The sequence below is a fragment of the Salmo trutta genome, chromosome 19 (assembly GCF_901001165.1).
Source record: "Salmo trutta chromosome 19, fSalTru1.1, whole genome shotgun sequence".
Classification (NCBI taxonomy): Eukaryota; Metazoa; Chordata; class Actinopteri; order Salmoniformes; family Salmonidae; genus Salmo; species Salmo trutta.
This window is the reverse complement of record NC_042975.1, coordinates 55,056,453-55,344,810: the sequence shown is the minus strand read 5'-3', so window position 1 is coordinate 55,344,810 and position 288,358 is coordinate 55,056,453. Positions and strand designations below refer to the sequence as shown.

The 288,358-nt window shown below is 43.0% G+C and overlaps 7 protein-coding genes across 15 annotated transcripts; 4 read left to right on the top strand and 3 right to left on the bottom strand.

The window, feature by feature from the left end:
• Nucleotides 1-10,989: 10,989 nt before the first annotated feature.
• On the bottom strand, nt 10,990-12,933 carry cldn2 (claudin 2). Its single transcript, XM_029701796.1, has one exon. It carries the CDS (start codon nt 12,141-12,143, stop codon nt 11,307-11,309), a length of 837 nt encoding a protein of 278 aa, XP_029557656.1. The 5' UTR covers nt 12,144-12,933; the 3' UTR covers nt 10,990-11,306.
• Nucleotides 12,934-59,476: 46,543 nt separating this feature from the next.
• Nucleotides 59,477-62,635, top strand: ripply1 (ripply transcriptional repressor 1). Its single transcript, XM_029701795.1, has 4 exons — nt 59,477-59,690; nt 60,039-60,114; nt 61,261-61,349; nt 61,734-62,635. Exons 1-4 carry the CDS (start codon nt 59,599-59,601, stop codon nt 61,939-61,941), a joined length of 465 nt encoding a protein of 154 aa, XP_029557655.1. The 5' UTR covers nt 59,477-59,598; the 3' UTR covers nt 61,942-62,635.
• Nucleotides 62,636-65,610: 2,975 nt separating this feature from the next.
• prrg3 (proline rich and Gla domain 3) lies at nt 65,611-75,163 on the top strand. Of its 5 annotated transcripts, XM_029701793.1 has the most exons (4): nt 65,611-65,684; nt 66,867-66,912; nt 69,735-69,895; nt 73,488-75,163. In XM_029701793.1, the coding sequence occupies exons 2-4, from the start codon at nt 66,903-66,905 to the stop codon at nt 74,061-74,063; spliced, it is 747 nt and encodes a 248-aa protein (XP_029557653.1). In that variant the 5' UTR covers nt 65,611-65,684; nt 66,867-66,902; the 3' UTR covers nt 74,064-75,163. The 5 variants fall into 5 exon arrangements, 4 of the variants coding, with proteins under 4 accessions (XP_029557653.1, XP_029557654.1, XP_029557652.1 ...); XM_029701794.1 differs by lacking the exon at nt 65,611-65,684 and having other exon boundaries at nt 66,771-66,912; XM_029701792.1 differs by lacking the exons at nt 65,611-65,684; nt 66,867-66,912 and adding an exon at nt 69,511-69,601.
• A 6,250-nt stretch (nt 75,164-81,413) lies between these two features.
• LOC115155011 (odorant receptor 131-2-like) lies at nt 81,414-84,786 on the bottom strand. Its single transcript, XM_029701789.1, has 4 exons — nt 84,746-84,786; nt 83,181-83,395; nt 82,551-82,719; nt 81,414-82,409 (listed from the first exon to the last, which is right to left on the bottom strand). Exons 2-4 carry the CDS (start codon nt 83,380-83,382, stop codon nt 81,806-81,808), a joined length of 975 nt encoding a protein of 324 aa, XP_029557649.1. The 5' UTR covers nt 83,383-83,395; nt 84,746-84,786; the 3' UTR covers nt 81,414-81,805.
• Nucleotides 84,787-108,510: 23,724 nt separating this feature from the next.
• LOC115155010 (post-GPI attachment to proteins factor 2) lies at nt 108,511-116,997 on the top strand. Its single transcript, XM_029701788.1, has 6 exons — nt 108,511-108,848; nt 109,193-109,361; nt 109,906-110,155; nt 110,390-110,496; nt 114,585-114,693; nt 116,319-116,997. The coding sequence occupies exons 2-6, from the start codon at nt 109,194-109,196 to the stop codon at nt 116,447-116,449; spliced, it is 765 nt and encodes a 254-aa protein (XP_029557648.1). The 5' UTR covers nt 108,511-108,848; nt 109,193; the 3' UTR covers nt 116,450-116,997.
• A 28,294-nt stretch (nt 116,998-145,291) lies between these two features.
• Nucleotides 145,292-165,642, bottom strand: LOC115155008 (rho-related GTP-binding protein RhoG). 2 transcript variants are annotated; one of them, XM_029701786.1, is made up of 4 exons: nt 165,472-165,642; nt 149,606-149,784; nt 147,655-147,831; nt 145,292-147,543 (listed from the first exon to the last, which is right to left on the bottom strand). In XM_029701786.1, the coding sequence occupies exons 2-4, from the start codon at nt 149,732-149,734 to the stop codon at nt 147,268-147,270; spliced, it is 582 nt and encodes a 193-aa protein (XP_029557646.1). In that variant the 5' UTR covers nt 149,735-149,784; nt 165,472-165,642; the 3' UTR covers nt 145,292-147,267. The 2 variants fall into 2 exon arrangements, with proteins under 2 accessions (XP_029557646.1, XP_029557647.1); XM_029701787.1 differs by having other exon boundaries at nt 147,661-147,831; nt 165,472-165,632.
• A 419-nt stretch (nt 165,643-166,061) lies between these two features.
• Nucleotides 166,062-270,046, top strand: stim1b (stromal interaction molecule 1b). 4 transcript variants are annotated; one of them, XM_029701782.1, is made up of 14 exons: nt 166,063-166,450; nt 172,750-172,874; nt 203,060-203,190; nt 204,518-204,632; nt 205,099-205,210; nt 214,066-214,181; nt 218,522-218,699; nt 247,212-247,389; nt 251,390-251,557; nt 257,758-257,858; nt 262,199-262,434; nt 262,820-262,906; nt 267,118-267,181; nt 269,381-270,046. In XM_029701782.1, exons 2-14 carry the CDS (start codon nt 172,754-172,756, stop codon nt 269,799-269,801), a joined length of 2,028 nt encoding a protein of 675 aa, XP_029557642.1. In that variant the 5' UTR covers nt 166,063-166,450; nt 172,750-172,753; the 3' UTR covers nt 269,802-270,046. The 4 variants fall into 4 exon arrangements, with proteins under 4 accessions (XP_029557645.1, XP_029557642.1, XP_029557644.1 ...); XM_029701783.1 differs by lacking the exon at nt 166,063-166,450 and adding an exon at nt 167,539-167,686; XM_029701785.1 differs by lacking the exon at nt 172,750-172,874 and having other exon boundaries at nt 166,062-166,450.
• The last annotated feature ends 18,312 nt before the right edge of the window (nt 270,047-288,358 follow it).

Below are 288,358 nucleotides of genomic sequence, written 5' to 3'. Positions count from 1 at the left end.
GAGAGTTGGTGCAAAAAAGGGTAAATGCAGGTAGTCCAGGTAACCATTTGATTAGCTATTTAGCAGTCTTATTTAGAAGTCTTATGGCTTGGTGGTGGAAGCAGGTCAGGGTCCTGTAGGTTCCAGACTTGGTGCATTGGTTCCACTTGCCGTGCGATAGCAGAGAGGACCGTTTTTTGGGCCTTCCTCTGACACTGCCTGTTATAGAGGTTCTGGATGGCAGGGAGCTTGGCCCCAGTTATGTACTGGGCAGTACGCACTACCCTCTGTAGTGCCTTGCGGTCAGATGTCAAGCAGTTGCCATACCATGCAGTGATGCAACCAGTCAAGATGCTCTCGATAGCGCAGCTGTATAACTTTTTGAGGATCTGAGGGCCCATGCCAAATCTTTTCTGAGGGGAAGAGACGTTGTCGTGCCCTCTTCACAACTGTTGGTGTGTTTGGACCATGATATATCCTTAGTGTTATGGAACGAGGAACTTGAAGCTCTAGACCCGGCTCCACTACAGCCCCGTCAATGTGAATGGGGACATTGGGCTCACATCTTCGTTACCTGTAGTCCACAATCAGCTCCTTTGTCTTACTGACGTTGAGGGAGAGGTTGTTGTCCTGGCAAACTTAATAATGGTTTTGGAGTTGTGCGCGGCCACACAGTCGTGGGTGAACAGGGAATACAGGAGAGGACTAAGCACGCACCTCTGAGGGCCACCCGTGTTGAGGGTCAGCATGGCGAATATGTTGTTACCTACCCTTATCACCTGAGGGCGGCCCGTCAGGAAGTCCAGGATCCAGTTGCAGAGGGAGGTGTCCAGTCCCAGGGACCTTAGCTTAGTGATGAATTTCGAGGGGCACTTATGGTGTTGAACGCTGAGCTGTAGTCAATGAACAGCATTCTCACGTAGGTGTTCCTTTTGTCCAGGTGTGAAAGGGCAATGTGGAGTGCAATAGAGGTCCAGGTTGTCTGGGATGATGGTGTTGATGTGAGCCTTTCAGCCTTTCAAAGCATTGCATGGCTACAGATGTGAGTGCTACGTGGAGATAGTCATTTAGACCGGTTACCTTGGCGTTCTTGGATAGAGTAACTATGATGGTCTACTTAAAACATATAGTTATTACAGACTGGGTTAGGGGAAGGTTGAAAATGTCAGTGAAGACACTTGCCAGCTGGTCAGCGAATGCTCTGAATACACGTCCTGGTAATCCATCTGGCCCTGCGGCCTTGTGAATGTTGACCTGTTTAAAGGTCTTACTCATGTCGGCAACGGAGAGTATGATCATACAGTCGTCCGGGACAGCTGGTGCTTTCACACATGGTTCAGTGTTGCTCGAAGCGAGCGTAGAAGGCATTTAGCTTGTCAGGTACGCCTGTGTCACTGTGGAGATCATGGCTGGGTTTACCTTTGTAATCTGTGATAGCTTGCAAGCCCTGCCACATCTGCTGAGTATCACAGCCGGTGTAGTAGGATTTGATCTTAGTCCTGTATTAACGCTTTGCCTGTTTGATGATTCGTTGGAGGGCATAGCATGATTGAGAGGCCGGATCAAGGACTCTGACCAATCAGCCACAATCACAGGCTCAGGACAGAGCGGGACTCAAGCGATTGGCAGCTCCAAAGAGGATCAACGTGAATCAGCAAATCGGTAGCCTGTGTGGTGCGGCGAAGGCAGGGTCTGGTAATGGTCCGGAGATAGGTAGAGGATTTGTATTTTTATTTGGATTTATTATAGATCCCTACTACTCTTCCTGGGGTCCAGCAACATTTAAGGCACTTATACAATTTTAAAAACATTACAACACATTCACAGATTTCACAACACACTGTGTGCCCTCAGGCCCCTACTCCATCACTGTCACATATCTACAACACAAAATCCATGTGTACGTCTGTTAGCTTGTGTGTGTATGCATGTGTCTGTCCCTATGTTTGTGTTGCTTCATGTAACAGTATAGCTTCCGTCCCTCTCCCCGCCCCTACCTGGGCTCGAACCAGGGACCCTCTGCACACCTCAACAACAGTCACCCTCAAAGCATCGTTACCCATCGCGCCACAAAAGCCACAGCCCTTGCAAAGCAAGCGGAACAACTACTTCAAGGTCTCAGAGCGAGTGACGTCACCAATTGAAACGCTGTTAGCGCGCACCACCACTATCTAGCTAGCCATTTCACATCGGTTACATTCACAGTTCTCGCTCTTCCATAAGGTGTATTTTTATTTGTTTTAAATCAAATTTTACTGCTTGCGTCAGTTACTTGATGTAGGAATAGAGTTTCATGTAGTCATGGCTCTATGTAGTACTGTGTGCCTCCCATAGTCTGTTCTGGACTTGGGGACTGTGAGGAGACCTCTTGTGGTAGGTCTTGAGGGGTATGCATGGGTGTCCGAGCTGTGTGTCAGTAGTTTAGACAGACACCTCAGTGCATTCAACATGTCAATAGCTCTCATAAATACAAGTAGTGATGAAGTCAATCTCTCCTCCTCTTTGAGCCAGGAGAGATTGACATGCATATTATTGATGTTAGCTCTCTGTGTACATCCAAGGCCAGCGTGCTGTACTAACTTTCCACCCACTCTGAAACTAACTGCAGCTCTTTGTTAAGTGTTGCAGTCATTTCAGTCACTGTAGTAGCTGATTTGTATAAATCATATCAAATTGTATTAGTCACATGCGCCGAATACAACAGATGTAGACCTTAGTGAAATGCTTACTTACGAGCCCCTAACCAACAATGCAGTTTAAGAAAATACGGATAAGAAATAAAAGTAACAAGTAATTAAAGAGCAGCAGTAAAATAACAATAGCGAGACTATATACAGGGTACCGGTTAGTTGAGGTAATATGTACATGTAGGTAGAGTTATTAAAGTGATTATGCATAGATGATAACAACAGAGAGTAGCAGCGGTGTAAAAGAGGGGGGCAATGCAAATAGTCTGGGTAGCCATTTGATTAGATGTTCAGGAGTCTTATGGCTTGGGGGTAGAAGCTGTTTAGAAGCCTCTTGGGCCTAGACTTGGTGCTACGGTACCGCTTGTTGTGCGGTAGCAGAGAGAACAATCTATGACTAGGGTGGCTGGCGTCTTTGACCATTTTTAGGGCCTTCCTCTGACACCGCCTGGTATAGAGGTCCTGGATGGCAGGAAGCTTAGCCCCAGTGATGTACTGGGCCGTTTGTACTACCCTCTGTAGTGCCTTGCGGTCGGAGGCCGAGCAGTTGCCGTACCAGGCAGTGATGCAACCAGTCAGTATGCTCTCGATGGTGCAGCTGTAGAACCTTTTGAGGATCTGAGGACCCATGTCAAATCTTTTCAGTCTCCTGAGGGGGAATAGGTTTTGTTGTGCTCTCTTCATGACTGTCTTGGTGTGCTTGGACCATGGTAGTTTGTTGGTGATATGGACACCAAGGAACTTGAAGCTCTCAACCTGCTCCACTGCAGCCCCGTTGATGAGAATGGGGGCGTGCTCTGTCCTCTTTTTCCTGTAGTCCACAATCATCTCCTAGTGTTGCGGATGACTCCTAGTGTTGAGTCGTCTGCATACATAGACACACTGGCTTTACTCAGAAAAATAGCGTTGTTTCTGGTCAAACACAATTTTTTCCAAAAGTTTACAAAGGGTTGGTAACAGGCTGAGCCAGTGTAGGGGGCTTTACTATTCTTCGATAGCGGAATTACTTTTGTTTCCCTACGGGCTTGGGGGCACACACTTTCAAGTAGTAGGCTTAAATTGAAAATATGGCAAATAGGAGTGGCAATATTGTCCGCTATTATCCTCAGTAATTTTCCATACAAGTTGTCTGACCCCGGTGGCTTGTCATTGTTGATAGACAACAATAATTTTTTCACCTCTTCCACACTCACTTTACGGAATTCTTTCATAATTTGGTCAGATATACTTGTCAGTGTTTGTTGCTGGCATTCCTAAGTTTGCTAATCTTGCCAATGAAAATATAATTAAAGTAGTTTGCAATATCTGTGGGTTTTGTGATGAATGAGCCATCTGATTCAATGAATTTCCCCAAAATGTCATTGAAGGTGCTCCAAAGCTTTTTTACTATAGTTCTTTGTCATTTATCTTTGTTTCATCCTTCTGCCTCTTCCGTCTCAACCAGCTTAGTTGTCAGAGCATTTGGCCAGTAACCGAAAGGTTGCTGGATAGAATCTCCAAGCTGACAAGGTAAAAATCTGTCTTTCTGTCCCTGAAGAAGACAGTTAACCACTGTTCCCTGGGCGCCGAAGATGTCGATTAAGGCAGCCCCCCACACCTCTCTGATTCAGAGGGGTTGGGTTAAATGCAGAAGACACATTTCAGCTGAAGACATTCAGTTGTACAACTGACCAGGTATCCCCCTTTCCGTACAATTTTTTTATTCCTCATCAATCCACAAGGATTTAGTTTTTTGTCATTGTCTTAATGGGTGTGTGCTTATTAGTAACTGGGATAAGCAATTTCATGTGTCAAGTGAAGTGTCTATTTGCTCCTCATTACGCACCATGGACCAACAAATATTCTTTACATCATCAACAAAGGAATCACTACGAATCTTATTGTATGTACTATATTAGGCCCAGCATTTGGAACTTTGGTTTTCCTAGATATGGCTACAATATTGTGATGACTACATCCAATGGATATGGATACAGCTTTAAAGCAGCTTTCTACAATATTAGTAAAGATGTGATCAATACATGTTGATGATTTCATTTCTGTGCTGTTTGTAAATAACCTGGTAGGTTGACTGATAAAGGCACTGGTTAAAGTTTGAAGCTTTCTCTTGAGTGGGCAGCTAGATGAAAGCCAGTCAATATTAATAAGGTCACCCAGAAAATATACCTCTCTGTTGATATCATATACATTATCAAGCATTTCACATATATTATCCAGATACTGACTGTTACCACTTGGTGGTCTATAGCAGCTTCCCACAAGAATGGGCTTTTGAATGAGGCAGATGAACCTGTAGCCATATTACTTCCAACAGTATTTAACATGAGATCCTCTCTAATCTTTACAGGAATGTGGTTCTGAATATAAATAGCAACACCTCCACCACCGGTATTTCTGTATTTTCTGTAAATGTTATAACCATGTATTGCTACCACTGTATCATCAAAGGTATTGTCTAAGTACGTTTCAGAGATAGTCAGACTATGAATGTCGTCTGTTACGAGCAATTTATTAATTTGATGAACCTTGTTTCTTAAACTACATATGTTAACATGGGATACTTTTATTCTGGGATGCTTGATTGTTTTCATTGCTTTACTGGGAAGCTTAGCAGAAGTAGATAGTCTCATGTTATTTATGTTAGTGCAGGGTGAGCTGCACACAGTGGACTTCCTACTAGGGCACACCGCCTCAATGCTAACAGTATAGTAAATCTGGTTCGTAGGCACATGATTACTGCATACAATATTTTTTTCATTTAACCTTTATTTAACTAGGCAAGTCAGTTAAGAACAAATTCTTATTTACAATGACGGCCTACCCCAGCCAAACCCTGATGACGCTGGGCCAATTGTGCGCCGCGCTATGGGACTCCCAATCACGGCCGGATGTGATACAGCCTGGATCCTACAATAGCTGTAGGATCAGCAGAGGCTTTCAGGGCAGTTAGAGGGACATAAATTAGGTTACTTACATTGTGTCTACCAACGCCCCTGGTATAATATACATTTGCTCAAGCATTTTAACAACTCAGCGTCACAATGGTAGGGATTAAATGAGCTGGGCTTGGGTCATTGATAAGTCATTGTCTCAACAAAGCCTTATAATGCTGTGTAAGGATCCAGGAACCCAAATTAATTTTACATGTCTGATATATCAGCCTGGTCTCATAGACTAGACGTAACATAGTAAATGTAAACCCAGGACACTCAAATGAGTGTGATCTGTTACGTTTGGTATGGTTACATAAGACAGATGGTTACTTAAAGCAAAAACGAAAGGAGGGTGGTTGGTCAGGGTGGGCGTATACCATGAACGTCTAGCAACCCAAAGGTTGCGAGTTCAAATCTCATTAGCATATTAGCTAATTAGCAATTTTTCAACTACTTACTAATTTTTAGCTACTTTGCAACTGTTTAGCATGTTAGCTAACCCTTCCCTTAACCTTAACCCTTTAACCAAACTCATAAACTTAACCCTAACCCAGCTACCATTAGCCATGTTATGTCATATCTTATAGTGGTATAACCATAGAATTAGGAATTAGAATGCTTATTTAATAGTAATAATACTGAACTAAATAGTCATTTAATAGGATCTCTATGGGGTATAAAATATTGAAACATCCCAGAGAGCCCTGGAGATAGTTAATGGGTACTGGTTGCATCTCTGGTGATTGAGTTTGGCCAAGAGCGGCGACTGAGCATCAACGGAAAAGGGAGGAGGAGGAGGAGAAAAAGAGGATGTAGTGATCTCTGAGCCCAGTACTATAGACTCTACAGCCTCAATAAGGGCTGAGTCATTAATAAGAGACAGACAACTGATGTTGTCAAAGGAGGAGAGTGTTAGGTATTCCTCAACTCAATGACTGAGGTTTGACATTTCTGGTCATTGTAAATTTGTTGTGTGAAGATCAATAAAAACAAATGTGTATTTATTTGTATTTTTGTCCTGGATGTTTGTGGTTTTTATGTGTGATCGCTTTGGCTGTGTTTGAAATGTGAGTTATATAAACCCAACATGAGTTCTCTTTCTTTACTGGTCGGGTTTCATTCTGAGTGGGTGTCATTCCTCTGGTGGGTCACCAGACGTCCCTGTACCCCACTGCTCATTCTGAGTGGGTGTCATTCCTCTGGTGGGTCACCAGACGTCCCTGTACCTCACTGCTCATTCTGAGTGGGTGTCATTCCTCTGGTGGGTCACTAGACGTCCCTGTACCTCACAGCTCATTCTGAGTGGGTGTCATTCCTCTGGTGGGTCACCAGACGTCCCTGTACCCCACTGCTCATTCTGAGTGGGTGTCATTCCTCTGGTGGGTCACCAGACGTCCCTGTACCTCACTGCTCATTCTGAGTGGGTGTCATTCCTCTGGTGGGTCACTAGACGTCCCTGTACCTCACTGCTCATTCTGAGTGGGTGTCATTCCTCTGGTGGGTCACTAGACGTCCCTGTACCCCACTGCTCATTCTGAGTGTCATTTCTCTGGTGGGTCACTAGACGTCCCTATACCTCACTGCTCATTCTGAGTGTCATTCCTCTGGTTGGTCACTAGACGTCCCTATACCTCGATGCTCATTCTGAGTGGGTGTCATTCCTCTGGTGGGTCACTAGACGTCCCTGTACCTCGATGCTCATTCTGAGTGGGTGTCATTCCTCTGGTGGGTCACTAGATGTCCCTGTACCTCACTGCTCATTCTGAGTGTCATTCCTCTGGTGGGTCACTAGATGTCCCTGTACCCCACTGCTCATTCTGAGTGGGTGTCATTCCTCTGGTGGGTCACCAGACGTCCCTGTACCTCACTGCTCATTCTGAGTGGGTGTCATTCCTCTGGTGGGTCACCAGACGTCCCTGTACCTCACTGCTCATTCTGAGTGGGTGTCATTCCTCTGGTGGGTCACCAGACGTCCCTGTACCTCACTGCTCATTCTGAGTGGGTGTCATTCCTCTGGTGGGTCACTAGACGTCCCTGTACCTCACTGCTCATTCTCAGTGGGTGTCATTCCTCTGGTGGGTCACTAGACGTCCCTGTACCCCACTGCTCATTCTGAGTGGGTGTCATTCCTCTGGTGGGTCACTAGACGTCCCTGTACCTCACTGCTCATTCTGTGTGAGTGTCATTCCTCTGGTTGGTCACTAGACGTCCCTGTACCCCACTGCTCATTCTGAGTGGGTGTCATTCCTCTGGTGGGTCACTAGACGTCCCTGTACCCCACTGCTCATTCTGAGTGGGTGTCATTCCTCTGGTTGGTCACTAGATGTCCCTGTACCTCACTGCTCATTCTGAGTGTCATTCCTCTGGTGGGTCACTAGATGTCCCTGTACCCCACTGCTCATTCTGAGTGTCATTCCTCTGGTTGGTCACCAGACGTCCCTGTACCTCACTGCTCATTCTGAGTGTGTGTCATTCCTCTGGTGGGTCACTAGACGTCCCTGTACCTCACTGCTCATTCTGAGTGTCATTCCTCTGGTTGGTCACTAGACGTCCCTGTACCCCACTGCTCATTCTGAGTGGGTGTCATTCCTCTGGTGGGTCACTAGACGTCCCTGTACCTCACTGCTCATTCTGAGTGAGTGTCATTCCTCTGGTTGGTCACTAGTCGTCCCTGTACCCCACTGCTCATTCTGAGTGGGTGTCATTCCTCTGGTGGGTCACTAGACGTCCCTGTACCCCACTGCTCATTCTGAGTGAGTGTCATTCCTCTGGTTGGTCACTAAATGTCCCTGTACCTCACTGCTCATTCTGAGTGTCATTCCTCTGGTGGGTCACTAGACGTCCCTGTACCCCACTGCTCATTCTGAGTGGGTGTCATTCCTCTGGTGGGTCACCAGACGTCCCTGTACCCCACTGCTCATTCTGAGTGGGTGTCATTCCTCTGGTGGGTCACCAGACGTCCCTGTACCCCACTGCTCATTCTGAGTGGGTGTCAGTCCTCTGGTGGGTCACCAGATGTCCCTATACCCCACTGCTCATTCTGAGTGAGTGTCATTCCTCTGGTGGGTCACTAGACGTCCCTGTTCCCCACTGCTCATTCTGAGTGGTTTTGCCTTGCACTCACTGACCTGTTTGCCATTATCTGCCTTTGGAACCTGTTTTGGAACTGTAGATGGCAGAGTAGCCACTTCTCTCCTTTCCCACAGAGCAAGGAACCTTTTTCTTCTCATGTTGAAATGATAATGGTCAGATAAGGTACATATATGACTAGTAGTCCTGACTGGTAGGCCATTTTTAAAACTCAGTGAAAAGATAAGCTTGGTGTTCCACCCCGTGATTTAAGTGAAGTTCGTACACAAAATGATCAAGTAGGATGATCAACTAACAGTCCCAGGGACACAGTTTGAATGGAGCGGGAATAAACTGAAATACATACTGTATGTATGGAGAGAATGTGTGTTAGGTTGTGTTTGTTTTTCCCACCAGCAGAAGTGTGTGTTAAACCGTGCACAATACTGCTCAATCAAGGTTAAAGTCCAAGGGTGTCAGTTTACAGCAGTCTTTTTAGAGGTCGTTTTAGGGGTCATTAAACCCCACATACAGTTACGTTGCTTTCCCACCAATACAAGGAAACAGCGGTCTTGTCTGTCTACTGTATACCTGTGGACAACAGCCAAAGTGACCTGTTTTCAAATCATCTGTCAAATCACCTCAACCTCCCCAAGTACCTCACTCCTGTCACCAACACCGAAACTAACTACCAATCGATTAGAGGGGAGTTTGTCTTTGTTGCTTGTTTTGGGTTTATTTGCGCCCATCTTTCCTTCTTGTTTGTCTTTCATCATCGTTCATGGCTCATCTGTTTTGGAATGGGATGGGACATAAGGGTCCCTCTACAACAGAGATGCAGTAGATAACATTCAGGTTAATAAGCCGTCCTTGGGCTTCATCTGTAATAAACTGAAAATGACTGACGGTTCTAATGAAGATCAAAATATATTTTATTTAGTTAAATCACTTGCTTTTTTCTTTACTATTTTGACTGCAAAATATCCTTGGAAAATAGAAGTTCTGTTTAGAAAGTGTTGAAATTATTTGTAAACAGGTCTTAATATGAAAAAACGATGAAAAAACAAAACAATCAGTAGTGTTAAATCACATGAAACAGAAGAAAGCATTTCAACTTTCACATGAATGGTTATCAATCAAAAGAAACATGTAGAGGAGATTAGCTAACATAGTAATTGATAATGAACATTTGTCAATGATTTTAATTCACAAGAGTCTGTGGTGGGGAGGGGGGGTTCTACTAAGCTAACATATGGAATTGTTTTAAGATGGTCATACCAAGGATCATTTATTATTTGATTTTGAATTTTAGGACCCATTTAGGTATAAAAACATATTTATTTTATATATTTTTTTATGAAACATTAAATTTGGCTTTACTGCTATTAGCCCATAGAAATGCATTGAATAACAGATTCATACATGGAAAAACAGAAAAAATATCAAAAGGACGTTTGTTTTAAAGTGTCTGTCCTGTATCTGAGAGATATAAGACAGATCAGGAAATGATTATACATATGTATATTTTTTTGCAATATTTAACACATTTTCTGGAGCACTAAGCTACCATTACATACTTCCATTCATTTTTTCAACTGCTACCGGGCTACCTTCAGACGAGGCTTGTGTGGGTCGTAGAGAAAAAAAATAGAGGGGTCATATTAGTGTGCAGCCCAAACTGTTGGGACGCTACACACAGAAGTTGGCAGATTGGCGGTACCGACTTCAGACGAGTCCCAAGACGCTTGTTTGGTGTTGTAGAGCAAAACGGAGAACAGCATTGTGTTTGTGAGAGTCACTACATATGTTTTCGTTAGAACACTGATTTTCGGGATGTCTCATGGTCTGACAACCACCGCTGTAGTTCGGCCACCTTCCACTGCAGATGAGGAAGGTCGACATCGGCGGATGTGCTGGATTGACACACAGTCCATGCAGATATCTCTAGCTTAAACAGACGGATTTTGATGGGGATTTTTTTATTATGCCCATTTCGATTTCCGCGTGGCTGTGGACATCGACTCTAGGGTGAAAAGGCATAAAAGTGTGTCCTAAAAACCTATTTGGTTGAGTGATACAGTATCGCTGTTGGTGGACCTTACTGAAGAGGCTGGCACAGCCTGCAGTGCGAGGTCACTGGGGTACATTAGCTGTGTGTGATTACTGAGTGTGTGTTTACTTTCAAGAGACCTTATCTCCAGATGGCGCAAACACTTCAGAGTAATCACATCAAGACAGATGTTACTGCAATAAATCCATTTTCAATAGTAAATCTATCATATATATATATATATATATATATATATATATATATATATATATATATATATATATATATATATATATATATATAATAAAACTATCAAAAGATCTATAAAACATGCTCAGTTCGTTCAGTCACTACAGTACTGTATGCATGGTCAAGCACTTCAAGTCTCTCTGAGTTCCATTGTGAGGAGCAAAAGTCTTCATATACAGTAGTGTGGCACTAAATGTCCCCTGATCAGTTAATTGTAAATGATAACACAGTCAGTTACCTTAGCACGTTGTTGGGGTGGTCATTCTCTGCACCACATACTGTATAGAAGAGACAGCGTGATGTGTGTGTGTGTGAATGTTAACATTGGCCTGAACACGATCAGACGTACCCGGTGACATCGTAGCCCACCGCAGGGTTGCGACGTGGGTCTTTCTTGGCCCCCTGGGCGGGGGTGCTGGACTGGGTAGTAGTGCTGGTGTGACTCCTTGCCAGGGTCGCTGCCTTGGTGGCAGCGTTCACCCCCATCTGTAGCGTTGGGTTCCTATACGTCTGTGAGCTGGTCCTGGCCCTCCCAGTGGCTACCCCCATGCCCGGGGCTGGGTAGGGGTACCCTCCACCGTGCCTCCTCCCTCCACGGCGCCCCCCATCCGCCTTCTCACAGCAGGAGACACACAGCAGCCCCCCGCCCAGCATGGAGAGCAGGGCGGCGGCCAGCCCCACGTACAGACAGTCCCCCAGCTCGTACTTCAGGCTGTTGGGCAGGTTGGCTTGGTAGAAGGTCTGGACAACCTCGTGGGTGGTCCACGACACCGGGATCAGAGCCAGGAACCCCGCGGTGAGGAAGAGGCCTCCCCCAGTACCGGCCACTCGGCCTTTAGCCTCGGAGCCCTCCATGCAGATGGTACACTGCATGCCCACGGTGGAGATGATGATGGCCAGGACGGAAAAGACCACGGAGACCACCATCAGGGCCCGGGAGGCCTGGAGGTCTGAGTGTAAGGCCAGCATGGAGTTGTAGGTCTCACACTGGAAGGCTCCGGTGCTCTGGTAGACACACTCCATCCAGAGGCCCTTCATATTGGTCACGCTAGTGATGATGTTGGGCCCGATGTGGGCAGATGTCCGCCAGTGGGGAAGCACTGTGGACACCAGGGTACCCAGCATGCCTAGCAGACCCATGATGAAGCCCATCAGTTCTAGAGCAGCTGACGCCATGGCTGTGGTGGACTGATGATGATAATGATATACCTTCTTGCTGCTGTTTCAGTTAACTCCAGCTCTCCGTCCTTTTAACTCATACACTCTCACTGGTCCTCCTTCCCCACACTAACACACACACTGCACTCTCTTCTACTACAAACACGATTGCTATTACGGTACTGTTGCCTGTTACAATCCTCTAAGCTCGCTGCTCTCTCTTTGACTGTAACTTGCCATAGAACCAGTTCCAATCCTGTGGTAACTCCTTACTCACACCCAGTCTCTCTCTCTCTCTCTCTCTCTCTCTCTCTCTGACACACACTGGTTAGCAAAGACTGACCTACCGACTGACTGGTGACTTGATTGAATCCATGTTCCTCACCATAACACTCGGTAGCCACTCTTCAAACCCTCCAGATGGAGTGTTACACTCTCAATGATGTTCTCTCTCTCTCAATGATGTTCTCTCTCTCAATTCTTGTTCTACTCTAGTCTCAATCCTGACTTTTGTCTTTTTTCCCTCTCTTTCCTCCACTCTCTACTGCTCAGTATATTGCACCTCTCTCTTTGTGTTTGTGAACCCACAATCAAACTAACCTATCAGGTCCTTCACCTCTCCATGTACACAGACACTGGCATCCCCATTGGCACAGTGGGTTAAACATTCATTCAGCAATCAGTCATCTCTTTCCCAAAACAGACCTTTGGTACACGGTTCTGGCTACAACAAGGCCAGCTGATGGACAGGCCAGGCTAAAGAGAGCAGCATCTCTCCTGTATCTTCGCCAAACACTTCTATGGAACTGAGGGTAAACGAGGGAAATAAATATTAAGAAAGGGAGATCAAATTTAGCAATATTGAAAACTAAAACCCTAAAACAAATCCCATAGCTGTAATGTTACATTATTGATTGAAACAACATCACTCTCTCTCACACACACGTACCGTCACAAAACCCCTGCGTCTGGCTGAGAGATGGTAATGTTATTCCTTAATGGAGACAGACAAGTGTGTGTTCATACTAGGCCTAAGTGTGTATGAGACCTGACGCTCTGCTCCTAATCTGTATTAATCTGTGCTCACATGTCACCAACAGCATAATGGGATTAGCATGTAATCCAGCCACTCTTTCAGTGGAGCAGATAGAGAGAGTTTGGGGGAGAGAGGGAGGGAGAGGTCCAAGGTCCAAATGCACCAGAAACACAACATGATTATTAAGAGCAGTCTATATGGGCATACTGTACCAACCATAGAATTGGAATGAATGGGCCTTCTGGCCATTCTACTGTCAATGTTTGTCTATGGAGATTGCATGGCTGTGTGCTCGATTTTATACATCTGTCAGCATCGGGTGTGGCTGAAATAGCCGAATCCACTAATTTGAAGGGGTGTCCACATACTTTGTATATATAGTGTATGTAACACTTAAGAGTGTGATTTTTACACTAGGTCAGTGTTAAAGGATTTACACTAGGTCTACCATTCAAAAGTCTGCAGACAGTAATTTCAAAGCAAAGCATTTACTATGCAACATTACAATAAGCAGAGTAGAAAAGAATTATAGCACATGCTATCCATTCAACAATTCCAAAGCAGCTGTACTATTAAATAATTGTTTAACTGTGAAAGGTTTTGTCTAAATGTTTTTTACATCCAAGATAAGTGGCCCAATCCAAAATCATCCCCTAAACCCTATGTTCTATGCACTTGTGGAGATCTGAGAGGAATTGACAGGTGCATCAACTGGTATAGCTTGACCTTGCCCCACTAGGTGGAATTTACACCATATTGTGTATACCAATCAAATTCTCTCAGATCTCCACAAGTGCATAAGGTTTAGGGGATGATTTTGGATTGCCTCAGTGAGGCTTCATTACAGCCGGCTGCCTTGAGTGGAATTGAAGGTAAAAAAAATAACAAAAAATGTGTTGTAGTCTTCTACAGGTAAAATAAAGTGCACAGGATATTATACAAAATATCCTGTAACAAACATAATGCATTTTGGACAACTAACATTTCTTTGGTATCACTTCATTTGAATACTCTCCAAAGGAGATGGTTTGTAGATGTTCAATAACTGTCAACATTTCAACTAACCCTCCATTAACCCTAACCCTTATCCTAACTCTAAATTTAATGCTTACCCTAACCTTAACCCATATCTAGGGTTGCAAAGGGTCAGAAACTTTCCGGTAAATTTCCGGAATTATTCCGGAAATTTTCCATGGGAAGTTATGCCCGGGAATTTGGGGAATTTTGCATAAATTCATCAAAAAAGTTAGTTTATAACAGTGAGCCTTTTTTTGTGGAATACACATAAGGCAATTCTAGGTCTTGTGGCATATTTTGGTTCAACTATCCCCAATTCAATGGAATTGCCACCCTCTGCATGCACAGTGCATTCTTCTATAACATGTGCAGTGCACTCTTCCATCACATGTACAGCTGATTCTCAAGATCTTGCACACTAATGAGATGCTATTGAGCCCACTCTACTACACTGTCTGAGCCAAGGACTACATGCTTTCTGGTAAGTTTTGATTACAATACTGGGTGGGGGTAAGATATTTTATATCTGTACATCGAATTGTATTTGTTATTTTTTGACCATTCTTTTTCTAATCTTTACAGGAAAATGCCACGGGCACTATCTGATGTGTGGAGACATTTCACTGCAGGTAATGTAGAAGGAAAAACTGTGTACATTTGCAAATACTGTGCCAAATCATATGGAAGAATGCAACAAAGATGCAGAATCATCTGGCCAAGTGCATAAAGTTCCCTCAGCGCTCACAACAAGCAACCTCTGGCAAAAGTCCCTCTACTTCTATTTGAGGTGAAAATGATGAATCAGACACCTTATTGATAGCAACAGCTCATAGTTCTCCTGGAATCAGATGTTTTTTGACTCAATGGAGGAACATAGTCAGAGAAATGCTGATGAATGTCTTGCTCGAGCTGTGCATGTAACTGGTTCACTCTCTGATATTCACAGGCAATGTGTATTGGAAGAGATTTCTGAATGTTCTTCGCCTAGGGTACACCCCTCCAACCAGACATGCTTTATCTACTTATTTGCTGGATACAGAGTTCAACAGAGTTCAAGTGAAGGTCAAGCAAATCATAGAGAAAGCAGACTGTATTGCAATCATCTCTGATGGGTGGTCGAATGTTCGTGGGCATGGAATAATTAACTACATCATCTCCACCCCTCAACCAGTATTCTACAAGAGCACAGACACAAGGGACAACAGACACACCGGTCTCCACATTGCAGATGAGCTGAAGGCAGTCATCAATGACCTTGGACCACAGAAGGTATTTGCACTGGTGACAGACAATGCTGTGAACATGAAGGCTGCTTGGCCTAAAGTGGAGGAGTCCTACCCTCACATCACACCCATTGGCTATGCTGCTCATGCATTGAATCTGCTCCTCAAGGACATCATGGCACTGAAAACAATGGACACACTCTATTAGAGAGCCAAGGAAATGGTTAGGTGTGTGAAGGGTCATCAAGTTATAGCAGCAATCTACCTCACCAAGCAAAGTGAGAAGAATAAGAGCACCACATTGAAGCTGCCCAGCAACACCCATTGGGGTGGTGTTGTCATCATGTTTGACAGTCTCCTGAAGGGGAAGGAGTCTCTCCAATAAATGGCCATATCACAGTTTGCCGATATGGACAGTCCCATCAAGAGGATCCTCCTGGATGATGTATTTTGGGAGAGAGTGGTAAGCAGCCTGAAACTCCTGAAACCTATAGCAGTAGCCATTGCACGGATTGAGGGAGACAATGCAATCCTGTCTGATGTTCAGACTCTGCTTGCAGATCTGTACTGCCCTGCCCACTTCACTGTTGCTCCAAGCAGAGGAAACTGCAGTTCTGAAATACATCAAAAAGCATGAAGACTGCCTGAATCCCATACATGTCGCAGCGTACATGTTGGACCCCAAGTATGCTGGCAAGAGCATTCTGTCTGGTGCAGAGATCAACAAGGCCTATGGTGTCATCACTACCATGTCTCGCCACCTTGGCCTGGATGAGGGCAAGGTTCTTGGCAGTCTGGCAAAGTACACTTCCAAGCAAGGGCTTTGGGATGGAGATGCAATATGGCAGTGGTGCCAACATATCTCATCAGCCACCTGGTGAAAGGGACTTTGTGGATCTGAGGCTCTTTCCCCTGTTGCCTCCATCATCCTCCAAATCCCACCAACATCAGCCGCCTCAGAGCGCAACTGGTCCTTGTTTGGGAACACACAAACCAAAGCACACAACAGGCTGACCAATACAAGGGTTGAAAAATTGGTGGCAATCCGGGCAAATAGTTTAGTTTCTAGACTATCATTTTACAGATGTATGTTGAATATGTTTTTGGGAGATTGATAAAGGAATTTATATGTTTAAAGTAAGGGAAGACCTGCCTGAAATGGAAAAAAATGAATGGGAACATATTGGCACCGTACGAAACATATACACGATGTACAATACCACTCATTTGGATGCCGTTTCATTCAAAACATATTGCAAATGTCATATGGCAAATGCCAAGTGTCACACAGTAAAAATCCAATAGATGGCGAGCGCGCTCCACTGTGAATTTTCTTATTGCAAATGTAACACAAGTCAAGACCAAAGAGTAAAATTTTGAAAATGTGATTTTTTTTCGAAAACGTATCACCCCCTTAAAAAAGTGCTTTCTGGACCGTTTTTCAAAATACTTTCGATTTTCTTGTCAATTATACATGTATAAGAACTGTATGAACATACTTTTGTCATATTTTATTGTCATAATAAAAAAAAATGTATTGTCCATAAGGCACATGTTTTGTCCATTTGCAATATGATTTCATAGGAAGTCAAAAGTCGAAGTCAAAGTCACTTTTTTTCTTTTTTTTGCCAAATGCCATAAGAAATGTCCAAATGCAATATGAAAGTATTGAATGTGCCAAATCAGGATGTTTTGTCCATTTGCCATGTACAATCATGGGAAGTCTGTTTCCAAACCCAAAAGTCAGTGAACCATGTCCAAATGGCATCTATACTGCCCAAATGATATATAGCCCTATGTTAAGCCATGAATCAACCTAGATGTTTTATTTGTCATGTATGATGAGGGAGAAGTGGGACTGTTGTTTTTTAACGATTTTTTTGAAAAACGTCCAAAATGACCGGGGCGCCCCCTATTGGATGGGCACGGGTGGGGGTGCTCTCTACCCAACCATAGACCCCTTTCTCCCCCCTAAAGGCATTAAAATAAATTTTAAAAATGTGCTTCTGATAACCCATTCCAATCACCAGGTGCACGGCTGTCCATTTGCAATATGTTTCAATGGGCATTTACCATCACGAATTTGACATGCTCAAAAATACTGCAAAAAAACAAGGACATTTCTAAGTGACCCCAAACTTTTGAACGATAGTGTACATACAAATACGTACATACATACAGTACCAGTCAAGTTTGGACACGTACTCAATCCACGGTTTTTCTTTATTTTCACTATTTTCTACATTGTAGAATAATAGTGAAGACCTCAAAACTAGTAAATAACACATATGGAATCATGTAGTAACCCAAAAATTGTTAAACAAATCAAAATATATTTTATATTTGAGATTCTTCAATGTAGACATCCTTTGCCTTGATGACAGCTTCACACACTTTTGGCATTCCCTTAACCAGCTGCATGAGGTAGTCACCTGGAATGTATTTCAATTAACAGGTGTGCCTTGTTAAAAGTTAATTTGAGGAAGTCTTTCCTTCTTAATGCCATTGAGCTAATCAGTTGTGTTGTGACAAGGTAGGGGTGGTGTACAGAAGATATCCCTATTTGGTAAAAGACCAAGTCCATATTATGGCAAGAACCGCTCAAATAAGCAAAGAGAAACGACAGTGCATCATTACTTTAAGACATGAAGGTCAGTCAATGCAGAACATTTCAAGAACTTTGAAACTTTCTTCAAGTGCAGTTGCAAAAACCATGGTCAAATTGCTGAAAAGAAACCACTACTAAAGGACACCAATAAGAATAAGAGACTTGGGGTGCACGTGATGCCGCGGAGCTGAGCAGACGTTGACAAACCGAGCTCTTCAAAGTTATTCCATTATTACCTAAATAACAACGTTGAAACAATATTCTAACATTGGCTGATAAATTGTCAAGTACTTACCTTCCTGAAGAGCCATGGACCTCCGGCTGAGAAGGACGACCAAAACGTTGTTGATTCCCAAGATAACGATAACACTACAGCTAGCAAGATTAGCATTAGCCCTCATAACTCAGACAACAGTTCCAGACTGTTGTTCTCAGCAGCCTCTTCTGAGCCTGCCGACATGCTTGCTACTCTCCTCCGGGAAATTCAAGATGGTAACAAAGGTCTTTCTCTGAAAATTGACAAGAAATTGTCTGAACTCTTCTTCCATTGATGACCTTAAATCGTCCTTGAATGATCTCCTTTTGAGAACAACTGAGGCTGAGTTGCACATTAGCACAGTTGAAGATACCATCACTCGGCATGACCAGGTTCTGATACAACTGCAGAAGGACAACGCCTACCTCAAAAACAAGGTAGACCAGATGGAGAACTAGAGCAGATGTAGCAATATTCGTGTGGTGGGATCGAAAGAGGACAGCGAGGGCCGTGACCTGGTCCATTTCTTCACTCAATGGATCCCGGATGTCCTAGGCATAATCAACTTCACCAAGCCGTTGGAATTCGAATGCGCCCACAGAACATCAGCACCGAAACCCCGGCCAGATGAGCCCCCACGGGCCGTCTTGATCAGGTTCCTCTGTTTCCAGGACAGAGAGAAGATACTGCAGCTCGCAAGAGCCAAAGGGGAAATCACCATCGATGGTAAGAGGGTCAGCCTTTTCCCGGATATGAGCGCGGATCTCGCCAGACGTCCAAGCAGTTACATTTACATTACATTTAAGTCATTTAGCAGACACTCTTATCTAGAGCGACTTACAAATTGGTGCATTCACCTTATGATATCCAGTGGAACAACCACTTTACAATAGTGCATCTAAATCTTTTAAGGGGGGGGGTTAGAAGGATTACTTTATCCTATCCCAGGTATTCCTTAAAGAGGTGGGGTTTCAGGTGTCTCCGGAAGGTGGTGATTGACTCCGCTGTCCTGGCGTCGTGAGGGAGCTTGTTCCACCATTGGGGTGCCAGAGCAGCGAACAGTTTGGACTGGGCTGAGCGGGAACCGTGCTTCCTCAGAGGTAGGGGGGCCAGCAGGCCAGAGGTGGATGAATGCAGTGCCCTTGTTTGGGTGTAGGGCCTGATCAGAGCCTGAAGGTATGGAGGTGCCGTTCCCCTCACAGCTCCGTAGGCAAGCACCATGGTCTTGTAGCGGATGCGAGCTTCAACTGGAAGCCAGTGGAGAGAGCGGAGGAGAGGGGTGACGTGAGAGAACTTGGGAAGGTTGAACACCAGACGGGCTGCGGCGTTCTGGATGAGTTGTAGGGGTTTAATGGCACAGGCAGGGAGCCCAGCCAACAGCGAGTTGCAGTAATCCAGACGGGAGATGACAAGTGCCTGGATTAGGACCTGCGTCGCTTCCTGTGTGAGGCAGGGTCGTACTCTGCGAATGTTGTAGAGCATGAACCTACAGGATCGGGTCACCACCTTGATGTTAGTGGAGAACGACAGGGTGTTGTCCAGGATCACGCCAAGGTTCTTAGCACTCTGGGAGGAGGACACAAGGGAGTTGTCAACCGTGATGGCGAGATCATGGAACGGGCAGTCCTTCCCCGGGAGGAAGAGCAGCTCCGTCTTGCCGAGGTTCAGCTTGAGGTGGTGATCCGTCATCCACACTGATATGTCTGCCAGACATGCAGAGATGCGATTCGCCGCCTGGTTATCAGAAGGGGGAAAGGAGAAGATTAATTGTGTGTCGTCTGCATAGCAATGATAGGAGAGACCATGTGAGGATATGACAGAGCCAAGTGACTTGGTGTATAGCGAGAATAGGAGAGGGCCTAGAACAGAGCCCTGGGGGACACCAGTGGTGAGAGCGCGTGGTGCGGAGACAGATTCTCGCCACGCCACCTGGTAGGAGCGACCTGTCAGGTAGGATGCAATCCAAGCGTGGGCCGCGCCGGAGATGCCCAACTCGGAGAGGGTGGAGAGGAGGATCTGATGGTTCACAGTATCAAAGGCAGCAGATAGGTCTAGAAGGATGAGAGCAGAGGAGAGAGAGTTAGCTTTAGCAGTGCGGAGAGCCTCCGTGACACAGAGAAGAGCAGTCTCAGTTGAATGCCCAGTCTTGAAACCTGACTGATTAGGATCAAGAAGGTCATTCTGAGAGAGATAGCAGGAGAGCTGGCCAAGGACGGCACGTTCAAGAGTTTTGGAGAGAAAAGAAAGAAGGGATACTGGTCTGTAGTTGTTGACATGGGAGGGATCGAGTGTAGGTTTTTTCAGAAGGGGTGCAACTCTCGCTCTCTTGAAGACGGAAGGGACGTAGCCAGCGGTCAAGGATGAGTTGATGAGCGAGGTGAGGTAGGGGAGAAGGTCTCCGGAAATGGTCTGGAGAAGAGAGGAGGGGATAGGGTCAAGTGGGCAGGTTGTTGGGCGGCCGGCCGTCACAAGACGTGAGATTTCATCTGGAGAGAGAGGGGAGAAAGAGGTCAAAGCACAGGGTAGGGCAGTGTGAGCAGGACCAGCAGTGTCGTTTGACTTAGCAAACGAGGATCGGATATCGTCACCCTTCTTTTCAAAATGGTTGACGAAGTCATCCGCAGAGAGGGAGGAGGGGGGGGAGGGGGAGGAGGATTCAGGAGGGAGGAGAAGGTAGCAAAGAGCTTCCTAGGGTTAGAGGCAGATGCTTGGAATTTAGAGTGGTAGAAAGTGGCTTTAGCAGCAGAGACAGAAGAGGAGAATGTAGAGAGGAGGGAGTGAAAGGATGCCAGGTCCGCATGGAGGCGAGTTTTCCTCCATTTCCGGTCGGCTGCCCGGAGCCCTGTTCTGTGAGCTCGCAGTGAGTCGTCGAGCCACGGAGCAGGAGGGGAGGACCGAGCCGGCCTGGAGGATAGGGGACAGAGAAAATCAAAGAATGCAGAAAGGGAGGAGAGGAGGGTTGAGGAGGCAGAATCAGGAGATAGGTTGGAGAAGGTTTGAGCAGAGGGAAGAGATGATAGGATGGAAGAGGAGAGAGTAGCGGGAGAGAGAGACCAGCCGCCAAAGCACCGAAGGAGAAGAACATCACCGGCTACCTCATTCACCCTGCGCGGATTAAAGTTCAGTACAATGGCCGAAGCCATCTCTTTGACACACCGGGAGAAGTGTTCACTTTTCTCAAAGAACTGAACCACGTCTGAATCAGGATGGTCTCTCTGGGGGATAAAATGCAGTTTGTTTGTTTTTTCTTATCCATGCTGTCCTGGGACTGAACTGTTGATATCTTCTTGGAATTTGGATCCGTTTACCCCGCTATCCAGTCGCTATAATTGATTTGTACATTTTCAACTAACCGTTTTTTTCCCGGGGTGAGTTCTATTACATTTACAAGAGAGTATATTTTGGTTTAGTCAATATCCACTGGGCGAAGCAAATTAGTGGGCTTAGGCCCACTGCTTTCCCCCCCATTTATGTTTCTCCTCTCCTGAAAAGTGACTCAAGCAGCCCTTACCGTGGGCAGTAAATATTCAGCCATAAATGTCTATTCATAACATTTGTTTTCAACTTAGAGAGCTCGCAGGTTTTAGTTTACGCCAAGGTTTAGCTAGTAAGAGCAAGATGGAAAGCGAGCAACAACGTATCTCTACAAGTGTATTCATGTTTGATTGTTGGGATTGTGGTTTTAGTCTGACAATCGGCGTGGGTGGGGTTTCTGTTTTTTTTCTATGTTTAATGTAATTTCCTTCCTAAAGAGACACAGGTCACTTCTGTGTTCAAACTAAAGTTGGAACAGTAACTGACTATTTACATATGAGGAATTCCCATTTGGTTGTATATTTGAAACCCAACCCATGCTTAATCCACTAATATATGTCACATTCAACGTAAAAGGTCTTAACAGTCCAATTAAAAGGAAAAGAGTCTATACATACCTTAAGAAATTAAAGGCTGACATTGTGTTTCTACAAGAAACACATCTTACAGCCAGTGAACAATAGAAATTGAAGAGGGAATGGGTAGGACAAGTTTTTGCGTCCTCTTTTAACTCCAAAGCAAGAGGAACTGCAGTTTGATAATTGGACACATCCCCTTCTGCGTCAACAACACCATCTCTGATCCCTCAGGCTGGTTTGTTTTGGTGCAGGGGAATACGTTTTCAGAGTCTTGGACCCTATTGAATATTTATGCTCCTAACTTCGATGACCATATATTTATTCAGAATGTCTTCCTTCAGGCTGCTCAAGCACCACCAGGATGGCTACTGGCTGGAGGAGATTTACATTTTTGTTTAGATACAGTTCTTGATAGGTCCTCTGATAAACCCTCCCTTCTTACCAAAGCTGGCAAGCTCACCATGGCCTTCATGAAAGATCTTAATTTGCTAGACATCTGGAGACAGATGAACCCACAGGATAGGGACTTCTCTTTTTATTCACACCCACACAAAACAGACACACGCATAGATAACTTTTTACTATCGACCCAACTGTTTCATAGTGTTAGATATTGAGTATCTCCCCAGATTGCTTAGTGACCATTTTCCTCTGGTATTATCAATCTCCATTCCTACCAAGGTAAATGGAGCATATAGATGGAGACTAAATTCTACACTCCTGAAGCAACCTGAATTTTGTGCATTCATCAAAGAACAGATCAATATTTTTACTTTGACAAACAAACCCTCTTCTCCTGACAGTGTCATTCTTTGGGACACATTGAAAGCCTATCTGAGGGACAGATAATTTCCTATACTAAAGGGCTGAAGAGAAAACACATTGTGGAACTGAATGTCCTTGAATCTGAAATCTCTGAGATAGAGAAAACCTACCAAAGAGGCCCAACTAAAGACCTATACAGGCTTTAGGTAAATAAAAAACGAATATAATACTCTGAACACGTATCAAGCTGAGAGGGCCATCACTAAATCAAAACAGCGTTACTATGAGCTTGGAGAGAAATCACACAAAGTATTGGCATAGCAACTGAAAGCAGAGGAAAGTAAGAGGACAATTAATGCTATAGAAACTCTTACTAATGAGATATCTTTCGACCCTACTGAAATGAATGATACTTTTAAGAAATATTACGAGGACCTCTATACTTCCCAATCAAGTGATGATCTATCAGAGATCAACTCTTTTCTCTCCTCTCTCAATGTCACGTCCTGACCAGTAAAAGGGGTTATTTGTTATTGTAGTTTGGTCAGGGCGTGGCAGGGGTTGTTTGTTTTGTGTGTTTTGGGGTTTTTGGGTTATGTTCTATGTTAGACAACCTAGAATAAACATAGAAATAGACTATGTCTAGGTTGGAAGTGTTTGGGATTGGCTCTAATTGGAGGCAGCTGTATCTCGTTGCCTCTGATTAGAGACTATATTTAAGTAGGGTTTTTTTTCCTCATTGTGTTGTGGGTGGTTATTTTCTGTTCAGTGTTTCGTGTACCTGACAGTACTGTTTGGCTGTCGTGGTTTTTTCTTGTTTTGTTTAGTGTTCTAAATAAAGTGAATTGTGAGCACTCAACACGCTGCGCCTTGGTCTACTCCCTTCGACGGCTGTTACACTCAACCTCCCATGCCTGTCAGAGGAAGACAGAGAGCGCCTGAGTGAACACTTCTCAATACCTGAATTGTTGGAGGCAATTAAATCTTTACTTTCTAATAAATCTCTTGGGGAGGATGGCTTCCCTCCAGAGTTCTATAAAGAATTTAGGGAGCTGTTGGTCCCCTACCTTATTGAGGTGCTTAAAAAAGCCAGGGAGGACAACTGCTTTCCAGAGTCTTTCTCTCAAGCGGTGATTACTGTAATCCACAAGAAAGGGAAAAACCATTAAAGTGCACCTCCTATAGACCAATCTCTCTCCTTAACACAGATTGTAAACTGGTCACCAAGATGCTATCTAAGAGACTGGAGTCATGTCTCCCCCTGTTGGTCAACCCAGATCAGACTGGCTTCATAATTAATAGATTGTCCTCCAATAATCTCAGAAGGTTCTTTGATATAATTCACCTTGCTAACAAAAACAAAATACCTACTGTCTCAGTCTCCCTCGACGCTGAAAAGGCCTTTGATAGGGTTGAATGGCCATACCTCTTTCGCGTCTTGGAAAAGTTTGGTTTAGGTACCGTGTCTGTAAATTTGATAAAATCACTCTTCAAATTTCCTAAAGCTAGGTTTGCTACCAATGGGATCACTTCTTCCTCTTTCACTCTCTATAGGTGGAACAGACAAGGTTGCCCAATTATCCCCCACATCTTTGCCCTCGCCATCGAACTGGCTGAGGCTATTAGAACATGCCCTGACATACATGGCTTTGAGGTGGGCCCCAGACCCATAAGTTGTCACTCTTTGCGGACGACCTTATCTTATTTCTAACAAATCCAGAACATTCCCTCTCTCATTTACCAATCCTATTACAGTGTTATAGTTATTTCTCTGGATATAAGGTTCATTTTGATAAAAGCGAAATCTTACCGTTGTCTGTCTTTGACCATCACAACATCAGGCATAAGTTTCCTTTTAGATGGTCGCCTATGGGCTTCACATATTTGGGCATAATGGTGGATGGTAACCTGAACAACCTCGATAAACTCAGTCTGGTCAGCTTGTTGCATAAGGTGGAGGGTAACCTGTGTAAATGGATGGACTTGCCTCTCACTCTACTGGATAAAATTAATTAATTCAAATGAATGTCCTGCCCAGATTTCTATATTCGTTTCAATCTCTCCCCATCCCTGTGCCCGCAGCATTATTTTCCTCTCTCGACAAGCTGACCAGACGGTTTATCTGGCACGGCAAAACCCCTAGAGTTAGCCTGGACAAACTGACCCTTGATTACTGTCAAGAGGGCTTAAACCTCCCCAATTTCAGAATGTACTACTGGGCTGCACAGTCTAGGTTTCTGGCTCAGTGGTTTGACAATGGTCCCTCTCCCTCATGGTTGAACATTGAAAAGTTTGAGGTAAATGATGACACTGGGGCATAATTGTTTTTCAAATGGGACAGAAAATCTATAAAAACCATCACAGACAACCCTTTAATCATACATTCTGTCCTGGCATGGTGCAAACTGCATGAGCTGTTCAGACGAGAGGGATTTCTTTCCCCTAAAACCCCTTTATGGAACAATAGATTGATTGCTATGTTTTTCCAGAATAGTAACTTTAGACCATGGCCTGATAAGGGTATTACTCTTCTGGAACATTGTTATGAGGAGGGAGTTCTTATGTCTTTTGATCAGCTGAAACAGAAATACCACTTGCCTAACAGGGACTTCTTTAGCTACCTACAAGTACAAAACTTTATTAGGGTGAATCTCAAGGGACAATGGAACCTACCTAAGATGTCACCTATTGAACAACTCTGCCATGCAGACCAACCACTGTTCGAGACCATTTCCCATGTTTACAATGCTCTTATGTCAGGACTATCACTGCCTGAACTAGATAAACCCTGACTTAGATGGAAAAAAGATCTGGGTATTAATCTTGATGAGGGTCTATGGAGTGACCTATGCAGGGATGATGTTACTTCCACATTGAACTCCAGATACAGACTGATCAAGTTTAATTTCCTCCATCAGCTCTATATCACCCCATCTAGACTGCAGTTCAACCCTGATATCTCCTCCCTATGTTTTAGATGTGGCTCAGATGAAGGAACATTCCTCCATTCCACTTGGCAGTGTTCAAAACTACACGGTTTCTGGCAGGTAGTATGCGATACCATATCCTCAATTCACGGGGTTGCATTCCCTTTAGAGCCAGAGGTCTGTCTACTGGGTAATTTTACTAATTCCAATCTTAGGCAAAGCATACTATAAAGCTAACAGAAATATTGCTAGCGATTGCCAAGAAATGTATTGCCTTGAAATGGAAATCGGATTCCCCCTGCCAGTTGCAATGTGGCTATCAGAAGTTAATAGTTGTATTCCACTGGAGAAAATTACTTACTGCTTGAGGAATAAGTTAAAGACATTTTACAGAATTTGGCAACCTTTTATTGACTATATGGAGAATCTCCCCTCCCCTCACATCACATTGATTGAATCTCTATATAATCCTTATATAATGTTTCACACGTAACATATAATATGTAGCTTACGGTAGGTGACCATATGATCCAATGTCTCATTATTATTATAATTTTTTTTTATTATGACTTATTTTTGCTTTGTCATATTGTGGTCCAATATCTTTTAATTTTTGTTTTTAATGTTTTTTATTAATTGGAAAATGCAAAAATAAAATACATATTTTTTAAAAGAATAAAAGACTTGCTTAGGCCAGGAAACATGAGCAATGAACATTAGATCAGTGTAAATCTGTCCTTTGGTCTGATGAGTTAAAATTTGAGATTTTTGTTTCCAACCGCCATGTCTTTGTGAGACACAGAGTAGGTCGACGGATTATCTCTGCATGTGTGGTTACCACTGTGAAGCATGCAGGAGGAGGCGTGATGGTGTGGGGAGGGTTTGCTGGTGACACTGTCAGTGATTTATTTAGAATTCATAGCACACTTAACCAGCATGGCTACCACAGCATTTTGCAGCGATGCATCATCCCATCTGGTTTGCGCTTAGTGGGACTATCATTTGTTTTTCAACAGGACAATGACCTCCAGGATGTGTAAGGGCTATTTGACCAAGAAGGAGAGTGATGGAGTGCTGCATCAGATGACCTGGCCTCCACAATCACCCGACCTCAACCCAATTGAGATGGTTTGGGATCTGTTGGACCGCAGAGCGAAGGAAAAGCAGTCAACAAGTGCTCAGCATGTGTGGAAAATCATTCAAGACTGTTGGAAAAGCATTCCTCATGAAGCTGGTTGAGAGAATGTCAAGATTGTGTAAAGCTGTCATCATGGCAAAGGTTGGCTACTTTGAAGACTCTAAAATCTAAAATACGTATATTTAGATGTGTTTAACACTTCTTTTGGTTACGACATGATTCCATATATGTTATTTCATAGTTTTGATGTCTTCACTATTATTATACAATGTAGAAAATAGTAAAAATAAAGGAAAATCCTTTGACTGGTAGTGTTATTATTCAGACCATTTACACAGTACTTTGTTGAAGCACCTTTGGCAGCGATTACAGCCTCAAGTCTTCGTGGGTATGACGCTACAAGCTGGCACACCTGTATTTGGGGAGTTTCTCCCATTCTTCTCTACAGATCCTCTCAAGCTCTGCCAGGTTGGATGGGGAGCGTTGCTGCACAGCTATTTTCAGGTCTCTCCAGAGATGTTCGATCGAGTTTAAGTTTGGGCTCTGGCTGAGCAACTCAAGGACATTCAGAGACTTGTCCCGAAGCCACTCCTGCATTGTCTTGGCTGCGTGCTTAGGGTCATTGTCCTGTTAGAAGGTGAACCTTCGCCCCAGTCTGAGGTCCTGAGCGCTCCGGAGCAGGTTTTCATCAATGATCTCTCTGTACTTTTCTCCGTTCATCTTTCCCTCGATCCTGACTAGTCTCCCAGTCCCTGCCGCTGAAAAACATCCCGACAGCATGATGCTGCTACCACCATGCTTCACCATAGGGATGGTGCCAGGTTTCCTCCAGATGTGACGCTTGGCATTCAGGCCAAAAAGTTCAATCTTGGTATCATCAGACCAGAGAATCTTGTTTCTCATCGTCTGAGAGTCCTTTAGGTGCCTTTTGGCAAACTCCAAGCAGGCTTTCATATGCCTTTTACTGAGGAGTGGCTTCCGTCTGGCCACTCTTCCATAAAGGCCTGATTGGTGAAGTGCTGCAGAGATGGTTGTCCTTCGGGAAGGTTCTCCCATCTCCACAGTGGAACTTTGGAGCTCTGTCAGAGTGACCATCGGGTTCTTGGTCACCTCCCTTCTCCCCCGATTGCTCTGTTTGGCTGGGCGGCAAGATCTAGGAAGAGTTTTGGTGGATCCAAACTTATTCCATTTAAGATTGATGGAGGCCTCTGTGTTCTTGGGGACCTTCGATGCTGCAAAAAGTTTTTGCTACCCTTCCCCAGATCTGTGCCTCGACACAATCCTGTCTCAGAACTCTACGAACAATTCCTTCAACCTTATGGCTTGGTTCTTGCTCTGAAATGCACTGTCAACTGTGGGACCTTATACAGTGAGGGAAAAAAGTATTTGATCCCCTGCTGATTTTGTATGTTTGCCCACTGACAAAGAAATGATCAGTCTATAATTTAATGGTTGGTTTATTTGAACAGTGAGAGACAGAATAACAACAAAAGAATCCACAAAAACGCATGTCAAAAATGTTATAAATTGATTCGCATTTTTAATGAGGGAAATAAGTATTTGATTTTTTTGTTGTTATTCTGTCTCTCACTGTTCAAATAAACCTACCATTAAAATTATAGACTGATAATTTCTTTGTCAGTGGGCAAACAAAATCAGCAGGGGATCAAATACTTTTTTCCCTCTCTGTATAGACGTGTGTCTTTCCAAATCATGTCCAATCAATTGAATTTGCCACAGGTGTTCTCCAATCAAGTTGTAGAAACATCTCAAGGATGTTCAATGGAAACAGGAAGCACTTGAGCTCAATTTCGAGTTTTGTAAATAAGGTATCTGTTTTTTTAGGGTTCTTTTAAATTTGCTAAATTTTTGAAAGACCTGTTTTCACTTTGTCATTATGGGGTATTGTGTGGAAATTGATGAGGGAAACAAAAAATGTCCTCCATTTTAGAATAAGGCTGTAACGTAACAAAATGTGGAAAAGGGAAGGGGTCTGAATACTTTCAGAATGCACTGTGCATGGGATAGGGAGGTGCGAGGTATAGTCAGGTCCAAAATTATTGGGGCCTTTAATAAAGATGAGCAAATAATACTATAAAATAAACAATATAAATAGTAAGCTGTACTATATGCAAAACATTTTTGAAATGATATTATTTAAACTGATGAAATTGCTCAGAGAGAGAGACTTTGCTTAACAAGTAATAGTTTTATATCATGAAGATAGTTGCCAAAATGATTGTTATACATGAAAAATTCTACTTAAATGTTTTTTTAATCTCAATTTAAGGAACTGTAATTGTGGCGTTCCATGGCTTCCTGTTTCACTGGAGTATAAAAATGAGGTAAAACGCATGTCAAATCCCTTTGTCATGGTCGTGACAAGTTACCACAGACACAAGACCCGCCTGGACCAATCAGATAAAGGAGTGTGATGACCATATGCTGACTTATGGTTTGTGGGAAACAACCAACCAGATGAGGGAATGTGATGAAGCATATTCCGACCATCTTGCAGAGGAGAGAAATGAAATGCATATATCTATTGATCCATCAATGATTTGGTCATTTATTAGATATAGTAAAAAAAAAAATGTTACTTTATTTGGCAGCTAGGCATATACTATAGTAATTTATTTATTTAACTTAACATCGCCTTGCAGTCCATCTTTTGGGTATTTTTTACCAGTTTACATTTCTGTACAAAAGGCACGGTCTTCAACGTATGGAAGATGGCAGCAATTTAATTATAATAATATACTGGACTTAAACTATGTCATTTCTAGACTGTCACGTCCTGACCAGCAGAGGGAGTAATTGTATTAGTTTTGGTCAGGATGTGGCAGAGGGTTTGTGTTGTGTGTATGTTCTAGGTAGGTTTTTCTATGTGTAGGTTGGGTGCTGGACTCTCAATTGGAGGCAGGTGTTTCTAGTTGCCTCTGATTGGGAGTCCTATAAACAGGTGTGTGTTTTTCTTTGTGGTTGTGGGTAGTTGTTTGTGAGCACTGCTTTGTTTAGCCTGCCACACTTCGTGTCGTGTTTATTGTTTTTTTTCCTGTGGATGCTTTACTCGTGTTTTATTAAAAAAATGAGTATCCACATTCCCGCTGCGTATTGGTCCTCCCTTCAACACAACGACATTATTTGTGACATAGACACCCAAAGCCCTTTACAGTGTAAGAGGAAACTCACCACCCTAACCCTACTTACATACTCATTATTCATATTTAATTTATTGGCCCATTTCCTCCCTCTTCGGAGGACAAAAATTATGTATATTTTGTTTTTTACAGATATTTATTACATATACAGTGGCTTCAATAAGTATTCACACCCCTTGACTTTTTCCACATTTTGTTGTGCTACAGTTTTTTTTACATTTTTACAAATGAATAAAAAAGGAAAAGCCTTGAGTCAATAAGTATTCAACCCCTTTGTGATGACAAGCCTAAATAAGTTCAGGAGTAAACATTTCTTAACAAGTCACATAATAAGTTGCATGGACTCACTCTGTGTGCATTAATAGTGTTTAACATGATTGTTGAATGATTACCTCATCTCTGTACCTCACACATACAATTATCTATAAGGTCCCTCAGTCGAACAGTGAACAAAAAAAGATTCAACCACAAAGACCAGGGAGATTTATCAATGCCTCACAAAGAAGGGTAACAATTGGTAGATGGGTAAAAATAGAAAAAGGAGACTGAATATCCCTTTGAGCACGGTGAAGTTATTAATTACACTTTGGATGGTGTATCATTACACCCAGTCACTACAAAGATACAGGTGTCCTTCATAGCTCAGTTGCCGGAGAGAAAGGACAACGATCAATCAGGTAATTCATCATAAGGCCAATAATGACATCAAACATTGTCATTATGGGCTATTGTGTGTAGATTGATGAACAAAAAACATTTTATCCCTTTTAAAATAAGGCTATAACATAGCAAAATGTGGAAAAAGTCAAGGGGTCTGAATATTTTCCGAATGCACTGTATATAGGCAGGGATAAAGTTACTAGGCAACAGGATAGATGATAAACAGTAACTGCAGTGTCTGTTATGTGTCAAAAGAGTTTGGGCAAAAAGGGTCAATGCAGATAGTCCGGGTACATATTGGTTAAGTATTTAACTTACTATTTAGCAGAGTTATGGCTTGGGGGTAGAAGCTGTTCAGGGTCCTGTTGGTTCCAGACTTGGTGCATTGGTGCTGCTTGCCATACGGTAGCAAAGAGAACAGTCTGACTTGGATGGCTCAAATAATTTACTGTAATGGTTTGAAATGCAATTCATGAATGAAGTCGCCAGAGGGTGCTTTAGTCTATCTCACAGTATGAGTCAGGAGGACTGAATTTTCACAACGCAGTATACAATACTTCTATCTTTAGAGTGAACTTTGCGTAAAGATTGCTCCAATTGTTTCTGATGTTAGTGTGACCCTAGTAGAGGGTCACTTGGTGTCCAGTGTATGTGTGAAACCACAGTGTGTCCCTGCCGCTGGCCCTCCTGACCACGCCTCACCCCTCTGGCCTCATTACGGGAGATGTTGGGGTGTCAGGTCAGCCTTCACCCCCTCTCCTCACACCTCCAACGGCACACTCTAGGGCCCAGTGCCCCCTCTCCCTCTCCCCCTCTCCTCTCTAGCACCTTGTTAGAGCCAGTCTCACCCTGAGAGGAAACACACTGCCTCTCCCAAAACTGAGACCTGTTCCCACACCACCACCTATAGACTACTACATTCCTTACCACCTGTACACACAGGCATGATGACACACACAGTCCCAGAAACACACTCTGAACTACTGACCCTGCTCTGACCTATAATACACAAGAATGAAATTACAGAGGTAACATTGATAATACAGGTATTAAAACAACTTAGCTGTTCACTGTCTGTCCAGAAGCATTTCGGAGACCATCATTCCATTTTGAAGATGACATCTTGACAACCTATAGAAATATAATACAAATACAACTCCTCAGAAACATGTTTGAAAATCATCAGAGACCAACACCAGAAGGATAAGGATGTAATTTCAAAACTAATCCTATATAAAATACATTTGGATATCCCTGGGAATTTAATGAAATTGTTTTTACAGCCACATCCCTCTTTCCCTCTCACTGCCCAGTGATGACATGAGAATCCAAGTAGCTGAATGTTAGGGGTATAAGAATGTGGGCTATGTCGTATTGTATGAGTTGACTTTCATTGTATCTCTTCTAAATGAATACTGGTCAATACAGGGTCAGTGCAGTGGCTAAAAGTGTGTATCTGAGCTTGTTCAGGCATGTCAGTGAGTGTGTGAGTGCCTGCAGGTCACAGTGAGAGTGTGTAGTCTAGGTGCTGATGTGGGAACTCTGGGACATTGCAATGTGTTTCTCCTGCATGAGACTGGCTCTAACAAGGTGTAGGAGAAAGGGGGGGGGCTCTGGACCCTGGAGTGTGCTTGTGGTGGTGTGAGGGGATGAGGTGAAGGCTGACCTGACACACCAACACCTCCCCAAATGAGGCCAGAGGTGTGAGGTGTGGTCAGGAGGGCCAGAGGCAAAGTCACTCTGTGGTTACACACATACATTGTGGACACACAGTGACCCTCAATGGGGTATCATTATATTTCATCATAGTGATATCTCTGTAATATTCTAGTGTAATGTAATGCAGTGTGCTGTTGAACTACTTTAATTGACTGTGGAGGCTACATTGTAAACATGGTGACTAAAACCAGATTTCTTAACTTTTGGGTAAATGCTCATTTTGGTCTCTTTTTTTTATTTATTTTTAATACATTTATTTTATTTTAATACATTTTTTATGTAACCTTTATTTAACTAGGCAAGTCAGTTAAGAACAAATTGTTATTTTACAATGACGGCCTACCCCGGCCAAACCATCCCCTAACCCGGTGCGCCCCCTATGGAACTCCCGATCACGGCCGGTTGTGATACATTTATACTCATACTGTAAGCCTATATTGACTGTCTCTGAATATAACAGACTGTGGACTTAATGTGTCACTCAACTCTGTATCTACCGTAAAACTTCAATTAATAGCCCGGCCGTTTATTTGCTTAAATCACTGAACACAGGCTTGAGACAGGCTTCTATTTGAGCCAGGCATTTATTTCCTTAATGCACACAGCTTTTGCTCATTTGCATAGTTAAATGTTTAATTTCAGCATTCACTTCCAGCATTTTAATACATTTCTTCATTTCCTGCACTATTGTGTTATCATTAACTCACTGTGTCACAGTGACTGTGCATTTTCGGCAGTTCTTCCTTTCACCACTATAGGGCGATCGTCCAATTTCTGGGGGGGTACTAAGCTAGCATATGGAATTATTTTAAGAAGGTCATAACATGGATCATTTAGCTATTTGATTTAGAATTGTTGCACCCCTTTAGGTATAACTTTTGTTAGGTATAATAATGTTAGCACGTAGAAACGCATTGAATAACACATGCATAAATGGCAAAAAAAGACAGGCAAAAACAAAATCATGAATACGTTTTTGAAGTGTCTGTTCTATATCTAGGATATATAAAAAAGATCAATAAATATATATACACTGCTCAAAAAAATAAAGGGAACACTTAAACAACACAATGTAACTCCAAGTCAATCACACTTCTGTGAAATCAAACTGTCCACTTAGGACGCAACACTGAATGACAATACATTTCACATGCTGTTGTGCAAATGGAATAGACAACAGGTGGAAATTATAGGTAATTAGCAAGACACCCCCAATAAAGGAGTGGTTCTGCAGGTGGGGACCACAGACCACTTCTCAGTTCCTATGCTTCCTGGCTGATGTTTTGGTCACTTTTGAATGCTGGCGGTGCTTTCACTCTAGTGGTAGCATGAGACGGAGTCTACAACCCACACAAGTGGCTCAGGTAGTGCAGCTCATCCAGGATGGCACATCAATGCGAGCTGTGGCAAGAAGGTTTGCTGTGTCTGTCAGTGTAGTGTCCAGAGCATGGAGGCGCTGCCAGGAGACAGGCCAGTACATCAGGAGACGTAGAGGAGGCCGTAGGAGGGCAACAACCCAGCAGCAGGACCGCTACCTCCGCCTTTGTGCAAGGAGGAGCAGGAGAAGCACTGCCAGAGCCCTGCAAAATGACCTCCAGCAGGCTACAAATGTGCATGTGTCTGCTCAAACGGTCAGAAACAGACTCCATGAGGGTGGTATGAGGGCCCGACGTCCACAGGTGGGGGTTGTGCTTACAGCCTAACACCGTGCAGGACATTTGGCATTTGCCAGAGAACACCAAGATTGGCAAATTCGCCACTGGCGCCCTGTGCTCTTCACAGATGAAAGCAGGTTCACACTGAGCACGTGACAGACGTGACAGAGTCTGGAGACGCCGTGGAGAACGTTCTGCTGCCTGCAACATCCTCCAGCATGACCGGTTTGGCGGTGGGTCAGTCATGGTGTGGGGTGGTAGCCTGACTGCCATTAGGTACCGAGATGAGATCCTCAGACCCCTTGTGAGACCATATGCTGGTGCGGTTGGCCCTGGGTTCCTCCTAATGTAAGACAATGCTAGACCTCATGTGGCTGGAGTGTGTCAGCAGTTCCTGCAAGAGGAAGGCATTGATGCTATGGACTGGCCCGCCCGTTCCCCAGACCTGAATCCAATTGAGCACATCTGGGACATCATGTCTCGCTCCATCCACCAACGCCACGTTGCACCACAGACTGTCCAGGAGTTGGCGGATGCTTTAGTCCAGGTCTGGGAGGAGATCCCTCAGGAAACCATCCACCACCTCATCAGGAGCATGCCCAGGCGTTGTAGGGAGGTCATACAGGCACGTGGAGACCACACACACTACTGAGCCTCATTTTTGACTTGTTTTAAGGACATTACATCAAAGTTGGATCAGCCTGTAGTGTGGTTTTCCACTTTAATTTTGAGTGTGACTCCAAATCCAGACCTCCATGGGTTGATAAATTGGATTTCCTTTGATTATTTGTGTGTGATTTTGTTGTCAGCACATTCAACTATGTAAAGAAAAAAGTATTTAATAAGATTATTTCTTTCATTCAGATCTAGGATGTGTTGTTTAAGTGTTCCCTTTATTTTTTTGAGCAGTATATTTTTTGGATACATATTTAAGCCCTTATTTTTGTTAAAATCATCTACCTCCATACTTCCATTCATTTGTATGGGTTAGCTTCAGATGAGTCCCATGACACTTGTGGGGGTCGTAGAGCAAAACGGAGAACACCATCTGTTTGTGAGAGTCTCCCCTTTGCACAGTGGGGTCATAATGGTTTGTAGCCCAAACGGTTTGGACGCTACAGAAGTTTGTACATCAGCGTTACCAAATTCAGACCATCTTTCAACAGAGTCATATTAGTCCAAACCGTTCGGACGCTATAGACGTCTTTGTGAGAAGACCGATTTTTGGGATGTCTCATGGTCTGACAAACAACGCTGTAGCTCGCCCAACTTCCACCAAAGGCCCACATAGGCAGATGCGACTAATTGAGACGCAGCCTATGCAAAATGACATCTCTAGCTTAAACTGGGGGTTTTATTTTATTATGTTACTTAGATTGACGGACTCTTAAGGATTTTAAGGGAGTTATCTACAGGGAGGAAAAACTTGTGACAGGAATCCCAGGCGTGTTTAGTGCCCATCGCTTGACCTGCATGTTGGATGGAAGAAAGAAAGCAAGAAAGTTATGTAAAGCTGGGGTATATGAGGTACGCAGTAAGAGCTTTTGTCCCCAAACCATTAGTGTACAAACTTTAAAGGATTTGGCCACATTTCAAGTGTGTTCAGACGGGTGGAGTATACAGAAGATCGGAGTGAAGAATGGCCGTGTTGCAATTGTGGCAGGATCATGACCCAGAGTTCATGGAGCGCCCTTGAAGCAAGGAGCATGTTGATGATTGATTTTCAGCAGGTCAGTATGAGTATTTTTACCCACATACATTTTGTCTTTTGGGATCTTTTATTTTCATCCCGCACAGTTGGTGGCGACAATACACATTTTTACATGTAGTTCGCCATAAAACCCAAAGAAGAATAAGAAGAAGCTGTTAGCATCCAACGGCTAGCAGTTTCTTACTGGCGATAAAAACAGATGATAGTCATCATTTTTCAAGTCATTACTGAATTATTTAATGTAACAAATCAAACATTCTCATAAACAATTCATGGTAATTCATGATAACCTCATATACAATTAATTTAGACCTGGCGTTTATTTAAAACGGGCGTTTATTTGCTGAAATGTGTGCAAACCCCGGCTATTAAAAGGGACAGGCTGCTATTTGAGATTGAGCGTTTAATTGAGGTTTTACAGCATATAACCTTAACTCGGTCAGCCTTAATTCAGTCTCTATATGGTCTCAACTTAGTCTCTATGTAATCTTTATTTTCATCTTCAAAAAGAGGTCAGTGGTTCAGCGTGTGGTTATTTGACCGAGTATGTCCAGGCAAGCCAGTGTGTCTCTCTTTTCCTGCGTAGGTCACAGCAGTAGCGCTGCGTGGGTAAAATCACTCTCTCTCTTATCCTGTGTAGGTCACAGCAGTAGCGCTGCGTGGGTAAAATCACTCTCTTTTCCTGCGTAGGTCACAGCGGTAGCGCTGCGTGTGTAAAATCACTGGGAAGCCAAGCCAGAAAAAAAGGCATATTAGATAATTGCTTTGTTTGCTCCATAACATGTTAGTTCATATGCCTTGCCATTGTAATATACTGTATAGGCCTAAGGTGGGTGTGTGTGTGTGCGTGCGTTCGTGCAAGTAGAAAAAAACAGGTAAAAATGCTTGCTGGCTTCCCTAGCATTCAATGACACAGGCGGCAACAATATCATACTCTTTTTGACCAGACAGCATCAGATAGACGAGCTACACATACAGAGACTGAGGGGCCCTGTTTCGCTCGCTCAGATGCTTTCTCCGGTTAGATACATTCAGCCTCTTGCGAATTGAAGAAAAGTTATGAAACACAGAGATGAAAGAGACATTTTTCTTTCTTGGTAAATTTCTTGGGGAAGCCTGGCTTCCCTTGGCATACACGCCACTGGGTCACAGTGTGTAGCACTCAACGCTATAGACAGGAACTGCTTTGAAAGGTTAGTCATGGCTTACATCAACACCATCATCCCAGACATCCTGCAACCACTCCAATTCACATACCGCCACAACAGATCCACAGATGACACAATCTCTATTGCACTTCACACTGCCCTCACCCAACTGGACAAAAAGAATACCTATAGTACCAGTCAAAAGTTTGGACACACACACTCAATCCACGGTTTTCTTTATTTTTACTATTTTCTACGTTGTAGAATAATAGTGAAGACATCAAAACTATTAAATAACACATATGGAATCATGTAGTAACTAAAAAAGTGTTTAACAAATCAAAATATATTTTATATTTGAGGTTCTTCAAAGTAGCCATCCTTTGCCTTGATGACAGCTTTGCACACTCTTGACATTCTCTCAACTAGCTTCATGAGGTAGTCACCTGGAATGCATTTCAATTAACAGGTGTGCCTTGTTAAAAGTATATTTGTGGAATTTCTTTCCTTAATGCGTTTCAGCCAATCAGTTGTATTGTGACAATGTAGATGTGGTATACAGAAGATAGCCCTATTTGTAAAAGATCAAGTCCATATTATGACAAAAATAGCTCAAATAAGCAAAGAGAAATGACAGTCCATCATTACTTTAAGACATGAAGGTCAGTCAAGCCGGAAAATTTAAAGAACTTTAAATTCTTCAAGTGCAGTCACAAAAACCATCAAGCGCTATGATGAAACTGGTGCTTTGCTGGTGACACTGTCTGTGATTTATTTAGAATTCAAGGCACACTTAACCAGCATGGCTACCCAAGCATTCTGCAGTGATAAGCCATCCCATCTGATAGTTACTGCTAGACTGGTAGCTACCTTCAGCAGAGTAAACATGTTTGTTTGTTTCTTCTATCTTTGACTGACGTTAGCTAACGTAAGCTAGCTAATGTTACCAAATAAAGAGTATCTCAATTTGGTAGCCATCTATTCCACCCTTGTCTGAAAGACACCCCGTTACAAAAAGTGAATTGTCGATATAGCTAATTCACTCTGTTTGTGTGTTGGTAGCAATGATGCATGTGTATAAATCATCTATGGTTGGTTAGTTGGTTCTCAGCCAGTCTGAGCTTGTTAGCAATCTTCCTGCCAATTTAGTGATGCTAGTTAGCTAACAGCATGCTAACAATATTGAAAAGTCCATGTTAGGTATTACCTAGTCTAATAGAGATCAATACAATTAGTGGGGTGGTTATATTGTTGTGTATTTTGTTGTAGGTGGTACAGAATCTAATTCCTCCAACTTGCGCTTCCAACCCCTAGCTCTGCACAAGGTGGAGGTAAACTGGCCAAAATATTTACAAGCTGACTGCTAAGATACAGTATCTCAATTTACAGAAAGCATGGTATAAACATGAATTGGGTAGTGTTTGTATGGTTTGTGTTTGTGTTATGGGGTTACAGGTGGTTAGAGGTAGCCTGAGGACCACAGAGTTCCTTACAGACATTAATTTAGTCTTCCCCTTTTCTCTTTTAACCTTTTCTTTTTTGTAAAACTCAGATTATCTGGAGTCATTCCACAGTGCCCTGCTGAATAATACCCCAAAGCAGGGGCATTTTGTGTCCACAAGCATGAGGGAGCGGACACACCTTGCGGTTATGGAGCACACCAAGATTATGGGACAGAAACCAGCAAGGGACACCGAAAGGTATAACATCAAGACTACAACAGTTAATCACAACCACCTCATTCTTCTCTGCAGATTCTCAAAATACAATACAAAGACAATACAAGGGATACTATTGACAAGGATGACCTGTCAACGTCAATGGGCTGGGGGAGGTTTACAGACAGTACTTTGAGATGAAGAAAGGGGTTTTGGTTGTGCTTAGACAGTAAATGTACTGTGTATGAGAGCATGTAAGAACTGCATTCCTGAGACATTTCACACCTTCTTCAGCCCCCAATCCCATTCACTTGGGGCGGCAGGTAGCCTAGTGGTTAGAGCGTTGGACTAGTAACTGAAAGGTTGCAAGATTGAATCCCCGAGCTGACAAGGTAAAAAAAATCTGTCGTTCTGCCCCTGAACAAGGCAGTTAACCCACTGTTCCTAGGCCGTCATTGAAAATAAGAATTTGTTCTTACCTGACTTGCCTTGTTAAATAAAGGTAACAAAAAACTTTGTTGACTGATCTTTCCTCTCAAAGGTAGCTCCCAATGTCCTCTCACTGTCCCTAAACAATATGCTAGTCGGTCCCATTCGGTTGACACCTTTACCAACAAAGGCGTGTTGCCCAAAAAGTGTAAAATGCTAACACCACCACAACCATGTCTTTCCAGGAGACGTGCGGTACCATCTTCTGCAAGAAAACCAAACAGTTGATGGCTACACCACTTTGGGCAGGGTCTTATCCAGCTGGCCGTTCACCACAGACAGGACAAGCCCATCGCCATAAGAGTCTCAACTTCTCCAGAGCACCATTGCCAGCGTACCGATGCCGGATAAAGGACTATGGCTGCGTTTACACAGGCAGCCTAATTCTGACCTTTTTTTCAGTAATTGGTATTTTGACCAATCAGATCAGTTCTGAAAAATATCTGATTTCATTAAGATCAATTAGTGGAAGAAATATCAGAATTGGGCTGCCTGTGTAAACACAGTCAATGTGGGTCAGCATAAGACCATTTTGAACAGTTGTCTCCAACCCTATTCCTGGAGTGCTACCCTCCTGTAGGTTTGTACTGTGCCAGCATAACATCAACATTACGATAGACTAGTTGAACATGTGTAACAGTGTAGGTTCCGTCCCTCTCTTTGCCCCAACCCGGGCTCGAACCAGGGACCCTTGCACACATCAACAACTGACACCCAGAGATTACATTTACAACAATATCTAGCCTAATAGACAGAAATATGTCATAACCCTCAGCCTTTGCACAGTGACCAGACCATACAAATGAGCCTAGGTAGGTAGGCAGACAGTGTCTACCTACAGCCATGTTTATCAGGCATGCTTAGGAAAATATTTTTATAGTAACACCAGCTTCAGTTTTAGAGATTTACAACAGTATTATTGTTTCTCTTCACGGTTTGCTAGTAAACTTAGCTTGCTGGATTTGTAATACGTTTTATTTACATCTGTTTGGAATTCTATCTTGCACCATGCCTATAATTCTGTGAGACTGAAATGCATCCAAGGTCATAATCATAACCAATGTCAACCCTCGTCAATTATGTTACTGTCACGACTTCCTCCGAAGTCGGGTCCTCTCCTTGTTCGGGCGGCACTCGGCGGTCGGCGTCGCCGGTCTTCTAGCCATCGTCGATCCACTTTTCATTTTCCATTTGTTTTGTCTTGTGTTTCCACACACCTGGTTTCAATTCCCTAATTTACTTGTTGTGTATTTAACCCTCTGTTCCCCCCCATGTCTTTGTGTGGGATTGTTTGTTGTAGTGCTTGTACACGTTCCCCGTGAGCGCACGACGGGTTATTTTGTGCCCATTTATCTTGTTGTTCTGGATGCCGTTGGTTTTGCTTAATAAATCTCCGGTTATTACCCAGTTCTGCTCTCTTGCGCCTGACTTCTCTGCCGCCAATTACACACCCCGCTACAGATACATAGCTAGCTCGTAAAATTATTTACAGTTGCTGATGTTACAAATCATTGCTAACAAGTTACAAATGTGATACGTGGCTCATAACAAGTTAGCAGGCGCCAAGCTAACTAGCTAGCCAACTCCAGTAATGTGCTAACATTTGCTGGAAAACCTAGCTTTAGGTGGCAGTTTGTTACATTGTAGCTTGCTGTTTAGTAGCTAGCCATATCTACAACTAAAAAGAGAAGAGGTTTTACAGTCAAGATACAAAATATCTCAGATTGTAAAACCTCTTCTATTTTTAATCATAGATATGGCTTCCAGTAGTTGTTTAGCTAGCTAAGTTAGCGAACATAATTTTTTCTGATTTCCCCACACTGTATGTTAGCCAGCAATACACAGTATGGATTTCAGTAGATAAACTAAGGTTAGCTAGCTAACTAGGTGGCTTGCAGGAAAAAACTTAGCTAGGCACCGTATTTGTCATATGTCCTCTTGGTGCTGGCATCGGCTGTAGCTGAGCTTCTAACGTTAGCTAAATCCAACTCTTTGTTTCGAATCGTCTTCGCTATATTCCAGTTGAAACATGTATGGTTGAATGTCACCATGTAGCTAATAGATGCTCCATCGTCAAACTCGTGTTGATGAGAGGAATCCCTTGAGGCCATTGCGTCTGGTCAGTTCTTTCGGTTTTGCCCAAAGGATTGTTGTTAGTGTACGCCTCCTTTTTTTTCTCCAAAGCCAGCCTTTAGGAAGGGATGGGGGCCAGAGCACAAAGCACCGCCCAACATAAGTTGTAGTCTTTCAGAGATTGGAAAAAATGTGTCTTCTTGTATATTTAGCAATGAATCCGCCAGTAGGAACATTGCTGAAAGACATCCAATGGTTCTATCGAACAAGGACAACCATATCGACACCGACAAAAACATGTAGATCGATCAATATAACATACAGCCTTCTTGAAATGCCACAAAGCAGGACTACATGTATTTTTAGACACCAGCTGCATTAAGTACTGCAGTGCATCTCCTCCTCGTGGACTGCAACAGATTGGCCAATTCTTGCTGTGAGATGTTACCGCACTCTTCCACCAAGGCACCTGCAAGTTCCCGGACATTTCTGGGGGGAATGGCCCTAGCCCTCACCCTCCGATCCAACAGGTTCTGGACGTGCTCAATGGGATTGAGATCTGGGCTCTTCGCTGGCCATGGCAGAACACTGACATTCCTGTCTTGCAGGAAATCATGCACAGAACGAGCAGTATCATGCTGGAGGGTCATGTCAGGATGAGCCTGCAGGAAGGGTACCACATGAGGGAAGAGGATGTCTTCCCTGTAATGCACAGCGTTGAGATTGCCTGCAATGACAACAAGCTCAGTCTGATGATGCTGTGACACACCGCCCCAGACCATGACGGACCCTCCACCTCCAAATCGATCCCGCTCCAGAGTACAGGCCTCGGTGTAACGCTAATTCCTTCGACGATGCACGCGAATCCGACCATCACCCCTGGTGAGACAAAACCACGACTCATCAGTGAAGAGCACTTTTTCCCAGTCCTGTCTGGTCCAGCGACGTTGGGTTTGTGCCCATAGGCGATGTTGTTGCCGGTGATGTCTGGTGAGGACCTGCCTTATAACAGGCCTACAAGCCCTCAGTCCAGCCTCTCTCAGCCTATTGCGGACAGTCTGAGCACTGATGGAGGGATTGTGCGTTCCTTGTGTAACTCGGGCAGTTGTTGTTGCCATCCTGTACCTGTCCTGCAGATGTGATGTTTGGATGTACCGATCCTGTGCAGGTGTTTTTACACATGGTCTGCCACTGTGAGGACGATCAGCTGTCTGTCCTGTCTCCCTGTAGCGCTGTCTTAGGCGTCTCACAGTATGGACATTGCAATTTATTGCCCTGGCCACATCTGCAGTCGTCATGCCTCCTTGCAGCATGCCTAAGGCACGTTCATGCAGATGAGCAGGGACACTGGGCATCTCTTTTTTGTGTTTTTCAGAGTCAGTAGAAAGGCCTCTTTAGTGTCCTACGTTTTCATAACTGTGACCTTAATTGCCTACCGTCTGTAAGCTGTTAGTGTCTTAACGACCGTTCCACAGGTGCATGTTCATTAATTGTTTATGGTTCATTGAACAAGCATGGGAAACGGTGTTTAAACCCTTTACAATGAAGATCTGTGTTGTTATTTAGATTTTTACTAATTATCTTTGAAAGACAGGGTCCTGAAAAAGGGACGTTTCTTTTTTTGCTGTGTATATATCCCATATTTTTGCTCACAACCATCAGAAAACAACTCCCATTTCACAAATTGATTAACTTAAATGATTCGCTACTTAAATGCGTAGTTTTCTCCAATTTAAACCTGGTCTTTATTGTCTGTCTATTGTACAAGAGAAAACAGCCACTCTTGTTTAATATAGCCTTTTTTATCATCTTTTTCTTATCTTTTAAACCGTAAATATACTGAACAAAAATATAAACGCAACATGCAACAGTGTCAAAGATTTTACTGAGTTACAGTTCATAGAAGGAAATCAATCAATTGAAATAAATAAATGATGGCCTAATCTATAGATTTCACATGACTGGCCACCCATTTGGGAACCAGGCCCAGCCAATCAGAATAATTTTTTCCCCACAAAAGGGCTTTATTACAGACAGAAATTCTCCTCAGCTTCATCAGCTGTCCAGGTGGCTTGTCTCAGATGTGTAGGTCCTGGGCTGGTGTGGTTACATGTGGTCTGTGGTTGTGAGGCTGGTTGGACGTACTGCCAAATTCTCTAAAATAATTTTGGAAGTGGCTTATGGTAAAGAAATGAACACTCAATTCTTTGGCAACAGCTCTGCTGGATATTCCTGCAGTCAGCATGCCAATTGCACGCTCCCTCAAAACTTGAGACATCTGTGTTGTGTGACAAAACTGCACATTTTTGAGTTGCCTTTTATTGTCCCCAGCACAAGGTGAACCTGTGTAATGATCATGCTGTTTAATCAGCTTCTGGATATGCCACACCTGTCAGGTGGATGGATTAGCTTGGCAAAGGAGAAATGCTCACTAACAGGGATGTAAACAAATTTGTGCACAAAATTTGAGAGAAATACGCTTATTTCAGCTCATGAAACATGGGACTAACACTTTACATGTTGCGTTTATATTTTTGTTCAGTGTATATAGCTGTCTAAAACTCAGAAGTTTTGAAAAACAGAGGTAAAATGTTGATCTTTGTACCTTTCTAACTCTCATCCACTTGGGACGAGCCCAACCAAAACAGAACTCATCTCCAATATGGCAAAACCTGCAGTCAAAACAAAATGTGTGCCAGGGCTATACACTGGCTAAACACAAAACACAAAACTTTTTGGACTGCCCACCCTTGAAAAACAATGTGCAACCAAGTTGTCCTTAATGCCAACATGTCTGATTTGAAGGGGAAACTCCTGCAATCTGAGACTCCAGCTAAGGAGTCAGCTATTCGTGGAGCTCGTCTTTTGTATGAAAACAAGAGGATTAGAATCGGTATAGACCACAAGATAGATACCAACGCATAATAAAACACTATCTGAGGAAGCTCAAAAGCTGAAAATAATGTCTCTCGGCTATTTTCTTAGACATAGCACACGCTGGGAACACTAGGGTACTTTTCTGATAACCCATCAGGTTCCTCCACTCTGGGTTCCCTACAAACAACAGGATTTGGCACAACCTTCCCGCCAGTCAAATCGTTGCCCGAAAGGAATGAGACCACATACACAGGTAGGATAGGCCTCACTCCTATGACAAGAGAACCATAAACAAGATCAGACTCAAGTTCCACATTAAACAAAGGAACTTCCATGCACCCCATCTCCACACTTTGAACTAACACACTATAACCAGTTGCTGAAGTGTCAGACAAAGGCAAAACCCCCTCCAAAATGAAGGACTGGGATGCCCCACTGTCTCGCAGTATCTTCACAGGCTGCTAAACAGCATAAACACTCTGCAGAGCAACCTGGTCTCAGAGCACTTCATATTATTCTGTACGTAGAAAAGTTGCTAATTTGTTAAAATGCTGAAGTTGTCCGTGATGAGATTTGAACACGCAACCTTTAGGTTGCTAAACGTTCGCGTTACGTCTACCCATCCACTCTGACCAACCACCCTACTTTTGTATTTGTCTTAAGTAACCTTCTGTCTTAAATAACTATACCAAACGTGTAGTTATTATACTAATTTGAGTGTTCCGGATTTACATGTACTATGTTATGTCTACTCTATGAGACCAGGCTGTGCAGAGACAGAAACCCTTTGAAACAATGGGTTCATCCACATCTGATCCAAAATCTTGTTTAGGAGATAAACCAATCCCAATCAGAGACTTATTTTTATTTTTTCTCTCTCTCTCTCTCTCTCTCTCTCTCTTTCTCTCTCTCTCTCTCATTTTTTTTTTCAACTTAGGACACTGAGAGACAATATGTCCTTTCTCACAGCAGTAATGACAAACTGGGGGGGGGGGGGGGGGGGGGGGTACGAAGAACCAATTCCCTGCCTATCCTTGTCTTTGGGCACTGGGGAAAAAGCTTTGTTTGAAGGTAGTTTTATGTGTCAACACAAACTCATCTGCGAGGACTGCAGCTTTCCGAAGAGTGAGATCCTTGTGCTTATAAATGTAGCTAGCAACCATTTTGTGAAGGCAATTCTTGAACTGCTCAAGTAGTATGAGTGTCTTTAAATTTAAACCCTCAATGTCCTTGACCTCTTGAGAACCACACCACCGATCAAAAATACATTATTGTTCCCCTGCGAATTCAATATGGCTTTGTGATTCTGTCTTAAATGAACAAGTGTGCCCCTATTTGGTAAAATATCCAAGTCTATGCTATGGCAAGAACAGCTCAAATAAGCAAAGAAAAATGACAGTCCATCATCACTTTAAGACAAGAAGGCCAGTCAATACGGGAAATTTCAAGAACTTTGAAAGTTTCTTCAAGTGCAGTCGCAAAAACCCTCAAGCCCTATGATGAAACTGGCTCTCATGAGAACCGTCACAGGAAAGGAAGACCCAGAGTTACCTCTGCTGCAGAGGATACGTTCATTAGAGTTAACTGCACCTCAGATTGCAGCCCAAATAAAATGTTCAAGTAACAGACACATCTCAACATCAACTGTTCAGAGGCGACTGTGTGAATCAGGCCTTCATGGTCGAATTTCTGCAAAGAAACCACTACTAAAGGACACCAATAATAAGAAGAGACTTGCATGGGACAAGAAACACGAGCAATGGACGTTAGACCGGTGGAAATCTGTCCTTTGGTCTGATGAGTCCAAATTTGAGATTTTTGGTTCCAACCGCCGTGTCTTTGTGAGACGCAGAGTAGGTGAACGGATGATCTCCGCATGTGTGGTTCCCACCGTGAAGCATGGAGGAGGAGGTGGGATTGTGTGGGGGTGCTTTGCTGGTGACACTGTCAGTGATTTATTTAGAATCATCTCTTCTGGTTTGTGCTTATTGGGACTATCATTTGATTTTCAACAGGACAATGACCCAAAACAAACCTCCAGGCTGTGTAAGGGCTATTTGACCAAGAAGGAGAGTGATGGAGTGCTGCATCAGATGACTTGGCCTCCACTATCACCCGACCTCAACCCAATTGAGAAGGTTTGGGATGAGTTGGATTGGAGAGTGAAGGAAAAGCAGCCAACAAGTGCTCAGCATGTGTAGGAACTCCTTCAATACTGTTAGAAAAGCATTCCAGGTGAAGCTGGTTGAGAGAATGCCAAGAGTGTGCAAATCTGTCATCAAGGCAAAGGGTGGTTACTTTGAAGAACCTATTAACACTTTTTTGGTTACTACATGATTCCATATGTGTTATTTCATTGTTTTGATGTCTTCACTATTCTACAATGTATAAAATAGTACAAATAAAGAAAAACCCTTGAATGAGTAGGTGTGTCCAAACTTTTGTCTGGTACTGTACATAATATGCGCACACATGCATACGGATGCCACACACACACTCAAACACACACACACACACACACACACACACACACACACACACACACACACACTTTCACACTCACCACATACGATGCTGCTGCTACTGCTACTGCTCCACATACGCTGCTGCTACAGCTCAGTCTATTATCTATCTTGTTGCCTAGTCACTTTACCCCTACGTAAACACTGTACAAAACAGGACTGTCTCTTTTTTATTTGTTATTCAATTCCCCCCCCCTTCCTCCCCCCCCAATATCGTGGTATCCAATTGGTAGTTACAGTCTTGTCTAATCGCTGCAACTCTAGTACGAACTCAGGCGAGGCGAAGGTCGAGAGCAGTGCGTCTTCCGAAACGCAACCCAACCAAGCCGCTCTGCTTCTTGGCACAATGCCCACTTAACCTGAAAGCCAGCCGCACCAATGTGTCGGAGGAAACACCGTACACCTGGCTACCGTGTCAGCGTGCACTGCGCCTGGCCCACCACAGGAGTTGCTAGTGCGAGATGGGACAATGACATCCCTGCCGGCCAAACCCTCCCCTAACCCGGATGACGCTGGGCCAATTGTGCGCCGCCCCATGGGTCTCCCGGTCGTGGCCGGCTGTGACAGAGCCTGGACTCGAACCCAGAATCTCTAGTGGCACAGCTAGCACTCTCTAACAGGATGCTAGGAGAGAAAGGAGGGGAGGGGGGCACTGGGCCCTGGAGAGGGGGGAATTGGGCCCTGGAGTGTGTCTGCGGAGGTGTAAGTGGAGGGAGGCGAGGGCTGACCTGACACCCCAACATCTCCCGTAATGAGACCAGAGGGGTGAGGCGTGGTCAGGAGGGCTAGAGGCAGGGACACACTGTGGTTACACACATACACCAGGTTTCAGGTCATATCGATTTCAATTCGGACAAATCAGGAGATTGAAAATTGACAGTTATTTTCAGTGTGGACTTTTCAAAACATGAATTGAATTTTATTTCATGTGGTCTTTTTAAATAATTTATTGAATTTCAATCGAATTTCAATTCATGCCCTGAATTAAATGAATTCAAATAGAATTTACCTGGGCTGGAGGCATGGCGCATCAAAAGTCACTGATGTGCTCAAACATGCCGAGCTAGAGACACTTGGATATTTTCTGTCTACAATAATTTTGGTTTCACATTAAATTATGTTGCCTAAAACTTGTCTAATTACACTGTAGTTACATGTGCATGTAAAGTAATTACTTACAACCTGCCTATGTAACTAACTACCATATTAGACCGCTCCATAAAAGCAGACCAGTGTTGGTGAGCACACTTTCCACATTACTCTCACTATATGTGAAGCCATAGAGCTCAAACTACCCACTTTCTCTCCATGCCAAGCCAACCCAGATACCAAGACATCCCTGAACTCATTCTAGCCAAGGCTACAGGCCTACAAGGCCAACTTCACAGTAATCTGACGTGTTTTTATTTAGCCTGCCCGCCCCAAAGTCCCCAAAAGGGTCCGAGAGGATTATGTAAGTATCCTAAGCTTTGTTTAGCTCAAAATGTTATCACCACCACCACACTTATTTTAAGTTTTGCCTAGATAAGGGTCATATTGACCTTGTGAAAAGAACATATGTACATAAGACAAAAGAGCAGTTGGTCGCCAATTACTGGCATTCCACACCATGGGGGAGAGAGAGGCTTTTGGGGAGGAGAAGGGAGGGGGTTCTCTGTGCCTCTACTATCTATCAGCAAATGTGAAAACAGTGGGACACACACACACACACAGATGAGCAAAGTAAACAAGCTGTGCCATTCCTCGTTGTTGTTGTAAGGCTCTATTTTAGAGATCAGATATTTGGATATCTGGACAGCTTTTGTCTAAATGCTAGTACTATTTGTTGAAGTCAGGTGACTTGACCATAGCCTGTTCTGGTGATGACCTTCCAGCCTTCTAGAACACATTATAATCTTCTTAGAATAGAAAGAGACAATAAATGATCTGGAATACTTCCGGATGACTTTTGGTTTTGTTTAACAGCGCTCTATTCCACATCAGTCGGCCATAGTCTGTCTTTTCTGGTCAAATCCTTAGTCATCCTCTGAGAATCTTCATAGAATAGAATAGAAAGATCCAATAAATTCTGTGGGATGAGTCTTTTTCTTTGCTCTTGTGTTCATCTGCTGACTGTTGTTAGTGAGGAAAGACAATCCCTTTCCTTGTAATGGATATTACTAAATCAAGTCCAAGTCATATCTTGTCACAATGTATTTGTAAACCATGGGCAAATGTGTTACCATGATAAGCATGCAATTATTATTTTCTGAAATGTCTATTGAACTTTATTTTAGTTTCTCCCCTAGATGTTAGGCCAATCATGTGACTGTTTTCTGTGTTTTTAACGTGAATTCGTATGTAATAATTGTAATGTAATTAACGCAATCAGTCCAACTATGTTTGTGCATGCTGCAAGTTGAATAGATAGTGTCCTCCTGATAATTATCGACTGGTTAGGCTGATAGCGCGTTTGAGTGTTCTGTGTAATGGTAAAGTCCGCATGTCCCTATCCATTTGTTCCGTTTGCGCCAGTTTGCCGTCTCGACGGGAGCTGCTGGGCTCGAGGTTTGCTTTTCCAAAGGAAGCCGTAACAGCAGAGTCCATCACGCGGCCATTAGAACCATTAGGACCATTAGAACACGGTGGTGAGGATTCTCACACCTGAATAGGCTATGACACGTGCGCTCCGGATAACACTATTGGCATTGAATAGGGCTAGTGACTACTTTGACATTTACAGGGAAAATGTTTGATAACGACAGAAGGCCCTATATATATATATATATAAACTCTCCAGGGCTTTCTGTCGTTATCAAACATTTTCCCTGTAAATGTCAAGGTAGTCACTAAACTTCCGACTTCAACTGTGTATATATATATATATATATATATATATATATATATATATATATATATATATATATACAGTTGAAGTCGGAAGTTTACATACACCTTAGCCAAATACATTTAAACTTACATTTTCAAATTCCTGACATTTAATCCTAGTAAAAATTCCCTGTTTTAGGTCAGTTAGGATCACCACGTTATTTTTAGAATGTGAAATGTCAAAATAATAGTAGAGAGAGTTATTTATTTCAGCTTTGATCTCATTAATCACATTCCCAGTGGGTCAGAAGTTTACGTACACTCAATTAGTATTTTGTAGTATTGCCTTTAAATTGTTTCACTTTGGTCAAACCAAACTTTGGTCAAACCATTCCTCCTGACAGAGCTGGTGTAACTGAGTCAGGTTTGTAGGCTTCCTTGCTCGCACACGCTTTTTCAGTTCTGCCCACACATTTTCTATAAGATCGAGGTCAGGGCTTTGTGATGGCCACTCCAATACCTTGACTTTGTTGTCCTTAAGCCATTTTTGCCACAACTTTGGAAGTATGGTTGGGGTCATTGTCCATTTGGAAGACCCATTTGCTTCAATATATCCACATAATTTTCCACCCTCATGATGCCATCTATTTTGTGAAGTGCACCAGTCCCTTCTGCAGCAAAGCACACACACAACATGATGCTGCCACCCCCGTGCTTCACGGTTGGGATGGTAGTCTTCGGCTTGCAAGCTTCCCCGTTTTTCCTCCAAACATAACGATGGTCATTATGGCCAAACAGTTCTATTTTTGTTTCATCAGACAAGAGGATATTTCTCCAAAACGTACGATCTTTGTCCCCATGTGCAGCTGCAAACCATAGTCTGGCTTTTTTTATGGCGGTTTTGGAGCAGTGGCTTCTTCCTTGCTGAGCGGTCTTCAAATCAAATCAAATGTATTTTATATAGCCCTTCGTACATCAGCTGATATCTCAAAGTGCTGTACAGAAACCCAGCCTAAAACCCCAAACAGCAAGCAAAGAAGCACGGTGGCTAGGAAAAACTCCCTAGGAAAAACTCCCTAGAAAGGCCAAAAACCTAGGAAGAAACCTAGAGAGGAACCAGGCTATGAGGGGTGGCCAGTCCTCTTCTGGCTGTGCCGGGTGGATATTATAACAGAACATGGTCAAGATGTTAAAATGTTCATAAATGACCAGCATGGTCAAATAATAATAATCATAGTAGTTGTCGAGGGTGCAACAAGCACGTCCGGTGAACAGGTCAGGGTTCCATAGCCGCAGGCAGAACAGTTGAAACTGGAGCAGCAGCATGGCCAGGTGGACTGGGGACAGCAAGGAGTCATCATGCCAGGTAGTCCTCAGGCATGGTCCTAGGGCTCAGGTCCTCCGAGAGAAAGAAAGAGAGAAAGAGAGAATTAGAGAGAGCATATTTAAATTCACACAGGACACCGGATAAGACAAGAGAAATACTCCAGATGTAACAGACTGACCCTAGCCCCCCGACACATAAACTACTCTAGCATAAATACTGGAGGCTGAGACAGGAGGGATCAGAAGACTCTGTGGCCCCATCCGATGATACCCCTGGACAGGGCCAAACAGGCAGGATATAACCCCACCCACTTTGCCAAAGCACAGCCCCCACACCACTAGAGGGATGTCTCCAACCACCAACTTACCGTCCTAAGACAAGGCCGAGTATAGCTCACAAAGATCTCCGCCACGGCACAACCCAAGGGGGGGCACCAACCCAGACAGGAAGACCACGTCAGTGACTCAACCCACTCAAGTGACGCACCCCTCCCATGGACGGCATGGAAGAACACCAGTAAGCCAGTGACTCAGCCCCTGTGATAGGGTTAGAGGCAGAGAATCCCAGTGGAGAGAGGGGAACCGGCAAGGCAGAGACAGCAAGGGCGGTTCGTTGCTCCAGCCTTTCCGTTCACCTTCACACTCCTGGGCCAGACTACACTCAATCATAGGACCTACTGAAGAGATGAGTCTTCAATAAAGACTTAAAGGTTGAGACTGAGTCTGCGTCTCTCACATGGGTAGGCAGACCATTCCATAAAAATTGAGCTCTATAGGAGAAAGCCCTACCTCCAGCCGTTTGCTTAGAAATTCTAGGGACAATTAGGAGGCCTGCGTCTTGTGACCGTAGCGTACGTGTAGGTATGTACGGCAGGACCAAATCGGAAAGATAGGTAGGAGCAAGCCCATGTAATGCTTTGTAGGTTAGCAGTAAAACCTTGAAATCAGCCCCTTTCAGGTTATGTCGATATAGGACTTGTGTTACTGTGGATATAGATACTTTGTACCTGTTTCCTCCAGCATCTTCACAAGGTCCTTTGCTGTTGTTCTGGGATTGATTTGCACTTTCGCACAAAAGTGTGTTCATCACTAAGAGACAGAACGCGTCTCCTTCCTGAGCGGTATGACGGCTGCGTGGTCCCATGGTGTTTAAACTTGCGTACTATTGTTTGTACAAATGAACGTGGTACCTTCAGCCATTTGGAAATTGCTCCCAAGGATGAACCAGACTTGTGGAGGTCTACAATTTTTTTTCTGAGGTCTTGGCTGATTTCTTTTGATTTTCCCATGACGTCAAGCAAAGAGGCACTGAGTTTGAAGGTAGGCCTTTGAAATACATCCACAGGTACACCTCCAATTGACTCAAATTATGTCAATTAGCCTGTCAGAAGCTTCTAAAGCCATGACATAATTTCCTGGAATTTTCCAAGCTGTTTAAAGGCACAGTCAACATAGTCTATTTAAACTTCTGACCCACTGGAATTGTGATACAGTGAATTATAAGTGAAATAATCTGTCTGTAAACAATTGTTGGAAAAATTACTTGTGTCATGCACAAAGTAGATGTCCTAACCGACTTGCCAAAACTATAGTTTGTTAACAAGAAATTTGTGGAGTGGTTGAAAAACAAGTTTTAATGACTCCAACCTAAGTGTATGTAAACTTCCCGATTTCAACTATCTATATACATTTCAGATTCAATATTTCAATATATATTATATATATATTTCAATATATATATACAATACCATTCAAAAGTGTGGACACCTACTCATTCAAGGGTTTTTCTTTATTGTTACTATTTTCTACATTGTAGAATAATAGTGAATACATCAAAACTGTGAAATAACACATATGGAATCATGTAAATAAAAATCGAATCAAATGTTATGTCACATGCGCCGAATACAACAGGTGTAGACCTTACAGTGAAACGCTTACTTAGAAGCCCTTAACCAACAATGCAGTTTTAAGAAAAAAGGTGTAAAAGTATTTACTAAAATAAACTGAAGTAAAAAATAAATTAATACAACCGGGAACCGGTTAGTCGAGGTTACTGAGGTAATATGTTTATGTAGGGAAAGTGAGAGTAGCAGAGTAATAAACAGAGTAGCAGCAGCGTAAAAATGGGGGTGAAGGGGGGGGAACAATGGAAATAGTCCGGGGAGCCATTTGATTAGTTCTTCAGGAGTCTTATGGCTTGGGGTTAGAAGCTGTTAAGAAGCCTTTTAGACCTAGACTTGGCGCTCCGGTACTGCTTGCCTTGCAGTAGCAGAGAGAACAGTCTATGACTAGGGTGGCTGGAGTCTTTGGCAATTTTTTGGGCCTTCCTCTGACACTGCCTGGTATAGAGGTCCTGGATGGCAGGAAGCTAGGCCTCAGTGATGTACTGGGCCGTACGCACTACCCTCTGTAGTGCCTTGCGGTTGGAGGTCGAGCAGTTGCCACACCAGGCGGTGATGCAACCAGTCAGGATGCTCTCGATGGTGCAGCTGTAGAACTTTTTGAGGAACTGAGGACCCATGACAAATCTTTTCAGTCTCCTGAGGGGAAATAGGCATTGTCGTGCCCTCTTCACGACTGTCTTGGTGTGTTTGGACTGTGATAGTTGGTGGTGGGGACACCAAGGAACTTGAAACTCGCATCCTAATCCACGATAGATCAGTCGATGAGAATGGGGGGGGGGGGTAGCACATCCTCCTTTTTCTGTAGTCCACAATTATCTCCTTTGTCTTGATCACATTGAGAGAGGTTGTTGCCCTGGCACCACACTGCTAGGTCTTTGACCTCCCTATAGGCTGTCTCATCATTGTCCGTGATCAGGCCAACCACTGATGTGTCGTCAGCAAACTTATTGATGGTGTTGGAGTTGTGCTTGTACAGGAGGGGACGGAGCACGCACCCCTTAGGGGCCCCCGTGTTGAGGATCAGCGTGGCAGATGTGTTGTTACCTACCCTTACCACCTGGGGGCGGCCTGTCAGGAAGTTCAGGATTAAGTTGCAGAGGGGCGTGTGAAGTCCCAGGGTCCTTAGCTTAGTGATGAGCTTTGAGGGCACTATGGTGTTGAACGCTGAGCTGTAGTCAATGGATAGCATTCTCACGTAGGTGTTCCTTTTGTCCAGGCGGGAAAGGGCAGTGTGGAGTGCAACACAGATTGCATCATCTGTGGATCTGTTTGAGCGGCATGCAAATTGGAGTGGGTCTAGGGATTCTGGGATAATGGTGTTGATGTGAGCCATGACCAGCCTTTCAAAGCACTTCATGGCTACAGACGTGAGTGCTACGGGTCGGTAGTCATTTAGGCAGTTTACCTTGGTGTCCTTGGGCACAGGCACTATGGTGGTCTGCTTGAAACATGTTGGTATTAAAGATTCAGTCAGGGACAGGTTGAAAATGTCAATGAAGACACTTGCCAGTTGGTCAGCGCATGCTCGGAGTACATGTCCTGGTAATCTGTCTGGCCCTGCGGCCTTGTGAATGTTGACCTGTTTAAAGGTCTTACTCACATCGGCTACAGAGAACGTGATCACATCGTCTGGAACAGCTGATGCTCTCATGTATGCTTCAGTGTTGCTTGCCTCGAACCGAGCATAGATGTTATTTAGTTTGTCTGGTAGGCTCGTGTCACTGGACAGCTCTCGGCTGTGCTTCCCTTTGTAGTCGGTAATAGTTTGCAAGCCCTGCCACATCCGACGAGCATCGGAGCCGGTGTGGTACGATTCAATCTTAGTCCAGCATTGACGCTTTGCCTGTTTGATGGTTCGTCGGAGGGCATAGTGGGATGTCTTATAAGCGTCCAGGTTAGAGTCCTGCTCCTTGAAAGAGGCAGCTCTACCCTTTAGCTCAGAGCAGATGTTGCCTGTAATCCATGGCTTCTGTTTGGGATATGTACGTACGGTCACTGTGGGGATGATGTCATCAATGCACTTATTGCTGAAGCCAATGACTGATGTGGTGTACTCCTCAATGCCATCGGAAGAATCCCAGAACAAATTCCAGTCTGTGTTAGCAAAACAGCCCTGTAGCTTAACATCTACATCAACTGGCCACTTCCTTATTGAGCGAGTCACTGGTCCCTTCTGTTTTAGGTTTTGCTTGTTAGCAGGAATCAGGAGTATAGAGTGTTGGTCAGATTTGCAAAATGGAGGGCGAGGGAGAGCTTTGTACCCATCTCTGTGTGTGGAGTAAAGGTGGTCTAGAGTTTTTTTCCCTCTAGTTGCACATTTAACATACTGTTAGAAATTAGTTAAAACAGATATAAGTTTCCCTGCATTAAAGTCCTCAGCCACTAGCAGTGCCACCTCTTTCTTATTTCCTTATGGCCTTATACAGCTCGTTGAGTGCCATCTTAGTGCCAGCATCGGTTTGTGGTGGTAAATAGACAGCTACCAAAAATATAGATGAAAACTCTCTTGGTAAATAGTGTGGTCTACAGCTTATCATGAGATACTCTACCTCAGGTGAGCATATCCTCGAGACTTCCTTATTATTAGATTTTGTGCACCAGCTGTTGACAAATAGACATGGACCGCCACCCCTTGTCTTACCGGAGGCAGCTGTTCTATCTTGCCGATGGACCGAAAACACAGCCAACTGTATGTTATCCATGTTGTTGTTCAGCCACGACTCGGTGAAACATAAGATATTACAGTTTTTTATGTCCCGTTGGTAGGATAGTCTTGATCGGAGCTCATCAATTTTGTTATCCAATGATTGCATGTTGGCTAATAGGACTGATGGTAGAGGGGGATTACTCACTCTGCGTCGTATCCTTACAAGGCACCCTGACCTACGTTCTGATGTCGCCGTCTCTTCTTCATGTGAATGACGAGGATTTGGACCTTGTCAGGTGTCTGAAGTAAATCCTTTGCGTCCGACTCGTTAAAGAAAAAAAATCATGGTCCAGTACGAAGTGAGTAACCGCTGTCCTGATATCCAGAAGCTCTTTTCAGTCATAAGAGACGGTCATAACATTATGTACAAAATAACATAAAAAAACACACACAATAACACAATTGGTAAGGAGCCCGTAAAACAGCAGCCATCTCTGGCGCATTCTCAAAAAATTGTTAAACAAATCAAAATATATTTTAGATCTTTGATTCTTCAAAGTAGCCACTCTTTGCCTTGATGCATTGCACCCTCTTGGCATTCTCTCAACCAGCTTCACCTGGAATTATTTCAAACAGTCTTGAAGGAGTTCCCACATATGCTGAGCACTTGTTGGCTGCTTTTCCTTCACTCTGTTGGGTTGAGGTTGAGGTTGGGTGATTGTGGAGGCCAAGTCATCTGATGCAGCACTCCATCACTCTCCTTCTTGGTCAAACAGCCCTTACACATCCTGGAGGTGTGTTTTGGGTCATTGTCCTGTTGAAAAACAAATGATAGTCTCACTAAGCGCAAACCAGAAGGGATGGCGTATCGCTGCAGAATGCTTGGGTAGCCATACTGGTTAAGTGTGCCTTGGAATCTAAATAAATCACAGACAGTGTCACCAGCAAAGCACCCCCACACCATCACATCTCCACCTCCATGCTTCCCGGTGGTAACCACACATGCAAAGATCATCTGTTCACCAACTCTGCATCTCACAAAGACACAGAGGTTGGAGCCAAAAATCTCAAATTTGGACTCATCAGACCAAAGGACAGATTTCTACCGGTCTAATGTCCATTGCTCATGTTTCTTGGCCCAAGCAAGTCTCTTATTATTATTGATGTCCTTTAGTAGTGGTTTCTTTGCAGCAATTCAACCATGAAGGCCTGATTCACACAGTCTCCTCTGAAGAGTTGATGTTGAGATGTGACTGTTCTGTGAATTCTGTGAACAATTTCTTTGGGCTGCAATCTGTGGTGCAGTTAACTCTAATGAACTTATCCTCTGCAGCAGAGGTAACTCTGGGTATTCGTTTCCTGTGGCAGTCCTCATGAGAGCTAGTTTCATCATAGCGCTTGATGGTTTTTGCGACTGCACTTGAAGAAACGTTCAATATTCCTGATTTGCTGACCTTCATGTCTTAAAGTAATGATGGACGGTCGTTTCTCTTTGCTTATTTGAGCTGTTCTTGTCATAATATGGACTTTTACCAAATAGGGCTATATTCTGTATTCCACCCCTACCTTGTCATAACACAACTGATTGGCTCAAATGCATTAAGACGGAAAGCAATTCCACAAATGTACTTTAACAAGGCACACCTGTTAACCTCTCTGGCGCATGTGGGACGAATTCGTCCCACCTACGTAACAGCCACTTCAATCCAGTGGCGCGATTTTTGAATCGTTTGAAATACTATTACTTCAATTTCTCAAACATATGACTATTTTACAGCTATTTAAAGACAAGAATCTCGTTAATCTAACCACACTGTCCGATTTCAAAAAGGCTTTACAACGAAAGCAAAACATTAGATTATGTCAGGAGAGTACCCAGCCAGAAATAATCAGACACCCATTTTTCAAGCTAGCATATCATGTCACATAAGCCCAAACCACAGCTAAATGCAGCACTAACCTTTTATGATCTTCATCAGATGACACACCTAGGACATTATGTTATACAATACATGCATGTCTGTTCAATCAAGTTCATATTTATATCAAAAACCAGCTTTTTACATTAGCATGTGACGTTCAGAAAAAGCATACCCCCCGCAAACTTCCGGGGAATTTACTAACAGTTTGCTAAATTACTCACGATAAACGTTCACAAAAAGCATAACAATTATTTTAAGAATTATAGATACATTACTCCTCTATGCACTCGATATGTCCGATTTTAAAATAGCTTTTCGGATGAAGCACATTTTGCAATAATCTAAGTACATAGCCCGGCATCACAGGGCTAGCTATTTAGACACCCACCCAGGTCAGCCTCCACCAAAATCACATTTCTTATAAGAAAAATGTTCTTACCTTGCTTGTTCTTCGTCAGAATACACTGCCAGGACTTCTACTTCAATAACAAATGTAGGTTTGGTCCCAAATAATCCATCGTTATATCCAAACAGCGACGTTTTGTTCGTGAGTTCTAGACACTATCAGAATGCTACATCACGGTCTTGCGCATGGCGCATTGGCGTGACAAAAAATGTCTACATATTCCATTACCGTACTTCGAAGCATGTCAACCGCTGTTTAAAACCAATTTTTATGCCATTTATCTCGTAGAAAAGCGATAATATTCCGACTGGGAATCTGCAATGAGCCTAAACAGACGAATTAAATTTCTCCACGGGGGCGAATCGTGCACGCGCCTCATTCAATGGTCCTCTGATCCGCCACTTACCAAAGGCGATAATGTGTTTCAGCCTGAGGCTGCCTCGTCAACCTTCAGGTTTTTCGCGGGTTCTGAGAGCCTATTGGAGCCCTGGGAATTGTCACGTTACAGCTAAGATCCTTACTTTTCAATAAACAGATGCAAGACGCACGACTCCTTGTCAGACAGGCCACTTCCTGCATGAAACCTTGTCAGGTTTTTGCCTGCCATAGGAGTTCTGTTATACTCACAGACACCATTCAAACAGTTTTAGAAACTTTAGGGTGTTTTCTATCCAAACCTGAACAATAATATGCATATTCTAGCTTCTGAGTTGGTGTAGGAGGCAGTTAAAAATGGGCACATATTTATTCCAAAATTCTCAATACTGCCCCCTAGCCCAAACAGGTTAATGCATTCCAGGTGACTACCCCATGAAGCTGGTTGAGAGAATGTCAAGAGTGTGCAAAGCTGTCATCAAGGCAAAGTGTGGCTACTTTGAAGAATCTCAAATATAAAATATATTTTGATTTGTTTAACACGTTTTTGGTTACTACAGGATTCCATATGTGTTATTTCATGGTTTTGATGTCTTCACTATTATTCTACAATGTGGAAAATAGTAAAAAATAAAGAAAAACCCTGGAATGAATACGTGTGTCCAAGTGTTTGACTGGTACTGTATATAAATAAACTACAGGCTCTGTCATATCAGAGTCCATGTCCATTTGAAACTGTGGGGTGTTGTTGATGTCCTTCAAGACAAGTGTTTGATAATTATAAACTGTAGATTATCCTGATAACAGATTAGTTGTAAACTAAACATTGTTGACGACCTCTGCCTATGTGATTTAGGCTACAGGGATTTAGCTAATATAGACTACATATAGTGTCAGATTAAAAGTAATAATACCAAAACTAAGACTACATAAGAATGCGGTATATGAGTCAATTGGGAATTCAGATATTTCGCCTGCTCTGTCCATTGGTGTTAGAATTGTCTCTGCTTGGCGGGCCTATCGTTCTTTACCCAATTCGATGGTTGCTCAAACTCTGTTCTTCGTTAATTGGTAAACAATAGGATGACTCCCCCTTATTTGTCCCCCGCTGTCTTTCTCACAGATGGTGTCTCTCTTTCCTCCTCTGTGTTTTTCCAATAACCCTGCCGTAACAGATTTCTCACCCTCTCGCTGCGGGCCACTGTTTGGACAACTGGAGAACTCTTCACAACAAATTGCCCTGACCCCCAATCATTTGCCAGACAGGCTCGCTCCCACTGAGGTTTATCTCACCCCCCTACCAATGGTCATTTGGCAGGTCAACTCCTCCCACACCCCCGCCAGAGCTAGAGGTCTTTATAAACCGCGGGCGTTGTGGCCAATTGGACATCCTTCTATACTTCTCAGTGTAGCCGTTCCACGGGACAGAAGCGCACCAATAGTAGCTCGCCGCCTATTTAAGCCATAGCAGAGCAGATATCGCCGCGTTTACCGCAAAGGGAATATCGTTATTCAGTATAGTATTGAAGGGATACCAGCTACAGAAATGAGTACCGCATGTCTGATCGTCAAACAGACGCCCTTCGTTGTTGCTCCGCGCCCGGTAGGGATGGACACTCGTCCGCAGACAAATGACAGGTAAGCGCTCCAAATAAGATCACAGAATATTCCAGGAATTATATATAGCACTTTAGATGGGGATATAATGTAACAATAATGTCTTTATATAGTAAGTGTAGACCTATATTGACTCGTAAAATGTGCTTTATTATGGCACCACCCAATAGCCTTTTCAGTACATTGAATAATATTATTTTATGTGGAGACAATAATATTATCTAACTTAAGCTTGTACAGTAGGGTGAATTCATACCAGCATGCACATGTAATTATTCAGAGCACGTTTTCCGTCCACATCCCTTAGTATGTTAATGATCTCTGTTTGATTGACACTACAACCATCCTGCACGGCCTTTCTCTCTGCAGTTATGATTCACTATGGAGACCTTGGCTCACGACCAAGGATATGCAAAGGGAATGCCAGAGAAGCAGACAGTCATGTGTAAGTTTATATTAGCCCTAATAATAAGCTTTTGTCTTTTCTGTTGTGTTGCAGTTCTTTATATTAGGTTTGTTCAATATGGGCTACTTAGCCCACCTCAAATGTAGGTCACCAGTTTTATATACAGGAAAATATGAAAGTCAAGAAAAGCAGTGAAAGTCTGGCATTTAATTTCACATAGAATGTAAGATAGTGCCTGTGTATTTGTGTATAATGTTGATTGAAGCGAGAGAGGAGCTGCAGGATAGCATTTTAGGCAGTGTCCAGGGCCAGGCAGGAGACAGTCAGACAGTCCTGTAGAGGAATGGAGGGAGAGAGGGAGGGCAGTATTACCATTAGCAGCATTGTTGCAGAGCAGAAGGTGTGAGTGCTTAGCTGTTTTCCTGTCACTGAGCCAATCAACTGAGGCTCAGAGGGTGAGAAGGCATGTCTGTTGCACCCTGACAGACTGACCCGCAGCACCATATGGCCCTACTGACTGCCTGCATCCCAAATGGCACCCTATTCCTTATTTAGTGCATTTCTTTTGCCCAGGACCCATAGGGCTCTGGTCAGAAATAGGGTGCCACTTGGGATGCAACCTGGCTCTATCCTGAGCTGAGCTGGCCCCACACCGACACCGAAGGCGACAGCCAGAGAGTAGTGTCCTCCAGATATCCTACTAGCTTAGCACTTTCCTGCTGTTTGCCGGAAAAACACTAAACTGGACACCTCAGGGAGGGTTGTCATGATAGAGCGAGAGGGAGAGAGAAGTTCAGGTACTTCACACACAGCAAACACCTCTTGTGACTTCCCTAGTTTGGCACCCAACTCCAGCTGGCAGTACCTTGTGTGGTGTGGTTGGTGCTTGTGTTGGTGTTGGTGTTGGTTTTGCTAGGACAGGAGGTCAGGTCAATATAGGTGTGTCTGTCTGGCAGTATGGTGAACTAATGCAGGACAGGAGGAGGTCTAGGTGGTGGTTATGATAGCAGGGCATTTGGTGTTTGTGGATTTGTGTGTCTGTCTGGCAGTATGGTGAACTAATGCAGGACAGGAGGTCTAGGTGGTGGTTATGATAGCAGGGCATTTGGTGTTTGTGGATTTGTGTTTTGACAGGACAGTGCGGTAGATAAACACCTAATTCTCTCTCTCTCTGTGTATTTACAGCCTTACTCCAGACCTACAGACTCCACCCCTGCAGTTCCAGGTCTCTTCCCATTCAATGGGAAGTCCCAGTCCTTCCAGCACCCTGTCAGGTCAGTACCAAGTCCCAATAGGCAACACTCCTGCTCCAAAACAGTTTTAATGTGTCGATACAAATAATATATCTGTATCATTTAGGGCCAAATTATAATTTGAGATATATATGTTATTAATATCTCATTCTCACCACAGCATGATTTGTCTGCAATTGTTTTTCTGATTTATTTAAAGTCAAGAATTGCATTTGCGGATCTGAAGTTAGTATTTGGCCTTTAGTACGTGTCTGTTTTCAGTCTGAAGCTATTCCCAGGGGTCAGTGTGTTAACATTTCTTTCTTCCTTCTACCACTTCTGTCTACTTGTGTGTGTTTTAATTCTCAGACTAATGGGAAAGGTATCAGCTTTGTTAACGTTCCTTTATTCTTCCCACCACCACAGACTTTTCTGGCCCAAGTCCAAGTCGTTTGACTACCTGTACAGCGACGGAGAGGCTCTCCTGAGGAACTTCCCTGTCCAGGCCACCATCAGCTTCTACGAGGAGTCAGACAGCGAGAATGACGAGGAGGACGAGGAGTGGGAAGAAGAAATGTACAGCGAGGAAAAGGAGTACCTCAAGCGTCAGTCCCACTACACCAGCTACAACTGAAGTCTAGAGGGTTTCCAATTGGAAAAAATGGAACATTAGATGGTGATATTCCATAATATCTCTTTGTGGTACAACAGAAAATGATGTCTGGCGAGACACCTCTGGTGAGACACCTGGAAGAACCGATGTAACTGGAGCTGTCTTCACAATCAGAATCCATTCTTATTCTATGAATGGAATAACCACTGTCAGTCAGAGTCATAGACTTGTCCTACAGGAGCACAGAACGATCCAACAAACCATTTATGTCACATATTCAGTAGTACACAGCATGCCGAGCACAGAGAAGGGATTGTATTGTCTTAAGTATTCTAGATTGTTTATCTTACCTCCATGAAAGCAAAGAAGCCTAAGTTAAATGTGAATTGTGGAGCCTGTTTCAACTGGTATCTTGTATTGCCACTATGTTGGCATAGGCTCTGTCAAGCAAAGAGTTGCAAGTATTTCTGTAGCAAAACATAGTAATGGAAAGTTGCAAAAAGTAATGTATGCAGTCTTGCTCTAGTACCATATATTAGTCTTCCTTGGGGGGCAGTGGAATGTATGTTAGGGATTGTATAATACATACATTAAATCCCACATTGGGATAGTTTATCTCAGGGTCTGTACCTTGTTTGTGTATAAAAAAGTATCTATTTGCATTTTATTTACATATCTAATTTATGATGTACAATTGTATATAGATACATACAGTATATGTTTATATATTTCCTATTTTTCAACTTTTTTGTATATTGTCCATCGAAACACTGTCTAAACAACAGCTGTTAAAATAAAAACCTATTTTGGGAAAAACAGATTATTTCATCTTGTTATTTTCCTATTGATTACATGATCACAGAGAAAAACATTGTTTATGCTCAAAATGGCACCATAATCCCTTTATAGTGCACTAATTTTGACCAGGGCTCATAGGGCTCTGTTCAAAAGTAGTCCACTATAGAATCAGGTGCCATTTGGAGCACACACATTATCACTGCAGGGCTGCTGTTGTTGTAACGGGGATCAGATTCTACTCTCGGTTTTCACCTTGTTATCTCTCCTCTCCTATGATCTGTCTATATCTGCTAGTTCTCTGGGACTGGGAAGAGTGGAAGTTCACTACAGTCTCAGAAAAAAAAGGGTTCTTCAGCTGTCCCCATAAGATAACCCTTTTTGGTTCCAGGACGAACCCTTTATAAAACCCTTTCCAAAGAGGATTCAACATGGAACCCAACATAGTTCTACCTGGAACCAAAAAGGGTTATCTTATGTAGAAAGCTGAAGAACCGTTTTGGAACCCTTTTGTCTAAGAGTGTTGTACACTATGTAGGGAATAGGGTGTCATTTGGGACACATACTCTTCAGTGTCTCAGGCTGAGGTTGAACTGGTGGAAAGCAGAGAGAGGGCATCCAGGGTTGTGGTCAGAGATCAGGCTCTCTGGGGTCACAGTTCACCGGACACCTCTGCTGTTGTCAGTTTTACCACTTAAGGCCTGACCTGTCACATGACAACCCCTAGCCTCGTCGAAAACAAGGTTTGCCAATCGGAAAGCCTGGTGAAGTATATGGCAGAAAGAAGCTACAAAGGGGTGGAAACCAGTGACGCCTCGCAACATGTCAAACCAATGAAATGCATTGCTTGGCAGAGCTCAAAAGGTGCTCACTACACTGAAAATTAAGCTTCTTAAATGGTTCTTCCTCAGCTCTTAAGTGTGAGGTTCTTGACATGGCATCTATGGTTCTTCAGAATTCTTAAAGGTTCTTGAAATGTATGTAATCCTGCAGATGTGTCCCTTTCCCAGCATACAGCAAATTGGCCAGTGTTAACTAGTGTTGATTTTACCGTGTAACATTTCAAGTGTTGATTCAGGAGGTAAATTAAGACTGTAAAGAGTTCAATTAACATTCTGTGGTGTAAAATAATCAAAGTCTTGGTGTTAATAACCAGAGTTGAACCAAAACCACGGCCATCATTATCAGTATTTCTCAGCACGCTCTGTTGCAGGTTGATTTTTACAATAGTTTGTTTCAATATATATGTTTTTACATGTGCATTGATTGATTAATTAATCTTATACTACTCAAATATAAATAACATACATAAATAACAACAATACTAAAAGTGAGTGAATCAAGCAACCATGTCTGTCACTAGCAAACACAGTCATGGGTGGTACTGGTAACTCTAAAATTCACTCAAAAGGCACCCTGGGACATATGCAAATAAGGCTTAAAATCTTATAGCAGGGCTATTCAAATCTGGTCCTGGAGGGCCGAAACATTTCTGGTTTTGGATTTTTGTATGGTTTTTCAAAGAACCATCCCATTCATGGTTCTTCAGAGACCCTAAAATGGTTGCCCTATGGCATTGCTCTCAAGAACCTTATTTGTTTCCAACTTGCACCCTTACTTTTAAGAATGTAGATTAGTGCCGTAGGAGCAACAGTGTGTGAGGATGGCCGGGCGTCCCTTTTAGGGGCATGTGCGGGAGGGTTCTTGAAATGTAACATACAGGATTTAAAAATAAAAATAAAGCCGCTGGAAGCCAGTGGGCCATTCTAGCTGTTTCGGCTAATACAAAATTCATTTTTCGTAACATTTATTTCATACATTTTAGAATGAGGCTGTAATGTAACAAAATGTGGAAAAAGTCAAGTGGTCTGAGTACTTTCCGAATGCACTATATATAATGAAGGTAGACTAATTACTTTTTGAACAACATTTGTTATCATTTTCAGCATCATGCAAGACAAATTATTTTGTTTACCATAATAATCTATTATTAATTAAACAATTATCATCTTGTCACCATCTCTTTTGAAGCCTACAGATGAGCTATAAAGGCCTATAACTAGTGCTGCGTTTTTACGTTCTGGACCGTTCAATTGAACGGAAAAGGTGCTGTACTGAACGACCAGTTGAAAAACGGAGAGGGGTTGTGGGTTGGGGAACGCTGTCAGCATGGCCACTGTCCTTTAAATAAATCACTCGTTGCTTCAAGCCACACCTCGACACACCCACCAAACGGGAGCAAACGTACCTCAAAGTTTGTTCAAGAACGTGCAACAACGTTTTGGGGAAACGTGTCGTTCAGTACAAACCGTTCCGCAACATAGTAAACGTAAAATCGAACTGAACGCACCTATAAAAAGCCAACTACGTGGAAAATGAAAGGGGGAATTCTGGGAGGTGAAGTATTTTAGTGTAAGGTGTGGTTAAGAGCAGGCTGCCGTGCATTCCAGAAGGATTTCATAAATACCCTGAACAAGGGTGAGAGCACGGATCAACAACAAAACATTGATTGGTTAAACACACACATCATATTCTACCAGCCCCCACCACAAAACGAGTTAGATGAAGCTGGGGGCGCGTTTATTCAACAACTCCATCACCCGAATGTCTCCGTATTCATAGAGGGTTGTCTCCCAATTCCTAGGAGTCATTTCATTGGACAAGGCCGGGGATTCCTCTTCTGTCATTGCATGAGCAATATTTCGGTCACAGTGTGGTACTGTCTCATGTGGTGGGGTACTCACTTATTAGAAAGGTAAACGCTATTCCAAATCATTAGGACCCTAACCGTACTTTTAACACACACCCTTACCCTAACCCTAAAATTAACCGTAATCCTTACCAGTTAGGGTGAACCTCAATCAGTATTCACATTCAATGAGGTGACGTCAGAGTTGTACATCCCACGGATCCCATATAGCAACACGGATGGATATTGAAAGCCATTTGCTGTAGCTGGAAAGTGGAAGGTAGGGTTTCTTCTTCGGTTCATTTCTAAACTAGTTATGTTATAGACGGACACTTATGAGGGACAGTGTTTCATTTGAGTAGGCTAGAGAAAAACATATTTTATGATCAGAGATGTGTCGTATAATGGTAGAGAGAGAGAGAATGAGAGTTAAGCGACAGCCAGACAGTCAGCAATGGTCTGCCTTTCCAGAAAAATGACTGTAACTCAACAAGGGTCTTTATAAATATTTAATTTTATATTATGGCATCGAGAGCAGATGGATCCTTGGCTAAGGTCATGACAATCACACATTTTTCAAGTATTCCTTTTCATTTAAAATGTCATTCTTTAGATTATTTACATTCTTGTTGAAAATTATATTACCATATTTTTGAATGAAATTATTCTTAGGCCTTTCAAAATATATCCCCCCCCCTCATTTTACATGGTAGCCTACTATTTGAGATTGTGGATGTGCAAACTGAGGCCAGGGTATGCTTGTAAGGGCTTGCCTTGCAAGCATCTGTGTTGTTGGTCTACAGGAGGCTGGAGAGAGTTGATGTATAGGGCTCGTTTATCTGTATGGCAGATGGTTCGCGCGATCTATCGTGCGTGCTGCTTGCGCTCATATATCCCCGTTTTCTACAACAGATTACATTTTAATATTCCATTTCCACACGCGCCTCCTCGAAATGATTTAATTTTGTCAGCATCCAGGATGGGGGTGGGGGTTACGTTGCCTCTCACGCGACTCCTAGGCTACAACATGGTGATCCATTTATAAAAGCAGATACATCCCTATCATACAGAGCATGTTCCTCCACCATACATTATTGAAACTCGGTGTCTTTGCCAGAAATACATGTATGAACCATTTTATGGGTGGGCTACTGTATGACATCATGCCCAGCGCCCTGATTTAAGTAGAAATACTGCTGGACCCATCATGGATTGAAGAGGTGGAGGTGGGGGGATGACATTCCTAAAAAGCAACTGTTCACAATCGCAAACATTTTATCATGAGGCATTAGCAACGTTATTATTTCTCAACACAATACTTCATGATTTTGTAAGGCATAGTAGTAGCCTGTTGTTATTTTATCATAAACATTGGGAAAAAGGCTGGATTTCTTATTGTATTTTATCAGGGTACACTGTGGTCTGACTTTGTGCTCCTCTTTCCTTCTCTCTCCTCCCACAGGTCAGAAAGTCTTGGTCTGAGTAGCAGGGTGGTAGGATGGCGGAAGGTAAGAACATAGCATGGCCTGCACCTCTGGATCTCCTATGGCTAATCTGTTCATTGTAACAACTGTATTATAACCTGTATCATAACAGTGTTAGAACTGTACTATAACTATACTAAAACAGTATTGCATTATTGTATACGTGGTTTGTATATGTACAGTGCAGTCAGAAAGTATTCAGACCCCTTGACCTTTTCCACATTTTGTTACGTTACAGCCTTGTTCTAAAATGGATTACATTTGTTTTTTTCCTCTTCAATCTACACACAATACCCCCTAATGATGAAGCAAAAACACGTCAACAGTGAAGAGGCGACTCCGGGATGCTGGCCTTCTAGGCAGAGTTGCAAAGAAAAAGCCATATCTCAGACTGGCCAATAAAAATAAAAGATTAAGATGGGAAAAAGAACACAGACACTGGACAGAGGAACTCTGTCTAGAAGGCCAGCATCCCGGAGTCGCCTCTTCACTGTTGACGTTGAGACTGGTGTTTTACGGGTACTATTTAATGAAGCTGCCAGTTGAGGACTTGTGAGGCATCTGTTTCTCAAACTAGACACTCTAATGTACTTGTCCTCTTGCTCAGTTGTGCACCGGGGCTTCCCACTCCTCTTTCTATTCTGGTTAGAGACAGTTTGTGCTGTTCTGTGACGGGAGTAGTACACAGCGTTGTACCAGATCTTCAGTTTCTTGGCAATTTCTCGCATGGAACAGCCTTAATTTCTCAGAAAGAGAATAGACTGACGAGTTTCAGAAGAAAGTTCTTTGTTTCTGGCCATTTTGAGCCTGTAATCAAACCCATAAATGCTGATGCTCCAGATACTCAACTAGTCTAAAGAAGGCCAGTTTTATTGCTTATTTAATCAGAACAAAAGTTTTCAGCTGTGCTAACATAATTGCAAAAGGGTTCTCTAATGATCAATTAGCCTTTTAAAATGATAAACTTGGATTAGCTAACACAACGTGCCATTGGAACAAAGGAGTGTTGGTTACTGATAATGGGCCTCTGTACACCTATGTAGATATTCCATAAAAAATCAGCCGTTTCCAGCAACAATAGTCATTTACAACATTAACAATGTCTACACTGTATTTCTGATCAATTTCATGTTATTTTAATGGACAAAAATGGGCTTTTCTTTCAAAAACAAGGACATTTCTAAGTGACCCCAAACTTTTGAACGGTAGTGTAAGTATTCAGTCCCTTTACTCAGTACTTTATTGAAGCATCTTTAGCAGCGATTACAGTCTCAAGTATTCTTGCGTATGAGCTACAAGCTGGGCACACCTGCATTTGGGGAGTTCCTCCCATTCTTCTCTGCAGATCCTCTCAAGCTCTGTCAGGTTGGATGGGGAGCGTCGCTGCACAGCTATTTTCAGGTCTCTCCAGAGATGTTCGATCGGGTTCATGACCGGGCTCTGGCTGGGCCACTCAAGGACATTCAGAGACTTGTCCTGAAGTCACTCTTGCGTTGTCTTGGCTGTGTGCTTAGGGTCGTTGACCTGTTGGAAGGTGAACCTTCACCCCAGTCTGAGGTCCTGAGCACTCTGGAGCAGGTTTTCATCAAGGATCTCTCTGTACTTTGCTCCGTTCATCTTTCCCTTGATCCTGACTAGTCTCCCAGTCTCTGCCGCGGAAAACATCCCCACATGCTGCCACCACCGTACTTCAGTATAGGGATGGTGCCAGGTTTCCTCAAGACGTGACACTTGGCATTCAGGCCAAAGAGTTTAATCTTGGTTTCATCAGATCAGAGAATCTTATTTTTCATGGTCTGAGAGTCTTTAAGTGCCTTTTGGCAAACCAAGCAGGCTGTCATGTGTCTTTTAGAGCTTCCGTCTGGCCACTCTACCATAAAGGCCTGATTGGTGGAGTGCTGCAGAGATGGTTGTCCTTCTGGAAGGTTTTCCCATCTCCACAGGGGAACTCTGGAGCTCTGTCAGAGTTGCCATCAGGTTGTTGGTCACCTCACTGACCAAGGCCCTTCTCCCCCGATTGCTCAGTTTGGCTGGGCGGCCAGCTCTAGGAAGAGTCTTGGTGGTTCCAAACTTCTTCCATTAAAAAATGACAGAGGCCACTGTGTTCTTGGGCACCTTCAATACTGCAGACATTTTTTGGTACCATTCCCCAGATCTGTGCCTAAACACAATCCTGTCTCGGAGCTCTACCAACAATTCCTTTGACCTCATGGCTTGGTTTTTGCTCTGACATGCACTGTCAACTGTGGGACCTTATATAGACAGGTGTGTGCCTTTCCAAATCATGTCCAATCAATTTAATTTACCACCGGTGGACTCCAATCAAGTTGTAGAAACATCTCAAGGATGATCCAGGGAAACAGGATGCACTTGAGCTCTATTTTGTGTCTCATAGCAAAGGGTCTGAATACTTATGTAAATAAGGAATTTCTGTTTTTAATTTTTTAAACATTTGTAAAAATTTCAAAAACATTTTTTTTTACTTTGTCATTATAGGGTATTGTGTGTAGATTGATGAGCATTTTTTTTATTTAATCCATTTTAGATTAAGTATGTTACGTAACAAAATGTGGAAAATTGAAGGGGTCTGAGTACTTTCCGAATGCCTTGTATCAGTTGTATTCAACAGAATGTGTGAATAGATTAGAATAGATAACCAAGGTCAACCAGCCACAGGTCACCTTCTCGAAGATGCAGCTCTCCTCCACGCAGAGTGAGTGTGTGTGTTTGTGTGTGTATTTGTGTCATGCTATTTCATGTTCTCCTCGCTGTGAGTCAGTTGCATTCCTAGATGGGAAGGATGCTCACAAACACACACGCTCACTCTCCAATCTTTCTCTCTGTAGCGTTCCTAGATGGGAAGGATGCTCACTCTCTCCTCAAGCGCTTCCCCCGAGCCAACAGTTTCCTGGAGGAGTTCAGACAGGGTAACATCGAACGGGAGTGTGTGGAGGAGAGCTGCAGCTTCGAGGAGGCCAATGAAGTGTTCGAGAACAAAGAGAGAACAGTAAATTATATCACACTCCTCTTTAGAAACACAGATGTATTGATTAGTGGGATGAATCATTGAGTTCTGGTTATACATGTATGTGCCCATACAGTATGTGTGTTATAACACACGTCTCCTCTCATCCTCTTCCCCCTCACTCCTCACTTCTCTCCTCTTCTGTCCTCTCTTCTGTCCTCTCTACTCCTCTTCTACACCCCTCTTCTCCTCCCCTCTCCTTGCAGGTTGACGGTTATTGTCATGAATCTAATAATTACAGTTGAAGTCGGAAGTTTACATACACCTTAGCCAACTACATTTAAACTCAGTTTTTCACAATTCTTGACATTTAATCCTAGTAAAAGGTTTGTAGGCCTCCATGCTCGCATACGCTTTTTCAGTTCCGCCCACAAATTTTCTATGGGATTGAGGTCAGGGCTTTGTGATGGCCTCTCCAATACCTTGACTTGGTTGTCCTTAAGCCATTTTGCCACAACTTTGGAAGTATGGTTGGGGTCATTGTCCATTTGGAAGACCCATTTGCGACCAGGCTTTAACTTCCTGACTGATGTCTTGAGATGTTGTTTCAATATATCCACATCATTTTCCTACCTCATGATGCTATCTATTTTGTGAAGTGAACCAGTCCCTCCTGCAGCAAAGCACCCCCACAGCATGATGCTGCCACCACCGTGCTTCAAGGTTGGGATGGTGTTCTTCGGCTTGCAAGCCTCCCCCTTTTTCCTCCAAACATAAAGATGGTCATTATGGCCAAACAGTTCTGTTTTTGTTTCATCAGACCAGAGGATATTTCTCCAAAAAGTACGATCTTTGTCCCAATGTGCAGTTGCAAACCGTAGTCTGGCTTTTTTATGGTGGTTTTGGAGCAGTGGCTTCTTCCTTGCAGAGCAGCCTTTCAGGTTATGTTGATATGGGACTTGTTTTACTGTGGATATAGATACTTTTGTACCTGTTTCCTCCAGCATCTTCCCAAGGTCCTTTGCTGTTGTTCTGGGATTGATTTTCACTTTTCGCACCAAAGTGCGTTCATCTCAGAACAGAGAACGCGTCTCCTTCCTGAGCGGTATGACGGCTGCGTGGTCCCATGGTGTTTATACTTGTGTACTATTGTTTGTACAGATGAACGTGGTACCTTCAGGCGTTTGGAGATTGCTCCCAAGGATGAACCAGACTTGTGGAGGCCTACAATTTTTTTTCTGAGGTCTTGGCTGATTTCTTTTGATTTTCCCATGATGTCAAGCAAAGAGGCACTGAGTTTGAAGGTAGGCCTTGAAATGCATCGACAGGTATAAATTATGTCAATTAGCCTATCAGAAGCTTCTAAAGCCATGACATAATTTTCTGGAATTGTCCAAGCTGTTTAAAGGCACAGTTAACTTCTGACCCACTGGAATTGTGATACAGTGAATTTTAAATGAAATAATCTATCTGTAAAGAATTGTTGGAAAAATGACTTGTGTCATGCACAAAGTAGATGTCCTAACCGACTTGTTAAAACTATAGTTTGTTCACAAGATATTTGTGGAGTGGTTGAAAAACGAGTTTTAATGACTCCAACCTAAGTGTATGTAAACTTCTGACTTCAACTGTATTATTACTTAACTGTTTCCACAGCCTTTCTTTAGCTTACTCAACTTTTTGGTCCAACTGTTAACTGATCAGATAATTATTGTTGGCCCAAACTTAACTCCAATACAGTACTAGCAGCGTATGTGATGAGTCAAAAGAAACTAGTGCAAAAAGGGTCAATGTAGATATTCCAGGTAGTTATTGGTTAACTATTTAACTAACAACCTATTGGTTCACAGCATTCCATTCTTCCAGCTACGCCACCATGTCTGTGTCAATAACTGATTTCACCTCTATATACGTCTTCGTACAGGACTTGTATAACTATAGAACATCGGTTATGTAATTATTAACCCAGCATGTCTGTTTTTACAGTGGATGATTCAGACAGGACTGTATTACTATAGAACATTGGTTATGTAATTATTACCCCAGCATGTCTGTTTTTACAGTGGATGATTCAGACAGGACTGTATTACTATAGAACATTGGTTATGTAATTATTACCCCAGCATGTCTGTTTTTCCTGTGGATGATTCAGACAGGACTGTATTACTATAGAACATTGGTTATGTAATTATTACCCCAGCTTGTCTGTTTTTCCTGTAGATGATTCAGACAGGACTGTATTACTATAGAACACCGGTTATGTAATTATTACTCCAGCATGTCTGTTTTTCCTGTGGATGATTCAGACAGGACTTGTATTACTATAGAACATTGGTTATGTAATTATTACCCCAGCATGTCTGTTTTTCCTGTGGATGATTCGTACGGGATTAGTTTGACCAAACTGCCCCTGTAATAATTTTTTTCCTTATTCAAATGGACCTTTATGAAGTTGTGAAGATATTTCAAGTGTTTAGGGATTGCCTAGTATTGGCCTAGTGGCCTTCAAGTTTGGAGAAAGACATCATGCATATCAATAAGAACCATGAACTGTAACCTATGCAGACATTTAAATACTTGACGTATTTGGCAATTTATCAATTCATTGGCACAATATCGTCCACTTCATCTTTTAAATGAGAAGTATGGCACCAGGAAAGTTGATATGTGACAAAGCTTATCAATCATTTGTAGGCTATGTGCATAGCACTTTGTTTTAAGCGTCAATTTGTTCCCATGTTTTTACCCAAACTGGGGGCAGCACCTGTTAAACTCTGTAATATCCATCAAAACACAGGGATGACGATTTGCACGGGCTAAGTATTATCAGAGGACCTGGGAGTTTGCCGAAAAACAGTAGGTTTTTAGGGCTGGGATAATAACCTTCCTGCCAAGTAAAAACTACTGACGTGGCAGATTCGGATGGGACTAAAAATGACAGATGTGGTGGTTTGTGCTCGTGCACATAATTACATTACCCGAGTTCCCCAGTAAAACTTATCCCATCCCAATAGGGCTTTAAGGTTATACTTTGCACTTAAAAGTAAATCTCAGAGCTAAGGTATACTTTTAAGTGCAACGTGTAGCCATACAGGTGAACTCAGTTATTGACCCAGACATGGTGGTGTAGCAGGAAGATTGGAATGCTGTGAACCAATAGGTTGTCAGTTCCAATCCCAGGTGTAGACATGTTGGATATGAATTACTGTATAAATGATCATGTGCAATGTAATCATGTGCTGTATCTGAACTATGTACATGTAAGTTTGAAGAAGTTGTATGTGAAAATCACTGTGTTTAACTAGTTCCACAACCTTTTTAGGTAAGATGTCCCAAAAATAATTTCTAGTTGAATTAACATAAGAGACACTTTGAGCAAACACATTTTAAGTTGACAGAATTTTTGGCAAATGTTATCACATTTTTTAAAGTTCAGGTAACACTTTGACCAAAAAGTTGAGTAAACAAAAAAAACACTTACTTAATAATATTTAGTTGAAACAATTTAGATTTTTTTTTACAGTGTAGATGGGCCAGCTGCAAAGTCAAAATTGGCTATATCGTAAAAATTCATGAAAACAGATATTCGCTTTTTGGTCTTAATAAATGCCAACTTACCTCTACTCTCCACCAGATGGAGTTCTGGAAGACTCGCAGTGTGTACACGGTGAGCAGCCACGAGCAGACCAGGGACGGCCGTTCAGAAGGCCACCTCTACATGGTGGTTCCCCTGCTGGGCGTGGCTCTCCTCCTCCTCATCGCCCTCTTCCTCATCTGGAGGTGCCAGCTGCAGAAGGCCACACGGCGGCGGCCCGCCTACACCCAGAACCGCTACATGAACAACCGCAACACCCGCAGCCTGCCGCGTATCCTGGTCCACCGGGACACGCCGTCCCACTCCGAGACCCCCTTATCCAGGCCCACAGTGGTGGTGAGTGGGGTGGAGAGAGTAGTAGGAGGAGGAAGTGGAGGAGGGTCGCTGGTTTGCGCCGCAAACGTTCCCCAAGAAGCCCATTCCCACCCTCAGAACACTCGCTCTGCCCTGTACGTCCAGGATCCGTCTGTGTCAGTAGCGTCGCGTCTCTCCGGTGCCACACCTCCTCCTTCCTACGAGGAGGTGACAGGACACCTGGAGAGCAGCAGCGACGAGGTGTCGGCGCCATACAGCGACCCTCCGCCCAAATATGAGGAGATCGTCAAGGAGAAGTAAGCAGAGGGAGGGAGAGAGGGATGGAGGGAGGCTGGGCCGGGGGCCATACTGTCAGATCCATCCCTCCCTCCATTGTCCTTGTCTCTGGTCTGAGGGGCTGGCAAACTGCTAGCTATCCGTGGGAAAGAATGCACTGTGGTATCTACTATCTCGGAGCACTTGTTGTATCTATCGCTGACTGACTACAGTACAAGGTTTGGAACGACAATGATCTGTCCTACACTGTGTTTTCTTCTTGAGTTATCTATCTTGCCAATGCCTGGGGTCTGGCGGTCTGTTTTGATTTTGTGTTGTTGTTATGCATCAGTGTTTCTCACTGTACTCTGAATGTGGTGGTCATTGTTTACTAGTGCGTATGACTGCAGTGAAGCGCTATATCCATAATAACTGTATATTTATACTGTATACTTTTCCACCTTTCTCTCATCACACCAGCTGTAGCTAGTCACTTGGCGAAAAACAATCCCTGCGTCTACACTGCCTGCCCCCCTAAGCACTGAAGAAACTACACCTTTCCCGGACACCCTGAGGCACACCTTTAAATGTGCCAGCCATCCCAAATGGTGCCCTATTCCCTACATAGTGTACTACACAGGGCCATTTGGGATGTGGGTGTGAGAGGAATGGAACATTGCCAAGTCACCCTCCATCCCCTGAGAGGAAGAGACTACTGTGTAGATAAAGGAAGTGAGGAAGTTTCCAAGCCCTCAGTAGTACTTCTTCCTCTCCAGAGTTGTGCCGTAACGCATGATAAAGGAGAGTTGATTTGCCAAATGTGCACTGCTGATTATTTGTACTGCTTTCTGAACACACAAAATGAAAGGAAAAAGTATATTCTTTCATTTATTGAAAGTAGTATGGTTTAACAAACAGAAACAGTAGCCAGTGCTTGTGGACTATGGGACTATCTTATCATGAAGAGGATGCAGCCAGACACAGCAGATGAGTTGGGATCTTCAGTGTTTCTCCTCTTTGTCTGAATCCAACGTCAAGGCCGTCTTTCTCAACACACATCCTCTGGTCATGGAAGGGCCTTGAATTAAGAGCAAACGGATGCACTCCAAGTGTATGGTGGGAAGAACACGCATACTATCTCAAAATGTCAATCAGGTATTTGAGTTTTTGGCTAATTAGAAAATAATTGAATGACCTGATAATTAATTTCAGTCCTTTATTAAGCTTACCAGTAAATATACTATCTTACACACACAGACAGACACACAGGTATGCACGCACACACACACACACACACACACACACACACACACACACACACACACACACACACACACACACACAGGTACGCACACACACACACACACACACACGCACACACACACACACACACACACACACACACACACACACACACACACACACAGATGAAGCACAATCAGTAGCTCTGACAACATTCCAGTCAACCCTCAGCCTATCCCTCTCAAAGCTGCAGAGTGAATTTTACAATGCTGGCTTCAGTACTGCTGTGCTATAACTGTTTACAATTGCTACTTTTTAAAATCTTGTTTGAATAGATGCGTAAGAAGTCTCTAGACTCGTGAGCAATCCATGGTACAGTACATCACCATCATGACGTGCTAGCTGAATGGAACAAATGCTCTTCTTCTCTTTAGTCTATTCTTGTTTTGTTGTTTGCCTTTTGACTGCTTTTTCACTTGTGGCTCGTTTCACTGGTGTTCAGACCTTGTTCAACCAGCCATCCACCAACCAGGACATGCAACAGAAGTAGTGTTTCAGAATCAGCTCAGGTTGCCAGCAGTAACAGTCTCTATGTTATATACTAATCACTGCCAATGGCTGGACCAAATGGGATCACAAGATAACTTGGACTTGTACTGCAATACCTGGAGTACCTGTTTTTTTACACAGGGGAGAGAGAAAAGGAACGACCAAGGGCAGAGAGAGAGAGAGATAGGGAGCGGGAGATGCCCTCTGGCCTGTCTGGGGCCTTATCCTCAAGGTTAGCAATGTTAGCGTCTGGCCTGGGCTTAGTCTGGTCTGCAGTTTTTGATCCTGGTGGAAGGGAACGAGGAAAGGGAAGGAGGGATGACAAAACACTAGGGCTACTGCAGGGAAGGGAAGGATGGATGGACACAGGGCTACTGCAATGGTCCCTCCCTTTCTAGAGGAGCTAGATGCTGGCTGCTTCTGATAATGCGAGCTCTGTCTGCTTCTGATGATGTGAGCACTGTCTGTCTGCTTCTGATGATGCAAGCACTGTCTGTTTGCTTTTAATGATGCGAGCGTTGTCTGTTTCTGTCTGCTGATTTGCTCCTAGTGTCCCCGGGGTCTCAAGGCTCTTTAAACTGCCATCTATTCTACAGTTTGTGCTGATTCATATTCATGGAATGAACAGTGTGCGAGAGTGTGTGTGCGTGTATGTGTGTGTGCGCCTGTATTTGTGCCCAAACTCTCCTCACAAATTCACTTCACTAAAGAATGAAATACCCCACAAAAACAATTGGTTATGTTCTTTACTATATCTATATATTCATGCATGTACATGTAAATATACAGTGCGTTCGGAAAGTATTCAGACCCCTTGACTTTTTCCACATTTTGTTATGTTACAGCCTTATTCTAAAATTGATTAAATACTGTTTTCCCCTAATCTACACACAATACCTCATAATGACATGTTTTTAGAATATTTAGTAAATGTATAACCCCGCCCCCCCAAAAAACATACCTTATTTACATGAGTATTCAGACCCTTTGATATGAGAATCGAAATAGAGCTCAGGTGCATCCTGTTTCTATTGATCATCCTTGAGATGTTTCTACAACTTGTTTGGAGCCCACCTGTGGTAAATTCAATTGATTGGACATGATTTGGAAAGACACACACCTGTCTATATAAGGTCCCACAGTTGACAGTGCAAGTCAGAGCAAAAACCAAGCCATGAGGTTGAAGGAATTGTCCGTAGAGCTCCGAGACAGGATTATGTCGAGGCACAGATTTGGGGAAGGATACCAAAAAATGTCTTCAGCATTGAAGGTCCCAGAGAACACAGTGGTCTCCATCATTCTTAAATGGAAGAAGTTTGGAACCACCAAGACTTTTCCTAGAGCCGGCCGCCCAGCCGAACTGAGCAATCGGGGGAGAAGGGCCTTGGTCAGGGAGAGAGGTGACCAATAACCAGATGGTCACTCTGACAGAGCTCTAGAGTTCCTCTGTGGAGATGGGAGAACCTTCCAGAAGGACAACCATCTCTGCAGCACTCCCCCAATCAAGCCTTTATGGTAGAGTTGCCAGACGGAAGGCACATGACAGCCTATCTGGAGTTTGCCAAAAGCCACCAAAAGAGTCTCAGACCATGAGAAACTAGATTATTTGGCCTAAATGCCAAGCGTCACATCTAAAGGAAACCTGGCACCATCCCTACGGTGAAGTATGGTGGTGGCATTATCTTGCTGTGGAGATGTTTTTCAGTGGCAGGGACTGGGAGACTAGTCAAGATCGAGGGAAAGATGAACGGAGCAAAGCACAGAGAAGTCCTTGATGAAAACCTGCTCCAGAGCGCTCAGGACCTCAAACTGGGGCGAAGGTTCACCTATCAACAGGACAACGACCCTAAGCACAAAGCCTGCGTAGGAGTGGCTTCGGGACAAGTCTGAATGTCCTTGAGTGGCCAAGTCAGAGCCCGGACTTGAACCTGATCGAACATTTCTGGAGAGACCTGAAAATAGCTGTGCAGCAACACTCCCCATCCAACCTGACAGAGCTTGAGAGGATCTGCAGAGAAGAATGGGAGAAACTCCCCAAATACAGGTGTGCCAAGCTTGTAGCGTTATACCCTAGAAGACTAGAGGCTGTAATCACTGCCAAAGGTGCTTCAACAAAGTACTGAGTAAAAGGTCTGAATACTTATGTAAATGTAATATTTCAGTTTTTTATTTTTAATACATTTTAATTAAACCTGTTTTTGTTTTGTCATTATGGATTATTGTGTGTAGATTGATGAGGTCGGAAAAAACGATTTAATCCATTTTAGAATCAGGCTGTAACGTATCAAAATGTGAAAAAAGTCAAGGGGCCTGAATACTTTCCAAATGCACTGTAGATAAATATATGGCACACTACAGTTGATGTTTTCTAATGGTTTTTAATGGATGCATGAATATCTGGTCATTTTTGTCAATGACTAGGGTTCAACACTATGTCTACATCCCAAATGGCACTCTATTCCCCATGAAGTGCACTGCTTTTCACCAGAGGCCTATGTGCCCTGGTCAAAAGTAGTGCACTATATAGGGAATAGGGTGCCATCTGGGACGAAGCGTATATCACTAGTCTAGAAGTGACTGCGCTTGTGATGCTGTTCAATGTTTAGAAAGGGAAACCTTGAAGCCTCACAAATAGGGGCCAGAAGTTGAACCTGTTTAGAAAAACCCTTGGCTCTATTCATGATCATGCCTCAAGAAAGAACTGTGAGCACAGTGAGATGAACTTATATGATTGGTTTACAGTGGTGCTACATTAGCCTGAATGCTGGTCTGTTTGTGCTATCTTGCCAACTCCTGTCACTCATTGTCATGCCTAACATTGACTTCACAACGACAGCAATGGAGTTGGCAAGAGCACAAACAGATCTGGGACAGGGAGTTCATTACAAAGATTTATATTAAAAAAACACTGTTTGCTGCTCTCCACTGTTACATAAATCAGTCAACAACAGGTATAGGATCAGAAAACTGCAATTCTAACCTTTACCGCTAGCGGGATAAAAAACATCTGACCCTGTATCAGTGTATAACAGCTGTTTCTACCTACTGTGCATAAATGAGGGTTACAAGTGAGAGTAGCTTAGATAGGTCTCCTAGTCTAATGAACCTTGGACAATCCAGGCCTCATCAACATTCAGTTAGTTCAGATACAGTAACATAAGCCATAGCCTGGCCTCCCACTCTGTTAAAGTTTATTTCCCCCAGTTATCATGATGAAACCACTGAAATGTTAGAAATGTCCAAATACTCATTCCCTTGTTACTGGATGTCCATTAAATGGGTTCAGCCTGACAAATGCTTTATTAATACTCACGTGTCTTTGACCAAAGTACCATACAGTCTGTCTCTGGGTCACTGGCCCTATGCTTTGGTCCAGGGCATTACATGTGGCCTTCTTCGACAAGGCTTGCCGCATGTAACACCCTGGACCAGAGCAACTCTGGTCTATGCTTCCTCCTGGTTCTGTCTGGATCTCAAATGTCACCCTATTCCCTATATAGTGCACTTCTTTGGACCAGGCCCCATAGGGATCTGGCCATAAGTAGTGGACTATGTAGGGAATAGGGGACCATTTGGGACACAGAACTGCATGTGGGTCAGTGTGAGAGTCGGAGGAGAGGGTGATGTGAAGGGGGCTGGGTGTCTCTCATCTTATGAAAGACCCAGTGGAATTGGTGGTGGTCCTAATGGAATACAACAGAGTTAAAATAGGTTGCTGTTAACCCAATTTCAAACACAAACCATGTGGTTGTACTACTGCCTATCATTTTCTATGTATTATAAAGGGGGTGGGAGTGCAACAAACATACATTCAGTCAGCTACTGTCATATTTTGGTATAGTTAAGTTGACAACAATGTACACAATATAACAATGTACACAATATTACAATGTATACAATATTACATATCTTCAACTGTCTTTTCATGTTTCAATTAGGGTGAAACATGTAATATACACTGTGGACAAAACATTAGGAACACCTTCCTACTATTGAGTTGCGCTCCCTTTTGCCCTCAGAACAGCCTCAATTCGTCAGGCTCTGCAAGGTGTCGAAAGCGTTCCACAGGGATGCTGGCCCATGTTGACTCCAACATGTTGTGTCAAGTTGGTTGGTTACACACAGGAAACTGTTGAGCGTGAAAAACCCTGCAGCATAGCAGTTCTTCACACACTGAAACCAGTGTGCCTACCACCTACTGTCATACCCCGTTATAAGGTTCTTCAATCTTTTGTCTTGCCCTTTCACCCTCTGAATGACACACATACACAATCCATGTCTCAACTGTCTCGAGGCTTAAAAATCCTTCTTTAACCTGTCTCCTCCCCTTAATCTACACTGATTGAAGTGGATTTAACAAGTGACATCAATAAGGGATCATAGCTTTCACCTGGATTCACCTGGTCAGTCTATGCCATGGAAAGAGGAGGTGTTCCTAATGTTTTGTCCACTCAGTGTAAATATCATGCAAGGTGAGGTCAGAGAAGTGTGTTGTTGTTGTTAGCGACCAGAAATGACATCTTTCCCAGATGTCTTCATTACCTTGTTGTAATCAGGTTATCTTTAGAACCTGAAAACCAGTTTACAATGCCAAATGTTGCCCACTGGGTAAGTAGGCTAATATATCTATGTCAGATTGTGGATGCTGGGGGGTGGGGGGGATTTGTCCCAAATAGGTCCCAAATGGGTGCCATGTGGCTCAGTATCGCACTTCCCATGGGAGACCAGTATGAAAATGTATGCACTCACCACTGTAAGTCACTCTGGATAAGAGTGTCTGCTAAATGACTAACATGTAAATGTATTCCCTTTAAAGTGCACTACTTTTGAAAAAGTATTCTGTATATGTCCCAAATGGCACCCTATGGGACCTGGTCAAATGTAGGTGTAGGTGGAATAGGGTGCCATTTGGGACATATCCCTCTGTCACTAAATCCTCTTTATCACAGTGGATGGATAACATCATCACTCGATAGTCACACACACTATACCGTACTAAGTGCCAATTTCTCTCTTTCTCTTGTTTGTAAAGCACTGATGCTGAATTACTTTGTGAATATATTAAAGTGCATTTATCCATACTTGTTTTCTCTCTCTGTGCCTCTGTTGTGTATGTGATTGGTTTTGTATGAGTCAGATGATCAGATTATTTGATTAGGAGATGTCTTAGCAATGAGATAAAATGTGTCATCTACATAACATTGAAGGATGTGTGGCTAGGTAGCCTGGTTAAGGCTGACTGAAAGCTGTACTTATCATTCAGCGCACTGTTCAGTCTGGTTAAAGCAATGTATGTGACCAAGGGGCCGGTGCTGGAAGGCTGTAACTGCACTTTGGCTCCATCTGGTGGGCTAAAATAGGAGTGGGTCACTGCGATGGATCAAAGAGTGAATGAACATTACAAGGTAATGAAGCTCGGGAAGCATGAGAATGTCAAATCCCTTTTATTAAATATTCCTAAAAATCAAGGGGTTTATTTCATTAATTGTATTACAGGAAAACATACATACTGTGGTTTCAAGTTAAAGGGGCAATCCGCAGTTGAAACAATAACAAAGCGCTACTGTTTCGGTAAAAAAGCTGACGGATGAGGCTGGAGAAATGTAAGTACTCTCAAATTCAAAGAAAGTGCTATGGATGCAAGGACTGACATTCCATAATATCAAAATGATCGTTTTAAGCATGTTTTGAGGCTACAGAGTTTGTTTACATTTACTTTGTTTACGAACATTAGAGTCAAACAAACTTATAAATGCCCCGAACCCCATCAGACCCCGAAGTATAAGTAATATTCTTCAAGAATCAATGGGAGCATATCCTTAATTTATTTGTAAGTTTAAAAAAAGTATGTATCAACTGCAGATTGTCCCTTTAAATCATTCACATACATGTGTTTTAGTTTAGTTCATTTTTTCAGCATTATTATAACTTCTTAAAAACAGTTTTAATTAAAAACGGAATAAATGTTTCTGTTACAAGAAAAAACATCAATGTTATCAATAGCTGGAGATTTTAATGGGCTCCACTGTGCATCTGAGGCCACAGGTGAGATGGTACATGAGGATGTGTCTGAACGTCTTGTCTCTCAGGCCGTAAATCAGAGGACTCAGACACCTGGGCAGGATAATCAGGATGATAAACACAATATACTCAATCTGTGTGGCTTTGTCCATTGCTCTGGATTTCAAGGCTGACACTATAGTAGGAACCAGGGTGGAGGAGAGACTCAGGCCTAGCTGGATCAGGTGCAGTAGAACCGTGTTACGAGCCTTGGTGTTTATGTCCTTGCCTGAGGAGGCGGACTTGGCTACCATCATCATAGCGATGTAGGAGTATATGATGATAAAACCAACGGTCATGAAGACGATGCTGATGAACACGTTGTCTACCTGGTTGTGAATCTTCAGGTGGAAAAGCTCGCTGGTAGAGCAGAATTCCTGCATGAACTGGTCCAGGGGCATGGACTCTAGAACCAGCAGCATGACAAGCTTAATGATAGTGTTTAGGGAACACAGGATCCACACCACAGCAATGACCACGCCCGTAGTCCCGGGGGTGACAATGGAGGCATGCCTCAGAGGATAACATATAGCCACATACCTGGAAAGGATCATTTTATTGAGTACCAAATATAGGCCCTGGTCAAAAGTAGTACACTATTTAACCTTTATTTAACCCTTGAGGTTAGAAACCTCTTTTGCCTAGGGGACTAAATAGGGAAAAAAATATAAGCAAACATACCTCTCTAGCGACATCACAGACAGGTTGAGAGGGGAAACAGCGCTGGTGAAAATGGCCACCAACACAATCACAACACATATATATCGGATCACAAACAACCCAGCGACAGCTAATATGTACAGCAGTTGGCTGGTCACCAGTAGGATGGTGTCGGCGAAGAGGAGGTTACCTACCGGAAATGAACACGTTAAACATTTGTTGGAAATAAAATAATTACACAATAACAGATTGTATTTTAACACAACTTGAATTGTAATGCATTCGACCCCATCTTTGCTTTCACAAATACATGAAAAGCTAGTTTGGAGTGCATTTAGGGCTCCTAAAGACCTAAATACCAAATGAATTGGAAACAGGTTATCATGTAACAAGCCACATGGCATGGAAGATTTCAAATGGAATGTATGACCTGATTGGGCTAGCAGTACTGCTGAAGCAACTGCACACTACAGAGGCGGCATAGGTTGAGATCTGGCCTACTGCCCCTTGACACAACCTCTATCTTTCCCCACTGTCATCCACTCTCAATATCTGTTCAATACATCTGCAAACCCTTAAAACATATATTTTTTAAAGAATTGCAAACTAAATGTGTTAATCTTGTATAAAACTTCTGGTAGCCAGGTTTACCAAACAAGATATAGCGTGAGGTCTCTCTGAACACGGGCTTGCTCTTCAGACTGTACAGCATGATAGTGTTGATATAGAGGAAGAGGAGACATGGAGACACAGACAGAAAGCTCATGAACGTCCTTATGGGCACTGCCAACCTCTGATTGGTCAACGAAACGTTGTTGGACAGGAGCTGGAATGGGGGTGTTGTATTGAACATGATTCAGGCGCATCTGTAGAGACAAAAATACTTCAAAAAAATATTTATATTACATGTACAGTGAGGTCCAAAAGCATTTGGACAGTGACACGTTTTTTGTTGTTTTGGCTTTGTACTCTAGCACTTGGTGGCGCAGTGGTCTAAGGCACTGCATCTCAGTGCTAGAGGCGTCACCACAGACCCTGGTTTGATTCCAGGCTGTCCCATAGGGCGGTGCACAATTGGCCCATCTTCGTCCCGGTTTGGCTGGTTTAGGCTGTCATTGTAAATAAGAATTTGTTCTTAACAGACTTGCCTAGTTAAATAAAGGATAAATAAAAAATCCATATCAGATGAGCCTTTCAGAAATGACAGTAATTTTTGTACATAGTCTCCTCCCTTTTAAGGAACCAAAAGAATTGGGACAAATTCACTTATATGTGTATTAAAGTCATCAAAAGTTTAGTATTTGGTCCCATATTCCTAGCACGCAATGACTAAATCAAGCTGGTGACTCTACAAACTTGTTGGATGCATTTGCAGTTGGTTGTGTATCAGATTATCTATGCCCAATAGAAATGAATGGTAAATAATGTATTGTGTCATTTTGGAGTCACTTTTACTGTAAATATGAATAGAATATGTTTCTGAACAATTCGACATTATGAACATGAATGAAAATACTCTCAAATTAAGCTGACAGTCTGTGTTTATAGTCATTGTATAATTTCAAAGTGCTGGAGTACAGAACCAAAACAAAAACAACACTGTCACAGTCCAAATACTTCTGGACCTCACTGTATCTGTAATACAGTATATTGCTTATGCAGGTCTGGAATGGTGGTGTTGTATTGGACATGTCTCTGTCGTATCATTCTGTAGAGACAAAAATACAGCCATTATTGTAATAAATCTATAATATATTTCCTTCAGCCCTGGTCAGGTCTGGAATGGTGGTGTTGTATTGGACATGTCTCTGTCGTATACATTAGGACAAACATACATTCATTATACCTCTATGAGAAACATTGACAGGGTGGTCCCAGATCTCTTTGTGCTATATAGCCAAATCCTAAGGTCGTTGTCAATTTCAAACAACAGCTCTGGGACCAGACTAGCATATCGCCTGCCCTGTACAGACCCCCATAGGATAAAATCAAACATGCAATCTGATAACAATCAAATAAAATCTAAAATTCAAACTGCTATAAATGCAATGCTTATTATGCTAATTGAATAGCAAAAACAATTGAACACAGCAAAGACAAAGAAAAAAAATATGACAAAATCCCACAACTGTTTCCTTCTGTAGCTTTTCAGTCACAATTCAGTTCACATTGAAGGCAAAGGAATCACCCAGGAGATCTCTTGAAGTAATACTCACTGTCAGTTCAGTTACAGTCTGAGGCTCTGTAGGGCTCTGCCCAAGATGTGTGGGGTTCACCTCTTGTCAGATATATATCCACAGCTCACTCTACATCACACCATCCCATGTGCCGGTCCTGTAGCCAATAACAGAGTAGCATGAGGTGATCTAGCCCTTGAGGGCAGATGTCGGTCTAATCGACCAATGTCTTTACTAAATGTGGACTCTTAAATAGTTGCTCAATTATTGGTGAATCATCAAGAAACGGTTGCTGCCAGTCCTGTAGCCAATCAGAATCCTGAGAGAAACACAAACTGGTAGCATACTGTAGTGCAGGGCAATTATTTTCCATGGAGGGCCACATTAGAATATATTTTTGCCATCACGGGCCAGAATCATATTACAGGATTATACATCTGTGTTGACAGACATATCTACTGTAAATCACGTCCAGATATGCTACTTATTTAACTTTTTTAACATGCACAGAAATAAACCACATCCATTGTCTCCTTTTGGTAGGTATTTTCATTATTAAACATGCAATGAACTACACGGAGGGAAAAGTACACTCTGCATTCAGCACCACGGACAGAACTCTTGTTAACGGGTATGCACAAAAACACAAGAAAGAGAGAGAGCTCAACATCACATTTAAACTACTCAATCAGTGTGAGGAGTGAAGTCTCTGATGGGCATTGACTAGAGCAGTGAAGTCAGGTATAGTTTATGATGTCGCTATGCGCAGGATTGCTGAGAGGTGAGTCAGTAAGAGATGATCTGTGCCTTGACTTGTTATATTTCATCACTGAAAATGTCTGTTCACATACATAGGTTGACCCAAACAGTACAAACATCTTCTGAGCATGACTCCTAATCTTTGGAAGTTTTGTTCATCAAAGAGAGATGCATAGAACCTCGTCAGTGACATTGTTTTGAATAGTTCTCCAATCACTGCATTAGACTGAAGATCGATAAGCTTAAATTGCAGGTCAGTGGGAATGTTATCCACATTGAAGGTGAAAGAAGAGGAAACCAACAGCAGGCTGCTTGCTTTGAGATGGATTGTTAAGGAGAATAAAGAATGGGTTGTGACTGAGGTCACACTCAAGTTGTACAACTGATTAGGCACAACGGTTGTTAAACAACAAAGAGTTTTCTGCACCACACATTATTTATTATTATATCACTAAAATATAATTTGTATATCCCCAGTATGGCACTCCCAGAATGGTACTGTAGCATCATACGAGAAACTGTCTTTCCGACTTATCAACCATGTGGAGAAATATTATTTGAAATGGGGTAAATATCTTGATCATATCAGTGGTTCATGAGACCTCAGTGAAAATGGATTGTTAAATTTAATCCATAAGCATAGCCCTCTTCATGTGTTTTATCTTCTTACATCTAGGCGTTCCGCTAGCGGAACCCCGTTCCGCCAGCGGAAGCCCTAGCCAACAGCCAATGGGATCGCATGGCGGGAAATACAAAAACAACTAAAATACCACAATTCAATTTTCACAAACATACGACTATTTAACACCATTTGAAAGATAAACCTCTCCTGAATCTAACCATTTCAAAAAGGCTTTACAGCGAAAGCAAAACATTCCATTATGTTAGGAGAGTACATAGACCAAAATAACCACACAGACATTTTCCAAGCAAGCATATATGTCAATAAAACCCAAAACACAGCTAAATGAAGCACTAACCTTTGATGATCTTCATCAGATGACACTCCTAGGACATTATGTTATACAATATATGTATGTTTTGTTCAATCAAGTTCATATTTATATCCAAAAACAGCTTTTTACATTGGCGCGTGATGTTCAGAAAATGTATTCTCACCAAAAACTTCCGGTGAATTTACAAAAATACTCATCATAAACGTTGACAAAATACATAATTATTTTAAGAATTATAGATACAGAACTCCTTTATGCAATCGCTGTGTGTAACGCCCTGGCCATAGAGAGAGGTTTTTGTTCTTTATTTTGGTTAGGCTAGGGTGTTACATTGGGTGGGCGTTCTATGTGCATTTTTCTATGTTGGTTTGTTTCATTGATTTTGGCCGTGTGGCTTCCAATCAGGCACAGCTGTAGAGTGTTGTTGCTGATTGGGAGTCACACATAAGTGCCTGTTTTTCCATTGGGGTTTTGTGGGTAATTGTTTCTGTTGAGTGTTTTGCACCTGACAGGACTGTTTGGCTGTCAGTTTTCTCGTTTTGTTTTGTGTAGTGTTCTTTAGTAAATTAAAATCATGATGAACACTAACTCCGCTGCGCCTTGGTCTACTCTCTCTCGCCTCTCGGCGAAAGCACATTTTTCAATATTCTGAGTACATAGCTCGCCATCACGGCCAAGTTCAGGGCAACCTAAACTCTGAATTAGTATTAGAAAAATTGTATTACCTTTGCTGATCTTCGTCAGAATGCACTCCCAGGACTGCTACTTCCACAACAAATTTTGTTTTGTTCGAAATAATCCATAGTTATGTCCAAATACCTCCATTTTGTTCGTGTGTTCAGGTCACTATCCAAAGGGTAACGCGCGAGCGCATTTCGAGATACAAAAAGTCAAAATGTTCCATTACCGTATTTAGAAGCATGTCAAACGCTGTTTAAAATCAAAATTTATGCTATTTTTAACGTAAAATTGCAATAATATTCCAACCGGACAATAGTGTATTCATTCACGTAGAAAAAGAAAAAACGCGCATATCCAATCTCTTTGTCCTCAGGCAGACCACTCAGTAACTGAGCTCCTATACTCTGCCCAGAGACAGGAGAAGGCTCAATACACTTTCTGAAGGCTTTAGACAGCCAATGGAAGCCTTAGAAAGTGCAACGTAACAGCACAGATACTGTAGTTTCGAAAGGGACTAGAAAGAAGAACTACATTTCTCAGATCCTACACTTCCTGGCTTACTTTTTCTCAGGTTTTTGCCTGCCATATGAGTTCTGTTATACTCACAGACACCATTCAAACAGTTTTAGAAACTTCAGAGTGTTTCCTATCCAAATCTACTAATAATATGCATATTTTCATTTCTGGGCAAGAGTAGTAACCAGTTTAAATCAGGTATGTTTTTTCATCCGGCCGTGAAAATACTGCCCCCATCCATATCAGGTTAAAATCTTGGTTGATGTATTTATCCTATTCTCTCTGCCAGTGTGATGTGATTAGCTAGTGATTTTAGTTGAGTCCCGTTTTCTATATTGTTTAGTTTGTTGTCATACTTTTTCTTTCCTTTTTCTCACAGAAAAACCGTTTATTGGTATTTGTTGGGTCTTATTACATTGTACTTGTAGCATTCTGTTGTTTCTGTATAAAGCATTGAAAATGTCAATAAAAAATAAATAATAATTTGTATAACAACCATTTTGTCAAATGCATTGTGCATCAATTGTATAACCTCAGTGTGTACAGGAGCTTAGTGACAGAGGTCTATCTGCCTGTCTCTCCATATCAGAAGTCTGCATCATTCAGGCCCTTAATTATCCCCATAGTGAAACCCTGATCACCAGTAAACACAACAACCACAACAGACACTCATTATGTCCATGTCTACTCAGAATGTTAATGATGGCACAAAGAAAATATATGTTTATTTATCATATTAAATATTAATGACTTCATTAAGGAGGGTGACCAGGGGACTGAAGCAGCATCCCCCCATCCCTCTATGCCCCTATCCCTCCATCTCTCTATCCCTCCATCCCTCATGAAACAGACAGTCCCTTGCCCCTTTATTAACAGTTCGATTATTTTTAATACCATGATTAGACTTCTAATAATCCTTTGTGTCATCATTAACGCTACCAGACAGTAAATATTGACATCATTCATGCCTGTTGTTATGGTTGTTGTGTTGCGTGTCTGGGAGTCAGGGTTTCTCTACGGAGGGGAGCTGCTTGCATTTGATACTTTTCAAATGCCTTTGGGATTGTCATTGCTTAGATCATTTGTGTCCAGCCTCTTTACTACTGATGTTTTGGACATGCAGATGCCTAAATGTTCTCAACATAAAGGTTGAAACTTTGTAATATGTCATAGTTAGATTTCAATATGTACATGTCTATTCATTTTCAGTAGATAAGAAGTGTGATTGTTATGGATGTGTTATGGATAACACAGATTTTGTTGTATGGTTCCAAGCTGTGTGTAGGCCTACTGTATTATCATGCAACAAAGCCACAGAGGCACCAAGGAGTATAGTTTAGCTACACAAGTTTAATGAATGCTCAGAATTTCATCAAAATGTTATTAAACAAACATGGAAATAGGAAAGGTTGGGCATTGTTTATTCACCTTCATCTTTCTGTGAAAAGGAAGACAGAAAGCGAAGAAGGGATCAACATCATCCTTTTCACTCAAAACCACATGAATGCTTGAAAGAATACAACGGACCCTGTCAAAAGTCAAAAGCATTGCACTATATAGGGAATAAGATGCCATTTTGGTTGCATCAGACCTGTAGACTGTACTTTTCCTCCGGCGTTGCGACCCTTGGCTCCGAGTTTGTTGACTTAGGTCTCAGCGATGTAAGCGGGCTCCTCTGCCTCCTCCAGCTCATCTCATGCTGCACCTTCCTAAACTTAGAAACGTCCTGGTTGTGTCAGGGCTTTCAGAAGGATCGGACCAATACGCAGCGTGATCGTAGTTCCACATCTTTTATTCAATCGTGAAACTAATGCAATAAACAGTAAACTTGAAATACAAAAACAAGAAAGCCGTGACGCAGAGCAGGCATACACTACTCACAAAATTAATCACCCACAAAACACCAGTGGGACAAACATCAACTTAAATATGGCCTCTAATTAGAGACAACGACAACCGGCTGCCTCTAATTGGAGGTCATGCCAAACAAAAACTAACCTAGAAATACAAAACTAGAAACTAAACATAGAAATACAAAAACGGACAAACACCCCCTGTCACGCCCTGACCTACTCTACCAAAGAAAATAACAACTTACTATGGTCAGGACGTGACAGGTTGGCTGCTTCCTCCTGTAAAAGAAAATACAGGAGAGAATAGGAGAGAATATGAGAGGAAGAGGAGAGACGGAAAGAGGAAAAGGATAACATCAGCATTCAACGTTTGAACACTCCTTTATGCAGAGAAATTAAAGGGGTTATACTATTCAAGCAGCTCTCCTTGAATAATGGTAAAAAGTTAAGAATAGAAGGCCCTAGTCAAAAGTAGTGCACTATATAGGGAATAGGGTGCCATGGTACCATTTCAGTTGCAGCCTCAGAGTATTTGACTGCATGTCTAGTGTGACTCATCACTTCCTCAGCCTGATTCTTGCTGGCCTTCAGTTTCAGCTGCAACTTGTCCACCAAGTCCTGCAGTCCGTTAACGTTATTATCCTCCTCAATCTGTGTGTGGGACTCGGGAGAACATCAAGGAGTCAAAGCCTGAGTGTGTGTGTGTATGTGTGTGCAGGTGTGGAATGAGTCCTCCCCAAAAATTACAGCTACACACAGTGCCTTCAGAAAGTATTCATACACCTTCACTTATTCCACATTTAGTTGTGTTACAACCTGAATTTAAAATGTATTAAATAAAACATTTAAAAATCCTCACCAATCTACAGTACACCCAAAACTCCATAACGCCAAAGTGAAAACATGTTTTCAGAAATGTTTGCAAATGTATTGAACATGAAATACAGAAATATCTAATTTACATACAGGTAAGTGTTCACACCCCTGAGTGAATACATGTTAGAATCACTTTTGGCAGCGATTCCAGCTGTTAGTCTGGCTAGATCTCTAAGAGATTTGCACATCTGGATTGTACAATATTTGCACATTATTCTTTTTAAAACATTCTTCAAGCTCTGTCAAATTGGTTGTTAATCATTGCTAGACAACCATTTTCAAGTCTTGCCATAGATTTTCAAGCAAATTTAAGTCAAAACTGTAACTCGACCACTCAGGAACATTTACTGTCTTCTTGGTAAGCAACTCTAGTGTAGATTTGGCCTTGTGTTTTAGGTTATTGTTCTGATGAAAGGTGAATTAATCTCCTTGTGTCTGGTGGAAAGCAGACTGAAATAGGCTTTCCTCTAGGATTTTGCCTGTGCTTAGCTCCGTTCCATTTATTTTTTATCCTGAAAACTCCCCAGTCCTTAATGATTACAAGCATACCCATAACATTATGTAGCCACAACTACAGACGTGGCCAAAAGTTTTGAGAATGACACAAATATTAATTTCCACAAAGTTTGCTGCTTCAGTGTCTTTAGATATTTTTGTCAGATGTTACTATGGAATACTGAAGTATAATTACAAGCATTTCATAAGTGTCAAAGGCTTTTATTGACAATTACATGAAGTTGATGCAAAGAGTCAATATTTGCAGTGTTGACCCTTCTTTTTCAAGACCTCTGCAATCCGCCCTGGCATGCTGTCAATTAACTTCTGGGCCACATCCTGACTGATGGCAGCCCATTCTTGCATAATCAATGCTTGGAGTTTGTCAGAATTTGTGGGTTTTTGTTTGCCCACCCGCCTCTTGAGGATTGACCACAAGTTCTCAATGGGATTAAGGTCTGGGGAGTTTCCTGGCGATGGACCTAAAATATCGATGTTTTTTTCCCCAAGCCACTTAGTTATCACTTTTGCCTTATGGCAAGGTGCTCCATCGCGCTGGAAAAGGCATTGTTCGTCACCAAACTGTTCCTGGATGGTTGGGAGAAGTTGCTCTCGGAGGATGTGTTGGTACCATTCTTTATTCATGGCTATGTTCTTAGGCAGTTGGTAGAGCATGGTGTTTGCAACACCAGGGATATGGGTTCGATTCCCACGGGGGGCCAGCACAGAAAAATAATGTATGAAATGAAATGTATGCATTCACTACTGTAAGTCGCTCTGGATAAGGGCGTCTGCTAAATGACTAAAATGTAAATGTAAATGTAAAAAAATGTGAGTGAGCCCACTCCCTTGGCTGAGAAGCAACCCCACACACGAATGGTCTCAGGATGCTTTACTGTTGGCATGACACAGGACTGATGGTAACACTCACCTTGTCTTCTCCGGACAAGCTTTTTTCCGGATGCCCCAAACAATTGGAAAGGGGATTCATCAGAGAAAATGACTTTACCCCAGTCCTCAACAGTCCAATCCCTGTACCTTTTGCAGAATATCAGTCTATCCCTGATGTTTTTCCTGGAGAGAAGTGGCATCTTTGCTGCCCTTCTTGACACCAGGCCATCCTCCAAATGTCTTCGCCTCACTCTGCGTGTAGATGCACTCCCACCTGCCTGCTGCCATTCCTGAGCAAGCGCTGTACTGGTGGTGCCCCGATCCCGCAGCTGAATCAACTTCAGGAGACGGTCCTGGCACTTGCTGGACTTTCTTGGGCGCCCTGAAGCCTTCTTCACAACATTTGAACCGCTCTCCTTGAAGTTCTTGATGATCCGATAAATGGTTGATTTAGGTGCAATCATACTGGCAGCAATATCCTTGCCTGTGAAGCCCTTTTTGTGCAAAGCAATGATGATGGCACGTGTTTCCTTGCAGGTAACCATGGTTGACAGAGGAAAAACAATGTTTCAAAGCACCACCCTCCTTTTGAAGCTTCCAGTCTGTTATTTGAACTCAATCAGCATGACAGAGTGATCTCCAGCCTTGTCCTCGTCAACACTCACACCTGTGTTACATCTAGACGTTCCGCTAGCGGAACACCTGCTCCAATATCCAATGATAGGCGTGGCGCGAAATACAAACTCCTCGAAAATCCGAAAACTTCAATTTTTCAAACATATGACTATTTTACACAATTTTAAAGATAAGACTCTCCTTTATCTAACCACACTGTCCGATTTCAAAAAGGCTTTACAGCGAAAGCAAAACATTAGATTATGTCAGCAGAGTACCCAGCCAGAAATAATCAGACACCCATTTTTCAAGCTAGCATATAATGTCACATAAAACAAAACCACAGCTAAATGCAGCACTAACCTTTGATGATCTTCATCAGATGACACTCCTAGGACATTATGTTATACAATACATGCATGTTTTGTTCAATCAAGTTCATATTTATATCAAAAAACAGCTTTTTACATTAGCATGTGACGTTCAGAACTAGCATTCCCACCGAACACTTCCGGTGAATTTACTAAATTACTCACGATAAACGTTCACAAAAAAATAACAATTATTTTAAGAATTATAGATACAGAACTCCTTTATGCAATCGCTACGTCCGATTTTAAAATAGCTTTTCGGTGAAAGCACATTTTGCAATATTCTGAGTAGATAGCCCGGCCATCATGGCTAGCTATTTTGACACCCACCAAGTTTGGTACTCACCAAACTCAGATTTACTATAAGAAAAATTGGATTACCTTTGCTGTTCTTCGTCAGAATGCACTCCCAGGACTTCTACTTCAATAACAAATGTTGGTTTGGTTCCAAATAATCCATAGTCATATCCAAATAGCGGCGTTTTGTTGTGCGTTCAAGACACTATCCGAAGTGTAAAGAAGGGTGATGCGCCCGGCGCGTTTCGTGACAAAAAATGTCAAAATATTCCATTACCGTACTTCGAAGCATGTCAAACGCTGTTTAAAATACATTTTTATGCTATTTTTCTCGTAAAAAAGTGATAATATTCCGACCGGGAAACCCTGTTTTCGTTCAAAGACTGAAAATAAAAACATGGAGTCGTCTCGTGCACGTGCGCGCCAGTCTCATTGTTCTCAGATCGACCACTTACCAAATGCGCTACTGTTTTTCAGCCATGGCCTGCAAAGTCATCATTCAATGTTCTGGCGCCTTCTGAGAGCCTATGGGAGCGTTAGAAAATGTCACGTTACAGCAGAGATCCCCTGTTTGGATAGAGATGATCAAGAAGGCCAAGAAATAGTCAGAGAGGGTGCTTCCTGTTTGGAATCTTCTCAGGTTTTGGCCTGCCAAATGAGTTCTGTTATACTCACAGACACCATTCAAACAGTTTTAGAAACTTTGGAGTGTTTTCTATCCAAAGCTAATAATTATATGCATATTCTAGTTTCTGGGCAGGAGTAATAATCAGATTAAATCGGGTACGTTTTTTATCCGGCCGTGAAAATACTGCCCCCTATCCATAACAAGTTAACGAGAGAATCACTGACATGATGTCAGCTGGTCCTTTTGTGACAGGGATAAAATGCAGTGGAAATGTTTTTTTGTGGATTCAGTTCATTTGCATGGCAAAGAGGGACTTTGCAATTAATTGCAATTCATCTGATCACTCTTCATAACATTCTGGAGTATATGCAAATTGCCATCATACAAACTGAGGCAGCAGACTTTGTGAAAATTAATATTTGTGTCATTCTCAAAACTTTTGCCCACGACTGTATACTTTAAAATTTGAGGAGTGGTACTCAGTAATGTGTTGTATTGGATTTGTCCCTAACATAACTTTGAATTTGGGAAAAAAAGATAATTGATTTGCCACATTTTTTGCAGTTACTTTCGTGTCTTGTAGCAAACAGAATGCATGATTTGGAATATTTGTATTCTGTACATGCTTCCTTCTTTTCACTGTCAATTAGTTGATTATTGTGGAGTAACTACAATGTTGTTCATCCATCCTCAGTTGTCTCCTATCACAGCCATTAAACTCTGTAACTGTTTTAAAGTCACCATTGGCCTCATGGTGAAATCCCTGAGCGGTTTCTTTCCTGTTCGCCAACTGAGTTAGGAGGGATGCCTGTATATTTGTATTGACTGGGTGTATTGATACACCATCCAAAGTGTAATTTATAACTTCACCATGCTCAAAGGGAGATTCAATGTCTGCTTTTTTTTTAGCTATCTGCCATTTGCGAGGCATTGGAAAACCTTCCTAGTCTTTGTGGTTAAATCTGTGTTTGAAATTCACTGCACGACTGAGGGACCTCACATATAATTGTATGTGTGGGGTACAGAAATGAGGTAGTCATTCAAAAATCCTGTTAACCCCTTAAGGTCGATGTCCGCAAAGTTCATCTGTAGCATCCGAAAGGTTTGACCTACAATCGGTTATTCAATGCGTTTGTATGGGCTAATAGCAGCAAGACCACATTTGTTTATCAAATTATACTTCAAGGGGTCTTAAAATTCCTTGGTATGACCTTCTTAAAACAATTCCGTATAGCGTTTATCCCTGGTCAATGAAATGGGGTATGGGGAATGGGGAGCGGGGTATGGGAAACAGGGTATGGGGAACGGGGAATGGGGTATGGGAAATGGGGAATGGGGTATGGTGTATGGGGAGCGGGGTATGGGGAATGGGGAACGGGGTATGGGGAATGGGGAACAGGGTATGGAGAATGGGGAGCGGGGTATGGGAAATGACCACTTTCTTGGTCATAATGGTTCATGTAAAGCAAATATATTGTGCATCTTTAATCAATTGATTTGATTGCATGTATTAGCCCTTAAGGAATGTACTTCCAGTGCCTTCAGAAAGTATTCCCACCCCTTCACTTTTTCCACATTTTGTTGTGTTACAGCCTGAATTTACAATCGAATCAATTAAGATTTTGTGTCTCTGGCCTACACACAATACCCCATAATATCAAAGTTGATTTATGTTTTTAGAAATGTTTTGAAATTAATAAAAAATGAAAAGTTAAAATGTTTTGAGTCAGTAAGTATTCAACCGCTTTGTTATGGCAAGTCTAAATAAGTTCAAAAGTAAACATTGAGTTAACAAGTCACATAATTACAGTGGGGGAAAAGAGTATTTGACCCCCTGCTGATTTTGTACGTTTTCCCACTGACAAAGAAATGATCAGTCTATAATTTTAATGGTAGGTTTATTTGAACAGTGAGAGACAGAATAACAACAAAAAAATCCAGAAAAACGCATGTCAACAATGTTATAAATTGATTTGAATTTTAATGAGGGAAATAAGTATTTGACCCCCTCTCGATCAGAAAGATTTCTGGCTCCCAGGTGTCTTTTATACAGGTAACGAGCTGAGATTAGGAGCACACTCTTAAAAGGAGTGCTCCTAACCGCAGCTTGTTACCTGTAAAAAAGACACCTGTCCACAGAAGCAATCAATCAATCAGATTCCAAACTCTCCACCATGGCCAAGACCAAAGAGCTCTCCAAGGATGTCAGGGATAAGACTGTAGACCTACACAAGGCTGGAATGGGCTACAAGACCATCGCCAAGCAGCTTGGTGAGAAGGTGACAACAGTTGGGGCGATTATTTGCAAATGGAAGAAACACAAAAGAACTGTCAATCTCCCTCGGCCTGGGGCTCCATGCAAGATCTCACCTCGTGGGGTGGCAATGATCATGAGAATGGTGAGGAATCAGCCCAGAACTACACGGGAGGATCTTGTCAATGATCTCAAGGCAGCTGGGACCATAGTCACCAAGAAAACAATTGATAACACACTACGCCGTGAAGGACTGAAATCCAGCAGCGCCCGCAAGGTCCCCCTGCTCAAGAATACATATACATGCCCATCTGAAGTTTGCCAATGAACATCTGAATGATTCAGAGGACAACTGGTGAAAGTGTTGTGGTCAGATGAGACCAAAATGGAGCTCTTTGGCATCAACTCAACTCGCCGTGTTTGGAGGAGGAGGAATGCTGCCTATGACCCCAAGAACACCATCTCCACCGTCAAACATGGAGGTGGAAACATTATGCTTTGGGGGTGTTTTTCTGCTAAGGGGACAGGACAACTTCACCGCATCATTTGACGGGGCCATGTACTGTCAAATCTTGGGTGAGAACCTCCTTCCCTCAGCCAGGGCATTGAAAATGGGTCGTGGATGGGTATTCCAGAATGACAATGACCCAAAACACATGGCCAAGGCAACAAAGGAGTGGCTCAAGAAGAACCACATTAAGGTCCTGGAGTGGCCTAGCCAGTCTCCAGACCTTAATCCCATAGAAAATCTGTTGAGGGAGCTCAAGGTTCGAGTTGCCCAACGTCAGCCTCGAAACCTTAATGACTTGGAGAAGATCTGCAAAGAGGAGTGGGACAAAATCCCTCTTGAGATGTGTGCAAACCTGGTGGCCAACTACAAGAAACGGCTGACCTCTGTGATTGCCAACAAGGGTTTTGCCACCAAGTACTAAGTCATGTTTTGCAGAGGGGTCAAATACTTATTTCCCTCATCAAAATGCAAATCATTTTATAACATTTTTGACATGTGTTTTTCTGTATTTTTTTGTTGTTATTCTGTCTCTCACTGTTCAAATAAACCTACCATTAAAATTAAAGACTGATCATTTCTTTGTAAGTGGGCAAACGTACAAAATCAGCAGGGGATCAAATACTTTTCCCCCCCACTGTAGTAGCATGGACTCACTCTGTGTGCAGTAGTAGTTAATAACCCATTAGAGTCTAAGCCCTGCTTAAACCGGGAGAGGGTTCTACTAAGCTATATGGGAATATTTTAAGATGGGCATAGCTATCTGATTTTGAATTTGAATAAGCCTTGAAGTATCCCAAAAATATTTGATGACATTTTTGGGGGGTCGGGGGGGGGGGGCATACTGCTATTAGCCCATACAAACACATTGAATAACAGATTCAATACATGGAACAACAGGAAATTTGTTCTGAAGTGTCTGTCCTATATCTGAGAGATATAAGAAAGATCAGGAAACTGTCTAAGTCCTGTCTAATCCAGGGGAGAGGAGAGGGCTCTGTTACCCTTTTTTATTGTTAAGTATTGGAGCACCCATCTAAAATAAATACATCAAAAGAAATGAACAAGGAAAGCAACTAGTATTCTGAATTTGAATGATATCAAAAAGTTGGGCTGAAACAGATAACCATTAGTGGTTATCTGTTTCAGCCCAACTTTTTGATATCATTCAAATTCAGAATACTAGTTGCTTTCCTTGTTCATTTCTTTTGATGTATTTTTGTTGTAGTTATATACTGAACAAAAATATAAACGCAACATGTAAAGTGTTAGTCCCATGTTTCATGAGCTGAAATAAAAGATACCCAACATGTTCCATATGCACAAAACACTTATTTCTCTCAAATTTTGTGAACAAATGTGTTTACATCCCTGTTAGTTAGAATTTCTCTGTTGCCAAGATAATCCATCCACCTGACAGGTGTGGCATATCTAGAAGCTGATTAAACAGCATGATCATTACACAGGTGCATCGTGTGCTGGGGACAATACAAGGCCAGTCTAAAATGTGCAGTTTTGTCATGCAACACAATGACAGAGATGTCTCATGTTTTGAGGGAGCGTGCCAATTGCATTCTGACTCTAGGAACGTCCATCAGAGCTATTGCCAGAGAAATTAATGTTAATTTCTCTGGCCTGCCGCCTCCAACGTCGTTTTAGAGAATTTGGCAGTACGTCTAACCGGACTCACACCAGCAGGCCATATGTAACCATGTAAAATCTTTTAAATTGTGGCATGTGTTTATATTTTTGTTCAGTATAGTTATCTAGCTTGTTGTAGCCAAAGGACTTTCTACAATTTCATTAATATTTCAAATTTGAACAAAGAGATATGCTACAACAGGACTTGCTCTTGGTTTGCACCATTTGTGTTAAGAAAAGACCATACGCCTTAGCCCGGATATAGAATTCCCCAGATTCGCCCCAAAACAGATGACCCAACTCGGAAACCAGAAAAGCTAATTAGGCCCTCAGAATTATACTTACGGAGGAGCGGCTTCTACGAAGGAACTTTGAATGTCTTTGCTCTTCAGAGAGTTGGCTTAACGTTGGACCAGAGCAAGTAGCTAGCTAACAAGCTAATTTGTGCAGCGGCACCAGAATTAAAATAAAACCACATCTTACCTTTTTTTTGTTAATAAATCCAATGTGAAACATGATAACTATAGTATCCTTAAGTAGCGTTGAAAAAGTTCAGCCTTTCTTCTCAAATGAAAAATCCCTAATTTCTGATACACTCTTGTAATGTCAGTAGGCTACAGTGTTCCGACAGGGGTGAAGCAAGTAGCCTACACATGCATACACACACTGGCAAAGACTTTCATTTGACAGGCAGACAGAGGAAAAAACGTTTCTGAGTGACAGAGTGAGGGCTTTGCATAGGCTCTTTGTTCTGTTTTTTTTGTGTGACTGGAAAAAAGGCCCAAAATTTAACATCCCGGCAGTCCTGCAATCTAAGCTAAATGCCCTCAGTCTCACACAAATTATCAAGGAACCCAATATGTACAACCCTAAATCCGTAAACATGGGCACCCTCATAGATATTATCCTGACCAACTTGCAATGCATGCGCTATGGGTCCGTAGTCAAACGACCACCCCTCATCACTGTCAAACGCTCCCTAAAACACTTCTGCAAGCAGGCCTTTCTAATCAACCTGGCCCGGGTATCCTGGAAGGATATTAACCTCATCCCGTCAGTAGAAGATGCCTGGTAGTTTTTTTTAAAGTAATTTCCTCACCATCTTAAATAAGCATGCCCCTTTCAAAAAATGGAGAACTAAGAACAGATATAGCCCTTGGTTCACCCCAGACCTGACTGCCCTTGACCAGCACAAAAACATCCTGTGGCGTACTGCATTAGCATCGAATAGCCCCTGCGATATGCAACTTTTCAGGGAAGTCAGGAACCAATATACTCAGTCAGTTAGGAAAGCTAAGGCTAGCTTTTTCAAACAGACATTTGCTTCCTGTAGCACTAATTCCTAAAAGTTTTGGGACACTGTAAAGCCCATAGAGAATAAGAACACCTCCTCCCAGCTGCCCACTGCACTGAGGATAGGAAACACTGTCACCACCGATAAATCTACGATAATTTATCATTTCAATAAGCATTTTCTACGGCTGGCCATGCTTTCCACCTGGCTCATCTCAACACACCCTGCATAAACTTGGACAAGGTCAAGTTTATCACGTTATATCTATCGTAGCTTTGATTGGACTGATCTTGTTACTTTCAAAATCTTAGCTAGTGAGCTAGACAAGCAGTCATTCTCATGAATCACGTTGACAATCTACAGGCAAATCCTTTTCAATCCTTGTGATATGAAGAGAAATTATAGATATGAACACTGATATGTTTTTGGACATAAACATTACACAACAAGTTGGAATTTGCCAATTTGATTGGTTTGGAAGGAATCAAGCGTTGCAAAGTAATCGCTAGCCTGCTCTTCAGTGGAGTGGGTGTGTGTTCCAAGTCTGGGTTTAAGGGTCTCTTTTCCAAGCTTAAAAGAATAAACATTCATATGCAACACCATGGGAAAGAAAAGGTTGACTAAATTGGACATGCTGTCAATGCATTTGTAAAACACCAAAAAAATGACATCCGGTCCAGAAAGGACCAAAAAAAGACGTCCAAAAGATGTCGGCTCGTGGTTACTGGGGTGTAGCCTACCATGTCTGCTGAAATGTAATTTTATGAATGCCCATCCATGTTGAAAGCCCATCATTTGTAAAACAGGCTGTTGCATTGGCTTTATTAGTCCTGATTGCTGTGACTAATCAATTTGTCTATTTAAGATCTGAATATCAGCTACCCAACTTTATCAGGAGTTATTGTGAGCCTATTTGCAATGTGTTTACACAGCTGGAAATGCAGAAATGCAGCTTTTCAAAAATGTAAGGATACAAACTTGAAACCCCTGATCATGACAATGGGGTGAAACTCCTGGACAACAGTTGTGATTGTCCATTCCATATTGTCCATTTTACTTTGACCTGTCCTGTTTTTAGGATATGTTGTTTGTTAACATGACAGTTCATTTTTTTTATTTGATTGGTGCCATTTAGGTTAGGAATCTAAAATCTAAAATATATTTTGATATGTTTAAGACTTTTTTTGGTTACAACATGATTCCATGTGTTATTTCAAAGGTTTCATGTCTTCACTGTTATTCTACAACGTAGAAAATAGTAAAAATAAAGAAAAACCCTTGAATGAGTAGGTGTGATCAAATTTTGGACTGGTACTCTATATGGCAAAGTAAAGATCCCAGATAAAATGTACAAACATACAAAGAGGGAAAGACATAGGAGGACTATCCGTACCAAACTTTAAATTGTATTTCCAGGCACTAGCATTTCACCCCATCCTTAATTGGTTTAGAAATTATTCTTCTGTTCCCTGGATGAGTATAGAGAGAAATATGGTGTCTCCTCTTGCCATGGAAGAGGTGGTCTTTACTGATATACCCCTTAAACAATACAAACTATGCTTTGGTCCAGTTATTGCGCACACAATTGCTATTTGGAGCAAAATTGAAAAACAATGTAACTGGAAATCAAAACGGCATGCCCATACTCCAATATTTCACAATAATTCCTTGCGATCTGGAGGGCGGCCTTTTGCATTCCCTCAATGGTGCGCAACAGCGCCTCTTCAACCTCAGGAGGCTGAAGAAATTTGTCTTGTCACCGAAAACACTCACAAACTTTTACAGATGCACAATGGAGAGCATCTTGTCGGGCTGTATCACCGCCTGGTACAGCAACTGCTCCGCCCACAACCGTAATGCTCTCCAGAGGGTAGTGAGGTCTGCACAACGCAACACCGGGGACAAACTACCTGCCCTCCAGGACACCTACAGCACCCGATGTCACAGGAAGGCCAAAAAAGATCATCAAGGACAACAACCACCCGAACCACTGCCTGTTCACCCCGCTATCATCCAGAAGGCGAGGTCAGTACTAGTCAGCACTAGTCACTTGCCACTTTATGTGGGACTAAACCCAAATAAGCTGCCAGTTGAGGACTTGTGAGGCATCTGTTTCTCAAACTAGACACTCTAATGCACTTGTCCTCTTGCTCAGTTATGCACCGGGGCCACCCACTCCTCTTTCTAATCTGGTTAGAGCCAGTTTGTGCTGTTCTGTGAAGGGAGTAGTACACAACGTTGTACCAGATCTTCAGTTTCTTGGCAATTTCTCGTATGGAACAATCTTAATTTCTCAGAACAAGAATAGACTGACGCTGATGCTCCAGATATTCAACTAGTCTAAAGAAGGCCCGTTTTATTGCTTCTTTAATCAGAACAACAGTTTTCAGCTGTGCTAATATAACATTGATCAATTAGCCGTTTAAAATGATAAACTTGGATTAGCTAACACAACGTGCCATTGGAACACAGGAGTGATGGTTGATGATAATGGGCCTCTGTACGCCTATGTAGATATTCCATTAAAAATCTGCTGTTTCCAGCTACAATTGTCATTTACAACATTAACAATGTCTACACTGTATTTATGATCAGTTTGATGTATATTTTTAATGGACAAAAAATTTGCTTTTCTTTCAAAAACAAGGACATTTCTAAGTGACCCCAAACTTTTGAACGGTAGTGTATATATATTGGTCATGGCTCCTGAGTGGCGCAGTGGTCTAAGGCACTGCGTCTCAGTGCAAGAGGCAACACTGCAGTCCCTGCTTCGAATCCAGGTTGTATCACATCTGGCTGCGATTGGGAGTCCCATAGGGCGGAGCACAATTTGCCCAGCATCATCTGGGTTTTGCCGGGGTAGGCCGTCATTGTAAATAAGAATTTGTTTTTAACTGACTTGCCTAGTTAAATAATAAAAAATAAATATAAATATAATATATTTATTACAGAGCCTTTCCATAAGTTCACTCAAGTTCCTTCAACTGTCTTCTGACTGTGATTAGAGCGATGTTGATGTTGTGATGCCAGCAGATTCCAGATGGCCTTTGCCGATTGCCTATCATCTTCAACCATCAGTGAGTCGATAGCTTGAATAGTCTTGCTGGAAATTGTAATGAAAAGCACTATACAAAGTAAATGTTTTATTTATTATGGTCTGACATGTCTGCAGAAATGGTGCAATTTTGTAATGTGTTTTGTTTGGTAAATTATTTTGTACATAATATTATACATTTGTGGTGCCACTAAATAAACATTCAATTATTTAAATCAATATTTTTTCTATTATTATTCAAATATTTTTTTATAATGGAAGAAGGGTGGACAGGGATTTTTTTTAAATGAACCCCAAAAGGTTATTCGGGGAACCATTATAAGGGGTTCTTCGAAGAACCTTTTTCAAGGGTTCTTCGAAGATCTTATCGGGGTTCCCACAAAAGGTTCTTTAAATAACCTTTTTCAGGGGATCATCGAAGAACTTATAGGGGTTCCCCCACAGTTTCAATTTGAAGAACCCCTAAAGGACACTCCAGGAACCTTTTCTTTTTAGAGTGTAGGGAGTGTAGAGTGTAAATGTCAGTTGGCTTTTCATAGCCAAGCATTCAGAGGTCAAGACAGCAAGTGCGTGAGAGAGAGAGCGAGAGAGAGAAAGAATATCGAAACCCACACAGTAACGCGTGTTAATGCGTTCCGAGAGCCGATCTGTTATCCAATGATTAGTTTAATAGCCCGGCTACCATGTAAAAATCGCCCCAACAAGCAATACCCTACCTGCGTGTGGTCAACTATTTCAGCACCGTTCGCGCTGCTATGAGACAAGCAAGACTGCTTCATATACATTTTAAAACAGTTTTTTTTATTAACCCTGCATTACAATAGTATAAAAGCCCCTTAGATATGAATCTATTAATGTAATTAGATCTACTATTGTACAAGGACATTTTATGGATCGGCCAGTATTTCCATTTAGAGATTCCGGTAAAGAAATGTGTATGAAGAGGTGTAACTTTCTTCACCAGTTATCTTACCATTTTGTGTCACACCCTGATCTGTTTCACCTGTCCTTGTGATTGTCTCCACCCCTGCAGGTGCTGCTGATTTTCTCCAGTGTATTTATCCCTGTGTTTCCTGTCTCTCTGTGCCAGTTCATCTTGTATGTTTGTCAAGTCAACCAGCATGGTTTTCCCGTTCTCCTTTCGCTATTCTCTTTTTGATAGTCTTCCCGGTTTTGACCCCTGCCTGACTCTGGACTACTTTCCCGCCTGCCTGATCATCCTGCCTGCCCTGACCTTGATTCTGCCTGCCCTTCGGTAACTTTTGAACTCTGAACTGGTTTTTCCCCGTTAGACACGGCCGCATGGCGCACCCCCTTTCCCCGTTAGACATGGGCGCATGGCGCACCCCCTTTCCCCGTTAGACACGGCCGCATGGCGCACCCCCTTTCCCTTTTAGGCACGGCCGCATGGCGCACCCCCAATATCAAGGTGCACATGGGCCTATTTATATAATAAATATGAATTCGGAGGGCAGAAATGATTTAATATTAAAGCATCAGACCTCTCACTAAAGGCGTCAGTCATACAAAAGTTATAGGCGTGGAATATAGCAATAAGAATGTCAGTATAATATGCAGGGCAGATCACCTCCTATTACCCTTCTCAGAGTTTTAAGAATTGTGTGTGTTCAATTATTTGTGACATTGTGGCATTTAAAGCACACTGAAGATAGAAGCAATAGGATTTGAAGCAATAGCCTACCCACGCGTGGTCAGCTATTTCAGCACCGTTTCGCGCTGCTCTGAGACAAGCATGGGGACTGGTCTTGATAAATCAATTAGATTTTTATTTTCACTGAATCTCTGTTTGGGTATTGGTTAGCCTCCAATTAGGGTGTGGAAATGTTAGGATTATAGCCTACTCCCGACCGGTCACGTTGTACCGCACCATATTTTCCTAAAGGAAACCCTGAGGGTTTCGTTTTTTGTTTTTCTTGGAATAGAAACACCATAATATTAATCAAATTAATGAAGCTACATTTCTTAAAATCAATCCCATATACAATGTTCTTACAAAAAAAGGTTTCACATTCTCTCGTACAGCCAATATTGAAGGCTGTCAAATGCTTCTCAAAGATGCCCTCTGGTGGTCAAACTAGCACTAACTAAAATGAATAGCAACAATGGCTGACACTTAAATAATATGCCATAGAATTCTGCGGCAGCCCGCAAGGTGTGCTGCAGTATGACGCAATTTTTACAGTAAGAACCACTGTACAACCTAGCCTATTAGAGGTCAACCGATTAGGATTTTCCAACGCCGATACCGATTATTTGGGGGACCAAAAAAGCCGATGCCGAATAATCGGACGATTTTTTTATTTATTTATTTGTAATAATGACAATTACAACAATACTGAATGAACACTTATTTTCACTTAATATAATACATCAATAAAATCAATTTAGCCTCAAATAAAAAATGAAACATGTTCAATTTGGTTTAAATAATGCAAAAACAAAGTGTTGGAGAAGAAAGTAAAAGTGCAACATGTGCCATGTAAGAAAGCTAATGTTTAAGCTCCTTGCTCAGAACATGAGAACATATGAAAGCTGGTGGTTCCTTTTAACATGAGTCTTCAATATTCCCAGGTAAGAAGTTTTAGGTTGTAGTTATTATAGGAATTATAGGACTATTTCGCTCTATACGATTTGTATTTCATATTCCTTTGACTATTGGATGTTCTTATAGGCACTTTAGTATTGCCAGTGTAACAGTATAGCTTCCGTCCCTCTCCTCGCTCCTACCTGGGCTCGAACCAGGAACACATCGACAACAGCCACCCTCGAAGCAGCGTTACCCATGCAGAGGAAGGGAAACAACTACTCCAAGTCTCAGAGCGAGTGACGTTTGAAACGCTATTAGTGCACACCCGCTAACTAGCTAGCCATTTCACATCGGTTACACCAGCCTAATCTTGGGAGTTGATAGGCTTGAAGTCATAAACAGCGCAATGCATTGCGAAGGGCTTCTGGCAAAATGCACGAAAGTGCTATTTTGAATGAATGCTTACGAGCCTGCTGGTGCCTACCATCGCTCAGTCAGACTGCTCTATGAAATCATAGACTTAATTATAACATAATAACACACAGAAACACGAGCCGTAGGTCATTAATATGGTCGAATCCGGAAACTATCACGTTTATTCTTTCAGTGAAATACGGAACCGTTCCGTATTTTACCTAACGGGTGGCATCCATAAGTCTATATGTTCCTGTTACATTGCACAACCTTCAATGTTATGTCATAATTACGTAAAATTCTGGCAAATTAGTTCGCAACGAGCCAGGCGGCCCAAACTGTTGCATATACCCTGACTCTGCGTGCAATAAACGGAAGAGAAGTGACAATTTCACCTGGTTAATATTGCCTGCTAACCTGGATTTCTTTTAGCTAAATATGCAGGTTTAAAAAAATATACTTCTGTGTATTGATTTTAAGAAAGGCATTGATGTTTATGGTTAGGTACAGTCGTGCAACGATTGTGCTTTTTTTCAATGCGCTTCTGTTAAATCATCCCCCGTTTGGCGAAGTCGGCTGTCTTTGTTAGGAAGAAATTGTGTTCACAGTTCGCAACGAGCCAGGTGGCCCAAACTGCTGCATATACCCTGACTCTGTTGCAGAAGTGACACATTTTCCCTAGTTAAAAGAAATTCATGTTAGCAGGCAATATTAACTAAAGATGCAGGCTTAAAAATATATACTTGTGTATTGATTTTAAGAAAGACATTGATGTTTATGGTTAGGTACAAGTTGGAGCAACGACAGACCTTTTTCACGAATGCGCACCGCATCGATTATATGCAGCGCAGGACAGGCTAGATAAACTAGTCATATCATCAACCATGTGTAGTTAACTAGTGATTATGATTGATTGATTGTTTTTATAAGATAAGTTTAATGCTAGCTAGCAACTTACCTTGGCTTCTTACTGCATTCGCGTAACAGGCAGGCTCCTCGTGGAGTGCAATGTAAAGCAGGTGGTTAGAGCGTTGGACTAGTTAACCGTAAGGTTGCATCCCCAAGCTGACAAGGTAAAAATCTGTCGTTCTGCCCCTGAACAAGGCAGTTAACCCACCGTTCCTAAGCCGTCATTGAAAATAAGAAGGTGTTCTTAACCGACTTGCCTAGTTAAAAAAATAAAAAATAAAAAATTATAATTTTCAAAAAAACAAATCAATTAAAAACAAAATCGGCAAATCGGTGGCCAAAAATACTTATCACCGATTGTTATGAAAACTTGAAATCGGCCCGAATTAATCGGCCAATCCGATTAATCGGTCGACCTCAATAGCCTATGAATGAAAGTTACAACGTTGGTGCACACAGGTCGAGAGTCAAATTTGAGGTGACAGACAGTGACGACACATGGACAGACGGTGACATTCAATACCGCCTTGCAAAACTCGTCTGCAACTGTTTCTCCGCTGTTTCCGAACTGGTCACGGGTGCACCTCAGCCACGCTCAAGGTCCTAAACGATATCATAACTGCCATCGATAAAAGACAGTACTGTGCAGCCGTCTTCATTGACCTGGCCAAGGTTTTCGACACTGTCAATCACAGTATTCTTATCGGCAGACTCAACAGCCATGGTTTCTCAAATGACTCAAATGCCTCGCCTGGTTAACCAACTACTTCTCAGATAGAGTTCAGTGTGTCAAATTGGAGGGCCTGTTGTCCGGACCTCTGGCAGTCTCTATGGGGGTACCACAGAATTCAATTCTCGGGCCGACTCTTTTCTCTGTATATATCAACGATGTCGCTCTTGCTGCGGGTGATTCCCTGATCCACCTCTACGCAGACAACACCATTCTGTATACATCTGGCCCTTCTTTGGACACTGTGCTAACAAACCTCCAGACGAGCTTCAATGCCATACAACACTCCTTCCGTGCCTCCAACTGCTTTTAAATAATAGCAAAACTAAGTGCATGCTCTTCAACCGATTTCTGCCAGCACCCTCCCGCCTGACTAGCATCACAACTCTGGATGGTTCTGACTTAGAATATGTGGACAACTACAAATACCTAGGTGTCTGGCTAGACTGTAATCTCTCCTTCCAGACTCACATTAAACATCTTCAATCCAAAATTAAATCTAGAATCGGCTTCCTATTTCGCAACAAAGCATCCTTCACTCATGCTGCCAAACATACCCTCGTAAAACTGACTATCCTACCGATCCTTGACTTCGGCGATGTCATTTACAAAATAGCCTCCAACACTCTACTCAACAAATTGGATGCAGTCTATCACAGTGCCATCCGTTTTGTCACCAAAGCCACATATACTACCCACCACTGCGACCTGTACGCTCTCGTTGGCTGGCCCTCGCTTCACACTCATCGCCAAACCCACTGGCTTCAGGTCATCTACAAGACCCTGCTAGGTAAAGCCCCGCCTTGTCTCAGCTCGCTGGTCACCATAGCAGCACCCACCCGTAGCACGTGCTCCAGCAGGTATATCTCACTGGTCAGCCCCAAAGCCAATTCCTCCTTTGGCTGCCTCTCCTTCCAGTTCTCTGCTGCCAATGACTGGAACGAGCTACAAAAATCACTGAAACTGGAGACACTTATCTCCCTCGCTAGCTTTAAGCACCAGCTGTCAGAGTAGCTCACAGATCACTGCACCTGTACATAGCCCATCTGTAAATAGCCCAAAAAACTACCTCACATATATACCTAATATACTGTATTTATTTACTTATCTTGCTCCTTTGCACCCCAGTATTTCTACTTTGCACATTCATCTACTGCACATCTACCATTCCAGTGTTTAATTACTATATTGCATTTACTTAGCCACCATGGCCTATTTATTGCCTTACCTCCCTTATCCTACCTCATTTGCACACATTGTATATAGACTTGTTTTTCTACTGTATTATTGACTGTTTGTTTACTCCATATGTAACTGTGTGTTGTTGTATGTGTCGAACTGCTTTGCTTTATCTTGGGCAGGTCGCAGTTGTAAATGAGAACTTGTTCTCAACGTGCCTACCTGGTTAAATAAGGGTGAAATAAATAAATAAAAACATAAATAAAGTCATTGCTTGTTGGGCGAAACAACGCCGCCTGCTGGAGGGAGACAGATTTTCCACCGAGTTGTGCCTTTCCTTTCCTCTCTGGTTTAAATTATACCAATTTAGCTGTGCGTGGAGGACCTTCTTCCGGGTGTAGCTCATACTATTTTTCCATTAGATTCAACCAGCTATCGGATTACTAAACTATCAGCACAGTATACTCATACCACTGATAACGATTACTTTACACTAACTAGTTACAGATCTGAATTTGAACGACCTCTGAGAACCGGTAGCTTGTTACCTCTTGACTTTAGCCAGCTAGCTAACGCGTCTTAACGTTAGCCATAATGGTCGTCTGGTGGATGAGGCCGGGTGGAAGGCTATGAAATCCAGCTCCTAGTCGGGATAGCTTGGGGGAACGCCAGGTAGGCTACCGTGTGTTGCCATACTAGTTATATTAGGTTGATTTATTATTGTGGTTCATTTCAAAATGCATTTCAGAGCCGCTAACTAGCGAATATTCTGTCATGTTAACCTAACGTTAGATGGCTAACTGGTACGGCCATCATTTGCCGCGCATGCGCCGATGGTCGGCCATAGTAGCTAGCTGGTTATTGAAATACAGCAAATAACGTTATGTAGCTTTTATTACTCTACTAGCCAGCTGTCCATGCTTCCATGTTAAAAATAAAGTAGCCAAACAGTTGTCAATGAAGGAGCTCGGCTAACGTTAGCTGTTCCATTTGTTTGGGTGATGTTTTGTTGGCAGGATGCTGCAGGGACTGTACGGAAGTCTGGATCGGGACAAGCCGCTGGTCCGGCTTCCTTTCACGGACTTTGCCGTTGGGACTGTCTTGCTGGCTCTAACCGGTCTAATAGCCTGCATCGTCATTTCTCTGATGTTCCATTTCGATGAGTCTACCAATACCCACTGTCAGGTGAGTAGTTCACCTCTCTCTCGGTCTGTGTCTTTCTGTCTCTGTCTTGTCTCTCTCTCTGTCCATTGACACTTCCTCTCAAGGTTTTTGACTAGGGAGGTGTTCCTATTTGTTTTATTAGTCCATTGTTGTTATTGTCCCAAAATGTATTAAATGTCAGCATTCAAGATATTGAACTTTTAAAATACATAAATATAGCAGGTATGATGCAAAATGTATCATATTTTGAAAGTTAAATATCTTGAATGCTGACAGTAATACATTTTGGTACAATAACAACAATGGACTAATGAAACAAATACCAAAATATACTTTTTGGGTGGAATTTTCCTTTAAATAAGGGCCCATGTTGCACTTTGATAAATGCAGTATTAGCTTAGCTACATGCAGAATGTTCTACACTACACATGCTACACTACTGGTAATACTGACAATGTGTGTGTATCACATAAATAAATATAGGATTGTAGAACATGCTACACTACATATACAAATAACACTCCATTGGCTGACCTCTCCTCCTGCTGCACCTTCTCTCCACCAGGTGCCCAACTACCTCCCCTCCATCAGTGCGTCTATCAGTCTGGTCCCAGAGCGCTATATATGGAGGTTCTGTATCGGCCTGCACTCGGCCCCTCGTTTCCTGGTGGCTGCGGCCTACTTCAGCTTCTACCGTGGACGGTTTGCTAAGAGCTTCCCTGACATGGCCCTTAGTGTCCTGGCTCTCTTAGCTGCCCTGGCTGAGAATGTAGGCCTGTTGTTGCTCACCTATGTGTCCTCTACTGAGACCTACAGTGAGTACCGGTAGATGCACACGTGCACAAGCATGCATCAAACATACATGCACACACACACACTGCTTTGCGTTCCAAGTTAGGACATGGGCTAATGCATCGTACACATGCATTCATACACCCTGCATTAATGTCCATTTCATTTTAGCGTAAGTGACAGATGTGTATTGTTATCCACTGTATTATGTGCTGGTGTTTTAGAGTTACATTCACTGCTGGGTTTGTGTTCGGCAGGTGTTCACAAGAACGGTTTTATCACGTTCGCCGCCTGCTCTCTCCTGCACATGCTCATTACCTGCAGACTGTGGCAGGTGATTAAGAAGTTCAGTCTCAACCCCGAGGTAGAGTACACACCCTCATTCCCTCACCTTACCGTGCGAGTGCCTGCGTGCATGTTTCTTATGTGTGCCTTCGTATTGCCATTCCTCTTCAGTCCTTGAGTACTAGTGTAATCCTCGTTGTGTTATCCCACTTTTTAAGACTCGTCATGAATGTCTCAACATCCTACTAAAGAAGCTGCTGTTCATTCCTGTACTTGGAACAGGACCCTTTTTTCAAATTTAAATTGGATTTTCAGATTTTATTGAACAGATAGTGAAAGAGGATGACAGTGGGGTAAGAGATATATATATATATATATATATATATATCTTGAATGCTGTAGCTCAGTAGCTCAACACTGTAGCTCAACACTGTCATGGGGTGGTGAGAAAGGGTCCTGTTCTCTGGCATGGCTGCTGTAGCAGTAATGACCCAGCCTCTGGCACACGTCTACAGTAATGGCGTAGGTTTGAGTCCGGCCTACTATATCGATCTATCGATAGATATAGTACCCTTTCTCACCACCCCATGACAGTGTTGAGCTACTGTTACCAGGGACCCTATTAATAAAGAGTCGAGGATCAATTATGCCTTTTTATCATAATTAATATAATTGGACAGAGAGACCTGATCCTAGATTAGCATTGCTGCTTTGAGATGCTTTTTGAATACCAGAGCTCATTATGGACACACTAATCTCTGATAGCCTTTCAACACACATTGAGCCACAGTTTCAACATCAGCAAACAGGTGTGGAAATTAATTTATAACCACACACAGAACTATGATGGTGTCACCCGAGGTGTACAGTTGAAGTCGGAAGTTTACATACACCTTAGCCAAATATGTTTAAACTCAGTTTTTCACAATTCCTGACGTTTAATCCTAGTAAAAATTCCTTGTCTTAAGGTCAGTTCTGATCACCACTTTATTTTAAGAATGTGAAATGAAAAATAGTAGAGTGGTTTATTTCAGCTTTTATTTCTTTCATCACATTCCCAGTGGGTCAGAAGTTTACATACACTCAATTAGTATTTGGTAGTATTGCCTTTAAATTGTTTAACGTGGGTCAAACGTTTCGGGTAGCCTTCCACAAGCTTCCCACAATAAGTTTGGTGAATTTTGGCCCATTCCTCCTGACAGAGCTGGTGTAACTGAGTCAGGTTTGTAGGCCTCCTTGCTCGCACACGCTTTTTCAGTTCTGCCTACAAATTTTCTATAGGATTGAGGTCAGGGCTTTGTGATGGCCACTCCAATACCTTGACTTTGTTGTCCTTAAAAACCTCTTGCCGCTCGGATCCCGTAACCGGGATCAACATCCAGTGAAAAAATCTGAGCGCCTTATTCAAAACCAAATCTAATAATTTCTGTTTCTCAAACATAGGACTATTTTACACCATTTTATAGATACACTTCTCCTGAATCGAACCACGTTGTCCGATTTCAAAAAGGCTTTACAGCGAAAGCAAAACATTAGATTATGTTAGGAGAGTCATCGACAAAAACAACCACACAGCCATTTTCCTAGCAACTAGCATGCATCACAAATGCCCAAAACACAGCTAAATGCAGCACTAACCTTTGACGATCTTCATCAGATGACACTCCTAGGACATCATGTTACACAATACATGCATTTTTTGTTCGATAAAGTTCATATTTATATATAAAAACAGCATTTTACATCGGCGCGTGACGTTAAGAAAATATTTTCCTTCAAATTCTGCCGGTGATCAGCGCCACAATTTACAAAAATACTTGTCATAAACATTGATATAAAATTTAACTGTCATTCAAAGAATTATAGATGAACATCTCCTTTATGCAAACGCTATGAAAGATTTCAAAAAAGCTTCACGAGGAAAGCACTCTTTGCAATAATCTGAGTACTGAGCTCAGAAAAATACACTAGGCTATACAGATAGCCGCCATCTTGGAGTCATCTAAAATCATACATTGCATTAGAAATATTCCCTTACCTTTGATCATCTTCATCAGAAGGCACTTCCAGGAATCCCAGGTCCACAACAAATGTTGTTTTGTTTTTGTTCGATAAATTATGGACTTTATGTCCAAATAACTCCTTGTTGTTCGTGCGTCCAGTAAGCTACTCTACGATGTCGCGACGAAAAGTAAAAAAAAGTTGTATTTATGTTCGTTCAAACATGTCAAACGTTGTAAAACATCAATCTTTAGGGCCTTCAGAACGTGAAGATTCAATAATATTTCAACCGGACGGTTCCTGTGTCTTGAAAAAGGTTTTGGAATGGGAGGATCCACCCTCGTGAACGCGCCCCAAGAAGTGATGTCACCCCCTGCCTCAACAACTTCCCCTCCTTGTCATTCGGGCTCTGTTCATCGTAGAAGCTTCAAACAACTTTGTAAAGACTGTCGACATCTAGTGGAAGCCGTAGGAAGTGCACAATTATTACTACGTCACTGTGTATTCAATAGGGAAAGACTTTGAGAACCCATGCATCCAGATTTCCACTTCCTGGTAGGATTTCTCTCAGATTTTTGCTTGCCATATGAGTTCTGTTATACTCACAGACACCATTCAAACGGTTTTAGAAACTTCAGAGTGTTTTCTATCCAAATCTACTCATAATATGCATATCCTAGCTTCTGAGTTTGAGTAGGAGGCAGTTTAATATGGGCACATATTTTTCCGAAATTGTCAATACTGCCCCCTATCCTTAAGGAGCTGGAAGAGGTTTTAAGCCCTTTTGCCACAACTTTGGAAGTATGCTTGGGGTCATTGCCCATTTGGAAGACCCATTTGCGACCAAGCTTTAACTTCCTGACTGATGTCTTGAGATGTTGCATCAATATATCCACACCATTTTCCTCCCTCATGATGCCATCTATTTTGTGAAGTGCACCACTCCATCCTGCAGCAAAGCACCCCCACAACATGATGCTGCCACCCCCGTGCTTCACGGTTGGGATGGTGTTCTTCGGCTTGCAAGCGTCCCCATTTTTCCTCCAAACATAACGATGGTCATTATGGCCAAACAGATCTATTTTTGTTTCATCAGACAAGAAGACATTTCTCCAAAAAGTACGATCTTTGTCCCCGTTTTTTATGGAGGTTTTGGAGCAGTGGCTTCTTCCTTGCTGAGCGGCCTTTCAGGTTATGTCGATATAGGACTCGTTTTACTGTGGATATAGATACTTTTGTACCCGTTTCCTTCAGCATCTTCACAAGGTCCTTTGCTGTTGTTCTCGGATTGATTTGCACTTTCGCACCAAAGTATGTTAATCTCCAGGAGACAGAACGCGTCTCCTTCCTGAGCGGTATGATGACTGCGTGGTCCCATGGTGTTTATACTTGCGTACTATTGTTTGTACAGATGAATGTGGTACCTTCAGGCGTTTGGTTCATCCGTGGGAGCAATTTCCAGACTTGTGGAGGTCTACAGTTTATTTTGTGAGGTCTTGGCTGATTTTCTTTTGATTTTCCCATGATGTCAAGCAAAGAGGCACTGAGTTTGAAGGTAGGCCTTGAAATACATCCACAGGTACATCTCCAATTGACTCAAATTGTGTCAATTAGCCTATCAGAAGCTTCTAAAGCCATTACATAATTTTCTGGAATTTTCCAAGCTGTTTGATGGCACAGTCAACTAAGTGCATGTAAACTTCTGACCCACTGGAATTGTGATACAATGAATTATAAGTGAAATAATCTGTCTGTAAACGATTGTTGGAAAAATGACCTGTGTCATGCACAAAGTATATGTCTTAACTGACTTGCCAAAACTATAGTTTGTTAACAAGACATTTGTGGAGTGGTTGAAAAACTAGTTTTAATGACTCCAACCTAAGTGTATGTAAACTTCCGACTTCAACTGTATGTGTTTGAGTCCACAGCTTATGTATTGTTAGTGTGTGGCTTGGTCTGTTTAAAGCAGGGGAAGTGGGTTACACACACTGGGACCAACCAAACTACCCTCACCAGTCTGAGGCACTCTGAAGTCACTGTTGCACCACCACCTGTTATAGCTACATTTTAACCGCTCTGTTTGTCTCCATCTCTTTCTCCCTCTGTCTCAATCTCTCTTTCTGTCTGTCGGTGGCTCTCCTCCTCTTTCTCTTTCTCTCCCAGGAGATCACGTCGTTTCGTTGGAAGGTGCGTCTCTTTCTCTTTAATGTCAGCTTTTGTTTGGTCGCCGCCTACTTTTACAGACGCCACAACAAGTACTGCGAACCCATCAGTGAGTTTTGCATCCGTATTGGAACCCTATTCCCTATATAGTGTACTATTTTTGAACAGATCCCCACCCATTCTTTTTTATTATGCCCCTCTTTCCTCTCTGCTCAGTCAATCAGGTCCTGATAATGTAATGTTTTCTAATGTACATCACCCTGTAGTAGAGGAAGTTTGAGTAGAAGTTGTCTGTGTGTTTAGGGCTTTGTTTCTCCATTTCCCTCATATCTTTGTCAACCCCGGCTTTACCAGTAATGATAACACCAATACTACAGTTTAAGACCTCCGCTCCTTTCACCTCCACCCCAGCTGGTTTCTCTCTCCTGTCTCTTCTAGTGTACATATTCTCTCTACTCTTTTGTAACCTGCTATGTATATCATATGTAGGAATGTACAGTACATTATTAAAAGTATGTGGACACCTGCTCGTCTAACATCTCATTCCAAAATCATGGGCATTAATATGGAGTTGGTCCCCCCTTTGCTGCTATAACAGCCTCCACTCTTCTGGGAAGGCTTTCCACTAGATGTTGGAACATTGCTATGGGGACTTGCTTCCATTCAGCCAAAAGAGCATTAGTGAGGTCTGGCCGTGATGTTGGGCAATTAGGCCTGGCTCGCAGTCGGCATTCCATTTCATCCCAAAGGTGTTCGATGGGGTTGAGGTCAGGGCTCTTTACAGGCCAGTCAAGTTCTTCCACACCGATCTCGACAAACTATTTCTGTATGGACCTCGCTTTGTGCATGCATGGGTGCATTGTCATGCTGAAACAGGGAAGGGCCTTCCCCAAACTGTTGCAACAAAGTTGGAATCACAGAATCATCTAGAATGTCATTGTGTGCTGTAGCGTTAAAATGTTCCTTCACTGGAACTAAGGGGCCTAGTCCAAACCATGAAAAACAGCCCCAAACCATTATTCCTCCTCCACCAAACTTTACAAACTTTGCCAAACCCAGATTAGTTCGTCGGACTGACAGATGGTGAAGCGTGATTTATCACTCCAAGAGATAGCGTTTCCACCACTCCAGCCAACGCTTGGCGTTGCACATGGTGATCTTAGCCTTGTGTGCGGCTGCTCAGCCATGGAAACCCAGAACAGTTCTTGTGCTGACGTTGCTTCCAGAGGCAGTTTTGAACTCGGTAGTGAGTGTTGCAACCGAAGACAGAATATATTTACGCGCTTCAGCAATCGGCGGTCCCATTCTGTGAGCTTGTCGGTCCTACCACTTTGCGGCTGAGCTCATAGACGTTTCCACTTCACAATATCAGCACTTTCAGTTGACTGGGGCAGCTCTAGCAGGGCATAAATGTGATGAACTGACTTGTTGGAAAGGTGGCATCCAATGACGGTGCCACATTGAAAGTAACTGAGCTCTTCAGTAAGGCCATTCTACTGCCAATGTTTGTCTATGGAGATTGCATGGCTGTGTGCTCGATTTTGTACACCTGTCGGCAACAGGTGTGACTGAAATAGCCAAATCCACAAATTTGTAGGGGTGTCCACATACTTTTGTATATACTGTGTGTCTCTCTCCTTCACTCAGACAAGTGACTGATAACTGACTGATGTCTCATCTCATTTACTCCCTGCCTCTCTATTTCCCCCTCTCCCTTCCTCCCTCTCCCTCCAGTCTACACTCTGTTTGCTCTATGTGAGTACCTGGTGGTGCTCTCCAACATGGCCTTCCACATGACGGCATTCTGGGACTTTGGAAACAAGGAAGTGATGGTCACCACTCCAGCAGAGGACAAACGCTATTGAAGACTGAGCGTGACGGAGGACACACCCCTACTTTTGTTAATTTTTACCCTGTTATTTAGAACCTGATGGACAACTATAAAAGCACAAAGCAAGTTTATTCACCCAAAGGGTCAGACAGCTGAACAAAGACATATTCACACAAGTACTGGTATTTAACTCTTTCTCCTATGCTGAACAGCCAATACACCTCTTTTGCTATACAGAAGATTAGTGATATCTGTTCTTCCTCACTTCATCTAACCTGACCTCTGCCCAAATTCCTCACTCCTCCCCAACTCACGGCTATCCTTGTACCAGGCTGTGACCCTTCTCCTTTCCATAGGATACCTGATGTTTAACAATAACATGTTCTGACGGAACGTAAACGTTCTACATTCCACTCTCTCCCTCAGTAACATGAATAAGGATATTTCATATTTCAAGTTTATAACCCATCAGATCCCCCTTGGAACATTAACTCCATACTGTTCAACATGAAATAAACTTGGAAATGAACAAACCATGTTAATCAAACATGACCAGAAAATAAAACATGATTCATATTCACAGTTGATTATTATGTTTATAAATCCAAGACTTATGGCCTCTGCTCTATAATCACACTTTTTACTTTCCCCATTTCAGCTTCTGGTTCCTAAGAGATTGATAGCACAAGACTTGAAAAGCAAAAAGAAACACAAGACATAACAGTATTACTGTGTTAAGCTGTGCATAATTATATATGCAAAGACTCTCACTCTCTCTTTGCCTGACTCTCTTTGCCTGACTCTATGCTTTCAGGATACTTTTTCTTCTGGGTTCCACAAACATGAAGGCCCTAAAAAACCTCATGCTTTCACCCAGTATTCCCCCTGTCAGGCCACAGGTTCCAGGAGGTGTTCCCAAGCCATGTCATTTTCACTTTGTTCCCCACCTCCTTCCTCCATAGCCACTCAATATACACGTGCGGTGGCTTTAATCAACTTTACCTCATCTTGAGGTAACTCAGCACTCTATATATGTTTCACATCAATGCCCTCAGAAGATGATATCCCAACAGTGCTACAGAGACTTCTGTGAGAATAGCTATTGCTTGGAATCTGTCTCCTATTATCTTCATAGTTTACTGATAGGTCTACAACTGAACCTTATAGATACTCCCTATCTATCTCCCAACTCATACCCAGTTCGCTAGCCACCAACATCCCCAATGACCTCCTGTGTTCTGCTACAGTCAGTACCTGTGGATAATACTTCCCTGTGCTCAGGTTAGGTAAACATCTGTCATCCAACTGAACCTTATAGATACTCCCTACCTATCTCCCAACTCATACCCGGTTCCCTAGCCACCAACATCCCCAATGACCTCCTGTGCTCTGCTGGAGTCGGTACCTGTGGATAATACTTCCCTGTGCTCAGGTTAGGTAAACATCTCTCATCCAACTGAACCTTATAGATACTCCCTACCTATCTCCCAACTCATACCCGGTTCCCTAGCCACCAACATCCCCAATGACCTCCTGTGTTCTGCTAGTCAGTACCTGTGGATAATACTTCCCTGTGCTCAAGTTAGGTACACAGGGACGTTGGTAGACACAATATAAGTAACCTAATTTATGTCCCTCTAACTGTTCTGAATACATCTGCTGATCCTACAGCTATTGTATGCAGTAATCATGAGCCTATTATACTGTTAGCATTGAGGCGGTGTGCCCTAGGAGGAAGTCCACCGTGTGCAGCTCACCCTGCACAAACAGATGACATTCATATTCTGACTATCTCTGAAACTCACTTAGACAATACATTTGATGATACAGTGGTAGTAATACAAGGTTATAACATTTATAGAAAAGACAGAAATGCCAATGGTGGAGGTGTTGCTGTTTATATTCAGAACCACATTCCTGTAAAGATTAGAGAGGATCTCATGTTAAATAGTGTTGAAGTAATATGGCAACAGGTTCATCTGCCTCACCTAAAGCCCATTCTGGTGGGAAGCTGCTATAGACCACCAAGTGGTAACAATCAGTATCTGGATAATGTTAAATACTGTTGAAGTAATATGGCTACAGGTTCATCTGCCTCAACTTAAGCCCATTCTGGTGGGAAGTTGCTATCAGATGTGTTATGGCTTCACACCCCCTGCTATATTGTGGATGAAGAGTTACCTGTCCAACAGAACAGAGGGTGTTCTTTAATGGAAGCGCCTCCAACATAATCCAGGTAGAATCAGGAATTCCCCAGGGCAGCTGTCTAGGCAGCTGAGTAAAGCCAATGTGTCTGTGTTTGCTTAACAAAGAGTTGCAGTTAGTTTCAGAGTGGGTGGCAAGGAATGAGTTAGTCCTAAATATTTCTAAAAGTATTGTATTTGGGACAAATCTTTCACTAAACCTCAACTAAATCTTGTAATAATTAATGTGGAAATTGAGCAAGTTGAGGTGACAACTGCTTGGAGTAACCCTGGATTGTAAACTGTCATGGTCAAAACATATTGACAGCACCATTAACATGGCAGGTCCTATAGGCCCTAGTTTTGTCGCACCTGGACTACTGTTCAGTCGTTTGGTCAGGTGCCACAAAAAAGAACTTAGGAAAATTGCAATTGGCTCTGCACATATTCCAAGATTTCGTAGCAGTTGGACGTGTGTTTTGTCCCGTGTAAATATAGTTTTTCTCTTTTTTTCCCATATATATTTTAATCTCACTTTCCATCTACGGACTGAATATACTCTCCTGCAACCCGCCTCACAGAATGTGGTATGGATCTGCTATTTTTATACTTTAGAACCGGAACCCCCATCAGAAGCTAGCCAGCTAACTAGCTAGTAGTCAGTTAGCCTCTGCTAGCGCTCTTCACCGTTAACTCGGACACCAGCCAGCCTCAACTCAGTCAATACCTGCCAGTCTGCACAGCGCGATATCAACCCAGAGCATCTCCGGATTTCTACCGCAAGCTCTGAACCTTTACACCGGCTCATCGCGGCTAGCTAGCTGCAATCCGAGTGGCTACTCCTGGCTAACGTCTCTGTCCCAAAGCAAGCACCAGTTAGCCTTGAGCTAGCCTTGAGCTCGGCCCATCTCCCGTCTAGCCGGAGAGATCCACCAGCAAATTATTGGGCTGCAATACCTCTATTGCCAATTGGCCTGAACCCTTTACTGCCGACACGGAGCCCTGTCGATCCATCACCACTGGTCTGTTGACATAATCGTTTGAGGTGGTTTCAACAGGCTCTTCCATTGCGACGTCGCCGAAGGCCCATTCCGCTAGCCCCGGCCCGCTAGCTGTCTGAATCGCCGTGTCTCCAGCTCGCCTAGCGTGGTAGCGACTACTGAATCGGCTCCCTGACTTACCTATTGCTACTCATTGGACCCTATGATCACTCGGCTACACATGCCTCTCCCTAATGTCAATATGCCTTGTCTATTGCTGTTTTGGTTAGGGGTTATAGTCTTATTTCACTTTACGAGCCCCCAGCCCTGCCCAATATGCCTTAGATAGCCCTTTTGTCCCACCCCCACACATTTGGTGACCTCACCTGGCTTATCTGTTGCCTCTAGAGACAAAACCTCTCTCATCGTCACTCAATGCCTAGGTTTACCTCCACTGTACTCACTTCCTACCATACCCTTGTCTGTACGTTATGCCTTGAATCTTCCACGCCCAGAAATCTGCTCCTTTTACTCTTTGTTCCGAACGCACTAGACGACCAGTTCTTATAGCCTTTAGCCGTACTCTTATCCTAGTCCTCTGTTCCTCTGGTGATGTAGAGGTTAACCCAGGCCCTGCAGCCTTCAGCACCAATCCCATTCCCCAGGCGTTCTCATTTGTTGACTTCTGTAACCGTAAAAGCCTTGGTTTCATGCATGTTAACATCAGAAGCCTCCTCCCTAACTTTGTTTTATTCACTGCTTTAGCACACTCCGCCAACCCTAATGTCCTAGCCGTGTCTGAATCCTGGCTTAGGAAGGCAACTAAAAATCCTTACATTTCCATTCACAACTACAACATTTTCTGACAAGATAGAACTGCCAAATGGGGCGGAATTGCAATCTACTGCAGAGAGAGCCTGCAGAGGTCTGTCATACTATCCAGGTCTGTGCCCAAACAATTCGAGCTTCTACTTTTAAAAATCCACCTTTCCAGAAACAAGTCTCTCACCGTTGCCACTTGTTATAGACCCCCTTCAGCCTCCAGCTGTGCCCTGGACACCATATGTGAATTGATTGCCCCCCCCATCTATCTTCAGAGTTCGTAATGTTTAGGTGACCTAAACTGGGATATGCTTAACACCCTGGCCGTCCTACAATCTCAGCTAGATGCCCTCAATCTCACACAAATTATCAAGGAACCTACCTGGTACAATCCTAAATCTGTAAACATGGGCACCCTCATAGATATCATCCTGATCAACTTGCCCTCTAAATACACCTCTGCTGTCTTCAACCAGGATCTCAGCGATCACTGCCTCATTGCCTGCATCCGCTATAGGTCCGCGGTCAAACGACCACCCCTCATCACTGTCAAACGCTCCCTAAAAACACTTCAGTGAGCAGGCCTTTCTAATCGACCTGGCCCGGAAATCCTGGAAGGATATTGACCTCATCCCGTCAGTAGAGCCAGCTTGTTTGCTCTTTTAAACTGCTTTCCTCACCATCTTAAGTAAGCATGCCCCATTCAAAAAATGTAGAACTAAGAACAGATATAGCCCTTGGTTCACACCAGACCTGACTGCCCTTGACCAGGACAAAAGCATCCTGTGGCATTCTGCATTAGCATCGAATAGCCCCCGCGATATGCAACTTTTCAGGGAAGTCAGGAACCAATATACTCAGTCAGGTAGGAAAGCTAAGGCTAGCTTTTTCAAACAGAAATTTACGTCCTGTAGCACTTATTCCAAAAAGTTATGGGACACTGTAAAGTCAATGGAGAGTAAGAGCACCTCATCCCAGCTGCCCACTGCACTGGGGCTAGGAAACACTGTCACCACCAATTAAATCTGCAATATTCGAGAATTTCAATAATTTTTCCAAGGCTGGCCATGTTTTCCACCTGGCTACCCATACCCTGGCCAACAGCTCTGCACCCCCTGCAGCAACATGCCTAAGCCCCCCTGCTTCTCCTTCACCGAAATCCAGACAGCTGATTTTCTGAAAGAGCTGCAAAATCTGGATCCCGACAAATCCGCTGGGCTCGACAATCTGGACTTTCTAAAATTATCCGCCACAATTGTTGCAACCGCTATTACTAGCCTGTTCAACCTCTTTCGTATCTTCTGAGATCCCCAAAGATTGGAAAGCTGCCGCGGTCATCCCCCTCTTCAAAGGTGGTGACACTCTAGACCCAAACTGTTACAGACCTATATCCATCCTGACCTGCCTTTCTAAAATCTTTGAATGCGAAGTTAACAAACAGATCACAAACCATTTCGAATCCCACCGTACTATGCAATCTGGTTTCCGAGCTTGTCATGGGTGCACCTCAGCCACACTCAAGGTCCTAAATGATATAACCGCCATCGATAAAAGATATTACTGTGCAGCCGTATTCATCGACCTGGCCAAGGCTTTCGACTCTGTCAATCACCACATTGTTATCGGCAGACTCAACAGCCTTGGTTTCTCAAATGACTGCCTCGCCTGGTTCACCAACTACTTCTCTGATAGAGTTCAGTGTGTCAAATCGGAGGGCCTGTTGTCCGGACCTCTGGCAGTCTCTATGGGGGTGCCACAGGGTTAAATTCTCGGGCCTCGGACTCTTTTCTCTGTATATATCAATGCTGTCACTCTTGCTGCTGGTGATTCCCTGATCCACCTCTACGCAGACAACACCATTCTGTACACATCTGGCCCTTCTTTGGACGCTGTTAACAAACCTCCAAACAAGCTTCAATGCCATACAACACGCCTTCCGTGGCCTCCAACTGCTTTTAAATGCTAGTAAAACTAAGTGCATGCTCTTCAACCGATTGCTACCCGCCCGCACGGCTACCATCACTACTCTGGACAGTTCTGACTTAGAATATGTGTACAACTACAAATACCTAGGTGTCTGGTTAGACTGTAAACTCTCCTTCCAGACTCACATTAAACATCTCCAATCCAAAATTAAATCTAGAATCGGCTTCCTATTTCACAACAAAGCCTCCTTCACTCATGCTGCCAAACATTCCCTCGTAAAACTGACTATCCTACCGATCCTTGACTTTGGCGATGTCATTTACAAAATAGCCTCCAATGCTCTACTCAGCAAATTGGATATAGTCTATCACAGTGCCATCCATTTTGTCACCAAAGCCCCATATACCGTAAATTCCGGACTGTAAGCCGCAACTTTTTTCCCACGCTTTGAACTTCGCGGCTATAATATATGGATTTTTCCCGCTTTCAAATTTGTGGGTCCTGACAGCGTGGAGCATGTAAAAAAATCCACTATCATCAACGGGTTTCGAAAGGCTGGACTGCTGCGTGTTGAAGAGGGCTCAGCGGGGGATTTGCCTCCGGATGAAAGTGATGAGAAAACGATCCAATATCGGATGAAGCAATTCTGAGGCTATTCAACTCCGATACCGAAGGAGATGGTTTCAGTGCACAGGAGGAGGAAGATAGTGACCAATGACTTTCTTGGTCAGCTGTTTACTGCAAATTTGTAATTTTTTGTTACAATCCGTGTTTCGTTAAAACCTATTTATTTTTGTTACAAGTCGTGTTTCGTTAAAGCCTATTTATTTTTGTTACAAGCCGTGTTTCGTTAAAGCCTGTGTAAAGTTAATTTGTTTCAATGTACCGGTAGGCACCTGCGGCTTAGACATGTGCGGCTTATATATGTTTAAAATAATGAAGGTGCGCTTAACAGTCCGGAAATTACGGTACTACCCACCACTGCGACCTGTATGCTCTCGTTGGCTGGCCCTCGCTACATATTCGTCGCCAACCCCACTGGCTCCAGTTCATCTATAAGTCTTTGCTAGGTAAAGCTCCGCCTTATCTCAGCTCACTGGTCACCATAGCAACACCCACCCGTAGCACGCGCTCCAACAGGTATATTTCACTGGTCATCCCGAAAGCCAACACTTCCTTTGGCCGCCTTTCCTTCCAGTTCTCTGCTGCCAATGACTGGAACGAACTGCAAAAATCACTGAAGCTAGAGTCTTATATCTCCCTCTCTAACTTTAAGCATCAGCTGTCAGAGCAGCTTACCGATCACTGTACCTGCACACAGCCCATCTGTAAATAGCACACCCAACTACCTCATCGCAGTATCTCTACTTGCACATCATCATCTGTACATCTATCACTCCAGTGTTAATGCTAAATTGTAATTATTTCGACCCCATGGCCTATTTATTGCCTTACCTCCCTAGTCTTCTACATTTGCAAACACTGTACATAGATTTTCTATTGTGTTATTGACTGTACATTTTGTCTACGTGTAACTCTTGTTGTTTTTGTCACGCTGCTTTGCTTTATCTTGGCCAGGTCACAGTTGTAAATGAGAACTTGTTCTCAACTGGCCTACCTGGTTAAATAAAGGTGAAATAAATCAATAAAAAAAAGAACAGTGCAGCACAGTAAACCATAATATATACACATCTCTCATCCCAATGCCGATCTACACCCCACTCCTTTGTGAACACCCTCATTACAGTGTTAACTTTGTGTCTAACGGTTGGTAAGCAGCCACCTTCAGACACTTTCCATTTACCATCACTCGGTCCCAATCTTCTGGGAGATATGTCAAGTGTTTACTAGCTGTTAGGAATGTGGGAGAGATTAGTGGCGTTGGAAGAGTATCCAACCTTACAAAACTCTGAGTCACATGTTTCTGGTGATGTGGCCTCCTGTATACAGGGATCTGTGGCTGTTCTTTCAAGCATTGCACCTTCTTTAACAAACCCCTCGCTGAAAGTTGACAATAGTGTCTGAAATGACAACACTATCTCTGCTACATTCAATTTCACTTCATAGTAGACTCTATATTGTGCACAGTTAGCTGTCCTTCCTCTCCTACGAGCTATCTCCTGTAACAATATACATAGAGTGGTATCATTCCCCAGACACTCTATTACCCACATCCTTAATTTATTAGCCACACAAATCTTCGCCCCAGTCATATTAAGTTCTGCTTTCCCAATTCCCTGTAACGTTAAAGCCTTGGTTTTTGGGACTCCGTTAGAATGCACTGGGTCCTGACAGAATCTGCAACTGACACTCCGTAAGACTGACCCTTGACCCCACATCATACCATCTATACTGATGGATGTCTGTCTCTGTCACTAGTTCAGGCCCTAAATGAGTCTAAGTATGCCTTCATCTGCTCATATGCATCTTCTTCCCCCTGACGCTTAACAGTAAGAATAGTTTGGTTCCCATATTAGGATGTTGTCCAGAGTATAATTATCCCAACAAGTTATCTTTCCCCAGGTTCGTGGTCTACTGGTGTCTAAAACTTTCCCTGACCACTTCACTCCTCTAGTTGCTGTAGTAAAGGGCATCACTGGTGAATAAATCCTCCTTTTATGAGATGGCATTTCCCCCACACTATCCTTTGCTGCTCTATTGTCGGCAATGGTTGTGTCCACACTATCAACCTTCTGAAATGTTTTTAGTTCTGGTAACATTAATCTGAAAGTTATCATCTGAGCTTTAGCTGATCCAGAACCCTGGTACATGGCGTACATCTGTGGCAACAGAGAAAATCTAGATTTGTTCTGTAAACTCTCAGTATTATTACGTTCCTTCCACACTCCTGTCAGAACAACATACGTCCAATGTGCTAGTTCTGTTATCAAGTGGCTCCATCCATATCAAATGTATTTGTCACATACACATGGTTAGCAGATGTTAATGCGAGTGTAGTGAAATGCTTGTACTTCTAGTAATATAAACTAACAATTCCACAACAACTACCTTATACACACAAGTGTAAAGGAATGAATACGAATATGTACATAAAAATATATAAATGAGTGATGCCCGAACGGCATAGGCAAGATGCAGTAGATGGTATAGAGTACAGTATATACATATGAGATGAGTAATGTAGGGTATGTAAGCATTATATAAAGTGGCTAGTGAAAAATTGATTACATCAATTTTTCCTTTATTAAAGTGGCTGGAGTAGAGTCAATATGTTGGCAGTATCCACTCAATGTTAGTGATGGCTGTTTTTCAGTCTCTCGGTCCCCGCATTGATGCACTTGTACTGACCTCGCCTTCTGGATGATAGCGGGGTGAACAGGCAGTGGCTCGGGTGGTTGTTGTCCTTGATGGTGCTGCTGCGCCTTCTTCACCACGCTGTCTGTGGGTGGACCATTTCAGTTTGTCCGTGACGTGTACGCTGAGGAACTTAACTCTCCACCCTCTCCATTACTGTCCTGTCAATGTAGATAGGGGGCTACTCCCTCTGCTGTTTCCTGAAGTCCACGATCATCTCCTTTGTTTTGTTGACATTGAGTGTGAGGTTATTTTCCTGACACCACACTCCGAGGGCCCTCACCTCCTCCCTGTAGGCCGTCTCGTCATTGTTGGTGATCAAGCCTACCACTGTAGTGTCGTCTGCAAACTTGATGATTTGAGTTGGAGACGTGCATGGCCACGCAGTCATGGGTGAACAGGGAGTACAGGAGAGGGCTGAGAACGCACCCTTGTGGGGACCCAGTGATGAGGATCAGCGGGGTGGAGATGTTGTTACCTACCCTCACCACCTGGGGACGGCCCGTCAGGAAGTCCAGGACCCAGTTGTACAGGGCGGGGTCGAGACCCAGGGTCTCGAGCTTAATGACGAGTTTGGAGGTAACTGTGGCGTTAAATGCTGAGCTGTAATCGATGAACCGCATTCTTACATAGGTATTCCTCTTGTCCAGATGGGTTAGGGTAGTGTGATGGCGATTGCGTCGTCTGTGGACCTATTGTGGCGGTAAGCAAATTGGAGTGGGTCAAGGGTGTCAGGTAGGGTGGAGGTGATATGGTCCTTGACTAGTCTCTCAAAGCACTTCATGATGACGGAAGTGAGTGCTACAGGGCGGTAGTCATTTAGCTCAGTTACCTTAGCTTTCTTGGGAACAGGAACAATGGTGGCCCTCTTGAAGCATGTGGGGACAGCAGACTGGAATAAGGGTTGATGGAATATGTCTGTAAACACACCAGCCAGCTGGTCTACGCATGCTCCGAGGATGCGGCCGGGGATGCCATCTGGGCCTGCAGCCTTGCGATGGTTAACACGTTTAAATGTTTTACTCACGTTGGCTACAGTGAAGGAGAGCCCGCAGGTTTTGGTAGCGGGCCGTGTCAACGGCACTGTATTGTCCTCAAAGCGAGCAAAAAAGTTGTTTAGTCTGTCTGGGAGCAAGGCATTGTGATCCGCCACGGGGCTGGTTTTTCTTTTGTAGTCCGTGATTGACTGTAGACCCTGCCACATACCTCTCGTGTCTGAGCCGTTGAATTGCGACTCCACTTTGTCTCTGTACTGACGCTTAGCTTGTTTGATTGCCTTGTGGAGGGAATAGCTACACTGTTTGTATTCGGTCATGTTTCCGGTCACCTTGCCCTGATTAAAAGCAGTGGTTCGCGCGTTCAGTTTTGCGCGAATGCTGCCATCAATCTACGGTTTCTGGTTGGGGAATGTTTTAATAGACGCTGTGGTTACAACATCCCCGATGCACTTGTTAATGAACTCGCACACCGAATCAGCGTATTCGTCAATGTTGTTGTTCGCCGCAATACGGAACATATCCCAGTCCACGTGATCGACGCAATCTTGAAGCATGGAATCCGATTGGTCGGACCAGCGTTGAACAGACCTGAGCGCGGGTGCTTCCTGTTTTAGTTTCTGTCTATAGGCTGGGAGCAACAAAATGGAGTTGTGGTCAGCTTTTCTGAAGGGAGGGTGGGGGAGGGCCTTATATGCGTTGCGGAAGTTAGAATAACAGTGAGTTAGGGTTTTGCCAGCCCTGGTAGCACAATCGATATGCTGATAGAATTTGGGGAGCCTTGTTTTCAGATTAGCCTTGTGAAAATCCCCAGCTACAATAAATGCAGCCTCAGGATATGTGGTTTCCAGTTTACATAGAGTCGAATGAAGTTCTTTCAGGGCCGTCGATGTGTCTGCTTGGGGGGGGAATATACACGACTGTGATTATAATTGAAGAGAATTTTCTTGGTAGATCATGCGGTCGGCATTTAATTGTGAGGAATTCTAAGTCAGGTGAACAAAAGGACTTGAGAACCTGTATGTTGTTATGATCACACCACGTCTCGTTAATCATAAGGCACACACCCCCGCCCTTCTTCTTACCAGAGAGATGCTTGTTTCTGTCGGCGCGATGCGTGAAAAAAACTGGTGGCTGTACCGACTCAGATAGCGTGTCTCGAGTGAGCCATGTTTCCGTGATACAAAGAACGTTAGTCTCTGATGTCTCTCTGGAAGGCAACTCTTGCTCGGATTTTGTCTACCTTGTTGTCAAGAGACTGGACATTTGCGAGTAGTATGCTCGGGAGCGGTGTGCGATGTGCCCGTCTACGGAGCCTGACCAGAAGACCGCTCCGTCTGCCCCTTCTACGGCGTCGTTGTTTTGGGTCGCCGGCTGTGATCCGATCCATTGTCCTGGGTGGTAGGCCAAACTGAGGATCCGCTTCGGGAAAGTCGTATTCCTGGTCGTAATGTTGGTGAGTTGACGTTGCTCTTATATCCAATAGTTCCTCCCGACTGTATGTAATAACACCTAAGATTTTCTGTGGCAGCATTGTAAGAAATAACACATAAAAAAACTAAATACTGCATAGTTTCCTAGGAACGCAAAGCGAGGCGGCCATCTCTGTCGGCGCCAGAAGTACCGGACAGGTACTATATCGCCATACCATTGTGACTAGTGATCTGTCTGGTATCAGTAAAATGAGTACTGACTCTACCCTAATGCATTCTCTTGTCTTCATATTTGGCAACCCATTCTATGCTAATTGTCAATCTATCCTTTTTCATGGTTCAGTATACATTAAAGCAACCGACACTATGGCAGTTAAAGTAGCTCCAAGACCCAACTCAACGGCTTGTCTACAGTGGAATCTACTCTTCCTCTCTCTCTTTAGCTCCACTTCCGCCATCATGGCGGCTTCCAGCTCACCCATTATGCAGCTGGATCTTGTTTCACGTGAGAAGTACGAACCTACCGAGGAGAGGCTGTGGTCTTTACTGCTGCACGTGCTGTAAGGAGTACTGTGTGTGGACCAGACCAATGCCATCCCAACACCCCCTCCCGGTGTATCTTGACGTATACTCTGTCTCCAGGATTCAGCCCGTGCTCTTGGTTATCTCCTGGTGCCTGCTCCTCATGTGCTGCTTTCACCTGGGAATATACATACTGCAACGCATTGGTCATTTTCTGACAATGGGACAGATTCTCCCATTTTTCCCAAATCACTCATTTGTGACGTGAATAACAGCACCTGTGACTCTCATCGGTCTCCCAGTTACCACTTCATGTGGTGTGAGTCCTGTGGTGGCATTAGTTGACGCCCTCATTGGGATGACATCAGTACCACGGGTAAATTCTTAACCCAGTCTTTTCCGTTGGCGCTTAACGTCTTGGCCAATTTCATTTTTAAAAGGTAATTTTAGGTTTGGCTACCCCAATGCTAGCGCTTGACATAATTGCTTCTTTAGCTCGACAAAAGCTTCCTCACACTCTTGACTCCACTCTATCCTTTCATGGGGAACCCCCCCCCGCCCCTTCCCCCTTCGTCAACTCTGTAACTCAGCAATATTAGAAAACAACGGAATAAAATGTCTCACAAAATGAAACTCCTAGGGTTTTCCTGAGTGTGAGAGGAGTGTTTAGCCGTGCCAGAGAACGCATTGTTTCTATTCGATCATGTGTAATGTATTTCGTGCCTTTTTGAAATAGAAACCCCCAAATATGTTACCTCTTGTTTCGCTAGTTGTGCTTTCTCATGTGATGTTTGTGACCCTGTTCTGCCAAATAGTTTACTAATGTGGTGAGGTCTCGTGTATGAATTTCTTCATCTTTTGACGCGAATAACAAATCATCTACGTATTGTACCAACACAGAACCCTCAAATGTACACCCTTTTAGCGATTGTTTCAATGCGGCATGATACAAAGTTTGACTATTTGTAAATCCCATTGGTGCCCTCGCCCACGTATACTGTTCTCCCTGGCAACAAAACCCGAACCAGTGTCGTGACTCCTCAGCCACCAGCACAGACCAAAATAAATGTTTCATGTCTAGCACACTGTACCATTCTGAGTTTGAGGGAATAGATGCCAATCGGTCTGCCAAATCCGGTACCACTGGTGTGATTTTCACTTCATGTTTGTTTATGCCGTGAAAATCCAAAGGAATACGCCATTTGAGTCCCTTTTTCACTGGGACTAAAGGGTTGTTGCATCGAGCTGATCCACGTATCACTATGCCACGTTCAAGTAATATTGGAAGGTCCTCCACCACTGATTTCTCAGCCTCTGGTTTAATAGAGTATTGCCTCATTGGTGGCGGCGGTTCTCTCTCAACCACAACAGGCTTGCAACCTTTGATTAGACCACAATCTAATGCGTCTTTTGCCCATAATGGATGGTCCTGAAACAACAGTCTCAGCTATCACCGTTCTTACTGCCAATTTTTATTTGTTACCTTTTCGAATCCACTCTCCTGGCATCTCGCAAAGATTATCTAACCCCAAAATGCCTGTGTATTGTGGTCTGGACCGTTCTCTGATTTCAGTGTTCCACACTACGATTGCATCCAAACACTCTTGGCTGGATTTAAACATTCCATCTATGGGGAAAATGTGGACCAATTTTGTCCATTTAGTGCTGGTCACATGCTTTCTTTAGTGCCTCTAAGGCTTTGGTAGCATTTTCCCCTTCTACCCCTCCCTCTCTTGGAGAATTCTGGCCTCAAGAAGCCATCTGTTGTTATTGACTCGGCGTTACCCCCCAACGGCGTTAATAGCTTAGGCTATTAATAATTTGGTCACTCCGCCATACACTTTTGGTGCTGAACGACACTGTCGTGTCTATCAATTCAACTAATCTGTCCCAATAGGGCTTGGACCAACCTCTCTCTTTATTGCTACTGCTACTACAGATGAATCTTGTTCAAACATTCACACACACACACACCCTACGGCCCCATGGCCACCGCGGCTGGGCTTTCACCCCCCCCCCCCCCCCCCCATTATGGGATGAGCAGGGAACCAACCCCACCTGGGATTTACCCCTTAGGACTTACCCTTTGCAGGTACTAGTCTACTTGGGCTTACCTTCCGGGACTTACCCTATACCATAAATCTACGACCGGTCATAACACGATGGCATTACTGTATAAGCTCAGGCTTTCTAGGTCCGGTTTCTATTGCATGATTCTCATCTCCCCAAGATGTCAACATGAGTGGTAACAGATGTAAGAACTGTGCCTACCTTGTTTGTTGTGCCGGCTCCTGTTCCACTGATTTGGACTCTGGTTCGACTTTAAATCGTGGTGAATCCTACCGACAACGCCAACTGTTAGTTTTTACCCTGTTATTTAGAACCTGACGGACAACTATAAAATCTCAAACCAAGATTATTAACCCAATGGGTCAGACAGCTGAACAGACAAAGACATTCACACAAGTACTGGTATTTAACCATTTCTCTTATGTTAAGTCTCCTCCTTACATCTGAACAGCCAATACACCTCTGTTGCAAGATAGAACTTTAGTGATATCTGTTCTTCCTCACTTCAACTGACCTGACCTCTGCCCAAATTCCTCACTCCTCCCCAAATCATGGCTGTCCTGTTGACTTGTACGAGACTGTGGCCCTTCTCCTGCCCATAGGATCTCTGTCTAACAATAACATATTCTGACATGATGTAAATGTTCTACATCCCCCTCTCTAGCTCAATGACATGAATAAGGATATTTCATATTTTCAAGTTTAGAAGTCAGAACCCATCACTCTTCATTATCTTCATCATGCTGAAAGTCTTGAGAGGTGTGGTCTAGGGTCGGGCAATGTCAACCGTAGACCTATCGTGATTAAGTAGCAGGTTGACGTTTTTGTCAGGAATCTTGTCCAGGAGGCAGAACTGATGTTTCTGCTAAATGGGCCACCTGCAAAGTTGTCTATTTCATAAAAATTATTGAAAACAAAAATGTGCTTTTTGGTCTTAATTTAAGGTTAGGGTTTGGTATTAGGGTTAGCAGTGTGGTTAAGATTAGGGTTAGATTTAAAATCTGATTTTTATGACTTTGTGGCTGTGCCAGCTAGTGACCACTCTGAAGAGCTGCCTCCAGGGCATGAGTCATCTCAGTAAATGCCAACCTGCAATTAAGTACCCATAAAACATTGTGATATATAATTGTAACGGCCCTTATTCATGGATTGCACCTCTGTCACTCGGTCGCGTCGTTGCCATTGTTATCAACTCCGCAGCCACATTGATGTCAAAGTAGAAAGGGGGCTAATGACTTTGAACGGGAGCTACGATAGTTTCGCCTAAATTACACTACAGTGGATTAGAAGTTCGATGACATTGCTAAAGCCGTCAAATATGTAGGAGGAAACAACTTCGCCATCATGTCGTCAAATTTACTTTAGGCAGATGGCAATGTTGTTTTTAGCTAGCAAAGGTAATAAAAAACAGCTAGAAATAAAAAAATAAATTTATAAAGGACTGCTAGCGTGAGCTCGCATGCTACAGGATGGATGAAGGGAATCATGACAATATATTTTGGAGCCAAAATATTTTTATTGCTGCTTATTTCTCTCTATTGGAGCTGTGGCACGAAAGACGTGTCTGTGTGTGCCGACGCGCAAGTGACAACCGCTGGCTGTGCGTCGTGTGATGGGTTATAAATCATCAAGGGCCCGGCTGTAGAGCACACAACTGCTGTCACCAGAACTGTCCGCCGACGTGCAAGTGACAACCACTGGCTGTGCGTCCAAGGGCCCGGCTGTAGAGCACACAACTGCTGTCCCTAGAACTGGATAATTATTCTTATATTCTTATTTCTTATCTTATACTTCTTATATTTTTAGGCTTAGGCTTCTATATGTTGTCGGTAGGTTGTAGCCTACATTCCTAATAATAGGCTATGGCAATAGGCCTACTCTAAACATAATTTCTTAAGCTTTGCTCAGCTGTAAGTTTTCTGTTGACTTCTCATTAGATTTTTCCTTCTTGATATTGTTTTGCTGAATTTTACTTGTTGCCTGTAATATTTGTCATTCAAAATAAAGCTGTGATAGAATCGCATAGACTTTCACAACTGTTCCCATTTGAAAGCTGCAACATTAAGAAATTAAACACATTCATCTCTCTTGACCTGGGTTCAGATACTTCTGGAAAACATTTCTAATGCATTTATCCATGCTTGATTGAGCTTGACTGGCACAATGGAACCAATAGCAGTCGCAAAAGTAAACCCTGTACATCTGGCACTCTAGGCAGGCTAGAACAAATGATCAAAGTACAGTGTTTGATTTCAAATAATATTTGAACCCAGGTCTGGTCTCATGCATGGAAGTAGAAAAAAATCGGAATAAAATGAGAATAAAAAACATTTTGAATAGAAAGTAGTGCACTGGGCCTTTACTAGTCCTTTATTGGCGGACCAATATAGCATTCTTTAGTGCAGGAGTTCAGACTTTTTCCAGTCTGAAATCAACCCCAAGGTCTTTTTTAGCCTTCCTCTTACGCTTTCTGTCACTATGGTAGGCCGGACAGAGTTGCCCCCATATTTACACCTGTTTTGCCATGACAATTCCATAAGGAGTTGGCAAGAGAGCAGAAACAGACTGGCACTCAGGCTAGAGCAACAGGGTCTGGGTTAGTTTCATACATATCATATGTGGTTCGGATTACAAATCGTGATGTCAAACCTACTGTACAAGTATGTCAGCTCTACAAAACTGCTGTGGACAGACTCCAAATATGTTTTGGTCGTTTGAAAAGACAGTCTGCATCACAAAAATGGCTTCCTACTCCGTATAGTGCACTACTTTTTACCAGGGCTCATGACTGGTCAAAAGTAGCATGCTATGTATGGAATAGGGTGCCATTTGGGGCCCGTCCCGTGTATACATTGGATTAGTAGTTCATCTCTACCAAAAGAATTGCCTCTGCCTCAGATGGTTTCATATGAAAAGGCTGTCAGTGTCAGCAGCCCTGGATGAAGTTCTGACTCTAGACTCACACTTGCCGAGATAATCAGTGATCAAGACATTGAGATCTATCCTGGTGGGTGTATCCTTCAAATCCATGATAGCAGTTAAATACGCCGATGTCAAAGCTTGCTAGCAAGAGCTGCCACCTCCCGATTGGCTGTCGTGCGGTTGTGCTGATCTCTGGTTGCTGGCTGTTAAGTCGCTTTCTCCTTTCAATGAAGATGACTGGTCGCTGGTAGCTATGTCACTGATTATCTCGACAGGTGTGAGTCCCCAATCAGAAAGATGTTGAGGAAACATTTGATTTTGAGATCTAGAGAACTCAAAGCACAACCTCTGTACTTGAACATTTTAGTCATTGAGCAGACGTTCTTAGCCAGAGCGACTTATTGCATTTATATTAAGATAGCTAGTTGGGACCACCACATACAGTGCTTTACATTTACATTTAAGTCATTTAGCAGACGCTCTTATCCAGAGCGACTTACAAATTGGTGCATTCACCTTAAGATATCCAGTGGAAAAACCACTTTACAATAGTGCATCTAAATCTTTTGGGGGGAGGGGGGGGGGGGGTAGAAGGATTACTTTATCCTATCCCAGGTATTCCTTAAAGAGGTGGGGTTTCAGGTGTCTCCGGAAGGTGGTGATTGACTCCGCTGTCCTGGCGTCGTGAGGGAGCTTGTTCCACCATTGGGGTGCCAGAGCAGCGAACAGTTTTGACTGGGCTGAGCGGGAGCTGTGCTTCCTCAGAGGTAGGGAGGCGAGCAGGCCAGAGGTGGATGAACGCAGTGCCCTTGTTTGGGTGTAGGGCCTGATCAGAGCCTGAAGGTACGGAGGTGCCGTTCCCCTCACAGCTCCGTAGGCAAGCACCATGGACTTGTAGCGGATGCGAGCTTCAACTGGAAGCCAGTGGAGAGAGCGGAGGAGTGGGGTGACGTGAGAGAACTTGGGAAGGTTGAACACCAGACGGGCTGCGGCGTTCTGGATGAGTTGTAGGGGTTTAATGGCACAGGCAGGGAGCCCAGCCAACAGCGAGTTGCAGTAATCCAGACGGGAGATGACAAGTGCCTGGACTAGGACCTGCGCCGCTTCCTGTGTGAGGCAGGGTCGTACTCTGCGAATGTTGTAGAGCATGAACCTACAGGATCGGGTCACCGCCTTGATGTTAGTGGAGAACGACAGGGTGTTGTCCAGGGTCACGCCAATGTTCTTAGCACTCTGGGAGGAGGACACAAGGGAGTTGTCAACCGTGATGGCGAGATCATGGAATGGGCAGTCCTTCCCTGGGAGGAGGAGCAGCTCCGTCTTGCCGAGGTTCAGCTTGAGGTGGTGAGCCGTCATCCACACTGATATGTCTGCCAGACATGCAGAGATGCGATTCGCCACCTGGTTATCAGAAGGGGGAAAGGAGAAGATTAATTGTGTGTCGTCTGCGTAGCAATGATAGGAGAGACCATGTGAGGATATGACCGAGCCAAGTGACTTGGTGTATAGTGAGAATAGGAGAGGGCCTAGAACAGAGCCCTGGGGGACACCAGTGGTGAGAGCACGTGGTGCGGAGACAGATTCTCGCCACGCCACCTGGTAGGAGCGACCTGTCAGGTAGGACGCAATCCAAGCGTGGGCCGCGCCGGAGATGCCCAGCTCGGAGAGGGTGGAGAGGAGGATCTGATGGTTCACGGTATCAAAGGCAGCAGATAGGTCTAGAAGGATGAGAGCAGAGGAGAGAGAGTTAGCTTTAGCAGTGCGGAGAGCCTCCGTGACACAGAGAAGAGCAGTCTCAGTTGAATGCCCAGTCTTGAAACCTGACTGATTAGGATCAAGAAGGTCATTCTGAGAGAGATAGCAGGAGAGCTGGCCAAGGACGGCACGTTCAAGAGTTTTGGAGAGAAAAGAAAGAAGGGATACTGGTCTGTAGTTGTTGATATCGGAGGGATCGAGTGTAGGTTTTTTCAGAAGGGGTGCAACTCTCGCTCTCTTGAAGACGAAACGGACGTAGCCAGCGGTCAAGGATGAGTTGATGAGCGAGGTGAGGTAGGGGAGAAGGTCTCCGGAAATGGTCTGGAGAAGAGAGGAGGGGATAGGGTCAAGTGGGCAGGTTGTTGGGCGGCCGGCCGTCACGAGACGCGAGATTTCATCTGGAGAGAGAGGGGAGAAAGAGGTCAAAGCACAGGGTAGGGCAGTGTGAGCAGGACCAGCGGTGTCGTTTGGCTTAGCAAACGAGGATCGGATGTCATCAGCCTTCTTTTCAAAATGGTTGACGAAGTCATCCGCAGAGAGAGAGGAGGGGGGGGGGGGGGGAGGAGGATTCAGGAGGGAGGAGAATGTAGCAAAGAGCTTCCTAGGGTTAGAGGCAGATGCTTGGAATTTAGAGTGGTAGAAAGTGGCTTTAGCAGCAGAGACAGAAGAGGAAAATGTAGAGAGGAGGGCGTGAAAGGATGCCAGGTCCGCAGGGAGGCGAGTTTTCCTCCATTTCCACTCGGCCCGTAGCCCTGTTCTGTGAGCTCGCAGTGAGTCGTCGAGCCACGGCGCAGGAGTGGAGGACCGAGCCGGCCTGGAGGATAGGGGACAGAGAAAATCGAAGGATGCAGAAAGGGAGGAGAGGAGGGTTGAGGAGGCAGAGTCAGGAGATAGGTTGGAGAAGGTTTGAGCAGAGGGAAGAGATGATAGGATGGAAGAGGAGAGAGAGAGCGAAGGTTGGGACGGCGCAATACCATCCGAGTAGGGGCAGAGTGAGAAGTGTTGGATGAGAGCGAGAGGGAAAAGGATACAAGGTAGTGGTCGGAGACTTGGAGGGGAGTTGCAATGAGATTAGTGGAAGAACAGCATCTAGTAAAGATGAGGTCAAGCGTATTGCCTGCCTTGTGAGTAGGGGGGAAAGGTGAGAGGGTGAGGTCAAAGGAGGAGAGGAGTGGAAAGAAGGAGGCAGAGAGGAATGAGTCAAAGGTAGACGTGGGGAGGTTAAAGTCACCCAGAACTGTGAGAGGTGAGCCATCCTCAGGGAAGGAACTTATCAAGGCATCAAGCTCATTGATGAACTCTCCAAGGGAACCTGGAGGGCGATAAATGATAAGGATGTTAAGCTTGAAAGGGTTGGTAACTGTGACAGCATGGAATTCAAATGAGGAGATAGACAGATGGGTCAGGGGAGAAAGAGAGAATGTCCACTTGGGAGAGATGAGGATTCCAGTGCCACCACCCCGCTGGCTCGATGCTCTAGGGGTATGCGAGAACACGTAGGCAGACGAGGAGAGAGCAGTAGGAGTAGCAGTGTTATCTGTGGTAATCCATGTTTCCGTCAGCGCCAGGAAGTCTAGGGACTGGAGGGTAGCATAGGCTGAGATGATCTCAGACATGTTGGCCGCAGACCGGCAGTTCCAGAGGCTGCCGGAGACCTGGAACTCCACGTGGGTCGTGCGCGCTGGGACCACCAGGTTAGAGTGGCAGCGGCCACGCGGTGTGAAGCGTTTGTATGGCCTGTGCAGAGGGGAGAGAACAGGGATAGCCAGACACATAGTTGACAAGCTACAGAAGAGGCTACGCTAATGCAAAGGAGATTGGAATGATAAGTGGACTACACGTCTCGAATGTTCAGAAAGTTAAGCTTACGTTGCGAAAATCTTATTGACTAAAATGACAAATGCTAACTAACACAACACTACACTAATCAAGTCGTTCCGTTGTAATGTAATAGTTTCTACAGTGCTGCTAGTCGGTAGAGGTTGGCTATTATACAAAAGCAACTTTGTAGCTAGCTAACATAACATAACACTAATCAAGACGTTCCTTTGTAATGTATTTAGTTTCTACAATGCTGCTCGTCGGTAATAGTTGGCTGGGTATGGAACAATGGCGTCGCGGGGGACGGAAATAGCTGGCTAGCTAACCTAGCTAACCTAGCTATCCTCGATAATTACTAAACTACACAATTATCAAGCTATGACAAAGACAGCTATGTAGCTAGCTAGCTAACACTGCACTAGTCAAATTGTTCCGTTGTAATGTAATAGTTTCTACAGTGGTGCTAGTCGGTAATAGTTGGCTGGGTATGGAACAATGGCGTCGCGGGGGACGGAAATAGCTGGATAGCTAACCTAGCGATTACTAAACTACACAATTATCAAGCTATGACAAAGACAGCTATGTAGCTAGCTAACTAACACTACACTAATCAAGTCGTTCCGTTGTAATGTAATAGTTTCTACAGTGCTACTAGTCGGTAGCGGTTGGCTAGCTAGCGGTGTTGACTAGCTAGCAGCCAGCAGTGTTGACTACGTTAGGAGGACGAAAAAATAGCTGGCCTCGATAATTACTCTAATTACTCTAAACTACACAATTATCTTTGATAGCTAAGAAAAAAAAATTGTTCAGATCAAACAAACAAAACCGTTGTAATGTAAAGAAGTGTAATATTACCTGTGGAGCGAAGCGAAGTGCGACTGCTCGCTCCGAACCGGAAGTTATGGTTTCAGAAAGTATTCACACCCCTTTCCCTTTTCCACATTTTGTTGTGTTACAGCCTTCATTTTAAATGGATAAAATGTATATTTTGTGTCACTGGCTTACACAATACCCCATAATGTTAAAGTGGAATTATGTTTTCTGAAATGTTTAAAAATAAATAAAATATTAAAAGCTGAAATGTCGAGTCAATTAATATTCAACCCCTTTGTTATGGCAAGCCTAAATAAGTTCAGGAGAAAAAGTTGCATTGACTCACACTGTGTGCAATATGTATGATTTTGAATGGCTACCTCATCTCTGTACCCCACGCATGCAATTATCTCTAAGATCCCTCAGTCGAACAGTGAATTTCAAACACAGATTCAACCATAAAGACCAGGGAGGTTTATCAATGCCTCGCAAAGAAGGGCACATATTGGTAGATGGGTAAAAATAGAAAAAGGAGACAATATCCCTTTGAGAATGTTAAAGTTATTAATTACACTTTGGATGGTGTATCATTACACCCAGTCACTACAAAGATACGGGCGTCCTTCCTAACTTAGTTGCCGAAGATGAAGGAAACCGCTCAGGGATTTCACCATGAGGCCAATGGTGACTTTTAAACAGATATTTTAATGGCTGTGATAAGAGAAAACTGAGGATGGATCAACAACATTGTAGTTACTCCACAATACTAACCTAATTGACAGAGTGAAAAGAAGGAAGCCTGTACAGAATACAAATATTCCAAAACATGCATCCTGTTTGCAAAAAGGCACTAAAGTAAAACTGCAAAAAATGTGGCAAAAAAATGAACTTTGTCTTGAATACAAACGTTATGTCTGTGGCAAATCCAACACAACACATCACTGAGTAACACGCTTCATATTTTCAAGCCTGGTGGTGGCTGCATCATGTTATGGGTATGCTTGTCATCGGCAAGGACTGGGGAGTTTTTCAGGATCAAAAGAAACGGAATAAAGCTAAGCACAGGTAAAATCCTAGAGGAAAACCTGGTTCAGTCTGCTTTCCAACAGACAATGGGAGACAAATTCACCTTTCAGCAGGACAATAACCTAAAACACAAGGCCAAATATACACTAGAGTTGCTTACCAAGACGACATTGTATGTTCCTGAGTGGCCTAATTACAGTGTTGACTTAAATCGGCTTGAAAATCAATGTCAAGACTTGAAAAAGGCGGTCTAGCAATGATCAACAACCAACTTGACAGAGCATGAAGAACTTTTTAAATAATAACATGTAAAAATTGCACAATCCAGGTGTGCAAATCTCTTAGAGACTTACCCAGAAAGACTCACAGCTGTAATCGCTGCCGAAGGTGATTCTAACATGTGTTGACTCAGGGGTGTGAATACTTATGTAAATTAGATATTTCTGAATGAATTTGTCAAATTAGCAAAAAATTCTATGAACATGTTTTCACTTTGCCATTGTGGGTTACTGTTTGTAGATGGATGAGAGAGAAAAAAGTATGCATTCTGAATTCAGGATGTAACATAACCAAATGTGGAATAAGTCAAGGGGTAAGAATCCATTCTGAATTCAGGCTGTAACACAACAAAATGTGGAATAAGTCAATGGGTATGAATCCATTCTGAATTCAGGCTGTAACAACAAAATGTGGAATAAGTCAAGGGGTATGAATCCATTCTGAATTCAGGCTGTAACACGACAAAATGTGGAATAAGTCAAGGGGTATGAATCCATTCTGAATTCAGGCTGTAACAACAAAATGTGGAATACGTCAAGGGGTATGAATCCATTCTGAATTCAGGCTGTAACAACAAAATGTGGAATAAGTCAATCGGTATGAATCCATTCTGAATTCAGGCTGTAACACAACAAAATGTGGAATAAGTCAAGGGGTATGAATCCATTCTGAATTCAGGCTGTAACACAACAAAATGTGGAATAAGTCAATGGGTATGAATCCATTCTGAATTCAGGCTGTAACAACAAAATGTGGAATAAGTCAAGGGGTATGAATCCATTCTGAATTCAGGCTGTAACACGACAAAATGTGGAATAAGTCAAGGGGTATGAATCCATTCTGAATTCAGGCTGTAACAACAAAATGTGGAATACGTCAAGGGGTATGAATCCATTCTGAATTCAGGCTGTAACAACAAAATGTGGAATAAGTCAATCGGTATGAATCCATTCTGAATTCAGGCTGTAACACAACAAAATGTGGAATAAGTCAAGGGGTATGAATCCATTCTGAATTCAGGCTGTAACACAACAAAATGTGGAATAAGTCAAGGGGTATGAATCCATTCTGAATTCAGGCTGTAACAACAAAATGTATAAGTCAAGGGGTATGAATACTTTGTGAAGGCCCTGTATCTCAGTCATATTATGGGACCATTTTGTACCATTTTGTACTGTATGCTATGATTATATGTACTGTTTGAATGGAGTAGTATGAGTGTGTCATTACTGTGTGTGGGTCGGGGGTTAGAGAGCGGGATACGCCATCTCATGGATTATTCTATGCCACTTTATATAATGTTTACATACCCTATATTCCTCATCTCATATGAATATACTGTACTCTATACCATCTACTGCATCTTGCCTATGCCGTTCGGCCATCGCTCATCCATATATTTTTATGTACATATTCTTATTCATTCCGTTACACTTGTGTGTATAAGGTAGTTGTTGTGAAATTGTTAGATTACTTGTTAGATATTACTGCATGGTCGAACTAGAAGCACAAGCATTTCGCTACACTGGCATTAACATCTGCTAACCATGTGTATGTGACCAAGATATTAGATTTGATTTACTCAAACAGTTGCCTGCTGTCGCCCACAGTCAATGCCCCTTTAACCACGGTTTGTTTGCGTGAGTGTGTGTACACTTGTGAATGTCACCAGCGCAGTAACAGTGTGTGTGAGTGTGTTACAGAAACGAGGGTGACTCAGCATTGCCTGGGACAAAGAAGCATTATGATTGAACCTGTAAGAGGTGGAGGGAAATACTGACAGTTGATTTGACTTTCAAATCAGACTGGCTATAGGAAGAGGAGGCACAGCAGGGAGAGAGGATGCAGGTAGCAGGATTGGCCTGGGTTGGTTATACAGTCAAACTACAGATCCCCCTGTCAATGTAGTCTTATTGATTGTGATTTAACAAGCAAAACTGATCCTAAATCAGCACTCCTACTCTGAAAATCTTGATACATACAACCCCTGGTCTGTGGTTGATGTACAGTGAGCTCCAAAAGTATTGGGACAGTGACAATTTATTTGTTGTTTTGGATCTCAGTATTCCAGCACTTTGATACAATGACAGGTTAAAGTGCAGACTGCCAGCTTTAATTTGAGGGTATTTTCATCCACGTCAGGTGAACCGTTTAGAAACTACAGTAATTTTTTATACATAGTCCCCCCCCCTCCCCATTTTAGGGGACCAAAAGTATTGGGACAACATCACATGTGTATTAAAGTAGTCAAAAGTGTAGTATTTTGTCCCATATTCCAAGCACACAATGATTACATCAAGCTTGTGACTCTACAAACTTGGATGCATTTGCTGTTTGTTTTGGTTGTTTCAGATAATTTTCTGCCCAATAGAAATTAATGGTAAATAATGTATTGTGTCATTTTGGAGTCACTTTTATTGTAAATCAGAAGGGTTTCAAAACACTTCAACAATAATGTGGACGCTACCATGATTACAGATAATCCTGAATTAATCGTGAATAATGATGAGTGAGAAAGTTACAGAAAATTTCACCATGAGGCCAATGGTGACTTCATAAAGGTTGAATGGCTGTGATAGGAGAAAACTGAGGATGGATCAACAACATTGTAGTTACTCCACAATACCAACCTACATGACAGAGTGAAAAGAAGGAAGCATGTACAGAATACAAATATTCAAAAACATGCATCCTGTTTGCAATAAAGCACTAAAGTAAAACTGCAAAAAATTTGGCATAAATATCATACCTCTCCAAAAATGCTAACCCCCCTGTTATTGTAATGGTGAGAGGTTAGCATGTCTTGGGGGTATGATATAAAATGCAACCCCCCCCCCCCCCGTTATTGTAATGGTGAGAATCAGCATGTCTTGGGGGTATGATATAAAATGCTAACCTCCCCTGTTATTGTAATGGTGAGAGGTTAGCATGTCTTGGGGGTATGATATAAAATGCTAACCTCCCCTGTTATTGTAATGGTGAGAGGTTAGCATGTCTTGGGGGTATGGTTTAAAATGCTAACCTCCCCTGTTATTGTAATGGTGAGAGGTTAGCATGTCTTGGGGGTATGGTATAAAATGCTAACCTCCCCTGTTATTGTAATGGTGAGAGGTTAGCATGTCTTGGGGGTATGATATAAAATGCTAACCTCCCCTGTTATTGTAATGGTGAGAGGTTAGCATGTCTTGGGGGTATGGTATAAAATGCTAACCTCCCCTGTTATTGTAATGGTGAGAGGTTAGCATGTCTTGGGGGTATGATATAAAATGCTAACCTCCCCTGTTATTGTAATGGTGAGAGGTTAGCATGTCTTGGGGGTATGGTTTAAAATGCTAACCTCCCCTGTTATTGTAATGGTGAGAGGTTAGCATGTCTTGGGGGTATGGTATAAAATGCTAACCTCCCCTGTTATTGTAATGGTGAGAGGTTAGCATGTCTTGGGGGTATGGTATAAAATGCTAACCTCCCCTGTTATTGTAATGGTGAGAGGTTAGCATGTCTTGGGGGTATGGTATAAAATGCTAGCCTCCCCTGTTATTGTAATGGTGAGAAGTTAACATGTCTTGGAGGTATGATATAAAATGCTAACCTCCCCTGTTATTGTAATGGTGAGAAGTTAGCATGTCTTGGAGGTATGATATAAAATGCTAACCTCCCCTGTTATTGTAATGGTGAGAGGTTAGCATGTCTTGGGGGTATGGTATAAAATGCTAACCTCCCCTGTTAATGTAATGGTGAGAAGTTAGCATTTCTTGGGAAATTTGATAGGTTGTGTCCCTTATATCATATCCCCTCCTGAGTTGTATACTATGAAGTAAGCTAGATCTACCTCAGGCTTTTATGAAGCTAGCCAACTTCAGTTAGCTTCACATTCCATACCAGGCTCGTACTACGGCGGTGGATGGTGGATATTGCCCGTCCGCCTGCCACTAACGCTGTACTTTAACCTCATAGTCATTGTATCATTTAGCTCTGGGTTACAGATACTTTTGGAGCTTGTTTAATCTGGGACACCCAGAACTAAAATCTTGTGTAATTGCATCAGATGCTTGTTTAAATTCTGTAAGGAGACGTGTTAGATAATGTTCAACGTCTCCCCCACTCTAAACGGAAACTGACAGCAGGTTTCGCGCAAGTCTATGGGCCAAATGTCCCAAGATGCGAGCACCTACGAAATTGTGATTTGTCCAAATGATCAGGGACAAAAAATCTGTATAGTCGTTGCATCCCACTCTGTCGCCAGATGCTACTGCCGTTTATGTTATGTGCATCTGTCCATGAGAGATTATGGTTGTTAGAGTTGGTAAAGTAAGACTGGACAGGTTGGGCCTTGAAAACAGTGAAGGGTGTTCGGTGTGGAGTAAAAAGTAGAGAGACACACATACTCACTAATAATTACTTAAAAAATCCAACCATAGAAGTTGAATTAGAACATATCTCCAATATTGTAAAAGACAGGATGGCGGTCAGGATTGTAACATGATTTTATTCTCAGTTTATATCAAATTAAGACAGTCTGAATGTTAAATTTTCTCAGTTTACACAATGCCTGGCATTTGACAACTTTTTTAACATTGCATGGTCACTAAAATATTTAAAAAAAATATGAAATCATGTTAAACACATATTACATTACAGGTTTGATAAATATTATACATAAAAAAATTACTTTCAAGCACAGCCCTTGTGGAATACAATGGGGAGGGGAGGAGAAGGAAGGAACGTTAACAGGTGAGTGGAGGCATGGGGTTGGAGAACAGGGGAAAGGAGAGGTGGGGAAAGAGGAGAGAGGAGGAAAGGAACAGGGAGTGGAGGCAGAGGGTATGAGAACGGGAAAGGAGAGGTGGGGAAAGAGGAGAGCGGAGGAAAGGAACAGGGAGTGGAGGCAGAGGGTAGGAGAACAGGGGAAAGGAGAGGTGGGGAAAGAGGAGAGAGGAGGAAAGGAACAGGGAGTGGAGGCAGAGGGTAGGAGAACAAGGGAAAAGAGAGATGGGGAAAGAAACAGGGAGTGGAGGCAGAGGGTATGAGAACGGGAAAGGAGAGGTGGGGAAAGAGGAGAGCGGAGGAAAGGAACAGGGAGTGGAGGCAGAGGGTAGGAGAACAGGGGAAAGGAGAGGTGGGGAAAGAGGAGAGAGGAGGAAAGGAACAGGGAGTGGAGGCAGAGGGTAGGAGAACAGGGGAAAGGAGGGGGAGGAAAGAGGAGAGCGGAGGAAAGGAACAGGGAGTGGAGGCAGAGGGTAGGAGAACAGGGGAAAGGAGAGGTGGGGAAAGAGGAGAGCAGAGGAAAGGAACAGGGAGTAGAGGCAGAGGGTAGGAGAACAGGGGAAAGGAGGGGGAGGAAAGAGGAGGAAAGGAACAGGGAGTGGAGGCAGAGGGTAGGAGAACAAGGGAAAAGAGAGGTGGGGAGAGAGGAGGAAAGGAACAGGGAATGGAGGCAGAGGGTAGGAGAACAGGGGAAAAGAGAGGTGGGGAGAGAGGAGGAAAGGAACAGGGAATGGAGGCAGAGGGTAGGAGAACAGGGGGGAGGAAAGAGGAGGAAAGGAACAGGGAGTGGAGGCAGAGGGTAGGAGAACAGGGGAAAGGAGGGGGAGGAAAGAGGAGGGGAGAAGAGCGGATGAAAGGGGGGGGGGGGTGGTCTGTAAAGATTCCACTGCTGGAATGGTCTGGAAGGTATACAGGCAGACAGGAAGTGAGGGGGGAAGTGGAAATGGCTCCCTGTCTCATTGTGAACCTCAGTAGAAGGATTACTTCCTATAGCAAAGAGACTGGACTCAAGCTGTGTCTAACCTGAAGGCTAACTCAGGGCTAACTCCATTTATCCTGAATGAAGTGTCTGAGCCATGAAGACCAATGAAATCAGATACCCTCCCTTTCGCAAAGATTGTGTCATTATCCCCTTCACTTGAGGAAGACAATTGGTTAAATATTATATTAATAAAATGTTGTTTTGTGTGTAAATATATATCTTTTTTTAACACCTATCACGACACATTTAGTAATGATAGTACTGTATGTTTTTTGTGCAATTGTATTTTGAAATTTGCGAAAGGCAACCAACTATAGACATAATCCATAGATGGCAGTTCACATTCAAGTGAAGACGGGCAGTTGTTGCTAGTGTATGTAGCCTCTGTCGAGTCCCCAACAACTGGATGTTCTGGTTTTCAGGGGAAATGGAAAGAGAGCCTGTAGCGCGACTTCCGCTTTCAGACATTATTAACAGCACGACACCCCATCTTAACACCCCCTCCACATTTACTGGATTGGTTGAAAGGTGCAGAAAAGGACAGTTTATTTTCTTCTTGTCAAGACCAGTATGTAGGGGATCTAGTTTCAGGTGTTTCTTTATGCCTGCTATGTTAGGTTACCATGAGTGTAACAGTCAAATTGCCAGGGTTAGAGGTTCCAAAACCCTACTATAGATTATATGTCTATGGCCGCAACGCAACAAGCTGTTCTACAGATAGAAGGTGCTCGTGGATTGATGAGCACACAAAAGCACAACAAAAGTAGCATTAACGATAAGTAATAAAATAAAGATGGCACTTCTAAAAGCCTATTTCACACCATAGCCTGCTGAATTTGCAAGATAGCTTTTTAATTTCATTTCGATTTCGGCACAAATAAAAATGTGGCACTGATTCCCCCATAGATTGATGTTTCAGCATTGACTCAATGAAGTGTTTGGCACTCGACTAGTCATGTGCGACATGCATGCGCAGTAACCAGCCTGCAAGAGTTAGCGGCAGGCGGACGAGCAATATCCACCGTAGTAGTACGAGCCTGATCTGGAATGTGAAGCTAACTGAAGTAGGCTAGCTTTATAAAAGCCTGATTTGGAATGTGAAGCTAACGGAAGCTGGCTAGCGTTATAAAAGCCTGATCTGGAATGTGAAGCTAACTGAAGTAGGCTAGCGTTATAAAAGCCTGATCTGGAATGTGAAGCTAACTTAAGTAGGCTAGCTTTATAAAAGCCTGATCTGGAATGTGAAGCTAACTTAAGTAGGCTAGCTTTATAAAAGCCTGATCTGGAATGTGAAGCTAACTGAACCTGGCTAAATCCAGCTTGCTTCGTAGTATACAACTCAGGAGGGGATATGATATAAGGGAAGATATGAAGGAAGATCAGCGGTCGTGGAAGAAAGGAAAAAAGGTTTCACAACTTTTGGGACACAAACTCTCAGCCTCCCAGCTTCATCTGTGACCTCTAACCTCTGGCCTGAACAGAGGCAGTCAGCGTCAACACACAGGAAACATTTTTGATTTACAAACAAACAAATATTAAAGGCTCTTTTCTGGGAAGTGAAAGAGGCATGGCTCATCATGATATTTCTCAATATGCTTTACATATGCTTTAGTTGGGTTTCTACTGAGCTCTAATGCTGGAATAAGAGGAAAAGAGACGAGGGTCAAGGGGTGGGAAGAGAAAGTAGGCGCCACCATTACAGACCAATCAGTCTCTGGTAAAGCCGTTGAGTGACACTGCTCTGGCCTATCAGAACTGCCCAAGTGTCCATGATAACAGACCACTGTAATTCGTCATTTGCAGAGTGCAGTTGCCCCTCCCTCTTCCCAATAGTAAGGCTCGTCGGTCACTGGGGGAAAAGAGAATACTGTTCTCCTGTCATATTTACATGTAACTGAATTATTCTACCATAGTCATGTACATTCCTATTATTTCCATTGTTGTAGTAAGTTTTTCAGTTTCAACTGCCCACCCCCTTCTGTCTCTTCATCTAGCTAGCCACCCTTCTTTCCTCTCTCTTTTTTTACCCCTCCTCTCTCTCCCTCTGTCCCACTGCCCCCCCAGTAGCCTACAGGACCTCTTGCTGGTGGTGTGCTGGGGGTTGAGGAAGGCTCGGACATCAGCGAACATCAGTCTCTTTACCCCTCCTTTACTCTTCCTTTCTATCTCCCCAATCCCCCCTCTCTCTCCTTCCCCTCCTCTCTCTCTCTCTCTCTCTCTCTCTCTCTCTCTCTCTCTCTCTCTCTACAGTAGCCTACAGGACCTCTTGCTGGTGGTGTGCTGGGGGTTGAGGAAGGCTCGGACAGCCTCAGCGAACACCTCTTTGATCCCATCCTGGTTGAGGGCGGAACACTCCAGGTAGCGGGCGGCTTGGATCTGACGGGCCAGTCCCGCCCCCTGGTGATGAGTGACAGGAGATTGGCTCTGCTCCTTCAGCTTGCGCTGGGTCTCCTCGTCGTTACGCAGGTCGCTCTTAGTGCCTACCAGGAGGACAGGCACACCGGGGCAGTGGTGGGACACCTGTGGGTGCACACACATACATGTGTAAACACACAGACATTTACACACAAGCATGCACACACACACACACACACAACAAGATGTAATAAACCCACAGACAAACACACACACATTGACCTCTGGGTGCCACTTGTGCTTGACGTTCTCATAGGAAGCGGGGCTGGAGATGGAGAAGCAGATGATGAAGATGTTGGTCTGAGGGTAGGACAGGGTCCTCAGGCGGTCGTACTCCTCCTGACCCGCCGTGTCCCACAGGTTCAGACTGATGGAGCGCCCGTCTACTGTCACCTAAAACACACACAGGGGTAAGACACACACACACAGGGGTAAGAACACACACACAGGTGTACGACACACACACAGGGGTAAGAACACACACACAGGGGTAAGACACAAACACACAGGGGTAAGAACACACACACACACAGAAACACAGGGGTAAGAACACACACACAGAAACACAGGGGTAAGAACACACACAGGGGTAAGACACAAACACACAAGGGTAAGAACACACACACACAGAAACACAGGGGTAAGAACACACACACAGAAACACAGGTGTAAGAACACACACACAGGGACGTAAACGCATACACAGGGGTAAGAACACACACACACAGAAACACAGGGGTAAGAACACACACACAGGGGTAAGAACACACACACAGGGGTAAGAACACACACACAGGGGTAAGAAAACACACACAGAAACACAGGGGTAAGGACATACACACAGGGGTAAGAACACACACAGGGGTAAGAACACACACACAGAAACACAGGGGTAAGAACACACACACACAGAAACACAGGGGTAAGAACACACACACACAGAAACACAGGGGTAAGAACACACACACACAGAAACACAGGGGTAAGAACACACACACACAGAAACACAGGGGTAAGAACACACACACACAGAAACACAGGGGTAAGAACACACACACACAGAAACACAGGGGTAAGAACACACACACAGAAACACAGGGGTAAGAACACACACACAGAAACACAGGGGTAAGAACACGCACACAGGGGTAAGAACACACACACAGAAACACAGGGGTAAGAACACACACACAGGGGTAAGAACACACACACAGAAACACAGGGGTAAGAAAACACACACACAAACACAGGGGTAAGAACACACACACAGAAACACAGGGGTAAGAACACACACACAGGGGTAAGAAAACACACACAGAAACACAGGGGTAAGAACACACACACAGAAACACAGGGGTAAGAACACACACACAGAAACACAGGGGTAAGAACACACACACAGGGGTAAGAACACACACACAGAAACACAGGGGTAAGAACACACACACAGAAACACAGGGGTAAGAACACACACACAGAAACACAGGGGTAAGAACACACACACACAGGGGTAAGAACACACACACAGAAACACAGGGGTAAGAACACACACACACAGGGGTAAGAACACACACACAGAAACACAGGGGTAAGAACACACACACACAGGGACGTAAACGCATACACAGGGGTAAGAACACACACACAGAAACACAGGGGTAAACACACATACACACAGAAACACAGGGGTAAGAACACACACAGGGGTAAGAACATACACACAGGGGTAAGAACACACACACACACACACACACAGGGGTAAGAACACACACACACACAGGGGTAAGAACACACACACAGAAACACAGGGGTAAGAACACAAAACACAAACACAGGGGTAAGAATACGCACACAGGGGTAAGAACACACACACAGAAACACAGGGGTAAGAACACACACACAGAAACACAGGGGTAAGAACACACACAGAGAAACACAGGGGTAAGACACACACACACACAGGGGTAAGAACACACACACAGGGGTAAGAACAGACAGGTGTATGATACATACACAGGGACATAAATGCACACACAGGGAAGTAAAAACAAACACAGGGAAGTAAATAGACACACACACATGGAACACTCACATGTAAGCAGGTATAAATATACACACCCACACATGTAATAACACATACATACACAAACAAACACATACACAGTACCTGGCTGCTATAATTGTCAAACACGGTGGGTATATATTCCTTAGGGAAGGCTCCGGTTGTGTAGGAGATGAGCAGACAGGTCTTCCCTACAGCACCGTCGCCCACCACTACACACTTAATGCTCTGCATGCCTGCTGTGCTGCCGACCCTTCAACTCTCACCTCTCACCCCTCAGCAACCTGATGGAACACACAGACATACCACACACTTAGGTCCCATTCTATTTCGGTTCTTTCACCCTTCCCCTAGCCCAGTGTTTCCCAATCCTGGTCGACATTGTGCACCTCTTAGGGTTCCCAGTACCAGGATTGGGAAACACTACTCTAGCCCCTACTAGCTGATTTCATTTGCATAGAGAGATTTGCATAGGAAGATTGGATGGGTGAAAGTACTGTATCGTGGGGGGTTACAGATCATACTTATATACCTACGTATCAGTAAACAGCTGAGGGTTAGAGGACTGTAAAGGAACCAGACATGAAGGGACGGTTTTCCCAGACACAGATTAAGCCTTGTCCTGGACTAAAAAGCACTTTCAATAGAGATTCTTTATTGAGCATGTTTTTTAGTCCAGGACAAAGCGGAAACAGACACCAAAGGAGACAAGAGAGAAAGAGACAGATAGAGATAGAGTCATGGAATTTAGTATTATTGCTACTATTCTTATTGTTGTAGCTGTTGTTTTCATAATTGTTATGTGTATCACTTCGCTTTGGAGACATTGACATTGTCAGTCATGCTACTAAAGCATATTGAATTTGAATTTAAATATGAAAGAGATTAGAGATACAGACAGACAGACAGACAGACAGACAGACAGACAGACAGACAGACAGACAGACAGACAGACAGACAGACAGACAGACAGACAGACAGACAGACAGACAGACAGACAGACAGACAGACAGACAGACAGAGACCAAGACAGACAAACAGACAGAGAGATAGTGAGAGAAAGAGAACAGACACAAAAGAGAGACAGGAACAGACAGAGAGACAGACACAGTGAGACAGAGAGACAGACAGACAGAGAGATAGTGAGAGAAAGAGAACAGACATAAAGAGAGACAGGAACAGACAGAGAGATAGAGAGAGACTGAGACAGAGAGACAGGAACAGACAGAGATATAGAGAAAGAGAACAGACACAAAGAGAGACAGAAACAGACTGAGAGACAGAGAGATAGAGAGAGACTGAGACAGATAGACAGAGAGACAGACACAGTGAGACAGACAGACAGAGATATAGAGAAAGAGAACAGACACAAAGAGAGACAGGAACAGACTGAGAGACAGAGAGATAGAGAGAGACTGAGACAGAGAGACAGACACAGTGAGACAGAGAGACAGACAGAGAGATAGTGAGAGAAAGAGAACAGACATAAAGAGAGACAGGAACAGACAGAGAGATAGAGAGAGACTGAGACAGAGAGACAGAGAGACAGACACAGTGAGACAGACAGACAGAGATATAGAGAAAGAGAACAGACACAAAGAGAGACAGAAACAGACTGAGAGACAGAGAGATAGAGACTGAGACAGAGAGACAGACACAGTGAGACAGAGAGAGAAATAGACAGAGACCAAGACAGACAGAGAGAGAAAGAGAACAGACACAAAGAGAGACAGACACAGACCGAGAGAGACAGACGGAGAGACAGAGTGTGTTTATAGAAATGAAGAGTACACAAGGAAACGGGATCCAAACAAAACAGAGATGTTATCCTGGGTTCAGCCAATGGCCTTCAGCTCTATGGATCACACAAACACACATACTGAGCAACATCCTACCATAGAGAGCAAACGTATAAAATAGAATGATTTACTTTACATGAGATACAGACTCATGTCTATCTCTCTCTTGTTATGTCTGTATGTTTCTGTCTCTATCTACCTCTTTCCTCATCTCTCTCTCGCTCTCCTTCTCTATCTCTGTCTTTTTCTCTCACCCCCTCATCTCTCTCTCTCTCTCTCTCTCTCTCTCTCTGTCCAGATGTTTAGATAAAGTGACTCCACCCAGACTCCAGGGAAACAGGCAGTGAGCCCCACCTCCACTTGGGGTGTGACCCACTGAGGTCACTGTAGCCTGCAGACCAATCAGAACAGCCTTTATGGCTGGGGTTTCATGCCTGTCAATCACTATCCACTAGGTGGGACCCTGGCCCACTGGTCTTCTGCCAGTCATGTGGAGAAGGATTACGTTTCCCCATAATGCTGATCTAAGGTCAGTTCTGCAATTTTCCCACTAATTGGTTGCATCCCAAATGTCACCTATTCCCTATACAGTGCACTACTTTTGACCAGAGCCCTGTGAGCTTTTTTACTATGCGGCCCTAACTCATCAAAAGTATTCACCCCCTTGGTGTTTTTCCTATTTTGTTGCATTACAACCTGTAATTTAAATTGATTTTTATTTGGATTTCATGTAATGGACATACACAAAATAGTCCAAATTGGTGAAGTGAAATGAAAAAAATTACTTAAAAAAATGTATTAACGAAAAAGGGGTGCGTGCATATGTATTCACCCCTTTGCTATGAAGTCCTTAAATAAGATCTGGTGCAACCAATTACCTTCAGAAGTCACAGAATTAGTTAGATTACACACAGGTGGACTTTATTTAAGTGTCACATGATCTGCCACATGATCTCAGTATATATACACCTGTTCTGAAAGGCCCCAGACTCTGCAACAGCACTAAGCAAGGGGCACCACCAAGCAAGCGGCACTATGAAGACAAAGGAGCTCTCCGAACAGGTCAGGGACAAAGTTGTGGAGAAGTACAGATCAGGATTGGGTTATAAAAAATATCCCACGGAGCACCATTAAATCCATTATTCAAAAATGGAAAGAATATGGCACCACAACTAACCTGCCAAGAGAGGGCCGCCCACCAAAACTCACGGACCAGGCAAGGAGGGCATTAATCAGAGAGACATCAAAGAGACCAAAGATAACCCTGAAGGAGCTGCAAAGCTCCACAACTAAGATTGGAGTATCTGTCCATAGGACCACTTTAAGCCGTACACTCCACAGAGCTGGGCTTTATGGAAGAGTGTCCAGAAAAAAATAAGCAAACACTTTTGTGTTCGCCAAAAGGCATGTGGGAGACTTCCCAAACATATGGAAGAAGGTACGCATATGGAAGAAGGTACGCATTCCCACCGACGTGTTCGGTGGGAATGCTAGTCACATGCTAGTCACATGCTAATGTAAAAAGCTGGTTTTTGATATAAATATGAACTTGATTGAACAAAACATGCATGTATTGTATAACATAATGTCCTAGGATTGTCATCTGATGAAGATCATCAAAGGTTAGTGCTGCATTTAGCTATGGTTTGGGTTTATGTGACATTATATGCTAGCTTGAAAAATGGGTGTCTGATTATTTCTGGCTGGGTACTCTGCTGACATAATCTAATGTTTTGCTTTCGTTGTAAAGCCTTTTTGAAATCGGACAGTGTGGTTAGATTAACGAGAGTCTTGTCTTTAAAATGGTGTAAAATAGTAATATGTTTGAGAAATTGAAGTAATAACATTTCTAAGGTATTTGAATATCGCGCCACGGGATTACACTGGCTGTTGAGTAGGTACCTAGCCCATAGAGGTTAACAAAATAGAGAAATAAACCGTCTCTCTCAGATCAGGGCGTGACATCCAGCATTGTAGAACATCCTGCTGGTCATCACTCATATCAACACCATTATCCCAGAAACCCTAGACCCGCTTCAATTTGCATATCGCCCCAATAGATACACAGACTCCACACTGCCCTTTCCCACCTGGACAAAAGGAACACCTATGTGAGAATGCTATTCATTAACTACAGCGCAGCGTTCAACACCATAGGACCCTGGGACTTAACACCTCCCTCTGCAACTGGATCCTGGACTTCCTGACGGGTCGCCCCCAGGTGGTAAGGGTAGGTAACAACACATCCGTCACGTTAATCCTCAACACGAGCCCCTCAGGGTTGCGTGCTCAGTCCCCTCCTGGCATGACTCCAAAACCATCATTAAGTTTGCAGATGACACAACAGTGGTAGGCCTGATCACCGACAACAATGGGACAGCCTTTAGGGAGGAGGTCAGAGACCTGGTCATGTGGTGCCAGGACAATAACCTCTCCGTCAACGTGACCAAGGAGATGATTGTGGACTACAGGAAAAAGAGGACAGCCACATTCTCATCGACGTGGCTGTAGTAGAGCAGGTTGTGAGCTTCAAGTTCCTTGGTGTCCACATCAACAAGGCACTACAGAGGGTAGTGCGTACAGCCCAGTACATCACTGCGGCCAAGCTTCCTGCCATCCAGGACCTCTATACCAGGCGGTGTCAGAGGAAGGCCCTAAAAATTGTCCAAAACTCCAGCCATCCTAGTCATAGACTGTTCTCTCTGCTGCATGGAAAGCGGTACAGCTTCTACCCTGACTCCTGAACAGCTAATCAAAGGGCAACCCAGACTATTTGCATTGCCACCCCATCTTTTACGCTGCTGCTACTTTCTGTTTATTATCAATGCATAGTCACTTTAACTCTAACTACATGTACATATTACCTCAATTACCTCGATTAACCGGTGCCCCCGCACATTGACTCTGTACCGGTACCCTCTGTATATAGCCTCGCTATTATTATTTTACTGCTGCTATTTAATTATTTGTTACTTTTATTCAATTGTTTCTACTTACCTATTTGTTACTTAACACTTTTTTTCTTAAAACTGCTTTATTGGTTAAGGGCTTGTAAGTAAGCATTTCACCTGTTGTATTAGCCGCATGTGACAATAAAAGTTTGATTAACTGACATGGGCTAGGTGATCTGGACATTTCTGACAAGTTATAAATAGCTGTCTAAGGTATGCAACGGCTAACATGACAAGCACTAATTTCAAATTACACCTTGTGCTCTACTATTACAACTGTCAAGAGTAAGTTTAAAGTCCCTCCCGACCCCACAGATTGAGAACAACTGATCTAAAGTACGGTTTTGTGACAAAAATATACTCTACATGACCAAAAGTATGTAGACACCTGCTCATCCAACAACTCATTTCAACATCATGGGCATTAGTATTAGAGGTCGACCGACTAATCGGAATGGCCAATTAATTCGGGCCGATTTTAAGTTTTCATAACAATCGGTAATCATTTTTTTTTGGCCACCGATTCGCCGATTTTTTTTTAAATTTATTTATTTTTTAATTTATTTATATATATATATATATATATAGAAACGGGGGTTAACTGCCTTGTTCAGGGGGGATTCGTTTCTGCAACCTTCGGTTACCAGTCCAACGCTCTAACCACCTGCCTTACATTGCACTCCACAAGGATTAACAGGCTGACTACCTGTAACGCGAGGGCAGCAAGAAGCAAAGGTAAGTTGCTAGCTAGCATTAGACTTATAAAAAACTATCAATCTTAACATAATCACTAGTTAACTACACATGGTTGATGATATTACTAGTTTATCTAACGTGTCCTGCGTTGCATATGATCAATGCGGTGCCTGTTAATTTTCATTGAATCACAGCCTACTTCGACAAACGGGTGTTGATTTAACAAGCGCATTTGCGAAAAAAGTACTGTCGTTGCACCAATGTACTTAACCATAAACATCAATGCCTAACAGGAATATTTAGACTTAGTCACCCGTTAGATAAAATACGGAATGGTTCCGTATGTCACTGAGCGGTGGTAGGCAGCAGCAGGCTCGTAAGCATTCATTCAAACAGCCCTTCGCTGTGCTTCAAGCATTGCGCTGTTTATGACTTCAACCTGGGTGGGTATAATTTGTGGAACGTTCCAACAGGAATCTATTCCAAAAACTTCGTAAATAACAAGGTTTCCAAAAAACAACGCATACAAAGTTGTATAGCGGCAGAATAAGATACCGGGTAGGGAGTGGTCTATTTCATAGCGTTTTTCACTCATCACGTTTATTCCGAAAAATGTCTGTCCCCACATGTCTGTTTGCCTATGGACAAACATTAAGAATAAACTACGTGATGAGTTGATGCCTATTCGGCAGCTAGTTAGCTAGGTTTGTATGCGTTGCTACTTTGTATGCGTTGTTGGTTGGCAACCTTTTACTTTACGTTTTTTGGAACAGATTCCTGTTGGAACGTTCCACAAATTATACCCACCCCTTCAAGCCTATCAACTCCCAAGATTAGGCTGGTGTAACCGATGTGAAATGGCTAGCTAGTTAGCCGGGTGCACGCTAATAGCGTTTCAAACGTCACTCGCTCTGAGACTTGGAGTAGTTTTTTCCCTTCCTCTGCATGGGTAACGCTGCTTCGAGGGTGGCTGTTGTCGATGTGTTCCTGGTTTGAGCCCAGGTAGGAGCGAGGAGAGGGACGGAAGCTATACTGTTACACTGGCAATACTAAAGTGCCTATAAGAACATCCAATAGTCAAAGGTTTTTGAAATACAAATTGTATAGAGAGAAATAGTCCTATAATAACTACAACCTAAAACTTCTTACCTGGGAATATTGAAGACTCATGTTAAAAGGAACCACTAGCTTTCATATGTTCCCATGTTCTGAGCAAGGCCCTTAAACATTAGCTTTCTTACATGGCACATATTGCACTTTTACTTTCTTCTCCAACACTTTGTTTTGCATTATTTAAAGCAAATTGAACATGTTTCATTATTTATTTGAGGCTAAATTGATTTTATTGATGTATTATATTAAGTGAAAATAAGTGTTCATTCAGTATTGTTTTAAGTGTCATTATAAAATTAAAATAATCGGCAGATTAATCGCTATCGGCTTTTTTGGTCCTGCAATAATCGGTATCGGTGTTGAAAAATCATAATCGTCGACCTCTAATTAGTATGGAATTGGTCCCCCTTTTGCTCCTATAACAGCCTCCACTCTTCTGGGAAGGCTTTCCACTAGATGTTGGAACATTGCTGCGGGGACTTGCTGCGAGCATTAGTGAGCTCGGGCACTGACATTGGGCAATTAGGCATGGCTTGCAGTCGGCGTTCCAATTCATCCCAAAGGTGTTCGATAAGGTTGACGTCAGGGCTCTGTGCAGGCCAGTCAAGTTCTTCCACATCGATCTCGACAAACCATTTCTGTATCGACCTCGCTTTGTGCATGGGGCATTGTCAAGCTGAAACAGGAAAGAGCCTTCCCCAAACTGTTGCCACAAAGATGGAAGCACAGAATCATCTAGAATGTCATTGTATGCTGTAGCAATAAGATTTCCCTTCACTGGAACTAAGGGGCCTAGCCCGAAGCATGAAAAACAGTCACAAACCATTATTCCTCCTCCACCAAACTTCACAGTTGGCACTCTGCATTCGGACAGGTAGCGTTGTCCTGGCATCCGCCAAAACAAGATCAGTCTGTCGGACTGCCATGTGGTGAAGCGTGATTCATCACTCCAGAGAACACGTTTCCACTGCTCTAGAGTCCAATTGCGTTTTTTTGTAGGACTAGAACAACATTTCTGGAATGTAAAATAATGATATTATCCAGTTTACAAGCTTTTAAAATAATCATTTTCGCTCCCTGTTCTGTGTCTGTCTCCTTGTCTGTTTTTGGTTCTGTTTTCTTGAACCGGTTCAAACCATTACGCCTAACAATATAATTAATTAAATGTCAATCAATCAAGAAGTTTCAGATTCTTACAATCAACATTGAACATTTTACAGAAAACAATAGAGATTATAATTCTCAAAATGAAATGTAAAGGTTTTGAAAATCAGGTTAAAAATTATGTTTTTACTATTTTGTTAATTTAGTATTCAAATACCATTTGTACAATGAATCTGTAATGTTAAAAATGATCACTACTGTGCGGTTCTCCCTTTATTACAACTTTTTCACAACATTTCGCTAGTGACAAATTTGGTGGGGTGGTATGGAAATATTTCAAATACAGTGTGTGAGTAATATATATGTCTACCTGACATATGTTGGAAGACATGTGCTCTGAAAGTTTGGGAAAAATAGGATATAAATTAGAAAAAAAATCTACCCCCAATGTGCACTACTTCTGTAGAATGACCCATATAAGGAATAGGGTGCCATGTTAAAGAAGCTCACTCAGAAGCTCACACACCCTCCTCACCGCAGATTACAACTTCATCGAAAGAGGGAGATGAAAGGAGAAGTAAGACAGGACGTTACTTTACCACTCCACTTCCTCCCTTACATGCTGACCACACTGCCCGCGTTGGGTGCGCGAGCGTTACAAAATAAATGTACACATACATATTATTCAATCATTTCATCCAAACTGTTCGCGCGCGTCAATGTGCGTCTGCATAGCCAGGCGCTAAATAGAACTTGGTTCTATTTTTTATGCTTGAGGTGCTGCAAGTCCCGCCTCTCCAATCTCCTCATTAGTTTTTAGGAGCATATAACCACATGGGTGATTGAAAGCTGAACTGAGGTCCAGACTCCAGCCCAGTTGGTGGTGGTAATGCACCTTAAAGTTGGTTGCCAACTGCCATATAAAGTCCAAAGAAGGAGAAGAAGATGAGAAAGAAGACTGAAGGAGGAGACTAGAATCTGGATTAATTGCCGGAGTAGAAGACCTTGTGCATTTCAGGTAAAATAACAAAGCAATGTTTATATCCCAGGACAAATTAGCTAGCAACAGCAAGCTAGCTAAATGGCCATGAATGTTTCATGCGTTTTGAACTGTCCCCAAATTAACATAAACTCAGCAAAAAAAGAAACGTCCCTTTTTCAGGACCCTGTCTTTCAAAGAAAATTTGTAACAATCCAAATAACTTCACAGATCTTCATTGGAAAGGGTTTAAACACTGTTTCCCATGCTTGTTCAATGAACCATGAACAATTAATGAACATGCACCTGTGGAACGGTTGTTAAGACACTAACAGCTTACAGGCGGTAGGCAATTAAGGTCACAGTTATGAAAACTTAGGACACTAAAGAGGCCTTTCTACTGACTCTGAAAAACACCAAAAGAAAGATGACCAGGGTCCCTGCTCATCTGCATGAACGTACCTTAGGCATGCTGCAAGGAGGCATGAGGACTGCAGATGTGGCCAGGGCAATAAATTGCAATGTCCGTACTGTGAGACGCCTAAGACAGCGTTACAGGGAGACAGGACGGACAGCTGAACGTCCTTGCAGTGGCAGACCATGTGTAACAACACCTGCACAGGATCGGTACATCCGAACATCACACCTGCGGGACAGGTACAGGAGGGCAACAAACTGCCGGAGTTACACCAGGAACACACAATCCCTCCATCAGTGCTCAGACTGCTCGCAATAGGCTGAGAGAGGCTGGACTAAGGGCTTGTAGTCCTGTTATAAGGAAGGTCCTCACCAGACATCACCGGCAACAACGTCGCCGATGGGCACAGACCCACCGTCGCTGGACCAGACAGGACTGGCAAAAAGTGTACTTCACTGACGAGTTGCGGTTTTGTCTCACCAGGGGTGATGGTCAGGTTCGCGTTTATCGTCGAAGGAATGAGCATTACACCGAGGCCTGTACTCTGGAGCGGGATCGATTTGGAGGTGGAGGGTCCGTCATGGTCTGGGGCGGTGTGTCACAGCATCATCGGACTGAAATTGTTGTCATTGCAGGCAATCTCAACGCTGTGATTTACAGGGAAGACATCCTCCTCCCTCATGTTTTACACTTCCTGCAGGCTCATCCTGACATGACCCTCCAGCATGATAATGCCACCAGCCATACTGCTCGTTCTGTGCGTGATTTCCTGTAAGACAGGAATGTCAGTGTTCTGCCATGGCCAGCAAAGAACCTGGATCTCAATCCCTTTAAGCTCGTCTGGGACCTGTTGGATCGGAGGGTGAGGGCCAGGGCCATTCCCCCCAGAAATGTCCGGGAACTTGCAGGTGCCTTGGTGGAAGAGTGGGGTAACATCTCACAGCAAGAACTGGCAAATCTGGTGCAGTCCATGAGGAGGAGATGCACTGCAATACTTAATGCAGCTGGTGGCCACACCAGATACTGACTGTTACTTTGATTTTGACCCCCCCCCCCGCTTTGTTCAGGGACACATTATTCAATTTCTGTTAGTCACATGTCTGTGGAACTTGTTCAGTTTATGTCTCAAATGTTGAATCTTATGTTCATACAAATATTTATACATGTTAAGTTTGCTGAAAATGAACGCAGTTGACAGTGAGAGGACGTTTATTTTCATGCTCAGTTTAGGTTGTTCAGAGTTTGTTTTGATATTTCAACCTGTGTTTCCTGATCGCGTCTGGTGTGGATGGACAAAATCAACACGGACACGATGATGCATGTGGATGCACGTTACTACCTGGTCTAGTCAGCATGCTGACCACACTGCCTGTGATGGGTGCGTGAGCGATGCAAAATAAATGTTATTCTGTCATGCCCTGATCTGTTTCACCTGTCCTTGTGCTTGTCTCCACCCCCTTCCCCATTATCCCCTGGGTATTTATACCTGTGTTTTCTGTCTGTCTGTTTTCCAGTTCATCTTGTTTGTTCAAGCCTACCAGCGTTTTGTCTCAGCTCCTGTTTTCCCTAGTCTCTCTTTTTCTCGTCCTCCTGGTTTTTGACTCTTGCCTGACCCTGAGCCTGCCTGCCGTCCTGTACCTTTGCTCCACCTCTGGATTATCAACCCCTGACTGCCTTGATCTGTCGTTTGCCTGCCCCTGTTGTTACAATAAACTTTGTTACTTCACACAGTCTGCATTTGGGTCTTACCTTGATTCCTGATATTATTCAATAATTTCATCCAAACTGCAAGTCCTGGCTTTCCCATCTCCTCACTGGTTTTTAGGAGCATATACCCACGTGGGTGATTGAAAGCAAATCTGAGGTCCACACTCCAAACCAGTTGGTGCTGGAAATGCATCTTAAAGTTGGTTGCCAACCGCCATGTAAAGTCCACAGAAGAAGAACAAGAAAAAGAAGAAGAACAAGACTGAAGGAGGAGATATTACTAGAAACAAACTATGTTTCCCCTTTTGTCTGTGGATTAATTGTCGGAGTAGAGAACACACGATTTGTGTGCTCGATATTATACAACTGTCAGTAACGGGTGGGGCTGAAATAGCCGAATCCACTAATTTGAAGGGGTGTCCACATACTTTTGTATTTATAGTGTAGTTAGTTCAGAGTTCATTTTGATATTTCAACCTGCGTGTCTTGATCACGTCTGGTGTGGATGGACAAAATCAACATGCATGCAATGGCGCACAAGGACCCACGCTCGTACCTTATCTAGTCAGCATGTTACACACTTTAACAGTCCCCAGCAGCACTACGCTACAGTCAGAGTGAGAGAGGGAAGGAAGGAGAGACAGAGAGATAGAGAGGATGCAGAGTGGAAAGAAGAGAGAAACAGAGGAGAATGAACATTCAGAGAGAGAGACACACAGCACTTTAGACTGGATATGAAAGTTACAGATTGTTCTTTTAAGGGCTGAACTGAAAGGCTTGTATTCACAGCAGCAACATATAACAAGCAGCGACAAAGGATGCATCCCAAATGGCACCCTAATATAGTGCCTATGGGTCCTGGTCAAAAATAGTGCAATATAAATGGAATAAGGTAGAGACAGCGTGATGGTGGTATGCCTGTTAATGCTCACTTTTAAAGAACACGAGTCCAGGCACTTTCACTTTGGTGTGTACTCAGTTTGGTGTATAATTGTGTGTGTGTGTGTGTGTGTGTGCGAGTGCGTGTGTGTGTGTGTGTGTGTGTGTGTGTGTGTGTGTGTGTGTGTGTGTGTGTGTAGTTCACAGCATTTACAAGCAAGGCCCCAGGAGAGTGAACTAGTGGTGTGAGAAAGTGAAACAGGAAGGGCTAGATGTCCTGAGGGACAGGCCTAGTTGGGTCGGTTGTCAGAGTCTACTCTATGAGCTGTGGGTTATCACGACAGCAATATGGTCATTTAGCAACCCTTTACTCATCCAAAGTGACTAGCGGTTAAAGGGGAAATCCGGTATTCGAAAAACAACAATGGCTACAGTTGAAGTCAGAAGTTTACATACACCTTAGCCAAATACATTTAAACTCAGTTGAACAATTCCTGACATTTAATTCTAGTAAAAATGCCCTGTCTTAGGTCAGTTAGGATCACCACTATATTTTAAGAATGTGAAATGTTAGAATAATAGTAGAGAATGATTTATTTCAGCTTTTATTTCTTTCATCACATTCCCAGTGGATCAGAAGGTTACATACACTCAATTAGTATTTGGTAGCATTGCCTTTACATTGTTTAACTTGGGTCAAACGTTTCGGGTAGCCTTCCACAAGCTTCCCACAATAAGTTGGGTGAATTTTGGCCCATTCCTCCTGACAGAGCTGGTGTAACTGAGTCAGGTTTGTAGACCTCCTTGCTTGCACACGCTTTTTCAGTTCTGCCCACAAATTATCTATAGGATTGAGGTCAGGGCGTTGTGATGGCCACTCCAATACCTTGACTTGGTTGTCCTTAAGCCATTTTGCCACAACTTTGGAAGTATGCTTGGGGTCATTGTCCATTTGGAAGACCCATTTGCGACCAAGCCTTAACTTCCTGACTGAAGTCTTGAGATGTTGCTTCAATATATCCACATAATTTTCCATCCTCATGATGCCATCTATTTTGTGAAGTGCACCAGTCCCTCCTGCAGCAAAGCACCCCCACAACATGATGCTGCCACCCCCGTGCATCACGTTTGGGATGGTGTTCTTCGGCTTTCAAGCCTCCCCCTTTTTCCTCCAAACATAACGGTGGTCATTATGGCCAAACAGTTCTATTTTTGTTTCATCAGACCAGAGAAAATGTCTCCAAAAAGTACGATCTTTGTCCCCGTGTGCAGTTGCAAACTGTGGTCTGGCTTTTTTATGGAGGTTTTGGAGCAGTGGCTTCTTCCTTGCTGAGCGCCCTTTCAGGTTATGTCGATATAGGACTCGTTTTACTGTGGATATAGATACTTTTGTACCTGTTTCCTCCAGCATCTTCACAAGGTCCGTTGCTGTTGTTCTGGGATTGAGTTGCACTTTCGCACCAAAGTACATTAATCTCTAGGAGACAACGCGTCTCTTTCCTGAGCGGTATGACGGCTGCATGGTCCCATGGTGTTTATACTTGCATATTATTGTTTGTACAGATGAACGTGGTACCTCCAGGTGTATTGAAATTGCTCCCAAGGATGTACCCGACTTGTGGAGGTCCACATTTTTTTTCTGAGGTCTTGGCTGATTTCTTTTGATTTTCCCATGATGTCAAGTAAAGAGGCACTGAGTTTGAAGTTAGGCCTTGAAATACATCCACAGGTACATTGACTCAAATTAATTGACTCAAATTATGTCAATTAGCCTATCAGAAGCTTCTAAAGCCATGACATCATTTTCTGGAATTTTCCAAGCTGTTTAAAGGCACAGTCAACTTAGTGTATGTAAACTTCTGACCCACTGGAATTGTGATACAGCGAATTATAAGTTAAATAATCTGTCTGAAAACAATTGTTGGAAAAATGACTTGTGTCATGCACAAAGTAGATGTCCTAAGCGACTTGCCAAAACTATAGTTTGTTAACAAGAAATTTGTGAAGTGGTTGAAAAACTAGTTTTAATGACTCCAACCTAAGTGTATATAAACGTCCGACTTCAACTGTATATACAATGGTTATATATGATTTAAGTATGTACTTTATCTTGTATATGGCCCAGGCAGACATCAACTAGTTGGTGTGTATATGTTATAAGTGTGTTATAATGTGTTATGAACACCTCTTGGTGGCTGTTAAAATCATTGAGGACTGAGCTGTCAGACAACCAGCTGTCCAAACACAGAACTCAATATTCCCTTCTTCCTTTCCTCCTTTCCTCCCTCCTTACCCCCCTCATTCCCTCACTCCTTCCTTCCCCACAAAAGGTTTCAGGTATCGAACCACACCTAACTGTCCGAGTAGAGAAAACACTAGTAAAGTATGAAAATACCACCACCACCATACTGAAATAGCAGGTATGTCCTCCTGTATATCTCCCTGTATTATTGGAGTATACAGATAGAATATATATTGGAGGGTGGGTGGGGCAAGGAAAATTATTTATGGACATTTTGGTGGAAAGTCAGGCATTTCACTATCAATTCTATTTCTACATAACATGAAACCATCAAACTGTGTGATTGTCTGAGTAACTATTCTATGAATGATTTCACATCTGTTTCTGGTGATAGGAGATGATACAGATGATTGAAAACCACACACACACACACACACACACACACACACACACACACACACACACACACACAACCATACAGAACACCCCTAAACAACTGAGTGTGGAAGACTTGTCAACATTCTTAGGGAGTAGTTGGCCCCTCGATGAAGTACTTATGAGTAAAACACAATAACCTATAATCCCATGGCATAGACAAATAATAACATACCCTCGAAACTCGTCATTAAGCTCGAGACCCTGGGTCTCGACCCCGCCCTGTGCAACTAGGTCCTGGACTTCCTGACGGGCCGTCCCCAGGTGGTGAGGGTAGGTAACAACATCTCCACCCCGCTGATCCTCAAACACTGGGTTCCCCACAAGGGTGCGTTCTCAGCCCTCTCCTGTACTCCCTGTTCACCCACGACTGCGTGGCCATGCACGCCTCCATCTCAATCATCAAGTTTGCAGACGACACTACAGTGGTAGGCTTGAATACCAACAACGACGAGACGGCCTACAGGGAGGAGATGAGGGCCCTCGGAGTGTTTTGTCAGGAAAATAACCTCACACTCAATGTCAACAAAACAAAGGAGATGATCGTGGACTTCAGGAAACAGCAGAGGGAGCAGCCCCCTATCTACATTGACGGGACAGTCGTGGAGAGGGTGGAAAGTTTTTAGTTTCTCGGCGTACACATCACGGACAAACTGAAATGGTCCACCCACATAGACAGCATGGTGAAGAAGGCACAGCAGCGCCTCTTCAACCTCAGGAGGCTGAAGAAATTCGGCTTGTCACCAAAAAGACTCACAAACTTTTACAGATGCACAATCGAGAGCATCCTGTCGGGCTGTATCACCGCCTGGTACGGCAGCTGCTCCGCCCATAACCGTAAGGCTCTAGTGAGGTCTGCACAACGCATCACCGGGTGCAAACTACCTGCCCTCCAGGATACCTACACCACCTGATGTCACAGGAAGGCCAAAAAGATCATCAAGGACAACAACTACCTGAGAAGGCAAGGTCAGTACAGGTGCATCAAAGCGGGGACCGAGAGACTGAAAAACAGCTTCTATCTCAAGGCCATCAGACTGTTAAACAGCCATCACTAACACTGAGTGGCTGCTGCCAACATACTGACTCAACAACAGCCACTTTAATAATGGAAAAATTGATGTAATCAATTTATCACTAGCCACTTTATATATATAATGTTTACATACCCTACATTACTCATCTCATATGTATATACTGTATTCTATACCATCAACTGCATCAACTGTGATGGCCGTTCGGCCATCACTCATTTATATATGTATATGTACATATTCGTATTCATTCCTTTACACTTGTGTGTATAAGGTAGTTGTTGTGAAATTGTTAGGTTAGATTACTTGTTAGATATTACTGCATGGTCGGAACTAGAAGCATAAGCATTTCGCTACACTTGCATTAACATCTGCTAACCATGTATGTGACAAATACATTTGATTTGATTTTAAATGACAACGGAGAGGCTCCAGACAGAAAGCTGGACATCTCGGAGTCAAACCCTGTAGAGATTATGGGAAGCCAGACAAAGTTTGTTGTAGAATAACTCGCAGCATTAGGCTACGCTACACAGTTTAAAAGTTCTAGCAGTCCCAGCCTGTTGATTTCCGATGCGGTATAAAGTGTAAGGAGTCTTGGGTCAAAAACTCACCTAACATAGTCCTTCCTCCTCTCCTTCTCTGTGGCAGAATTGGTCGGACGGATCTTCGTTGTCTTGTGTTGTCAGTCGGGCGGGCGGGGTTGCGTTATGAAGGAAGTCGGTTCATTTGCGGAGAGGAGAGGAAGTGTATGAAACGGCTTTGGTGAAGTTTGAGGAAGTTTATTTGTTGGCGAATAGCCGCTGAGCTGAGGATGCGACTCTGACCGAGAACCATAGCTACAGTAGCCTAAGCCTACAATTGTTTTGTACATCCTAATAAAAGTTATCATAAAGATTATATTTTGTAGGTAATTGCTCACACAATATATATATATATATATATATATATATATAACGAATTCGTTAAATACCATCTTTATGCATTTATAGCAGTTTTGCTCATTGTTATCCACAAAGAAAACAACATAAATAAAGTGTGTGTTCATTATAGTTAAATAGGATAGACATAGGCCCCTACATTTAACAGATAAAATGTATGTTTATAGGCCTTCTAGAGGGGTTAAGTACAGGAAGAGGTTTTGACGTTTGAGTTTAGTTACAGTTCGGATAGAAAAAAGAACTCCAGAATGAAGTGCGCTTTTCTGGTAAATCCTGAAGGTGGCTTCCGCGCTCCGTGTGGAGGGCACTCAGTGAACGACAGTATATTATCCACAGATCATATCCAGAGGACAAGTTAGAGATGATATAAAAATGTATTCTGGTGAGAGGGGAAGGAGCTGTTCGAGGTAAACTGATCTCGATTAGGTATAGTTTAGTCTACCCATACAGTGCAGTGCCTACTCTCCGCGCGAAGACAGGGCGACATCAGACATCGCACTCCGAGTGGACCTATATTAAAACTGATTTCAAATGGACTACACAAAAGGACCGGACAATATCTAGTCACAGTACACAGAAACTCCAGAGGACTTTACTGGGTTGGGGATCGTAAGACAGCTGCACATCTCAGAGGATATCGCAAGTTGTAAAGGTGAGTTTCCCAACGACGACGCAGTAAAATGGAGATGGAAAGTTGCGCTTTGATATTGAATACCTGGTTATTATTAGGTATACATCGAAGGTTGTTACTTTGTTTACGTTGGCATCGCTTATTTACTGTGAAATGCTTATTGTCTGGCTACGTTTGTGTCACTTCCCAGCTAGCACATTTGGTTCCTTGGAAGTTGTTGGAACGTATGTTTTGGTTTACCCATTAGTTCTGGGAACTAATCCATACGTTTCCTGACCGGTACAACTTAACTTTTAACTGTTCTGTGAATGGAAGTGAAAGTTTCACCTGTCTGGGATCATACATTTTTAGGTTGCATTGAGGTTCTGAGAACGTTTTACTATGGTTTGCTATAGAATGGAAATTATAGTGTTTTTTCAATATAAATTCATAAAAGTTTAATTTAATGTTTCAATAATACTTCCAATAACACTGCTAGCCTAGTTTATTTGTTTTGCACTCCGAGCACTGATAGGACACATGGAAATTAATAGGTATTAGTCACGCAAACACATTTCTTTTTTATAGGTGGTACTTCAGTGAGATTCAAACCTATGATCTTCTGTTCTTTAACCATGGAATTTCTCCACTACGCCAAAAGGAAGGATCTAGTGTGTCATTTTATTTTTACTCATACAAAGCTGTACATTTTTGTCTATTCAAACGGAACCCATTTCAATGGAAACAAGCACTCATTAAGATTCGGTGTGGCCAATTAGTGTGTGCAGCCCACACACCTGAACACACTTTACAAGAGTTTAGTGTACATGTTTTTGAATAACATTCAAACAATTATTTTTTGAATGTTACTAAGGTTTTCATGGAACGTTTTCTGAGAACATGACTTTAAATAGAAACATGAGGAAACCTGCAAAAAAACGATGTTGTAGTACTGAAATTCCCACAGAAGAATGATGTTTCTTAATGTTCTCTGAACATTCTGAGAACATGACTTACATAAAACCATGAGGAAACCTGTAGGAAACATACTGAAGTAGTCTTACTGAACTTGCCAACTAAGAAACATATGGTTCTCAGAACATTATGTGCTAGCTGGGTTGGTTGTAAAATAAAGCGGAACTAAAAGTGAGTAACTGAAGGACTTGACCACAAGTTCTGTAATATCTAATATTGTTTCCAACACCCTTGAGAATACCAAGGCGGACATTTATTATTTGATCGAATATCCATAGTTAAAGGCCTACTTTCACTTTCAAAGTAAGCAGTTATTTTTGTTTTCTTCAGCATAACAACATTGATAGGCTACGTTTGTTGTCATTGTTTCTGGATGGATGTGTTTCTGTCTGTGTGGTTTGTTTAGGAACAGAAAACGAAGTAAAGGTCAGTACACTGCATTTCAAACAGTCGGGAATAATCTAATGAATTCAGGATTTATAAATTATATCTAGGCTACGTTTAAGCTTTCGACCATAAGATCCACTAAAAATGTAACAGTGGTGTAAAGTACTTAAGTAAAAATACTTTAAAGTACTACTTACGTTTTTTTTGGTATCTGTACTTTACTATTTATATTTTTGACAACTTTTACTCCACTACATTCCTAAAGAAAATAATGTACTCTTTGCACCATACATTTTCCCTGACTCCCAAAAGTAGTTACATTTCAAATGCATAGCAGGACAGGAAAATGGTCCACTTATCTAGAGAACATCCCTGGTCATCCCTACTGCCTCTGATCTGGCGGACTCACTAAACACAAATGCTTCGTTTGTAAATTATATCTGAGTATTGGAGTGCGCCCCTGGCTATCCCTAAACTTAAAAAACAAGAAAATCGTGCCGTCTGGTTTGCTTAATATAAAGAATGTGAAATTATTTGTACTTTTGATACTTAAGTATATTTTAGCAATTACATTTACTTTTGATACTTAAGTATGTTTAAAACCAAATACTTGTAAACTTTTTCTCAAGTAGTAAACTATTTAGCAGTCTTATGGTTTGGGGGTAGAAGCTGTTCAGGATCCTGTTGGTTCCAGACTTGGTGCATCGGTACCTCTTGTCGTGTGGTAGTTGAGAGAACAGTCTATGACTTGGGTGGCTGGAGTCTTTGACAATTGTTAGGGCCTTTCCCTGACACCGCCTGGTATAGATCAAATCAAATGTATTTATATAGCCCTTCTTACATCAGCTGATATCTCAAAGTGCTGTACAGAAACCCAGCCTAAAACCCCAAACAGCAAGCAATGCAGGTGTAGAAGCACAGTGGCTAGGAAAAACTCCCTAGAAAGGCCAAAACCTAGGAAGAAACCTAGAGAGGAACCAGGCTCTGAGGGGTGGCCAGTCCTCTTCTGGCTGTGCCGGGTGGAGATTATAACAGAACATGGCCAAGATGTTCAAATGTTCATAAATAAATCACATTACATGTTTTGTCATCTTTGAATATGTTTTAGTTTGATTTGATTGGTCAAATAATAATAATCACTGTTGTCGAGGGTGCAACAAGTCAGCACCTCAAGAGTAAATGTCAGTTGGCTTTTCATAGACGATCATTGAGAGTATCTCTACCGCTCCTGCTGTCTCTAGAGAGTTGAAAACAGCAGGTCTGGGACAGGTAGCACGTCCGGTGAACATGTCAGCGTTCCATAGCCGCAGGCAGAACAGTTGAAACTGGAGCAGCAGCATGGCAAAGTGGACTGGGGACAGCAAGGAGTCATCATGTCAGATGGAAGGAGAAACCAGTGATCCAACCTGAGTTAGGAAGTAGCCTATCAGATGGAAGGAGAAAGCAGTGATCCAACCTGAGTTAGTAAGTAGCCTATCAGATGGAAGGAGAAAGCAGTGATCCAACCTGAGTTAGTAAGTAGCCTATCAGATGGAAGGAGAAACCAGTGATATAGAGGTCCGTGTTGGCAGGGGCCGTACGCACTACCCTCTGTGGCGCCTTGCTGTCGAATGCCAAGCAGTTACCATACCAAGCAGTGATGCAGCCAGTCAAGATGCTCTCAATGGTGCAGCTATATAACGTTTTGAGGATTGAGGGCCCATGCCGAATATGTTCAGCCTGCTGAGGGGGAAGAGACAATATTGTACCTTCTTCACAACTGTTTTGGTGTATGTGGACCATGATCATTTCTTGGTGATGTGAACACCGAGGAACTTGAATCTCTCAAACCACTCCACTACAGCTCCATCGATGTGGATGGGGGTGTGCTTGGCCCTCCGTTTCCTGTAGTCCACGATCAGCTCCTTTGTCTTGTCTTGCTGACTTTTGAGGGAGAGATTGCTGGCACCACAATACCAGGTCACTGACCTCCTCCCTCGTCATCGGTGATCAGGCCAACAACCATTGTGTTGACAGCAAACTTAATGATGATGATGATGTTGGAGTCGTGCACGGCCATGCAGTCGTCGGTGAACAGGGAGTACAGGAGGGGACTAAGCACGCACCCCTGAGGGGCCCCCGTATTGAGGGTCAGTGTGGCGGATGTGTTGCTGCCTACCCTCACCACTTGGGGGCGGCCCGTAAGGAAGTCCAGGATCCAGTTTCAGAGGGAGGTGTTCAGTCCCAGGGTCCTGAGCTTAGTGATGAGCTTGGAGGGCACTATGGTGTTGAACGCTGAGCTGTAGTCAATGAACAGCATTCTCACATATAGTTGAAGTCGGAAGTTTACATAAACTTAGGTTGGAGTCATTCAAACTTTTCAACCACTCCACACATTTTTTGCGAAGCATGTGACAAATAACATTTTATTTGATTAGTTTCTAGGGCACATGTGCTTCAAAAGTAGATATAATTCATATAGGCCCAATATACAGTAGGCTGTATCACAATCAATTAAAAAAATCTAATTTGCTGGTGCTCATACATTTCATGTGGTGCTCATAAGTTTTTTAAGTTGGGAGCACCAGTGCTACCAATTAAAAATATGAATTTAAAGCCCTGGGTGTAGAGATAGATAATATTATCTCTCTCTCTCTCAATTCAATCAAATTCAAGGTGCTTTATTGGCATGGGAAACATATACTGCTCAAAAAAATAAAGGGAACACTTAAACAACACATCCTAGATCTGAATGAAAGAAATAATCTTATTAAATACTTTTTTCTTTACATAGTTGAATGTGCTGACAACAAAATCACACAAAAATAATCAATGGAAATCCAATTTATCAACCCATGGAGGTCTGGATTTGGAGTCACACTCAAAATTAAAGTGGAAAACCACACTACAAGCTGATCCAACTTTGATGTAATGTCCTTAAAACAAGTCAAAATGAGGCTCAGGAGTGTGTGTGGCCTCCACGTGCCTGTATGACCTCCCTAGAATGGCTGGGCATGCTCCTGATGAGGTGGCGGATGGTCTCCTGAGGGATCTCCTCCCAGACCTGGACTAAAGCATCCGCCAACTCCTGGACAGTCTGTGGTGCAACGTGGCGTTGGTGGATGGAGCGAGACATGATGTCCCAGATGTGCTCAATTGGATTCAGGTCTGGGGAACGGGCGGGCCAGTCCATAGCATCAATGCCTTCCTCTTGCAGGAACTGCTGACACACTCCAGCCACACGAGGGCTAGCATTGTCTTGCATTAGGAGGAACCCAGGGCCAACCGCACCAGCACAAGGGGTCTGAGGATCTCATCTCGGTACCTAATGACAGTCAGGCTACCTCTGGCGAGCACATGGAGGGCTGTGCGGCCCCCCAAAGAAATGCCACCCCACACCATGACTGACCCACCGCCAAACCGGTCATGCTGGAGGATGTTGCAGGCAGCAGAACGTTCTCCATGGCATCTCCAGACTCTGTCACGTCTGTCACGTGCTCAGTGTGAACCTGCTTTCATCTGTGAAGAGCACAGGGCGCCAGTGGCGAATTTGCCAATGTTGGTGTTCTCTGGCAAATGCCAAACGTCCTGCACGGTGTTGGGCTGTAAGCACAACCCTCACCTGTGGACGTCGGGCCCTCATACCACTCTCATGGAGTCTGTTTCTGACCGTTTGAGCAGACACATGCACATTTGTGGCCTGCTGGAGGTCATTTTGCAGGGCTCTGGCAGTGCTTCTCCTGCTCCTCCTTGCACAAAGGCGGAGGTAGCGGTCCTGCTGCTGGGTTGTTGCCCTCCTACGGCTTCCTCCATGTCTCCTGATGTACTGGCCTGTCTCCTGGTAGCGCCTCCATGCTCTGGACACTACGCTGACAGACACAGCAAACCTTCTTGCCACAGTTCGCATTGATGTGCCATCCTGGATGAGCTGTACTACCTGAGCCACTTGTGTGGGTTGTAGACTCCGTCTCATGCTACCACTAGAGTGAAAGCACCGCCAGCATTCAAAAGTGACCAAAACGACCAAAACATCTGTGGTCCCCACCTGCAGAACCACTCCTTTATTGGGGCTGTCTTGCTAATTGCCTATAATTTCCACCTGTTGTCTATTCCATTTGCACAACAGCATGTGAAATGTATTGTCAATCAGTGATGCTTCCTAAGTGGACAGTTTGATTTCACACAAGTGTGATTGACTTGGAGTTACATTGTGTTGTTTAAGTGTTCCCTTTATTTTTTTGAGCAGTGTATGTTTACATTGCCAAAGCAAGTGAAATATAGATAATAAACAAAAGTGAAATAAACAATAAAAAAATTCACAGTAAACATTACATTCACAAAAGATCCCAAAAAATAATAACATATTATGTGCAACTAGTTAAAAGGGAAAATAAATAAACATAAATATGGGTTGTATTAACAACGGTGTTTGTTCTTCACCGGTTGCCCTTTTCTTGTGGCAACATGTTGCAAATCTTGCTGCTGGGATGGCACACTGTGGTGTTTCACGCAATAGATATGGGAGTTTATCAAAATTGGGTTTGTTTCCAAATTCTTTGTGGGTCTGTAATCTGAGGGAAATATGTGTCTCTAATATGGTCATTCATTTGGCAGGAGGTCAGGAAGTGCAGCTCAGTTTCCACCTCATTTTGTGGGCAGTGTGCACATAGCCTATCTTCTTTTGAGAGCCAGGTCTGCCTACGACAGCCTTTCTCAATAGCAAGGCTATGCTCACTGAGTCTGTACATAGTCAAAGCTTTCCTTAAGTTTGGGTCAGTCACAGTGGTCAGGTATTCTGCCACTGTGTACTCTCTGTTTAGGGCCATATGGCATTCTAGTTTGCTCAGGTTCTTTGTTGATTCTTTCCAATGTGTCAAGTAATTATCTTTTTGTTTTCTCATGATTTGGTTGGGTCTAATTGTGTTGCTGTCCTGGGGCTCTCTCTCTCTCTCTCTCTCTCTCTCTCTCTCTCTCTCTCTCTCTCTCTCTCTCTTTCTCAGGAGGATGGGGTGTGTGTGGCTGGTGACGGTGTATGTGGTGTGTGTGTGCCTTTGGGGTCAGAGCGAGTCCGACAGGACCAACCAGGCCTCTCCCATCCATCTGCAGGTTGGCAATGGAGCCTCAGGTAAGACTGACTGGCCAAACTCTCTGTAAATACCATTTAGGATGGCAGCGTTTGGCAGCATTCAGGTCTTTAAAGCATTCTGCAATCTAACACACAACATAGAGCAGCCCATTGTGGCCTAGCAAGTGACATCATCATAACATAGACCAGACTGAGCACCGCATTCCCTACATAGTGCACTACTTTTGACCAGAGCCCTATGGGGTCTATGGGTCCTGGTCAATAGTGGTTCACTTTATAGGGGAGATTGTGTGCCATTTGGGACACAGTTAGGAAGTGGTTCTGTGGTTGTTTTGTAGTGCAGACTGCTGGGATTCCCAGATCCTTTGAACGTAGCCCTGCCTATTCCCTGCTAATTTCTTGCCTATAGGCCCCTCAGATATGTGAAAGACTGACCTGTTTGGGTGCATTCAGGATGACCAAACTGTTTCTGGACTGTTGTGGATGGGATAGCATAGTTGATGTATGACATGTACAGTTGAAAACCCAGCTAGCACTTAACAGAACGTTTCCTCAAAGTGCAAACATGGGTAAATTTAATTTCAATGTTGGTAATGTTATAGGAATGTTCTCCAACTGGTTTGACATTGGAATAATCTCATAGTTCAGAGAACATTAAGAAACAACGTTCTTCTGTGGGAATTTCAGCATAACGTTTCCTACAGGTTTACTCATGGCTCTATTTACTGTCATGCTCTCAAATAGTTCAAAGGACGTTAACTTCTTGTGGATTAGCGCTAGCGTCCCATTTCAAAAACCTCCGGTGAAATTGCAGAGCGCCAAATTCAAATTAAATTGCTATAAATATTAAACTTTCATGAAATCACAAGTGCAATACATCAAAATAAAGCTTAACTTGTTGTTAATCCAACCGCCATGTCAGATTTCAAAAAGGCTTTACGGCGAAAGCAAACCATGCGATTATCTGAGGACAACGCCCAGCAAACAAATGCATAACAAATCATTTTCAACCAGGGAGTTGCGACACAAAAGTCAGAAATAGCGATATAATATATGCCTTACCTTTGAAGAACTTCTTCTGTTGGCACTTCAAAAGGTCCCAGTTACATTACAAATGGTCCTTTTGTTCGATAAAGTCCTTCTTTATATCCATAAAAACTCAGTTTAGCTGGCGCGCTTCAGTCAATAATCCACTCGGTTTCCCTCCTTCAAAATGCATACAAAATGAATCCCAAACGTTACCAACAAACTTATCCAAACAAGTCAATCAACGTTTATAATCAAACCTTAGGTACCCTAATATGCAAATAAATGATACATTTAAGACGGAGAATAGTTATTGTCTTTACCGGAGAAAAATACCAAAGAACACGCTCTCATTCACGCGCTTGGAATCACTACAGCCAAAATGGGAGCCACCTAGAAAAACTACAATTTCTGGCAAATTTTTCCAAAAACCAGCCTGAAACTCTTTCTAAAGACTGTTGGCATCTAGTGGAAGCCCTGGGAACTGCAATCGGGCATGATTTCGCCCTATTATAAAAGTTCCAAGCCATTGAAATCAGTGGTAGGATGACATTTTTTGGGGGGGATGGTTTGTCCTCGGGGTTTCGCTTGCCATTTCAGTTCTGTTATACTCACAGACATTATTTTAACAGTTTTAGAAACTTTAGAGTGTGTTCTATCCAAATCTACCAATTATATGCATATCCTAGCTTCTGGGCCTGAGTAGCAGGCAGTTTACTTTGGGCATGCTTTTCATCCGGACGTCAAAATACCGCCCCCTTTCCCAAAGAAGTTAAGAACTTTCCATCAAAACCACAAGAAACTGTAAGTAACGTTCAGAAAACATTCTTAAAAAAATATTTAAATATTTAAAAACATATACATTCTGTTCTCAGAATCAACAAACCTCTCTCTATCCCCTATCTTGTTAAGTGTGTTCAGGTGTGCTGTCCGTGCCCACTAATTGGCCACAAATGATCTTAATGAGTGCTTGTTTACTTTGAAATGGGGTCTGTTTTGAATAGACTACAACGAACAGCTTTTTATGAGTTAAAAAAGCATGCCATGCTAGCTCCATCCTGGTGGTTCAGTGGACTAATTCCATGGCTAAAGAACAGAAGATCGTAGTTTCAGATCTCACTGATGCCATGCCACAATAAAAAATAAATGTGTTTACATGATTAATGCCTAAGCAAATGCATTTCCATGTGTCCTATCTGTGCTTGGGGTTCAAAACAGTTATTAAAAGTCTTATTGAAAAATGTTCTCAGAACGTTATTTAATTACCTTCAAATAACCTATAATTTCTATTCTCAGAACGATAATAAAACCTCCCAGAAATTATTTTAGGGAACCATAGTAAGACGTTCTCTGAATCTCCCTGCAACCTAAAAATAAATGTTATCTAACAGGCAAAAATGTCACTTCCATTCTGAGAACAATAAAAAAACGTTCAGGTTTACCGATCAGGCTTCGTTCCCAGAAGCAATAGGAAACCAAAAACGTACGTTCCCACCAGAGTTTCCGTTAGCTGATAAATGCAGGCTTTTGGCCGGTATTTTTTTAAATAAAAAGCTGATAAATAAAATTGTTGCCGGCTAAATTGTCCGGAAGAAGAAAAAAAAATATGGCTAAGTAATGCTTTTATTAATTGATGGAAACGCCAGTCGCTGTGCTCCAACTTCAAAGGCAAATATAAACTCAGCAAAAAAAGAAACATCCCTTTTTCAGGACCCTGTCTATCAAAGATAATTCGTAACAATCCAAATAACTTCACAGATCTTCATTGTAAAGGGTGTAAACACTGTTTCCCATGCTTGTTCAATGAACCATGAACAATTAATGAACGTGCACCTGTGGAACGGTTGTTACGACACTAACAGCTTACAGACGGTAGGCAATTAAGGTCACCGTTATGAAAACTTAGGACACTAAAGAGGCCTTTCTACTGACTCTGAAAAACACAAAAAGAAAGATGCCCAGGGTCCCTGCTCATCTGCGTGAACGTGCCTTTCGGCATGCTGCAAGGAGGCATGAGGACTGCAGATGTGGCCAGGGCAATAAATTGCCATGTCCGTACGGTGAGACGCCTAAGACGGCGCTACAGGGAGACAGGATGGACAGCTGATCATCCTCGCAGTGGCAGACCATGTGTAATAACACCTGCATAGGACCGAACATCACACCTGCAGGACAGGTACAGGATGGCAACAACAACTGTCCGAGTTACACCAGGAACGCACAATCCCTCCATCAGTGCTCAGAATGTCCAAATATGCTGAGAGAGGCTGGACTGAGGGCTTGTAGGCCTGTTGTAAGGCAGGTCCTCACCAAACATCATCGGCAACAATGTCGCCTATGGGCACAAACCCACCGTTGCTGCTCTTCACTGACGAGTCTCGGTTTTGTCTCACCAGGGGTGATGGTCGGATTCGCGTTTATCGTCGAAGGAATGAGCGTTACACTGAGGCCTGTACTCTGGAGCGGGATCGATTTGGAGGTGGATGGTCCGTCATGGTCTGGGGTGGTGTGTCACAGCATCATCGGACTGAGCTTGTTGTCATTGCAGGCAATCTCAACGCTGTGCATTACAGGGAAGACATCCTCCTGCCTCATGTGGTACCCTTCCTGCAGGCTCATCCTGACATGACCCTCCAGCATGATAATGCCACCAGCCATACTGCTCGTTCTGTGTGTGATTTCCTGCAACACAGGAATGTCAGTGTTCTACCATGGCCAGCGAAGAGCCTGGATCTCAATCCCATTGAGCACGTCTGGGACCTGTTGGATCGGAGGGTGAGGTCTAGGGCCATTCCCCCCAGAAATGTCCGGGAACTTGCAGGTGCCTTGGTGGAAGAGTGGGGTAACATCTCACAGCAAGAACAGGCAAATCTGGTGCAGTCAATGAGGAGGAGATGCACTGCAGTACTTAATGCAGCTGGTGGCCACACCAGATACTGACTGCTACTTTTGATTTTGACACCCCCCTTTGTTCAGGGACACATTATTCCATTTCTGTTAGTCACATGTCTGTGGAACTTGTTCAGTTTATGTCTCAGTTGTTGAATCTTGTTATGTCCATACAAATATTTACACATGTTAAGTTTGTTGAAAATAAACACAGTTGACAGTGAGAGGATGTTTCTTTTTTGCTGAGTTTATTTGTTCTATCTTTTCTGGAGGATAAAACTGAAATTGTAACCAACTTTGTATGGATTTTTTAAGAAAGTGCTATACTTTAAACTAAATTTAATTTTCAATTAGTCAGAAATGAGAAGTTGTAATCTGTATGAAGGCAAAAAGGCAATTTTTGAACAAAGGATGAGCCTTTCTGAATAATAGTCTACAACCATTTAAGTATAACTTATATATGAGTGAAGGTTTAAAGCTTTAATATTTCAAAATTTTAACCATCCCAAACTCATATTCATTATATAAATAGGTACGTTTAATTTTGTCTGGCTTAGCATTCCAAATATGCCTCATGGCTTGGTTTTTGCCCTGACATGCACTGTCAACTGTGGGACCTTATATAGACAGGTGTGTGCCTTTTCAAAATCCAATCAATTGAATTTACCACAGGTGAACTCCCATCAAGTTGTAGAAACATCTCAAAGATGATCAATAGAAACCAGATGCACCTGAGTTCAATTTTGAGTCTCATAGCAAAGGGTCTGAATACTTTAGTTTTAATATATTCGCAAAAAATTCTAAAAACCAGTTGTTGTTTTTTTCGCCATCACACTGCACACTGCCCTAACCCATCTGGACAAGAGGAATACCTATGTAAGAATGCTGTTCATCGATTACAGCTCAGCATTTAACACCATAGTACCCTCCAAACTCGTCATTAAGCTCGAGACCCTGGGTCTCGACCCCGCCCTGTTTAACTGGGTCCTGGACTTCCTGACGGGCCGCCCCCAGGTGGTGAGGGTAAGTAACAACATCTCCACCCCGCTGATCCTCAACACTGGGGCCCCACAAGGGTGCGTTCTCAGCCCTCTCCTGTACTCCCTGTTCACCCATGACTACGTGGCCATGCACGCCTCCATCTCAATCATCAAGTTTGCAGACGACACTACAGTGGTAGGCTTGATTACAACAACGACGAGACGGCCTACAGGGAGGAGATGAGGGCCCTCGGAGTGTGGTGTCAGGAAATAACCTCACACTCAATGTCAACAAAACATAGGAGATGATCGTGGACTTCAGGAAACAGCAGAGGGAGCAGCCCCCTATCTACATTGACGGGACAGTAGTGGAGAGGGTGGAGAGTTTTAAGTTCCTCGGCGTACACATCACGGACAAACTGAAATGGTCCACCCACACAGACAGCATGGTGAAGAAGTCACAGAAGCGCCTCTTCAACTTCAGGAGGCTGAAGAAAAACACTCACAAACTTTTACAGATGCACAATCGAGAGCATCCTGTCGGGCTGTATCACCGCCTGGTACGGCAGCTGCTCCGCCCATAACCGTAAGGCTCTCCAGAGGGTAGTGAGGTCTGCACAACGCATCACCGGGTGCAAACTACCTGCCCTCCAGGACACCTACACCACCCGATGTCACAGGAAGGCCAAAAAGATTAAGGACAACAACCACCCGAGCCACTGCCTGTTCACCCCGCTATGATCCAGAAGGCGAGGTCAATACAGGTGCATCAAAGCGGGGACCGAGAGACTGAAAAACAACTTCTATCTCAAGGCCATCAGACTGTTAAACAGCCATCACTAACATTGAGTGGCTGCTGCCAACACACTGACTCAACAACAGCCACTTTAATAATGGAAAAATTGATGTAATCAATTTATCACTAGCCACTTTATACATATAATGTTTACATACCCTACATTACTCATCTCATATGTATATACTGTACTCTATACCATCTACTGCATCTTGCCATCTTGATGTAATTTATCACTAGCCACTTTAAGCAATGTCACTTCATATGTTTTCATACCCTACATTACTCATCTCATATGTATCACTAGCCACTTTAAACAATGCCACTTCATATAATATTTCATACCCTACATTACTCATCTCATATGTATATACTGTACTCTATACCATCTTCTGCATCTTGCCTATGCCGTTCGGCCATCACTCATTTATATATTTATATGTACATGTTCGTATTCATTCCTCTACACTTGTGTGTGTATAAGGTAGTTGTTGTGAAATTGTTAGGTTAGATTACGTGTTAGATATTACTGCATGGTCGGAACTAGAAGCACAAGCATTTCGCTACACTTGCATTAACACCTGCTAACCATGTGTATGTGACAAATACATTTGATTTGTTAGCATTTAGTTAGCATTCTCTATTGGATTTTACATGTACTTGTTACCCTGTAATCCAAAAGGTTAGCAATGCTATCAGTGGGATTTGAAAACAGCAAATATCCCGGTATGGCACAAGGTCGGTATGACAATCTGTATTACCGCCCAAGCCTGTCTCCAGTTTGCACTAAGTCCAGTGTAGTTTCTTGAGTCGTCACGATGTCGGCTTGGGGGAGAATATGCACGGCAGTGACAGTAACTGAAGAAAATTCTCATACATTCTCTTTGTGTGCGTGTGTGTTGATGAGATTGCAGTTAATGAACCATGCATAAGTCAATTATAGTCGGCGATGCAGTCAGTGCTGCAGTGGTATGTATCCATAGCCAAAATAAACATGACAACACACACACACACACACACACACACACACACACACACACACACACACACACACACACACACACACACACACACACACACACACACACACAATGGCCCTCTCTGAAAGAAAATTGGTTGCTGGATTCAAGAGCATTAAGAACAGAGAGTAGCAGACTCTATCAGTGAAGCCTCCTCAGTGAATTACCGTAATTTCCGGACTATTAAGCGCACCTGAATATAAGCCGCACCCACTGAATTTAATTTGTTTTTTTATTTTGAACATAAATAAGCCGCACATGTCTATAAGCCGCAGGTGCCTACCGGTACATTGAAACAAATTCACTTTACACAGGCTTTAACGAAACACGGCTTGTAACAAAAATAAATAGGCTTTAACGAAACACGGCTTGTAACAAAAATAAATAGGCTTTAACGAAACACGGCTTGTAACAAAAAATAAAAAATTTGCAGTAAACAGTAGCCTACCAAGAAAGTCATTGGTCACTATCTTCCTCCTCCTGTGCACTGAACCCACTGAAGTCCTCTCCTTCGGTGTCGGAGTTGAATAGCCTCAGAATTGCTTCATCCGATATTGGATCGTTTTCATTGTCGCTCTCGTCACTTTAATCCGGAGGCAAATCCCCCGCTGAGCCCTCTTCAACATGCAGCAGGCCAGCCTTTCGAAACCCGTTGATGATAGTGGATTTTTTGACAATGCTCCACGCTGTCAGGACCCACTGGCAGACTTGACCATAAATTGCTCTTCGCATGCGGCCCGTTTTAGTGAAGGATTTCTCCCCACTTGTCATCCAAACCTCCCGCTGAACACGGAGCGCCACCTTAAATACACGATTTACACTGATGTCGAGTGGCTGCAAATACTTTGTTGTACCCCCATGAATCAGGGTGACAAAATGACTACCGTAATCAGAATGATGGGAAGTTTGAGAGCGCTCGATTTAATCTAAACAGTAAACAAAAAATATGTTTGACCTTAACCCGTTCGGCAATTTCATTGGTCTAATGAAAGCTTCATGCCGCCAAAAAACTGAGCACGTCACAGAATGTGTTTTTTTTTAGAAAAAAATTTGAAAGCGGGAAAAATCCATATATTAGCCGCGTCATTGTTTAAGCTGCGACGTTCAAATACTGGGAAAAAAGTTGCGGCTTATAGTCCAGAAATTATGGTAAACAAAAATACAAAAAGTAAAACATTTAAAAAGTTATCCTTTTTAGATAAAACTATACTAAATATAATCACGTCACCAAATAATTTATTAAAACACATTATTTTGCAATGAAGGTCTACAGTAGCCTCAACAGCACTGTGTAGGGTAGCACAATGGTGTAGCTGGAGGACAGCTTGCTTCAGTCCTCCTCTGGGTACATTGACTTCAATACAAAACCTAGGAGACTCATGGCTCTCACCCCATCAATAGACTTACATAGGTTGGAGGACGTACTCTGGAAGTAATTACTATCAGAGCTCTTGCAGCATGAACTGATATGTTGTCCATCCAATGAAAGGATCCGAGAATGAATCTAGTACTGAAAGCATAAGCTGCAGCTAGCTAGCACTGCAGTACATAAAATGTGGTGAATAGTTGACTCAAAGAGAGAGAAAGACAATAGTAGAACAGTTTTAAAACAAATTAATTTCTTCCAAAATGAAGGACAAGAAAGAGAGAGAGAGATTTCATTTTTTTTCAGTGTGAGTTACTTAGCTAGTAAATGCAGCTAGCTAATTTAGCCTACTCAAACAACCTGCTCAAACAGAGGGATGCTATGTTAGCTAGCTGGCTATGACTTTCCAACACAACACTGGAACTTTTCCAAGTCAAGGGAAGCTTTTTTTACAAATGTATTGCCACCGGGCCTGCCAGTGTAACTGCTTACTGACTGTACACTGTAACATTACTGCATGATTGTAGCAGGTTTACTAACGTGTTATTTCTATTAGCTAGCTGACTATGACGTTACTTTAGCTAATATGGTGACAACGATGTAGGCTGTGTGTAGTGGTTATGATATGGTTTGGCTTGGAAAGGTTTTTTCACCTGGTCACAGAGCTGATGTGTTGTGCAATGCAGTCCACAAGCGAAGGGACAAGGTGAGAGGAGGAGAGCGCATAGATGCGAGAAGGAATACAACTTGGCTGTTATGAAAGTGAACTGTGTTTACGAGTGATCAGGGGTATATTCATTCCGCCAATTCTGTTGAAAAAATGGAAGCAAACTGAACGAAATGGTGATTAACATATCTACATTTGTCCAATTGAAACACTAGTTTACAACTGTTGGACTGATGATTACACCCTAATTCAGCTAGATTCAGGCAAGAGTGTGCATTGAATGTGTCACTGTCTGTCAATTTGTCACTTTTTTCTCTCAACCTGTGCACTTATGTTGTAGCAACCTCATGATGGGTATAGGCAGCGGTGGTTCTAGCTTAATTTGTTTAAAACTGTTTAAAACTACCCCCCGCCAAAAATAAAAGCACCATTCTGCACTAACTGTAATTTTTATTCAGAGATTTGGAACAACACAAAGAAATAATCATAACATTTAAAACTATATAAATTTAAAAATACATAAAAAAATAAGACTCAAAATAAATAAGATCATAAGGTGAATGCACCAATTTGTAAGTCGCTCTGGATAAGAGAGTCTGCTAAATGACGTAAATGTAAAATGTAAATGTAACAAAGACAAATAGACACAAATTTGTGTTGATTTGGCACTCGAGCATTAATACATTACCCATCCCCCAACACTGTCAACCAAGAGTCAAGACTAAACCAATTCACCTCGGTGGTGTGCAGACTGGTTTTATATTATTCTTAACGATTTCACACAAACCAGAAAAAAATGCAAGAATATGTCTGTGAAACTATATATTCACAGTATTGTGAATGAATTGTGGTTTATTTGGTAGCATTTCGTAGTGTGACTGATTTTACTAATTGCATTAGAACTGTACAAAGTTAGAGGTGCGCTATTTCATAGATTCCCCCGCTCGGGCTTCCAGTGGGGAGACCAGAGGTCAACCTACCCCCGCCCCCCTACCTCGGGCTTCCAGTGGGGAGACCTGAGGTCAACCTACCCCCGCCCCCCCTCCCCACCTGGGAGACCTTCCAGGCAGTAGCCTGCCTAGCTCACAAACTAGAATCAGGGCGCCCACTCCGACAAGGTTAATTGACCCACATTCCCACACGGTGACATGATATCATTGACGAGACGTGCAAATGAGTGATAGAAAACCGATCACGCACCTGTCACCATTCCGTAATGGTGCGCCCCCGGCAAGGTGCCACCCTGGGCAGCTGCCCTTGTCGCCTATACTTAAATCCGCCACTGGGTATAGGGAACATTTTGGTATGATGTAGTAACCTAAACCTATCACTGTTACATTGAACTGGGTGAATGGAATATGAATGACAGTAACCTAAACATATCACTGTTACATTGAACTGGGTGAATATGAATGACAGTAACCTAAACCCATCACTGTTACATTGAACTGGGTGAATGGAATATGAATGACAGTAACCTAAACGTATCACTGTTACATTGAACTGGGTGAATATGAATGACAGTAACCTAAACCCATCACTGTTACATTGAACTGGGTGAATGGAATATGAATGACAGGTTTAGGTTACTATCACTGTTACATTGAACTGGGTGAATATGAATGACAATATCCTAAACCCATCACTGTTACATTGAACTGGGTGAATGGAATATGAATGACAGTAACCTAAACCTATCACTGTTATATTGAACTGGGTGAATATGAATGACAGTAACCTAAACCTATCACTGTTACATTGAACTGGGTGAATGGAATATGAATGACAGTATCCTAAACCTATCACTGTTACATTGAACTAGGTGAATATGAATGACAGTAACCTAAACCTATCACTGTTACATTGAACTGGGTGAATGGAATATGAATGACAGTAACCTAAACGTATCACTGTTACATTGAACTAGGTGAATATGAATGACAGTAACCTAAACCCATCACTGTTACATTGAACTGGGTGAATGGAATATGAATGACAGTTTCCTAAATCCATCACTGTTACATTGAACTGGGTGAATGGAATATGAATGACAGTAACCTAAACCCATCACTGTTACATTGAACTAGGTGAATATGAATGACAGTAACCTAAACCTATCACTGTTACATTGAACTGGGTGAATGGAATATGAATGGCAGTATCCTAAACCCATCGATGTTACATTGAACTGGGCGAATATGAATGACAGTATCCTAAATCCATCGATGTTACATTGAACTGGGTGAATGGAATATGAAGGACAGTCATCCAATATGCTGTAATAGAAATAAGGCCATGCTCATGAAAAAAATAAAAGATTGTCCTCCCTCATCTGAAACGGCACTGGTCTCTATTGTACTCTCATTCTTGACTTCAGTAAAGAAGACCAATGACTCTTCCTCATCATTAGTATCTTTCAGTCTGTGGCTCGTCAAGTTTTTTTGTGTGTCTTCGTGTGTGTATATGCATGCATTGTGTGTGTGTGTGTGTGCGTGGGTCTGGCGTGCGTGCGGGTATCTAGCGACGCTGGAGAGATAGTGTGGGAGGCTCTGTGTTTCTCACCACCACAGTTTCCTGGTTTCTGACATGTGGTGACGCTGCTACAGGAAGTTCTGTGGGACTGAAATAGACTCCACTCTACCATGATGGAGGAGTATGTGATGGGAAAGGAAAGATGTGATGAAGACAACTGTCTGAAGTGTTATGGTGAGTGTCCCAAATGGCACACTTTTCCCTTTTTATTGTGCACTACTTTTAACCTGAGCCCAGTATCATATTCCCTTTATAGTGCACTACTTTTAACCTGAGCCCAGTACCATATTCCCTTTACAGTGCACTACTTTTAACCAGAGCCCAGTACCCTATTCCCTTTACAGTGCACTACTTTTAACCAGAGACCAGTACCCTATTCCCTTTACAGTGCACTACTTTTAACCAGAGACCAGTACCCTATTCCCTTTATAGTGCACTACTTTTAACCAGAGAACAGTACCCTATTCCCTTTACAGTGCACTACTTTTAACCTGAGCCCAGTACCATATTCCCTTTACAGTGCACTACTTTTAACCAGAGCCCAGTACCCTATTCCCTTTACAGTGCACTACTTTTAACCAGAGACCAGTACCCTATTCCCTTTACAGTGCACTACTTTTAACCAGAGACCAGTACCCTATTCCCTTTATAGTGCACTACTTTTAACCAGAGACCAGTACCCTATTCCCTTTACAGTGCACTACTTTTAACCAGAGAACAGTACCCTATTCCCTTTACAGTGCACTACTTTTAACCTGAGCCCAGTACCATATTCCCTTTACAGTGCACTACTTTTAACCAGAGACCAGTACCCTATTCCCTTTACCGTGCACTACTTTTAACCAGAGACCAGTACCATATTCCCTTTATAGTGCACTACTTTTAACCAGAGACCAGTACCCTATTCCCTTTACCGTGCACTACTTTTAACCAGAGACCAGTACCCTATTCCCTTTACCGTGCACTACTTTTAACCAGAGACCAGTACCATATTCCCTTTACAGTGCACTACTTCCAAAAGAAACCCATAGAAACATATTGGGCTTATTTTGGACAGATTTTGGCGAGAGTGAAACCTCTCGCTTCACCTCTTCATCTGATCCATATGAGCCGGAAAAAAACTGGCGCAATGGAATATGGTCATTGTAGTTAATTACCACGTTTCTGCACTGAGCTAGGTTGAATCTCCCTTCATCCCAGTGTCCCACATAGTTATTGATTTATTTTGTGAATGGGCTCACAAAAAAACAAACTAAATGGAATTCAAGTATTTGATCCGACGTCAGTCAATTAGTTGTTTAATAACAAAACAAAAATGTGAAATGTTGGTTAATCGTTCAGCACTATTACTGGATGAATTTAAATGAGCATTCAGACCAGTCTTACTGATTGAACCTTTGTTTGCTACATTGCACTATAAAGGGAATAGGGTGCTATTTGGTACAAAGCCCTGCTCTGCTCTGGTGGAAACTAATCCTAATATTTACCTCTGCTGTCTGAATGCTCTGCTACAGTCAATGGTTGCTCCTCAAATGGCACCCTATTTCCTATATGGCCATAGGGCTCTGGTAAAAAGTAGTGTACTATGTAGGTAATATAGTGCCATTTGGGATGCAGCCCATCACTGCAGGAATCCTACTGCCTGTCCATCTCCCTGAGTAGAAGCAGAGTCCTATCCACCCCTCACAGCTATAGCTAAACAATATCACTCACAGTTTGCCTTAGACCCTTCATAAGAGCTACTTATTAGCTATGTAAACACTACATAATCCGGTATGAAGGTTTCTAGCCACTTAGCTAGGAGTTTAACTACGGGATGGGAGTGCCAGTGTGGGGGAACTGTATTTGACGCTGGTTATGTCACGGATATATGAGTAGTGCAGTACAGCAACACGCGTGTGCAAGCAACACAGGCACACACACACACACACACACGGACAAATCAACTTGGTAGATAGCGAATAACAAAGCTTCTGTGGTAGTGTTCAAATGTAAGTTGTTTTTGTTCTCCTTAAAAGGATTATGACTGCCTTTAGCTAGCTATGTGCTTTAGTAGGACTACAAGTTATAACTGTTCGAACAGTAACATTAGCTACACGGTTACTTGCTGTTGAGCGACAACTTCCTATTTAAAGTTAGCCTAGTTATCTAGCCAGCTAGTTTCATTGCACATAACCTGTTATGGTGAAAGTAATGCTAAGCTGCACTCGTTGCTGTTTCACCTTGAAACAAAATACATAAAACTACTTCTTAATCATGGCCTCTAAAATGGTCACTAAGGCGTGCCTCCCTGGCAGTCACCTACTTCTCCTGCCTCCACATCTGGACCCTTCTGAGAGGGAGTGGAGGAGATGACCGGTGGGCTGATGATGGAGTGGCAACCTCTGACTCCAATGGAAGAAGCTTTGAACTCCTGAAAAAAATTGAAAAGAATAGCTTTCAGAATCAAACATACTACATGTAAAGGCCTGTAAAAGGTATTATGCCAATTACATTTCTCTGGAATAGTTGCACCTTTCTAACATGTATATATTCACACTTACATGAATGTACTGGTGAAGCATAAGAAATAGATGGGAAAGTGTTTTTTGCTCTCAGAGAAAAGGTTCACTTCATTAGCCAAGTACAGCACAGCAACACATGTCAAGATAACGTGTATTTTTGCTTATGGTTCTCCCACCTCTTTTTCACCCATGCAGGTGACAGATGTCTCTCCAGCTCACACTCCTTCACGTAGATCCTGAAAAGGCATAAGATGAAGTAAAACATTAACCAAAACATGAGCAAAGTAGAGTTGTGTGAGATTTCTGTAGATAGCTAGATTACCACATATTTTATCAAATTGGAGTGTTGAGGTGAAACAGTAAGGAGTGCAGCTTACCATTACTTTCATCATAACAGGTTATGTGCAATGAAACTAGCTAAACCCATTCAGGCTGTGAACGTTCAGGTAGAAGCTATTATTGCATGTACATTACAATCAGTTTAACACAAATAAACCGGAGTGACAAATCAGGAGAACTAGAAGAAAAGTGTTGGGACCAGCACCGCTGTGGAAAATAGGAATGTAGCTAGGCTACCGCGTTACTAATGTTAGCTATAGCTAGTGGCAGTGTTGTCATCAGACCTTGTACATTTACTATGGTCAGGACGTGACAAGAGGAATGTAGCTAGGCTACCGCGTTACTAATGTTAGCTATAGCTAGTGGCAGTGTTGTCATCAGACCTTGTACATTTACTATGGTCAGGACGTGACAATAGGAATGTGGCTAGGCTACCGCGTTACTAATGTTAGCTGTAGCTAGTGGCAGTGCATAGTGCAGTGGCAAGATAGTTAACTATGGCCACATGGCCAACTCAAAATGCTTTTTTCTTTGGCTGTGTTCGCCACTGAATTACATGCTTGGTATTGTCATTAGACCCTGTAACAGTTTGAAGACCAGCCCTGGTATTTACAACAAGTAGCTGGCTTGCTAACTAGGCTAATGTTAAATATGACGTTTTCACTCAAAGGCAAGCTAATTCCCTGTAGCTACGGTTACTATACAAACTTTTTCTCAACCATCTACACACAATACCCCATAATGACAAAGTGAAGACATGTTTTTAGAAATGTTAGCAACATTTTTGAAAATGAAATACAGAAATATCTAATTTACATAAGTATTCACACCACTGAGTCAATACTTTTTAGAAGTACCTTTGGCAGCGATTACAACTGTCTGTAAGTCTACGAGCTTTGCGCACCTGAATTGTACAACATTTGCCCATTATTCTTTTCAAAATTCTTCAAGCTCTGTCAAATTGGTTGTTGATCATTGCTAGGCAACCATTATCAAGTCTTGCCATAGATTTAAGTCAAACCTGTAACAAGGCCACTCAGGAACATTCACTATTAAGCAACTCCAGTGTAGATTTGGACTTCTGTTTTAGGTTATTATCTTGCTGAACAGTCAATTAATCTCCCAGTGTCTGGTGGAAAGCAGACTGAACCAGGTTTTCCTCTAGGATTTTGCCTGTGCTTAGCTCCATTATGTTTCTTCTTTTATCCTGAAAAACTCCCCAGTCCTAAACGATTACAAGCATACTCAGCAATGTGTACAAATTGGTTTTGCCCCAAACATAAAAAAGTTGTATTCAGGATAAAAGTGAATTGCTTTGCCAAATTTTTTGCAGTATTTCTTTAGTGCCATGTTGCAAACAGGAGGCATGTTTTGGAATATTTGTATTCTGCACAGGTTTCCTTCTTTGCACTCTGTCAATAAGGTTAATATTGTGGAGTAACTACAATGTTGTTCATCCATCCTCAGTTTTCTTCCTCTCTGGCAACTGAGTTAGGAAGGTCACCTCTATTTTGTAGTGATTGTGTGTATTGCTACACCATCCAAAGTGTAATTAATAACTTCACCATGCTCAAAGGGATATTCAATGTCTGCTTTTTAATTTTTACCTATCAATAGGTTCCTTTCTTTGCAAGGCATTGGAAAACCTCCCTGGTCTTTGTGGTGAATCTGTGTCTGAAATGCACTGTTCGATTGAGGGACTTTACAGATAATTGTATGTGTGGGGTACAGAGATGAGGTAGTTATTAAAAAAAAATCATGTTAAAAACTATTATTGCAACTTATGTGACTTATTCAGCAAATGTTTACTCCTGAACTTATTTAGACTTGCCATAACAATGGGGTTGAATACTTATTGACTGAAGACATTTCAGCTTTTCATTTTTAAATAATTTGTAACATTTCGAAAAACAATTCAACTGACATTGTGGGTTATTGTGTGTAGGCCCGTGACAAAAAAATCTCAATTTAATCCACTTTAAATTCAGGCTGTTACACAACAAAATGTGGAAAAAGTCAAGGGGTGTGAGTACTTTCTGAAGGTACTGTACATCCTCTAGTCCTTCTAAAGCACGTAGCTAGCTAAGGGCACGGCAGGCTGCAGATCTGTTTTCAAAGATGTAACATTACGATGAAATAGTTGTGATCATTTTCATAATAGTAAAGGGTCTGTTATCCCCCACCTTTGATGCTGTTCCTCCTTGTTAGCCAAATATCCAACTTTGCCTGAGAAAATAGAAAATTCAACAACACACATTTGGCCTTCTCCTTATTTGAATACCTGTATCCCATTATAAACATCCCATCAGTAAACTCCACCCCCAACCTCTCACACAGATATTCCAAAAGAGACATTAATGGCATTAACCTGGTGCACACAGAAAAGACATGAATCACAGTTTCACTCATAGCACGGAAAGGACACCCATGTCTGACTCCCGGTGCAACCCGTGCCAACCAGCTGTTAGTGGCCATGGCTCCATGTAGAACCCTCCACTGGAGGTCCCCTGGTCTCTTTTGTACTGGAGGTTTGTAGAGCCCCCTCCATCTAAAACCCACCATACTCTCCGCCTCACATACCACCTGCCACTGAAGGGCCTTCACTCCTGTTAGGCTCCTAATGTTCCTTACCTTAATGCAGAGGTTGTAGAGGGCTTTACAACCCACCCACTCAAACTCCCCCAGACTCTGAGTGTTAAAATCTAAGTCCTCCAGACCCCCTTGCCAGTCCCCAGTCTCTGCAGTCACCTGCAGTGGTGGAATCATTGGTGGCCCCTCCCCCCTTGGCCGCTCAAACACCCCCCTTACTGACAGTGCCTCATTGACCTCCAGGAATCTCTCCAGCAGCCTAAGAGACGTTATTCCTGTTTGTTGTGCCAGGACTTGCATGGTTTTCCACCCATCCTCTCCCAGCAGTCGCAGGTCACCAAGCCTTAGTAAGCCTTCTGCCATCAGGCGCCTCTGCAGGGTGGCCGACTGAACAAATATCAGAGGGATGTCTGGGTTGTGGAAGATGGGCTCCTCCCACACTCACAGCCCTGGCCCCACACCCCCTTCTCATGTGGGCCTTAGCAGCCAGGCCCTCAGGACCGCAGAGGAGAAGTCTGAGAGATCTGCTGGATTTTACGAAAGACAGAAATGGGGAAGAGCCTCATTCAGGGTCAGTGGGAGTGTTAAGAGACATCATTATTAATCAGTTCGACCTAGTGGATGTTTGGAGAACTAGACATCCTGACACAAGACAGTGTACATGGGTTAAGGTATTTGGGGCTAGAGTGAGTGCAGCCCAACTTGATAGTTTTTACATGTCCAGGAATCAGAACAATAGGCTGTTGGGCGCTACCATTCTCCCGGTGGGTTGTTTGGATCACCACATAACCATGGCTCGGCTGTCTATTTCACCAGGGCCTCGGCAGGCATCCTATTGGAAGTTTAATGTAAAGCTCTTACAAGATGCTACTTTTTGCTCAGGTTTCCAGATTTTTTGGGGAAAGGTGGGGGTAACAAAGAGAGGAGTTTGAGTCTCTGACTCAATGGTGGGATGTGGGGAAAGTCAAAATGTGGCTTTTCTGTCAACAGTACACAGCTCTCTCATCCTCAGAGGCTAGGAGAGTATTGGGGGAACTTGAGCGCAGTATTAGTGAGATGGAGATAGAGATGGTGGGGCAAGGCAATGTAGGCCTCCAGGCTAATTTAGCTGAATTACATAGGGACCTGGGCAGTTCTTTCCAGGTTAAAGCAAAGGGAGCACTTGTAAGAGCTAGGTTCTCCATACTCAAGGAGATGGACGCTCCCAGCTCCTTATTCTTTGGTTGGAAAGACACAGCAGTGAAGCCAAGCTTATGCATTGTCTACGGCTGTCTGATGGGAGGGTGACCTCTGTGGTGGGGAGATGCGGGAGGGGAATGTGGAGTTTTATATGGAGTTGTACAGGGCAGAACTGTGTGATCATATGTGTGCTCCGGTCTTGTTTGCAGAACTCCCTAAGCTCTCTCTGGCACAGAAGGATGAAATGGACATTCCTCTGTTCTCCCATGAACTGGCAGAGGCTGTAACCCAGATGCCCCCGACCGTGCACCGGGGGTCGATGGACTCCCAGTGGAGTTAAAAAAATATACAATTGGACTGGATTTCTTTTGCGTGTTGCGTGAATGCGTCGGGGTAGGAGAGTTGCCGTCGGGTGGCTCTGACTCTCCTGCCAAAAATTGGTGACTTGTGTGAACTTAAGAACTGGAGGGCTGTGGCATTGCTCTGTGCGGACTACAAGATATTTTCCAAGGTCCTCTCTAACAGACTGAAGTCCCATCTGGACTCCACAGTACACAAGGACCAGACATATTGTGTACAGGGACGCTCAATCACGAAAAACTTGTTCTCATGGCGTCTGCCCGAAAACCTCCCGACTCAGCTCTTTCCTGATTGATCATCCGTAATAAACGGAGGCAAATTTGCAACTACCACCCTGGTCAAAGGGGTAGAAAGAGAAGAAATTGGCACCAATACACCCCTTACAAATATTCCACTAGCAATGAACCTACCCACCAAATTAGCTCTTTTCATGAACACAACCATCACTTTGTTCATTCTGGAAGCGGAATGTATAAATTCAGCTCCTTCCTGTTCACCGACCGCGAGCAGAACCTCCTCCACCTTAACTCCATTCTCAGGAACACACCTGAATCCATGCCGTATCGATAGCGTCTCCTCCACGCTAGGCTGAGAAGCCATCGCGCACACCACACCTTCCAAACCCCAGGAAACTAAAACTCTGTCCTCTTCCACCCTAACTTTGAAAAAACTGAGGGTACCGGTAAAACATACAGTGCATTAACCCTCCACCATAGAAAATAAAAATTAAAAGAAAGACCAAGGAGAGAATCAAGAAAATAAGTTAGGACAGAGCCCTCCAAACCAAACACTCAAACTCCAAAAAACTCCCAGCATGCACTGTGTGAGAGAGAGAATCTGAATTCTAATGTCTTCTGTTTGCTGATGATCTGGTGCTTCTGTCACCAACCAAGGAGGGCCTACAGCAGAACCTAGATCTTCTGCACAGATTCTGCCAGAACTGGGCCCTGACAGTACATCTCAGTAAGACCAAAATAATGGTATTCCAAAAAAGGTCCAGTCGCCAGAACCACAAATATCATCTAGATACCATTCCCTAGAGCACACAAAAACAATGCATACCTTGGCCTAAACATCAGCGTCACAGGTAACTTCCACAAAGCTGTGAACGATCTGAGTGACAAGGCAAGAAGGGCCTTCTATGCCATCAAAAGGAACATCAAATTCGACATACCAAGGATCTGGCTAAAAATACTTAAATCAGTTATAGAACCCATTGCCCTTTATGGTTGTGAGGTCTGGGGTCCGCTCACCAACCAAGAATTCACAAAATGGTACAAACACCAAATTGAGACTGCATGCAGAATTCTGCAAAATTATCCTCTATGTATCAGCATAAAACACCAAATAATGCATGCAGAGCAGAATTAGGCCGATACCCGCTAATTATCAAAATCCAGTAAAGAGCCGTTAAATTGTACAACAACCTAAAAGGAAGCGATTCCCAAACCTTACATATCAAAGCCATTACCTACAGAGAGATGAACCTGGAGAAAAGTCCCCTAAGCAAGCTGGTCCTGGGGCTCTGTTCACAACACAAACAGACCCCACAGAGCCCCAGGACAGCAACACAATTAGACCCAACCAAATCATGAGAAAACAAAAAGATAATTACTTGACACATTGGAAAGAATCAACAAAAAAACTGAGCAAACTAGAATGCTATTTGGCCCTAAACAGAGAGTACACAGTGGCAGAATACCTGATCACTGTGTCTGACCAAAACTTAAGGAAAGCTTTGACTATGTACAGACTCAGTGAGCATAGCCTTGCTATTAAGAAAGGCCGCAGTAGGCAGACCTGGCTCTCAAGAGAAGACAGGCTATGTGCACACTGCCCACAAAATGAGGTGGAAACTGAGCTGCACTTCCTAACCTCCTGCCAAATGTATGACCATATTAGAAACACATATTTCCCTCAGATTACACAGACCCACAAAGAATTCGAAAACAAACCCGATTTTGATAAACTCCAATATCTAGTGGGTAAAATACCACAGTGTGCCGTCACAGCAGCAAGATTTGTGACCTGTTGCAACAACAAAAGGGCAACCAGTGAAGAACAAACACTTATTTTCCCTTTTGTACTTTAACCATTTGCACATCGTTACAACACTGTATATATACAGTTGAAGTCGGAAGTTTACATACACTTAGGTTGGAGTCATTACAACTCATTTTTCAACCACTCCACAAATGTCTTGTTAACAAACTATAGTTTTGGCAAGTCGGTTAGGACATCTACTTTGTGCATGACACAAGTAATTTTTCCAACAATTGTTTACAGACAGATTATTTCACTTATAATTCACTGTATCACAATTCCAGTGGGTCAGAAGTTTACATACACTAAGTTGACTATGCCTTTGAATGTTTTTCAAGCTCTACCTTCAAACTCAGTGACTCTTTGCTTGACATCATGGGAAAATCAAAAGAAATCAGCCAAGACCTCAGAAAATAAACTGTAGACCTCCACAAGTCTGCTTCATCCTTGGGAGCAATTTCCAAACGCCTGAAGGTACAACGTTCATCTGTACAAACAATAGTACGCAAGTATAAACACCATGGGACCACGCAGCCGTCTTACCGCTCTGGAAGGAGACGCGTTCTGTCTCCTAGAGATGAACATACTTTGGTGCAAAACGTGCAAATCGATCCCAGATCAACAGCAAAGGACCTTATGAAGATGCTGGAGAAAACAGGTACAAAGTATCTATATCCGCAGTAAAACGAGTCCTATGTCGACAGAACCTGAAAGGCCTGAAAGGCCGCTCAGCAAGGAAGAAGCCACTGCTCCAAAACCGCCATAAAAAATCCAGACTACGGTTTGCAACTGCACATGAGGACAAAGATCGTACTTTTTGGAGAAATGTCTTCTGGTCTGATGAAACAAAAATAGAACTGTTTGGCCATAATGACCATCATTGTGTTTGGAGGAAAAAGGGGGAGGCTTGCAAGCCGAAGAACACCATCCCAACTGTGAAGCACGGGGGTGGCAGCATCATGTTGTGGTGGTGCTTTGCTGCAGGAGGGACTGGTGCACTTCACAAAATAGATGGCATCATGAGGTAGGAAAAGTATGTGGATATATTGAAGCAACATCTCAAGACATCAGTCAGGAAGTTAATTGACCTTCATTGACCTGGCCAAGGCTTTCGACTCTGTCAATCACCACATCCTCATCAGCAGACTCAATAGACCAATGGCCTCAAATGATTGCCTCGCCTGGTTCACCAACTACTTCTCTGATAGAGTTCAATGTGTCAAATTAGATGGCCTGTTGTCCGGGCCTCTGGTAGTCTCTATGGGGGTGCCACAGGGTTCAATTCTTGGGCCAACTCTTTTCTCTGTATACATCAATGATGTCGCTCTTGCTGCTGGTGAGTCTCTGATCCACCTCTACGCAGACGACACCATTCTGTAATCTTCTGGCCCTTCTTTGGACACTGTGTTAACAACACTCCAGACAAGCTTCAATGCCATACATCTCTCCTTCTGTGGCCTCCAACTGCTCTTAAATACTAGTAAAACTAAATGCATGCTCTTCAACCGATCACTGCCCGTACCTGCCCGCCCGTCCAGCATCACTACTACTGGACGGTTCTTTCTTAGAATATGTCGACAACTACAAATACCTAGGTGTCTGGTTGGACTGTAAGCTCTCCTTCCAGACTCACATCAAACGTCTCCAATCCAAATTTAAATCTAGAATGGGCTTCCTATTTCGCAACAAAGCATCCTTCACTCATGCTGCCAAACGTACCCTCGTAAAACTGACTATCCTACCAATCCTCGACTTTGGTTATGTCATTTACAAAATAGCCTCCAATACCCTACTCAATAAACTGGATGCAGTCTATCACAGTGCCATCCGTTTTGTTACCAAAGCCCCATATACTACCCACCACTGCGACCTGTACGCTCTCGTTGGCTGGCCCTCGCTTCATACTCGTCGCCAAACCCACTGGCTCCAGGTCATCTACAAGACCCTGCTAGGTAAAGTCCCCCCTTATCTCAGCTCACTGGTCACCATAGCAGCACCCACCTGTAGCACGCGCTCCAGCAGGTATATCTCTCTGGTCACCCCCAAAGCCAATTCCTCCTTTAGCCGTCTCTCCTTCCAGTTCTCTGCTGCCAATGACTGGAATGAACTACAAAAATCTCTGAAACTGGAAACACTTATCTCCCTCACTAGCTTTAAGTACCAACTGTCAGAGCAACTCACAGATCACTGCACCTGTACATAGCCCATCTATAATTTATCCCAAACAACTACCTCTTCCCCTACTGTATTTATTTATTTATTTATTTTGCTCCTTTGCACCCCATTATTTCTATTTCTACTTTGCACTTTCTTCCACTACAAATATACCATTCCAGTGTTTTACTTGCTATATTGTATTTACTTTGCCACCGTGGCCTTTTTTGCCTTTTTCCTCCCTTATCTCACCTCATTTTCTCACATTGTATATAGACTTATTATTCTACTGTATTATTGACTGTATGTTTGTTTTACTCCATGTGTAACTTTGTGTTGTTGTATGTGTCGAACTGCTTTGCTTTATCTTTGCCAGGTCACAATTGTAAATGAGAACTTGTTCTCAACTTGCCTACCTGGTTAAATAAAGGTAAAAAAAAAAAGAAGCTTGCTCGCAAATGGGTCTTCCAAATGGACAATGGCCCCAAGCATACTTCCAAAGTTGTGGCAAAATGGCATAAGGACAACAAAGTCAAAGTATTGGAGTGGCCATCACAAAGCCCTGACCTCAATCCTATTGAAAATATGTGGGCAGAAATGAAAAAGCGTGTGTGAGCAAGGAGGCCTACAAACCTGTCTCAGTTACACCAGCTCTGTCAGGAGGAATGGGCCACAATTCTCCCAACTTATTGTGGGAAGCTTGTGGAAGGCTACCCAAAAGGTTTGACCCAAGTTAAACAATTTAAAGGCAATGCTACCAAATACTAATTGAGTGTATGTAAACTTCTGACCCACTGGGAATGCGATGAAAGAAATAAGAGCTGAAAGAAATAATTATCTCTGCTTTTATTATGACATTTCACATTCTTAAAATAAAGTGGTGATCCTAACTGACCTAAGACAGCAGATTTTTACTTGGATTAAATGTCAGGAATTGTGAAAAACTGAGTTTAAATGTATTTGGCTAAGGTGTATGTAAACTTCCGACTTCAACTGTACATAATATGACATTTGTAATGCCTTTATTATTTTGGAACTTCTGTGAGTGTATTGTTTACTGTTCATTTTTATTGTTTATTTCACTTTTGTATATTATCTACTTCACTTGCTTTGGCAATCTTAACATGTGTTTCCCATGCCAATAAAGCCCACTGAATTGGAGGGAGGGAGAGAGAGATATGACCTGTCTATACAGAACGCTGTATAAATCCTCATGGCTCCAGTTCTCTGTCAGACTCCTCAGATCTCTTTACACACACACACAACAGGAGAACAGTGTGTGTGTAATTCTGGGAAGGCACAATTAATTTAGGAAAATCATTTAACTGATCTCTGTCCTTCTCCCTTTCCTCTCATGCTCTCTCTCTCTCTCTCTCTCTTCATTTGGAAAGGAATGTACAGTGGCCTCTCGCTAACATCCACTTGTTTTCTCTTTTCATTCCAGAAGGAATGCTACTCCTCTTTCTTCCACCTCCTTTCTCTGCTCCCTCACTGTATCTAGTGTACGGTGTCACGTGTGTGTTTCATGGATTGCAGTAGGGGGAAATCCATATTGCATATTTGGGTATTATTCATCCAAATTTGGTTGGTCCGGACCAGACCAAATCTGAACCAATCATAGACATCGATGTTTCACAAGTTTGTACAGCACAGTAGAGCTCAGTAGAGTAGAGTACAGAACAGTAGACTATAGTGGAGTAGAGTTCAGAACAGTAGAATATAGTGGAGTAGAGTTCAGAACAGTAGAGTTCTGTATAGTCAACCCTAGTGTGCTCTAAAGTGTACTGTACTTAACTTTACCCGACTCTATTCTACTCTACTGAATTATACTCTACTTGTTTTTACTATACTGTACTCTACTGTGCTCTACTGTACTGTAATGTACTGAACTATACTCTACTTTGCTTTACTGTACTGTGCTGTACTCTGTGCTCTACTGTAATGTACTGTACTATACTTTGCTTTACTGTACTGTGCTCTACTCTACTGTAATGTACTAAACTATACTCTACTTTGCTTTACTGTACTGTGCTGTACTCTGTGCTCTACTGTAATGTACTGTACTGTGCTGTACTGTACTGTACTGTACTGTACTGAACTCTACTTTGCTTTACTGTACTGTGCTGTGCTCTACTGTAATGTACTGTACTCTACTGTGCTGTACTGCACCGTAATGTACTGAACTCTACTTTGCTTTACTGTACTGTGCTGTACTCTGTGCTCTACTGTAATGTACTGTACTCTACTGTGCTCTACTGTACTGTGCTGTACTCTGTGCTCTACTGTAATGTACTTTACTCTACTGTGCTCTACTGTACTGAAATGTACTGAACTCTACTTTGCTTTCTGTACTGTGCTGTACTCTGTGCTCTACTGTAATGTACTGTACTCTACTGTGCTGTACTGTACTGAACTATACTCTACTTTGCTTTACTGTACTGTGCTGTACTCTGCTCTACTGTAATGTACTGTACTCTACTGTGCTCTACTGTACTGGTCTGTACTCTGTGCTCTACTGTAATGTACTAACTCTACTTTGCTTTACTGTACTGGTCTGTACTCTGTGCTCTACTGTAATGTACTGTACTCTACGTTGCTTTACTGTGCTGTACTCTGTGCTCTACTGTAATGTACTGTACTCTACTGTACTGCAATGTACTGAACTCTACTTTGCTTTACTGTACTGTGCTGTACTCTGTGCTCTACTGTAATGTACTGTACTCTACTGTGCTGTACAAACTTGTGAAACTTAGATGTCTATGATTGGTTCAGATTTGGACCGGACCAAATCTGAACCAATAATGGAAGTCTATGTTTAGGCCAAATGAAGGTTGGTCCAGACGTCTGTGAACATTGAAATCAAGGCTGGTCCGAAGTATAGGGACATTGAAATCGAGGCCAGGGCGGACTGACCAAATTTAAACAACTTTTATACATCAATGGACGTCCGGTGTCGGTCAGTGCTCAGTGGGTATGCTGCTTACAGTAAATGGAAAGAGAGGGGGCTCATAGGTAGGTGTCAGTAAGAGCAGGGACCGGTGGCATTAATTGCAGAGAGAGAGAAGAGAGGGAGGGAGAGGGAGGGAGGTGATGTCCAGACATTTCAAACTCTTGCTTTGACCACCAGATGACAGAAAGTCGTAGCAGGTGACCCAACTGTGGTTTGTGACTTCTATGATTTCCCATTGTAGCCAATTCAATTGCAGAAATTCCGTTACAGATTCTTTCAGGAATTCTGTTAATTTTATTTATCACTTAATAATTCATCAAAATAATCTGGAAGTAATTAATAGGTCTGCTTTTACTTGTTACTTCTGTGAACTTTCATTGTCTTCAAGATATGTGGGTTTTTGGTAACATAATTTCAAGGCATAAGGCAAGGTTTCTTAAACTTACAGAAGGCAGAATAATTTCTCCAAAACTAAGTAAAAGTGTTGGTGTTAGTTGGCAGGGTCTTTACTTCAGCATTATTGTGTTTTAAAGCATGTCTAATTCCTGTTGACTTTTTCTGGTAGATGTTTCATAAGACCCCTTTTCCATTTGTTTAACAAGATATCAAAGCCTTTACTTATTCAACATTTTTGGGATGGAAAATGATTGAAAAAATTCCATATGCCTTCATTTCTCAAAAATGTCATTTGACACCCAATTTGACATGCTCCTATGAACTTCACATGTTGGTGCTCATGGGTCCTTTTACATGGAAATAACCTAGGCTATATAGCTAGAATGGTTTTGGCTGTGTGAGTGTGCAGAGATGTTTCTAGGATTTGAGGACATTTGTGGCTTAGCCCAAAGCCCAATGGGGAACCCTAGTAGGCGGGTCCAGGGGTCTCCACCAGAAGAAAGAAAATGTAATTTCTACAGCTAAGTGCATCAATCTGGTGCACTTTGAGATGAACATTGACAGATTAAATCTACTAAGAATGTACTTTTTTATTTTGTTTAAATACAAGAATACACTCAGGTCAATTCTCTTAAAAAGCCAATAGATTATAAATACAATACAAGACATTCCAGTAACTTGCCCCTTCCCAACTGCCACAGCAGACACTGCCAGTTTTCAGTTACAGTAGCTACTGTGGGTGTCTCTACTTTGGAACAAATAGGCCTACAACTACAGTGTACTGCCATACCCCCATACCACTCAACAACTTCAAACATGGACTTTGACCTGTCCAATGAGCCAAGCAGGTTAAAGAATCCCACAGTTAGCAACATCTATCACGCTCACACACACGGAAAGGGTGATACCTGGTCAGTTGTACAACTAAATGTCTTCAACTGAAATGTGTTTTCCGCATTTAAGCCAACCCCTCTGAATCAGAGAGGTGCAGGGGGCTGCCTTAATCGACATCCACATCTTCGGCGCCTGGGGAACAGTGGGTTAACTGTCTTGTTCAGGGGCAGAACTACAGATTTGTACCTTGTCAGCTCGGGGATTCGATCCAGCAACCTTTCGGTTACTGGCCCAACGCTCTAACGCACTAGGCTACCTGCTGTCCCACAACATACACTGAGTGTACAAAACATTAAGGACACCTTCCTACTATTGAGTTGCACTCCCCCCCCCCCCTTTTGCCCTCACAACAGCCTAAATTCGTTGGGGCATGGACTCTGCAAGGTGTCGAAAGCGTTACACAGGGATGCTGGCCCATGTTGACTCCAATGCTTCCCACAGTTGTATCAAGTTGGCTGGATATCCTTTGGGTGGTGGACCATTCTTGATACACACGGGAAACTATTGAGCGTGAAAAACTCACCAGTGTTGCAGTTCTTGACACAAACCGGTGCGCCTGGCACCTACTACCATACCCTGTTCAAAGTTACTTAAATATTTTGTCTTGCCCATGTACCCTCTGATTGGCACATATGCACAATCAATGTCTCAATTGTCTCAAGGCTTAAAAATCCTTCTTTTACCTGTCTCTTCCCCTTCATCAACACTGATTGAAGTGGATTTAATAACTGACATCAATAGGGGGATCATAGCTTTCACCTGGATTCACCTGGTCAATCTGTCATGGAAAGAGCAGGTGTCCTCAATGTTTTCTGCAATCAGTGTACATTTCAGTAAAATAAAATAATAACATGCTTATAATTGTTGTCAGACTCACAGCTGCGTACAATGACTTGCGTGCTGTGTACAATGAAAGCAGGCCTGTCTGTAAGTGACATTGAACCCACAACGTTTTGGTCCCAAGGCAGACAGTTGAAAGTGGTTGTCATATGTTCACCAACGGAGGGTTAGATAATATTCTGTAGCATCAATTAGCATAGAATAGTGTCGCATAGCATCACATTGGATCACATAACATACAGTGCATTCGGAAAGTATTCAGATCTCTTGACTTTTTCCACATTTTGTTACGTTACAGCCTTATTGTAAAAATGTATTTATTTTTTTAAATCCTCAGCAATCTACACACAGTGCTCCATAATGACTGTCAGGGATTTCTTCGTCGTCAGACGATATGGCGAAATCATCGTCGGAAAATGAGGACCAATATGCAGCAGAGTTGAGATAGTTCATTTTGAACGTTTAATAAACTCAAAACGAACATACAAAAATAACAAAATAAACTCACGCTTTACAGACAGTCCTGTTAGGCTCACTCACGCTAAACAAGAAACAATCTCCCACAATTACACAGACAAACACACCCAACTAATATAGGACTTCCAATCAAAGGCAACACCACACAGCTGCCTTCAATTGGAAGTCCAACCCAATTAACCAAACATAGACATACAACTAACTAGATCAACATAGAAATACATAAACAAGGAACAGTGCCCAAAAACCCCAGAATACCTCAATCAAATGCCCTCTTAGAAAAAACACCACCCCGAACCACATAAACCAAATACCCTCTGCCACGTCCTGACCAAACTACAATAACAATGAATCCTTATACTGGCCAGGACGTGACAATGACTAAACAAAAAAAGTTTAGATATTTTAGAAAATGTCTAAAAAATAAAAACAAATTATTTTTACATAAGTATTCAGACCCTTTGCTATTAGACTCAAAATTGAGCTCAGGTGTATCCTGTTTCCATGATTCCTGAGATGTTTTTACAACTTGATTGGAGTCCACCTGTGCTAAATTGATTGATTGGACATGATTTGAAAAGGCACACACCAGTCTATATAAGGTTCCACAGTTGACAGTGCATGTCAGAGCAAAAGCCAAGGCATGAGGTCGAAGGAATTGTCCGTAGAGCTCTGAGACAGGATTGTGTCGAGGCACAGATCTGGGGAAGGTCCCCAAGAACACAGTGGCCTCCATCATTCTTAATGACTCTTCCTAAGCTGGCCGCCCCGCCACACTTAGCAATCAGGGTAGAAGGGCCTTGGTCAGGGAGGTGACCAATAACCCAATGGTCACTCTGACAGAGCTCTAGAGTTCCTCTGTGGAAATGGGAGAACCTTCCAGAAGGATAACCATCTCTGCGGCACTCCAACAATCAAGCCTTTATGGTAGAGTGGCCAGACAGAAGCCACTCCTCAGTAAAAGGTGCATGACAGCCCGCTTGGGGTTTGCCAAAAGGCACATAAAGACTCTCAGACCATGAGAAACAAGATTCTCTGGTCTGATGATACCAAGATTGAACTCTTTGGACTGAATTCTAACCATCACCTGGAGGAAACTTGGCACCATCCCTACGGTGAAGCACGGTGGTGGCAGCATCATGCTGTAGGGATGTTTTTCAGCGGCAGGGACTGGGAGACTAGTCAGGATCGAGGGAAAGATGAATGGAGCAAAGTACAAAGAGATCCTTGATGAAAGCCTGCTCCAGAGCGCTCAGGACCTCAGACTGGGGCATAAGTTCACCTTCCAACAGAACAACGACCCAAAGCATACAGCCAAGACGCGCAGGAGTGGCTTTGGGACAAGTCTCTAAATGTCCTTGAGTGGCCCAGCCAGAGCCCAGACTTGAACCCGATCTAAAATCTTTGGAGAGACCTGAAAATAGCTGTGCAGTGACACTCCCCATCCAACCTGACAGAGCTTGAGAGGATCTGCAGAGAAGAATGCGAGAAACTACAGGTGTAAAATACAGGTGTGCCAAGCTTGTAGAGTCATACCCAAGAAGACTTGAGGTTGTAATCGCTGCCAAAGGTGCTTCGCTGTTTTTGCTTTGTCATTATGGGGTATTGTGTGTAGTTTGATTAGGGGAAAAAACGATTGAATCAATTTTAGAATAAGGCTGTAACGTAACAAAATGTGGAAAAAGTCAGAGGTCTGAGTACTTTCTGAATGCACTGTATACTGTAAGTATCACATCATTGTACTCATTTTCCCAATGGGGACTGTGTGTGGTTCCTAGTCTATTAAGACCAGTTTATTTTATAGTTAGATCATGAGGTCTAACCCCGTAGCCCTGCACATTCACTTGGCCAATACTACACGCACGCATGCATTGTGTGCACACACATTCACGCACGCACACACACACACACACACACACACACTTCTAAATGCGTAGTAATTTCCTCCCTCTGTCAGTTCCCATGAAGGCCACTTTGTTGGCTGTGTTGATGGATAGGTTGAAATTTGCCTAGTGTAAACAGATACTGTTTGCCTCTCTAACTTTCTCACTCTTTCTCTCTCTCATTCTTTCTCCCCCCCTCCCCTCTCTCCCTCCCTCTCTCACTTTCTCTCTCTCTCTCTCTGCCCCTTCTCTCTCTCTCTCTCTCTCTCTCGCTCTCTCTCTCTCTCGCTCTCTCTCTCTCTCTCTCTCTCTCTGCCCCCACTCTCTCCCTCTCTCCATAGAACTGTGTATGATAGATGTGATTCTGTGCCAGGATGAGAATGCGTTGCTGAGTTTCGAGGCGATCCGTAGCATCCACAAACTGATGGATGATGATGCAGATGGAACCGTGGACATGAGCGAGACAGACGGGGTGAGATACATGCACACATAACAATGCACACACACACACACACACTGTACTCTCTCTAATGGTCAGGGCCACATTGAAGCTCAAGGCTGTTTTATCTGGAGGTGTCAGTTTCCTGGACACCATATGAGATGTAAACCAGCACTAGGGCAGGGAATTGCCAGGGGCCTCACGATATGATATATCCACAATACGTAGGTGCCAATATGATATGTATTGTGATTGTCATGATTCTATATGTATTGTGATTCTCATGATTCTATATGTATTGTGATTGTCATGATTCTATATGTATTGTGATTTGATACTGCGATTTTATTGCAATTTGATGTTCCAAACATATTGCTCACTATACGCTGTGTGTACAAAACATTAAAAACACATGCTCTTTCCATGACAGAGACTGACCAGGTGAATCATGGCATGGTAGTAGGTGCCAGGCGCACCAGTTTGTGTCAAGAACTGCAACACTTCTGGGTTTTTCACACTCAACAGTTTCCTGTGTGTATCAAAAATGGTCCACCACCCAAAGGACATCCAGCCAACTTGACACAACAATGGGAACAACAATTTGTTTCAATATGAGGCCAGCATCCCTGTGGAATGCTTTCGACACCTTGTGGTCCATGTCATGACAAATTGAGGCTGTTCTGAGGGCAAAAGGGGGTGAAACTCAATATTAGGAAGGTGTTCTTAATGTTTTGTACACTCAGTTTCTGCTGCAGAAAGACAAGAGAAAGCATGAGAAGTGAGTTTTGATCAGTCAGGGAAATAAAAGTGCTCAAAACAGGTTGGCTCACTATTTAAAAAGAAGATGGAGAAGAAGCTATAGGATTACATTTTTTAATTTAATTGACAGTTGGAATCAAAGTATCGATATAATATCGGCCAAAATAATATCACGATATGTAACTAGCGATCCCCCCCTCCCAAACTAACCACCACCCCCACCACCTCACCCCTGCCCCCCCCCCATCCCGACCCTGACCTCCCTGTCCTTGTGTGTCCCTCCAAACCCTCTGGCAGCGCTCAGAACAGCTGTCGTAATCCTGTGTGTTTGTGTGTGTCTGTGTGTTTCTCGTGTGTGTGTGTGTGTGTGTTTCTGTGTGTCTGTTTGTGTGGCTGAGGATATGAACAGTTGTTCACAATGTGAGGCAAAACACATAGCTTAGCCCAGCACGCGCAACACCAGCCTCATAATATTTATTACTGTTACAGTTTACTACTATAGTGTAGTATAGTAGTATACCCATTTATTGTACCGCTGTGCCTCATACAGTAGCAATATGTATTTATGGTATGTAATTAAAACATTTTCACTCTCTGTTAGTTCCTGAGGGAGGATCTGAAGTACCATGACCCCAAAGGGAAACACAACAGTTTCCATGGAGCAGACCTGCTCATCAGTGTAGAGGACATGTGGAACGTATGGAGGGCCTCGGACGGTATGGAGGGAATGAAGGAGGGAGGGGGGTATCTGGGAGGGAGCGAGGGGTGAAGGGACTAAGATGGAATTGTGGAGGAGGGAGGATAAGCCTGAGATCATTCACACTGTCATAAATCCAGGTGTTTCTGGTTTGTCCATTGGGACAGCCAGTCCTCCAATAGGCTGTTTTGTGTTAGTCAGTGAGTGTGCAGTGCAGCTGTTTGTGTTAGAGCAGATTAGCATGATAGATACAGAGAGTATATACAAGGTTGCGTCCCAAATGGCACTCTATTCTCTATTTAATGCACTACTTTTGACCAGGGCCCATGGGGCTCTGTTCAAAAGTAGGGCACTATATAGGGAACAGGGTGCCATTTGGGAGAAAGCCAGAGATCAGCCAGTGCTCTTACTCAATTAATCTTTCTGTGTGTGTGTGTGTGTGTGTGTGTGTGTGTGTGTGTGTGTGTGTGTGTGTGTGTGTGTAGTGTACAACTGGACAGTGGAGGAGGTGGAGGACTGGCTCATACACTATGTGGAGCTCCCTCCGTATGTGGACATCTTCAAGAAGCACAATCTGGACGGAAGGGCCTTACCCAGGTAACACACACACGCCTCATATAGACACACGGGTCGTTCTTGAATTGCGGGGGCCTTGCGTCCCTTTGCAACCATGAAAAACACTTTTCAATTACAAATAGTTGTTACACACACTGACTTGTATTCATGGATGCCAAGGGAAGCCAGGCTCCCCCCAAAAGTTTACCAATAAAAAAACGTAAATTAATTAATCTTTCGTCTCTCTGTGTTTCATCATTTTCCTTCAATTCGTAAGAGGCTGAATGTATCTCACAGGAGAAAACATTCAGAGCGAGCGAAACAGCGCCCCCCTGTCTCTCTATGTGTAGGCCATCTATCTGATTCAGTCTGGTCCAAACAAGTATGACATTGTTGCCGCCTGTAGCATTGAAGGCAAGGGAAGCCAGCGAGCATCTGGCCTCCCTTGACAAAAAAAGTATAAAATAGCGTTGAGCTAAACTGAGCGAGCTCGACTGTGAATGGTCCTGGTGCACCAAAAGAAAGTGTAAAGGGAAGCCAGCTTGGATTTGGTGTCACTCCTATCAAGTCCCATTGAGAGCATACATCATTGACAGAAACACTTTAATTCTTGCATCTCGTAATGTTGTTATCTTCAGGTGCCTAGCCAGCTAGCTAAAATTGGTCCTTTCCTAAATTAGCCATGGATGGAGATAGGGATTTGGACTTGTGGTTTTACTTAATTCTCCGTACTGGCAAATGATTATAACGGCGATTCGAATCCAACCATTAATTCATACATTGTTGTGCCCCTGGCCTGAGAGGATGGAAGTTCAATATGTAGCTCGATGTAGAACGCTAATGTCAACTAGCTAACGTTGCCCCTGAATGGCAGTTAGACTAGCGAGCAAGCATTTTAGCCAGTTAGACCAAGGACAACAAAAAATAAAAGCGTATACTGTATGACAATGATAGACCGTTTCGTCAACATGAAAGAGAGGAGGATGGCATTGGCGTTTCTCTTCAAGTAGGGTGAGTCAACATGTTTTTCTACTTGCAAGAACGCGCACGCACACACCCAGAAATCAGAACCATGTACGGCCATATCAAATCAAATTGGATTTGTCACATGCGCCGGATACAACAGGTGTAGACCTTACAGTGAAATGCTTACTTAAAAGCCCTTAACCAACAATGCCGTTTTACGAAAAATACCCCCACATTTCTTTTATAAAAGTAACAAATAATTAAAGAGCAATGCAAGTAGGCAATACAAGTAGTCTGGGTAGCCATTTGATTAGATGTTCAGTAGACTTATGGCTTGGGGGTAGAAGCTGTGTATAAACTTCTTGGACCTAGACTTGGAGCTCTCGGTACTGTTTGCCGAGCGGTAGCAGAATGAACAGTTTATGACTAGGGCTAGTATAGAGGTCCTGGATGGCAGGAAGCTTGGCCCCAGTGATGTCCTGGGCCGTAAACACTACCCTCTGTAGTGCCTTGCGGTTGGAGGCCGACCAGTTGCCATACCAGGCAGTGATGCAACCAGCCAGGATGCTCTCAACGGTGCAGTTGTAGAACTTTTTGAGGATCTGAGGATCTTTTCAGTCTCCTGAGGGGGAATAGGTTTTGTCGTGCCCTCTTCACGACTGTCTTGGTGTGCATGGACCATGATAGTTTGTTGGTGATGTGGACACCAAGGAACTTGAAGCTCTCAACTTGCTTCACTGCAGCCCCGTCAAAGAGAATGGGGACGTGCTCGGCCATCCTTTTCCTGTTGTCCACAATCATCTCCTTTGTCTTGTTCATATTGAGGGAGAGGTTGTTATCCTGACACCACACTTCCAGGTCTCTGACCTCCTCCCTATAGGCTGTCTCATCGTTGTCGGTGATTCAAATAAAATGTATTTATAAGGCTCTTCTTACATCAGCTGATATCTCAAAGTGCTGTACAGAAACCCAGCCTAAAACCCCAAACAGCAAGCAATGCAGGTGTAGAAGCACAGTGGCTAGCAAAAACTCCCTAGAAAGGCCAGAACCTAGGAAGAAACCTAGAGAGGAACCAGGCTATGAGGGGTGGCCAGTCCTCTTCTGGCTGTGCCGGGTGGAGATTATAACAGAATATGGCCAAGATGTTCAAATGTTCATAAATGACCAGCAGGGTCAAATTATAATAATCACAGTGGTTGTCAAAGGTGCAACAGGTCAGCACCTCAGGAGTAAATGTCAGTTGGCTTTTCATAGCCGATCATTGAGAGTATCTGTAACACTCCTGCTGTCTCTAGAGAGTTAAACAGCAGGTCTGAGACAGGTGGCACGTCCGGTGAACAGGTCAGGGTTCCATAGCCACAGGCAGAACAGTTGAAACTGGAGCAGCAGCACGACAAGGTGGACTGGGGCCAGCAAGGAGTCATCAGGCCAGGTAGTCCTGAGGCATGGTCCTAGGGCTCAGGTCCTCCGAGAAAGAAAGAAATAAAGAAAGAGAGCGAGAGAATTAGAGAGAGCATACTTAAATTCACACAGGACACCGGATAAGACAGGAGAAATACTCCAGATATAACAGACTGACCCTTGCCCCCGACAAATAATCTATTGCAGCATAAATACTGGAGGCTGAGACAGGAGAGGTCGGGAGACACTGTGGCCCCATCCGACGATACCCCCGGACAGGGCCAAACAGGCAGGATATAACCCCACCCACTTTGCCAAAGCACAGCCCCCACACCACTAGAGGGATATCTTCAAACACCAACTTACCATCCTGAGACAAGGCCGAGTATAGCCCATAATAATCTCCGCCATGGCACAACCCAAGGGGGGGCGCCAACCCAGACAGGAAGATCACATCAGTGACTCAACCCACTCAAGTGACGCACCCCTCCTAGGGACGGCATGGAAGAGCACCAGTAAGCCAGTGTCTCAGCCCCTGTAATAGGGTTAGAGGCAGAGAATCTCAGTGGAGAGCGGGGAACCGGCCAGGCAGAGACAGCAAGGGCGGTTCGTTGCTCCAGTGCCTTTCCGTTCACCTTCACACTCCTGGGCCAGACTACACTCAATCATAGGACCTACTGAAGAGAAGTCTTCAATAAAGACTTAAAGGTTAAGACCGAGTCTGCGTCTCTCACATAGGTAGGCAGACCATTCCATAAAAATTGAGCTCTATAGGAGAAAGCCCTGCCTCCAGCTGTTTGCTTAGAAATTCTAGGGTTAGTTAGGAGGCCTGCGTCTTGTAACCGTAGTGTACGTGTAGGTATGTACGGCAGGACCAAATCGGAAAGATAGGTAAGAGCAAGCCCATTTAATGCTTTGTAGGTTAGCAGTAGAACCTTGAAATCAGCCCTAGCCTCAACAGGAAGCCGGTGTAGAGAGGCTAGCACTGGAGTAATATGATCACATTTTTGGGTTCTAGTCAAGATTCTGCAGCCGTGTTTAGCACTAACTGAAGTATATTTAGTGCTTTATCCGGTAGCTGGAAAGTAGAGCATTGCAGTAGTCTAACCTAGAAGTGACAAAAGCATGGATGAATTTTTCTGCATCATCTTTGGATAGAAAGTTTGTGATTTTTGCAATGTTACGTAGATGAAAAAAGCTGTCCTTGAAACAGTCTTGACATGTTCGTCAAAAGAGAGATCAGGGTCCAGAGTAACGCCGAGGTCCTTCACAGTTTTATTTGAGACGACTGTACAACCATCAAGATTAATTGTCAGATTCAACAGAAGATCTCTTTGTTTCTTGGGACCTAGAACAAGCATCTCTGTTTTGTCCGAGTTTAAAATTAGAACATTTGCAGCAATTCACTTCCTTATGTCTGAAACACAGGCTTCCAGCGAGGGCAATTTTGGGGCTTCACCATGTTTCATCGAAATGTACAGCTGTGTGTCATCCGCATAGTAGTGAAACTTAACATTTATGTTTCTGAATGACATCACCAAGAGGTAAAATATACTGCTCAAAAAAATAAAGGGAACACTTAAACAACACAATGTAACTCCAAGTCAATCACACTTCTGTGAAATCAAACTGTACACTTAGGAAGCAACACTGATTGACAATAAATTGCACATGCTGTTGTGCAAATGGAATAAACAACAGGTGGAAATTATAGGCAATAAGCAAGACACCTCCAATAAAGGAGTGGTTCTGCAGGTGGAGACCACAGACCACTTATCAGTTCCTATGCTTCCTGGCTGATGTTTTGGTCACTTTTGAATGCTGGCGGTGCTTTCACTCTAGTGGTAGCATGAGACAGAGTCTACAACCCACACAAGTGGCTCAGGTAGTGCAGCTCATCCAGGATGGCACATCAATGCGAACTGTGGCAAGAAGGTTTGCTGTGTCTGTCAGCGTAGTGTCCAGAGCATGGAGGCGCTACCAGGAGACAGGCCAGTACATCAGGAGACGTGGAGGAGGCTGTAGGAGGGCAACAACCCAGCAGCAGGACCGCTACCTCCGCCTTTGTGCAAGGAAGAGCAGGAGGAGCACTGCCAGAGCCGTGCAAAATGACCTCCAGCAGGCCACAAATGTGCATGTGTCTGCTCAAACGGTCAGAAACAGACTCCATGAGGGTGGTATGAGGGCCCGACGTCCACAGGTGGGGGTTGTGCTTACAGCCCAACACCGTGCAGGACGTTTGGCATTTACCAGAGAACACCAAGATTGGCAAATTCGCCACTGGCGCCCTGTGCTCTTCACAGATGAAAGCAGGTTCACACTGAGCACGTGCCAGAGTCTGGAGACGCCGTGGAGAACCTTCTGCTGCCTGCAACATCTTCCAGCATGACCGGTTTGGCGGTGGGTCAGTCATGGTGTGGGGTGGCATTTCTTTGGGGGGCCGCACAGCCCTCCATGTGCTCGCCAGAGGTAGCCTGACTGCCATTACGTACCGAGATGAGATCCTCAGACCCCTTGTGAGACCATATGCTGGTGCGGTTGGCCCTGGGTTCCTCCTAATGCAAGACAATGCTAGACCTCATGTGGCTGGAGTGTGTCAGCAGTTCCTGCAAGAGGAAGGCATTGATGCTATGGACTGGCCCGCCCGTTCCCCAGACCTGAATCCAATTGAGCACATCTGGGACATCATGTCTCGCTCCATCCACCAACGCCACGTTGCACCACAGACTGTCCAGGAGTTGGCGGATGCTTTAGTCCAGGTCTGGGAGGAGATCCCTCAGGAGACCATCCGCCACCTCATCAGGAGCATGCCCAGGCGTTGTAGGGAGGTCATACAGGCACGTGGAGGCCACACACTACTGAGCCTCATTTTGACTTGTTTTAAGGACATTACATCAAAGTTGGATCAGCCTGTAGTGTGGTTTTCCACTTTAATTTTGAGTGTGACTCCAAATCCAGACCTCCATGGGTTGATAAATTGGATTTCCATTGATTATTTTTGTGTGATTTTGTTGTCAGCACATTCAACTATGTAAAGAAAAAAGTATTTAATAAGATTATTTCTTTCATTCAGATCTAGGATGTGTTGTTTATGTGTTCCCTTTATTTTTTTGAGCAGTGTATATAGTGAAAACAATAGTGGTCCTAAAACGGAACCTTGAGGAACACCGAAATGTACAGTTGATTTGTCAGAGGACAAACCAACCACAGAGACAAACTGATATCTTTCCGACAGCTAAGATCTAAACCAGGCCAGACCTTGTCCGTATAGACCAATTTGGGTTTCCAATCTCTCCAAAAGAATGTGGTGATCGACGTTATCAAAAGCAGCACTAAGGTCTAGGAGCACGAGGACAGATGCAGAGCCTCGGTCTGATGCCATTAAAAGGTAATTTACCACCTTCACAAGTGCAGTCTCAGTGCTATGATGAGGTCTAAACCCAGACTGAAGCGTTTCGTATACATTGTTCGTTTTCAGGAAGGCAGTGAGTTGCTGCGCAATAGCTTTTTCAACATTTTTGGAGAGGAATGGGAGATTCGATATAGGCCGATTTAGTTTTTTATATTTTCTGGGTCAAGGTTTGGCTTTTTCAAGAGAGGCTTTATTACTGCCACTTTTAGTGAGTTTGGTACACATCCGGTGGATAGAGAGCCGTCATTGTGTCAAGCGATATAGTTCTAAAACACGAGTGTCTCCCTTGATCCTAGGTCCTGGCAGCGTTGTGTAGACTCAGGACAACTGAGCTTTGGAGGAATACGCAGATTTAAAGAGGAGTCCGTAATTTGCTTTCTTATGATCATGATCTTTTCCTTAAGGAAGTTCATGAATTTATCACTGCTGAAGCCATCCTCTCTTGGGGAATGCTGCTTTTTGTTAACTTTGCGACAGTATTAAAAATACATTTTGTATTGTTCTTATTTTCCTCAATTAAGTTGGAAAAATAGGATGATCGAGCAGCAGTGAGGGCTCTTTGATACTGCACGTACTTTCCAAGCTAGTCGGAAGACTTCCAGTTTGGTGTGGCGTCATTTCCGATCCAATTATCTGGAAGCTTGCTTCAGAGCTCGGGTATTTTCTGTATACCAGGGAGGTAGTTTCTTATGACAAATGTTTTTGTTTTTAGGGGTGCGACTGCATCTAGGGTATTGCGCAAGGTTAAATTGAGTTCCTCAGTTAGGTGGTTAACTGATTTTTGTACTCTGATGTCCTTGGGTAGGCGGAGGGAGTTTGGAAGGGTATCTAGGAATCTTTGGGTTGTCCGAGAATTTATAGCACGACTTTTGATGATCCTTGGTTGGGGTCTGAGCAGATTATTTGTTGCGATTGCAAACGTAATAAAATGGTGGTCCGATTGTCCAGGATTATTAGGAAAAACATTATGATCCACAACATTTTATTCCACGGGACAAAACTAGGTCCAGAGTATGACTGTGGCAGTGAGTAGGTCCGGAGACATCTTGGACAAAACCCACTGAGTCGATGATGGCTCCGAAAGCCTTTTGGAGTGGGTCTGTGGACTTTTCCATGTGAATATTAAAGTCACCAAAAATTAGAATATTATCTGCCATGACTGCAAGGTCTGATAGGAATTCAGGGAACTCAGTGAGGAACGCTGTATATGGCCAAGGAGGCCTGTAAACAGTAGATATAAAAAGTGATTGAGTAGGCTGCAATGATTTCATGACTAGAAGCTCAAAAGATGAAAACATCATTTTTTTTATTAACTAATATATTAGATAATCAAATTGTATTTGTCCCATGCGCCGAATACAACAGGTGTAGACCTTACAGTGAAATGCTTACTTACAAGCCCTTAACCAACAATGCCGTTTTAAGAAAATAACTAAAAAACAGTAAGAGAGAAGAATAACAAATAATTAAAGAGCAGCAGTAAATAACAATAGCGGGGCTATATACAGGGGGTACCGGTACAGAGTCAATGTGCGGGGGCACCGGTGTCGAGGTAATTGAGGTAATATGTACATGTAGTTGGAGTTATTAAAGTACTATGCATAGATAATAACAGAGAGTAGCAGCAGCGTAGAATAGGGGGGAGGGGCAATGCAAATAGTCTGTGTAGCCATTTGATTAGCTGTTCAGGAGTCTTATGTCTTGGGGGTAGAAGCTGTTTAGAAGCCTCTTGGACCTAGACTTGGCTCTCCGGTACCGCTTGCCGTGCGGTAGCAGAGAGAACAGTCTATGACTAGGGTGGCTGGAGTCTTGGACAATTTTTTGGGGCCTTCCTTTTGACACCCCCTGGTATAGAGGTCCTGGATCTCTCCGGTCTCTAGGTCACCAGGCTGCTCGTTATGGCACACACCTGTCACCATCATTACGCGCACCTGCGCATCCTCAAACACCTGGACTCCATCACTTCTTTGATTACCTGCCCTATATATGTCACTCCCTTTGGTTTTGCTTGTTTCATGTCTGTGTGTTGTTCGAGGTTCTTGTTTTGTATTATGTTCTGTTTATTTTATTAAATCACTCACTCCCTAAACTTGCTTCCCGACTCTCAGCGCACATCGTTCCAGAATGCCACCCTCAAGCATCAGGGAGTGTTTTTTTTTTTAAATAATTTTTTATTTATTATTTTTGGTTAGGTGGGAATGACAATGGGTCCGGGAGCCGCTACAGGCTCTCATGCCTCAGCCGGATTGCCAGGCTCCCCTGCCTCAGTCGGCTCATCAGGCTTTCATACCTTCGCTTGATCGCCAGGCTCCCCTGCGTCCACTGGATCGCCAGGCTCCCCTGCCTCAGCCAGTCTGTCAGGTTCCCGCGTCCCAGCCAGCAACAGGTTCCCGCGCATCAGCGGGGGTAACCGGTCTGCTCCTGATCCCCGGGATCGTCCCTTGGGTTGGCGTCCTGCGGCTGGAGCCGAACGTGCCGGGGAGGGGGTACCGTCAGTTATGCTCTCTCTCCGGCGCTCTAGGTCGCCATGCTCCTCCGTCTCAGCCGGGTTGACGGGTTTCCTGCACCTCTGCAGAGGTGACCGGTCTGCTCCTGTTCCCCTCTCCGGCCTCAAAGTCACCAGGCTGCTCGTTATGATGCACACCTGTCACCATCGTTACGCGCACCTGCGCATCAGACACCTGGACTCCATCACTTCCTTGATTACCTGCCCTATATATATATCACTCCCTTTGGATCCTTCCCCAGGCGTCATTGTTTCTGTTTCATGTCTGGGCGTTGTTCGAGGTTTTATTTTATTAAGTCACTCACTCCCTGAACTTTCTTCCCGACTCTCAGCGCACATCGTTACAAGGCATTTAAAAAATCATCAATAACCTACAACTTCTCATTGGTGTTACCCCCTACTGGTGGCACAAAGTTATAAAGGTAAAACAAAACATTTAAAGTCATTTTATTAGTTGATTTAGAATGGGAAGCTGTAGCCAATTACGTTTGAATGAAAAAATCCTAAATGCCACCACAATTCAAGAACCACCCACACACATACATGTACACATTATACCAGACACACACACTTCTCTTCTCTTCTCACTCCCTTTCTCCTCTCCTCCCTCAGGTTGGCAGTAAAGAACACCACTCTCACTCTGTCCATTCTGAAGATTATTGACCGGAGTCACGCCCAGAAACTACAGCTGAAAGCAATGGACACCGTGCTGTTCGGACCACCACTCAGTGAGTGTCTAAGTGTGTGTGTGCATGTGGGGTTGATATGTGAATTTCTGTCTGACCTTGTATGCTCTCTGCTGTATGCTGTCTATTTACTGTGTTTGGAATAGCCTGAAATCCCTGAAATACACATAGAAATATACATATGCTGAACAATAATTGAAACGCAAATGTAAAGTGTTGGTCCCATGTTTCATGAGCTGAAATATAAGATCCCATACATTTTCCATGCACACAAAAAGCTTATTTCTCTCAAATTTGCTGCACGCATTTGTTTACATCCCTTTTAGTGAGTATTTCTCATTTGCCAAGATAATCCATCCAACTGACAGGTGTGGCATGTGAAGAAGTTGCTTAAACAGCATGATCATTACAAGAAACTGAAGATCTCGTACAACGCTGTGTACTACTCCCTTTACAGAACAGTGCAAACTGGCTCTAACCAGAATAGAAAGAAGAGTGAGAGGCCCCGGTGCACAACTGAGCAAGAGAACAAGTACATTGGTGTCTAGTTTGAGAAACAGACGCCTCACAAGTCCTCAACTGGCAGCTTCATTAAATAGTACCCGCAAAACACCAGTCTCAACGTCAACAGTGAAGAGGCTACTCCGGGATGCTGGCCGTCTAGGCCGAGTTCCTCTGTCCAGTGTCTGTTCTTTTGCCCAACTTAATCTTTTACTTTTATTGGCCAGTCTGAGATATGTCTTTTTCTTTGCAACTCTACCCCCTCTTGTCAGCAGAGAGACATTTTTAAGTTTTAGAGTTCATTTCCTGCAATTCTACACATTTTGTCATGGGGCATAGAGAAAATTAAGCAGTTTAAAAGCAAATTTGCTGCAATTCTACACATTTTCCAACAGGGCAGAGATAATTTACACTAAGTTTACCAAACATTAGGAACACCTTCCTAATGTTGAGTTGCAAACCCCCCCCCCACCCTCTGAATGGCACACATGCATGTCTTAAGGCTTAAAACCCTTCTTTAACCTTTTAGGCACAGATGTTCAGCTAGCGGAACGCCTCACCAATATCCAATGGTAGAGCGTGGCGCGAAATACAAATACCTCAAAAATGCTATAACTTCAATTTCTCAAACATATGACTATTTTACACCATTTTAAAGACAAGACTCTCGTTAATCTAACCACATTGTCCGATTTCAAAAAGGTTTTACAGCGAAAGCAAAACATTAGATTATGTCAGGAGAGTACCCTGCCAAAAATAATCACACAGCCATTTTCAAAGCAAGCATATATGTCACAAAAACCAAAACCACAGCTAAATGCAGCACTAACCTTTGAGATGATCTTCATCAGATGACACTCCTAGGACATTATGTTATACAATACATGCATGTTTTGTTCAATCAAGTTCATATTTATATCAAAAACCAGCTTTTCACATTAGCATGTGATGTTCAGAACTAGCATACCCACTGCAAACTTCCGGTGAATTTACTAAATTACTCATGATAAACGTTCACAAAAAACATAACAATTATTTTAAGAATTATAGATACAGAACTCCTTTATGCAATCGCGGTGTCAGATTTTAAAATAGCTTTTCGGCGAAAGCACATTTTGCAATATTCTGAGTACATAGCCCGGCCATCATGGCTAGCTAATTTGACACACACCAAGTTTGGCCCTCACCAAACTCAGAATTACGATTAAAAAATGTGATTACCTTTGCTGTTCTTCCTCAGAATGCACTCCCAGGACTTCTACTTCAACAACAAATGTTGTTTTGGTTCCAAATAATCCATAGTTATATTCAAATAGCTCCGTTTTGTTTGTGCGTTCAGGTCACTATCCGAAGTGTGACGCACGAGCGCATTTCGTGACAAAAAGATTCAAAATATTCCATCACCGTACTTAGAGGCATGTCAAACGCTGTTTAAAATCAATTTTTATACTATTTTTCTCGTAAAATTGTGATAATATTCCAACCCGGGCGACGTTGTATTCATTCAAAGGCTGAAAGAAAAAAATTGAGTAGTCTCGTGGATGCGCATCTTCAGTGTCACTGTTCCCAAGCTGACCACTCACAAATTCTCCTGCTGTTCTTCACCCAGAGACTGCAGACACCCCATTCCACTTTCTGGTGCCTTCTGAGAGCCAATGGAAGCCTTAGAAAATGTCACGTTACAGCACAGATGCAGTATTTTCGATAGAGATGCAACAGAAGGACAACAAATTGTCAGACAGGGCACTTCCTGTATGGAATCTTCTCAGGTTTTGGCCTGCCATATGAGTTCTGTTATACTCACAGACACCATTCAAACAGATTTAGAAACTTTAGAGTGTTTTCTATCCAAATCTACTAATTATATGCATATTCTAGTTTCTAGGCAGGAGTAGTAACCAGATTAAATTGGGTACATTTTTTATCCGGCCGTGAAAATACTGCCCCCTATCCCAAACAGGTTAAAAAACACACACCTACTCATTCCAGGGTTTTTTATTTGTACTATTTTCTACATTTTAAAATAATATATACGAAGACATCAAAACTATGGAATCATGAAGTAACCAAAAAAGTGTTAAACAAATCTAAATATATTTTTCAAAGTAGCCACCCTTTGCCTTGATGACAGCTTTGCACACGCTTGGCATTCTCTCATCCAGCTTCATGAGGTAGTCGCCTGGAATGCATTTCAATTAACAGGTGTGCCTTAAGTTAATTTGAGCCAATCAGTTGTATTGTGACAAGGTAGGGGTTGTATACAGAAGATGGCCCTTTTTGGTTAAAGACCAAGTCCATATTATGGCAAGAACAGCTCAAATAAGCAAAAAGAAACAACAGTCCATCATAACTTTAAAACATGAAGGTCAGTCAATCTGGAAAATTTCGAGAACTTTGAAAGTTTCTTCAAGTGCAGTTGCAAAAACCATCAAGCGCTATGATGAAACTGGCTCTCATGAGGACTGCCACAGGAAAGGAAGACCCAGAGTTGCCGCTGCTGCAGAGGATAAGCTCATTAGTCACCAGCCTCAGAAATCGCAGCCCAAATAAATGGTTCACAGAGTTCAAGTAACAGATACATCTCAACATCAACTGTTCAGAGGAGACTGCGTGAATCAGGCCTTCATGGTCAAATTGCTGCAAAGAAACCACTAGACTTGCTTGGGCCAAGAAACATGAGCATTGGATGTTAGACCGGGGGAAATCTGTCCTTTGGTCTGATGAGCCCAAAATTTAAATTTTTGGATCCAACCACCATGCCTTTGTGTGAGGCAGAGTAGGTGAACGGATGATCTCTGCATGTGGGATTCCCACCATGAAGCATGGAGGAGGTGTGGTGGTGCTTTGCTGGTGACACTGTCGTTGATTAGAATTCAAGGCACAGTTAACCAGCATGGCTACCACAGCATTCTGCAGCAATACGCCATCCCATCTGGTTTGGGCTTAGTGAGACTATCATTTGTTTTCAACAGGACAGTGACCCAACACCACCTAACTGTGTAAGGACTATTTGACCAAGAAGGAGAGTGATGAGTGCTGCATCAGATGACCTGGCCTCCACAATCACCCGGCCTCAACCCAATTGAGATGGTTTGGGATGAGTTGGACCACAGAGTAAAGGAAAAGCAGCCAACAAGTGCTCAGCATATGTAGGAACTCCTTCAAGACGGTTGGAAAAGCATTCCAGGTGAAGCTCACCTAGGTGTCCTCAGTGCTAATTACAGCCCTGACTGACATGTTTTGCACCTGATTTGGGTCTGGTTGTCCTCTGGTCCATTTGGGTCCAAGTCCAACTTTTTGGACCTGTGAAGACCTTTAGTCAGCTGCTTTCATGCATTGCTCTGCCAACCTTAAACAAACATTAGGCAACATTTCCAGGTAACTAATTTGTTCAGTCAGACACACCTCTTTATGCACACGTTTTGTTCCACAGAAGTTACTCAGTGTAGCCTACAGTGTAACCATAACTTGTCTCATGATCACATCTTTATCACTCTCCATACACCCATTGTATCAACATTCCCCTCAATGTCAAAAGAAATGAAACTTCCTTCACAAGCAAAGGCATCAGATCAATTAATCAAATGTATTTTATAAAGCGCTTTTTACATCAGCAGTTTTCAAAGTGCTTTACAGATACCTAAAACCCAGAAGAGCAAGAAATGCATAGGCAGAAGCAAAAAACTCCCTAGGAGGCAGAAGCCTAGTGAGGAACCAGGCTCAGAGGGGTGGCCAGGCCTCTTCTGGCTAGTCCTCTTCAGATCAGAATACAATTTGGGTTCTCAACACACGTCAAATCAACTTCAAATGAACAAAATAATTTCTCTTTCTGTCCCTCTCCCACTCACCCCCCACCCCTTCTCTCTCTCTCCCTCTGCCAGTGAGCAGACACAGCTACCTGAAGGACCTAATGTTGGTGGTCTCCATAGTGATGGCGCTGGGTGGCTGCTGGTTTGCTTACATCCAGAACCGTAGCTCCAAAGACCACCTGGGCAAGATGATGAGGGACCTGGAGGGCCTACAGAGAGCAGAGCAGAGCCTGCACGACCTGCAAGAGAAGTCAGTCACATTACACACCTGGAGGGACTGCAGAGAGCAGATTCTCACATACACAGAGACACACACATCCTCACACACAGACACACATCCTCACACATTCTCACAGAGACATAAACACATGTATTTGACTTGAGTGTATGGGTATTGTACAGGGTCAGCAAAAAGTGTGTGTGGGTGGATGTGTTTAACTATACTTTTGGGGACCAAAAGTCCCTATAAGAATAGTAAACAAAAATTTGACCATCTGGGGACATTTTTTGTTAGTCCCCACAAGGTCAAATGATACTTCTAAGTTTAGGGTTAAGGTTAGAATTAGTGTTAGAATTAGGGTTAGGAGCTACGGTTAGGTTTAGGGTTAAGGTTTTCAGGTTAGGGTACAGTGAAAATAGGATTTTAAATTGGACTGAATTGTGTCCCCACAAGGATAGTTGTACAAGACAGTGTGTGGGGGGGTTAGATTATTGTATTGCCAATGTTTGCTTATTTAAGTTTCATGTGTGGGAAGGTGTGTGTGCAAAATAGATACTGTAGCTTGTATGTTGTCCAAACGAGGACACTGTGGCATTAAGCCTGAGGTTACTCCCCAAAGTTTGGATAGCCCTTGATTCGGCTCAGCGCACCAGATTGGAAGCCACAATTCAAATCCTTTTCACTGTAACAAAAGTTGAGTCCACATTACTTGCCTGTTTCTTGGCTACATTAAATCATTTTTTGGGCATGAAATGGTCCTTCAAATAATGGCAGGTGAGATAATCCTGGTAAGAAATGTTTATTTGTATTTGTTTTTTTTACCTTTAACCAGGTAGGCTAGTTGAGAACAAGTTCTCATTTACAACTGCGACCTGGCCAAGATAAAGCAAAGCAGTGCGACACAAACAACACAGTTACACATGGAATAAACAAACATACAGCCAATAATACAATAGAAAAAGTCTATATACAGTGTGTGTAAATGAGGTAGGATAAGGGAGGTAAGGCAATAAATAGGCCATAGTGGTGAAATAATTACAATATAGCAATTAAACACTGGAGTGATAGATGTGCAGAAGATGAATGTGCAAGTAGAGATACTGGGGCGCAAAGGAGCAAGATAAATAAATAAATACAGTATTACATTTTACATTACATTTACGTCATTTAGCAGACGCTCTTATCCAGAGCGACTTACAAATTCGTGCATTCACCTTATGATATCCAGTGGAACAACCAATTTACAATAGTACATCTATATATTTTTTGGGGGGAGGGGTAGAAGGATTACTTAATCCTATCCCAGGTATTCCTTAAAGAGGTGGAGTTTCAGGTGTCTCCGGAAGGTGGTGATTGACTCCGCTGTCCTGGCGTCGTGAGGGAGCTTGTTCCACCATTGGGGTGCCAGAGCAGCGAACAGTGTTGACTGGGCTGAGCGGGAACTGTGCTTCCGCAGAGGAATGGAGGCGAGCAGGCCAGAGGTGGATGAACGCAGTGCCCTTCTTTGGGTGTAGGGACTGATCAGAGCCTGAAGGTACGGAGGTGCCGTTCCCCTCACAGCTCCGTAGGCAAGCACAATGGTCTTGTAGCAGATACGAGCTTCAACTGGAAGCCAGTGGAGTGTGCGGAGGAGCGGGGTGACGTGAGAGAACTTGGGAAGGTTGAACACCAGACGGGCTGCGGCGTTCTGGATGAGTTGTAGGGGTTTAATGGCACAGGCAGGGAGCCCCGCCAATAGCGAGTTGCAGTAATCCAGACGGGAGATGACAAGTGCCTGGATTAGAACCTGCGCCGCTTCCTGTGTGAGGCAGGGTCGTACTCTGCGAATGTTGTAGAGCATGAACCTACAGGATCGGGTCACCGCCTTGATGTTAGCGGAGAACGACAGGGTGGGGTAGGGATGAGGTAGTTTTTTGGGCTATTTATAGATGGGCTATGTACAGGTGCAGTGATCTGTGAGCTGCTCTGACAGCTGTTGCTTAAAGCTAGTGAGGGAGATATAAGTCTCCAGCTTCAGTGATTTTTGCAGTTCATTCCAGTCATTGGCAACAGAGAACTGGAAGGAAAGGCGGCCGAAGGAGAAATTGGCTTTGGGGGTGACCAGTGAAATATACCTGCTGGAGCGCGTGAAGAATGCTTTGTTGCGAAATAGGAAGCCGATTCTAGATTTAATTTTGGATTGGAGATGCTTAATGTGAGTCTGGAGGAGAGTTTACGGTCTAACCAGACACCTAGGTATTTTGTAGTTGGCAACATATTCTAAGTCAGAATCGTCCAGAGTATTGATGCTGGATGGGCGAGCAAGTGTGGGCAGCGATCGGTTGAAGAGCATGCATTTAGTTTTACTTGCATTTACGAGCAGTTGGAGGCCACGGAAGGAGAGTTGTATGGCATTGAAACTCGTCTGGAGGTTAGTTAACCTGTTTAGGATAGGGGGCAGTATTTTCACGGCCGGATAAAAAACGTACCCGATTTAATCTGGTTATTACTCCTGCCCAGAAACTAGAATATGCATATAATTGTTTGATTTGGATAGAAAACACCCTAAAGTTTCTAAAACTGTTTGAATGGTGTCTGTGAGTATAACAGAACTCATATGGCAGGCCTAAACCTGAGAAGATTCTATACAGGAAGTGCCCTCTCTGACCATTTCTTGGCCTTCTATAGCCTCTTTATCAAAAACAGAGGATCTCTGCTGTAACGTGACATTTTCTAAGGCTCCCATAGGCTCTCAGAAGGTGCCAGAACGGGGAATGATGACTCTGCAGTCCCTGGCTGAAAAACTGTAGCGCATTTGGATAGTGGTCGATCTGAGAACAATGACACGGGGCGCGCGTGCACGTGAAGAGTCCATTTTACATTTTCAGTCTTTGAACGAAAACAACGTCTCCCGGTCGGAATATTATCGCTATTTTACGAGAAAAATCGCATAAAAAATGATTTTAAACAGCGTTTTGACATGCTTCGAAGTACGGTAATTTTTTTATCACGATATGCACCGGCGCGTCACCCTTCGGATAGTGTCTTGAACGCAAGAACAAAACGCCGCTATTTGGATATAACTATGGATTATTTGGAACCAAAACAACATTGGGTGTAAACTAGAAGCCCTGGGAGTGCATTCTGACGAAGAACAGCAAAGGTAATCCAATTTTTCTTATAGTAAATCTGAGTTTGGTGAGTGCCAAACTTGGTGGCTGTCAAAATAGCTAGCCATGATGGCCGGGCTATCTACTCAGAATATTGCAAAATGTGCTTTCACCGAAAAGCTATTTTAAAATCTGACATAGCGATTGCATAAAGGAGTTCTGTATCTATAATTCTTAAAATAATTGTTATGTTTTTTGTGAACGTTTATCGTGAGTAATTTAGTAAATTCACCGGAAGTTTCGGTGGGTATGCTGGTTCTGAACATCACATGCTAATGTAAAAAGCTGGTTTTTGATATAAATATGAACTTGATTGAACAAAACATGCATGTATTGTATAACATAATGTCCTTGGAGTGTCATCTGTTGAAGATCAAAGGTTAGTGCTGCATTTAGCTGTGGTTTTGGTTTTTGTGACATTATCTGCTAGCTTGAAAAATGGGTGTGTGATTATTTCTGGCTGGGTACTCTCCTGACATAATCTAATGTTTTGCTTTCGTTGTAAAGCCTTTTTGAAATCGGACAATGTGGTTAGATAAAGGAGAGTCTTGTCTTTAAAATGGTGTAAAATAGTCATATGTTTGAGAAATTGAAGTTTTGGGATTTTTGAGGAGTTTGTAATTCGCGCCACGCCCTATCATTGGATATTGGAGCGGTGTTCCGCTAGCGGAGCATCTAGATGTAAGAGGTTTTAACACCGTATCCAAAGAAGGCCCAGAAGTATACAGAATCGTGTTGTCTGCGTAGAGGTGGATCAGAGAATCACCAGCAGCAAGCGCGATGACATTGATGTACACAGAGAAGAGTCGGCCCGAGGCTGAACCATGTGGCACCCCCATAGACTGCCAGATGTCCGGACAACAGGCACTCCGATTTGACACACTGAACTCTATCAGAGAAGTAGTTGGTGAACCAGGCGAGGCAGTCATTTGAGAAACCAAGGCTGTTGAGTCTGCCGATAAGAATGTGGTGATTGACAGAGTCGAAAGCCTTGACCAGGTCGATGAATACAGCTGCACAGTATTGTCTCTTATCGATGGCGGTTATGATATCGTTTAGGACCTTGAGTGTGGTTGAGGTGCACCCATGACCAGCTCTGAAACCAGATTGCATAGTGGAGAAGGTACGGTGGGATTCGAAATGGTCGGTGATCTGAAGACCTTAGAAAGGCAGGGTAGGATAGATATAGGTCTGTAGCAGTTTGGGTCTAGAGTGTCTCCCCCTTTGAAGAGGGGGATGACCGCGGCAGCTTTCCAATCTTTGGTGATCTCAGACGGTACGAAAGAGCGGTTGAACAGGCTAGTAATAGGGGTTGCAACAATTTCGGCGGATAATTTTAGAGAGGGTCCAGATTGTCTAGCCCAGCTGATTTGTAGCGGTCCAGATTTTGCAGCTCTTTCAGAACATCAGCTATTTGGGTGAAGGAGAAATGGGGGAGGCTTGGGCTTGCTGTTGGGGGTGTAGGGCTTTTGATCGGGTCGGGGTAGCCAGGTGGAAAACATTGCCAGCTGTAGAGAAATGCTTATTGAAATTCTCAATTTTCTTGGATTTATCTGTGGTGAGTGTTTCCTAGCCTCAGTGCAGTGGGCAGCTGGGAGGAGGTGCTCTTATTCTCCATGGACTTTAGTGTCCCAGAACTGTTTGGAGTTTGTGCTACAGGATGCGAATTTCTATTTGAAAAAGCTATCCTTTGCTTTCCTAACTCCCTGTGCATATTGGTTCCTAACTTCCCTGAAAAGTTGCATATCGCGAGGGTTATTCTATGCTAATGCAGTACGCCACAGGATGTTTTTGTGCTGGTCAAGGGCAGTCAGGTCTGGAGTGAACCAAGGGCTATATCTGTTCCTGGTTAAAAAAAGAAAAGAATGGGGCATGCTTATTTAAAATGGTGAGGAAACCACTTTTAAAGAATAACCAGGCACCCTCTACTGAATGAGGTCAATATACTTCCAGGATATCCGGGCCAGTTCGATTATAAAGGCCTGCTCGCTGAAGTGTTTTAGGGAGCGTTTGACAGTGATGAGGGGTGGTCGTTTGACCGCAGACCCATTACGGACGCAGGCAATGTGTCAGTGATCGCTGAGATCCTGGTTGAAAACAGCAGAGGTGTATTTGGAGGGCAGGTTGGTTAGGATGATATCTATGAGGGTGCCCGTGTTTACGAATTTGGGGTTGTAACTGGTAGGTTCATTGATAATTTGTGTGAGATTGAGGGCATCAAGCTTCGATTGTAGGACTGCCAGGGTGTTAAGCATGTCCCAGTTTAGGTCACCTAACAGCACGAGCTCTGAAGATAGATGGGGGGCAATCAATTCACATATGGTGTCCAGGGCACAGCTGGTAGCAGAAGGTGGTCTATAGCAAGCGGCAACAGTGAGACTTATTTCTGGAAAGGTGGATTTGGAAATGGAGCTGGAAATGCATCAAAGGAAGCAATGTAACTGCCATAACTAAGAGTACAACCAAGAGACTATGACTACTTGTATGACCTCAATGGTTTGTACCTCACAGTGCATGGCACAAATAATGCCTAAAACGCAACCCTGCAAACAAATTTGAGGTGCTCATCCATTTTGCATTCAAATAAGATATTTTGAACAGGAGCAAATTACACATATGAGCAAAGTGTAGTCACAAAAATACCAATGCTGATCTTACCTGACAGGTTATTTTTAGTATTTACTTACTTAGTGGCATTTGTTAGGATTTCCTACCTCAGTTCAAGGGTGTAGGTTCACTAATAGAAGGTACTGTATCTGGGAAAGTAAATCAAGTATTGTTAGTGTTCTCTGTAACTGGGCAAATCCTTATCCAGGAACCGCCCATGTGAAAGGGCATCTAAGGCATATCTAATGTTGATGGTGAAAAAGATCCAACCCGTCTTAGGAAACAAGTCTTGGGCACAGGAGGTTGGTGGCACCTTAATTGGGGAGGACGGGTTCGTCGTAATGGCTGGAGCGGAATCAGTGGAATGGTGTCAAATACATCAAACACATGGTTTGATGTCATTCCATTCACTCCGTTCCAGCCATTATTATGAGCCGTCCTCCCTTCAGCAGCGTCTACTTGTCTTGGGGCATCTGGGGGTGTGCTGGCCAGGGTGAAAGTGGACATGGCACTGAGCAGTAATTGCCATGGAGGGATGCCTTGTTGTGTCCCATCTTCACCCACATTACGTTGTAATTTTGTTCAAATTTGATGTAGTTTGGAATTCAAAATGTATTGCATACTAAATAGATATTTCAAACACAGTCTTAGTTCAATCCTCCGTTCTCCGCTATGTCATCCCCATTATAGGGTATTCATATTCATACCCCTTGTCATGTCCTGGCCAGTATATAAGGTTAATTGTTTTGTAGTTTGGTCAGGGCGTGACAGAGGGTATTTGTTTTATGTGGTTCAGGGTGGTGTGTTTTGTTAAAAGGGTGTTTGTTTTAGTAATTCCGGGTGTTGGTTTATGTTTAGGTATTTCTATGGGGAGTCTAGTGAATGTATGTCTATGTTTGGTTAATTGGGGTTGGGACTCTCAGTTGAAGGCAGGTGTTGTCTATCTGCCTTTGATTGAGAGTCTCATATAGTAGGGTGTGTTTGTGATTTGTGGGTGATTGTGCTGTGTTGAGCTTTGCTTTGCAGACTGTCAGTGTGTCGTTCGTTTTCTTGTTTGTTGTTTTTGTATTCGTGTTGAATTTCATTAAATGTTCAAGATGAACTCTATCGACTCTGCTGCGTATTGGTCTACCTTTTCCGACGATGATTTCGTTATATCGTCTGAAGACGAAGATATTCGTGACAGAATCACCCACCACCAAAGGACCAAGCAGCAGAGGAAGGAGCGGAGGAATTACGAGTTGGACTGGCGGGAGAAGTGGACTTGGGAGGAAGTTCTGGACGGGGCCGGACCTTGGCATCAGGCTGGGGAGTATCGCCGCCCGCAGTGGGAAATAGAAGCAGCCAAGGCAGAGAGGCGGTGGTACGAGGCCAGAGACGCGCTGAGGGAGAAGCACGAGAGGCACCCCCAATACATTTTTTTGGGGGGGCACACGGGTAGTTTGGCTAGGCGAAGGAAGAGCCGGAAGCCAGCTACCCGTGGTTATATGGAGGAGCGTATGAGGTGGGGAGCGCCATGTTTTGCTGAGAAGCGCACTCTCTCACCCATACGCACGCACAGTCCGGTGCGAGTTATTCCAGCCCCTCGCAGGTGCCGTGCTAGAGCGGGCATCCAGCCTGGTAGGAGGATGCCTGCGCAGCGCATCTGGTTGCCGGTACGCCTCCGAGGACCAGGCTACCCAACTCCCGCTCTACACACGGCTACCATCAGGCCCCTGCACAGCCCAGTCTGCCCTGTACGAGCACTCCGCTCGTACAGGGCTACTAGTTCCATCCAGCCAAGGCGGGTTGTGCAGGAGGTAAGATCTAGACCGGCTGTGCGCCTCCATAGCCCTGGGTTTCCAGCTCCTGTCTCTCGTGCGGACCCGGAAGTGCGTCCACCCAGTCCGACTCGTCCTGTTCCCGCTCCCCGCACTAAACGGCAAGTGCGTAAACCCAGCCTCGCCAGTCAACAGTCGTCGGAGCTGCCCGCCAGTCAACAGTCGTCGGAGCTGCCCGCCAGTCAACAGTCGTCGGAGCTGCCCGCCAGTCAACAGTCGACGGAGCTGCCCGCCAGTCAACAGTCGTCGGAGCTGCCCGTCAGTCAACAGTCGTCGGAGCTGCCCGTCAGTCAACAGTCGTCGGAGCTGCCCGTCAGTCAACAGTCGTCGGAGCTGCCCGTCAGTCAACAGTCGTCGGAGCTGCCCGTCAGTCAACAGTCGTCGGAGCTGCCCGTCAGTCAACAGTCGCCGGAGTGGTCAGACTGCGCTGAACTGCCGGAGTGGCCAGACTGCCCAGACTGTCCCGAGTTGCCAGACTGTCCCGAGTTGCCAGACTGCCCAGACTGTCCCGAGTTGCCAGACTGCCCAGACTGTCCCGAGCTGCCAGACTGCCCAGACAGCCTGGAACGGCCTGAGCCGGAGCCACCTCCAAAAAATAGGGGGGTTGGGGAGGGGGGGTGTAGCACAGTGCCGTCGTTGACGGCAGCCACCCTCCCTTCCCTCCCTTTAGTAAGGGGGAAATTTTCTTTTGGGTATTGTTTGGGGGTATTTTTTATTTTTTTTGTTAAGGTGCTTCCGGGGTAGCACCTTTAAGGGGGGGGTACTGTCACGTCCTGGCCAGTGTATAAGGTTAATTGTTTTGTAGTTTGGTCAGGGCGTGACAGAGGGTATTTGTTTTATGTGGTTCAGGGTGGTGTGTTTTGTTAAAAGGGTGTTTGTTTTAGTAATTCCGGGTGTTGGTTTATGTTTAGGTATTCTATGGGGAGTCTAGTGAATGTATGTCTATGTTTGGTTAATTGGGGTTGGGACTCTCAGTTGAAGGCAGGTGTTGTCTATCTGCCTTTGATTGAGAGTCTCATATAGTAGGGTGTGTTTGTGTTTGGGATTTGTGGGTGATTGTGCTGTGTTGAGCTTTGCTTTGCAGACTGTCAGTGTGTCGTTCGTTTTCTTGTTTGTTGTTTTTGTATTCGTGTTGAATTTCATTAAATGTTCAAGATGAACTCTATCGACTCTGCTGCGTATTGGTCTACCTTTTCCGACGATGATTTCGTTATATCGTCTGAAGACGAAGATATTCGTGACACCCCTTGACTTATTCCACATTTTGTTGTGTTACAGCCTGAATTCAACATGGATTCAATAGCATTTTTTTCTCACCAATCTACACACTATACCCCTTAATGACAAAGTGAAAACATATTTTTAGAAATGTTTGCAAATGTATTGAAAATTAAATACAGAAATATCTCATTTTCATAAGTATTCACACCCCTGAGTCAAATCATGTTAGGCAGCAATTATAACTTGAGTCTTTCTGGGTAAGTCTCTAAGAGCTTTACACCTGGATTGTACAATATTGTTGAAGCTCTGTAATATTGATAGTTGATCATTGCTAGACAACCATTTTCAAGTCTTCTCAGGAACGGTCTTCTTGGTAAACTCCAGTGTAGATTTGGCCTTGTGCTTTAGGTTATTCTCCTGCTGAAAGTTGAATTAATCTCCCTGTCTGGTGGAAAGCAGACTGAACCAGATTTTCCAATAGGATTTTGCCTGTGTTTAGCTCCATTCCGTTTCTTTTTTATCCTGAAAAACTTCCTTAATGATTACAATCATACCCATAACATGATGCAGCCACAGCTATGCTTGAAAATATGCAGAGTGGTACTCAGTGTTGTATTTATGACGACTCCGGGTGAGACCCAGATGCAGACACAGGAGGAAGACCATTAGAATCTCAGATTTATTATACACGAGGGGGCAGGCAAACGGAACATCAAGGGCAGGGAGAGGTCAGTAATCCAAGGCAGAGTCAATACAGGGACAGAATAGCAGGCAGGCTCAGGGTCAGGGCAGGCAGAATGGTCAGAAACGGGAAGACTGCCTCCCGAGTGGCGCAAGCCACTGCATCGCAGTGCTAGCTGTGCCACTAGAGATCCTGGTTCGAGTCCAGGCTCTGTCGCAGCCGGCCGCGACCGGGAGACCCATGGGCCGGCGCACAATTGGGCCACCGTCGTCCGGGTTAGGGGATGGTTTGGCCGGCAGGGATGTTCTTGTCCCATCACGCTCTAGCGACTCCTGTGGCGGGCAGGGTGCAATGCACGCTGACACGGTTGCCAGGTGTACGATGTTTCCTCCGACATATTGGTGTGGCTGGCTGCCGGGTTATGCAGGTATTGTGTCAAGAAGCAGTGCAGCTCGGCTGGGTTGTGTTTCGGAGGACGCACGGCTCTCGACCGTACGGTATTGGTATTTTATTAGGATCCCCATTAGCTGTTGCAAAAGCAGCAGCTACTCTTCCTGGCGTCCACACAACATGAAAAATACAGAATGACATAATACAAAACATTATTAGACAAGAACAGCTCAAGGACAGAACCACATACATTTTTAAAAAGGCACACTTTGCCTACATATCAGTGCATACACACAAACTATCTAGGTCAAATAGGGGAGAGGCGTTGTGCAGCGAGGTGTTGCTTTATCTGTTTTTTGAAGCCAAGTTTTCTGTTTATTTGAGCAATATGAGATGGAAGGAAGTTCAATGCAATAAGGGCTCTATATAATACTGTATGTTTTCTTGAATATGTTATGGATTTTGGGACTATGAAAAGACCCCTGGTTGCATGTCTGGTGGGATACGTGTGTGTGTCAGAGCTGTGTGTATGTTGACTATGCAAACAATTTGGGTTGATTTTCAACACATTAATGTTTCTCTTATAAAAAGAAGTTTCTCAACTCTTAGTCAAGAGAGACTGGCATGCATAGTATTAATATTAGCCCTCTGATTACAATGAAGAGCAAAACGTGCCACTCTGTTCTGGACCAGCTGCAGCTTAACTAGGTCTTTCCTCGCAGCACTGGACCACACGACTGGACAATAATCAAGATTAGACAAAACTAGAGCCTGCAGAACTTGCTTTTTGGAGTGTGGTGTCAAAAAAGCGCAGCATCTCTTTATTACGGCTAGACCTCTCCTCATCTTTGCAACCATTGAATCTATATGTTTTGACCATGACAGTTTACAATCTAAGGTAACGCCAAGTAATTTAGTCTCCTCAACTTGTTCAACAGCCACACTATTCATTACCAGATTCAGCTGAGGACTAGCACTTAAGGAATGATTTGTACCAAATACAATGCTCTTAGTTTTAGAGATGTTCTGGACCAGTTTATTACAGGCCACCCATTCCAAAACAGACTGCAACTCTTTGTTAAGGGTTTCAGTGACTTCATGAGCTGTGGTTGCTGATGCGTATATGGTTGAAACATCAGCACACATGATTTGTTTAATGCCAGTGGCAGGTCATTGGTAAAAAGAGTAGAGGTCCTAGAGACCTGCCGTGCGGTCCACCACACTTTACATGTTTGACATTACAGATGCTTCTATTAAAGAAAACCCTTTGAGTTCTATTAGATAGTTCTGTATCCACGATATGGCAGAGGTTGAAAAGCCATAGCACATACGTTTTTTCAACAACAGGTTATGGTCAATAATATTAAAGGCTGCACTGAAATCTAACAGTACAGCTCCCACAATCTTCTTATTCATCTCTTTCAACCAATCATCAGTAATTTGTGTCAGTGCAATACATATTGAGTGCCCTTCTCTATAAGGATGCTGAAAGTCTGTTGTTCATTTGTTAATTTGTTTATGGAGAAATGGCATTGTATTTGGTCAAAATAATTTTTTCCAACAGTTTGCTAAGAGCTGGCAGCAAACTTATAGGTCTGCTGTTAGAACCAGTAAAGGCCACTTTACCACTCTTGGGGAGCGGTCTCCCTCCAGGCCAGAGGACAAAGACTTTCCTCTAGGCTCAGATTAAAGATATGACAGATAGGAGTGGCAATAGAGTCAGCTACCATTCTCAGTAGCTTCCTGTCTAAGTTGTCAATGCCAGGAGGTTTGTCATTATTGATCGATAATCATTTTTCCACCTCTCCCACACTAACTTTACAAAATTCAAACTTGCATTGCTTTTCTTTCATTATTAGTTTTTTTATACATGAATATAATTGCTCACTGTTTGTCATGGGCATTTCCTGCCTAAGTTTACCCACTTTGCCAATCAAATAATCATAAAAATAATTGGCAACATCAATTGGTTTTGTGATGAATAAGCCATCTGATTTGATGAAAGATGGCGTTGAATGTCTTTCTGCCCATAATTTAATTTAAAGTACTCAAGTTTTTTTCCATCATTCTTTATCATTGATCTTGGCTTCATAATAAAGTTTCTTATTTTTGTTGAGTTTAGTCACATAATTTCTCAATTTGCAGTAAGTAAGCCAGTCAGATGTACAGCCAGACTTAGCCACTCATTCCTTTTGCCCCATCTCTTTCAACCATACAGTTTTTCAATTCCTCATCAATCCATGGAGCCTTAACAGTTCTAACAGTCAGTTTCTTAACCTGTCTGGGAACCTGGGACACTTGCGTCCCACCCTAGTCAACAGCCAGTGGAATCGCGTCGCGCGAAATACAAACACCTCATAAATGCTATAACTTCAATTTCTCAAACATATGACTATTTTACACCATTTTATAGATACACCTCTCCTGAATCGAACCACGTTGTCCGATTTCAAAAAGGCTTTACAGCAAAAGCAAAACATTCGATTATGTTAGGAGAGTACCCTGCCAAATAAAATCACACTGCCATTTTCAAAGCAACTAGCATGCATCACAAATACCCAAAACACAGCTAAATGCAGCACTAACCTTTGACAATCTTCATCAGATGACACTCCTAGGACATCATGTTACACAATACATGCATTTTTTGTTAGATAAAGTTCATATTTATATATAAAAATAGCATTTTACATCGGCGCGTGACGTTCCGAAAATATTTTCCCTCAAATGCTTCCAGTGATACAATTTACAAAATTACTATTCGAAAACATTGTTCAAATTTAATATTGTCATTCAAAGAATTATAGATTAACATCTCGTGAATGCAACCGCGTTGCCAGATTTAAAAATAACTTTACTGGGAAATCACACTTTGCAATAAACGAGGTGCTATGCTCAGAAAAATAGGCTAGGCGATACAGGTTAGCGCCATCTTGGAACCATCTAAAATCAAATATACTATTGTAAATATTCCCTTACCTTTGATTATCTTCATCAGAAGGCACTTCCAGGAATCCCAGGTCCACAACAAATGTAGTTTTGTTCGAAAAAGTTAATAATTTATGTCCCAATAGCTTCTTCTTGTTAGTGCGTTCCGAAGGCTACTCATAATGTACTGAAGCGCGCGGGACTTGTCGTCACGAATGTGCAAAAGATATATATTTACGTTCGTTCAAACATGTCAAACGTTGCATAACATAAATCTTTAGGGCCTTTTTCAACCAGAGCTTCAATAATATTCAAGGCGGACGATTGCATTGTCTTACTAAACGTTTCGGAACGAAGGGGTACCCATGGGCGCCCGTGTCATAGTAGTAATGGCCCTCCCCCTATGACCAACTTTCCAAGCCTCTCTTTCGGTCAGTTTCTACCGGAGAAGACTCAAACCACTTTGTAAAGACTGTTGACATCTAGTGGAAGCCTTAGGAAGTGCTAAATGAATCCTAACTCACGGTGTGTTTCATAGGCAAAGTGTTGAAGGTGATTCCACAAATCAGATTTCCACTTCCTGCATGGAATCTTCTCAGGTTTTGGCCTGCCATATGAGTTCTGTTATACTCACAGACACCATTCAAACAGTTTTAGAAACTTTAGAGTTTTTTCCATCCAAATCTACTAATCTACTAATATGCATATTCTAGTTACTGGGCAGGAGTAGTAACCAGATTAAATCGGGTACGTTTTTTATCCGGCCGTGCAAATACTGCCCCCTAGCCCCAACAGGTTTTAACAGGTGCATGTTTATCAATAGTTGTAAGAAGCAAGTTCATCAAGTGCAGCATCTGGATGCTCCTCATTAATCACATCAGACCAACAAATATTTTTAACATCATCCACAGCAATGGGACAAGATTGTAACTACCAATTGGATACTATGAAAAAGGGGTAAAAAAATATATAAATAAAAGAAAACGGGAAGACTAGAAAACAAAACTTGAGAAACAGAAAAACACGCTGGAACAACATGACAAGACAACTAACTGGCACAGACAACCAGAAAACACAGTTATAAATACACATAAGATAATAGGGAAGGTGGGCGACACCTGAAGGGGGGTGGAGACAAGCACAAGACATAACATCATTTGCAGTATTACTTTAGTGCCTTGTTGCATGTTTTTGAATATTTTTATTCTGTACAGGCTTCCTTCTTTTCACTCTGTTAATTAGGTTAGTATTGTTGAGTAACTTGTGGAGTAACTACAATGTCCTCAGTTTTTTCTGCAACTGTTTTAAAGTCACCATTGGCCTCATGGTGAAATCCCTGAGCAGTTTCCTTCCTCTCCGACAACTGAGTTAGGAAGGACGCCTGTATCTTTGTAGTGACACCATCCAAAGTGTAATTAATAACTTCACCATACTCAAATGGATATTCAATGTCCCCCCATCTAGCAAAGTAGCCCTTCTTTGAGACACATTGGAAAACCTCCCTTGTCTTTGTGGTTGAATACGCTGGACTGAGAGACCTTACAGATATGTCTGTACCCAACATATAGAATTGAGGTATTCATTAACAAATCATGTTAAAGACTATTATTGCACACAGAGTGAGACCATGCAACTTATTATGTGACTTGTTAAGGACATTTTTACTTCTGAACTTATTTAGGCTTGCCATAACAAAGGGTTTGAATACTTATTGACTCAAGTCATTTCAGCTTTACATTTTGTATTAATTTGTAAATCTTTCGAAAAACATAATTCCACTTTGACATGAGGTGGTATTGTGTATAGGCCAGTGACAAAAAAATCTCAATTGAATCCATTTTAAATTCAGAATGTAACACAACAAAATGTGACGCACGTGCAAAGAACGTGTATGAGGGCGCTAGCCTCCTTTTAGCCTGCCTGTGATTGGTCTGTGTCAGCACGTGGTCCTGTGTGAAGACAAATGTAGGAGTCAGAATGGGTCACTATTTATTTCATTAAATATCTCGATTTGTAGCAAACTTTTAAATAATTCATTGGGGATCGAACTTGATCATAGTAAACACATTTTTGTGGCCAAAACGGCCATCTAATAATGTTGGGGGGGCCGTTCTGCCGATCGTAATTTACATAGGCTTTCTAGAGCAGACCAGGGCTTTTGACACCGCTTGGTTGCTATGCCTTAGCCGTCCAGCAAAGTTGGTGACTTCACACTCCAGCCCGGACATTGGGGGCCTGCTGTCAGTGCTTAGTGACATAGGGTTCTGTCTGAGGCCCTTACATGGGAAAAGACCAGCCAGTTCTCTGAGAATACAGCCAGACTGTCTCAGACCATAACACACACACACACATACAGCACACACACACACACTGTTTTATTACATTATGTAACCATGGGCCTGCAGGCTCAAATCCTGGTAATGTCAGTTCTCTCAAATGAAGATGATGGTCTGTATGGTTTAGCTCTCTGTAGACAGAGACATCGTTCAGTTCACCTCTGGACCAACCAGGTTATTGCTGTAAAATGTAAATGTTCTCAATAGTATACCTGGCTAAATAAAGGTTCAATGAATGACAGTATGATCTGGTCTTATAACACATTTTTTTATTTCACCTTTATTTAACCTGGTAGGCAAGTTGAGAACAAGTTCTCATTTACAACTGCGACCTGGCCAAGATAAAGCAAAGCAGTTCGACACATATAACACAGTTACACATGGAGTAAAACAAACATACAGTCAATAATATAGTAGAAAAATAAGTCTATATACAATGTGAGCAAATGAGGTGAGATAAGGGAGGTAAAGGCAATAAATAGGCCATGGTGGCGAAGTAAATACAATATAGCAATTAAAACACTGGAATGGTAGATTTGACAGTAGATGAGTGTGCAAAGTAGAAATACTGGGGTGAAAAGGAGCAAGATAAATACATGAACAACAACATAGATGAAGAATCACAAGAAAGTGTGGAACTGTCATTTTGCCTACTACAAATGATAAACACAGAGTAATCATTATTACTGTCACATACACTGTATATGTGCAGTGCAATGTGTTGTTTTACAGGGTCAGCCATAGTAGTACAGTGCCCCTGGAGCAAATTAGGGTTAAGTGCCTTGCTCAAGGGCACATCGACACACTCCCTTCTTTCCATGGAGACCATGCAGATAACACACACACACACAGAGAAATGCACACGCAGACACAAACAGGGATCAACACATATATCCACTCTATTTTTTCTAGCTAATCCCTTTGTTCTCTATGAAAGGGTGTGTCCCCTCTCAAAATATCTCTCTCTCTTTCATTCTGGAAATATACCCCCCCTCTCTATCTCCAAAATACACACACACAGTCACGTGCAGGCTCAAAAAGATTCACCCCCATTCCCTCAATACCCCCAACTGTCACCCCTTTCTCCTCCCCTCCCCTGCTCTGCTCTCCATCCCCACTTTCTCTCCCCTTCATTTCATCTCTCCCCTCTTACTGGCTCTGTGGAGAGCATGCCTGCCTGCCTGCCTGCCTGCCCGCCTGTCTGTTTTTGTGACTTTTGACCTCCCAAGGCTGCTCTCTGTCCTCCTGTCGGCTCCCCCTGCTGTTACGAGTTGAGAACATCCTCCCAATACTTATATGGGCGATATTGGTGTTTTGTTTCTTTCTGAAACTTCGCCAGGATGTAGACTAAACTAAACTACTCATTCCTTATCAGTTAAATTGATATGGCTGTTTTAGATAACAGGATTGTTTTATTTATTTTCACCAAAGAAAACAAGTGATAGACAACTAGGGCTGACCCCAATTAGTCGACTGGTCGATTGTTTGGTCATTAGGCTGTTGATCAACCGAGATTGTTTTAGTCGTATAGTGAACGAATTCTTTGCAGAGACCTAGACTAAAAGCCAATTTATGCTTGATTCGAAAATGTGTTTCGAAGGCTCCATATGGAGGGTGTGATGCAATTGTGGAGCCTCCAGAGGCATGCAAAGGCCATATCGAGTTCTGTACCGCATGGCCATGCGCCTTCCAAATTTTGTAACAATGTGGAGGGCTCTGTAAAGCGCCACATTGACATGATTGGTTGACTGTAGGTGGGGGCGGTACATCCTGTATAAACACAAACTCACTTCCTTGAGCTCTGCACTGCTCCACATAGCGCAAGAGGTATGAATGCCCTGACTTCTGCTGAGGCCATATCAAATCATTGTTTCATAACTTCATTGTGTGAATTGTTTGTGTTTGATTGTTAGTGTATATCAATTCCCCATTACATATATCAACAGTAGTACATTTACCGTTAATTCCTATAATGTCAAATTTGTTATGGTCATTTATTTTAATGCATTCAATATTATTACAGTCTTCCTGTTCCCATTGTCTGAGTGGACACAGTTTGCAGAGTGCACAACCTATGCTACACTTGTGAGAAACAGGTGTTGGTTTATTTAATTCCATTTACGACTTCTGTCAATATAGTCATTGTCTTTTGTTTGGAGCGCTCCTGACAATGTTGAGTAAGGACACACGCATAGAAGTAGGCCTACAGTATAGGCTACCTGGCCTGAGCGCAAATGTAGGCATATAAATGTGCTCATTTGGGGATCTGATAGTATTTCTGATTGGCTTAACGCACCACCATTAATGAGCTGTGGAGCTTCTCAAAGTAATGTTTTCACCTCAAACAGCAAGTGAACAAAAACTGTTTTTACATCCATTGATAATGACAATAGTTCCTCAATGTATTTGAAAAATCTTTCCAGCTCTCTCCCTTTCAATAATCACTCAGCGTGAAAGGGAAAAAATGTGATGCTCTGACCCAGTGGTATAGGCTTCTTATAAGTGCTTGACTTGGACTGAAATAGGTTCCGGTACTCATTTTGGGTGCTGGTACTGTTTATATTTATGTGCAGGAGAACCACAATACTTTTGAGGTAATATTCTATAAGAGGAACAGGAACTCAAGCAGTAGAACATTTGAGGTGCCGGTACTCGGCTCCGGTGAGCTCCTGCCCAAGTCAAGCACTGCTTCTTATCCCTTGCGCAAATAGACTACAGCTGTGTCTGTCCCGAGCTCACTAGCACAGGAAACTCTGTGCTCACTAGCACAGGAAACTCGTGTTAATTTTGATTAACCACATGACACTGATTTTTGAGATATGAAGACATTATTATAAGTTAAATGAAACTGTTCCACAAACATTTGCATATGAAAACGATAAGGGACACCCTCTGTAGAAACCTCAGGAGAGTAATGGCAGAATCTGCAAAAGCCATCAGGAGTGGGAGGAGAATAGTTGGGTAAGGTTATTTTTTTTCTTCTTCTGGTTATCTAGATCTCTGGCACCCTCTTGAGGCGTCAAACTGTAAGCTTTGTTCTGAATAAGGATCGGTGTCCTGCTAGCGGAACAACTTCCGGTGAAACTGGAGGGTGCGTAATTCAAATAAATTCTAATAGGTATTATAGCGGTTAAACATTTAGGTACATATGTGTCTTATATCAGCTAAAAGCTTAAATTGTTGTTAATATAACTGCACTGTCCGATTTTCAGTAGCTATTACATTGAAAACGTGCCATGCGATTGTTTGAGGACGGCGCCCAACATCAAAATATTTTTACACCGGCACAGGTTTCATACATTCACATATAAAGAGTAAATATTCACTTACTTTTTGAAAATCTTACTCTGATTTGTCATCCAAAGGGTCCAAGCGATAACATGTAGTGTAGTGTTGTTTTGTTAGATAAATCCTTTTTTATATCCCAAAAAGTCTGTTTAGTTGGTACCATCAATTTGAGTAATCCACTCGTTCAACTTGCAGAAAAAGGAATCTGAAAATCTACCCCTAAACTTTGTTTCAACAAGTCAAAATCAAACTATAATATTTATTTCGGAAAGAAGTATTTTCAATAGGAAACCGATTTTAGCAGGTGCACAACTTCATCATGGCGAGCAATGACACAGATTTCCAAGACTGTGTCCTCATATAAAAACAATTTGTTTTTGCAGTTACAAGCCTGAAACCTTGAACATAGACTGCTGACACCCTGTGGAAGCCATAGGAATTGTATCCAGGGAGCTATTTTACAATATGAGCTTTCTCTTGCATTTCTAAGAGGATGGTCTCTCAACAAAAAAATAATCTGGTTGGTTTTTCTTTGTATCTTCTCCTAACATTTGTGTTATATTCTCCTACATTATTTTAACATTTCTTCAAAGTGTTTTCTTTCCAATGGTACCAATTATATGCATTTCCTGGTTTCATGGCCTGAGCTACAGGCAGTTTACTTTGGGCACGTCATGAAGGCGGAAATTGAGAAAAAAGGGGCCTGATCCCTAAGAAGTGTTCTTAACTGACTTGTCTAGTTAAATAAATACAACATTATAAATGATTTGGGTTTCATCATAGCGCTTGATGGTTTTTGCGACTGCACTTGAAGAAACTTTCAAAGTTCTTTAACTTTAACTAAAAACTCTGGAATGATTAGGTGTGTCCATACTTTTGAGCGGTACTGTATATATTTGTTTTGTTTAAATGTGTGTGCATGTGAGTGCGAGAGTTAAGCTATATGGAGGAGATTACTGAGTAGTTTGGTTCATCAGGCTGACCCCCAGTCTTCTCTTGAAGTTATTGATGGATGATGATGTTTTGGCAATGTGAAGATAAGAATTCCAGAGAATGGTACCTCTCTATCTGATAGAGAATTGACTATGTGAGGTGGGGGGGGAATGTGGTGGTTAATTTCTGTATTACCAAATGAGGAGAGTTACAAACTTCACACACCAGTCAGAGTTATACTTCAACTACATCTTTAATAATAAGAGGTTTGCAATAGCACTGACTTTCAACGATTCCCTATTTCGAATGAACCATTGAGAGTGACAACACAAAAGTACAAAGATCTTTTATAGCTAAGATACACCCCTCTCAACCTACATGACGAACAACAGATACATAGAATGGTCACAAGGTTAAGATTTGTATGAAAAATGCTCAGTTTTGTCACACAACACAATGCCACAGATGTCTGAAGTTTTTAGGGAGTGTGCAATTGGCACGCTGACTGCAGGAATGTCCACCAGAGCTGTTGCTAGAGAATTGAACATTAATTTCTCTACCATAAGCTGCCTCCAATGTTGTTTTAGAGAATTTGGCTGTAAGTCCAACTGGCCTCACAACCGCAGACCACGTGTAACCACGCCAGCCCAGAACCAGCTTCTTCAGCTGTGGGATCATCTGAGGGCGGTGGGGAGGGGTGCTCAGGAGTATTTCTGTCTGTAATAAAGCCCTTTTGTGGGGAAAAACTAATTCTCATTGACTGGGCCTGGCTCCCCAGTGGGTGGGCCTGGCTCCCCAGTGGGTGGGCCTGGCACCCCAGTGGGTGGGCCTATGCCTTTCCAGGACCTGTCTTGCCAAGTTAAATAAAGGTAAAATAAAAAAATGGCTGCACCTCTGCCCAGTCATGTGAAATCCATACATTAGGGCCTAATTTATGTATTTCAATTGACTGATTTCTTTATATGAACTGTAACTCAGTAAAATCTTTGAAATCGTTGCATGTTGCGTATATATTTTTGTTCAGTATAGGTTAGGAATAACAATGTGGCACGCCACAGGATATCTTTGCCCTGGTAGATGCATAAACATAACTATATAGCCAATTATATGTATAATCTTGAAAACCGTAATAATGCAATTTAGAAGGTAATCTTTTTTAATAAGGCCCGAGGGGGGTGTGGTACATGGCCAATATACCACAGCTAAGGGCTGTTCTTACACACGACGCAACGCGGAGTGCCTGGACACAGCCCTTAGCCGTGGTATATTGGCCATATATCACAAACCCCCGAGGTGCCTTATTGCTATTATAAACTGTTTACCAATGTAATTAGAGCAATAAAAATAACTGTTTTGACATACCCGTGGTATACGGTCTGATATACCACGGCTGTCAGCCAATCAGCATTCAGGGCTCGAATCACCCAGTTTATAATTCATGGTAAACCATGTCAAATGCTTAGGATGAATCTAAAAGATGCCAAGAGAGTATGTATTGTTGTTCAGGGCTGTAATGATTTTATTTAGAAAAAGTATGTAAAATAGCCATATCTGTGGAGTAAGTTTTACAAAAAACATATATTGGTGCTCATTACAGAAGACAGTGTTGATTTTAAATGTTTCAACTTTCTCTTATACACAAATTCTACGATTTTAGAAAACATGATGGGGATAACTTTGGCCATTTTCAAATCTTTAGGAACAATACCAGTTTGCATATATTTGGTGAAGATATACATTAGAGGCTCAGTAATCGAGGAAAACACTGATTTCACTAAAGAGGCACCAATCCCATCATGTGACATGCTGCTGATATCTTTAAGTTACCAATTACCTCCATCACCTCCGTTACACCAGGAGGATCAAATTGAAGCAGAGAAGGGAAATGTCCCTTAATGTAATCCAGGGATTTCCATCAGTTTTCTCTATTTTCTAAGACAGAGAGGAACCCACATTCCCCCTCAAAATTATAAAATTCACATGAAACAACATCAGGATCACTATAGGTCTTATTTCCAACAATACATTGAGATGGGATAGTTGTACATGCCTTTCTCTTATTCAACAGTTGATTGATGATTTTCTGAGTTGACTTTATATTATTTAAGGATTCTTGGAATTTGTATATATATTTTTTGAGATATCCAAAGTACAGTTGAAGTCGGAAGTTTACATACACTTAGGTTGAAGTCATCAAAACCTGTTGAGGACAGACGTTCCGCTAGCGGAACCCCGTTCCGCCTGCGGAACCCCTAGCCAACAGCTAATGGCATTGCACGGCGCGAAATACAAAACCAACTAAAATACCACAATTCAATTTTCTCAAACAATCAACTATTTTACACCATTTTAAAGATAAGACTCTCGTTAATCTAACCACATTGTCCGATTTCAAAAAGGCTTTATAGCGAAAGCAAAACATTAGATTATGCTAGGAGAGTACATAGCCACAAATAATCACACAGCCATTTTCCAAGGAAGCATATATGTCACATAAACTCAAACCACAGCTAAATGCAGCACTAACCTTTGATGATCTTCATCAGATGACACTCCTAGGACATTATGTTATACAATACATGCATATTTTGTTCAATCAAGTTCATATTTATATCAAAAAACAGCTTTTTATATTAGCATGTGATGTTCAGAACTAGCATACCCACCGAAAACTTCCGGTGAATTTACTAAATTACTCACGATAAACGTTGACAATATACATAACAATTATTTTAAGAATTATAGATAAAGAACTCCTTTATGCAATCGCTATGTCCAATTTTAAAATAGCTTTTCGGCGAAAGCACATTTTGCAATATTCTGACTACATAGCTCGGCCATCACGGCTAGCTATTTTGACATCCGCCAACTTCGGGGTCACCTAAACTCAGAATTACTATTAGAAAAATTGGATTACCTTTGCTGTTCTTTGTCAGAATGCACTCCCAGGACTTCTACTTCAACAACAAATGTTGTTTTGCTTCCAAATAATTTATAGTTATATCCAAATACCTCCGTTTTGTTCGTGCGTTCAGGTCACTATCCGAAGGGTAACGCGCGAGCGCATTTCGTGACAAACATTTTCAAAATATTCCATTACCGTACTTAGAAGCATGTCAAACGCTGTTTAAAATCAATTTTTATGCTATTTTTCTCGTAAAATAGCGATAATATTCCAACCGGGCAACGTTGTATTCATTCAAAGAGAGAAAGAAAAACATCGCGAGTTCTCGTGACCGCGCATCTCCAGTCTCACTGTCCCCAGGCTGACCACTTACAAACTCTGCTCCTATACTTTGCCCAGAGACAGCAGACACCTCATTCCACTTTCTGGCGGCTTAAAGGGGGCCAATGGAAGCATGAGAAAGTGTCACGTTACAGCACAGATGCTGTATTTTTGATAGAGATGCAACAGAAGGACAACAAATGGTCCGACAGGGCACTTCCTGCATGGAATCTTCTCAGGTTTTGGCCTGCCATATAAGTTCTGTTTTACTCACAGACACCATTCAAACAGTTTTAGAAACTTTAGAGTGTTTTCTATCCAAATCCACTAATTATATGCATATTCTAGTTTCTGGGCAGGAGTAGTAACCAGATTAAATCGGGTACGTTTTTTTATCCGGCCGTGAAAATACTGCCCCCTATCCCAAAGAAGTTAACAAACTATAGTTTTAGCAAGTTGGTTAGGACATCTACTTTGCGCATGACACAAGTCATTTTTCCATCAACTGTTTACGGACAGATTATTTCACTTATAATTCACTGTATCACAATTCCAGTGGGTCAGAAGTTTACATACACTAAGTTGACTGTGCCTTTTAAACAGCTTGGAAAATTCCAGAAAATTATGTCTTGGCTTTGGAAGCTTCTGATAGGATAATTTACATAATTTGAGTCAATTGGAGGTGTACCTGTGGATGTACCTTCAAACTCAGTTCCCCTTTGCTTGACATCATGGGAAAATCTAAAGAAATCAGCCAAGACCTCAGAAAAAGTATTGTAGACCTCCACAAGTCTGGTTCATCCTTGGGAGCAATTTCCAAATGCCTGAAGGTACCACGTTCATCTGTACAAACAATAGTACGCAAGTATAAACACCTCGCGACCGTGCAGCAATACCGCTCACGAAGGAGACGTGTTCTGTCTCCTAGAGATGAACGTACTTTGTTGCAAAAAGTGCAAATCAATCCCAGAACAACAGCAAAGGACCATGTGAAAATGCTGGAGGAAACAGGTACAAAAGTATCTATATCCACAGTAAAACGAGTCCTATATCGACATAACCTGAAAGGCCGCTCAGCAAGGAAGAAGCCACTGCTCCAAAACCGACATAAAAAAGCCAGACTACGGTTTGCAACTGCACATGGGGACAAAGATCATACTTTTTGTAGAAATGTCCTCTTGTCTGATGAAACAAAAGTCGAACTGTTTGGCCATAATAACCATCATTATGTTTGTAGGAAAAAGGGGGACGCTTGCAAGCCAAAGGACACCATCCCAATCGTGAAGCATGGGGGTGGCAGCATCATGTTGTGGGGGTGCTTTGCTGCAGGAGGGACTGGTGCACTTCACAAAATAGATGACATCATGAGGTAGGAAAATTATGTAGATATAGTGAAGCAACATCTCAAGACATCAGTCAGGAAGTTAAAGCTTGGTCGCAAATGGGTCTTCCAAATGGACAATGACCCCAAGCATACTTCCAAAGTTGTGGCAAAATGGCTTAAGGACAACAAGGTCAAGGTATTGGAGTGGCCATCACAAAGCCCTGACCTCAATCCCATAGAACATTTGTGGGCAGAACTGAAAAAGCGTGTGCGAGCAAGGAGGCCTGCAAACCTGACTCAGTTACACCAGCTCTGTCAGAAAGAATAGGCCAAAATTCACTCAAGTTGTGGAAGGCTACCCAAAACATTTTACCCAAGTTAAACAATTTAAAGGCAATGCTACCGAATACTAATTGAGTGTATGTAAACTTCTGACCCACTGGGAATGTGATGAAAGAAATAAAAGCTGAAATAAATCATTCTCTACTATTATTCTGACATTTCCCATTCTTAAAATAAAGTGGTGATCCTAACTCACCTAAAGACAGGGAATTTTCACTTGGATTAAATGTCAGGAATTGTGCAAAACCGAGTTTAAATGTATTTGGCTAAGGTGTATGTATACTTCTGACTTCAACTGTAGGTGAGTAAATGTGTTCTTATACTCTTTGTAATTTGCCGAATATAGGGGAGAGGGATTTGTGAGAAACATATTATACACCTTGTTTTTTTTATAACTGGGGCTTTTGAGACCGGTTGCAAAACCAAGGTTTCCAGAACCCTTCTGCTGCTCTCTTACGTAGTTTAACTAAGGGAAAGCAGTGGTGAAATAAACAGTGGAAAGATGGGAGAAAAGTCTGATTGTCACATTCTTCGTCTTCTGAAGAGGAGAAATCATCGGACCAATATGCAGCGGTTATATTGCTCATCTTCTTTTTATTAGAAGGGAAAAAATACTTATACGAAAAACCTGTCCGGTAAGGTGCTCAAACTATACAAGGAAACAACCACCCAGAAACACAAGAGAAAACTAACCCACTTAAATATGGCCTCCAATTAGAGGCAACGACAACCAGCTGCCTCTAATTGGAGTTCGTTCCAAAACCCCAACATAGAAATAGAAAAACTAGAATAAACACATAGAAATAGAAAACATATAACATATATAAAGTATTCCCTCTGTGGTCTTATAGATGAGGGGATACAGATAGATGGAGTATAAAGTATTCAACATGTCAGATGAACTGGTCAGTCTAGTGGGTTTATAGATGAGGGAATACAGATAGATGGAGTATAAAGTATTCACTCTGTGGTCTTATAGATGAGGGGATACAGATGAACTGGTCAGTCTAGTGGGCTTATAGATGAGGGAATACAGATAGATGAAGTATAAAGTATTCACTCTGTGGTCTTATAGATGAGGGGATACAGATAGATGGAATATAAAGTATTCACTCTGTGGTCTTATAGATGAGGGAATACAGATAGATGGAGTATAAAGTATTCAACAAGTCAGATGAACTGGTCAGTCTGTGGTCTTATAGATGAGGGAATACAGATGAACTGGTCACTCTTGTGGTCTTATAGATGAGGGGATACAAATAGATGGAGTATAAAGTATTCAACAAGTCAGATAAATTGGTCAGTCTAGTGGGCTTATAGATGAGGGAATACAGATAGATGGAGTATAAAGTATTCCCTCTGTGGTCTTATAGATGAGGGGATACAGATAGATGGAGTATAAAGTATTCAACATGTCAGATGAACTGGTCAGTCTAGTGGGTTTATAGATGAGGGAATACAGATAGATGGAGTATAAAGTATTCACTCTGTGGTCTTATAGATGAGGGGATACAGATGAACTGGTCAGTCTAGTGGGCTTATAGATGAGGGAATACAGATAGATGAAGTATAAAGTATTCACTCTGTGGTCTTATAGATGAGGGAATACAGATAGATGGAGTATAAAGTATTCAACAAGTCAGATGAACTGGTCAGTCTGTGGTCTTATAGATGAGGGAATACAGATGAACTGGTCACTCTGTGGTATTATAGATGAGGGAATACAGATAGATGAAGTATAAAGTATTCACTCTGTGGTCTTATAGATGAGGGAATACAGATAGATGGAGTATAAAGTATTCAACAAGTCAGATTAACTGGTCACTGTGGTCTTATAGATGAGGGGATACAGATAGATGGAGTATGAAGTATGTCAGTCTGTGATTCTCACAAGTTTATGTTGTAATCACCAATAGAAAACACATTCTATCTTCATTATTAATATATATGTTGTACAATCCAAGGTTGATGCAAGGATATCAGTGAAACTACCAATGTCAGAATCAGAATAGGAGGGAATTTCTATGAAAAGAGATTCAACGCCAATGTTATCAGATGTAAGTGCGAGGTCCTCTCTTATAAAGAATTGAAAACGTTTATGAACAAAAATGGACACTCCTCCCACTCTTGATGTTTTACAGTGGTGAAACGCATTATAAGGAGACATGTTATAAAGCATGGTTGTCTCTTCAGTCAACCATGTTTCTGAAAGGGCAACAATGGAACAATCAAGATTGAGAGAAAATAGATAAAGAATAAGGTGGTCATGATTTTTAGGAAGACTACGAACGTTCAAATGAAAGGTAGAAGATAAGCTTGTCTTGGATTTAGATAAATTGATATACAGGTTGTTAAATTGCTAACCATAATAGCAATCACAAGTGAAAGACTCATCTCTGGTAAATCTTAGGAAATTTGAATCTGGATCAACACAATCATTATATTTATCATTGGCTTCATTAATATCTAATGGGTTAAAGACCATGTTATCAGGATGGACATCCTTGGCTTCATTAATATCTAACGGGTTAAAGACCATGTTATTAGGGTGGATATCGTTGGCTTCATTAATATCTAATGGGTTAAAGACCATGTTATCAAGGTTGGTATCCTTGGCTTCATTAATATCTAATGGGTTAAAGACCATGTTATCAGGGTTGATATCCTTGGCTTCATTAATATCTAATGGGTTAAAGGCCATGTTATCAGATTTGATATCCTTGGCTTCATTAATATCTAACGGGTTAAAGACCATGTTATCAGGGTTGATATCCTTGGCTTCATTAATATCTAATGGGTTAAAGGCCATGTTATCAGGTTTGATATCCTTGGCTTCATTAATATCTAACGGGTTAGAGACCATGTTATCAGGGTTGATATCCTTGGCTTCATTAATATCTAATGGGTTAAAGGCCATGTTATCAGGTTTGATATCCTTTGCTTCATTAATATCTAATGGGTTAGAGACCATGTTATCAGGGTTGATATCCTTGGCTTCATTAATATCTAATGGGTTAAAGACCATGTTATCAGGGTTGACATCCTTGGCTTCATTAATATCTAACGGGTTAGAGACCGTGTTATCAGGGTTGACATCCTGCCTAACTAAGAGAGATACACTGTCGGAATCATCCAGAGAATGGAACAGAAACATGTAACTGCATGCCTCACATGTCCAATACAACCATGCATTTGTGTTAGTTTTATCAATAGGGGTGCACTTTCTACGGAATGTACATTGACACAGTCCACAACACCACTGAAGACTTCAGAGGGTTATGACATTTAGAGCAATTCAGTTGACTAGAGCGGAGTCACTTGCCATAGGCCTACGAGAGGGGGGGTGAACTACCAGCTGATCATACTTCAGGTGTGCAATGTTGCCTTTTTTATTCTTCAATTAGTCGTGGCAGCAGTTATTTTATTTTGAGGCGTTGTAACGGCCGTCGTTTGAAGTGGACCAAGGCGCAGTGGGTTGAGTGCTCATTTTAACTTTTTATTAGAACACTTACGAAACAAAACAAGAAAACCAACGAACGACAAACAGTCTTGCAGGCTACACACAGCTATGCAAAAACAACTTCCCACACTTCCTATACAAACACACCCCTATACATAGGACCTTCAATCAGAGGCAACGAGGAACAGCTGCCTCCAATTGAAGGCCAATCCCAATTTAACTAAACATAGAACTAAACACCCTAGATCTAACATAGAAATACACTAACCTAGAACATAACCCATAAACCCCGGAACACTCTAAACAAACACCCCTCTACATAACACATAACCCAACAAACCTCGAACCACATAGAACAACCACCCCCTGCCACGTCCTGACCAAACTACAATAACAAATAACCCCTTTACTGGTCAGGACGTGACAGGCGTACCTATTCCAAGAAGTCATTAATATCTAACGGGTTAGAGACCATGTTATCAGGGTTGATATCCTTGGCTTCATTAATATCTAACGGGTTAAAGACCATGTTATCAGGGTTGATATCCTTGGCTTCATTAATATCTAACGGGTTAGAGACCATGTTATCAGGGTTAATATCTTTGGCTTCATTAATATCTAACGGGTTAGAGACCATGTTATCAGGGGTGACATCCTTGGCTTCACTAATGGGTTAAAGACCATGTTATCAGGGCTGATATCCTTGGCTTCATTAATATCTAACGGGTTAGAGACCATGTTATCAGGGTTAATATCTTTGGCTTCATTAATATCTAACGGGTTAGAGACCATGTTATCAGGGTTGGTATCCTTGGCTTCTCTCCCTCTCTCTGTAGGTTGCAGATCGCCCAGGAGGAGCATCGTAGTGTGGAGGTTGAGAAGGTAACGTTGGAGCAACGTCTGAGGGACGAGATCAACGAAGCCAAGCAAGAGGCCCAGAGACTCGGTAAGCTACGGGAGGGAACAGAGAACGAGTGGAGCAGGCAGAAATACGCTGAGGAAGAGCTGGATCAGGTATACACACACATACAATACACCTGTACATACACACACCTGTTTATACACATACACCTGTATACTGTACATACACAGCATACACATATTAACACACACACACACAAACTGCATACACAATGCATACACACACACACAAATAAATATGCCTGAATACAGTGCATTTGGAAAGTATTCAGACCCTGTCACTTTTTCCACATTTTGTTGTTACATTAGACTTTTTCTAAAATGGATGAAATATTTTTTTTTATACACTATACACACAATACCCCATAATGACAAAGCAAAAACAGGTTTTTAGAAATGTTTGCAAGATTATTAAAAATAAAAAACTCATCACATTTACATAAGTATTCAGACGCTTTTCTCAGTACTTTGTTGAAGCGTTCCACCAAATCTATTAATTTTTAAATGTTGATTAGTTCTACTTGCCTTTATTATTCACCTGATGAGAAGACACGTTTTTATACAAATTGTTATTTTATTTTTTCTAACAAATGTGACTGACCGCCTTGATTCATCTTTTGTAGCAAAATGTGAAATTGTGTTTTTTACATTGGATAAAAGCAGAGACACAGAGCTACAAAATGGTATATCATACACTGCATTTGAGGAACAATGGGAAAGTAATTCTGCTTTGAAAGTTGATAAACTTGTAACCGCACTTTTGAGAAAATGGCCTTTGAATGTTTTGGTCTACACCCATTCAGCATTGTTCACATCCTCTTAAGCTTTAGCCCCACCCATCTCTTTAAGGTTTGATCCGAGCATTTTGTCCTAACAACAACGGTCAAGCACCCAAGCTAACTGGCTAATGTCGGCTAGCTTGCTAGCTACTTCCAGACACAAATGAGAGAACACCTCACTGACCATTTCACTCTTCCTAGCAGAGCTGGTTAGGCTGTTTTCATGTTATCCAGAGCGTTGGTGACTGCAACTGTGCTGCTGGCAACAATTTATGCTTTTTTGCTAACGTTTACTGACACCAGCCATATTCAACGGGTGTTGAGCGTTTGTAAATTCGTCAGTTATTTTGCGCTCTGGCACACTCAGACGAGAGTGCCAAAGTACCAGCTACGTCTATCAACAGTTGTCGCAGTAACATTCTTTTGAAATGGTTACTTGCATAATGGAATATTTTGTTAAGGCATGTAGGCATCTAGCTAGCTATGGGGTGTGTTTTTTGCTACCGTTTACTGATTCCAGCCATATTCAACTGGTGTTGAGCGTTCGTAAATTCTTCAGTTATTCTGCACTCTGGCACACTCAGAAAAGAGTGCTCTGAAATTGGAGTAGATAGCCAGAGCGAATTTATGAACGCACCCCAGGTAAACAATGAATCATAATCCCAACTCATGACGTTACTACCCTGCATGAATCTGTAGGTAGATAACCAACCAGGTTCAATGTTAGCTAGCTAAACCACTGCCCTACTGTACTGTACTGTACTCTAAATCAAATCAAATTTCAAATCAAATGTTTTTATAAAGCCCTTCTTACATCAGCTGATATCTCAAAGTGCTGTACAGAAACCCAGCCTAAAACCCCAAACAGCAAGCAATGCAGGTGTAGAAACACGGTGGCTAGGAAAAACTCTCGAGAAAGGCCAGAACCTAAACCTAGGAAAAAACCTAGAGAGGAACCAAGCTATGAGGGGTGGCCAGTCCTCTTCTGGCTGTGCCTGGTGGAGATTATAACAGAACATGGATGTTCAAATGTTCATAGATGACCAGCAGGGTCAAATAATAATAATCACAGTGGTTGTCGAGGGTGCAACAGGTCAGCACCTCAGGAGTAAATGTCAGGAGAAATACAGGAGAAATACTCCAGATATAAGACTGACCCTAGCCCCCCGACACAAACTACTGCAGCATAAATACTGGCTCAACTGTACTATACTGTACTGTACTCAAGTTTAATCTTGAGTACAGTACATTTCACCTTTATTTAACCAGGTAGGCCAGTTGAGAACAAGTTCTCATTTACAACTGCGACCTGGCCAAGATAAAGCTAAGCAGTGCGACAAAAACAACATTGAAGAAAGGACCCATGGACTCTTGATCTAGTGGTCTTTAACTTGTCATGGTCTCAACTCACTGGGCCTGGATCTTTGGACCAATGTCCTGGTATAAACCTTGATCTAGGCTCCTGGATATTACATTAGTCTTTGGTTTACAAACCATAGGCAACCCAATTTGAAGAAGACAATGCTCTCCATTCATTGACTGATCACTCCCAACCCATAGGAATTCCCACTCAGATGACTACTTTTAAATTGTGAAAGCCCTCAATGACAATGTCTATACCAAAACGAGTTATTTCCATCTAGAGTCCTATTTATCTCTACGATTGACACTGAAACACCTGTTATTTTGGCAGAATAAGGATAGGTAAAGTGATCATTTAAACATCTAACAACATAATAAAATGTTTGCATAAGTAAATGTAATACAATCAATTTTGAGATTCAGACAATCAACATTAAACATTTATAGAGAACAATAGAGATTATTTTTCTCTCAATTAAATTTAAAAGGTTTGAAAATCATGCTTAAAACCTTATTTATTTTTTTATTTTTTATTTGGCATGCAAATACATTTTCTTTTAAAGACAGTGACACTTGGACAGATATTGACACATTCAATACTGCCTTGCACACTCTTGCCTGCATCTAGATGATCTAGGGTGTAATCGTTAGTACAACAGTTGCAAACAAAAGTTTCTATTGGACAAATGCAGTTATGTTTATCCCAGTTTTGTTCCGTTTGCTTCCATTTAAGAAACGTTTTTCAACAGAATCTGTGGAATGAATACACCCCTGATCATGCGTAAGCACAGTTCACTTTCATAGCAGCCACGTTGTATTCCTTCTCACATCTATGCGCTCTCCTCCTCTCACCTTTTCCCTTCATTTGTGTACTTCAATGCACAACACATCAGCTGTATGTGACCAGGCGAAAACACCTACACACAGCCTACATCGTTGTCACCATATTAGCTAAAGTAACGTCATAGTCAATATAGCTAATAGAAGTAGCGCGTTAGTGAACCCACTACAATCATGCAGTAACTTTACAGTGTATAGTCAGTTAACAGTTTAGCAGTTACACTGGCGGGCCCTGGTGGCAATAAATTAGTAAAACCAAAAGCTTACCTTGACTTGGAAATGTTCCAGTGTTGTGTTTGATAGCCAGCTAGCTAACATAGCATGTTTGAGTAGGCTAATGTAGCTAGCTGCATTTGCTAGCTAAGTAAGTTAAAAAAATGTATACTCTCTCTCTCTCTTGCTTATCCTTCATTTTTGAAGAAATGAATGTGTTCAAAACTTTTCAACTATTGTATTTCTCTCTCTTTGAGTCAACTATTCACCACATGTTATGCACTGCAGTGCTAGCTAGCTGTAGCTTATGCTTTCAGTACTAGATTCATTCTCTGATACTTTGATTGGATGGACAACATGTCAGTTCATGCTGCAAGAGCTCTGATAGGTTGGAGGACATCCTCTGGAAGTTGTCATAATTACTGTGTAGGTCTATGGAAGGAGGTGAGAACCATGAGCCTCCTAGGTTTTGTATTGAAGTCAATGTACCCAGAGTAGGACGGAAGCTAGCTGTCCTCCAGCTACACCATGGTGCTACCCTACACAGTGCTGTTGGGATTACTGTAGACCTTCATTGCAAAACAATGTGTTTTAATCAATTATTTGGTGCCGTGAATATATTTGGTATAGTTTTATCTAAAAAGGATCAAATTCACTGAGGATGGTCCTCCCCTTCCTCCTCTGAGCAGCCTCCACTGACCTGCATACACACACCTACACACACACTCATACACATACACACACATAACATACACTCGTGTGTATGTCTGTGAGCGTGCATGGGTCTGTGTCTGTGTATACCTGTGTGTGTCCATCTGTTTGTTTGTGTGTGCATGCACGTGTGCATAGGTCTGTGTGCGTATACCTGTGTATATACGTGTGTGTGTGTGTGTGTCCAGGTGCGTATGGCCCTGAAGAAGGCAGAGCGGGAGCTGGAGTCTCGGGCCTGCTGGTCTCCCCCTGATGCCCTTAAGACCTGGCTGCAGCTGACCCACGAGATAGAGGTCCAGTACTACAACGTCAAGAAACAGAGCGCTGAGAAACAACTACTTCAAGCCAAAGAGGGGGTGAGACACACATACATACAGAAATCAAATCATATCAAAACATTTTGGTCACATACACATACAGTGGCAAGAAAAAGTATGTGAATCTTTTGGAATTACCTGGATTTCTGCATAAAGTTGTCATACAATTTTATCTGATCTTCATCTAAGTCACAACAATAGACAAACATAGTGTGCTTAAACTAATAACACACAAATTATTGTATTTTTCTTGTCTATATTGAACACAATTGAAACATTCACAGTGTAGGTTGGAAAAAGAATGTGATCCCCTAGGCTAATTGGAGTCAGGAGTCAGCTAACCTGGAATCGAATCAATGAGACGAGATTGGAGATGTTGGTTCGAGCTGCCTTGCCCTATAAAAAAACACTCACAAAATTTGAGTTTGCTATTCACAAGAAGAATTGCCTGATGTGAACCATGCCTCAAACAAAAGAGAAGAACTAAGATTAAGAATAGTTGACTTTCGTAAAGCTGGAAAGGGTTACAAAAGTATCTCTAAATGCCTTGATGTTCATCAGTCCACAGTAAGACAAATTGTCTATAAATGGAGAAAGTTCAGCACTGTTGCTACTCTCCCTAGGAGTGGCCGTCCTGCAAAGATGACTGCAAGAGCACAGCGCAGAACGCTCAATGAGGTTAAGAAGAATCCTAGTGTCAGCTAAAGACTTACAGAACTGGAACATGCTAACATCTCTGTTGACGACTCTACGATACATAAAACACAAAATAAGAATGGTGTTCATGGGAGGACACCACGAAAGAAGCCACTACTGTCCAAAAAAACATTGCTGAAGTTTGCAAAGGTGCACCTGGGTGTTCCACAGCGCTACTGGCAAAATATTCTGTGGACAGATGAAACTACACTTGAGTTGTTTGAAAGGAACACACAACACTATGTATGGAGAAAAAAAGGCTCAGCACACCAACATCAAAACCTCATCCCAGCTGTAAAGTATGGTGGATGGAGCATTATGGTTTGGGGCTGCTTTGCTGCCTCAGGGCCTGGACAGCTTGCTATCATCAACAGAAAAAGTAATTCCCAAGTTTATCAAGACATTTTGCAGGAGAATATAGGCTATCTGTCCGCCAATTGAAGCTCAACAGAAGGTGGGTGATGCAGCAGGACAACAACCCAAAACACATAAGTAAATCAACAACAGAATGGCTTCAACAGAAGAAAGTACGCCTTCTGGAGTGGCCCAGTCAGAGTCCTGACCTCAACCCGATTTGAGATGCTGTGGCATGACAACAAGAGAGCAGTTTACACCAGACATCCCAATAAAATTGCTGAACTGAAACAGTTTTATAAACAGGGATGGTCCAAAATTGCTCCTGACCGTTGTGCAGGTCTGATCCGCAACTACAGAAAACATTTGTTTGGGTTTATTGCTGCCAAAGGAGGGTCAGTTATTAAATCCACTTTCCCCACCCTGCACTGTGAATGTTTACACAGTGTGTTCAATAAAGACATGAAAATGTATAATTGTTTGTGTATTATTAGTTTAAGCAAACTGTGTTTGTCTATTGTTGTGACCTAGATGACAATCAGATCAAATTTTATGACCAATTTATGCAGAAATCCAGGTATTTCCAAAGGGTTGACATACTTTTTCTTGCCACTGTATTTTGCAGATATTATTGCGGGTGTAGTGAAATGCTTGTGTTCCTAGCTCGAACAGTGCGGTAGTATCTAACAATTCACAACAATACACACAAATCTAAAAGTAAAAGAATGGAATTATGAAATATATAAATATTAGATTGAGCAATGTCGGAGTGGCATTGACTAAAATACGGATAGAATAAAGTATATACATATGAGATGAGTAAAGTAGAATGTAAACATTATTAGTGACTAGTACATAATGTTGCTGCTACCGTCTCTTACCATCAAAAATAACTTCTGGACATCAGAAAAGCGATTTCTCACCACGGACTGGAAGAAACTTTTTCCTTTAACGAGTCTGACAAGAAGGATATCCTGCTTTCACTGAAACAGGCACAGATCCACACAAAATCCGGAGGCGAGCGAGTAAACTCCCACTGCCTTCCATTCTTCTCGCTAACGTGCAATCATTGGAAAATAAAATGGAGGACCTGAGATTAAGAATATCCTACCAACGGGACTTTAAAAACTGTAACATCTTATGTTTCACCGAGACATGGCTGAACGAAGATACAGACAATATAGAGCTAGCGGGCTTTTCCATGCACCGGCAGAACAGAGACGCTACCTCTGGTAAGACGAGGGGTGGGGGTGTGTGTATTTTGTCAATAACAGCTGATGCGCGATGTCTAATATTAAAGAAGAGGTAGAGTACCTTACAATAAGCTGTAGACCACATTATCTACCAAGAGAGTTCTCATCTGTATTATTTGTAGCCATCTATTTACCACCACAAAACGAAGCTGGCACTAAGACCGCTCTCAACCAACTCTATAAGGCCATAAGCAAAGAAGAAAATGCTCACCCAGAAGTGGCACTCCTAGTGGCCAGTGACTAATGCAGGCAAACTTAAATCAGTTTTACCAAATTTTTACCAGCATGTCACATGTGCAACCAGGGAAGAAAAAATCCTAGACCACCTTTACTCCACACAAAGAGATGCATACAAAGCTCTCCCTCGCCCTCCATTTGGCAAATCTGACCATAATTCTATCCTCCCGATTCCTGCTTACAAGCAAAAACTAAAGCAGGAAGTACCAGTGACTCTCTTAATACAGAAGTGGTCAGATGATTTCCCTCATTAAAATGCAAATCAATTTATAACATTTTTGACATGCGCTTTTCTGGATGTTTTTGTTGTTATTCTGTCTCTCAATGTTCAAATAAACCTACCATTAAAATTATAGACTGATCATTTCTTTGTCAGTGGGTAAACGTACAAAATCAGCAGGGGATCAAATACTTTTCTCCCTCACTGTATGTTCCGGGATTCATCCAATGGCATTGAGGAATACACCACATCAGTCATCGGCTTCATCAATAAGCGCATCGTTGACGTCGTCCCCACAGTGACTGTACGTACATATCCCAACCAGAAGCCATGGATTACAGGCAACATCCGCATCGAGCTAAAGGCTAGAGCTATCGCTTTCAAGGAGCCGGACACTAATCTGGGCGCTCATAAGAAATCCTGCTATGCCCTCAGACGAACCTTCAAACAAACAAAGCGGCAATACAGGATTAGGATTGAATCCTACTACACCGGCTCTGACGCCTGTCGGATGTGGCAGGGCTTGAAAACTATTACAGACTACAAAGGGAAACCCAGACATGAGCTGCCCAGTGACGTGAGCGTACCAGACGAGTTAAATGCATTTTATGGTCGCTTCGAGGTAAGCAACACTGAAGCATGAGAGCACCAGCTGTTCTGGATGACTATGTTGTAACGCTCTCGGTAGCCGATGTGAACAAGACCTTTAAACAGGTCAACATTCACAAAGCCGCTGGGCCAGACGGATTACCAGGACGTGTACTCAAAGCATGTGCGGACCAACCGTCAAGTGTCTTTACTGACATTTTCAACCTCTCCCTGACCGAGTCTGTCATACCTACATGTTTCAAGCAGACCCCCATAGTCCCTGTGCCCAAGGAAGCGAAATTTTACCTGCCTAAATGATTACCGCCTGTGGCACTCACGTTGGTAGCCATGAACTGCTTTGAAAGGCTGGTCATGGCTCACATCAACAGCATCCTCCCAGACACCCTAGACCCATTCCAATTCAAATACCGCCCCAACAGATCCACAGATGACGCAATCTCAATCGCACTCCTTACTCCCCTTTCTCACCTGGACAAAAGAAACACCTATGTGAGAATGTTGTTAATTGACTAAAGCTCAGTGTTCAACACCATAATGCCCACAAATCTCATCACTAAGCTAAGGACTCTGGGACTAAACACCTCCCTCTGTAACTGGATCCTGGACTTCCTGACGGGCAATCCCCAGGTGGTAAGAGTAGGCAACAAGACGTCTGCCACGCTGATCCTTAACACTGGGGCCCCTCAGGGGTATGTACTTAGTCCCCTCCTGTATTCCCTGTTCACCTACGACTGCATGGCCAAACACGACTCCAACAACATCATTAAGTTTGCTGATGACACAACAGTGGTAGGCCTGATCACCAACAACGATGAGATGGCCTATAGGGAGGAGGTCAGAGAACTGGCAGTGTGGTGCCAGGACAACAACCTCTCTCTCAATGAGAGCAAGACAAAGGAGCTGATCGTGGCCTACAGGAAAAGGCGGGCCGAACAGGCTCCCATTAACATCGACAGGGCTGTAGTGGAGTGGGTCGAGAGTTTCGAACTATCATGGTCCAACCACACCAAGACAGTCGTGAAGAGGTCATGACAAAACCTATTCCCGCTCAGGAGACTGAAAAGATTTGGCATGGGTCCTCAGATCCTCAAAAGGTTCTTTCGCTGCACAATCAAGAGCATCCTGACCGGTTGCATCACCGCCAGGTATGGCAACTGCTCGGCATCTGACCGTAAGGAGCTACAGAGGGTAGTGCGAACGGCCCAGTGCATCACTGGAGCCAAGCTTGCAGCCATCCAGGACCGATATAATAGGCGGTGTCAGAGGAAAGCCCATAAAATTGTCAGAGACTCCAGTCACCCAAATTATAGACTGTTTTCTCTGCTACCACATGGCAAGCGGAGCGCCAAGTCTAGGACCAAAAGGCTCCTCAACAGCTTCTACTCCCAAGCCATAAGACTGCTGAACAATTCATAAAATGTAAAAAAAATAAAATACATTGACCCCCCCTCCCTTTTGTACACTCGCTGTTTGTTTGTTACCTATGTGTGGACACTTCGCCCCCACCTACATGTACAGATTACATCAACTAGCCTGTACCCCCGCACACTGACTCCTGTATATAGCCTCTTTATTGTTATTCTTATTGTGTTACTTTTATTCAAATGTTTTATTTTAGTATACTTTGTAAATACTTTCTTCTTCTTGAACTACACTGTTGGTTAAGGGCTTGTAAGTAAGCATTTCAAAGTAAAATCTACACTTGTTGTATTCGGCACATGTGACAAAGTTTGATTTGATTTAGAGTGGCCAGTGAATTCAAGTCTATGTATATAGGGCAGCAGCCTCTAATGTGCAGGGTTGCATATCTGTGTGGAAGCCGGCTAGTGATGGCTATTTAGCAGTCTGATGGCCTTGAGGTAGAAGCTGTTTTTCAGTCTCTCGATCCCAGTTTTGATGCACATGCACTGACCTCACCTTCTGGATGATAGCGGGGTGAACAGGCCGTGGCTCAGGTGGTTGATGTCCTAGATGATCTTTTTGGGTGCTGTAGGTATCCTGGAGGGCAGGTAGTTTGGGCAGGTAGTTTGCCCACGGTGATGCATTGGGCAGACTGCATCACCCTCTGGAGAGCCCTGCGTTTGTGGGTGGTGCAGTTGCTGTACCAGGCGGGGATACAGCCCGACAGGATGCTCTCAATTGTGCATCTGTAAAATTTTGTGAGGGTTTTTTGGGGCCAAGCCAAATTTCTTCAGCCTCTTCACCACACTGTCTGTATGGGTGGACCATTTCAGATCGTCAGTGATATGTTCGCCAAGGAACTTGAAGCTTTCCACCTTCTCCACTGCAGTCCTGTCAATCTGGATAGGGGCATGCTCCCTCTGCTGTTTCCTGAAGTCCACGATCAGCTTCTTTGTTTTGTTGACGGCCCGTAAGGATGTCCAGGACACAGTTGCACAGGGCGGGGTTCAGACCCAGGGCCCCGAGCATAATGATGAGCTTGGAGGGTACTATGGTGTTGAATGCTGAGCTATAGTCAATTAACAGCATTCTTACATAGGTATTCCTCCTGTCCAGATGGGATAGGGCAGTGTGCAGTGGGATGGCGATTGCTTCGTCTGTGGATCTATTTGGGCAGTAAGCAAATTGAAGTGGGTCTAGGGTGTCAGGTAAGGTAGAGGTGATATGATCCTTAACTAGCCTCTCAAAGCACTTCATGATGACAGAAGTGAGTGCTACGGGGCGATAGTCATTTAGTTACACAGAAACACACACTCACACACGCTCACACACACACACACACACACACACACACACACACACATGAACCTGGTGAGAAAGTTGATGATGATGGTTTTGTGAATTATGATGGTGCTGATGATGATGATGGATAAGAGCGTCTGCTAAATGACTAAAAAATGATGATATAGGCTGACAAGATCAAGAAGAAGAGGAGCACCCTGTTTGGGACGTTCCATGTGGCTCATAGCTCCTCCCTGGACGACGTTGATCACAAGATCCTGACTGCAAAGTAAGTTCAGCCAACCGACTTTACCTTGTTCAGCCAACCGACTTTACCTTGTTCAGCCAACCGACTTTACCTTGTTCAGCCAATCGACTTTACATTGTTCAGCCAACTGACTTTACAAACTGACTTCACGTTTTTCAGCCAACCGACTTTACATTTTTCAGACAACTGTCTACAAACTGACTTCACCTTTCTCAGTCAACCAACTTTACATTGTTCAGCCAACCGACCTTGTTCAGCTACTGACTTTGCAAACTGACTTCACCTTTCACAGCCAACTGACTTTACATTGTTCAGCCAACTGACTTTACATTGTTCAGCCAACTGACTTTACATTGTTCAGCCAACTGACTACATTGTTCAGCCAACTGACTTTACATTGTTCAGCCAACTGACATTACATTGTTCAGCCAACTGACATTACATTGTTCAGCCAAATGACTTTACATGGTTCAGCGAAAATGACTTTACATGGTTCAGCCAACTGATTTTACAAACCGACTTCACCTTTCTCAGCCAACTGACTTTACTTTGTTCTGCCAACCGACTTTACATTGTTCTGCCAACCGACTTTACATTGTTCAGCCAACCGACTTGACATTGTTCAGCCAACCGACTTGACATTGTTCAGCCAACCGACTTGACATTGTTCAGCCAACCGACTTGACATTGTTCAGCCAACCGACTTGACATTGTTCAGCCAACCGACTTGACATTGTTCAGCCAACTGACTTTACAAACTAACTTCACCTTTCACAGCCAACTGACTTGACTGTGTTCTGCCAACTAACGTTACGTTTTTCAGCAAGATGACTATACATTGTTCAGCCAACTGACTTTACATTGTTCAGCCAACTGACTTTACATTGTTCAGACAACTGACTTTACAAACTGATTTCACTTTTTTCAGCCAACCAACTTTACATTGTTCAGCCAACTGACGTCACATTTTTCAGCAAGATTACTTTACTTTGTTCATCCAACTGACTTTAAATTGCTCAGCTAAGTGACTTTACTTTCTTCAGACAACTGACTTTACATTGTTCAGACAACTGACTTTACAAACTGATTTCACTTTTTTCAGCCAACCAACTTTACATTGTTCAGCCAACTGACGTCAATTTTTTCAGCAAGATTACTTTACTTTGTTCATCCAACTGACTTTAAATTGCTCAGCTTTACAATGTTCTGCCAACTGACTTTACAAACTGACTTCACCTTTCTCAGCCAACTGACTTGACTTTGTTCTGCCAAGTGACGTCACGTTTTTCAGCAAGATTACTTTACTTTGTTCAGCCAACTGACTTTAAATTGCTCAGCTTTACCTTGTTCAGCCAACCGACTTGACATTGTTCAGCCAACCGACTTGACATTGTTCAGCCAACCGACTTGACATTGTTCAGTCAACCGACTTTACAAACTGACTTCATCTTTCACAGCCAACTGACTTGACTGTGTTCTGCCAACTGATGTTACATTTTTCAGCAAAATGACTTTACATCGTTCAGCCAACTGACTTCACCTTTCTCCGCCAGCTGACCTTACATTGTTCAGCCAACCGACTTGACATTGTTCAGCCAACCGACTTTATATTGTTCAGCAAACTAACTTCACCTTTCACAGCCAACTGACTTGACTGTGTTCTGCCAACTAACGTTACGTTTTTCAGCAAGATGACTATACATTGTTCAGCCAACTGACTTTACATTGTTCAGCCAACTGACTTTACATTGTTCAGACAACTGACTTTACAAACTGATTTCACTTTTTTCAGCCAACCAACTTTACATTGTTCAGCCAACTGACGTCACATTTTTCAGCAAGATTACTTTACTTTGTTCATCCAACTGACTTTAAATTGCTCAGCTAAGTGACTTTACTTTCTTCAGACAACTGACTTTACATTGTTCAGACAACTGACTTTACAAACTGATTTCACTTTTTTCAGCCAACCAACTTTACATTGTTCAGCCAACTGACGTCAATTTTTTCAGCAAGATTACTTTACTTTGTTCATCCAACTGACTTTAAATTGCTCAGCTTTACAATGTTCTGCCAACTGACTTTACAAACTGACTTCACCTTTCTCAGCCAACTGACTTGACTTTGTTCTGCCAAGTGACGTCACGTTTTTCAGCAAGATTACTTTACTTTGTTCAGCCAACTGACTTTAAATTGCTCAGCTTTACCTTGTTCAGCCAACCGACTTGACATTGTTCAGCCAACCGACTTGACATTGTTCAGCCAACCGACTTGACATTGTTCAGTCAACCGACTTTACAAACTGACTTCATCTTTCACAGCCAACTGACTTGACTGTGTTCTGCCAACTGATGTTACATTTTTCAGCAAAATGACTTTACATCGTTCAGCCAACTGACTTCACCTTTCTCCGCCAGCTGACCTTACATTGTTCAGCCAACCGACTTGACATTGTTCAGCCAACCGACTTTATATTGTTCAGCAAACTAACTTCACCTTTCACAGCCAACTGACTTGACTGTGTTCTGCCAACTAACGTTACGTTTTTCAGCAAGATGACTATACATTGTTCAGCCAACTGACTTTACATTGTTCAGACAACTGACTTTACCAACTGATTTCACTTTTTTCAGCCAACCAACTTTACATTGTTCAGCCAACTAACGTTACGTTTTTCAGCAAGATGACTATAAATTGTTCAGCCAACCGACTTGACATTGTTCAACCAACCGACTTGACATTGTTCAGCAAACCGACTTTACAAACGAACTTCACCTTTCTCAGCCAACTGACTTGCCATTGTTCAGCCAACTGACTTGACATTGTTCAGCCAACTGACTTGACATTGTTCAGCCAACTGACTTGACATTGTTCAGCCAACCGACTTGACATTGTTCAGCCAACCGACCTTACATTGTTCAGCCAACCGACCTTACATTGCTCAGCCAACTGACTTTACAAACTGACTTCACCTTTCACAGCCAACTGACTTTACATTGTTCATCCAACTGACTTTACAAACTGACTTCACCTTTTTCAGCCAACCGACTTTACATTGTTCATCCAACTGACTTTACAAACTGACTTCACCTTTTTCAGCCAACTGATTTGACTATGTTCTGCCAACTGGCATTACGTTTTTCGGCAAGATGACTTTACATTGTTCAGCCAACTGACTTTAAATAGCTTAGCCAACAGACTTTACCTTGTCCAGCAGCAGACTTGACTATGTTCAGCTAACCGACCTGACATTGTTCAGCTAACCGACCTTACATTGTTCAGCCAACCGACCTTACATTGTTCAGCCAACCGACCTTACATTGTTCAGCCAACCGACCTTACATTGTTCAGCCAACCGACCTTACATTGTTCAGCCAACCGACCTTACATTGTTCAGCCAACCGACCTTACATTGTTCAGCCAACCGACCTTACATTGTTCAGCCAACTGACTTTACAAACTGACTTCACCTTTCACAGCCAACCGACTTTGCATAGTTTGTAAAGTCAGTTGGATGAACAGACTTCACCTTTTTCAGCCAACTGACTTGACTATGTTCTGCCAACTGGCATTACGTTTTTCAGCAAGATTAATTTACATTGTTCAGCCAACTGACTTTTAAATTGCTTAGCAAACAAACTTGACCTTGTCCAGCCAACTCACGTTACATTTTTCAGCAAGATGACTATACATTGTTCAGCCAACTGACTTTACAATGTTCAGCCAACACGACTTTACATTGTTCAGCCAACCGACTTTACATTGTTCAGCCAACCGACTTTACCTTGTTCAGCCAACCGACTTTACCTTGTTCAGCCAACCGACTTTTCAAACTGACTTCATCTTTCACAGCCAACCGACTTTACATTGTTCAGCCAACCAACGTTACATTGTTAATCCAACTGACTGTACAAACTGACTTCACCTTTTTCAGCTGACTTGACTGTGTTCTGCCAACTGACGTTACGTTTTTCAGCAAGATGACTATACATTGTTCAGCCAACTGACTTTAAATTGCTCAGCCAACTGACTTTAAATTGCTCAGCCAACAGACTTTAAATTGCTCAGCCAAAAGACTTTACATTGTTCAGCTAACTGACTTTACATTGTTCAGCCAACTGACTTTACAAACTGACTTCACCTTTTTCAGCCAATTGACTTGACTGTGTTCTGCCAACTGATGTTACGTTTTTCAGCATGATGACTTTACATTGTTCAGCCAAATGACTTTAAATTGCTCAGCCAACAGACCAAGTGACTTTACCTTGTTGGGTTACACACCTCACAAGTCCTTGAGGCTCATTCCATTTTTCTCTCTCCCCCTTTTCTCTCTCCTCTTGTCTGTCACCCCCCCTCTCTAGGCAGGCTCTAGGTGAGGTGACGGCTGCCCTGAGGGAGAAGCTTCACCGCTGGCAGCAGTTGGAGTCTCTTACAGGCTTACCATTGGTCAATAACCCCGGTCTGCCCGCCCTGGCCGCTGCCCTCAACCTAGACCCCGCCTTCCTGGGCCTGCACCCGCCCACCCCGCAGCACCTAATCCTATCAGACGATTTAGACGACATGGACGAGGATATGATGTCCCCAGGGACGCTGCGCTGTACGTGTCATCACTTTGCACTTCTCCGCCCACCGACGCATCACTCTGTGTTATATAGAGTATTAGTGGCTCCGGGATGAAGTGTCCCTGTGGTACAGCTTGAGGATCAGTTTCCCTTCACTCAATCCTAACCTTAACTGCAAAATGCTAAACTGTCAAAGTGCAATTTAACCACTCTCCTGTCCTGTCCTGTATGTGCACAGGGTTGATTGTATCAAACACCTCTTCCTGAACAAGTGATTTGTACTGGTGATTTGCTGTGCCAGGTCAATGGTATCCTATCTTCTCACAACTCTGTCTCCTTACTGGATGATCTCTTCATATTCTGTCCTGATTGGTTGGTTTCCTCACATTCATCATCTGTCCCGTGATTGGCTATCCTCAGACGCGGCCTGGCAGATGGACCGGCGAGTGAGTGACCTCTGGCCAATGAGCGGCATCTCCGACAGCCAATCCCCATGGAAGTATTCTGGTTGGGCCCACCCTCCTTTACTCTCTTTGCCAATCCTAACCAAGCAATACTAATGTACCCTTCCAACCCCCCTTTTCTCTTTCCTCTGTGGATTCTCCCACATAGACAGACTACCCCTTCTGCTCCACTACCTGTGGAATGGTCCACTGTCTCTCAGGAGCAGTGGGGTTGAGCCGGACGGGGAGAGGCGGGGAGATGGGGGGGTTGATCTTATCTTGTGGAGAAGAGACAAGAATTTGCCACTTTATATCCACTCATCACATGCCCTCTCTCTCCTTCTCTCTCCTTCTCTCTCCCCCTATCTCTCTACAAATCAGACATTCTGTCCAACTGGAAGACTCTTACTCCTTTTTCACTCTTCCTTCAGAAAGGGGTGCTTATTATTTATCCTCCTCTCCTGTCCTCCCTCTGTTGCTGACTAACCTCCACTTGCAGGTCTACAGTTTTTCTGTCCCTCCACATCTTCTGGCTGGTACACCAGGATATTTTCACATTGGTTTTCAGTCAGAACACTTTATTTTCTAGAACATAAAAAAGCCTGATAAAATATGATTTCTAGCATGTCTGTCACTTCCTATATACACTGAGTGTACAAAACAGTAGGAACACCTTACTAATATTGAGTTTGCCATCAGAACAGTCTCAGTTCGTCGGCGCTTGAACTCTACAGGGTGTCGAAAGCGTTCCACAGGGATGCTGGTCCATGTTGACTCCAATGCTTCCCACAGTTGTGTCAAGTTGGCTGGATGCCCTTTGGGTGGTGGACCATTCCAACGCACACAGGAAATTGTTGAGCCTGAAAAATGCTGCAGCGTTGCAGTTTTTGACATACTCAAACCGGTGCGACTGGCACTTACTACCATGCCCCATTCAAAGGCACTTAAATATTGTCTTGCCCATTCACCCTCTGAATGGCACACAAGCATTCCACGTCTCAATTGTCTCAAGGTTTAAAAAAACATATTTCAACCTGTCTCCTCCCCTTCATCTACACCGATTGAAGGGGATTTAACAAGTGACATCAAAAAGGATCATAGCTTTCACCTGGATTCACCTGGTCAGTAAGTGTCATGGAAAGAGCAGGTGTTCCGAATGTTTTGTACACAGTGTATACACAGTATCTGTGCCGAAACTCTCATTCTACAGACTGCCCATTTTAAAATTCTTTCAAAATAACTTTCATTGCTGCATTATATTAATAATATTTTTTAAAAGAATAGACACTATTGGAACCAAGACTTAAAAGGAACTGAATGGTGTGACTAAAAACAACAAGATAATTAATGTAAAATATACTGTGTCCGTAAAATGTATATAGGTTCAGAACATTTATGAAACAGCACAGTTAAAAATATATGGCAAATAGAAATCCAACTAGATGGTCTTCTGAGATTGATGGAAGGGGGGTTGAGGGTAGCTGAAGGATGGGATTAAAAACAAACAGAAGATGACTATTGTAAAATACATTGTGTCCGTAAAATATATATACACTGCTCACAAAAATAAAAGGAACACTTAAACAACACAATGTAACTCCGTCAATCACACTTCTGTGAAATCAAACTGTCCACTTAGAAAGCAACACTGACTGACAATAAATTTCACATGCTGTTGTGCAAATGGAATAGACAACAGGTGGAAATTATAGGCAATTAGCAAGACACCCCCAATAAAGGAGTGGTTGTGCAGGTGGTGACCACAGACCACTTCTCAGTTCCTATGCTTCCTGGCTGATGTTTTGGTCACTTTTGAATGCTGGCGGTGCTTTCACTCTAGTGGTAGCATGAGACGGAGTCTACAACCCACACAAGTTGCTCAGGTAGTGCAGCTCATCCAGGATGGCACATCAATGCGAGCTGTGGCAAGGTTTGCTGTGTCTGTCAGCGTAGTGTCCAGAGCATGAGCTGCACTGGAGACAGGCCAGTACATCAGGAGACGTGGAGGAGGCCGTAGGAGGGCAACAACCCAGCAGCAGGACCATTACCTCCGCCTTTGTGCAAGGAGGAGCAGGAGGAGCACTGCCAGAGCCCTGCAAAATGACCTCCAGCAGGCCACAAATGTGCATGGGTCTGCTCAAACGGTCAGAAACAGACTCCATGAGGGTGGTATGAGGGCCCGACGTCCACAGGTGGGGGTTGTGCTTACAGCCCAACACCGTGCAGGACGTTTGGCATTTGCCAGAGAACACCAAGATTGGCAAATTCGCCACTGGCGCCCTGTGCTCTTCACAGATGAAAGCAGGATCACACTGAGCACATGTGACAGACGTGACAGAGTCTGGAGACGCCGTGGAGAACGTTCTGCTGCCTGCAACATCCTCCAGCATGACTGGTTTGGCGGTGGGTCAGTCATGGTGTGGGGTGGCATTTCTTTGGGGGGCCGCACAGCCCTCCATGTGCTCGCCAGAGGTAGCCTGACTGCCATTAGGTACCAAGATGAGAGTGTGTCAGCAGTTCCTGCAAGAGGAAGGCATTGATGCTATGGACTGACCGTTCCCCAGACCTGAATCCAATTGAGCACATCTGGGACATCATGTCTCGCTCCATCCACCAACGCCACGTTGCACCACAGACTGTCCAGGAGTTGGAGGATGCTTTAGTCCAGGTCTGGGAGGAGATCCCTCAGGAGACCATCCGCCACCTCATCAGGAGCATGCCCAGGCGTTGTAGGGAGGTCATACAGGCACATGGAGGCCACACACACTACCGAGCTTCATTTTGACTTGTTTTAACGACATTACATCAAAGTTGGATCAGCCTGTAGTGTGGTTTTCCACTTTAATTTTGAGTGTGACTCCAAATCCAGACCTCCATGGGTTGATAAATTGGATTTCCATTGATTATTTTTGTGTGATTTTGTTGTCAGCTCATTCAACTATGTAAAGAAATAAGTATTTAAGAAGATTATTTCATTCATTCAGATCGAGGATGTGTTATTTTAGTGTTCCCTTTATTTTTTTGAGCAGTGTAGTATGTATAAGTTGGAAGTAGAAGCCTAAGTGTTGTTGTCCATTAGTTTAGTCCAAACAGGAGAGGGGTGGTAGGGTTAGGGGGAAATAATAAGGAAAATTTATTTTTTTGAATATTTTTATATATATATATATATATATATATATACTGTATTTACAAAAAAATATATGGGAAATTGGAAATTATGCAGACAATAACATTGATGTAAGCTACAATCTGATCTGCAATATTATAGCTGACCTACCCCTAAAAAAAAAATTCAAGAATAAAAATAGTTAAAAGGAACTGTTGGCACAAGATGGAGGGAAAGTTGGAGCATAACTAACAAAATTACCAGTAACGAAAAGGTACGCTTAATCCAGTATAAACAAATGTATAAAATGTATTATTCAAGAGACAAAATTCATGAATTCTACAGCAGAATGACACAGTCATGTTTTAAGTGTAAAACTAAGATTGACTCAGTAATCCATGCTTTCTTGGAACGCTATGAAGTCCAAAAACGATGGGCGGAGCTAGAAAGCTGGCTGTCAGAAGTATTACTATTACAATGTAAATGTAGTTTTATTCCGTCTGTCTGCATATTTCAAGACATGGCATTTGAGGGTGCAGTGAGATACCCAATGGGCTGTACGATTCTATTTTCATCGCTCATCTTGAAAAAACTTATACTAAAGCATGGAAATCAAACAATCCGCCATCATTAACACATTGGAAAAAGGTTATAATTTATTATTTAAATATTGAAATAGCATGGGTGACCGAGAACAACTAATTGGTACAATTTAAGGCCAAGTGGCAAACAATAATGGGGGCACTAGGGATGGGGGTGTGAGCATGCGTGTCTGGACAGTTGAGATGTAGTCGTTTGTGTGCGTCTGTATGTTTTTGTTCTTATGTATATGGCTGTATTTGGAGTGAAAAAAAATACAAAAAATAAAATATTATGTTTTAAAAAATAATAATACTGCAAACTTTACTGCAAACATACATGGGACTCTGTGTGCTAAGGACTTTAGTATTTTTCCAACAGTGCAGTTGAGTCTGGCTCTGCATACTCCCACCTCCAATCTCAGCTTCATTATGCCTAAACACTCCCAGGCTTTATCAGTACAGATATACCCTTATATCACATTCCTCTCTGTGGAGGATTATACTGTATTTGTGTGTCATTGTGATGAGTGTCCATGTGTGTCTGCAGTATACAGTGTATAACGCTTTTGTGTTCCTTTCTTCCTTTAGCTCCGAACCTGATGCCCCTGCGACAGCGCCCGGGAGACCCCTCACTGGCCCTGGGCTTTCAGAGGTTGGTAGAGGGGCTGGGCTCACCCGGAGGTCCTCAGGGCAAGGGATGTGGTCTATAATCTTCCTGCCCACCCCAGCCCCACGCTCACCAGTTTCGCAGCCACTCCATTGGCCAGCTGGAGTTCCTTCCTATGCCTTCTCTCTCTTCCTCCCTCTCCCATCCCTCCCCACTCGCTGTCCCCCCCCCCCCCCCTCCCCGTCCATCCATCCGTCCGTCCTCTGAAGGCACTTGTTTTTCCACTCCTCCCATTTCCAGTCTCTGGAGGCTTTGTCTGATCTCCCACCCACAGGGGGCGCTACAGCCAGTCCACAACGCTCTGGCAGCTTTATGTACACACACACACATTCACAGCCAGATCCCAACGCTTAGACTCCTGCAGCTTTGGGTACACACACACTCACTCACAGCCAGATCCCAACGCTTAGACTCCTGCAGCTTTGGGTACACACACACACACACTCACAGCCAGATCCCAACGCTTAGACTCCTGCAGCTTTAGGTACACACACACACACGCTCAGCATGACTTGGGACTTGGATGAGCTGGCCCAGCTTGACCCATGCATGTTTCTCATATATGTCTCTCTTATGAGATGTTTAATCTGTAGTTGCTCATTATATTTTTACATGTTAGTCATTTAGCAGACACTCCTATCCAAGACCGACATCCAGTAGTGAGTGCATACATTTTAATACTTATTTTCCATACTGGTCCCCCATGCCCTACCAACTGAGCCACATGGGACTAGTATAGTCTCACACTTCATTTGTTCATCTTCTAGCCCTCCATCCATCTTCTTCCCTTCTCTTTATTCTCCCCTCTCCATTTCTTACCTTGCCCCCCTCTCTTTACCTCCCCTATCCCTCACCCCTCTCCCTTTACCTACCCCTTCCCTCACCCCTCTCCCTTTACCTCCCTTATCCCTCACCCCTCTCCCTTTACCACCCCTATCCCTCACCCCTCTCCCTTTACCTCCCCTATCCCTCACCCCTCTCCCTTTACCTCCCCCCTCCCTCACCCCTTTCCCTTTACCTCCCCTTTCCCTCACCCCTTGCCCTTTTTACCTCCCCTATCTCTCACCCCTTGCCCTTTACCTACCCCTTCCCTCACCACTCTCCCTTTACTTACCCCCTCCCTCACCCCTCTCCCTTTTACCTCCCCTATCCCTCACCCCCCTCTATTTACCTCCCCTATCCCTCACCCCTCTCCCTTTACCTACCCCTTCCCTCACCCCTCTCCCTTTACCTCCCCTATCCCTCACCCCTCTCCCTTTACCTCCCCTATCCCTCACCCCTCTCCCTTTACCTCCCCTATCCCTCACCCCTCTCCCTTTACCTCCCCTATCCCTCACCCCCCTCTATTTACCTCCCCTATCCCTCATCCTTTCCCTTTACCTCCCCTATCCCTCACCCCTCTCCCTTTTACCTCCCCAATCCCTCACCCCTTGCCCTTTACCTACCCCCTCCCTCACCCCTCTCCCTTTACCTCCCCTATCTCTCACACCTTTCTCTTTACCTCCCCTTTCCCTCACCCTTTACCTCCCCTATCCCTCACCCTTTCCCTTTACCTCCCCTATCCCTCACCCTTTCCCTTTACCTCCCCTATCCCTCACCCCATGCCCTTTACCTCCCCTATCCCTCACCCCATGCCCTTTACCTACCCCTTCCCTCACCCCTCTCCCTTTACCTACCCCCTCCCTCACCCCTCTCCCTTTACCTCCCCTATCCCTTACCCCTTTCTCTTTACCTCCCCTATCCCTCACCCCTTTCTCTTTACCTCCCCTTTCCCTCACCCCTCTCTCTTTACCTCCCCTTTCCCTCACCCCTCTCTCTTTACCTCCCCTTTCCCTCACCCCTCTCTCTTTACCTACCCTATCTTTCACCCCTTTCTCTTTACCTCCCCTATCCCTCACCCCTTCTCTTTACCTACCCCCTCCCTCACCCCTCTCCATCCCTTAATCCTGTACGTGCCCCCCCCGGCTAACTGCATTTATCTGTAGATCTAGATTCTAGTGTAAAAATCTGATTTCAATTTGCTGTAGAAAGCTTTTGATAGTTGCTTTTTTATAAGCTTGTTTTTGCTGACAATTATTTTATGTATCTTGTCAGCCTAACCTCTCTCTTTCTCCCTATCCCTCTCTCTCACCTACTCTCGCTCTGTCGCTCCCTCTCTCTCTTTCTCTTCTCTCCATCCCTCAGGGATCTGAACCGGTCTGACTCAGACTCCTCCCTCTTCCTGTCCCAGAGCGAATCACAGCGCACCTCCATATCTAAGCCCCTCCCACCAAAGCCCCTCCCCCAGCAGGGCCACAGCTCCAATGAGAGCAGGGCTCCCATTGACAGCCCCATGATTATGTCATACGGCCTGGAGAAGAGCTCCAGTCTCGGGGAGCTCCACGGCGGGGGAAGTCCCGCCCTCGCCCCTGCTTACTCCACACACTCCCTATGCCCCGCCTCCTTTGACCCTGATGTGCGGTCGGGGAAGGGGGACAGCCGTGTCCCCCACATGCAGGCCAAGAAGAGTCCCCTGGAAGAGGACAGCTGTTTCACGGGCGAAGAGATCGACTCGGGCAACGGGCGCAAGAAACACACCTTCAAGATCTTCAAGAAGAGGAAGTAGACGTAAAATCACAGGGAGGCACCACAGAGGAAGAGCTACATTCCCGTTGTTCACACTATAGGCTAGCATACCACTTAGAATAAACCAGTGTATTGGGCATGCATTCGAAGGGGTCTACAACTAGTATGAATATTAGAACATGGCCGTGGAATAAGAATAAATAAGTGACATGGTCTAAAGACATATAAATAAATTACATGAATTAAAGAAAAATAAATAAGTTACATTGACTAAAAACAAAAAAATAAGTTACATAGACTAAAGAAAAAATAAATAAGTTACATGGACTAAAGAAGACCTAGTTAAATGGCATTTACATGGATGCGATTCTTGTCTAATGCCTTATCGGAGGTGTCTCTCTCTGGACATACCAGTTCAAATAGACAGACAGACTCCCACTCTTTTCTAATAGTTATTTGCTTTTTATACAGCATTACCGCTGTAGCTTAAAAACAGAGTAGGCCAAGCCTTGAAGAAATGTTTTAAGCTTTAAATGCGAATGCAGCAATAATTAAAGATATTATTTATAAAGTTGTTTGTGACCATACAGGCCAGCAAGGTTTTATTTGATATTATTTTTGTAATTTCTAATTTCAAGGGTACTTAAGTGTTTTTTTAGTTTATGTTTTGAAGGGGGTTTGGTACTAAGTAATTTACTTTTCCGGAGGCTGTGGGTACAGATAGACCCACATATGTTCAATATTTATATATTTGAATGGAGTTGATTCCAGTCAAAAGTTTGGATACACCTACTCATTCAAGGCTTTTTCTTTATTTTACTGTTTTCTACATTGTAGAATAATAATGAAGAAACCTATGAAATAACACCAAAAAAGTGTTAAACAATTCTAAATATATTTTATATTTGAGATTCTTCTACGTAGCCACCCTTTGCCTTGATGACAGCTTTGCACACATTAGGATTCTCTCAACCAGCTTCATGAGGTAGTCACCTGGAATGCCTTTCAATTAACAGGTGTGCCTTGTTAAAAGTTCATTTGTGGAATTTCTTTCCGTCTTAATTTGTTTGAGCCAATCAGTTGTGTTGTGACAAGGTAAGGGTGGTATACAGAAGATAGCTCTATCTGGTAAAAGACCAAGTCCAGATTATCGCAAGAACAGCTCCAATAAGCAAAGAGAAATGACAGTCCATCATAACTTTAAAACATGAAGGTCAGTCAATCCGGAAAATGTCAAGAACTTTGAACATTTCCTCAAGTACAGTCGCAAAAACCATCTAGTGCTATGATGGAACTGGCTCTCATGAGGACCGCCACAGGAAAGGAAGACCCAGAGTTACCTCTGCTGCAGAGGATAAATTCATTAGATTTAACTGCACCTTAGATTGCAGCCCAAATAAATGCTTCACAGAGTTCAAGTAACAGACACATCTCAACATCAACTGTTCAGAGGAGACTGCGTGAATCAGGCCTTCATGGTCGATTTGCTGCAAAGAAACCACTACTAAAGGACACCAATAAGAAGAAACTTGCTTGGGCCAAGAAACACGAGCAATGGACATTAGACCGGTGTAAATCTGTCCTTTGGTCTGATGATTTTTGGTTCCAACCGCCGTGTCTTTGTGAGACACAGAGTAGGTGAACCGATGATCACTGCATGTGTGGTTCCCACTGTGAAACATGGAGGAGGAGGTGTGATGGTGCTTTGCTGGTGACACTGTCAGTGATTAATTTAGAATTCAAGGCACAATTAACGAGCATGTCTACCACAGCATTCTGCAGCGATACGCCATCCCATCTGGTGTGTGCTTAGTGGAACTATCATTTGTTTTTCTACAGGACAATGACCCAAAACACCTCCAGGCTGTGTAAGGGCTATTTGACCAAGAAGGAGAGTGATGGAGTGCTGCATCAGATGACCTGGCCTCCACAATCACCCAATCTCAACCCAATTGTGATGGTTTGGGATGAGTTTTACTGCAGAGTGAAGGAAAGGCAGCCAACAAGTGTTCAGCATATGTGGGAACTCATTCAAGACTGTTGGAAAAGCATTCCAGGTGAAGCTAGTTGAGAGAATGCCAAGAGTGTGCAAAGCTGTCAAGGCAAAGGGTGACTACTTAGAAGAATTGCAAATATAAAATATATTTTGATTTGTTTAACACTTTTTTTGGTTACTATATGATTCCATGTGTTATTTCATAGTTTTGATACCTTCACTATTATTTTACAATGTAGAAAATAGTAAAAATAAAGAAAAACCCTTGAATGAGTAGATGTGTCCCAATTTTTTGAAGGTGCTTTTTGTCCAAGTTTAGGCTCAATCCATGTCTGGGAAACCGGCCCAATGTATCCTGCCAAAGATGTACACTATCGTTCAAAGGTTTGGGGCCACTTAGAAATGTCCTTGTTTTTGAAAAAAGCACATTTTTTGTCCATTAAAATAACATCAAATTGATCAGAAATACATTGTCGACATTGTTAATGTTGTAAATTACTATTGTAGCTGGAAATGGCAGATTTTTTATGGAATATCTACATAGGTGTACAGAGGCCCATTATCAGCAACCATCACTCCTGTATTCCAGTGGCACATTGTGTTAGCTAATCCAGTTTATCATTTTAAAATGCTAATTGATCATTAAAAAATAATTTTGCAATTTATGTTAGCACAGCTCAAAACTGTTGTGCTGATTTAAAGAAGCAATAAAACTGGCCTTTAGACTAGTTGAGTATCTGGAGCATCAGCATTTGTGGGTTCGATTACAGGCTCAAAATGGCCAGAAACAAGTAACTTTCTTCTGAAACTCGTCAGTCTATTCTTGTTCTGAGAAATGAAGGCTATTCCATGTGAGAAATTGCCAAGAAACTGAAGATCTCGTACAACTCTGTATACTACTCCCTTCACAGAAAAGCGCAAACTGTCTCTAACCAGAATAAAAAGAAGAGTGGGAGGCCCCGGTGCACAACTGAGCAAGAGGACAAGTACATTAGAGTGTTTAGTTTGAGAAACAGATGCCTCACAAGTCCTCAACTGGCAGCTTCATTCAATAGTACCCCCAAAACACCAGTCTCAATGTCAACAGTGAAGCGGCGAGTCCGGGATGCTGGCCTTCTAGGCAGAGTTCATCTGTCCAGTGTCTGTGTTCTTTTGCCCATCTTAATCTTTTCTTTTTATTGGCCAGTCTGAGATATGGCTTTTTCTTTGCAACTCTGCCTAGAAGGCCAGCATCCCGGAGTCGCTATGCTTTCAACCATTTAAAAGCACAACCAAATTCCAATGAACAAACAATGTCAGATTTTTTTGTTAAGTTGTCAGCGAAATGTTTATCACAGCGCTTTTAACCATTTAAATGCACAGCAAAGTTCAAATGGGAATGCAATGCCAGATATTTGTTTATTTATACAACATATTAATGTTTTATCACTGTGCTTTATCTTATAGCAGAACAAAATGACCTAGATTGTAGATGATATTACATTAAAAGTACATAGTGCAAGTGATAAATGCGGTTCGAGATTCTGCACAGATTGTTCCAGCAATTGTGAACATCTCCACAGATCTGCGAGTGACCTATGCATGCTATCTTGGACATGCACACTTGATATTATTACATAAGAAGACATTTTTTGAGGCCTCCCGAGTTGCACAGCAGTCTAAGGCTGCATCGCAGGGCTAGCTGCGTCACTACAGATCCTGGTTTGATCCCAGGCTGTGTCGCAGCTGGCCACGACCGGGAGACCCATGAACAATTGGCCCAGCGTCGTCTGGGTTAGGGGAAGGTTTGTCTGGCTGGGTTGTCCTTGACCCATCGCTCTCTAGCGACTCCTGTGGCGGTCCGGGCGCAATACACAGTCGCCAGGTGTACGGTGTTTCCTCTGACACATTGGTGCAGCTGGCTTCTGAGTTAAGCGAGCATTTTGTCAAGAAGCAGTGCGGCTTGGCAAGGTTGTGTTGTGCACAGCTCTTGACCTTCGCCTCTCCCGAGTCCGTACAGGAGTTGCAGCAGTGGGACAAAACTGTAATACCAATTGGGGAGAAAAAGGGGTAGAAAAAGAAGACATTTATAGTCACGGTAACCTCAATATGTGGCCATGGATGTTACTCATTTTAAAGTTGAATGTTAAATTAATTTGTAAGATAGCCTTAACTTTAGCCTATTTGATAATGCAACCAAACATCAACATGTAAAAGGAGATGTATCCACTGCTTGGATAGTTGCATCTGAGCCACTGACTTAATCTCATTCTTTATCTTTTATTTTTGGGTGAGTTGGAGACGTGAATCCAACATACTCTAAATACAAAAGTATGTGGACAGCCCTTCAAATTAGTGGATTCGGCTATTTCAACCACACCGTTCCTGACGGGTGTATAAAATCGAGTACACAGCCATGTAATCTCTATTGGCAAACATTGGCAGTAGAATGGCCTTACTGAAGATCTGAGTGACTTTCAACGTGGCACCGTCATAGGATGCCACCTATCCAACAAGTCAGTTTGTCCAATTTCTGCCCTGCTAGAGCTGCCCTGGTCAACTGTAAGTGCTGTTATTGTGAAGTGGAAACGTTTAGGAGCAACAACAGCTCAGCCGCGAAGTGGTAGGCCACACAAGCTCACAGAACAGAACTGCTGAAGTGCATAGCGCTTAAAAATCGTCTGTCCTCAGTTACAACACTCACTACCGAGTTCCAAACTACTCTGGATGCAACGTCAGCACAATAACTGTTCATCTAGAGCTTCATGAAATGGATTTCTATGGCCGAGCAGCTGCACACAAGCCTAAGATCACCATGCACAATGCCCCTGTGCACAAAGCGAGGTCCATACAGAAATGGTTTGTGGAGATCGGTGTGGAAGAACTTGACTGGCCTGCACAGAGCCCTGACCTCAACCCTATCGAACACCTTTGGGATGAATTGGAACGGCGACTACGAGCCAGGCCTAATCGCCCAACATCAGTGCCCAACCTCACTAATGCTCTTGTGGCTGAATGGAGCAGGTCCCCGCAGCAATGTCCCAACATCTAGTGGAAAGCCTTCCCAGAAGAATAAAGACTGTTATAGCAGCAAAGGGGGGACCATCTCCATATTAATGCCTATGATTTTGGAATGAGATGTTCGAAAAGAAGGTGTCCACATACTTTTGGTCATATAGTGTATAATTTGTTAACGTGTCCACAAGGATCACACCCTTTTTTTTCTCCAAATTCCACCTAAAATGACATACCCAAATCTAACTGCCTGTAGCTCAGGACCTGAAGCAAGGATATGCATATTCTTGATACCATTTGAAAGGAAACACTTTCAAGTTTGTGGAAATGTGAAATGAACGTAGGAGAATTTAACACATTAGATCTGGTAAAAGATAATACAAATAAATATCCATGTGTGTTTTGTTTTACCATCATCTTGAAATGCAAGAGAAAGGCCATAAATTATTATTCCAGCCCAGGCACAATTTAGATTTTGGCCACTAGATGGCAGCAGTGTATGTGCAAAGTTTTAGACTGATCCAATGAACCATTGCATTTCTGTTCAACATTTTTAATCAAGACTGCCCAAATGTGCCTAATTGGTTTATTAATAACTTTAAGTTCATAACTGTGCACTCTCCTCAAACAATAGCATGGTATTCTTTCACTGTAATAGCTACTGTAAATTGGACAGTGCAGTTAGATTAACAAGAATTTAAACTTTATACCAATATCAGATATGTCTATGTCCTGGGAAATTTTGTTACTTACAACCTCATGCTAATCGCATTAGCCTACATTAGCTCAACCGTCCCGAGTGGGACCCACCATACCGGTAGAGGTTAGTAGGCTATTTATTGTATTTCAAAAGTGATATTGAATTGTTCAATTTTCAATGCCACTAAATATCAAAACTTGAAGGAAATGCATCTTCTGCTTGGATAGTTCCATCTGTGCCACGGACTTAGTCTGGCTTTAATTCCAGTTTGTCTACAAATGAATGATTGTTATTTGTATTTATTATGGATCCCCATTAACTACTCTTCCTGGTGTGTGGCGAAATTAAGGCAGTTATATAATTTTAAAAACATAATACATTCATTACAGAATTCACAACACACTAAGTGTGCGCCCTCAAGCCCTTACTCCACTACCATATATCTACAACGCAAAATCCATGTGTACGTGTGTGTATAGTGTGCATGTTATCATGTGTGTATGCATGTCTTTGCCTAAGTTTGTGTTACTTCACAGTCCCCGCTGTTCCATAAGATGTATTTTTACCTGTTTTTTAAAATCTGATTCTACGGCTTGCATCAGTTACCTGATGTGGAATAGAGTTCCATGTAGTCATGGTTCTATGTACTACTGTGAGCCTCCCATAGTCTGTTCTGGACTTGGGGATTGTGAAGAGACCTCTGGTGGCATGTCTTGTGAGGTATGCATGGGTGTCCGAGCTGTGTGCTAGTAGTTTAAACAGACAAAAACAAGTAATGAGGAAGTCACTCTTCCGCTTTGAGCCAGGAGAGATTGACATTGTTACGAACCGGCTCAGAGTTCGCAACAAAAGGGAGACAACGTGGAGACAAGGAGTATCAAAAATATATATTTATTAAATAAAGTAACTAAGTAATTAACAATGGCATGTGTAATCAGTAGTGTAAGTGAGTGTTTTGCATACCTGAATGTAATAATGCAGGGTGTTGAAAGGTGCCAAAGCAAATAACCAAAAAGCCACAAAACTACACAACCAAAATCAACAAGGTGTCTGTGTGGAGAGAGTCTCCCCAATGACTGTGGAAGAGTTGTCTTTATCCTGGGACACACCCGAGCCCAGGTGTTTCCCATCTAGCTGACGACCCTTCCAACTCCGCCCATTGGCATCCTAATGAGGAACAAGAGCAAAGAGAGAAAATACAGCAGACAGAGTGGGAGGGTCGTCACAACATGCATATCATTGTTAGCTCTCCTTGTACTTTTAAGGGCCAGCCGTGCTGCCCTGTTCTGAGCCAACTGCAATTTTCCCAAGTCCCTCTTTGTGGCACCTGACCACACAACTGGTTGGACAAAACCACATACCTGCCTTGTTGATAGTGTTAAGAAGGCAGAGCAGTGCTTTATTATGGGACAGACTTCTCCCCATCTTAGCTACTGTTGTATCAATATGTTTTGACCATGGCAGTTTACAATCCAGGGTTACTCCAAGCAGTTTAGTCACCTCAACTTGCTCAATTTCCACATTATTCATTACGAGATGTAGTTGAGGTTTAGGGTTTAGTGAATGATTTGTCCCAAATACAAAGCTTTTATTTTTGGAAATATTTAGTAGTAACTTATTCCTTGCTACCCATTCCAAAACTAACTGCAGCTCTTTGTTAAGTGTTGCAGTCATTTCAGTCACTGTAGTAGGTGACGTGTTGAGTCATCCGCATACATAGATACACTGGCCTTACTCAATCTCAACCAAAAAGTTAGTTAAAGAATAGGAGTAAATCAAGTCTTTAAATGCAATTTAAATCTTCCAAGCAGAAGATACATCTCCTTCAAATTTTGATAATTGGCTGCGTTGACAACCAAACACAACTCAATATCACTAAATATCATTACATTTGAAATCAGTCAGAGCTTGAAACCCTAGGCCTTTCATCATTCATTTGTTCTGTTAAACTTACCCTTTGGAATGACTTTGATAGCAACAGTGGATCTATTTAATTTTTAAGTGGCGTGTTCTACAGGCATTGTCATGATAGCACATTGATAATAGTCAGTGATTGATATCATAGCTAAGCAGCGCTGGGCTTGGTTAAAAACCTTGATGGGAGACTAAAGGGTAGCTGTAGATCAGTTCTCCACTAGGAGGTGCTGCTAAGCCTACTGTTTTCTTCTGATCTTTGAAGATTTGACATTGTTTTAAAGGTACAAATTCAACAGATTTTTAAATGGTTTGTTTATGTTGAAATGTGGTTACCATAATGACATATTCCTGTGGTTGAGGACATATTGTTATGTCAAATTCCACTTCACAATACGTTGTCAAATTACATTGAAACAAAGTTGATTCAACCAGTTTGTGCCCTGTAGGTTGTTTCCACCTGTAGATAAAGATGTTATTTAAAGGTTTGTAACAAATACACACACAAACACACTGTTTACTCTGTTTCAGTATAGTTATTGTATGCATGTTATTGAGTGTATCATGACTTGGCTTTTCATCTAACTCCCTGTCTGGGAATAATCAGCACTTTGAAGACAGTTTGTTTTCCTCTTGTTTTGCAAAGCAAATAAATATAAATCTCTGATTGTGTCATTCACTTGTTAAGGAGAATATGATTATGAACACAGATAGGTATCTTCTCTTCTCTCCTTTAACTCAGCTGTGTGACTGAGTATGAGTCCTAATCCATATAAAGTGCACTACTTTTGTAGTATTTTGTAGGGGATAGGGCATAGCCGCGGGAATTAAGGGTGCCCTTTCTGACACCCACATTTTGTAGAGCAAGTCACTACTTTGATGCTTGCAGAGAATAACAGGGTGCAGAGAATGACAGGGTGGCAAGGTTATTTGCACTCTGTGACAGAGACACTGTGAAGTTGTCAACCGTGATGGTGATGTCTTGGAGCGTGCAGGCCCTCCCCGGGAGGAAGAGCAGCTCCATCTTGTCGAGTTTGAGCTTGAGGTGCTGGGCCAACATCCAAGCTAAGATATCTGCCAGGAACACAGAGATGTGGGAAGGAGAAAAAGTAGTTGAGTGTCATCCTCATAGCAATGATAGGAGAGACCATGTGAGGATATGACAGAGCTGAGTGACTTGGTGTATAGAGAGAAGAGGAGAGGGCCTAGAACCGAGCCCTGGGGACACCAGTAGTGAGTGTACGTGGTGCAGACACAGATCCTCTCCACGTCACCTGGTAGGAGCAGACTGCCAGGTAGGATGCAATCCAAGAGTGTGCAGAGGCTGAGATGACCGGTCCTGAGAGGGTGGAGAGGAGGATCTGATGGTTCACGGTGTAGAAGGCTATGAGGATGAGAACAGAGGAGTTATGGGTAAAAACAAAACATCCACATCAAATTAAATATTTTTCTTAATCAAATAACATGGAAAACAACCACTTTTGTGTAGTATTAATTGACCATCCGTACATACCAAATGTACATCACTGTATTGCACATAGGCTGTTCATCTAGGTTAGTACCTGTAGACTTTCAATCACCATGAAGAAAAACATGCACAATACAGTAATTGAGTACATTGAGACATCAAGTGGTTTGTGATGGTGTGTTGTGTCTCAGTTGGTAGAGTATTGTACTTGCAATGCTAAGGTTGTGGGTTCAAGTCCTGCGGGGGACCAGTATGAACATGTATCCAGTTACTCTAGATAAGAGCATCTAGTGAAAAGGAATGAATATACCATTTCAATTTTCACGTAGAAATAAGTTGCATTTGCAAAGCACTTCAAGAAACTGGAAAACATGTACCAAGCAAGTGTTTTATATTCCACAAGTATTATAAGATTAACTGTTTTGTACAGATAATCATCAGACAAGTTATAAATGCTGGTAAACACTCAAATACAATTAGTAACCAAATAAAAAGTTGTGCACTGGGCCTTTACTGGTCTTGTATAAACGGACCGCCAAGCAACAAGCCATTGTTTACAGACGGCTCATTGTGGAAGCTTCCGTAGCTTGGCGTACTTGATCAACCAAACTATTCGGTTTCACCAAAATAACATTTCCAGGCAAAAGAGACATATCCAATATCTCTAGGGACAATGCTTACGATTTGACGTGTTGAATGTGTCCTTCGCTATCAAGAAAGCATTTAAAACATGTTTTTACCATTTTCCGCTGTATAAGTGGGAGATTAAATTGCAGTTCGCTCTCGCGTGACAGTGTGGTCTAGAATGGACTACAATGGCAGCCTACAGGCGGAAAATGGGCGACCTTGGATACAAACGTGTTTTGAACGCTTTTTTGACAGCGAAGGACATATCTAATCACTACAAGGCAGCTCTCAGAAATGGACTCTTATGCTCTTTTGCTAGCCTTGCTATGGCTAGAAAGGAGGATACTGCCTAGCATTTTTACTACTTTGTATTGTAAATTGAAGCCGCTGCTGTCTCAGGTAATGCGTACTATTATTACGTCTCAACGCCAACCGTGACAGGTACACAATATGTAGGGCGGATTAGGGTCAATTTTGACAATTTAATTTCCATTGCTATGCAGCCTTTGGTTATCAATAATAGATCGGCAAGTAATGATCCGGCTTTTGACACTCCAGGTGATTATAAAGCCCGAAAAGGTTTGAAATTCATGCACCTAAATATTCGCAGCCTTTTGCCAAAAATGGACTACATCAAGATCTGGGCTGACCAGATGGATCTAGATATTTATATTTGATCAGAAACATGGTTATCTGAGAAAATTGTCGATTTTGAGGTTTCTATTGATGGTTTTCAGGGCTGATAGCAACACCACCACCTTTGCCCATTCTATCTATACAAAAAGTAACATTTGTGTCTCTTTTAAAGGCTTTGTCCAGTCCTAAACAATTAGAATTTATAGCTTTAAGTCTTCAACTAGGTTCTAATTGTACAGTAACTGTTCTGGGATTCTACCACCCTCCCTCTGCTAAGAAATGTTTGTTAACTAGTCTCACTGACTAAATAGCTTCCTTTTCTACTTCTGAAATGTTGGTCATAGGTGACTTTAACCTGTCCTGGGGAACTCAAGACTCAGACTGTTTAAAGGATTGTTGTAATAACCTAAAACTCACTCAGTTGATTACTAAACCCACATATGCAAATCTGAGGGATTCTACTGAATCAACAATAATTGACCTTATGTTTACAAATACTCCAGAGAGATTTGTGGCTACTGGTGTTTTCTCCCTTGATATTAGTGATCACTGTCCTATTGTTTGTATTAGAGATGTTAGGACTCATAGGGAAGGAAAACCATGTATTATTACCAGGATACATTTTCAACTATTTCGTGAACAAGCTTTTTTACATGATGTCTACCATTGTGATCTTAATGGTGTCTTAGCTATACCTGTAACGATAAGAGTTGGGAAGCAAGTTCAGGGAGTGAGTGATTTAATAAATAAACAAAACATAATACAAAACACAAACAGACATGAAACAGAAACAATAACGCCTGGGCAAAGAGGGTAATCAAGGAGGTAATGGAGTCCAGGTGAGTGTCATGAGGCGCTGGTGCACGTAACGATGGTGACAGGTGTGCGGGATAATGAGCAGCCTGATGACCTAGAGGCAGGAGAGGGAGCACACATGACAGTACCCCCTCCCAGACGCAGGACGGCTGAGGGACATTCCCGGGGATCAAGGAACCTGTCAATCCGGCTGAGGCTCAGGAGCATGGTGACCTAGAGCGCCGGAGAGAGAGCATGTATGACAATACCGGATTCTGAATTGGCTCTAAGTCACTTTAATACTGTTTTTAACAACATTGCAGATAAGCATGCCCGGTTTAAAAAAAACAAAGATTTCAAAGTAGATTGAATTCTTGGTTCACACCTGAATTATCTGAGTTCATTCGCAATAGAGATGTTGCCTGGGCCATGGCTAGATGTACTGACTCTGGCTGGGACTGGCAATCCTTCCGTAAATTGAGAAATCTATGTGTAAAACTTCTTTGAAAAGCAAAGTCTGATTATTATATTAACACTCTAGCTGACTGTACTGGAAATCCATATAAATTCTGGAAAACTGTGAAAACAGAGTTCCTGTAACGCGTGTCGTGTGTGGAGGACCAAGACACAACAGGGAAGTGTATACTCATCTTCTCTTTTTAATATATAAGAAGGAAAAACAAAATAAACACGTATACAATTAACAGAAACGACACTAACAGTTCTGTCAGGTAACAAGCACAAAACAGAATACACCTACCCACCCTGAACCACATAAAACAAATACCCCCTGCCACGTCCTGACCAAACTAAACACTAACAAATCACACCTTTACAGGTCAGAATGTGACAGTTCCTTACTCTTCCCTTACAAATTAATGTAGCGTCTGCCACTATTACTGATCAATGTGATATAATGAATGAATTTAATCAACATTTTACTTCTTCAGGCTCTCTCTTTGATAGAATTCAAAAACCTACTCACTGTGACAATGTACTGGATGTTGATGGGGGAATTTTACTGAATAATTTTGAAAATGTTGGACAGGGTTTTTCCTTATTCACAGACACAGACAATGAAGTCCTTGCTGTGATGTTGGGATTAGACATTAAGAAATCTCCAGGGGCCGACCATTTGCATCCAGGTCTGCTCAAGTGTGCAGCGTCCCTTATTGTTGGTTCAATAACTCACATCTTTAATTTAATATTTATCAGGAAATATTCCAAAAGTGTGGAAATCATTTGATGTGCTGCCCCTACATAAGGGAGGTGATTGTTGTGATCTTGATAACTATCGTCCCATATCAAGGCTTTCTTGTCTAGCTAAGATTCTTGAAACCTTGGTGAATGTGCAACTTCGTTCTCTTTTTATCTGTGAACTTTATTTTGAATGTACATCAATCAGCGTTTAGACCAGGGCACAGTACTATTAATGCAGCCACATCAGTTCTAAATTATATTGTCAATGCTTTGGATGCTAAGATGAATTTTGCTGCCCTAGTTATAGATTTGTCAAAAGCTTTTGATACAGTTGATCATTCTATCTTATTGAGTAAGTTGTCTGTGTTTGGCCTTGGCACTGATGCCTGTTTGGTGTTTCAGAATGATCTTAGTGACAGAACCCAAGCTATTACGATAGACAGGGTTAAATCCACATTTCTTGAAGTACTTAAAGGGTACCCCAGGGTTCAATTTTGGGGCCATTGTTGTTCACATTGTATATAAATTACATTGGAAATACTGTTAACACCTGTAACATTCATCTCTACGCGGATGACACCGATATTTATTCAGTGCGACAGGCCATTTGTGACCTTCAGCATGATTTTGACTCAATCCAAAAATCACTTACTGATGTTAAATTAGTGTTAAATGCAAATAAAAGCAAGTTTATGCTCTTCTCAAGGTCTTGACCCTGAGGACTTGCGCATTTACACTCCAAATGGAGCCCAAATTGAGCAAGTTTCTCACTATAAGTACTTGGGTATCTGGATTGATGACAAGTTGTTTTTTGAAACACACATTGAAAACTTGACAAAGAAGCTGAGATCTATGATTTGTTTTATATTTAGAAATAAATCCAGCCTCAGTTTTGAAAATAGAAGGAAGATTGTTGAAACACTCCCTGTAATAGACTATGGTGACATTTATATTCACGCAGCAGCCTCTGTTTTGAAACCATTGGACTCAGTATTCCATTCAGCAATACGTTTCATCGCTGTGGATGGTTTTAAGACTCATCATTGTATTCTGCACTCTTTTATTTATATACAAAGCAGTTTTGCAGAAACTTTCTCTGTACATTACTTCATTGATTAATATTAGACGTACAAATGACCAAACCCGTTCTCAGGGATGGATAACTCTGGAGAGCCCTTTGGTCTCCACAGAATTGGGAAAATGTGCTTTTAGTTTTTTTGCCCCTTGTGTACGGAACAATATGCAGAATTCCTTGTAATTAGATATTCTGGTGTTGCGAACCGGCTCAGAGTTCGCAACAAAAAGGGAGACAACGTGGAGACAAGGAGTATCAAAATATACTGCTCAAAAAAAATAAAGGGAACACTTAAACAACACATCCTAGATCTGAATGAAAGAAATAATCTTATTAAATACGTTTTTCTTTACATAGTTCAATGTGCTGATAACAAAATCACACAAAAATAATCAATGGAAATCCAATTTATCAACCCATGGAGGTCTGGATTTGGAGTCACACTCAAAATTAAAGTGGAAAACCACACTACAGGCTGATCCAACTTTGATGTAATGTCCTTAAAACAAGTCAAAATGAGGCTCAGTAGTGTGTGTGGCCTCCACGTGCCTGTATGACCTCCCTACAACGCCTGGGCATGCTCCTGATGAGGTGGCGGATGGTCTCCTGAGGGATCTCCTCCCAGACCTGGACTAAAGCATCCGCCAACTCCTGGACAGTCTGTGGTGCAACGTGACGTTGGTGGATGGAGCGAGACATGATGTCCCAGATGTGCTCAATTGGATTCAGGTCTGGGGAATGGGCGGGCCAGTCCATAGCATCAATGCCTTCCTCTTGCAGGAACTGCTGACACACTCCAGCCACATGAGGTCTAGCATTGTCTTGCATTAGGAGGAACCTGGTCTCACAAGGGGTCTGAGGATCTCATCTCGGTACCTAATGGCAGTCAGGCTACCTCTGGCGAGCACATGGAGGGCTGTGCGGCCCCCCAAAGAAATGCCACCCCACACCATGACTGACCCACCACCAAACCGGTCATGCTGGAGGATGTTGCAGGCAGCAGAACATTCTCTACGGCGTCTCCAGACTCTGTCACGTCTGTCACGTGCTCAGTGTGAACCTGCTTTCGTCTGTGAAGAGCACAGGGCGCCAGTGGCGAATTTGCCAATCTTGGTGTTCTCTGGCAACTGCCAAACGTCCTGCACGGTGTTTGGCTGTAAGCACAACCCCCACCTGTGGACGTCGGGCCCTCATACCACCCTCATGGAGTCTGTTTCTGACCGTTTGAGCAGACACATGCACATTTGTGGCCTGCTGGAGGTCATTTTGCAGGGCTCTGGCAGTGCTTCTCCTGCTCCTCCTTGCACAAAGGCGGAGGTAGCGGTCCTGCTGCTGGGTTGTTGCCCTCCTACGGCCACCTCCATGTCTCCTGATGTACTGGCCTGTCTCCTGGTAGCGCCTCCATGCTCTGGACACTACGCTGACAGACACAGCAAACCTTCTTGCCACAGCTCACATTGATGTGCCATCCTGGATGAGCTGCACCACCTGAGCCACTTGTGTGGGTTGTAGACTCCGTCTCATGCTACCACTAGAGTGAAAGCACCGCCAGCATTCAAAAGTGACCAAAACATCAGCCAGGAAGCATAGGAACTGAGAAGTGGTCTGTGGTCCCCACCTGCAGAACCACTCCTTTATTCGGGGTGTCTTGCTAATTGCCTATAATTTCCACCTGTTGTCTATTCCATTTGCACAACAGCATGTGAAATGTATTGTCAATCAGTGTTGCTTCCTAAGTGGACAGTTTGATTTCACAGAAGTGTGATTGACTTGGAGTTACATTGTGTTGTTTAAGTGTTCCCTTTATTTTTTTGAGCAGTGTATATATTTATTAAATAAAGTAACTAAGTAATTAACAATGGTGTGTGTAATCAGTAGTGTAAGTGAGTGTTTTGCATACCTGAATGTAATAATGCAGGGTGTTGAAAGGTGCCCAACTACCAAAAACAACAAGGTGTCTGCATGGAGAGAGTCTCCACAGTGAATGTGGAAGAGGTCTCTTTATCCTGGAACACACCCGAGCCCAGGTGTTTCCCATGTAGCTGACGACCCTTCCAACTCCGCCCACCGGCATCCTAATAAGGAAACAAGAACAAAGAGAGAATACGGCAGACAGAGTGGGAGGGTCGTCACACTGGTGCTTTTCAAGCATTTTACATTATTGATTGGAGACTTATGTTACAGAATAGGATTGCTTTTCTTTAATATATTTAAAGTTGTGTTTTATAGTGTTTTATTGATATTGGGTTTTTATTTGTAAACGTATATAGGGCTCTCTTGTAAAATTAGTTTTATCTCAATGTGATTCACTGTTTAAATGAATGTTAATAAAAATGTAACACGTGAAATTGTAAATATTGTTCCTATAGATACTAAACATGCCTCTGTTGACTGGAAACGTTATTTTGGTGAAACCGCATAGTTTCAATTTGGTTAATCAAGGACACCAGGCTCTGGAAGCTTCCGCAACGAGCCGTCTGTAAACAATGGCTTGTTGCGGGACGAAGCAAAGTATGCAACAGGACTACAAATGATCTCATTCACAAATCAGGAGTGTCCATGACGTCAGAGCTTGTAAGAAAAGTCCCTCTTTGAATAAAGCCAGTCTTTGTGGATCAGGTATAATCCAGACATTTTGACATGTTAAAATGTGCATTTTTACATTTTACATCATGGCTTTTACATTGGATTGTTCCATGAGTGATTCATTTCCATTTCCACCTCTGGGTGTAATATAATCATGGTGCAAGCTCACTTCATCAAGCTTTCTTTTATGCATTGGAAATCAATAGTACACTCCAAATAACTTACTTGGTTTGAGCACAATGGTAGTTCCACTGGATATCATAAGGTGAATGCACCAATTTGTAAGTCGCTCTGGATAAGAGCGTCTGCTAAATGACTTAAATGTTAATGTTAAATGTTAAATGTTAAATGTAGCAATAATCTGGGTTTAGTTTTGTTATGCATTACATTTCTTGGGATAAATTACTGCTAATAAAATTACCATAGTTGCATCCCAAATGGCACCCTATATAGTGCACTACTTTTGACCAGGGCCAGGGCCAATAGGGTGCACAAGTCTTACGCCGATATAATAGCTAATGAATGAGTAACCTCATCCCCAGGCTTTGAGAGGAAGTGTATGGTGTTTGAGTAATGGGTGAGTGACTGCAACATCAAAAATCACCACCAGTCAGTCATCAATTAATCACATTTATCTATAAAGCCCTTTTTACATCCGCCGATGTCACAAAGTGTTGTACAGAAACCCAGCCTAAAACCCCAAACAGCAGGCAATGCAGGTGTAGAAGCACGGTGGCTAGGAAAAACTCCCTAGAAAGGCCAGAACCTATGAAGAAACCTAGAGAGGAACCAGGCTCTGAGGGGTGGCCAGTCCTCTTCTGGCTGTGACGGGTAGAGATTATAACAGAACATGGCCAAGATTTTCAAACGTTCATAGATGACCAGCAGGGTCAGATAATAATAATCACAGTGGTTGTAGAGGGTGGAACAGGTCAGCACCTCAGGAGTAAATGTCAGTTTGCTTTTCATAGCCGATCATTCAGAGTTAGAGACAGCAGGCGCGGTAGAATGAGAGTCCAAAACAGCAGGTCTGGGACAGGTAGCATGCCCGGTGAACAGGTCAGGGTTCCATAGCCGCAGGCAGAACAGTTGAAACTGGAGCAGCAGCACGACCAGGTGGACTGGGGACAGCAAGGAGTCATCAGGCCAGGTAGCCCCAAGGCATGGTCCTAGTGCTTAGGTCCTCCGAAAGAGAGTGAGAGAGAGAAAGAGAGAGAGAAGGAGAAAAAGAAAGAGAGAAAAAGACAGAATTAGGGGGAGCATACTTAAATTCCACATTTTAGCTCAGCTATTGAAGTTAGGGTTGAGCTGGGATGTGGACTAGAAGTTAGGGTTAGGGTTAAGCCAAGATGAGGTCAAATTAAATCAAATTTATTTGTCACATACACATGGTTAGCAGGTGTTAATGCAAGTGTAGCGAAATGCTTGTGCTTCTAGTTCCGACCATGCAGTAATATCTAACAAGTAATCTAACAATTTCACAACAACTACCTTATACACACAAGTATAAAGGAATGAGTACGAATATGTACATATATAAATGAGCGGTGGCCGAACGGCATAGGCAAGATGCAGTAGATGGTATAGATTACAGTATATACATATGAGATGAGTAATGTAGGGTAAGTAAACATTATGTAATATAAAGTGGCTAGTGATAAATTAGGGGCAGGGTTAGGGGCAGGGTTAGAGTCAGGCATGAGCCTGGAGTTGACATGAAGCAAGGGTTCAGGTTGAGGTTTGAGCCGGAATGTGGACATGAAGCTAGAGTTAGGGGTTGGTTCTCAATCCTAGACATAGCCCTAACCTTGAGTGACATCGGCAGAACGGTTGAGGCTAGAAACAAAATTCACTTATGGGATCGTTCAACAGACGCTCCCGACGAACGCAAGCCTACATCTGACCATGTGAAATGAACTCTTCACAGTGAGAACTTGATCCCATAGAGAACAAGGCCTTTCTTCCATAGAAAAGCATAACCTACAGCCCTCACTTAACCATGACGCCCCCATTGACTGCGACTGAGCTAGCTAACCGTCCTTGCACCCAACCAGTCGTAACCTTATAGGGATGCCCTGTGTTGAGGTTCAGCTTCCGGTGGCAACAGGAAGTGTCTTAATTTATCCTCAACATGGTCCTTCATTTTCTCCCTGCAGTTACACAAAAACACTGTCTGCCATCCTCTGTAGAACGGTCAATTCTTAATTTAAAGACTTGAAACTCAGGCCGTTGTTAAATAGTGTCCCCTGGAGGCCAAACATGGCATTTCAGCTTCCTGTGTTTACAGGAAGTGACTTAATTGGGCGTCATAGGGTGGTTTTGAAGGGCAAAAAAATTTGTATCTTCTCAAATTTTACATAATTTTGACCGGTAGACGCCATGACCCAGCATATGAATTTTAAACTCAATTGATCCAAAAGCATTTTTGACCTCCATATGAATTCTTGAATGAATTCTGAAGAGGATATTGGTCAATTATTTTGATTGACTTGAAACTGTCAGTGTGTCTGGCTGTCAGTGTCTGTCTGTCAACCTGTCAGTGTCTGTCTGTCAGTGTCTGTCTGTCGACCTGCCAGTGTCTGTCGACCTGTCAGCGTCTGTCGACC

Bases quoted from the DNA above. Each gene is read 5' to 3' on its own strand.
- cldn2 (XM_029701796.1), bottom strand. From the start codon at position 12,143: ATGGCGTCAGCTGCTCTAGAACTGATGGGCTTCATCATGGGTCTGCTA.
- ripply1 (XM_029701795.1), top strand. From the start codon at position 59,599: ATGAGTACCGCATGTCTGATCGTCAAACAGACGCCCTTCGTTGTTGCT. The intron at 59,691-60,038 runs GTAAGCGCTCCA...TTCTCTCTGCAG, and splicing joins CGTCCGCAGACAAATGACAG to TTATGATTCACTATGGAGAC. The intron at 61,350-61,733 runs GTCAGTACCAAG...CCACCACCACAG, and splicing joins TCCTTCCAGCACCCTGTCAG to ACTTTTCTGGCCCAAGTCCA.
- prrg3 (XM_029701790.1), top strand. From the start codon at position 69,680: ATGGGAAGGATGCTCACAAACACACACGCTCACTCTCCAATCTTTCTC. The intron at 69,896-73,487 runs GTAAATTATATC...ACTCTCCACCAG, and splicing joins TCGAGAACAAAGAGAGAACA to ATGGAGTTCTGGAAGACTCG.
- LOC115155011 (XM_029701789.1), bottom strand. From the start codon at position 83,382: ATGTTCAATACAACACCCCCATTCCAGCTCCTGTCCAACAACGTTTCG. The intron at 82,720-83,180 runs GTAAACCTGGCT...CATTTCCGGTAG, and splicing joins CTCACGCTATATCTTGTTTG to GTAACCTCCTCTTCGCCGAC. The intron at 82,410-82,550 runs GTATGTTTGCTT...GATCCTTTCCAG, and splicing joins TCTGTGATGTCGCTAGAGAG to GTATGTGGCTATATGTTATC.
- LOC115155010 (XM_029701788.1), top strand. From the start codon at position 109,194: ATGCTGCAGGGACTGTACGGAAGTCTGGATCGGGACAAGCCGCTGGTC. The intron at 110,156-110,389 runs GTGAGTACCGGT...TGTGTTCGGCAG, and splicing joins GTCCTCTACTGAGACCTACA to GTGTTCACAAGAACGGTTTT. The intron at 114,694-116,318 runs GTGAGTTTTGCA...CTCTCCCTCCAG, and splicing joins CAAGTACTGCGAACCCATCA to TCTACACTCTGTTTGCTCTA.
- LOC115155008 (XM_029701786.1), bottom strand. From the start codon at position 149,734: ATGCAGAGCATTAAGTGTGTAGTGGTGGGCGACGGTGCTGTAGGGAAG. The intron at 147,832-149,605 runs GTACTGTGTATG...TGTGTGTTTTAG, and splicing joins TTGACAATTATAGCAGCCAG to GTGACAGTAGACGGGCGCTC. The intron at 147,544-147,654 runs GTGTGTGTGTTT...GTGCACCCACAG, and splicing joins AGTGGCACCCAGAGGTCAAT to GTGTCCCACCACTGCCCCGG.
- stim1b (XM_029701782.1), top strand. From the start codon at position 172,754: ATGGGGTGTGTGTGGCTGGTGACGGTGTATGTGGTGTGTGTGTGCCTT. The intron at 247,390-251,389 runs GTATACACACAC...GTGTGTGTCCAG, and splicing joins CTGAGGAAGAGCTGGATCAG to GTGCGTATGGCCCTGAAGAA. The intron at 251,558-257,757 runs GTGAGACACACA...ATGATGATATAG, and splicing joins TACTTCAAGCCAAAGAGGGG to GCTGACAAGATCAAGAAGAA.